The sequence below is a fragment of the Apis mellifera genome, linkage group LG3 (assembly GCF_003254395.2).
Source record: "Apis mellifera strain DH4 linkage group LG3, Amel_HAv3.1, whole genome shotgun sequence".
Lineage (NCBI taxonomy): Eukaryota > Metazoa > Arthropoda > Insecta > Hymenoptera > Apidae > Apis > Apis mellifera.
The window spans coordinates 12,476,713-12,737,788 of record NC_037640.1 but is presented as its reverse complement, the minus strand read 5'-3'; the positions used below and the strand labels follow the sequence as shown (position 1 = coordinate 12,737,788).

Genomic DNA, 261,076 nt, shown 5'->3' with positions numbered 1-261,076 from the left:
AAAATGGAAGTAAAAAGTCAAACTAGTTAAAGTTTAGTAGTTCTTTATTACTTTGTATGCAATGATTATGTTTGAAGAAAATAAATATATATATATATTTAAATAAGGAATAAAAAAATTTATTATATAATTTATTTGAATTAGAAAAAAAAAAATAAAAGTAAAAAGTTAAATGTTAATAGTTTCTTTATTACTTTGTGTGCAAAGATTATATTTGAAGAAAATATATATATACATAAATATATAAAAAACAAAATTTATTATTAAAAAAAAACGTTATTAAATAAAATTTCTTAAATAAGGAATAAAGAAATTTATTTATTCGAATTAGGGGAAAAATGGAAGCGAGAAAAAGAAGAAAAAATATACATATATATATATGGAGAAAATTTATATAAAAAAAAAAAATATTAAATAAAATTCCCTTAGAATAAAGGAATTCCGTTTTCGATGAAGGATACGCTTACGGTCATTTTATTTTGGGTGAGGGTCCCCGTTTTGTCACTGCAAATAACAGCGGTGCATCCCAGTGTCTCTATAGCCTCTAGATGTTTCACCATACAATCTTTGCTCGCCATTTTGTTGGCCGTCAGCGTGAGGCTAACGGTCATAGTGGCTATCAATCCCTCCGGCACGTTGGCAACAATGATGCCGAGCAGGAACGTGATCGATTGAATCCAAGTGTATCCCATAGTGGTGGACAAAGTGAAGAACAACATCCCGAGGAATATTGCCCAGCACGATATTAATTTCATAAATCGTTGGAGCTCGCGCGAGAGCGGCGTCTGCCTTGGCGCCAATTTAGAGGTTAGCTTGGCGATCCTACCCATCACGGTGTGATCACCGCGTGCAACGATCACTCCTTTTCCGCTCCCTGTCGCGCGACATTATAACGAAACTTTTAAGAGAAAAAAAAAAAAAAAGACGACGGGTTTAATTTGCTTTCCTCGCGTGTACACGTTTAGATACCTTCCACTATGTCTGTTGTGAAGAAAACCATATTCTTAGCTTGTAACACGTCGCCTGTTGGAATAATGTTGGCCGTTCTTAAAAGAGGAATCGATTCACCGGTAATCGAAGCATGATCCACTTTAAGACCTTAAGATCACAACATATTATATATTTTTATTTTTGTGTTGATTGGATTGTTAGTTAAAAAAAAAAAAATAAATAAATAAATAGAGAAGGAAATTATTAATATTAAAATTAATTAAAATTATTTTTATATATATATATATCGTTTCGTATGTACCAGTGAGTGAAGATATATACCAGTGAATAAGTGTGTGTAATATTACGACGATAAAGCTACGACGAGGATAATGTGTATGTGTGTGTGTGTCTGTGGAGCGTCGAGGAAAGAGAAAGGCGAGGACTTTTTTTCGCCGAGAAATAAGAAAGTTACGGTCGCAACTGCAGCGATACGGATTTACCTTGACATTCCAAGATCCTAATGTCAGCGGGTACTCGTTCACCGGTTTCCAAAAGGACAATGTCCCCCACGACTAATTCGGCTACGAACACTTCCTTTTTTTGCCCGTCCCTCAGAACCTTGGTCTTTTGCGGTAACATCTGTTGGAACGATTCTATGATTTTATTACTCTTCGACTCCTGGTAATGGCTGAACATCGCCGTGACTAAAATTAATATGACAAGCACGATACTGAGCCCCAAATGCTCGTTCGACGCTTCACCGTAAGTACTATGTTCCAAAAGATAATTGCACAAGCATAATATAACGCCTACCTAAAGGATAAATCGATAAACCTTTTATTAGAATTATTATAACAGTGTAATGTCCACCGTAGTGTCTGTGTTGCCATTATCTATGTTAACGAGAGAATGGCAAAGAAATATACTTCCCCCCTCCCCCCCCCACGGGATATTTTATTATATACCCATATCAACGAAGAAAATCCTCCGAAACACAGACGTAAGAATTTTAACAAGCTGGAAGGTTTTTTCGGTGGCGTCAGTGTATTTGGGCCAGTTTCGGCCAAACGAGCGCGTGCAACGTTCATGGAAAGTCCATGCGTCGCATCGGTTTCTAATCTTTGTAATAAATCTTCCAACGGTTGGAGGTGAATGTCTGTTTCTATATCACGGCGCAACGATTCGAGATTAGTATTAGCACGACGTCTTTGTTTGCTAAACCATCGATATATGTTAAAATAGTTCATTATAAATATTGTATTGGGGATGGAAATTATGCTTAAAAGAAAAATGTATTTTTTTTTTTATAAAAAAAAATATGACATAACCAATATACGCGTGTTTAATGTAATCAAAACTGTAATCGAGATATCGTAACAGATTTCTCAACAGTAACGTATAACGATTCGATTTTACCCTGAATAAAATATTTATTTTTTTGTGTGTAAATAATTTTATTTGTTGTATACGAGAATACATAATATTTCTGAGTATGTAGTACGTTATTATACAATCTCGTTACGTTTTAATATTAATCTCGTTTTAATATTTGAAATAAATTATGTAAAAAGATAAAATAAACTTTGGTAAATTAATTATTCGTATAACGATCAAATATGAAATTTACAAATATTTGATTCGATTCGATTCATCAATGAAAAATTTATTCGTTCGTTGTTATATAAATTTGTAAATTTATTATTATTGCAAATATTTAAACATATTTTTTTCCTATTGTAAAAACAAAATGTAATTACGTTTTCTATGTAATAATTAAAATACCGACAGTATAGTAATTGAACGAAGAGAAATGCTCTACTTTATCCACCGAATATTTCGAGCGTCGACGAAGGAAAGAAAAAGATGGTGGCGCTGATGTGCAAAGGCCGAAAGCTATTCGAGTCTGAAAACTAGGTAGACGCCACGCAGAGAAAGCAAGTTTTCGGATCGCCATAATAGCGCCATAGCGGTGTGTACATCGTCCCACTCGTTCGTCGTTCGTGACGGGACGCTTACCGACGCTCGGCGTCGTTTTTTGGAGTTTTGATTAATGAGTGAAATATTCCAATCAAATTAAGTGTTCTTGTCGCGATTATTCCTTACGGTGGATTAATATTCAAATATACAACGTTCAAGAAGAGTCGAAGAGAAGATCGACGTTGGGGACGCGTGAGTGTGTACTTTGTGGGTGTCTGGTAGTCAAGAAAACAGGCCGGAATGGAGAATAGGCCGGCACCACTTCGCTCTAGGCGAGTCTGCCGATTTTGTTTGACCGAATCAGAACCACTTTGCTTCATTTATGAACGGGATCATAGCAAACCGTTTCAAGTACCACTTACCCTCCAAATCATGTCTTGCGTCGCCATCGAGGTAATTATTCTCCTCTAAAACGGCATCGACTGCCACTGATGTATTTCCTGCCTATCTTTTGTACCATATTCTCTCGTACTTTTAAATATTTTTATTACTCGTTGTAATCCATCTTTTTTTTTTTTTTTTTTTTATTATTAAAAATATTGATCTTTGTCTAACTATCTCTTATTATCGATATCTTTCATCGAATAAAATTTGGTTTGGATAACGCAGATGTCATATTTGCCGATTGAGCAACATATTCAATCTCTTCTTATTGTAATTCAATCGTAAAAAAATCTTAATTCGTTGATACGATCAATATATATCCCGTATATAATGAATGATATATGATTGAAAAAAATTCAAATTTAAAACAATAACTTTTTTATTCGTATTATTGATAAAATCAAGTCATATGTCATCGATAATTTCGTTTTAAACACTGTGATGGTAAAACGAGAAATCTATCACATTTTTTTGTCTAATATGTTTTCTATTATCGATATTTATATATATATGCGTAAATAAATAAATAAATAAATATTTTATAAAAAATAATATTTCTTGTTTTATGTTATAGATCTTTTACTCGTTACAATTGTTACTTAGAATAATAAATTTTGGCGCGAAAATATTTATAAAAATTTATAACTCTATATCAGATTTTATCTTATTATTTTTAATTATTTATATTTTGTAAAATAAATTTCAATCATAACTCGTAATTATAATTTACATTATATTGATTAAAAATATATACATATATATATAATTTTATATGTTGCATGTTTTATATTTTATATATATATATATATATATATATGTATATATAATTTTAATGTAATAGTTTATAATATTTTAATATTTTATGTTTAAGGTATACGCAGCTGATGGAATGCCACAAATGATTTGTAATATGTGTCGCTGGAATCTCGATAGATCTTATAAATTTAAACTTCAATGTAAAAAGGCAGATGAAGCATTACGAGCTTATCCATTATCTGGTGTCTTGCCAAGACCATTTCCACCAATTCCAAATGATCCTCCTGATATGAATAATAAACGACCTTCGGAACAAAGACCTCAAAGTGAAGGAAATAAGAAACCTCGAGTTGATAATGGTGATAGAGAAAGAAGAGAACCACGGGAAAGAGATAGAGATAGAGAAAGGGATAGGGAAAGGGATAGGGAGAGGGAAAGGGATAGGGAAAGAGAAAGAGAACGTGAGAGAGATAGGGAACGTGACAGAGAACGAGAAAGGGAAAGAGAAAGAGAAAGAGATAGACAAGTAGAAAATCAAAGAGACAAAGAAGATCAACATGATTTTTATGAAGAAGAACAAGATGCAGGTAGCGAAGGAGATCAGGATACGAATAGTGCTAAAGAGGAACAAAAATTAGAGCCAGGTGAGATAAGAGTACATGCGTGTGATCAATGCGATCGTACGTTTCCTTTGCGACAAGCTCTTGCTTTGCACATTCAAAGAGCTCATCGTGATCGTAATTATAAATGCACAGTATGTGACCGCATGTTCTTTTCTAAATATGATCTTGGAAAGCATATGACTACTCATTCGGAAGAGAAACCGTTCTCTTGCCCAATTTGTAACAAACAATTCTCAAGAGCAAATTTATTGCAACGTCATGAAAAAGTTCATAGAGATGAATTGCGCTATGGTTGTCAACATTGCGATCGTGAATTCTTTACAACAGAGGAATTAGAAAAGCATGAGGATTCTGTACATAAAAAGGAAAAGCCGTTCCAATGCAATATTTGCAATAAACGTTTTACGTACAAACAAGGTTTGGAACGTCATGAAGTGCTACATAACGAAGATAAGACTTTTGTTTGCGAATATTGTAAGGAAGCATTCCGTACAAGTACCAAGTTAGCTCGTCATTTAACAACTCATGCTGGACATCGACCATACTTATGTAAATTATGCCCACGTTCATTCCTTTTATCCCATCATTTAACGAGACATATGCGAACTCATTCTGTAGAAAAACGTCATGTTTGTGAAGATTGCGGTAAAGCATTCAAACGTAAAGAGAGTTTGGAAGTACATCAATTAACGCACACGAAACGCACAGGTATGGGTTTAACATGCGATGTTTGTCAAGAATCATGTAGAAACAGAGCAGATTATGTTACACATATAAAGCAACATATTGAAGCAGGTGAAAAAATGGGACCAGATGGATTACAACCTGATAATAAAACCAAACTTGAATTGGATTCCGACGAGGATGAAGAGGAAGAACAATACTCGGATGGAGATGATGATTACGAACCGCCAGCGTATATTGTGAAAAAACTTCCAAAACCAAGTAAACCATCGGAAAGCGAGGAAGAACCAGAGGCAGCAGAAAAGGAAGAAAATCAAAAAGAACAAGTTGTATACGTAAGAAACAAAGATGGAAATATGATTAAAAAGACAATTAAAACTTTGATGCCTATTCAACGTAGAGAAGTACAAGATACCAAAATAAAACAAAGTCCCTCGGGTAATCAATCACAATCGAATACAAAACCTTTGCAATCTAAACAAACTGAGGAATCCTCAAAGTCTTCCCGTGTAGATGAAACAGAAGCACAAGTACAAAAAATTGTTGCATCTGTGTTTAAAGAACATAAAATACCGCTAAAACATCAAAATGTTCAAGAACAAAGTAAAGAATCATCTATATCTACAAATCAATCTAGACAACAAGGACAAAGTAGTTCACAAAATCAAGTTTCTTTGAAAGATGAAAAATCTGAAACTCCCGTATTAGTCAGTGGTACACCAAAAGCTGTAAATACTGTTAAAGTAATAAAGAGAATTGTTGTAAGAAAACCTAGCGGTAATACTGAAACTACTACATCCACGATAAAAGAGGAGGATGGTACTACTCAAACTCTTAGCACAGGACATAAAGTAACAAAAAGAGTAATCGTTCGTAGAATTATTCGTCAAGGAGATACTACCCGAGAGATAATCATGAATCCTGATGGTACAATAATCGATCCAGCAGAATTGGCCAAGCTTCCAACTGGTAATGTTGTGAAAAGAGTCGTTGTGAAAAAGCCACTTGATAAGCATCAAAGTTTGGTTCAAGCTGTATTACAATCGTCCACGGAATCACGACAATCCACTTCTATAAAGAATAACGATTCTGTATTGAACGAATCTCCGAAATTTGAATTAAAAACATCTCAGTCCATAAATACATCAGCTTCAGTAACAAAAACACCTACACCTACAGCACAAAAACCTACAATAACCGTAGGAGATCAAGAAACTAAGGAAAAATTAGAACAATTGGAGAAAAGAGTAGAGCAACAACGCTTAAAAATAGAAGAATTAGAAGCTCGTAAACAACAAGAGTATGAACCTATTGAGGAAATGTCACCGGAACGTCATGATGAATCTGATGATGAGCAACAATTACCATTGAAAAGAGTATTTGTAAAGAAGAAACAAAGTATGTATGACGAAGAACAAGAATATAATGACAATGATGTGACAATGGTTTCTGTAACAACTCCTATATCAACTTCTATAACGACTCCGACGACATCTGTAACAACTCCAACAACAATAAAAATAGAAGATATTAAATCTGATGTGGAAGTAGAAAAAGAGAAAGAAAAAAATAAAATTGAAGTACAAGTAGAAAATATATCAAAAGATGTTTCCATGATACAGAAAGCAGTTTCTATAACAACAGCAATAGCTACAACGCCAGTAACAACAACAACAACAGCAACAAATGTTACTATTAGAAAAGAAGGTAAACCATTAATAACCAGTTCTAAAGTCTATGGAAATAAAAAAATCATTGTTGTAAAAACGGGAGAATCATCGGAAGTGGAAGAAATGAGTCGAGAATTATGTAACATATTAGATTCATCTGATTCTGTTGTTAAAATGCAAGAATCAATTCTAAGTAATCTCACTCAAATTTCTTCTCTTGGGGAATCTTCTCAAAAAAATAATGATGATAAAGCAAAAGCTGGACCTTCGAATTCAGAGAATTATTTGATAAAAGAAGAATCTGCTAAAACCGACACCCAAGATCAAGAAATGGATATAAAATTAGAAAATTCAGTTTCTATGGATGTATCAGATTCCCAAGTATCTGATGTTAAAATAGAATCCGAAGAACAAATTATGGAACAACCGGAACAAAATTCAAATTTAACTATAGATGAACAAGATCTTTCAGAATCCACAGATATTTTTGAACCGTCAGACAATGTATTAGAGGTACAAAAAAGTGAATTAGGTGACTCTGTAATAGAACTTGATCATGAAAATCATACAATCAATTTAAACGATACTAATGATAGTCAAGATAGTCTTGAGGATAAACTTCAACAAATGGAAGGTTAAACTTTCTATTAGGAATAATAAAATAAGCTCCGACTTAAAATTTTATAAATCTTAATTTGATCAATATTATATTTTAAATCATAATTTTATAAATTCAAAACTTAATGTCTATACAATTTAGACAAACATATATAAACATTTTCATCGTTCTAGAATTTTGTTAAATTTGTCATTCATGATCAAATTTTAGAATAGTTTATATATTATTATCTTACATATAAACTTCCTTCTCTTTAATTTTTTCCTGTGTGATGATTGAAGCATTATGTTTACAATGTTAATTATTAATGATAGTAGTAAAGCACAATAAGTTAGTGCCTAGTAATTATATTCCTTTCATATATAAATTAATATAAAATTTATTAACGTTTTGTATCTATAACAAAAAATTTGTTATCTTCATTCGAGCGAGAATATATAATTATAGGCATATTAAAAATCAAGTGTGAAAGAAATTGTAAATTTAAGAACTCATTTTAGATATTTGACTTATTGTCTAGTATTTGTGCATCCAAATATCAAACGTAAGGAATTTGTATATATATATATGCCGGGCGCAATACTTTATTTCGAACATTCTTTGCTTCATTTATTGATAAAATTTTTTTGTTCAATGCTACGTTACATTTTCTTACTATTGGTACATAGAATTGATTCCTCTATTGGGAATACAAAAGATATTTTGATGAATTAAACTTAATTAAATATTACTATTTAATCATAATATGCTAAATCTATCAGATTAGAATGAATACGGTACATAGATTATCTGATATCCTATCCAAACATTTGAAACTATGTATCAAATACAAAGTATGATGTGTAAATGTAAAATTTAGTGTTGATTCTTTTTCGGAAATACCTTTACCGCATATTTAATACAAATAACACGTCACAATACTTTCGTACAAAACATTTATATTTTATTTGTTACAATTTTAGATTATAGCACATATATATATAAACTTAGGTGTACATTTTACTATTACATTTTATTACATGATTACATATATTATTTCAATTATATTTTAATATAATCTATAAAAAAAAATAATATAAATTTGAGTTTTTAGATATAAAACGTAGGAGCGAATGATATTGAATGGTTATCGATAATAAGAATGTATAAATAATTGATTAAATACTGAAAATACATTATCATTAGAATTTATAAATTAAATATTGCATGTTATATTCTGATTATACGTTACAATAATTGTATAATTATAACTTAAAATATAATATCGAATAAATATAAAACATCGTAAATTAATATAGATTAATTGATATTGGCATTTGTTACGATTTTATACGATTTTTTATATCAAAACGTGATAAATATTTTAATACAATATAAAAAATTACATTTAATTGTATCATTTGAAATGACAAGAGTTTTTCATTTTAATCATTTATCGATAGTTCACGAATATTTTGCGAGTAGTTTGTAACAATAAATAGGTTATATCTTGAAAATGACGGAAGATGTCGACACTATATAAAATTTTTGTTCGGCAGAATCGATCTTTGGCTTGTAATAATCATTACTCAAATCCGATATAAAGGAACGACTTGAAATTACAGGTAAAGTACATATATTTATATAGAAAATGAATATATATATATATATATATATATATATCTGTGTATTCAATGATGTAATATCATCAGATATATAATTATTTTTTGAATACAAATTCGAAACACTTTTTATATGTTAATATTACCTTCTTTGTTGGAAAATATTTAAATAGTTTTGCTTAATAACGACGCGATGATTAAATAACATAAAACTCACTTATTTTAGGCGTATAAATTATCATTACATAGATAATGATCGAAACAGTTGGAAATGCGATGGTTAGCAGTAGTTAGAACATCAAGCAGGATTGTCTTTCTTCTTACCGGTAAGGCTCTGTAGCTGTAAAAATAATACTTCGAATATTTTCGATTTCATATGAAATTTATCATATGATGTAAAAAAAAAAAAAAAAATCATATTCCCGTCTTCGAATTCTTTATTTGTGTCGATGTTTTTTAAAGTCCACCGCGTCCACTGTCTATGTACTCGAACTTCTGTAGGGCAGAGACGATTGAAAATTAAAAAAAAAAAAAAAAAAAAAAAAAAAAAAAAGTTATTATCTATGTGCTCGTATAATTATCTCTCAAAATTGTTTTAGAACGGATTAAGAATTTTTTTCTAAATTTTTATGAAATAAAATATATAATATTTTTTTTGATCAACGAATAATAATATATAAAAAAAGGAAAAGAACAATTTGATTATCGAATAATTTAAAAAAAAAAATGAGTCTTTACATTTACTATACCTCCTTCTCATCTGTTGCGGCAACGGTATACGCTGTATTGGAATTTTCAGGTTCTTTCGCAGGACCAATTACAAACGCATAGATCAATCCAGCTGCCATTCCACCAAGGATTGGTCCGATCCAATATAACCAGTGATCGGCGAACGAACCCATTACAACAGCGCTACCGAATGATCTGGCTGGATTCATACCTGCACCAGTTCTTGGCACCTATTAAAAATGATATCTTCGACATATCTTTCTTTTAACTAATAATATGAATAACACATAATATACAAATGTGAATTCTTTTTCAAAAAATTCTATAAAAATGAAACAGTATAATAATACACAATACCAACTTTAAGATTATATTACATCATAAAGAGTATATATAATAAAATTGTATATAAGATAAAAAATGTATATTAAATTTAAATATCTTACGCCGATAATATGGCCAACGGAAACTGAAAGTCCGATTATAAGAGGAGCTATTCCCTTGCTGTCCGGCTTCGCTGCGTCGCATGCACCGCACACGACCAGTACCAACACAAAGGCAAGGAAAAATTCTATACCGAAACCTTGGACAGGGGTAACGCCTGGTGAGAGGGATACTACGCCTAGAGCATGCTCCATCCTTTCAGGAGATAATGCTCTTAATATACCAGATCCCGCTATTGCACCTATGCATTGAAGTATTACATACAATAAGCCTCTAATAACTGGCACCTGCAAAACAATATGGGTAGATTTTTATAAATTTTATAAGTCGTCGCTTTGCTCAATATTATTCATAATTATTCGCAATATACGTAAGAATTTTTCATTATCTTCTCGAACTTTTTATATTATTAGTTAGTATAGTTCTATGAATATGTATTATCCGTGCTCGTGTGTCATGCTGATTTTCTCGCGAATAAATGACTAAATCTTATTCCAGAAGCAGAAGAATGTATAATATATCGATAGATCATATCATTGGCAATTTAACGTCCAATCAAATAATTGCACGTTTCACTATTTCCCGTATAACAAGGATATCGAATCATAATTATGATTATAAATCAAATACATATATATATATATATATATATATATGAAAGGAATAATAACCTATTTCCTACCTTGCCAATAACCATCAAACCGAATGTGACAGCAGGATTAACATGACCACCGGAAACGTGTCCTACTCCTTGAATCGCTGTTGCCACTGCCAGGCCGAAAGCCAAGCTTATAGCCACGACGTTCCCCGTGATGACAGATCCGCAACCGAAGAAATTCAGCAACAACGTGCCAAGAAATTCTGCAACTAGCGCGCGGTAAAGGCCCGCCTTTTTGTCGGTAAGTTCACTCGCGCCCAGTGCCTGTCTCAAATTTGCCATCTGTAAAACGTGCGCTTTCTATTAATCGTGACTTTCACGTGTATAAAAGTTGAAACGTTACTTCTATTCGTATATATATATATATATATAGTCAATCGTAGATCGTTTTAACCATAAAAAGCAACGTCCAGTTTTTTTTCCACGTTTAATTCCATGGTGTTTATGGTTCCCCTCTCTCTCCGTTTGTTCAATCAACGATCCTTGAACGATACTTGGCGAAGAAAAAGATTCCGAAGGACAAGTCGAACTTTTTTTTGCTCAACGTCATTAAAGGTAAACGGTTTAATAATCCCGTTAACAAAGAAAAAGCGAAGCAACAAAATTGTTTAAGGTTATGTTAACAAGTTTCGATTCGTGAACGTAACTAATTATCTCGCAACGGAAAATTTTATTATACTACGTTCTAATATCTCGATTTTAATCCAATTCAAGTTTATAAGTCGAAAGAGGAAGAAGAAGTTTGTTATTTTTTTCATCCATCACTTTCACTCGACGAGAGGAACGATTCGAATCCGATGAGAATAATTAATAACAAATACGACGATCTGTCGTTCATTAACCAGTTTGAAAATGAAGCCGGTCGATCGTTTAGCAGTTCCGTCGATTCGCGTCATAGATTTAGATCGAGGACGCGGCCACGTGCAACGTATGTAACGCATGTGTGTCGTTCGCGCCGCAACATATTACTTCGGTTCGAAACTGGTTAGGTTAGGTTAACGAGCGACGCGTCCAGGTTGCATTACGCATGTAGATCGTCATATCCTCGACGGAGTATCCCGACGGATCGAATTATTTAATCATTACTTGTAGAAATATCTTGCTCGACGCGGTTAATCGTCACCCACGCCGCGACTGTTGCGTATTCGACGCAAATATCTTAACGTCGAGCCTGGATCTAGGTCGGTTCCATCTTCCACAATCCCTTTTATTAAATTTTCGTCCTACCTTCGACGATGAACGCGTTCGTTACGATCCATTTTCTAATAAAATGCTTCACTCGTCCCTCTTATAATCGTAACGAGTCAAACGCGAGTAATAAAGTGTATATAGATAGGGGAGAGATAAGGATACGAATTTTCGTTCGAGGATAAAATTCTCGTAGGAATATATTTATTATTCGTTCTAAAAAAAATATTGTTTATTGCTTTCTCGAAAGGGAAACGAGGATGGAAAGATACGAGTATTGATAATCGTTTACGATAGCGTTGACGAAAGAACGCGACATCTCATTTGATTCAATGAATTTAATCCGGGTGAGATCATCCTTGTTTAAACCGAGAAAGACCGAGACCACGCCATTCTCGCAATTTCCAACGGTCCGCGACGCGTGTCACGTGCTGCCGTTGTTAATCGTTTCCAGCTACCTTTTTCCTTCTCTGATCTTTCTCTCGCGATAATGACGACCGCTCGAAACGTGCGAAACGTGTTACGGTATTTTAATTTCGCTCGGACGAAGATAAAGGAAAAATTTTTTTCCCACCGTGAAATATGTTAACGAATTTTTTACCACCGATGATTGATGTTTATTGTATACGAGGATTTCAGTGTAATATATATATATATGTATGTACGTTTTTGCGATAAAAGTTTGAAAAAGCGTGAATTTTATCTCGAGCGTTCGCGTTAGGAATCGCGTGTTCAGAAATGCATTGATGTTCGAACGTTTGATCATCAATGAAACATTTCGAGGCGAGAATTTCACGTAAATTGATCGAATTCGTTTTGATTATCGAGGGAATTAAATTAAATTCGAGCAAATAAATTATTGTCGATCGTAAAAGGCATCTGGTACTCGTTTTAAATCTCGATCGCCATCTCCAAAAATTGTCCCTTCGCGATTTTAATTTTATTCTCGAGATTCGAAATTTTCTCGTACGATTATTATTATTGACGACGACGAGAAGACGGGTCTCTCGTATTTTTTTTTTTTTTTTTAAATTCGAGAAAATTGGAATAATATAATATTCCCACCACACTTAACGCGAATCTTGTTGAAATAAATTGTTAACGATGCTGCTATCGCCAATTTTCCACGACCCACTTACCCTGTGCATAATTTCGATTCGTTAAACATTTTTCCATCCACTTTCACGAGGCAATTAAAAAGCCTGTGATCACTTTTCCTACTCGGTTCTCGGCCAATTCAGTGGCCACTGCAAAACAGAATCATTTATCCGTGCAACCTCGTTAAATTTACGCGTATCTTTCCCCGATTCTTTTATCACATCTTCGATATCGCTTTGCATCCTATCCTGGATATCCTGGATATACTTGTAGCTCGAAGAAGATTAAATTAATCCTTCTTTCGAATCGAAAAATGGGAATTTTTAAATTTTTTTTTGAAATTCCGTTACACGCGTCTACTTGTTACCTACCGAGTCGTTACCGATCGATCTCGAGACAAATCTCTCTCCTCGTACGTGAATCTTCGATTTATCGCGTCGCGTCTCGTCGACTGATCGTTACCCTTATAAGGCGTAGTGCGCAGGTGCGCGATATCTCTCCTTATCTCCTCGCTCATCTCTTTCTTCTTTACCCTGTTTTTCTTTAATCGGCGATAACGTGCTATTAAAAGTTATATTGCCGTTTCATGTTATTGCCTCGCGCGAGTTTATTTATTTTTGAAATTTAACAAACTTTTCTTTTTCCCCCCGATCATTGTTATTTATGGAAGATATAGTAATGGAAGTATAGTTTTATTATACGCCAGAAATTATTCCGAAAAATATAGTAATTTTTTTTTCTTCTTCCTCTCGAAGAGTTTATTTTATCTCGAAGTTCAGATAGTTTTGATTGACTCGGTATCGGGTATTATTTATAAATAATTTTATTTAAAATTTAAATCTTTTTTTTTTTTGTATATCTTAATTGCATGTATCTTGAATAGTTGTCTCGTAATTTTTATATTTAAACGCGAGTTGTATACGTATTTATACAGATAAACCGATGCATAATAGATGCTCACAATTATTCCACACATATTTTAAGAAAAGCTAGATTTCTTTCCTTTTTTATCATTATTCTTCAAATAAAACTTGTTACTTCGGCAGAGTTAATAATAACATTCATTAAGCGTACGAATACGTACAAACGTTGTATAAAAATAGAAATATCGCTTCGGCATTTATCAAAATGACTATACTATACCGTATATATATATATATATCTATATTATTTATTGTGCCTTTGACAGTTATTCCGCAATAAGTCTTTCCAAGTCTGCTACTTCACTAACTGCTTCACAATTTTCATCGCATTACCGACAAAGTAAACCGCCTCATTTCAAAATTACGCCTCGTAACTTAAAATTAATTATTTTCCATTTTAGAAAAATTTATTGTATCAAATTTATAATAAATAAACACCGAATTTTTTTTTTTTTTTTTTTTACAAAAATATATCTAAACTTCTTTTTCATCCATGTATAATCGTCGCATAATCGATAAATAAAAATAAATTCGCGATAAAAAATTCGATCATAAAAAAAAAAAAAATAAATATTTTCGAACGGAGGACAAGAAAATGGACGAACGGAAGAAAAGACTCACCCTGAAGATGGTCGATTCGAAGAGAGTTCTCTGTGAGATTTTTTCAACGGATTGGGCCGAGCCGAACGACGGATTTCGACGGACAGCAACTGTTCAAAGCGGACGGCGCTCCGGCAAGTAGTTACCGAGCGACAACTGTCGAGGCTCTCGTGTGTAGAAACCAACTGGTAGTATCTAGCTGCGTCTGTACTTCTGGTACTCTGCTAGATGTTACCAGAGTAGGGATATCACGGTTAAAACGAACGACGATCTCCAGGTACAAACATCGTTGTTTTCAATTCATCGGCCGTATGAGCCACGAGCCACGATACGAGGCAAAAATGCGTAATTATGCGTATTTCGTGTTTTATCATATAATTCGACATTGTTCCAATTTCACCAACCGCTCGAAATCGTCGTTCGAGCGACGATACTTTCGATCAGAGCGAATTTTTTATTTATACAATTATTATTATATAATTATTATTATACAATTTTTTTATTTATATTTCGCTAAAATTTAAACAATTTGTTTCGAAAATTGTCGAAAGAGGTTCGATGTAATTAATATATTTAAAAATTAATCAAATTTATCTGATTATTGTCTAGTAATTTTTGTTTAATTGTTAATACAATTGAAGATGAAGATCAGTCTATTGTAAATGACTCTTTCCTCGACAAACATTACAAAACAGATATATTTATAATAATAATCGATAATAATCTATCCATTATATTTATCCGCATATCGTTTCCTTTGCCACATCATTTGCGACAATTATTGTTAATTATTAAGATTACTGAAATAATTGATATTAAATAATTTTTTAAATATTGTAAATAAAAAGAACTCGATTTTTGTTTTTTTATTATTATCTTTTTCGTTCGATGAAATATTAATATATATTTATGATATTGGATAATTATTGGAAAAAGATGCTGGTTATCTGTTATTGCTAATATTGTGTTCTCACTATTCAACGATAATTAAAGGAGAGTGAAACCGTTGTCCTTCATGGAAGGAAATTCAAAGTTTTTCTAATAATGCACGCATATTATGAAAGAATGGAATATAAGTTTAATATCGATGCACAATTAGTTACAGCACAATATCTTCTTAAATGTCTCTAGTGTTAAAATTCGTCGAATAATAATCATGAAATTGTCGGTATAGAAGTAATTTTACTTTCTATATCTTGATCGTAGTAATCGATGTTCGTTCTTTTGTCAGTATCTATTGTCTTCGATACTCGGAACGAGTGAGTTCATATTTTCCAGTTAGAAAACGGAAACATAAGTCGCCGCTACGAGACTTCCGCGTACAGAGCAGCCGATGCAGAACGTTGCGTACTTGCGGTTACATCGAAGGGAAATCCTTCGAATCGAAATTATTTCTTTCTTTCGGACGATTGAATAAAAGTAAAGGTGTATTTAAAAATATCACTCTACGAATCATTGCATCTATCAATCAAGCACGGTTATTTCGATCTAACCTCAACTTCGACTCGATCCTTCGAATTTTTACGAAGGATCAGAAAAATTCGTAAAATAAAAAACTATATATACTCGATTCAATGATGTTTTAATGTAATTATATTAAAAATTTTGATAAACTATTTCTATAAAAATGTTCTTGATTCTTTTCGTAATATTTTGTTTCGATCTAACCTCAACTTCGACTCGATCTTTCGAATTTTTATAAAGGATCAGAAAAATTGGTAAAATAAAAAGTTATTATCATTAAGTCAATGATTTAATAATGTTTTGATATAATTATATTAAAAATTTTGATCAACTATTTCTATAAATATGTTCTTGATTTTTTTCGTAATATTGTATATCGATCTAACCTCAACTCGATTCTTCGAATTTTTACGAATAAACATAAAAATTCGTAAAATAAAAAACTATAAGTCGATTCAATGATGTTTTAATATAATTATATTAAAAATTTTGATCAACTATTTCTATAAAAATGTTCTTGATTCTTTTCGTTATATTTTATTTCGATCTAACCTCAACTTCGACTCGATCCTTCGAATTTTTACGAAAGAACATAAAAATTCGTAAAATAAAAAACTATAAGTCGATTCAATGATGTTTTAATGTAATTATATTAAAAATTTTGATAAACTGTTTCTATAAAAATGTTCTTGATTCTTTTCGTATTATGTAATATTTTGTTTCGATCTAACCTTAATTTCGACTCGATCCTTTGAATTTTTATGAAGGACAAAAAAAATTTGTAAAATAAAAAACTATAAGTCGATTCAATGATATTTTAATGTAATTATATTAAAAATTTTGATAAACTGTCTCTATAAAAATGTTTTTGATTTCTTTCGTAATATTTTATTTCGATCTAACCTCAACTTAGACTCGATCCTTTGAATTTTTACGAAGGATCAGAAAAATTCGTAAAATAAAAAACTATAAGTCGATTCAAAGATTGTCTTAATGTAATTATGTTAAAAATTTTGATCAACTATTTCTATAAAAATATTCTTGATTCTTTTCGTAATATTTTGTTTCGATTTAACCTCAACTTCGATTCGATCCTTCAAATTTTCACGAATGAACATAAAAATTCGTAAAATAAAAAACTACAAGTTAATGTCAAAGATAATTATATCTTAATATAATTATATTAAAACTCGTATAAGATTTTCTATAAGAACGTTTTGTCTCCTTTCGTAATATTTTGTTTCGACCTAACCTCAAGTTCAATTCGATCCTTTGAATTTTTATGAAGAATAAAAAAAATTTGTAAAATAAAAAACTATAAGTCGATTCAATAATGTTTTAATGTAATTACATTAAAAATTTTGATAAACTGTCTTTATAAAAATGTTTTTGACTTCCTTCGTAATATTTTGTTTCGACCTAACCTCAATTTCGATTCGATCGATTCTACTTTTTCCGAAGGAAATAAAAGAACCATGAATTTCGACTCAAAGGTATCTTAATACAATTATATTAAAAATTTGAACAACTGTTTCTGTAAAAAATATTCTAGTCCCTTTTCGCGATATTTCCTTCGTAAATAAATCGCGTTCGAGAAGTTTGTCGGCAAACTTCGCCGACTCGTTCAACGAAACATTTCCACGCTATTTTTGAATAAGTGCGATTTGTATGCAACGATCTTTCTCTATGCTACCGTATTACGATCCTGATTGACAAGTCGTTGCATTTACCCCCTTATTTGTTCACCATTCTTTCTTAACATTCAGTCGGACGTGCACAATGATTGGTCACACAAATTTAACGGTTTTCGCGTGCAAGCCATCCGTATGAACGTTGCCACGTAACAATGTCAAGCGTGAATATATCCATTGCGCAAGCGCAATGATAGAAAGCAAAGAAATCATCGAGAATCCTCGGAATACTTGATTGTCACGTGTTTCGCAGTATTTTTACCGAGTTCCCCCTTTCGCAACGCAGCCAACACAACCCGCTTAATCGCGATCGGATACAAAAATAATAATTGTACAGAGGATGAATCGTTTAATGTTACAAATTGATCGAATCGGTCAATTTGCATTTCTAAACGTAAACGCCTCCGCCGGATTCTCTTGAGAATGATTTAATTCGTCCATATATCAACTTTCTTAACGAGATTAACTCGCAGTGTTATATGTTAATAAACTTGAGTGGTTTTGCTATAAAAAGAAGATTATAGATAAATATATATGTATATATATTTTTTAATCCAATTTCAAAATTACTTTTCTCTTTTATAATTATCCCTTTCGTAACAATTTGTTAATTAACAAATTATTATTTTCTCTCTCTCTCTCTCTTTTCGAATAAATTCATTTGACTTCTCTTCCTTTCCGCACGCAATTTCTTATAGATTTTTGTTTTTAGATCGACGGTAAAAGATCAAGGTCGTCGACGATATTTCGCAGATCTGGTCTGGAACAAGAGAAAAATGATATGATACTCAAATATCTAATCTAAAGGAAAAAAATTTTTTAATATTTTCATAAAGAGCTCAAATAATAAATTCAATAAACTCTTCAACAATGTCAATTGGTTCATCTTGTTTTTCCAAGGAACAAAGTGGTAGACTGATAACAATTCCTCTCTCGATTATCTTCTCCTCGAAAGACTCGTTCTTTTTCCCTCCCTCTTTCACAGACAACAATACATATAACTCTGTCCTTCTCTCTTGTCGAGAAACCGAGAACGAGAATTTTCGATCGAATTGCCTGAAAAGAAAGAGGGAAAGGATAAAAGAAAATAATAATAATAATAAAATAAGATTTATCTTTAAATAAGAGAAGAGCGTGTACACGCGAAATTTGTTGCCTCGATTCTGTTGCACGTCAGGCAAAAGTGCGAGAAGCGTAATGAAAAGCAGCCGCCTCGCCTTAAACACGCCCTCTAATCTAATGGTTTTGGCTCTCGATTTAGAGAGCCGTTTACGCGCTTCATTCGCTGAATGGAATGGAACACCTTCCGTGCCGGCCTTGGCAAAGCCCCGCTTTAAAAGTAGGCGCAGGTTCATTAATCTTCGGCCAAGGCGATTCCACCTTGAAAAGAAACGGAACGTTGCTGAACGTCACAGAATTTAATTAGAGCGAACTACGCGTGTATATACATGTATACGTATGTACACATGATTTATCATATGTCGGTAATTCGTCTGGAAGCGAAGTTGTCGTTCGAGCAGTAGAGGTTATGTCATCTAGTTAATTTACACCGATCAAAAGTGTGCAGATAACGCGAGAAGATATTCCGACACAAAACATTCACAATTTTCTCCACATTCGCAATTTCGTTATCCTACCCGTGCATCTCTTATATAGTATATCGTAATTACAATACAGGAAATAATAATAGTAATAACAATACCGTGAATGTAAAGTGAATATACGTCGATATCAGACTGGATATTGCATAGTCGCGATCGTTCACATGTTTCGTAATGTAAATAATATACGTGATGCAAATTTCTCTGTATCGATCTTGAATCACGAGTAAGGAATTAATTAATTAATTATTCTCGTATTTCCTTTGAGCCACTCGATATAATTTTTTTACGACAATTCACGAAAGCAACGAGATTCATTCATTTTCGAGGATAAGCGAACAGATAAATAAATAGATTTACCAGAGATTTTTATTCGAATAGCAGGGCAGGCTCTATTTCGTGCATATCGCCAACGACGAGGCGAGACGTCCAAGACACACTGCAGGTGTGACGTTCCATCGCGCCTCTTTCTCGTCGAATAATCCATCGACTGACCTTACGTATGCTAATTGTCGCTGTTTTATCTGCACGCGAGCTCATCGTCGCGTTGCAATATCGGTTAGCGGCAGATACGATGGATGTATATATATATATATATATGGGGCAACGTTGGTCAGAATTGATTCGCGTCAAACACGAATAAAAAAACACATCGTTTTTTTGCTTTTTCCTTTTCCTTTTTTTTTTTTTTTTACGAGTTCTAGAACAGAGAAATACAAAGTGAAATCTACAGAGCATTTTAACATTTCTGAAGGAACCATCTTTTCGACGAAACATTTTCGACTATGCGCGCATGCAAATACCAGTGTATCGGTCGGCGAGATCTTTAACGCTGCAGGCGATGACCGGAAGTCGCGGTAATAGTCGACCTTCAAACTCTTATCACCGAGTCCTTACCAAATCAGTCTAACAAAAGCGTGTATATATATATATAATTAATGTATAATCTCGAGAGAATGGATCTGCAACAGTAGAGTAGGAACAAAGCGGACTCTACTCCAATAAAAAACTCCGTTTCATAAAGCGATAAAACAAATGGAGCGATAAACGAATAACGAATAACGATCCGTCTTGTTTTCCTCCTCGTTCCGCTTTCGCATTTTTCTTCTTCTTTTCTTTTTTTCCCCTCTTCACAAAACGGTCATTTATACATATAACACACACATTTACGAAGAAGAGGAATTTCGAATAAGGAAAAAGTAACGGTAACAAAAGTCCGACTGTATTTAGCAAGGATAGGAACAGGGGCTCGATCGGTAAATGTAGATCGAAATTATCGCGAAGCAATCGATCGCGTTTCCAGTTGACCATTCTTTGCGTCACGCAATTGTTTCGCGTTGTTCCACTGCTTTCAAGGGCGTGCAATCGACAAGATCTTCGGTTATCGGTCACGCCAACCACACGCCAAACATCTCGGCGGATAGTAGAGCCGTGTTGTACACACCAGCTCGTAGCCGAACGTAGAATCTCGCTCGAGCGTGAACCCGCGGATTTCGCTGAGGGCGCGATCTTTGCCACCGCGCGAAAGTTGCGACGTTGGCGGAGCGGAGTGCGCAGCGGCGGCGGAGGTTTATGGTTGGTTACGACGGTTACAAGGGAATCGGGGGACCTGTGTCGCGGGCCGGCAGGGGGGATGCAACGGTCAGTGAGCGATCGGCCCTCCTATCTGCATCTTTGGCACGAGTTTTTGAATATACAGCCCAAGCGTTTCCCGCGTGAATATCCTGTGAGTGAGACTTTTCGTGCGTGCACGTTTCTTGTTCGCGTGAATTTCACGATCCGTGAATTGAACGTTGTTTCAAAGAGGCTTTTTATTTTTTTATTTTTTATACATCGATTTCGAGGGAAGAAGACACTCGAAATTATCGATATTTCGACGAGCAATTCTCTCGAAGAATTTTATATGAAAGATGAGAGTAATAATCTCTAAAGAGAGGATTTCGAATAAATAAAAATTTAATACGAATTGAATAATAATAATAATAATAAAAATTGTTTATTCTTCAGTAAAAAAAAAAATCGTGGAGAATCGATCTCTCGATTAAAAATTTTAATAAGATAAGAAATCGATTTTATCCGCTTTGTTTTCCCGCCCCCCCTTGTATTTGCTTTACTACTATTTTTAAACTGCGCCAACACCGGCGAGTCCTTTGACAAATATCGTATATAGGAAATTGCCGCTAACGTGTTATCAACAAGCGTGCTAATAGATCGAATTTAAGCGTGGAATTATTTATAACCGCTAATAAGAATCGGAAACAAGATGAAACCGAGGATCGGACGACAGTGACACCGCGAACGTGTTCCTACGCGAATATACGTCACGTGAATTTATTATATTAATCGTATCACACGGATCGAGAAAAATAATCATGAACGTATGTAAATCGTATTCGTTCGTTTATTAAATTATTCATAACGAAAGAATGAATAAGAATCCATCCAACCGATTTATCATAAATCGAGGATTTCGATCGATAAATAAAAAAAAATATTATTACAATTATTCGAGGATTTTGTGCTGTTCTTCTTTTTTTCAGTTTTACAAATCGACCGGTGTTATGAATGTCTCGACCGTATTTCCGGAAGGAGTCGGTGAAACGGAGAGATCGCAGCGCCACGCGTCAGCGAGCGTAAAGGATGACGAGGACGTTCAGGATAGATTTAATCGTGAGCACTGATTCTAATCCCGTTCCCATGGTAACCTTATTGTAATTTTTGAGTCATTCGCTGAAGTTTTACACTCGCTGAAGTCATCCCTTCATATTGTTATTATGTCATTTGCGTTTTCAGGAATTTGAACGATTTTTTAATTCAAAGCGGATATAATGCTTGATACGATCGAAGGAAAATGTTAAAAAATTACGTGATAAAGGGAACGAGAATTTGGAATTTTTATTCTGAATTTTTTTTTTTTCGATTATCGAATGAATATTAAAAATTTTAACCATCATTAGACAAAGCTCGCGATGAAGATAAGATTAATGTAAAGCGATCAACGATAATCTAGGTTTAATCGTAAGCATTATATATAATCCGTTTCTATGATAACAATTTTTCAATCATTCGCGTTACACTCTTTTCAATGGTTTCATTTCATATTATTTGTTAGAAATTTGATTATATGCAATATCTTTTCGATGAATATTAAAAATTTTAAACATCGTTAAATGATGTTTGTTGACAAGGAAGCAACTCTATATATTCTTTTATATCCTGGGCAGAAAATATTCTTATCGGTATTGTAGACAAGTCTGATGATGAAGGTGGCGTTAATGTAAAGTACATTCGCACGATTTCGAGACGCATCAATTTCAAGATCAACAATAGTTTAGAAGACTGGTTTTGGAAGCATTGATAAATATATTTTGCACGTGTGAGATAATTTAACGCATAATATTTTGAAAAACGATTCACTAAATCACTTGTATGATAATTAAATTCATTCTGAAGGAATATAAATTATTACCATATCGGTGCGTGACATTTTCACATAAAGTAAAGAGGTTGGAAATTTACCAAACGTGAGTATCGGTAAAATCGGTGGAATATGCATTTCCAGTGGAAAAAAAAAAAGTGTGATTCATTATCCGTTTATTCGATACGTAATTAATTCATATATATATATACATACGTACATATGTTTAGACGAGTCCTTCGACAGAGGTGATTATGCAATTACCGTGAAATTTGCTGATACATCGTGTCCTCTTACGTACGAATAAATTGGCAAAAATTTTCCACATTGTTCAATATCTCTAATTCTCGGTATAATCCGAGAAATAATTAAAACACCATGCTCGCCACGTGTGAATACGTTTGTTTGTTTGGTTAGAATGATAATTACGAAGCTTGTTACTCGATAATAAATGATCCTGTCATTGTTTTATACGCTTGTAAATATATTCTTTACGCTTGAATTTTAATCCAAAAGAACAAAAACTTTTCCTCTCGTTAATCAAAATTATAAAGTACCTATGAATCCGTCACTTCGATAATTACACTGTGTAAAAGTGATTTTCAATTTATCGACGGAGAAGCAAGCGTTAATTCTAAATTAATTGTAAGGATTCTCGATAGATCGCGACTCGCTTTTGTTTGTACATAAGGTGCAAATTCACGATAGTGGACAAATATACAATGTACGATGTCGATATATATTATATGTATTAGAAAAGTTCAAATTCGCTTGAAATTTTCTTCCAGATATCGCGATATAATTTGAACGTTTTCCAAATAAGAAACAATTGGAAAATAGAAAAAAAAAGATGGAATGAAGAAAATAAACGGATAGAGGGAAAAAAAGTCGATCTTTTTCGATAAATTTATGTAACGATAATCATAGAAAGTCATGTTCTCGAGACAAGACGATCTCTCCGATCTCTGTGTAACGGAGATCTGGTACACTGGTATGATTCAGCGGCAGTGTGTTTGGAAATTTCCAGATTTCACCTTGACTTTGATTGCAAGTCGCACGCGAGCCTGATCGTGCGAATCCCTCAGGTACAGAAGGCTAGTACGTGTTACGTGTACTAAACAAATCCACCGAGACGAGTTCAGAATTCTATCTCGTTGAAAAAAATGTGGCGCGTTTTTTTTTTCATCGTGAATTTATTTCTATTCGTAAAACGCGTACATTTAATAATTCAATATTTCGAGACTAGTCGAAATACGATACGTGTAATCTAATTTTTTTCCCAATTCGATTAAAAATGAATATTTTCTCGTCGTGGTAATAAAGTAATTACGCTTAAAAGCATTTTGTAACGCGAATAACCCTAGGGAAAAGTCTCTCTCTCTTTCTCTCTCTCGTAGGTAATAACAAACTTGCTTGACATTATCGAAGAATTGAAAGGAAAAAAAAAAAAAAAAAACGAATGAATAATTGAAAAAAAAATGAGAATGAATAATTGAAAACACAATAATCATGATACACATGTGTCTTAACGGAGGGAGATATTGCTAATGTAAATTGTAAAATGAATGTGAATTATGTTAGTACGGCAATGAGTTTCTTTTGCGCGCATCCGACTTGGAATGCATACCGAATGAAAATTGAACCGCATACCGATGCACATTGACTATGCAGTCTATGCCAAGTGATGGACAACAAGGAAAAAAAAAAAGAAAATAACGTGTTTAATCAAATTTTCCAATGACTATTGAATCTCTCGTGATTTTATAATCTTGTATTGCTATAAAAGGAAACATTTTTTTTTACAGGTTAATAGATCTAGAATCGAGGAAAAATGGAAAGATCGAAAAAAGGAAAAGCGAATTTCTGTAATTTTCTTCGGAAATATCGGAGATCGAACGATCGTTATAACGACCAGTTTTCGGCCTAACTGGATTGATTAAACTTAGCACGTGCTGCAAACCGGCTCCACCGGATGAAACGCGTAATTACACGATGCGAATTCGCGTCGATGTCTCGTAGTTTTCGTGATGTTCGTTATCTGACACGCGTGAAACACCGATGCAAAAAAGGAAACCACACTCTGTGAATCATACGATTCGTCCGTTTCGCGAAGAGGAAAAAAACGAGGAGAGCGGTTATGTTGACTTTCGATATTTATAAAAAAAAGAAAAAAAATACGACAAGTCGAATTAATCATTCGTGTCATCGTATCTTTTTCAGAAACCAGATATTCACGATGAAACGTTTTAAAAATTCATTTCGAATTAAAACAATCGTTCGAGTTACAATCACGAGTGAAAAACGCACATAACCTATAAGAATGAGAATACGCGTAATAATTTCGTAATTAATTTGTTTATTTCATTCAAGAGAAATCTCGGTTTAATCGGTGTTTCCTATCGAAGGAATCCATTGTTCTCACGATTTTCTCACAACAACACAACAAATAAGTTTACATAATACGCAACCTTCCTGTCACTACTTCGATACGTAACCTTAACCTTCGCGAGTGTGCGCAATCGTTAAACCGCATTTACAATATTCAGAGGAAGAATAAGGTGGTTTTTCAATAAAATTTAAAAGTATAAAGATATCGCGCGATTACATATTACTCGATCCGACGCAACGTGAATTATAGAAAGAAATTCAGCCAATAAAATCATCCGTCGCATAATTAGTCGTTTAATTACAACGTGGATAAGAATATCTGTGACGAGGATCAATCAACGTTCAGCGCAACAAGCCAATGTACGTTCGGTTATAGTTTATTTTATCAATCAATTGAACGTTTTCAAAATTTATAGCATTTTAAGATAATAAAATAAATTTCATGCAAATTCTCTCTTTTTTCTCGATCGAACGAACTGCAGCGAACTGTTCGATCAAAGTTTACGATCTTCTTAGAAACGCGTATCCGTTTAATTTCCTTACACGTAACAAAGAACAGGTATGGATAATTACCGTCAATATATTTAATTTATTAATCAATTAAACAAGAAACGCGAAGAAGAGAATTTCTCGATAGATCGAGTCATTGATAATAAACAATGTGGCATACACCAGGATTATTATGATTATCTCTTACACGATAATAATCTCCTCGTTAGAAATATTTTTACTTATCGACATTTTTACGAAATAAAAAGAAATTCGTAATTCGATACACTCGTGATATAAAACTTTTCTAACTAAATTTTATTTACGGTACATCTGCAATATCGACCGCGCATATTTATCAATTGGAACAATGTAACGTTAAATGTAGAGACACTTAACGACAATTTGTGATCTTTCTGAAACAATGACACCGTCGTTTATCATCTTAATCATACATTTCGACGTACGTTGCTACGTACGTCTCTTTAACGCTTAAAATTACAAATTACAATATTTATCTTACCAGAAAATAAAATATATTTCCACTCCACCTCCGTGTTCGTTTTTTCGTTTCGATTATGACATCATCATCATAATCATCATCATCATCATCATTTCTCTCCTCGTACGCATATATGCATTCCATTATACAAACCTTTCTATGCACTGACATTCATAATTTCCGCTCGAGAAAATTGCCCCGGGCATAAAGAGCCTTGGCGTTTTGCAGCCTTTTGCGGCGTCGGGGATATTTAATTTCAGGTTTCGATTACGCGCAGCAGTTTAAAGAATATTTTAACGGTGACGTCCCGCAACGGTGGACCGCAACATAAGCGAATAAAGCGTAACAGAGATTTCATGGTCTCGTGCTTTGCTCACTCGTGCGGTTTCACCCTTCGGTGTAATACAGCCCTGCCGATCTTAACGATTCTCTCCGTCGATAAAATCATCGGACCGCGAAATATATACGCACAAGGATAATTGATACATTTCTCTCTCTCTCTCTCTCGGGCGGATTCGTAATTCTGAGAAAACTCGTCGATAATATTCGATTTTTTTTTTTTCTTTTTTTTAACTAACTCCTTTAATTAACCCCTCCTTTAATTTGAGTAATCCGTTTGCGCAAGTCGATGACATGACGTGCTCTATATACAAACGGACGTTCTTTTTTTTTTTTTTTTTTAATAAATCTTTTAAATCGAATTGAAAAAAAAAAATATCGAAGGATTTTTTAACGAATCTCTTCACAACCCTTCGTGTGAATCGAGGAAAGAAGTGGACGTGTGTAAATGGAGTCATCGCAGAAATATACCGAGAAGCTCGTTTAAAACTATCGTCACGTAACAGGCATGTTCGTTCAACTGGCTCATCGGTTGCGGGCTTGTAGTATCATCGAGTAATTTTCCTTCTTTTAACAAATTCTCACGGAGTGCGAAAATTCTTATTTTCCATTCATTTTCTTCCTAGAAACAATTGTTTTTTTTTTCCTTCCTTTTTTTTTTTTTTTTTTTTTTTACCTAGAAATCGCGCGCCAATTTCGGTTACAATTGTGATCAACGATTGCAATTGTATGGGTTCTCAAATGTAATTCATCGAAATAGATTTACGTAACGATTATTACGAGAAATGAGATATGAGGAATATTTTTGGCGAATAATTGTTAATTTTTTTATTTCTTTTTTTTAATTTGGATATTCGATGTAACATAGACTTCATCATTGTATCATCATTTATTTAAGGAATCAATTTAAAAATATTTGGCAAACGTTAATTAATTCGGGTAATAAAATTTTTAAAATTATAAACTTGTTAAATTTTATTATGCAATGTTGAGGAAAATAAACGAGTTTTTAACTATAAATGGATTTTACATTTCGATAATAACATATTATGAAAAATATAAACAATTTTTAAATTTAAATTTTATTTTAATCGAAGTTGGATTTTCTGGATATATATTCTTTTAACGTAAAATATAATTAAGTGCAAACGAATAATCGAGTTTATTAAGAAATAATTTCAGTTATATCATAATGAATTTATAAATAAATAAACAAGTATGAAAAGTAAATTATCTTCGTTAAGATAACTAATAATAAGAAAATTTATTCATATTTCAATCTTATTTCTCAATCTCATCGTTATTACGAGTGGATTTATTTCAACAAAGACATTCCTGCGATAATTTTACAGTTCAACTTTTTTTTATCAATTTATTAATTTTGCGATTACAATAAAATGAAAAGAGGATATCCGATTAAAAACTATCGTTAATTTCCAAAAATGGACTTGTAGACCACTTTCGAAAAAAAAAATAAAAACGGTTCAATTATTGCACGGATAAGAGAATAAGATACATTAATATACGCTGTACATTAATACAACGCTCTCACGATCGCTTTTCTAAAACACTTCTCTTCGCTGCGCAGTATCCTATTAATCAGCGCGTGTGGGAACAATGCGAAATAAAATAAGTTTAAGAACAAAAAGAAGAACTTTCACCGCCTGTTCTTAACGCCGAAAACTTTTACCATACAAATATAATTAATAAAATCTCGAGGAGGATCTTAATGTTTGAGAACCGGCGCGTTTAATTTTCCAGTAGCCAGTTTCCAGCCACGGGTTGTTGAAAAAGGAAAGTTTTCGCGGGAACATGCTTTTTACAAGCGGCGAGCAAAAGAATGATCGCGATATAATTGGTGGTAATTTCGTGGGCTCACGTTCACCACGTTGGTAAAATAGAAACTATCGGATATTACCGGGCGAGATACTGTTCATAAAGTAAGAAGGCTGCACGGCTGTAAAATAGTGCTTACGATTACGTTGCTTTTGTCATTGCGTTCCAAGTTCAACGAAACTAATTTCTCCCCGAATGCCTGTTATCGAATGCTCGCGCAATCGAACACGTTGCACTTTGTACAAGTACAAAAAAGAGGGAAAGTCGGAGAGGATAGAATGATGAAACACATTTGCGTGCGACTGTTGTGCCTACGAATATTTCTATCCATTTCTTTCGCGAAATATAAGTGTACTAGTAACTCAGTTTTATTCGTGTGAATTTGTTTCCGAATAACAAAAAGGTGATGGTGATCTCGGTAATCTTTCTGTTCGATGTGAAAAGGAAAATCTATTAATAGTATGTTTTTGTGCAGAAACTTTGAGATTTAGGTTAAGTGTAAATAAGTGACGAATAGAAAGGATTTATTAAAATATATATCAGATATATGGTTAATTATTGGAAAGATGCAAACATTGGTGGAAAATATATCAAATTTTTGTGTAGAAACTTTTAGGTTAGGAATAGAATAGAAAGAGTTATATCGAACGTGTATAAAAACATATATCAGGTTATGCTAATGGTTAATCATTGACGATAAGTTTGTTAATAAGTGTTTTAACGTGAAAAAAAATCAATAAGTAGAACAAAATAAATCCATTTGAGCAATTGTTACATCAAAGATCGATACTCTCCTGTACGTAAAGCTAAGTGAAATATAACAAGGAAAATTTGTTTACCAATTCTCACGAGTAAAACCACTAGCATATTTCCCTAGTAGACGTTCCAATGATATTTCGTTCATAGGGATCGTTCACCTCGCATGTAATGAAATCTAACCATAAAAGGTTCAGAAAATTGTAGAAAATACAGTATCAATTATCCAAACCTTATTTATTCACCATCGGTGAAGCGGTATCGATTGATGTGGCAATTACTTAATGTATAAATTACGCATTTTGCGTAATGCACATTACATTTCAAATTACACCGGTAATATTCTCTCGTGTTCAATAGATATATACTTCGAACAATCCGAACAAATTCAATTAGTATTCAAATAATAAATTAACTCCCTTTCTCTCGGTGATTTTATATTCGATTCACGGGAAAATGCAATAACGCGAATAATAAACAATCCGTATATGAGTTTTTTTATTTCTACCCTACGAGCTCTTCGAACTTACAAGTACAGCCCCGAGGCCCTTCTTTACTTTCTGGGGCATCGGAGTTTGCGAAACACGCCGCGGGTCACGTTCGCTCATTGTTCGCTCAAGGGTCGTGAAATTTGACATTTAACTTCCTCCGAGAAATAGATCCGGTCTATTTTACGAGATCTCCTCACTTTTGAAATCGTTTACCCGTTCGCTTACGGCCGTTCACGGCCAAATTCTCGATGATTAATTTGCATGATTCGTTATTTTATCGCTCGAGCTCGAGTGTGGCTCGATGCTCGATGCTCTTTCTTCTCTCGCCGCGCGTGATAACATCTGACGAACGAGAATCGTCTCTCTCTCGTATCTCTCGTACATCGTTTTGACATTTTATGCTTGTGCCACGAATATTAATAATGACGTAGGCGCGGTTCAGGAATGAAAGTGTAATGTGACATTTCGTACAATTAAAACGGCGAGCTTATCTTGAAAAGATTAATAATAATTTCAATTATTATATCGTAAATATTGTGCTTCGCAGCACAGTTTTTGTCGCTCTCGAACGAATTCGTGTATTTTACATTACGCTTTTGGATCACTGTGTACAGATATCGCGAGATCCTTTTCTCGTTCATTCGTTCGCTTGTCTACGAACGATCCGAGTGGACACAGGTGTTCTAGCTGTTGATAGTTAACAGTACACGGTACACGAGTCCAATTAAAGGTACCTAATTAAAATAACCGCCCGAAAAACCTAAATATTTTTCAACCGTGCGCTTTCATACACGCTAATTAGATCGGGAAATTTGCATTTTTCGTGTTGAAGAAAACGTTTTTTTTTTTTAAATAATTTTATACGAGCAACGAGATAAATTTTGCGAGGCGAGTGTCAGTGAGATAGAAAATTACCGTGGAAAAGGTTGGTAGCATCGAGTAACGTAGATAAAGCAGCAGGTGCGCGAAGGATCTATTTACAGGAGGCTACTGCGCAAGTGGCCCAATTAATACCGTTTAATTACTGTAGAGGGACGTGCAGCGACGCGATGCCATACACTTTTGCAATACGAAAGAATTCGACCAAGTTCTATCTATCCCGTGTAGAACAACGCTCGGTCGTAGATAACCATTGATAAAAATGGGAAACGAAAACGTATACCGTATTTCGTTAGATACGTATTTACATACACACTGTTGACCCTGCGGTGTCGTAATTATCTCGATATCACCTTGTTTTCCACCCGATGATGTCAGCGGAACAAACATACGTGATGGGATCTCGCATTATCGGCAACAATTTAGCGAATATTTTCAATCGTAATCTTTCGTACGCTACGGAATTTTTTTCGTATTTTAATTGGAAATTTCGAGAAGATGATATCGAATTGAAAATCGATGACGAATATTATAATTCTGATCTTTTTTTTTCTTTCGTCCAACTTGAACGCAATTTCAAAAAGGAGAAAAATTCATGTTTTTTCAATTAAAAATGATAGATCGTCATTTTATGTAAGAACGATTTCACGGTCGATGAGAAAATCGCGTTTTTTCCATGAATCTCGTATGAATTTCCTATGGAACGTTCTTATGGAACAATTTCAACGTCACGTCGAGGATATCTGATTTGCATATGTAATGCGGCACGCGGTTGTTCGACATTAACTTCCCGTCAATGTTTATAACGTGAGAAGTGTTTTTCCCGGTTTTTCGCGACCGCTTCTCCTACAAATGAATTAAATAGGATATTATAGGAGAAACAAACGTGTTTTATAACGCGCACTTGTCGAGCACACTTAAGCAATTAAAGTTCACGACAAATTATTAATACTCTTCGCGATGAAAAATTAAATACACACAAAAAAAAGAATTATGAATTTAAAATTTAATACATACAGAGTTAGGTCTAATGTGACTTAAATGATGTTATAAAGCGGTTATTCGTCATATTTCAGGGCGAAAAAAAAATTTCTCCTCGAGATCGTATCTTTCGAGAATTCAAGATTTCAGGAAACGATATTTCATTCTTACGCACTTAATTGTGTTTGAATAATTTTTATATATTAAATTTTAAATTTTACCTACGTATTTGCAATCCCTTCTTCTTTTTCTTCTCAAAAAAAAAAAAAGTATCCCCTCGATTTATTTCAATTAAAATTCTCGTCATAGGTGAAATAAGAATTAAATGAAAATTTCGAGATAAAAAAGATCGGATTAAAGGAGAGATCAACAATAATTTTCAACTAAAGAATTTTTTTATAATATCGTAGAAAATATATATAATGGATCGTATCACGTAACGCGGCAATAAATAATCTGCCTTACAATCCCGTTGCAACGAACAATTAAATCATTAAACGCTCGATTTCCTATCGATGATCTTATTTTAATGATGATTTTATTCTCCATTCCTCCAACCTATCACGTTATCAAGATCATGGATTCTTTTCATTTGTTATTAATCTCCATTCGTTTGAATAAAAAAAAAAAAAAAATTCGATCTCTCGAGCAAGGAGGAATAATGAATTCGAAGAATTAAGAATTGAGAAAAAGAGGATTCAAAGGTAAATTAATTATTTTGAAATAATTTTATAATTAAAAGTAAGTGAAAAAATGTTAAATATAAAGAAGTAAAATTTTGTACCTTTTGTATCAGGGTTGATTAAAATTTAAACGTCTCGAAAATAATAGAGCTAAATTTATAAAAATTCTTTTTAGAAATATCTAACATTTTCAGAAATAAATTTAATTCAATTCAACTTCAAATTAATAATCTAACTCAATTTGGAGATTATTTATTATGGAAGGAAGGAAGGACGGAAGGAAGGAAGGAAGGAAGGAAGGAACGCGAAGAAACGGACCAATCGGTTTTCAATGGGTTTTTGGTGGGGGCTGCACGGCTGTGAAGAGTTAGGAGGTGGGGATGGGTCCGCGTGTCGATCGGCGAGGGGTGGGGAGGGAGGACGGAGCAGGACGGAGAAGAGCGATATATGAAGGCGAAACTCGCGCTCCACAGACTCAATAGCCCAGAGAGAGACTCCACGTGGTGTGTCGTGGTGGAAGTCATCGCGAGTCGTGTGCGCACCACATTCTCTTCTTCTTTCTTCTTTCTTCTTCTTTCTTCTTTCTTCCTTCCTTCCTCCCCCTCCTTTCTCCCGTTACACGAGAAAAGGTGTATTCGATCGTTTTCAAATCGCGCGTTTCTCTCGTCGAAAACCGTTGCTCGATTTGCACCGGTTTCCCAATTTTGAACAAGCTCGATAAAACCGATATAAGCTGGGTCGATAAGGCCGTCCGCTCCATTGTCTTCTCTTCGTTTCGAAAGATCCTCCTTTGTCTTTTGGACAAAGAGGGGCGAGGGGGCGAGGGAGGGTGTAACACGCGCGAGTCGGGCGGGATGGTGGCCGGGCACCGATGAGAGAGACAGATTGCACGAAGATTGTCGAACTCGTCCTTGTTCGTGGGGAGAAGCGAGGGCGCTAGAATCGAAGGAGAAGGAGGTGTGTGCGTGTGGTGCGCGGGAACGTGTGAGTTTATATATATATATATATATATCGAGAGAAGGATGGGCAAGGGTTGGAAAGGTACGTGGTTACAAAAGCTACTTCTCTTAAAATCATCGAGAGACGAAAAAATAAAAATAAACGCTGTATTATTATATTCGAAAATCTTTCAATTTTCTTGACTCGAAATTTTTCTCTTTTTCACGAATACAATTTTAATAATAATCTTCGATAATAAAAATAATATAAATATACTTTAATTTCAATGTCACGATAACCAACAATTTATTGTTAAATATATACAAGTTTTTTTTTTTATATATTATTTCTATACGTTATATAACACGGTGTATACACAGAAATAGAATTTCGACATTCGTATCAAGAAGAAACTCTCTTCTCCTTTTTCCCTCCTTCGCTTTTATAGAACAAACTGCAAATTCGCGTCACCCATCCTCGTGGATTACATAATTTCTCTTCCTTCTCTTTTTTCCGAAAAAGAATCAAAGGAGAAAGGAAACGGAGAGAGAGAGACGAAAGGCAAATATCTTTCGTACAATGTATTAAAAATTCATACCTCGTATTTCGATGATCGATACACCGACAAACAAGTATATACGTATATATACGTGTGTGTGGGACGTTTCTTCGCGAGAGAAAATAAAGAAAGAAAGAAAAAGCAACAACACAATCGCCGGGACGGACAATGACGAATATTTATATATTCGTGTACGTTCGTCGAATACACACGAATTTTGACGTTTCAATAATGGATGGACGGGAGTGAAACGCGTCTCCTTTTTCGCGTGTATCGTTTAATTACCAACAAAATGTTGCAATTGAGAGACGCTCGACAACATAATACGCGTTATTTTTTCTCTCTCTCTCTCTCCTTTTTCTTCTTGTTCTTCGTTCTGTCCAGGCGCGAAAGATTTCGTCGGCCTCGAAGAGGTGACGAAGGTCGAGTTTTTGGTGATGCTGTTGGCCGAAACCCTGGGAACCTTTCTTCTCGTGCTGATCGGATGTGCATCCTGCATCACGTGGACGGCCGACAATCCTCCAACCGTGGTTCACATAGCGTTCACGTTTGGCCTAGCGGTCGCCAGCCTAGCTCACGTAAGTCGCGCGTTTCGCCTCACGCTTTTGCTTGCGCAGAGATAAGAGATCGCTTCCTAAATTAGGATTAATCAATATTTCGTCCAAAATGAGAGAATTAATCTCGAAGATATTTCGATTTTACGAAAAAAAAAAGAAAAATTGGGTTTTTAAGATAAATAAGAAATATCGACTGGAGGTAAAGTAGATCAAAGACGAAGATATAAAATAATTCGAAACATTTTACAATTTCTCGTAATTTAATTACGTCCAATTAATTATGTCTTCCAGAAAGGAAAAAAAAAGAGGAAAATTTTCCAAAATTTTTAAAAACAATTTCCTAAAATATCTTAATAAATATCGCGTTGATTCGATCATAGGATGAATAATGAATTTGCCGAAATTTCGCCTACGCGCTTTCTCTCTTTCTCACTCTTTCGAGTTTTCCTTCCACTTGAGAGTGTTACACGCGTGATAAATGGTTCGCCACCTCGCATTTATCTGATTTCATTGAATGGACAAAAGTAATCGTGTTCTCGACTCGTCCCATAAGAATATAAGAGGGGAAGAGGAGAGAAGAGGAGGGGACTCCATTCACCTCGTGCAAAGCAATCGTGATACGAGATTTCACGAAGTTCGAATCGTTTCCACCCAGTTATCGTTCGCCACTCGACTTCGACTTCTTTCTTTTTTCTTCTCGTTCGATTAGCAAATTGAGAATTAATTCGTTGGACCCGATAAGCCCGCACGCGTAAATTATTCATTTCGTTGAAATCGAAAGCGATCAGATCAGAGGGATTTTTTTTTTTATTCGATCGATTTCATTTTGCTATTCATTATACAAAATCATTTGTATATCTTTAATTTTAATTGGTATTTTAGGAACGATCTATCGAATGATATATTTTTTTAAAAATTTCCGAAATCGAACGAACTTAATTAAATCGAATAATTTGATTTCAATCCGATCGAGACGAGATTTTATTCGAGTTTTTACGATCGATTTCGTTCCTCAAAATTATTATTACATTATAGTATCGAACGGTATATTATTTAAAAATTTCTGAAATTAAATCGAAAAATTTGATCTCGATTCGTTACGAAGGATATAAGAACATGATCGAAAAATTGGATTCAATACTTTTTTATTCATCGTTCTATGAAATACCGCGCGAGCGACAATGCCCTCTGCAAAAAACTCTACGTTAGTTGGCCATTTATTATCTCGAGTCGGGGAGGGGAGAGGGAGGAGGGGGGGGGGAGGAAGGAACGCGCAACAGTTGCACAGCAGAGCACAGAGTAGAGATATTAAAGTGTGAAGTAGCGATGAAGCGAGCGCGCAACATTTTATCGCAACGTATGCCATTAAACGAAGTAAATCTTTTCTGAACGCGACCTATTTTCTCTTTTGGAACATTATTTTCCTCCTCACCGTTCAATGCCAAAGTTTCGCAACTTTCGTTTCAATATCCCGCTCCTCACCGACAACAATCATCAACAATTCCATCCGATTCAAATTTCACGCATCTATTATCCTTTCGTTAATTATACGAAAGGAGGAGGGAACGAAAAAGAACCCATCCGGTTGTCCAATGTTTGAAAGTAAAACGAGAAAAAAAATCGAAATCGAGTGTTAACACGTTAATGGTCGACTAGGCGTAGGCTTGGATCGAGTCACGTGGGAAGCGTGGACCCGCGAAATCTCTTGTCTTTCTTTCTGAAACGTAGACCGCCTCTCTCTCTCTTTCTCTCTCTCTCTCTCTCACTCTTCTACACTCTATGCCGGAAGGCACAACGAAGAATTACGAACGAGCGTCCAACGACACGGAGGTCGTACATTTACTCCGCATTCATTGACATTTGGAAAAAAAAGAATCGTTCGATTCAACGAGGATCGAGAATACTGACTCTCAATGACTGACATCCAGCTACAAATCGAGAAATTTAAAATAGAACGGTTAACCGTGAGCCCATAATATTGCATAATAATCGAGACTATAACGATCGAATGTTTCGAAGAGAATGATAAATTTAGGTAGCTGTCGATCGAACGAATATACACGTTTATACTGCCAATTCGTTTGCCGAGAGAAACACACGTATTCTAAATATTTCTTTCTTAACGATAAATTCGAATCGAACGAGATACAAATTCACTTTGATGTGAAGTTAAATACAATTGGAAAAGATTTTGTCTTAATTTTAAATACTTTTCTTCCCGACAACGTAACGAATTTATCTCGCGAAATCATTTGCCAAGAAAGATACATATATATATATATATATGTACGATCGGTAAAAGGAATCTTTCCCATTTTTAAGGAGTTTTTTCCCACTTTTGAAACCAGGGCAGAAGCTAACGAGTCACTTGGCGAACCAATTACTAATTCGCTCTCTTCTTTATCTTTCGCCTTTCGCGATGTGTAACGTCGGAACAACGATCGACATAACTTGGAAGCGTTCCGCGGCTCGGTCCATCTTTAGTTCGGGCGGTGGCCGCCAGTCGGTGGTTAGTATTTGCTCTGTCTGCGTTTACTTTTGCGTTGACGTTAGCGAGTAAATAGCGAAGAAGCGAACTGGCAGCCGGTAACAAATAGAAGATGCAGCAATTAATCGAACGCTTTTTCCCGTACTCGTTTCATGAAAAATAACTCTGATCGCATCCTATATTCTTCGTGTATAAAAGAAAAATGGTTTAAACTCTTAAAAAATGGACGAAAAGTTAAATCATGTTACGAATCAACCCGTGAATTTCTGCGATCGATTATCGCAATAATTACATAATTTATACAATGTTTTCACACTGTTCATTAATCATCGTGATCCAAGCATCGATCAAATTCAGCCGAATCCCTTTGGTTCGGATAAAAGTTTCAAGCAAAGAAAAAGCAAAGATATATTAAAAATATATTCGAGTTCTCTAATAATCGGGCTTTCTTTTAGAAAGGAAAGAAAAAAAATGTTTTTCTCGCATTCGAAGGATATATCGTAATACATCTTGCTCGAGGATTAATTAATATCGCGCGCGTGCAGCGCCTTTTACGCGCATTCGTTACGTGTTATATGCATACGCGTGTATTCCGTTTCAACACGTGACACACGCGTTGCTCGAACCGACAGAGCCGCCGGCAAAGAGGCGAGCTGGTAGAAGGGTAAATAAGGCCGGTGATTCGCCCAAGGGGGTCTAACTCACCGTATGGTGCAATTCTGCCCCGAAGGCTCCGACAACCTACTCGAGAGAGACTCGATCGACTAATGTGACTCTTGTTTCTCTTTCGATACTTTGCTCTCCTACAGCCTGTCTCCCGTTGCAGATACGACATACGGGCATTTATTATACCTCGCTCTTCTCGTTCCTTCCTTCAAATTAAATTTCGATTATGATAATTTATAATTTAATTGTGTACCTATATATTTATACATATAAGCTTATTTTATTTATTATTGCTCTATTTTTTTTTTCGACCAAATCTCGTTTCTTCTTTTAAATTAAATTCGGTTATGATAATTAATTACGTGTACATATATTTATTCTTTTTTCAAATATTTCTCCTTTGCTTCTCTCGTTTCTTCCTTCAAATTCGATTATGATAATTTATAATTTAATTGTATACGTATATATTTACATATAAACTTACATACATATAAGCTTAAAATAAGCTTATTTTATTTATTATTGCTCTAATTTTTTTTTTCGACCAAATCTCGTTTCTTCTTTTAAGTTAAATTCGGTTATGATAATTAATCTCTCGTTTCTTCTTTCAAATTAAATTTCGATTATGATAATTTATAATTTAATTGTATACGTATATATTTATACATATAAGCTTATTTTATTTATTATTGCTCTATTTTTTTTTTCGACCAAATCTCGTTTCTTCCTTCAAATTAAATTCGGTTATGATAATTAATTACGTGTACATATATTTATTCTTTTTTCAAATATTTCTTCTTTGCTTCTCTCGTTCCTTCTTTCAAATTAAATTCGATTATGATAATTTATAATTTAATTGTAAATATTTATATATTTGTCAAGAAGGATTTTTTTATTTATTTAATTATTTATTTATTCGTTCGCACTATTTTTTTTTTCGACCAAATTTTGTTCTTCTCTTTTATTTCTCTTTCGAAATTTTACTATGAAATATCTGTCGTTGTAGATACTTCAAATTAAATTCGATTTATGATAATTTAATTACATGTATATATATATATTTTTTTTTCGACCAAATATTTCTTCTCTTTCGATATACGAGATATAGACATTATTAATCTAATTCGTTCGATTATAATAATTTAAAATTTAATATTTTTTATATATATTTGCCAAAAAAGATACATACACATAGATTGTTATATTCATGAAATCTACGTATTTAAATATTTCTCCTTTGCTTCTCTCTATATATTATTAATCCTATGCTTCGTTCCTCTCGTTTCTTCCTTCAAATTAAATTCGATTATGATAATTTATAATTTAATTGTATATGTATATATTTGTCAAGAAGGATTTTTTTATTTATTTATTTAATTATTTATTTATTCGTTTCTATTTTTTTTTTCGACCAAATTTTGTTCTTCTCTTTTGTTTCTCTTTCGAAATTTTACTATGAAATATCTGTCGTTGCAGATACTTCAAATTAAATTCGATTTATGATAATTTAATTACTCTTTCGATATACGAGATGTTATTAATTTAATTCGTTCGATTATGATAATTTAAAATTTAATATTTTTTATATATATATATTTTTTATATATTATATATTATATTTTTTATATAACTTATTATATTTTTATATTATATTTTTTATATTATATTTTTTATATATTTTTTATGTGCCAAGAAAGATACATACACATAGATTGTTACATTCGTGAAATCTACGTATTTAAATATATCTATCTAATTCCGTTAAATTTCCTCCATCTTTTTTTTTCCATCCAAAAATTTCTCCTCTTTTGTCCACTCTTCGACAATTGGCCGTCGGCGACGAGAACCGGGAAGAAAAAATTGCTCGCAATTCTCACGTTGGGATGGGACAAAGATGGTGAAATTGTTACTGTGGGTGAGTCACGAGTGGAAAGAGATGAAAGTGGAAGAGAGGAAAATTGTTGCCCAATCGAGCGTATATTACGAATCGAGATCGTATAAATTTGAATAAATAATCTTAAACGTATGCGATTCGATGTTTCTTCGTCCGTTGTTACGTTCCTTTTGTTTTATATACTCGAGGCGAGTATATAACGCGTCCGCCGCAATAAAGAAAGACGCGGAAAGAAAGGAGGGGGAGGGGGCCGCAAAAGTCAAAGTTGATAATTTGAATGCAAATCATACGTTTGTGCCACCCCACCTTACGTGTCATTTGTCACGAACGAACGAACGAGACGAATCGTCGTGGAAAGGAGGAGACGTAACATTGCATAATCGGAAAAAAAACATCGAGTCTTTTTTTTTTTTTATGAATCACGTAATTAATCACAATAGCTTTCAATACTTTTAATTCGATCTATGATCGTATATCAAGATGAAGCGATCAATCTCTCGATTTATTAATTATCTTATTTATTTATTATCTTCGTACAATAATATGCACGCGAGAAGATATTTTACTCGCTTGTTTTCAAGCAGAATTCCCATGCGTCAAGTTTTGAAAGTTTAATACCTTTTTTTAAATAATTTTCCATAACAATATGCATGCAAGAAGATATTTTCATTATCGAATATTTGTACGCGTTGAAAATTGTTTTTTCAAATTTTACGAAAGTTTCGAACGTTTTCAATTCGATCTACGTTAAAAGTATTAAGACTATAATATTAAATGATCAACCTCTCGATTTATTAATTAATTTTCCATAACGATACGCGAGAAGAGCACTCACCTTTATAATCTTATCTCGCTCGTTTCGATCGAAATCATTAAATGGATTCTCGACTATGGTTCGACACATTTTTCTAAATCAATGTGAAATTTATTCTACAGATCTAATCGATTATATTTTTACTTTTGTTTTCGTTTCAATGCATAAGAAAAGACGAAAAGCGTTTAGTCGTCGCAAAGACAAAGCGCGTATGTTTACACGGAGTCACGAATGTTTACGCGGAGAGGCAACAAAAAACGGTTAGCCCGGTGAATGTCATCGCGCGTTGGACTGTACACAACGCAACGACAACAAAGACTCGGGACAGAGAGATATACTTCTCAGCTTGCGCAATCGTATAACGAGCCGGTCAAGTATTATCGTCATATTCGTCGTATATTTTAAAATTTTCTTATTGTTCATTATTGTAACTGATAATCCTTTCAAGATCATTTCTCAATGGAGGCGGACAAGTTAATTCTATACTAGACAGAATTAATAACCGTTCTTTTGTTCGTAACACGAGACGAGAGGAAGTCGAGAAAGTTCTCTAAAAATTCGATTCGAATAATTCTCGTCGGTGAAACTTAATAATAGAAACTCGATAATAAACGATCTCCGGTCGAGAAGGATAATTTCAACGATCGTTGCATCTTCCCGATTTTTGCAATTTCCTCTCCCTTGATTGGTCGATTGCTAGACTAGATTTCGAAAGGAGTACAGACTGTGCTCGCAACAGTAGCTTGGAAACGATTCTCGCTCGAAAAAATTTCTTGGGCAAATATTAGAGTTATCATTATCAAAAAAACCTCGTTAAACCTCTTTTCGAAGGCTTTTGACAGAGAGAGGGGGGGGGGGGGAGAGGGAAAGAGAGAGAGAGAGAAGAGGGAGGGAGAGAGGGAGGGAGAGAGGGAGGGAGAGAGAGGGGGGAGAGAGGAAGGGAGAGGGAAGAGAGAGAGGAGAGAGAGAGAAGAGAGGGAGGGAGAGAGAGGAGGGGAGAGGAGAGGAGAGAGAGGGAGAGAGGAGAGAGAGGAGAGAGAGAGGAGAGAGAGAGAGAGAGAGAGAGAGAGAGAGAGAGAGAGAGAGAGAGAGAGAGAGAGAGAGAGAGAGAAGAGAGAGAGAGGAGAGAGAGAGAGAGAGAGAGAGAGAGAGGAGAGAGAGAGAGAGGAGAGAGAGAGAGAGAGAGAGAGAGGAGAGAGAGAGAGAGAGAGGAGAGAGAGAGAGAGAGAGAGAGAGAGAGAGAGAGAGAGAGAGAGAGAGAGAGAGAGAGAGAGAGAGAGAGAGAGAGAGAGAGAGAGAGAAGAGAGAGAGAGAAGAGAGAGAGAGAGAGAGAGAGAGAGAGAGAGAGAGAGAGAGAGAGAGAGAGAGAGAGAGAGTCAACTACAATAATTATAAATGTTATCCGATCGTTTGTAACAAGTAATTATTTAAAGTGACTTTGTTCGAAATTTTTAATCGATTAAACTTTCCAATTCCAAACTCCAGGAGATTTATATTCGATTTATATTCTGTTTCTATTTTATTGAAATTCGAATTAATTTTACGCAAATATAATCCGAGACTCGATTTAATTATCATTGATTGCTATATTTATATTTCGATGCTTTTAATTGAAGAAAACAAATTACTGGAAAATACATCTGTGAAAAGAAATAAATTTTTCGAATTATTTATGGATCGAAGAGAATATTTGCATTGTCAGTCAATTCTTCTTTCGAAACATATTCTTTCTCATAATAAAGAGAAGAAGGAATAGATAAATTTGGAGAGGAAAAGGAATTGATAAAAATAAGGAGGAGGAGGAATTGATGAAAATAAGGAGGAGGAGGAATTGATAAAAATAAGGAGATGGAGGAATTGATAAAAATAAGGAGATGGAGGAATTGATGAAAATAAGGAGGAGGAGGAATTGATGAAAATAAGGAGGAGGAGGAATTGATAAAAATAAGGAGGAGGAGGAATTGATGAAAATAAGGAGATGGCAGAATTGATAAAAATAAGGAGATGGAGGAATTGATGAAAATAAGGAGGAGGAGGAATTGATGAAAATAAGGAGATGGAGGAATTGATAAAAATAAGGAGATGGAGGAATTGATGAAAATAAGGAGGAGGAGGAATTGATAAAAATAAGGAGATGGCAGAATTGATAAAAATAAGGAGATGGAGGAATTGATGAAAATAAGGAGGAGGAGGAATTGATGAAAATAAGGAGATGGAGGAATTGATAAAGATAAGGAGATGGAGGAATTGATAAAAATAAGGAAGAGGAGGAATTGATAAAAATAAGGAGATGGAGGAATTGATGAAAATAAGGAGGAGGAGGAATTGATGAAAATAAGGAGGAGGAGGAATTGATAAAAATAAGGAGATGGCAGAATTGATAAAAATAAGGAGATGGAGGAATTGATGAAAATAAGGAGGAGGAGGAATTAATAAATTTGGGGGAGGAATTTTTCAAAATTGGAGGAGGAATTTTTCAAAATTGGGGGGGAGAAGTTTTTCAAATTTGAGGTGGAGGAATTTATAAATTTTAGGCCGAAAATTAATAAAAATAAAGATGAGAAGAAATTGATAAACTTGAGTGGGAGGAATTTAGAAATATGGGAGGAGGAATTTTTCAAATTTGGGGGAGAGGAATTGTTAAAAAAGAAGAGGAGGAATTGATGAAAATAAGGAGGAGGAGGAATTGATAAATTTGGGGGGAGGAGGAATTGATAAAAATAAGGAGATGGAGGAATTGATAAAAATAAGGAAATGGAGGAATTGATGAAAATAAGGAGGAGGAGGAATTGATAAACTTGAGGGGGAGGAATTTACAAATATGGGGGGAGGAAGAGACTTTTTCAAATTTGGGGGAGAGGAATTTTTTAAAATAAAGAAGAGGAAGAACTGATAAAAATAAGGAGGAGGAGGATTTGATAAAAATAAGGAAATGGAGGAATTGATAAAAATAAGGAAGAGAAGGAATTGATGAAAATAAGGAGGAGGAGGAATTGATAAAAATAAGGAGATGGAGGAATTGATAAAAATAAGGAGGAGGAGGAATTGATAAATCTGAGAAGAAGGAGGAATTGATAAATTTGAGGAGGAATTGATAAAAATAAAGAAGAGGAAGAATTAATAAATTTGAAGAGGAAGAGGAATTGATACAAAAAAGGAGGAATTAATAAAAATAAAATGTAGAGAATTATGTTAACATTTAAATATATATTAAGTTTAAGAATATAATTTTTGGATTTAAGATGATCGTTAGATCGACAAAAACATTTGCACTGTCGATTGATTTTCGAAATATATTGATATTTGTTTCTCATAAGAAGGAGAAGAAGAAATAGATAAATTTGGGAAGGAAAAGGAATTGATAAAGATAAGGAGATGGAGGAATTGATAAAAATAAAGAGGAAGTGGAATTGATAAAAATAAGGAAGAGGAAGAATTAATAAATTTGAAGAGGAAGAATTGATAAAAATAAGGAAGAGGAACAATTAATAAATTTGAAGAGGAAAAGGAATTGATACAAAAAAGAAGGTAGAGGAATTCATAAAAATAAAATGTAGAGAATTATGTTAATATTTACATATATATTAAGTTTAAGAATATAATTTTTGGATTTAAAATGATCGTTAGATCGAACAAAACATTTGCACTGTCGATTGATTTTCGAAATATATTGATATTTGTTTCTCATAAGAAGGAGAAGAAGAAATAGATAAATTTGGGAAGGAAAAGAAATTGATAAAAATAAGGAGGAGGCGGAATTGATGAAAAGAAAGAGGAGGAGGAATTAATAAAAATAAGAAAGAGAAAGAATTGATAAAAATAAGGAAGAATAGAAATTGATAAATTTGGGAAGGAAGAGGAATTAATAAAAATAAGGAAGACGAAGAATTAATAAATTTGAAGAGGAAAAGGAATTGATACAAAAAAGGAGGTGGAGGAATTCATAAAAATAAAATGTAGAGAATTATGTTAATATTTAAATATATATTAAGTTTAAGAATTTAATTTTTGGATTTAAAATGATCGTTAGATCGAACAAAACATTTGCACTGTCGATTGATTTTCCGTTCGAAACATATTGATATTTGTTTCTCATAAGAAGGAGAAGAAGAAATAGATAAATTTGGGGAGGAAAAAAAATTGATAAAAATAAGGAAGTGGAGAAATTGATAAAAATAAGGAAATGGCAGAATTGATAAAAATAAGGAGATGGAGGAATTGATAAAAATAAGGAGGAAGAGGAATTGATAAAAATAAGGAGGAGGAGGAATTGATGAAAATAAGGAGGAGGAGGAATTGATAAATTTGGGGGGGAGGAGGAATTGATAAAAATAAGGAGGAGGAGGAATTGATAAAAATAAGGAGATGGAGGAATTGATGAAAATAAGGAGGAGGAGGAATTGATAAAAATAAGGAGATGGAGGAATTGATGAAAATATGGAGGAGGAGGAATTGATAAATTTGGGGGGGAGGAGGAATTGATAAAAATAAGGAGGAGGAGGAATTGATAAAAATAAGGAGATGGAGGAATTGATGAAAATATGGAGGAGGAGGAATTGATAAATTTGGGGGGGGAGGAATTGATAAAAATAAGGAGGAGGAGGAATTGATAAAAATAAGGAGATGGAGGAATTGATGAAAATAAGGAGGAGGAGGAATTGATAAAAATAAGGAGATGGAGGAATTAATAAAAATAAGGAGATGGAGGAATTAATAAAAATAAGGAGATGGAGGAATTGATGAAAATAAGGAGGAGGAGGAATTGATGAAAATAAGGAGGAGGAGGAATTGATGAAAATATGGAGGAGGAGGAATTGATAAACTTGAGGGGGAGGGATTTTTCAAAATTGGGGCAGGAGTTTTTCAAAATTGAGGGAGAAATTTTTAAAAATTGGGAAGGAGCTATTTTTCAAATTTGAGGTGGAGGAATTTATAAATTTGAGGGGCGAAAATTGATAAAAATAAGCATGAGAAGGAATTAATAAACTTGAGGGGGAGGAATTTACAAATATGGGGGGAGGAAGAGACTTTTTCAAATTTGGGGGAGAGGAATTTTTTAAAATAAAGAAGAGGAAGAACTGATAAAAATAAGGAGGAGGAGGAATTGATAAAAATAAGGAAATGGAGGAATTGATAAAAATAAGGAAGAGAAGGAATTGATGAAAATAAGGAGGAGGAGGAATTGATAAAAATAAGGAGATGGAGGAATTGATAAAAATAAGGAGGAGGAGGAATTAATAAATCTGAGGAGAAGGAGGAATTGATAAATTTGAGGAGGAATTGATAAAAATAAGGAAGAGGAAGAATTAATAAATTTGAAGAGGAAGAATTGATAAAAATAAGGAAGAGGCGGAATTGATGAAAATAAGGAGGAGGACGAATTGATAAATTTGAGGAGGAGGAGGAATTGATAAAGGAAGAGGAACAATTAATAAATTTGCAGAGGAAAAGGAATTGATACAAAAAAGGAGATGGAGGAATTCATAAAAATAAAATCTAGAGAATTATGTTAATATTTATATATATATTAAGTTTAAGAATATAATTTTTGGATTTAAAATGATCGTTAGATCGAACAAAACATTTGCATTGTCGATTGATTTTCGAAACATATTGATATTTGTTTCTCATAAGAAGGAGAAGAAGAAATAGATAATTTTGGGAAGGAAAAGAAATTGATAAAAATAAGGAGGTGGAGGAATTGATAAAAATAAGGAGGTGGAGGAATTGATAAAAATAAGGAGGAAGAGGAATTGATAAAAATAAGGAAGAGTAGGAATTGATAAATTTGGGGAGGAGGAGGAATCAATTAAGAAACACGTGCAAATTGATCGAATTTTTGGTAAAAGTTCCAGCACAATGAATCTTTACGTGATTTGTTCGAGAGAACGAAAGAACGCATAGAAATAGACGAAGCTATCCCGGGGCTGTGGGTCACGGGGGAGCCCGAGGGAGTCCCACCTCTGATCCTAGAGATTCTAATCCGAGAGAAACGTTTTAAATCTCTTGTCTCGAATCCTTGAATGAATTACATCGCGTAACAGCGCATTCTCTGTGAAAAAGAAAAAAGCAGAGAGAGAGAGAGAGAGAGAGAGAGAGAGAAGGAAAGAAAAAAACATGATTCACGGATGGAAGAAAGAGCTCGTCGACCTCGTTCCACGAATCCTCAAAGTTTACGATTTTCAGTCTCGCGTGTCCACAGCCGTTCGTTTCGCCACCGGGTCGCAAATCCTCCACCACATATCTAGACACGCTCTTGATTAATAATTCAAGATTACGCGGTGAGCGCGGTAAGCAAATACGTAACTAAGGAGGGGAGGGGAGGGGAAATACGAAAAATTTGATCGAGGCTGCCGAATAAGAGTGCACGACGAACCGCTCGTTTATCGCTCGTTCTTGGAAGAAGTGTTGCGCGGACGAAGGACGGAGCCCGGAGGCCGGGAGCCGGACGGCACTCGGATGAAAAGTTGAAGCAACTTGACTTTCCCCTTTGTGGGTTCACGCGTGCGTGTAATATCGGTTGCGTTCGCCAAAATAGCGGTGGTATTAATTAAAATGGAGGGAGAGAGAAGAAGGGGGAGGGGGAGGGAGATAGGATTTTCTTCATTCGGCACAAGGCCTCCTCTTTTTTTCCCCCCGGGAGAAGAAAGAAAAAGAAAGAAAGAAAGAAAGAAAGAGATAAATTCGAGAATTAATTTTTAATTCGCAAAAGCGCGCGTCGGAACGCAAAACCTTTTAAAGCGAGAAACCCTTCCTCGCAAAACCGATAATTGCCTCTCGTGTTTCGAGAGAGTCACCAGTTCTCCGCATCTTGTAATTAATAAAATCAATTATATATATATATAGTCGATATCGCGCCATTTCATCTTCGCTCCGTGGTCAAAATTTATCCCGGCGAACGTGGGCTGCGACACTCCCGAGAAACGAGAATGATCGAGAAGAAGACACGAAGGAAGAAGTGGTGGAGTAGGAGAAAGAGGCGGGAGGGGGGAGGAGTTGCGTAATCTCGCGGCAACTGGTCGGCGCATGTGTATCTCGATCGCCCGGGGCCAACCGAGACCTTGCCGACGTGCATGAGAACTGGGCCGCAACCTGGCTTCACCAAACCAACCGACTCGCCATCTACACTTTACCATTTACACTTCCCTCTCTTTCCACTAAATTTTCCACCATTCATTCCTCCACGATTTGTAGCATCCTGTCCTTTTTCCCTTTCCTACGATTTGCATTCAACCGCGCGAGTGGATTTTTTCTTAACACGTTCGCTTTTACCATATGAAAATTTCGTTCGCAGATTTGCAAGTTCGAGATCGTTGAACTCTTTATATATGAAGCTTATATATATATATGAATGTTTCTATTAAAAATATTCAGAAAATTTTTAATTTTAATATATGGGCGATCAAATCTAGATCGTTTCTTTTCTTTCTTAATCTGCTCTTCAACGAATGTTTTTTTTTTTCTTCGTTTCGCTTGGAATCCCAGCTTCTTCCAACTGGTTTCTGGCACGGTACTATTGCAAACATTTCCGGCGAGTCGAGCGACGCCAAAGAGTCTGCGATGTATTTGCTCTCCCATCTAATCCTCGTAACACGCATATTTTAATATTTACTCGTACAAGTAATATACATATTTACCCACTCGTTTGATATAAAAATATTTATCTGATACGCAAATACGCGTTCAAAAGTTTTTTTCCTCCATATTTACGAATATATAAACTAATACTCGTAATCGTTTGTACCGACCGAGTTTATGATAAAAAAAAAAATTCACGCGCGAGAGACGAGAGAAGATATGCTCTGAAAGAGAAAAAAAAAAAGGACGTACAAATCAATCGCGTTGCGTCAATCTTTCTCAAAAACTCGTTCGTCGTTTATACTTACCTACAAAAGAGTAACGCGCACGCGCGCGCATTTATTGCCCGGCCAAGTATCGCAACGCGAATTAAGGGCGACTGTTGCCATGCAAGATATCCAAGAGTCGCAACGTCGCGCGCGTTTCAAGGGCTCGAAGCGAAATGGGCCGTTGTTCGCCTTCTGTAAGAAACGGACACGGGCTTCGAATTTTGCCCGTCCAAAACAATTTCGTAGCCGTGGATCTAACGATAAGACCTCTCGAATTTCATCATTATTGCACACACACGTCAACAATTCGTTAGGAAATCGTTCCGTGACGCGAAATAAGTTTTCGAGATTTTTTTTTTTTTATCCGTTCTGATCGACCATGCTCTGCTAAAAATTGCGAAATTCGAAATTAGAGTTAGAGAAGTTTCTCGCAAAAGCGGTTACGAACACGGACGACAAAAAACAAAGTATCTTATGACGCCCGTTGTTTAGTTGTTATCTCTGTTGGTACGTGGCGCGCGTGCTACCGTTTCTATCTCTGTTCATAGAACACGATCGAGATAAATTTGAGAGATTTGTATTTCGCGAGAAAATATTTGTGAAATTTTAATCAAGTCGTATATCGTTGTTGTTGTTGTTATTATTATTATTATTTTCGTATTTTAAGGTGTTGGGCCCGGTCTCGGGATGTCACGTGAATCCAGCTGTATCGGTGGGCCTTTTGGTGAGCGGAAACTGCAGCTTTCTAAAGACGGTGTGCTACATTGTTTGCCAGTGTTGTGGTGCAATCGCGGGTTCGGGAGTTTTGAAGGTAAGATTATTGACATTAATATCTCTCGCACGGGACGCGGCTCGAGCGTGTTAATCGGCCAATAATCATACCGTTTTTTACTATACTCTCCGCTAAATTGGATTTTTATTGCCGCTATTTGCAATTTATCTACACAACGCATATACGTGTATACGTATATATATATACATTCTTATCTTCTTATCTTTTTCATTCAATTATAAATATCGTAAAAAAAAAAAAAAAAAAAGCTTCTTAATCGTTTGCTTAAAACGTTTCGGAAGGTCATGGTCTTATCTCATCCCGAGTATGCCGGGATTAGTTACGTGAGAAGGCAACGGCTCGACTAACAAATTGCAGATATACGTTACGCCTGATTCGTTCCAGACAGTCGATTCACAGCCGCGCATTAATTTCTACGATTAGTTTTTATTGATGAGCTCTCTATTTGTGTTCCGTGAATAAACCTAACGGCGCGTCGATTATAAATACGTGACGTGGCGAAAAAAAAAAAAAAACAGAAAAGGAAGGTAAATTGACCGTTAACGGATCGGATTTAATGGAATGAATATTTCGTTCGATTGATAAAAAAAAAAAACTTTCAGTTACCGTTTCGGATAACGAATAAATTTCTCTCTCTCTCTTTTTTTTTCTTTTCTTTTTTAAAGCGAGGCGGCAATAAGTAATAATTGTTGCAACGTGATTACATCTGAAACACTGTTGCATCGAATTACATAATGCAACGTGTTAGCCCATTAACCCCACCATTGACCACCCGATCGACCAAAACCTGGCCCATTGAACGAAATGCGACTATAATTACCTAATAAAAACGATACGACCGAAGAGAGAACATGTTTGATTTAATTTTTTTTTTTCTCTCTTCTCCCCTTTTTTTCTTCCTTCGTGACATAATGTTTCGTGCCAACATTGCTAATTGACGAGTAATTACGAAAAAAAAAAAAAAAAAAAAAAACTCTCAAAATCGATTTCAACGCAATAAATATAAGTTTCTTTTTTTCTTCTTTTCAAAAAAATTTTTCCAATTATTTTTCCAGTTATTGATCCCTAAAGAAGCGATCGGCCAGGGTCTAGGCGCCACGGGGCTGGGCGAAAAAGTGAGCGAAAGCCAAGGCATCTTCATGGAAGCGATAATCACGTTCCTCCTCCTTCTGGTTGTCCACGCGGTCACGGACCCGAAGAGGACCGACACGAAGGGTTGGGCACCGTTGGCCATCGGGTTGACCATCACCGTTTCCCACATGGCAGCTGTACCCGTGACGGGGAGCAGCATGAATCCCGCGAGAACGTTGGGTCCCGCTGTCATACTCGGCGAGTGGAAGGATCTTTGGGTGTATTGGATCGGGCCGATAATCGGCGCATGCGCCGCCGGTGTATTGTACAAGATGGCGTTCAGGCGTAAGAAGGAGGACGACGAAGCTTCCTACGATTTTTAAAATTTTTACCGACCAATAGAATTTTGTAAATATCGCGACGATATGCGTTGATTATTATTATTATTCTCTCTTTTCTTTTTTTTTTTTTCTTCGAAATTAACGATGAGATGATAGATAGTTTCGTAACGAGTGAAATTGTTTTGAATTGGATAGGTTATGTCGAGTGTTTCGGTTTAAAAAGAAGAAAAAAAAAAACTCTCGTATCCTTTATACGTGTAATGGTGCTCGTAACTGACAAGACAGGGTATATTTTATATACACGTTTCGCTTATTTGCATACGTCCGTGAAAAAATGAGAAGAGGAAACAAGTCAATTAAGATTTAACGACGATTTGAATTATGGAAACGCGGGTTAATTAATTCAAGGAAATAGTTATACCTGATCGCGTTTGATCTTTCACTTTCTCTCTCTCTCTCTCTCCTATTTGAAACGGGAGAAACGTTTAAATCTTGTTAAGTATAGAACTTTGTTATTGTTACTGATATGATTAATTAACGATGAAACTGTTTAATATCCATTATATGTTCTATTAGATTAATAAGAAATTAATTAACATAAATATTGATATATAAAAATTAATATATATTTATTATATATAATTTGTAAGATTTGTAATATTAATCGATACTCGTAATAATTATTGAATTGCGATTTCATTCGATCAAATAATCTCACGAGAAAAATATTATCACACTTATATTATATACATTTCGATATTTTGTACCTTGTTTAAGTTTTGTATATACTGTACTTAAATTATATATATAGCTTGTAAGATTCCACGTATAAATATATGTGTTTATATTGCACGCTATATATATATATATATATATGTGTGTGTGTACATAAATTATTCTTTTCTCAGACATATAAAATGATTCTGGTTAATAAATTATTTAACGATCTACTACTATTTTCCATAACGCAATAAACCCGATTCTACACGTGGAAAAAAAAAATTAAACGAATAATTTAACGACGATATCCATGCAAATTATGAAATATAAATATAAAAACTTGAATGTAAACTTAACCTTTATTCGATGATATATAGACACATTTTTTTTCTTCATCAAAAAATTTCTGAAAAAGCTTTTGTACGCAAAAAAAAGAAAAAAAGTAATAATAATAATAATATAATTTTCGAATAATACGAAAATTCACGCACGCAAAATTTGATAATCGATATCTCGGATAGTTTCCATTCTGCCCTTCCCCCTCCCTCGCGCTCGAGATACACTTACTTAATCTCTACGAGTGTTTACGAAAGATTCGGCTTGTAAAACAAATTGGAAAGATCGAATCAATTACACGTGCTTATGTTTGTAACTCGCTTGTTCTATTGCACGAATCTACGACTAACCGATGCAACCAGAAATAGCGCACACGGGAATAGATGAACGTAGTTTTTGGACGCTTGGGTGTAGCAAGTTGCCAGTGGCATCGAGTGTCGTCGACCGTCGACAACGCGTATGCATTCTCGGCTGGAAAAATAATCTTCTTCTTCGAGAAGAGAAAAAAAAAAATCAATATTCTCACGTTACGTTGTTTTCCCACTCCAAACCGTGGCCAGTGAACGTTGGAAACGAGTAATAAAATATATATATTTTAAAAAACTCGAGAGAATCGATTCAAAGATTGGAGGATGTTGGAAGAGAAGGATAACGAAATTAGCGATTACTTTCGATCAAATTTCCACCGGTTGCAAAATGCAATTACACCGCAAGACATGAAAAAATTCGTATCGTTGAATAGCAATTCGGAAAGGATCGATTTCATGTTGCGCTATCCGCAAGTTTACGATTTGGCTATAAAGATCGGAGAAGTGGAGGATCAAATGTTGAAGAACGGTGAGAAAGCTTTGAAACTCAAGGACGTCGGTAACAAGTATTTCGGCCGTGGGGAATTCATTAAGGCGTTGGAAATTTACTCGAACGCTGTTCTGCTCGCACCTCAAAAAGGTAATTGTTGATGTTATCTTCGGTTATATTTATTTCATCACTGTTAAAAATTTCGCCATCTCTTATTCTTCTTTATTTCGTTTTAATTTATTAACTCCACGAATCGTACGAAATAATTTTCCGATCTAAATTTTATTTTAATCGTACGAATCGAATTTATTAAATCGAATCACTCAATCCCCTCTCCCAGATGTAGGCATTGTATTGGCGAATCGTTCGGCAACGCTTTACCATCTGGAAAAGCACACTTACGCCCTCACCGACGCGGAAGAAGCTCTGCGCATGGGATATCCTCGAGAGTTGCGTTACAAGATCGAAGAAAGACGGGCAAGATGTTTGCTCGCGTTAAAAAGGCACGACGAGGCTGTCTTGGCATTTAGAAACGCTTTAAAAGCTTTGGACGATGGGAAATTATCCGGGGAGAAGAAAGAGAAGTTCGAAGCGGACATCAGAATCATGCTCGCCGTGATAGAGAAGGGTAATCAGTTGGCACGTAAGGGGTCGAAAATTCCTGAAAAGAGGAACATTGACGAGCCCGAGAAATCGACTCTAAAGATCGAGGACTGCAATCCATTGTACCCTTCTTGCAGCAAAGCGGTTGAAATAAAAGACGAAGGTGGTAATATAGGCAGACACGCGATTGCTACTAAAGATATCGAACCTGGGGAAATACTGGCAATAGAGAAACCATACAGCGCATTCCTATTGGCGGAATACAGGTTCGCTCGAATTTTCATCAAAATACATATATATATATATATATATGTATTTATATAATACGAAGTAATTACGTTTCAGACTCATCAATTGTTTCTATTGTTTCACAAAGATATTCGTACCGATACCAGCTGTTTGCCAGACGTGCAGTTGTGTCGCTTATTGCAGTATTTCATGTAGAGACAAGGATGCCAAGATCCATGAAAACGAGTGCTCGATATTACCGACTTTGTGGGCGTCGAAAACCTCTATAAATTGTTTTCTGGCTTTGAGGATAATCGTTCAACAATCGTTCGAGAAATTGTACAAATTGAAAGATGTGAAAGAGAATTCGAAGGATAAATTCGAAGTATCCGCGAGTGAACCTTATCGATCCAATGATTTCAAAATTATGTTTAGGTTAGGTAATTAAATTTCTTCGAGAACTTTTCTACAGTATAAAAATATTTTTCTACAGTATAAAGATTAAACGTATAACTACGTTTAAAGCTGTTTCTTCAATTTTTTAACAAATTGAATAGATATATATATATATTTACTAGTGATTGTCAAAAATACGATATATACACTTGATACTTTTCTTCATATAGTAACTCACGAGGACACAAGGACTGTAGAAGATCTCTTTCACAGAACATATATAGCTAGTTGGTTATTGAGATTGTTGAAAAAGGGTCCCTATTTTCCGAAACACGTTAAAACTCCAGATACGATAGAAGCAAAACTCTCCGATGGTGAATTGTATATAGGCGGTTTAATTCTACATAATTTAATGACGATACAATTTAACGCTCACGAAGTAAGTTATGTATTATTTTTTTTTTCACGGAATTAATAATCGTTTTCAATTCATTTTTAATTTGATTTTCAGATATCGGAATTGGTGATACCAAAAGCCGATAATAATTTAGCAAACGCTAAAAGCAAATTTATCGGTGGAGGACTTTATCCGACAATATCGTTATTTAATCATTCGTGCAATCCTGGTATTATCAGGTGAATAGAATAATAAAATTAATTATCTTTGCTGATAATTATCTATGAGGTTATGATTTAATGATAAATATGAATTATACTCTTGTTCATTTTAAAGAATATTTAATTAAGTATCATTGGTTATGTAGATATTTTATCGGAACAACTATGGTCGTACGAGCGATTCGTTCCATTTCATCGGGAGAGGAAATTTCTGAGAACTATGGTCAAATTTTTACTACTACTCCCGAAAGTGAACGGAAAAGGAAATTGAGATTGCAATATTTTTTCGATTGCAACTGTGAAGCATGTAGAGAGCATTGGCCTCTTTTAGAAGAAATCGATCCAACGATTTTAAGGTTTAATTCTTTATTCAAAACTTATGAAAAATAACTTTCTTAATCTTAATTTTTTTTTTTCTTTGATATTTAGATTTAAATGCGAAACTGGAAAAGAATGTGGAAACGTTTTACCCGTAAGAACAGATTCGAACGAATTTATGATCGAATGTTCCAAATGTGGGAAATGTATGAATATTTTCAAAGGATTAAAAGCGCTACAAGAGACAGATGCAATTTTTAAAATTGCGTCCAGATATCTCGAGCAAGGAAACCACCGAGAAGCGTTAAAAAATTATTTAAAAATTTTAAAACTTCTAGATGAAACTTTAGCTTTACCTATAAAAGATTATCATCTCTGTCAACAAGGCGTTCGTTTATGTATGCTTCCTTTAGGTAATACTTTTTATATTTAAAAATTCAGTGAAATAATTGTTATCGTACGATTATTAAAAGGCATTTTGTCTTTTATCGATTAAGAAGATATATATAATATAATAAATTGTTTATAAGAATAATATGACATAAGAATATAAATATACGTATAATATATGTATTATCTATATACTTATAGATAAGAAAATATGTACTTACAACATTTAAAAATTGGATTAAAAATAGAATCTGTTAAAATTTTTAATCGATCGATAAAGATATCGCAATCGTTTCTTGAGCATAAATTTTGTCATGCAAATATAGAGCTCGAAAAATAGATAAAAAAAAAAGAGTGGATGATAAAGGGAAAAGAACATTTAAAAAAATATAGAAATCAACGCCATCTTGAGAGTGTCACAAAAAGAGGAATAGAGATAGAATAAGAATTGAGCGTTAGCGCTATCTCTTGAATACAAAAGATAATTCTCCAAAGAATTATTTTAAAAGATGACGCTGATCTTCAATTCTTATTCTATTCTATCTTTGTAAAGATGTTTTTGATACTCGAAAGATGGCATTGGAGATCATTTCTTATACGTTTCTATCCTTTCTTTATGTTTCATTTGCGGCACTCTGAAGATGGCGCTAATTTCAATATTTTTAATCCTATCTCTATCCTTTTCCTGGCGCTTTACTTTCTTTATCTATATCATTGCTGGCGCGTGATCCTAAACCAAAAGGTATGGAAAGTTAATTGAATACATTTTCAATTTTTTTTTTAAAACTACAATATATTTTAATTTTTAACGTAAAAAATATATATCACATTCTCAGTTTTACAATATACACCTAAAACGATGATTTCGCAAAACATAGTATAATTAAATATATGAGAGGAATATTTTAACATTATTTGACGATATCGGTAAAATTTATACAAACGAAATAAATATAATTAATATGGTTTAAGATACAATATTGATTATTATATTAATGTACAAGTCTTTTATAATCAATTTTTTCAAGTTGAACTAAAGGTTTTAATTGTTCTGCAAAAATTCTCATATCTTCTGCTATTGCATCTTGACCACTAGGTGCTAATACACTTAATTCTACTAAATAACTTTGAGATATTGCTTCCATACTTTCAGGTATTTTTCCTTGTTGACCCATTTTAAATATTTTGGAAACTGTTACTTTCATTCTACCTTTACGAAACATATAACCACGTGCAATATACTCAAAATCTAATCTACATCCAAGTTCTGTTAAAAAGTCAACAACTGTATTACTAGTTGCTATATCTAAACTGCTTCTGACAATTGTGGGTCTTGATTTATCACCCAATTCGGGTTGACCGATATAGCGCAATTGCCAGGGCATATCTTGATAATCTAAAGCCCTTCTTACACGCAAAAGCAATGGCTGTTCAGATCCTCTATAACATGAAATATTTAATGATTATTTAAATTTATGAATAATATAATATTTCTAATGCTTATAAAATTATTAAACATACCTGATACTAAAACACATTTCATGATCGTTAAAAGTTTCTGGCCCAGTATCCACATTGTCACATAAACCACGTAATCTATGAAGCAATACTTCTACTGCACTATCTAATACTGATCCTTGTAATAAATATTCTTGATTTGGAATTATATTAGATCTAATTGCAGCTGACAAACTATCCATTGCAGTACTTATTGGTGCACTCATTTTTAAGGTTAAATTTCCTATATCAATATATTTTTTATATAAATAATAGGAAAGAGTTTAACAATTATTCACAACATTTTTAGATAGGTTAATATTTAGGTTAATACGTTAATTTTAATGTTTATTTCATTTCTCAATACATAGTTAATTTTATCCTATGCAATTATGCAATTTTCGAATTAATAATAGTTAATTTTATATATAGGAGTGAAAATAATTAACTTTATTTTCAAAAATATATTATAACAAATTGGAATTAAATTATTTCATTTCTTTATATTACTTTACATTTTTTTTCTATTTTATTTTATAAAATTCATTATCTTAAAATGACATGAATTCTTTCTGTCATTAATTATATGTAATTATACACAAAAAATATAAGATTTGAAAAAAGAATTCTATTCAAAATTTACATTAAAAAAGAATTTTTTAAATAAAAATTATATTTAGAAAAACTTATAATAAAATTATATTAAAAAAAACTCTTATCTTAAACTCTTATATTAAAAAAAACTCAATATATTAAAATAAAATTATAAAAATTACTACATCTTTCTAAAAAACATAAAATGTAAGTGAAATATCAATAACCGTAATTATTTCGATTGAAAGAAATAAATTTTAAAAATTAACGTATTTAAAAATTTAGTTATACCTTTTTCTTCAAACAACGCGTGTAATATTTAAGAAGCCGGCTATACACAGTGTGCAGTATATTACGCAGAAGCACATGCCACGTTTGTTGCTTCTGCTAATGAGTAAATAAGATTGAACACGCAAGCGCAAAACGGAATTTACAACATGGCGGAACGTAGGAAAAGCAGGAAGCGCAAAGATGTAAGTATCACATATGGCTATAATTATTACAATATTATTCGATACTACATATAAATTGTGATATTTATTCAATAATTAAAAGTATAATATTCCATTTTATGTTAAATTCATATTTTTTCGTTAATTCAAAGCACGTGTCAATATGAATAAGTGTTGTAATAGAATAACGGATGACGTAGCAAACAATTTATTTTCGATATATAAAATTCATTATATGATTCAATTACAAATTCAATTATATGATTAACTTGTTATATGATAAATTATTTTATTTTATTGTTTATAGAATCGTAACGTCCATGTCAAACATATTTTTTTTGTATAGAAATTCAACAATTGTTTTAATTATATTTCGTGTCATAATCTGTATCACTTAAACTTTATTATTCTATTTTTTTATATATAATATACATAATTACGATTACATTAAATATTTTTCATAATGAAACATAATTTTAATTTAAAATAATAACATCCTATATTAATTAACGTATAATAAATAATTGTAAAACGTCAAAAATTGAGATTTAACCTTTTATAGCAGGAAACATCGAATGTAGATAACGAAGTTATTCAAGAAAAACCATCTAAAGAAGAATATGCAGTAGCCAAATGGATTCGTAACAATGTACCTTCAAAAAAAACAAAATTTGATAGAAGTCACAATGTTGAATACTTTACTGGTTCACGTGCAGTGGATGCTTTATTGGAGAATTCACCATGGAGTAAAACCAAATTTGAAAAACGTAAACAAGTTACAGAATTTCTTGACTTGATGTTGAGACATAAATTTTTTCATCGAGCAAAAAAAGTAGTAATCTCCGAAGAAGAATTATATAAAATTCGTGGAATAAAAAAAAAGGTTAAAGAAATTAAAAAAGAAAAGAAATCTGAAAAAGAAAAAGAAGAACCTAAAGAAAACAAAGATATAATAAGTGAAAAAGATAGTGAAGATAAAACTGAAGAAAAAAAGAAAAAACCAAAAGTAAGTTTTAAAATAAAATAGTAATTTATTTATTTAATTGTGTGTATATATATGTGTTTACATGAATTTATGAATAAATTTTATTATTCATAATTCTTTCAATGCTATGAATTTACATGTGACTTTATTTTTTTTGTTGTTATATTTATGTTATTAAATATTTTATAATATAAATATTTTAATAAATATTAAAATAATTTCAAGAATTATATCAAAAAATAAAAAGTATATACTTTATTAATGAATACTTGTTGTTATTAAATAAGTTTTTAGTATATTGAAAAGAATATATAATAAAATGGATTATTTAAAAAGTTATTAATTGTTTTAGGTACGTTTGGAGATGCATATGGAACAATATTTTGTAGATTGCAATGATGCTTATGTTTGGATATATGAACCAATTCCCATATATTATTGGTTTTTTGGAACACTTGTAGTTTTGGGTGCAATTGGTGTTTGTCTCTTCCCATTGTGGCCATTAACAATCCGTCATGGTGTATATTATATAAGTGTTGCAGCTGCTGGATTCCTTGTATTTATTTTGGCATTAGCAATTATTAGATTAATTGTATTTTGCCTTCTTTGGGTTCCAACACTTGGCAGATGTCATCTTTGGCTTTTGCCTAATTTAACTGCAGATGTTGGATTCTTTGCTTCATTCTGGCCACCTTATCAAGTATGTATTAATTTGAAATTATTTATTATTTTAATGAATAAAATGTATATATTAATATATTTGAATATTTGTAGTATGAATATTATGGCTCTACATCTGAAAGTGATAGAAAAGTTAGTAAAAAAAAGAAAAAGAAAGAAAAAGATTCTGATACCGAAGAAACACCAACACAATTGTAAGTTAAAATTGATTATGTTACATTGATTTTTATTGATTAATTTAAATGTTTTACATGCCTGATATTTTAGAAGATTTCATCATGCACATATTTACATTTTATTTACAGAGAAGAGAAACCTAGTATCAAAGAATTATCTAAAGAACATACTCATATCGAAGAAATCTCGTCTAGCGAGGAAAATAAACTTCCTTCTGCATTAGAAGGTGAAGAAGGTAGCGAAGGTTCAGAAAGTGAAAAATCTAACACAGGTCGAGATTTTGTGATGGTTTAGAACAGGAATTGGCAATAAATAGTTTTTGTTTATCTTTAATAATTACCATACTAATAATGGTTGAATCTTATCAATTCTAATTAAAAATCGTATATAGATCCATAAGTAAAATATTTCTGTATAATTTTTAACTTTTGGAAGTAAGGTTTATTTTGTGACAAAAATTTTGATTTTTTAACATCATACAAAATAAAAAGGAAATATGGTATATATAAAAGAGAAAATACAGTATATAAATTCTATATAAACTCAATTGATTTGTTGCTTATATTAATATTTTTGCATTTTTTGCATTTAGAATGTTATAGCTAATTGAACAAGAAAATTGTACGTGTATTTTACACAGAAGACATATTTATAAATTATGGTACCAAGAAAAAAAGTGATAGAATATCAGTTTTAAGATTCCAGTTAAATGGAAATCGATGTGTTAAAAATGTATTTTATTTAAATTATTATTAATCAACATTCATTTAATTGTGTACACCTTACTTACAAAAAACTATTTTATAAGAACGTATAATTACGTTGATATATAGGTGCCTGAGGTTTGCCCAAATTAGTTGGAAATTGATATTATTTGATACTTTTACATCTTTTACATCATAACATATAACTATTAGATATATATCAACATAAATGATTAAATTTCAATAATTGATTTTCTCAGGTTCCAAAATTGTACAGTTGATAAATAGAATCTCCAGAAACAAGACTATAAAATTATTTCCATCAATTGTTACTCTGCCTGCAAATTCATTTTTAGCAGAGCCAAGACTTGAGATTTCACAGATTTCTCTTATAAATACAGTAAACTGTAATTTATATTTTTATGTAAAAATTCCAATGATAATAATTATTGCTATTATTATTGTAATTATTACTATTATTATTACAGAATAATCATCTTGATCATTGTAGGTGCGCGAATCGTGACTCTAACTATATTAAAATAAATGATAGAAAATATATATTTGATAACAATATATACATATATGTATATTTATATATTGTTATCAAAAAATATGAAAAATATATTTAAACATTTCATAAATAATATTTCTTTGTATGATTGTACGGTACATTTAATATTACTAATTATAAAAGTTTACTTTAATAATTTGTATTAAAATCTTAAGATATGCTTATAATGGGGATTTATTTTAATTGTATGAAATTAATGAAACTAAGTTTGGGTCACTCTTTGCAGCCAAGTTTTATTATTATTAAAATAAAATATATTTAAGTTACTTTTGTATTCGCACGCATTTACTTTTGTAACCACAAATTTGGTTTTATTAACTGTGTCTCAATTTGTAGATTTTTTTCATTAGAAGCATTTCATCGATTAATAACTATAAAAGTTTGGAATCTTTCTTTTATAATTCATAAAAATTGAAAATACTCTTTAGTTAATAAAAAAAATTACTTTTATTTTAATTTAGATAGAATATAATTTTCTTTCTAAATATAGAATAAATTAATTTTTTATAATCAATACGTAAATAATATTAGATATTTACGTGATATAATACTTTTATGATTTATTATCAAATATATAGAAATATTTACATTTCGATAATGAAATTAATCATATATGTATGAGTAATAAATTGTTAGAATCTTAAAATGATAAATTTAAAAGTATTAAAATATGAATACTTCCGAATCATGTTATTTTATTTTATTTATATACAAAAAATATCATTTTGTACTTTGCAGAATAATAATATTTTTCTATATAACTTTTTAATGACATCAAATAATAGTGTACAAAATTAAAAATCTATATATATATATATATATATACATAAATAATATATTAAAACAAATATAATAAAATTTCTTCATCTTTAATTTATAGTTCATAATTAAAAATTAATAATCAATAATAATTTTGAATTATCATAAAAAAACAGATATCTTTTTATTTATTGTACTATTCAAATTTTTCTTAATATTTTTATGTTCATTAAATTTCTTCTTTCATTATTGAAGAAACTGAAGAAGTTTCTTCTTCAATAACCATTTTTTACTGTCAATTAATTATATTGTAATAAATTCTTTTGGAATGTCACCGAACCGGTGCTAATTTTATTCCCATTACTGGGAAACATTCTATAAGAAACGTAACGATATCGAGATATTTTTTTTTTATAACGTTTCACGATGTTATTGTATCACAGTTAGATATTCCAATATATACGATGTTTTCCGAACAGATGATTTTTTTTCTTCCATTTTGATTTTCTATCGAATTCTTTTAACATTTTAACTTTTCGTTTCGATTAATTAATTCGCGAATTCGCGAGCAATTTATTAAAGGTAAATTTTTCGCTCGAGATCAACCCACCGAGCATGCGCATAATATGTATATTTTTCTATAGGCAGAGTGGCGATTCGTAGGCTGGTTGGTCGCGAAGCAAAGGGCCGCGTCACGAAGGCAAAGTTAACGGCCCATAATTCATAGCCGACATATAATAAATATCGTTACCCCATCGTAAGCGCACGTAGACACGTGCATTGCGGTCTTATATGCACGTACCCTTCGTATAATACGTATGTAAAGAAGTAAATGTTTCACGACTCCATATAGACTTTCCTCGAGATTACGTGGTGAGCTTTCGTCCTTGGCAGAGGTAATAAAAGTTTCTTTTAACAATGCAACTCGCGCGCAGAATAAAATAATAGTCGCCCTTTTGGATTCTTCTTTATCCCTTCGCAGGTATACACAGGTGTTTTTTTTTTTTTTTTTTTTTTTTTTTTTTTTTTTTTTTTTTTTTTTTTTTTTTTTCTCCCAACTCGAGAATATGAAAGATTATTCATCGAATCGTGATTTATGCGAATCTATTGCTTTTATCCGCCAGTTCGTTTAGCTCATTTACATTTCTCTCATTCTTCAATAGATTTATTCATGAAAATTTTACTTGTTATTTTGTACTTGCATCAATTTGAAATAATTTCCGTCATAAATTTATTTTGACAGAATCTTTTTATCCAATTTGACCAATGTACGAAGATTCTTCGAGTATTTTTCTCTTTATTTATTTATTTATTTTTTTTTTATTGGATATCGTATCCCTTTGTTACTTTTTTAATTTATTCATTCGAAGAATAATTATTTGCGAGCATTAAAATTAAAACCAGAATATAATGATTACATGTAAATGAGTAACGGTAAACAGAGGTGAGAAAAAAAAAAAATTTGAAATACCATCATTTTTAAAAAAATCTTTCATGGTTTCGGGTCATCGAACTCGTGAAACAATATTATATCCTTGGGTTCTCGATATTTATTATTCTCTCTCACATCAGGTTTAATTTAAATTATTCCTTAAACAAATTATTTAAATTTAATCTTGTTGATTATAATCCTTTTATTAAATAACGCTTTTATTTATATATTCTAAAATTTATTAATTCTTTTTGCAATTACAAGTATTCATATTTCCACGTTCACCACGATATTCTGAAATAATAAAGTAACGAAGAGACCGTATTATACACGTATATACAGGTATATATACGTAAACTCTATTCGTGCGCGAATATATTAAAACGATATAAAAGAAGAAAGTCAAACGCGCGGAGGAGCCCAAAATAAGGTGAACAAAAAATATCCTGCATGGTCGACCACCGCGGTTTGCGGTTACAATGTGCGCCAACGAAAAAAGAATTCTTCGTTTCGTCTCTTCCTTCTTCCACCTCCCCTCGTCCGACTCGTTTCTCGGTTCCTCCTTGGCTCCCCATCCTTCTTATCCCTCGTATTCGTTCCCGAGATTTCCAACGTGTGTAGACAGCCGGATTTATATTCAAATGAATCGCCGTGGAAGGGTCGACTTATCAACGTATCAAACCCTACGAGGCATAAAGAATAGACAAGGGGTGGTGAGTCGCGAAAGAATGTTTGCCTCTCCTTGATCGATTATAGGTATCGCTTGAGGGAATTGTTATTAATTATACCGAGAAACTCGTTCCTTGAAAATTAATTCCGGAATGCGAATTACGACAGTTCCGCTCTGTAATCAAATCTCGGATAAACGACAACCCACTCGATCATTGTCGATGTCGAAGCTAAATTTATTTATTCGTTAAAATTAATCTTTTCGAAAGAAAAAAAAATTGTTCGAATTAATCCATTAATTTAATTTAATTAACACGAATCGATCTTTATTTCTTATTTAAATATGGAACGATTATATCTCGTTATTAATTTGTATATAGGTTTATTACATACCTGTGTGGTGATCATCACAAACTCGATAATGATGGTCGCTTGTTTTTAAATATTACAAATAGGCGCACATAACCTATAGCTGCGCGGCCAAGCAACGAAAAGTTTTTCGTGGGCGCAATTATCGGCAGAGCGATTTCCTTCGTTCGCGCCGCTACATGACTTTATTTAGCTTTAGTTTGTTGAAACCGGTTGCAAGCGACTTCTCTCCTCTCTTACTGCAATACCGAGAGTTCGGTGCTCCGCATCATTTAGGGTTCCTCGGGTGGAGGAAGGTATTTCGCGTTCACCACGGCTTCTTTCTCATAGAGGTAAATCCTTTTTGGTACAGTGACTGGTACTCTCCGATCGTAATTCGTATTCCATTATACTTACAATTTATTTTAACAATTGTCCAATTGATCAATTTCTTTTCTTCTTTTATCTCGATATCATCACTCTTTCCTTAAAAATAGATCGCTGCTTACTATAAGTTATACGAAAGATACGATAACAAAGAATTGAAAAGAAGAGGTTAGGTTCGAACTTTCTCCCTTCCTCCATAGATATCGCTGCAAGTAATTATATTATCGAAAAATTATATCGAATTACGATAATGCGTTTAAAAATCGAAATCAAGAAAGTGGGAATTTCGAATAGCTGGAATTTTTGAAAAAAAGCTTCGCAATGTTCGGGGAACGACGTCCAAGTGCGAAGAAATTCGGTCAGGGCCGTCATCACTCGACTCGATCTTCCGCTTTTTGCCATTAAAGCAGTCGCGTCTTAATTATCCTTTTTTTCCCCCTCCCCTCCTATCGACGCTTGTAAATTAAATTCCACGGTTGGCTAACGCACGCGGTACAAGAGGAAAGCGGATCAACGTGTGGCTCGCGTTAGATCGAGCGTGGGCAGCTTGCGTCATTAAGCATAGTAAGTTACGGTACAAGAATGACTTTGGCTTTGGCGGAGAAAGTGACCGGGTGTGGCTATTGCGAAACATTGTACATCGCACGCATATATATATATATATATATATATGTATATATATGTATGTATGTATGTATATATATTATATATATATATATATATACACGGTACAGCATGGAGCAAGGATTTTCGTTGTTCGCGCTCTTTGACAACCTCCCATTGTTCTGCCCATTTTTTTTTCCTTTCCCCCTTCGCTTTCGACGCTTAAGACGTTTCTACGAATAAAAGCATTCCCTCTGGATCCTTTTCTATTCCTAACAATAACCCGTTGCACAACAGCGATTGCAATTAATATTAAGAAAGGAAATTTCGATCGAGGAAAAAACATTCTCTCTCTCTCTCTCTCTCTCTCTCTCTCCGATTATTCGTCGGATGAATGGACAGTCCACAAGACTCGGTTAAGGCTTTTTCCTAATCTCGCTCGTGCGCGCGCATGCTGGAAACGGTTTTCGGAAGAAGACGTAAGGCGCGTTCTCGGGCTCGCTTATCGGAGGATGCTGCCGAACCACCCGAACCAAACGTGCGAACGGTTCGTCCGGTTTTCGAGGTAGAGTTCATCGAACCTTGCGTTGCAAGGGATTGTGTACGGGCTACCGAACGTGTGTCGCGTTGTTCGTAAACGATCATTGATCTGTGACGCCTACTACACGTTATCTAGCTTATACATATATATATATATATATATATAATTAGAAACGTTCTCTCTCGCGTTATCACTTTCACACGAATTATTTTACCGAGTTCTAGGCCAAGGTAAATAATATCCACCGCTCGTGCCTTAAATTAAGCCTCCTCTCCTTCTCGATCGAATTAAATGTGTAACGATGATCTATTCGAATCTCTCTCTCTCTCTCTATCTCTCTCTCTCTCTCTCGTTCAAGCGAAAGGGAATAACTGTTGCGACTCCTCTTCTCTGCAACAGGTTTCTTAAATGAGAAAGACACTTGGATAGTGGAATTTTCCGCTATAGAAATATCTCTTATATTTTTCTCGTCTCCATTTTCTCGCGACCGGTGGTGGTTCTTCAACTACTCTTTCCTTTGGCCATTGTTGGAAACTTTTTCGAGGTTATTACACGTACGATATGTAAATGGCGTGGCCGGGTTCGGTCCTACGGACGGACGGACGGTGGACCGGCCGTACCCTTTCTTCTTTTTCTTTCTCTCATTCCGATCCTTCTCTCTATTTCTCTTTTATTCCACGCTGATCCTTCTCTCATCTTGACAGGGGCGGATCAGATCGAAGCCAACTTCGAAACGATAAAGCTGGGAGCCGGTAATAATAGCTGGCTAATTAAAATTCATAAAGGGGCGGCGGAGACACCCTCTTCTCTCTCTCTCTCTCTCTCTCTCTCTCTCTCTCTCTCTCGCTTGCTGTGCAACAACTTATGCTATTTAAACACCAAATTAATTAATTGTCGCTTCGAGTATGATTATTTTTTTGTTATAAAATTAATTCATCACTTGTTGAGTATTTTTGTAAAATAAATCGAGAAAATTACTCGAAAAATAATATAATAATCGTCGCATTTAAAATTCACATTCGAAGAAAACTTGGCTCGTTGGATGAATATCAATTTCTTTCCCTTCAAAATTAAAAAAAAATTTTTTTAAAAAATTAATTCACATTTTATTTTTGTAAAATAAATTGAGAAAATTATTCGAAAAATAATATTCGACGATATCAATTTTTTCTCTTTAAAATTCAAAAAAAATTTCTTTAAAAAGAAATTAATTCACACTTGTCAAGTATTTTTGTAAAATAAATTGAAAAAATTAGTCGAAAAATAATATTCGATGATATTAATTTCTTTCCCTTTAAAATTCAAAAAAAATTTCTTTAAAAAAAAATTAATTCACACTTTATTTTTGTAAAATAAATCGAGAAAATTATTCGAAAAATAAAATAATAAATCGGATTTAAAATACACTTAAGACGACTTAAGAAAACTTAGCTCGTTCGACGAATATCAATTTCTTTTTCTTCAAAATTAAAAAAAAATTTCTTTAAAAAAAAATTCACACTTTATTTTTGTAAAATAAATCGAGAAAATTATTCGAAAAATAATATTCGATAATATTAATTTTTTTTCCTTCAAAATTTAAAAAAAATTCTTTAAAAAGAAATTAATTCACACTTTATTTTTGTAAAATAAATTGAGAAAATTATTCGAAAAATAATATTCGACGATATCAATTTTTTCTTTTCAAAATTAAAAAAAAATTTTTTTAAAAAATTAATTCACACTTGTCGAGTATTTTTGTAAACTAAATCGAGAAAAATAATATTCGATGATATTAATTTTTTTCCCATCAAAATTCAAAAAAAATTTCTTTAAAAAAAAATTCACACTTTATTTTTGTAAAACAAATCGAGAAAATTACTCGAAAAATAATATTCGACGATATTAATTTTTTCAAAATTCAAAATTGAAAATTGGAAAAATTTCTGAAACATCTCGATCGATCGATCGATTAATCGTGCACGAAAGATGGAGGAAAAAAAGATGGAGAATTTGTTAAATTTGAAAATCTCGTCGATCGATCGATCGATCGATTAATCGATCGAGGGGGAAAATTTTGATCGGGAAGATTCGCGTGGATCCGCTCCTGTTGTATGCCACTACCACCTCGGCACCATCGTCATCACCATCTCCCTGGCTCCTCCGTAACGGATAGGCTTCACCTCCAGAACGGAACTCCAGTCTGCTTCCAGTTTCTCCCTCGAGAATGCTTGTTGGCTTAGTCGGAGTTTGGCTCTCGCAACGCGCGCTTCGTGCCGCGCCCCGCACACTTGCACACCCGTCCCGTCGATCCATGCTCTCTGACTGAAAATCTTTTTTCCTTCCCTCTTCCGTCCGAGGATCTCTGCGAGGAGATTGCGCAACGACATCGAAATCGACGAAGGATCGACAAAGGAAAAAGAAAAAGAGAGATCGTGCTTCTTCTAAATTTATTACAGTGTCGTTATTAATAGAATCGAATAGAGAAAGGGATATATATATATATTGGAGGAAGATTGGAGAAAGAGAGAAGAAAGAAATGTGCGGGAACCGATATCCGATCCGAGATATCGAAGGCGGACAATGATCGACACTTAAAAGGTTCACTTATCATCACCTTTTGTTTTAAATCGATACATATTTCCAATACAATGATTGTGACCCGTCCTATTACGTACGGCTACCATTGTGCCGTAACACGCACTTTGTTTCCATTCGATTTTTACCCCGCTTTTTTACTCTACTGGCTTCACTCTACTTACGGCTGACCCTGTTCGTAATAATTAATGGTGTTAAACTCCGTGAACGCCCGCGGACCGCTCATGCTTGCCCCTCTCTCACGTTTAATAGAATAGGCCGATTGTCTCGCCCGTCTACTTTTAAAATTCGATAAAAATCTCTCCTCGAATCCATTTACAACATCCATTCAATTTTAATTTAACACGAAATTTTAAAACTTACTATATTTAAAAAAGAAACTTATTTTTATCAATTAAAAATATATATATATATTATATATATTTTAATATTTATAATAAATATATATATATATTAATTCAATTTTTTTTTCCCTATTATTTTAGATATAAATTAATTATCATCGAGAATCATCGATATTTATTACAGGTGTCCCATTCCTCCTGTAGGAAAGGGAGGCGGGCGGATGTAAGGATGCGCTTACGCAGGAAACGGTGCATGTCCCGGTGACGTTACAGAAACTTACTAGAAAGAGAGAGAGCGAGAGCGCTAGCTAGCGAGCGAGCGAGCGAGCGAGCGAGAGAGAGAAGAAAAGAGAGAGAGAGAAGAGAAGAAACGTACGAGCGTACGCGACGCGCATAGGACAGAGAAGCACACGGAAGCGCACGGATGACGCGATGAGACTGAGCCCGATCATCCTGTCGTGGGCCACGGCGAGTTGGCTCGGTCCAACCGGAACTACGGCGGCGCGGGCGTCCAAGGATTACGAGCTGTCCACGGAATTCTTCCTCGTGCCCGGGCTGGACGTGGCCGTGGACAAGAACGGGCTTGCAAGCGTGGCTAGTGTCATCAGCGTCCCGGCGCCGAACAGGACCGTTTCGGTGTACAAAATCCCCCCCCCTGGGAGGAAGAGGAGCCAGGCGGAGATCGAGGCCGATACACGCGCTTACCCGAGGTCCTTGCTCAGGCAACGACCCTGGGCTCTTCCTCTTGCTGCCCTCAGCGCTGCCACGATGCTCCTCATGGCTGGCTTCGAGGTTTTCGTACTGCTCAAGGTCGGTTCGTTTACCTTTAACGACTTCTACATCTTCTACGTCCAAACCGATCTCGCTCGATTGCCATCTCCCCGCTTGTGGGCAGTGGGTGGGCGCGGGTGGGGGAAGTGAGGGAGCTGGCAGGAGGCAGGAGGAAGGGGGGCCCGGCGCGAGTTTGCATGCGCGGACACATTTCTTTTCCTTTTCTTTTTACGTATATTATACATACATATATATATATATATATATATATATCGTTTGTTTGATTTATTATCACGTTTCGTTGATACTCGCGTAACTGTGATAGCTCTAGGAATCTCATGAATATTTAATTATCGAGTTTGAAATTTATAACTCGATTGTTTCACGGCCGGAAGTGGAGCGCGGAGACAGGTCTCTTCTTCGACACGTATTGGGAAAAGTGGGGGGAGGGGAAGAAGGAGGTTGTGTTGTTGTTTCACGATCTCGCGTGCAATGATACGAAACGTGTTTTCGCAACGGTCGTGTGATCGCATCTGTATAATCGTAGGGGAGGGGGAAGTGGATTAATAGAGCTTGGAAGGAAGGAAAGAAAGGAAGGAAGGAAGGAAGGAAGGAAGAAAAATCTCTTTTCCTAGCGTAAAACGATGACACGTAAGACGAAATGATATGCAAGGATTTTATGGTAATTGTTTTCGTTCGCGCTTCGACAAGCTCCAATAACCGCAGCGCGCTCGCAATTTCGAGCGAGACCTAGGCCTAGTTTACATGCCGACTACCTATTTCTTCCGTCCGTGTCGTCTGCTCGTACCGACACACTCCATTGAGCACTCTGGTGAGCCGGTAGGAAAGCTTTCGATAACAAATTTCATACCTATATATATATATATATATATATATAAATAGATTAATTTAAAACTTATTTTGGCAATAATTATTATATAGTTCGTATATATATATATATAAAATTATACATATATATATATATATATATATATATATATACATTTATATTTAAAAAAATAGATTAACTAAAAATAGATTAAAACTTATTTTGGCAATAATAAGTTTATTACACATTTTATATATATATATATTAATATATATAAAAAATGTTATATGTTTAATTTTTAATATATATATATAATTTTTTGGGAATCGTATTTTTAATTTTTATAATAATTATTTCACAGTTATATATATATATAAAATTATCGTCATAATAAGTTTCAAATTAATCTATTTTTTAAAATATATATACATATATATAATTTTTTGGATATTTTTAATTTTTATAATAATATAAAACTGTGTAATAATTATTGCCATAATAAGTTTTAATCTATTTTTTTTTAAATATATACGTATAATCTTTTGGGAATCGTATTTTTAATTTTTTCTCTAATTATAAATGGGTTATTATTGAAAAAAAAAGTGAAATCGTACGTGTTATTAAAAAAGTGATTAATTATTAATAATTTGGAATATTAATTTGTAATTATTAAAAATCGTATCGAATTTCTAATCTTTATTAATCAGAAGATTAGTCGAAGAGAGAAATATAAGAAAATGGAACGTATGATAAATTAAAAATAAATATGGAACGAGCGAATCGATTAGCTTGTACGAGTTAATAGATATTAATCGTTTTCATTCTTATCCATCCCTATTAGTTATTCCAATTAGCGAAATTAAATCTCGTTTATTAGAATCAATCTGTATATGGAAATCAATTCTTGCGAACAATCTTTATCTCGTATCTACCTCGCCGTGTCTGTTACATTAACATTAACATTAATTAATAGAACAAACAATGCAACCGTTTGAAAAGAAACGTAAACAGAATTACTTTCTTATTGCCGTATCTTAGAGAGACTTACCTTGGTTGGAAGGAAAAAAAGAAAAATCGAGAGCACTCGCCTCGCGTGAAACGTGAACGCGTGCACGTTTTTATTTTCCCTCAATTTCTTTTTACGAGCGATCGTACAATATAACCGAATATCAGAGTAAACATTCGTTGCGGTTCGTTTATCATTCAAAAGAAAAGAAAAAAAAATGATTTATCGACGATAAGCGAACAAGTTCTTTAATAAAGAAAAGAAAAAAAAACAAATTTAATAATAATAATAATAATGATAATGATAATAATATTTTTCAGGCAAGAGTGACCGCACCGAATAGACGACATTTATTTTTGGGGCAAGCTCTACTTTTAGGCCTTTTCCTACTGGCAGGACTCTCGGCAGCGGCCTCCCTCAGCCAAAACCCTCTCTCCTGCGCCGCATTTCGATTAGTCGGCTTGCCTGCCGCTCTCGTATTTGCGGCCTTGTTGGTTAAATGCGTGTTCCTGCTCTCGTTAAATAGCGGAGTTTATCTACCGGCACCCTATCAAGTAAGATTAAACATAATCGTAATCACTAAAGAGAGATATAATCACTCGTACGTTGACACGTTACGACTATTATTAATTAACTAACTTAACCAGTGCGTGGAGGGGATAACTTGAAATTTACCTAGGGAAAAACATTTATCTAGTAACATTTAGTATTTAATATTTTTTGACAAAAGATGATAAAAATTTTCTTCTCTCGCTTTATAATTGATTTGGATTTGAAATTAAAATTCAATAAATAAAGCAACGTGCATTTAATTTCAGAAATGTAAATTATTTGAATAAGAAAATAACTACAATTCGCACGTGTTCAATTACGCTTCGTGAAACGTAATATATTTATTCTTTTTCTTTTTCGTACAAATATATTCCGGTGAGAAGGAGGGGAGGAAAAATAAAGAACAAAAAATAAAAGGAAAAAAGAAATCAGGACGAATATAAAAATGACTTTTTTCTTTCTTTCTTTTTCCATTCTAATTCGATATAATAGCGATTATCGAGCGAGCGGTAGGCACCGTTTTCATCGTTTTAAGAACACGGTATAAAATGAACGACGAAAAATTCTCTTACCTTTGCAAAAAATCACATTACTTTTTACGATTCGACAACCGGGCAATCTTCTTCATTCGCTTCGAACATTGAAACCCGTAGCACATAGGAGGTTAAGGTTTGAAAAGAGATTGAATATATAGAATCGAAAGTTGTAGGCGGTGTGAATAGAGCTTTAGAAAAGTCGTGGCGGGCAGAAAACTCGTGGAACAACTCTCGAACAACGAACGATGCGCGAAAGTATTTTTCTTATTTCGCCGTGTGTCCGGGGATCCGGATGTCGATCTCGATCGACTATTTGTACGCGAGACGAGACGAGACGGGATCTGAATGAGAAGCAACAGCCTGCAAACTACGCCCTCTTAACTAATAGCAGTAAGTGCAACTGTTGTGGTCGTTAACCATGCCCTCTACCTGCCCGTTCGTTCAATAACATATTAATATATACCCGACATTTTCTTTCCCGCGTAACGGGGATTCGACGAGTTTTCTTTTATTGCCCGTACATATGATTACATTCGCGTTAAAGGAAGCGATGATAAGAGTTGGAGTGGAAACCAGTTTATGAAATAACTTGTTGGAGGAAAAAAAAAAATAAAAATCAGCCTGCATCTCTTCTCTACTCGTCTAATAATTCCTCGTTTATTATTATCACGTTTTTCGTTTAATGGAAACCATCGCTAGAGGGAACCGCTTGTTCGCAGATGAATTATAGCGCGACAACCGCGAGCGTTAAGAATGTTAATTGAGAATGCCATCGTGATAATTACCGGCATTCTTATCGTTAATCGATCAAAAATAAAAAAATCACCGTTCGATCGCACTTTTTTTCAAGATTGAGAAGAAGCTTACATAAAATATATATATATATATAATCTTTCTCTCTGCTTGTTACAGGCATTGGTATTGGGATTTGCGGTACTCGTGCAAGTGGCTATAATCGGGCAATGGTTTTACGGCGAGCCACCCATGGTTGTCCAAGTACAAAATACGGGGCAAAACTTCACGATGTCCTGTTGCAAAACCCCCCTTGGACAGATAGTCGCCTCCCTCGGGTAAACTTTCGAAATGTAAACTTTCTTTCCGACGATCTATCTTCCTGTGCTTCTTTCTTTCTTTCTTTCTTCTGAAAAAGAAACAAAAATTACAGACGCAGACGAACTCGAAAAGTTTCCTTCCTTTTTTATCTCTTCGAAAAATTCTTTCTTCCTGAAAATCCGAGGTATTAAATTTTCAGGGGAAAAGAGATGGTTTTCGATTTTTTTTTCTTTTTTTTTTCTCTTCCCTCCCCCCCTCTCCAGGTATCCAGGCGCGCTGCTGGTCGCGGTTGCTTGTCTGGCGGTTCGAGCGAGGGGCGTCCGGGACAACAACCGGGAAGCGGCGTTTATCGGCCTGGCCGTTGGTTTATCGCTTCCGATTTGGATATCGAGCGCGATCGGCTCTGTGGCGGCCTCGACGGAGAGCGACAGGGAGGCTTGGCTCGCCTACGGCTTATTGGCCACTTCCCTTCTCGTGTTCCTGACCATGTTCCTGCCCAAGGGCCGACAGTTAGCTGCCCTCGGCCGGGAGGCCACCGCCACGGTGATTCGCGATCGGGACGACGCTATGAGCTCGCTTCCAGGCAGCGGTTACTCGCCCTCCTTCTTCCACTTCAAACCGGCAGAAGCTTCTTTGAAGAGAAAGATGCATTATCATAGCGGCGGTACGTTCGCTCGTGCGTTACATTTTCGCTAATCACTTGTGCAGCAAGTTTTCAACAATTAATGCATTATCTTGTTAAGCAGTTTGTTATAATCAATTTTTTTTTTCTTGCCTCTTTTTATAAAAATGATACTTTCCAGTAACGTCGTGGAAATTGAATCGTCGTCGCGCCTTTGCGTGATTTCACCGTGTTTTCTTTCTTTTTTTTTATTGAAGAGCAAATTTCACCGCACCGTAAATTTTCTTTCCGACGTTCTTCCTTCCATCTCGATCGTTTCGCACGATGTCAACGCGACGACTTTCGTGTCCTATCCGTGTAAACTAGAGAAAGAGAGGAGATGATTAATTAAAGTTACTAGATTATTATGAAAAATTTAATTGAAATGCTTATATATTGCTGATGAATGTTAAAATATATATTGTTCACGACGTATGTGATAACAATTGGTATCGATTATTTTTGAAATTTAAAATGATAAAAATTGAAAAATTAAAATTCGTATAAATTGTTTTGATTGATTTCCAGATCGCGTGGCATTAGTTTCATCCGCTATACCTGGATGTACTGCTTGCAGGCACGGTGGAAGTCCCATATACTCGGACGGTAAGTCTCCGAGGATTAATTAGTTGGAAAGATACCCACTAGGTGACTAATAAAATAGCAGAACAAAAGTGATCTGTGAAAATAGATTTTCAGATGAAATTTCGAACGGATGATCTTGCAAAAAGAGAAAAAAGAATATCTTTACGAATTTTAAAAATTGAAAATACTTGTATACTTATATTTTTCATTGAAACCATTTGATGTGTCGAATGATACGAAATGATTATTATCGAGCGAGTCAAAAATAAGTCAAAGTAGATACAATAGAATAATTCTGGAAAAGTTCTTTTTCTTCCGCTACGACGTCGCCACTGGCGACCTTCACCTCGAGGAACGAACGAAAGGGAGGAAAAATCTGTTGCTGGAAAGGTGGAGAGGGAGAAAGTTTCGAGGCGGAGGTCAAGCGCTTCTCCAAGAATTAAACTTGGAAGGGGAAACGAATCCCGTTAGATCAGACGACGCTAGTTAATCGGTGTGACCTGTTGTTGGTGACTGATCAAAACTTTTTTTGAACGAGCGAAAAAAAAATTCTCTTCCCTCGACGAGTAAAAGTTACCATCCAAATTTTTTCGTATATATTATCCAAAGATGATTATATTTTATATTTGGGGAGAGGAAAATTTTAATTCTTTCATTATTCTTGATACATTCGATCTTCTCTTTTTGAAAATTAAAGAAAATTAAAGTTTCGAGTATGTTAGGTTAGATTCATATATATATATTATCGTCTAAATTTTTTCGTAGATATTATCCAAAGATGATTATATTTTTTTGGGAAGAGGAAAATTTTAATTCTTTCATTATTCTTGATGTATTCGATCTTCTCTTTTTGAAAATTAAAGAAAATTAAAGTTTCGAGTATGTTAGGTTAGATTCGTGATTCGTGCATCACTTTACCGTAATGTCCATTATTACGTAGTAGGGCGTGGATTACTACATATTTCGAAGCCAGAGGTCACTAGCCTGTAAAGTCAACAAACTGTCCGCTTTATTTATAAACACCGTAGTTTATAATTATGGTTTGTATGTTATCGTGATATCCAATCATATCGTTTTATTATTTTTCGATTAAATTTATAAATCAAATTTTAATGATAAAAATTCGAAAATGAAGATTTTTATCTTTTTCCAATTGAGAAACATTTCTTCTTGTTTGTCGATAATTGCGCGTATATATATTTTCCAAGAATATTGATCAATTTCTCTTCGTTTTCTCGTGAACGATCAATTACAAATCGAATGACGAATTTCTGTTTTATTTTCAAGATTAACAATCTTATTTCCTGTTTATTCTCATTTATTCTCTAGATTAAGTTAATTTCCGATAAGAGATGTCGAACAGTTTTCATTTCGTTTCCCTCGTGACGATCCAATTTCAAAAATAATGAAATCAGTCGATCGTGACGGGAAACTTTCAAATAATGATAAGTTTGCAAGCAAACTGTGTGACAGGTATGACCCATTTTGAAATGTGGTTATGTTTGCAGAACAATTATACCTCTCAAATGGAGATTCAATGTGTCAACGATGTGTTAAATATTTGCAGTTTGCACGTGATTTCTTAAAATTATATATAAATATCTCTAAAACTTTAAACACGTTTAATAACACGAACAAACAAAAATAAAATTATATATTATCGACTCGTATATGAAATAGAAATATTTTTCAAGTATTTCAAATAAATTTGTTATAAAAATTACGCTTCGTTGCTTAACGCGACCGGAAGAATAAGCGGATACGCGATATTTTTATCCTTTACCGGAAACCAATAATAAGTTTCGGTAGACCATAAATATAGATAACGAATTGTCAAGTTTCTCAAGCATATTTTAAAAATTTTAAAATTATTACATATATATATATATTTAAAATTATTAGTAATTTTAAAGATTAATCGAGAAATAAATATTTTACAGATGTTCACAGTCCGATGGAAACGTTCGTCTTACCACCACCAGGCATGTACTTAAGACCAGAAGACGCGGGAAATTTGTACACTACTCTGTCGGCAAATCCCAATGTATTTTTTCAGCGAGCAGCTCATCCCGGGATGATGTATTGATAAATGCTTTCAAATAAAAATTCGTAAATTTGACGAAAGAATTGCTTCCTTTTATATTCTTAAATTTTTAAAAGAGATAACAATGAAACAATGGACTTTATTCTCTATTCGCTTGTCTTGTTATTATAAATAACGATATGTTCGAGTATCGTCCGAGATTTATTATTTTATTATAAAAATAATGCTCGATTAACAAATCAAATTATAATAATCGGGTAAATTAAAATAAAAATAAGATTAAGTTTTTTTTTTATATCTTTTTTTATTCTACATTACGCTTAAATTAAATATATTATATTTATACTGGAAATTATATGGAAACAATAATGATAACGAAGAAAGTGTACAATGGATTAAAAACAGATAGATTTTTCTTTTCTTTGTGTTATTCTTATCTATTAATGACTCATTTTCATTTAATTGCTACAATTCTTGCAACAATTCTTCTTATAAATTCTTATAAATCAATTAGTTCTATAATAGAATACACATCAGAATGATAGAGTATCGTTTTAATTTCGAAAAATTTGAAAATTAAAGATTTACTTTATTTATCGTTTTTTAATTTATAATTATTCGAAATTAAAGAAGTTAAAATCTTCAAAAGAATTTCAGATATTTTCGTTTAATTTATTCAAATTATTCAATATATTTCGTTTATCGAGTGAATTGACACGTTGGTCTATGCATTGAAAATAATGTTTTACATTTATCATATTTTTATTCTCATGTTATTTTTTTAATAAATTTAATAATAAATAAAATTTAAAAAAATATATTATTCAATTTTACTTTCAAACTACTATTTATAGATGATAATATTTTACACAGTAAGTAGAACTCTTTAAATTAATTAAAATAAAAAAACGGGATTAATTAAATTCTATTAATTAAATTTTATTAATTAAAATGAAAAAGCAGTTCAAAAAATTAGAGTTAATATAATGATTTATTTAATCTTCTCTCACAACCAAACATATACTTAAATATATAATTGATGTATTTTCTCTATTATAATTGCAATATATAAGTATTTATGTATATATACGTATGCATATAGTGAGTATGTAAATGACAGGTTGCTTTCTTGACGTCATGTTCCTAGTCTAAAGGAGATACTTTCTTTGCAGCTGTCAACGGTATGATTCGTTGTACAAATATTATTTCCTAATGTATCCTAATAGAAAAATAATGTGATTTTTGTAATTTCTTTGTTAAAATACTTGTTAATAATATTTTAATGAAAATTTAAAACGAAGAAACTATTTAATCGATTATTGACATTTATTATGCCATTTCTTAACCTAAAAAACATGTTGGAAAACATTGCATAGTCACTATAGTGTACCTGATTTTTAATGTTAATAAAATTAAAGTAAAATTTTGTTACAACTTGTATCACAATATTTAAAAATGGCTGAGAAATTGAAATATCTTAGGTAAGTAAAATTTTTCTATGCTTTTTTATCTATATATATTTTATTCAATATTTTTTTTTTCTCATTACACACACATATTACACTGTAACTTTTTATCTTACTTATATTTCACGTTTAAATGATGAATTAAAAATTTAATATCAAATTAAAGATATGCGCTTGTTATTATATATTTTGATCAATTTGATCAATTTATTTATTATTTATATTTTATTATAAATAATTTTAATAATAAAATATTATTTATTATGTATTTAGAATATATTTTGTTACATGGAATGTGGCAACAAAATATCCAGAACAAAGTTTGAATAAACTCCTTGATCTCAATAATATTAACAATTCAAAAACGTTAGCTGATTTATATTTTATTGGGTATATATAATTTTTTTATATAAATATATGTATTATGTACAAAATATATGCATATTAAAATTATAAATTATACATATTAGATTACAAGAAGTTAAAGCTCAACCGCAAAATATGGTAATGGATATATTCTTTGAAGATCCATGGACTAAATCTTTTAGGTAATAAACATAAAAATGAAAAATATTAATACAATAAGCTTAATTGTATATTATGTAAATTAATAATTAATTTCTAAAAACTATTAATTATTGTGTTAATTTGTTCTTTTCTCTTTAGAAAAGAATTTTATTATTTAAAATTTTTGTAGAGAAGTGTTAAAGAAGTATGATTATGTAAAAATACGTACACAGCGTTTACAGGGTCTTGTTCTAAATATTTTTTGCTTAAGAAAACATATCACACATTTGAGATCGATAGAAACTCAATATACACGAACAGGATGTGGAGGCATGTGGGTAAGACAAAATTTTGCATAAATATTGTACGATTGCATGAAATTGATTTTTATTTTTTTTAATAACATATCATTTATAGGGAAACAAAGGTGCAGTGAGTATAAGACTAAATATATATGGAATTAACATGTGTGTAGTAAATACACACTTGACACCACATGACCATTTATTGGCAGATAGAATTGTGGATTACAATACAATACTTACAAATCATAGCTTTAGTAATCCAGATACTTCAAGGATATTGTTCCATGAGTAAGTAATTATTTTTTGAATTGATAATTTAATTTGAGAATAGATTAGTAAGTAGTATAGTATTTTCTATAAATATTATATTTACAATAATGTTATTCGTCAATTATATTATTATTATTTCTATATGTAGTTATGTATTTTGGATTGGAGATTTAAATTTTCGATTACATGGAGAAGATTTAACTGCCACAGAGATTGACATATTGGTTAAAAAAAATCAATTAACAACTTTGTTAGCTAAAGATCAATTGAAAATGGTAATGGAAAAAGGAGACGCTTTTGCCGAATTAAATGAAAGTGCTATTACATTCCCTCCTACTTATAAATATGAATTTGCATCTCAAGAATTTGATCTTAAGTAATATGTATTTATTATTATATTTTTATATTTTTGTTTTTTTTTTTTTTTTTTTAACTAAAAATTTTTCTTTTTTCATATTAGACGTCGACCATCATGGACTGATAGAATTTTGTACAGAGTAAATGCAAATATTTATGATGATATTAAATTAAATGTCATTCAGCATAATTATAAAAGTCATTCCAATTATATACAATCAGATCACAAACCTGTTACTGGTGAATTTGACATTATTGTAAGATTTTATTGATCATAAAAATCATTAATAATAATAATTTTGAAAAAATTTTGATGAAATTTAATTAAAATTAATTATGATAAAAATTATTATTATTACGAAGATTTGTATTGTATTCACAGATCAGACCAAGTATAGAAGATTATGGTGTAGAATTTCAACCGGTAACATCTTGGTTTATAGATGAAGAAAATTCAGTGTCATATAAATTATTGGGAGATGCTAGACCTGCTAGTGGTGATTGGGTAGGTTTATTTCCCAATGAATTTTCCAGTTTAGATGAATATATTGTTTATGAATATGTGGGTCGAGGTAAGATATTATAACTTTGTTATAATTTTTTAAATGTATCAATTATTTTATTTTATTTATATTTTCACATTACATCACAATTATTTTATCGAATTTATGATAAAAATTTATATTAGGTAAATCATCGCCAATTCCTTTTGAACCTCATTCGATTATTGAACGAATTTACTTTAATGATACGGCTCTCCGAGCACCCGGAATGTATCGTTTGGTTTATGTTGCTCAGCGAGGAAATCTTTTGGGAATTTTAGGTGTTAGCCCACCTTTTCCAGGCCATCACAGACCTATCTGATAAATTTTAATTTAGTTTTTCAATTAGTTTATGCATAATCACCAATAATAATCACCAGTGATAATTACTAGAACATGTAATTGTGACACTTTATGTATGTTCAAAAATTATCAAATTCATATGAATAGTTTCACCGAGTGATTGAATATTATTTTATTCAAATGTAGTTTCTTGAGCTTTATAATTTTATTATTTTCTTATAATAGTTATTTTTAAAAGATTAGAATATTACTTTACATTTATGCTTATACAACATATACATATTAATCTTCGAAAGTATTATCTTTTAGCAGTATGTTATTTGATCTTATGAACATTAATATATATGAAATATATACATTGAAGATAAATCAAATATCTCTTTTCAAGATATCTGATATTTGAAATTATATATCGATTTTGTTATAATAAGCCTTTAATGTGTTTACTATTATTTTTCAAACAAATTTAATATTATATTCCATATATTAATTTTTTCTCTTAATTATCTTATAATTATAATAATGAATTAAATTATTGGATATTACATAAAATGCATAGTGATTAAAAAAGCAAGTTATAAAAAGTAAATTTTATTTAAATTTTTTATACAAATTTATTTTATTTATATTAAAATGATAATTTTTGTTAGACATCATTATTATAGAATTAGAAAGAGTTTTGAAAATTTTTGCATATTTGATATGTTATGATTATGTATATGTGTAGTTATGTATAAATGTAAATTTTCTTGAAATTATGATCAAATATTTAAAATGAAAAAAATTACAAATTACATAAATGTATTATTCGGTAAATAATTTTCAATAATAATTTCTTTTTAAACAATTAAATAATTTAATTAATAAAAAAAAGCTATATTTTTGTAATAAATTTTTAAAAATTAGTCCTTATTTTATCACATAATTTAATATTTTTATACATAAAATGATATGTAAAATTTTGTTGAAATAGTATTTACTGGATAATGCAATAGCAAAAATACGCATAAATGCGAAGAATACTCTTTAAATGACACAATGTAACTTGTACAACATTAATGTTCAAAAATTACTTTAGGTACCTGGTTTGGGTTATTAATTATTACCCAAAAGCTTAATTGTTTTACGTCACAGAGCTTATAACGAGTATGGCAATGTTATTTTGCGTACTTAATGTTCGAAAAAGCACTCGTAGGTAACAATCAATATTTATTATTTTGTTAAGAAATTTTTCGTTTCTATCCGTAAAAATATTGTAATTGTAATTGTGGCAATGGATTTGGTTATACAAATCCACACTATTTTATTTTTATATAATACTTTAGAAACAGAAATAAAATATACAAATGTACACTGTAGTATCAAAAGATACAAATAAATAAATATTTTTCATTGGTCAAAAAGTTTTTTAAATATCATTTATAATTTTATTTTGAAATAAACATATTGAAATGATCTATCCTAATACAAATCTATTCCTAATACAAAAATGAGGATACTTAAAATGATAATAATTAATACAAGAATATTTAATATTAATATAATACATAAAATAAATAATATACTTCTTTTTTAATTAGAAAGACAAATATTAATTAAACTATTTAAAAAAACAATATTTATTTAAAAAAATGATAGATATATAAATAAGTGAAATTGATATATGATACTGAATATCTTTAACTAATAATAGCATGTTATCTTATATCTAAAAATTATTAAAAATTTTTTAATGTATATATATATATCTGGTTTTTTATTGTTACATAATCAATATATATACAATTTGCATATACTATAAAACGAGTTGCATATGTTTTTATATAATCAAAACAAGTTTCTAAAAAACAGGCTATAATTCTCCAAAAATGTGAATACATTTATTAAATAATGTAAATACATTTCAAAAATAAATTATATATTTTATCAAATCTCTTTTTCATTAATTTATATCATTTGTTTTTGAATAATAAAATCTAATAATGAAATATAAATATATGTACATATATTTATACACAGTCTATAACATCCAGTTTTCATTAATATAAAATTATTTTTGTATTTTGTATTTTTGTATAATACATAATCAAATTCTTTTAAATAAATTATAAATCACATTGCTTATTCAAAATCAAGATGATATACAAAATAAATTGTTATGCATGATGAAATATATGTTAATGAAATATATATTGTTCATGTGATGTGAGTTAACTAATTTCTTCTAACTCGTTAATTAATTAATAAATAATAATTCGATAAGTCTTGTTTAAAATAAATATATAAAAATCGTCAATTTTTTGACGATTTTTAGTCAATATTTGACTAATTCAATACTTCATAAATATATTATACTAAAATTGTACATCTCTTCAAGGAACTTTCAAGCATTTTCGGCAGTTGATTTGTAATCCTTTTATGATGTTTCAACAAATTTGAAAAAGGATCGAAAAATAAATTATTTTTAAACAATAATCGTGTCTATCTAGGCATAGGATCACCATTCATCATTTGAAGCAGACCCAATTCCATGCTTCCAATTTGTCGTTCTGGTATTTCATTAATACCTCGAAATTTTTTTATTCTATTCCATATAAAGTCCCTCGGTGGCCTTCGTAGTACGAATAAACCAAAAATAAAAACACCTTGAAGAGCGTTTACGAGATCGAAGGAGGGCCAGTTGAAGGAATTTCCATTGATGTACCAGAATATTAATTCCATCATCCAATTGAAGAAGTTCAAGAAAAAAATTAGCAAGCAGACAATTTCGGTTTTCATTAAATATCGAAAAGTCCTTCGATCGTCTTGATCCGATGGTTCGTTTCTCCTAAGACGTCTCAAGTCAAGTTGCCTTTGATATTTAGTCAATTTGATGAAAGTTAAAATAAAAAGAATTATATTCCCGAGGAGAAGTAAACCAATTGGTACATAAAAGTATGGTATCGCTTTGTCTTCAGCTGCAAATTCAAAGATAATAATTTTAAAAATTTTGATTTAACAATGGTACGTTTGTTTTAATATTTTACTGAATATTATTTTATCATTTATATATATTATCAAGATTGATATGATTAATATTCTGTAAAATTTTTTTTACGGATATCGACATAGGTTAAATTCAAAATCAAAAGAATTTCTTGAAAATGTCATAGGAATAAAAATAAGAACGACAATTAGAATCTTTATTATATCATTCAATAGATTATATATTATTTGTATTCAAAATGTTTCGTGTTAATCTAAAATGAAATTCAAATATTTAACTTACCTTTGAACGAACAACTTTCCTTGCCGGAATTCTTCACGTAAGTCGAAGGTATCATAGGATTAAGATCCATGATCATTGAGACAAGGATAAGTATCACCGAGGGACCCCAGCACCATAAAGAGTACCAAAAGAATAACGTTCTTGCTTCTGTCCTCTCGCAGATTTCCCGACAGTATCCTCTGTTCCTACATTTACCGACGTAGAAACGCACTACCAACCACATTTCAATGCACATCGCATTTAGCCAGAAGAAGCAGCCGATGAAGGAGAATTGGATAATGAATGCTGGAAAATTCAATCGTATTGTCGATCTTAAATTCTAAAAAACAACATTGGTCTTTGCTATATCATTCTACTTCGTAATATTACATTGGACTAATTACATTGTGTACGGTAACAATAAAATATAATTTCATTCATTTGAACTCGTTAAAGAATATATAATATGACTTATATAACTAGAATTTATGTAACACGTGTTTATTGTTTCTTTTCACTATTTAGGATTTTTCATTTAAATAATAAGAAATTGAAGTTCAGATACAATTCTCTTGTAACTGATAATTTCAGATAAAATACTTAAGAATTTTTTTTTTCGTAAGTAACTTTATCTATATTTAATGATTATATCACTAATAAGTCATAGAATTAGATACGTATTATACGATATCAAATATATCATCTTACCTATATTTGTACAAGTTTGGTTCGACAATTCTATATTCCATAATTGTATGATTACTAGCATAACGAAAGCAAGAGCCAAACATCCACAATAATGACACACTGTTTTTCCATATATGTCTCTCAACTCTGGTGTGATGGAATACGCAGCGATTGTAAGAATTAAGAATGGTACGGATATCAAAAGGCCACAAGCGTAGATCGTAATTCGAGAGTCTGCGGTTATTATTACGCGATCTGAAACAATTTTGTTAATGTTAATATATATGTTGATATATATATAATGTGTGTGTGTATGTATATGATATGTATATGTATATATATGATATGTATATGTATATGTATATGTATATGTATATGTATATGTATATGTATTTCAGGGTTCACCTTCAGGAAAACACACAAAAGTGTTGATTCCCATCTCTGGAATAATTTCTATGCAGTAATCGATTCCAGGTTGCAATATTCGTGGATCGTGTTCCCGTGCAAATATCGAACCATTGGTTAATAATACATGGAAATCTTGCGCGTCTTCGGTTGAATTTAAAATATACCTGGAGGAATAAATGCAAAATTTTTATTTTTTTTTTTTTTTTCAAATTATACATCCTTCTAACGTATATTTAATAGTTTCAGCGCAAAACTATATTCTTAGAAATATAGTGGATAGATTAAGATAATATTTGAAATTAATTGCAATCATTATTTGCATTTGAATTAAGAAAGAATGTTACTTATCCTTGAATATAAAACTTGAATATAAAGAATGCAAGATGTTACGATACGATAATAGATTCGAGATGAAATTGCTTTTTCTTTTGAAAGCAAGAGAAAGAATATACAAGGTTTGATTTTACGAATAAAAATTGAGTAAAATTAATTATTAATTTAACTTTGAAGTGTGTATATATACAATTTGAATATTTTCTACTCACTTTTTGTATTTACAGGGATTTCCAATAATCGCGACAAACGTACTTCGAACCTTACCGAAACTATAACCAGAATCATTGAAATTATAGAAAATAGGAGAGAAATTTTCGATACTGAAGGGATCCATAACTGTGCAAACCGCTTTTCCAGTTACGTTTCTTACAAAAACTTCGCCTATCGGGCAACATTTTCCAACCACAGGTAAATTTTTGTATTCGTCGAGCGTCGTTGTCTTGTTTTCCTGTGGGATAAAATCGAAGGTTGTTTTTACGCATGTCTAAAGGTTTAAAAATCGATCTAAAAAAGTTTATCTTATCGATATCGATAAAGGAATTAGTTTATTCAATCATGAAAATTTCATTGATAAAATAATATATAAATGCAACGTAATGCGAGACAAAACTTTGCAAGAGTTAAACGTTTATAATTAATGATTTTACATTTGAATAGAATAAATTGTTAATCCTATTATGTAAATTATTACGTAATACTGTTTAGAAGTGTTTATCAATTTATCATTCACAATGTGAAAAAATTCAGAAAACTTTATTCAATTATTAATATTATTCCCATTATTTAAGTGGATATTACATGCATGAGTATTGACTCAAGAGTTTCAAAGTTGATCTTTCCTTTAACATTGTGCAGTAATTTCATGGAAACAAATTAATTTTAATGAATGAAGATTACAAAGATATTTCCTCATTTTTCCATTGTCAATCTTGAACTAAGCTTTGTAAGATATAAAGCAATTTTTTTATATTAATATTATTCCCATTATTTAAATGGTATTACATGCATGAATATACACTCAACAGTTTCAAAGTTGAAACTCTTTCCTTTAATATTGTGCACTAATTTCAAACAAATTGGAAACAAATTAATTTTAATGAATGAAGATTATAAAAACATTTCCTCATTTTTCCATGAACTTGTCAATCTTGAACTATAAGCTTTGTAAGATATAAAGCAATTTTTTTATATTAATATTATTACTATTATTCCCATTATTTAAATGGATATTATGCATGAATATTGACTCAAGAGTTTCAAAGTTAAAACTCTTTTCTTTAACATTGTGCAGTAACTTTATGGAAACAAATTAATTTTAATGAATGAAAATTACAAAGACATTTTCTCATTTTTCCATGAAGTTGTCAATCTTGAAGCTTTGTAAGATATAAAGCAATTTTTTTATATTAATATTCCTATTATTTAAGTGGATATTACATGCATGAATATTGATTCAAAAGTTTCAAAGTTGAAACTCTTTTCTTTAACATTTTGCAATAATTTCATGAAAACAAATTAATTTTAATGAATGAAAATTACAAAGACATTTTCTCATTTTTCCATGAAATTGTCAATCTTGAAGCTTTGTAAGGTATAAAGCAATTTTTTTATGTTAATATTATTCCCATTATTTAAATGGATATTATATGCATGAATATTGATTCAAGATTTTTTAAAGTTGAAACTCTTTTCTTTAACATTTTGCAGTAACTTCATGGAAACAAATTAATTTTAATGAATGAAGATTACAAAGATATTTTCTCATTTTCTATTGTCAATCTTAAACTATAACTTTTGTAAGATATAAAACAATTTTTTTATATCAATTCTTTTATAATTTCAAATTTGATTGCTTGTAACTTTCAAGTTCAATTTAAGAATTGATACGTTTGCATTATGTCTTATCATGTTATATCTTATACGTTCAAAGATTATCTTTGATGAATGAGTTTTAATATACTTACCAAAGGAATCGAATATATGACCGGTGGTTCTTCTAAACGAGCAGTGCAAATCGTAAATTCGCAAAAAAGAATCTGCAATAACACTAAAAATTTTTTCACAGTTCCAGACATTTTTCTCTCCTTCAATTCTATTTCTGCAAACACTGCCGTAAAAAAAAAAAGAAAAATAACGTTCCTCGAATATTTGTGTATAAAACAGATTCACCGCCTTCTCCAAAATTTTCCAAATTTTCTTCAACGCCACTTCGCTTCGGTTAGACAGATCTTATCAACTTCAGTCTAATTTCTCCTTCTCGTTAATGAAAATACCTTTGCCCGGTCAAAGAAACTTTACAATGTGCAGCCAGATAGAAATAGAAAATTTGAAATATTCTTCTGTTCAATAACATTCTTTGTATTATTTTTCTCTTATATTTCTCTTTATATATTACAGATATTCTCTTCATATATTATATATTATATATATTATAGATATTCTGACTGCCTTTTTTTTCTTTTTTCACAGGATGATCCTGCCCTCTCCAAATACTTGAAATTATTCAAATTGAAACAAGAGGTTGAAAAGAAGAGAGGTATAAGATTAAAGAGTTAAAGAGAGATTTCAGGTAACAGAGATTATATATTTCCAAGATATTACACCCGGATTTCCATTATATTTATACAACTCCTTCTCTGATTATTTTCCAGCTTTTCGACCAAATAATGAACCATAAGAATGAAAATAACGGAACAAGTCTCTCTTCTCCTTCTTCGAAGAGCAAAATCGGTATATTTAACCAAAGGAGAATTAATAATCCAACCGGTCTTAATAATTCGTCGATTGTATCAAAAATGGCAGTGTTTCGAACGAGATCTGGAATAACAAATAGCCTTATTTAATCGCGACTCAACTATGAAGAAGCGGTTGTGTTTAATTAATGACTTTGGAGTAAGCAATATTATAAGATACGGCTTATAAGGAATAACCGAAAAATTAGTCATCTATCGAATGTAGCTAAACCGGGTAAAAACCCAGTGAATTAAAATATCTTCAAAGCATGACACTCGAGATCGATTTTATTATTAATAAAAAATGAATGGTCCGTTATTTCGAGGAAAATAAAAAAACCGGATCTTTGATACAAATACAATAACAAGATGGTTGCATAAGAAAGGAAAATTATATTCTTGTATATATCTCTTTGTTATAATTATAAAATGGTGCTTAATTTTTTTTTTCTATATCATACCTGTTCCTTCGCTAGGATATATCCAGTTGAAAAAGAAAAGAAATTGATTACAATGGAAACAATACGTTTCGGCATTGAAATTACGTAAGTTTTATCTCACAGTTACCTATTATCAATCGCGCGTTTAATTAATCCGTGAAAAAAAGACGACGAAATTTTAACAACACGCGCATTCGCGCGCGAAAAATCGTTATTCACTTTCGATTTCGAATTTCGAATTGAATTTAAATCGTTCGAGCGATGATAATTTTTCTTTCTTCCGATTTTTTCTCGTATTACGATCTAATGCGATTGTTCCTCTAATCGATTGTTATTTAAATTTATCGAATCACGTAATTGCGTGTATGTATGTATGTATGTATATATATATTGTATAATATATCTGTCGAAATCCACGTGGTTCACCCATCGATGTCCGCCAGCACACTGGCCGCACTCCTCACACTCCTCCTTTATTTATCAGTGCACGATTACTCGTACGATGCATCATACTTACATTTCTTAGATCGAGTAGAGACAGGTGTTGTAATTACACATCGGATGGATCATTCAAAAAAGGGAATGAAACGAAAAGAGTTTCTTCTTCGTCGAGTGAGTATATTTTAGGTTATATTTTAGTTACGTTCAATCCTTCTCCCTGTATATCGATCGGTAATTCAATTTTCGTGATTTTGTACAGGTTATTAAGAAAAAGATAAATATTTTAATATTGTTGAATTAGTGTATAAATTAACGTTCTTACGTAAGTTGAATATTAAGTTGCTTAAACGATAATTTTCTACTTGGATTATTAACCCACTTTAATTTATCAATTTTTTTTTCGATAGTCATGCTGTAATAGTGTCGTTACGCATATGTTGTGATTCATGCTATTTTACTTGTTACTATCTCTTATCACGTCTAAAATTCACGAGAACTACTACATCGTGCTTGTGATGATCAAAAATATCGATTGATTAATAATTTTGCATCTCTGTTCACCGGGCGAAAAAAGCAAGCGTACCTCTTTGCCTAACCTTTAAAAGGAAGGTATATAACTTTTGATATATTATACAACTTGTGTCTTTCTATACGTATTCTGACTTTCATTTTTTACATTTTTGAAAATTGGAAATGGATCGAATTCGCAAATTCGTATTCTTTCCTCGGTAAAAATCGAAACGACTAGTGTGAATCAAAATGAAAACATTCGGGACAAGGATGAAATATTTTCCCCCGTTGTTCGTCGAAATGAAACGTGAAAGAAAGAAAGAAAGGAAATAATAATAATAATAATACGTCGAATAATACGGAAATTGAAGGAAAATTCAATGAATTTGCGATATCGGTCAACCTCCCTTTCTACTCGTTAAAAAATACTTTTACGAACGATATCGGCATAATGTGACGTAATATCGGAGAAAATTTTTCTATTATCTCCGATCGAGATGACGTAGGCGTGAGCGTAAAATATATATAGTTTTGAACTTTGTTACATATATAATTCCGCGAAATGCAAAGTTGAATGATTTTCCCCGAATTTCGAATTGTAGTATCCGGATGGATCGGCCAGTTGTGCGTAACAGAAACCGTTATGTTATTCCTCGATGAAGGTGATATTTGCAGATATTTGCGCATTTGTTCCATTCCAAATCTTTCTTCCTTCGATTCAATTCGAACGGAACGAACGTAGCACGGCAAGTTGTAATTTAAGAATTTTTATTTTTAGATGGACATGGATCTTAATTAAAATGTGAAACGAGAAAAAAGAAAAAGAAAAATATTTGTCTCCGCGTTGCTGCATGGATTGTACAGATCTTCGTGGTGATAAAGTACGGTGCATCGATGAAACGTATAAACGGAATTTTTAAGGTTATTGAGCGGGTAATATGATCGCCGGTTTTTGTAATTTTTTGAAATTTATATAGTTATATCTACAGTTACAGGGGATTAATCACCAGGGATAAATTTAGAGAGAAACCAGGTTTATCGGTTTAGAGCTGACTAGAAGTTTAAGAATTCACAAGTTTATTTTATCAATTTTCTTTTATCCTTATATTATAAAGAATTTCATTCATTAATATTAAATCATTATTTACACACGAAGAAATTATTGTAAATAAATGACAATGTTACTTTTTTATAAGAAAAATTTTTCTTATCAGTTCCGGTTGTTATATCGGTTATTATACATTGTGTGATTTATTGTTGAGGCATTTAAATACATATTTATCTTCATTTTATAATTCTCTCATCGAAAAAAAAGTAAAATTATCTTGCAAAAAAGAAAAAAAATTAATTTTTATGCTCTCCAAATTTTTATTAAATTAAAAATAGAAAGAAATTGATTTAAAAAAAAAAAAAAAGATAAAGATAAGATTTTCAGAAAAATTTTTTAATTTTTCTCTAAATAAAATGATAAGAAAAGTTCGTAATGACAAAGCGGATATATTATTATGTGCTAGATATAGTAATAAATACATAATAGATAAAATGATAAGTAAGTTTTTTATATTCTTTATGTTTCAAACAATTTTCAATTTAATATCTTTATAAATAGATTCTATACAAATATCATATATATATATATTTATCAAGGTGAATGTTTTTTGATACTTATTGTTCAATCGTTATGAATGAAGATGATGAATGCATAATATAATTAAATTCCTAACTAAAATCGTTGATTTTGTATATACATAATATTTCCAGTAAAAATAATGTCTGACGTCAATGTGAGTATTCAGAAAAAAATTGAATACATGTATGCGATTGTAACGATGAAACAGATCTTTGTTAAAGGAAAGTCGAAGAAAATACATTATTTTGGATGAAAATGTTTAGTAAAAAAAGAATAAAAAAAATTAAAGTTATATTTACGAAAGATATGAAATAAAAACAGTCGGTCAATATAAATTTTTAATATTAAAAAAAATTTATAAATCCATAGGAAGTATCATCATAATTCTATTCATAATTCAATGTGTATTGATATTTTTATGCAACTGAACAATTTTGTAAAACTTGTGTAAATATCGAATTTCGTAATAATCGTAGAACTCGAAATCAAATTTTCCCGCGGGCATATGTAAATTCCCGCCAATTGTATGGCGTTTCGATCGATTAGTTAGGTTCAGTGATTCGATTGACGTCCAGAGAGGTTAAACTTCTGCGAAGCCGAGTGAAATTCAAATTTAGCAATTGACGTAACGAGTTGTACCAGCGACCAGTTCACCACGGTTTATGTTGTTAGCATCAATGGATTCGGACGAAAGAATGGAATGAGTTGGACTAGAGAAAATCCAATGACGTCTTGAAACGTGTAGGCGTACCAAACCTAAAAGAAGGTTTTACCAGACCACCTGTAGCGATCAGGAAGTATCTCGGGCCAAATATATATACGTGAGAATTTTTTTTATGTTTTTATTCAACATCGTATGCTAAAAATATCGTTTCAAATTTAGAGATATTGTTTATTTTACGTTTGAAACGATTTTCCATAATGTAAACATTTTTTAATAATTTTTAACAACGAATTGGAAAGTGAGAATAACAAATAAAACGAGGAAAAATATTTGTTAGCATTCGAGATAAACGATTTATATTTATATGTTGATATTATTAAAATAATATAAGGATAAATGCAAAATTATTGTCTAGATGAATAACGTCGATAAATTTAATCCAAATAATAATCAACATTATTGTATCTATCTTTCGATAAATTCGTAAGTATCTAAATGTTACGAGTTAATTTTTTAACGTTCCAAATCCAAAACTTTTTAATTTTTAATTACAACGTTATTTTTAATTGATAGAAAAGTTACGTTTTGTGATTTCGTTTAAAATAGTAATGAACGATAAGGAACCATTGTGCTCTCTGGTAAGAAATGATGTGAATCTCAAACATCATTCAGCCGATAACACAGATTTCTATATGAAATATTAATTTTATTCCAAAAAAAATTTTAAGTGCAATTTTTTTATACACATTTCAATAAATTATTATAATATACGTATTATATTTTTATTTGAAAAGTAGATTATGAAACTTACGTTATTCGTTGTATATATAGATTTAATATTACGAATTAATAAGTACAACTATTTATAAATAACTAATTGCAATGCTAATTATTATGAATACGTATTAAAATAAATCAAATTTTATTTATTCATATTTATAATTAAATGATAAAAGTATAAGAAAAACAAAAAATAAAAAACAATTAATCATTTAATCATCTCGAATCAGTATATCAGATCAATTCGGATACGTTTCCTCGGATATTTCGTTAAATGAACATTGAACGCTTTCTCGAATTACTCGACGGAAGCCGTTCGTGTGATGCAGTTGTTAGCAAATAAATTATATTCAGCTGAAAATAGATTTCATTGATTTCGTTTTCTTTCAGGGACAAAAAATTTATTTATATGCACAATTTATTCAAAATATTTTTTCCCAGAGAAAAAGATTATTTCGTCGTAGAGTATATTCAATTTTCGTTAGAATACATTAGAATACATTTTTAACATGGCAGTTCGTTTTAACATTCGTCCATTAGAAAGAGGCGATTAGAAAATGGCAGAAGGCGCATTTTCCCCGAATCAAAGTTCACCGAGGCCGCATTCTTCCGCTTTATCTGCCGATGCACGGAGTTCCTGCTATGTCGTGGACAAAATTGTCGCGAGTCTCGCGTGCGTTCACGGTCAGTGACGTCTCCCTTCTATGTATGCTCCCTCGTCTCGTCCTGAACGAAGTCCATCACGTGACCTTGTTGGTATACCTCGTGTTTGCCTTAAGTCGCGAACAAACACGAGGAAGGCTAGTTGTTACTCGATAAAAACACAGTTAACAATGTGTATCGTTTTCTGCTTCGACGATATATATCGGCTCTCGGTCGATAAGATCGAGCGTGTCGCCTGCACGACGAAATTGTAAATTCGGCAGGTCGATATCATTTATTGGTATGCAACACTGCCACCGAGTCAATAGCGCTTCCATTCGGAAGGATTTCTTTTATGATTATGTCCTTAGACGTGCAGTTCCCCTCTTCGTAACATTGTTTGTCGATGGTTCTTCACCACACAATGAGACTCCTCGTTGTGTATCTCGTTTCGTTATATTCTTTGAAACGTACAAGTATACACGAAACGTATAAAAGATCGTATGAGGTAAGCTGTATTAAAAATTTTCATACGAATTATTATCGCGCATCTAATATCGTAGAATTTTATTTTTAGTTATATATACGATTATCGTGATATAATTATTTTTATCATTATTAATTCTAATTTTAACGTCGCGTACATTTTCATTTTAATATAAATTTATAATTAATCTTACAAAAGAAAACATTCTCGTTAATAAAGCGGCAACATTTCAGAATTGTATTTTGTTCCAATTTAACCGTACCAGACGGGCGAAATTTCATTCTTTTTTCTTTACGTGCGCCGTAATTGATGTTCATCGGATCCGGCTGATGCTATTATTCCCTTCAAAGCGTTCCAAATCCTCCGCCGCAGGTTTCATTCAAATTCGTTGGACCGAAAATGCTTGCGTAAAAAAAAAAAAAGAAAAAAAGGAGAGAGAGAGAAAAAAAGAAAAATAAATAAATCAACGCGACAACGAGTACACATCGCTGGGATTAATCTCGGTAGAATTGGCGGGAATGATTATACTATATGAAATTAAAATGATCGAAAACACAATTCCTGGGAACGGAACGGCGCGAAGGGAGCCATATGAAAAGGATCGAAGCTCGCGAATGGAAGGGCGGAAGTGCAAACGGGGCTTAATGCAGCATCAGCATCCGACACGGTGTACTGCGCCGCGAATCCGTCTCTCTCCCTCCATTAAGTCGCCTCCCTCCTTTTAATAAAAATATTTCGCTCTCTCTGTCCCACCGCTCCCTCTTCGTGCGCGCCCCCCTCTCTCTCCCACCTTCACCGCACCGGCCCTCTCTGTCCCGCCAACGCTCGGGGATATAGGGTGAGTACGATTTCGGCCCCCTTCGTGGAGCCACTTAACGAGGAGGTGCTCGTTTATCGAAAACTAGTTCCTCGTCGGGGACACGGGTAAATCTCTCGTTCTGAAAATACCAACGTCCTTTTTTTTTTTCCCCTTTCCTTTCTTTTTCTCTTTCTCTTTCTCTTTCTCTTCATGCAACAATTCCGTACGAACGGAAAAACGAGCCCGTGAAACGCGAGACGTGTACGAATTGGAAAGCGAACGACGAACGAGTAGAATCGTCGATATAAACGTAAATCCAATATTGAATCGAGAGAGAGAGAGAGAGAGAGAGAGAGAGAGAGAAAGATGCCCGTTTAACGCAGTTGATCACGACCTTGTGCTAATTTGTCGTGCTTCGAAATGTTTAGGAATATCTCGTTTATCGGAAACGAAACGATTTAAATAAAACGACGAAAGGAGGAGGATTGTTGATAACGCGCATAAGGTTAATCGACGAGGATTTTTTTTATTTCTTTTCCCTTTCCTACTCTCCCGGCTTTAATGCCGGTAAAATCGTTGATACTATTGTAATCGAAGTTACCTTCGGTACACTCTGTATACCCGTATATACACACAGGTTATCCCATTCTCTTCCTTCGCGCTCCGTCCTCGTTCGTTGTACCTTCGGTCTCTCTCCATGGTCGGTGCTCCGGTCGCGAGCTGGCTATCTCGGGGTAAGGGGTAAGAACGCGACAGTGCCGGCACGCTGCGTTCCGTCACCCCGCGTTATTGGGAATTATCAATCAAAAAAAAGTTTTAGGGTATAAAAATTTCTCTTCGCTACTTTTCCTGTAATGGAGTAGTAATTGTAATTTATATTTTTTTTATTTCGAAAACTTTTACTCGTGCTACGCTATATTTTGGATTTTAACTTTAAAAATCGTATGCTTGGTTATACAAATTTTTTAATCGTTTTTTTCTTTTTGTTCGTTGCAATTTTTTTTTTTTTTTTTTTTTGGTTATTCAAAACTATCGAAAATAAAAATCACAGTTTCTTCCGGATAAAATGTATTTTATATAACAATTCGAAATTCGCGCGTGATTTTTTTTCCATACATTTCAGGAAGGTTTCATTTAATCGCTCAGAGAAACAAATTGCGAAGTTTACGAGAATTGCAACGTAGTTTTTAATTAGCAAAGGGTGTAAAAAAATATTTTGTTGTCATATTAATTTTGGCACAAAGAATTCTCGAAGAGAGAGCCGTATCCCGCGTTGAAAATGTAGAAACACACTTTACTTTATAAATAACTTCCGACGCGGTTATCCACACTCACACACAAGTTGCAAAGCACGAAATTACAATATATCTATTCCGACGTCAAGATTATTTAAATTAATCGGAATGTTAAAACGAATTTTAACATTCGTCGTCGAGAATCGAAACTCGATTATCCCATAAACAACAATAAGAGCTTAATAATAATAATAATAATAATAATAATAATAACAACAACAACAACGATTACATTGAAAGGAATAACAAACGGGGGAAAAAAAAACACAACAAATTTCGTATATAATCGATCGTATATAATCTCGCAACGATAAAATCTTTATCGAGCCTCATATTTTCTCCTCGAACAATTTCATTTAAAAAAAAATTCGAATTATCACCGAATTCTCATCCGCATTGAAACTGAACGCGGTCAGAAATAACCGACGTTACAGTCATAACGCGTATTGCGACACGAGAAGCGCGTGAAAATTTTCCCGAAAATAAGAAAATTATCGCCCTCCGTTTCTCTTTTTCCTTTTTCAACAATATCGTTAAAAAATAATAAATTAATATTCCGCAGAAGAAGGCTCTATAACAAGGAGGAAAAAAAAGAGGAAGAAAGGAGGCCAATAAGCGATACGTCTTTTTCTCGAAGCAACGAAGGAAGGAAGGAAGGAAGGAAGGAAGGAAGAAAACCGAAGAGAAAAAAAACGAAGGAACAAGACGAGGGGCGTCGCGGATAGATCCGATCCTGAGTCGCGATTCCGAGGAGCGGGGGCGGCGGCGACGAAGTGGAAGGCAACGAGGAGGTACCGACAGTAGCTCCCAGACAGTGACTCCGCGCGTAACGACATGTAACCGGTTGATAAGTTTGTTCACGGTGTTATGTCATCGATGACAATTGTTGGACGAGCGCGTTTCCATCGTGGCCGATTCGTGGCACAGTGGTCGAGGGATAGGATAAAGTGTCGATCCCGGTGAAACGAAGGAGGAAGAAAAATAAACGAACAAAGTAAATAAACAAATAAATAAATAATAATCCCTTCCCGAAAGGAGAGACAGAAGGCGCGCTCGCTTGGAAACGGACCTTGAAGTGGTTCGGTCGAAAGGATTAAAGAATTTCGAGGAGAGAGAGAGAGATTTAGGGTGCGACAAGGCCGGCGCAACCACCGTGTAACCAGCGCGCGCGAGAGAGAGAGAGAAGAGAGAGAGCCTCGCGAAGGAAGAGAAAGAGAGAGAGAGAGGCGAATGTCGGAGAAGCTCGATGGGTCGAACGTACTCAGTGCTGCCGTAAGCTCGACGGAGTCGACGCCGCAAGCTCGATGCAAATCGACGTTGCATAGAAGACCGATCCTCGGATGAAAATCGTATTCGTACGAATTTGGATTCGGGCGGACTCGGCTCGGCTCGGGTCCCTTCGGTTCGAGCCCGATTCCCGCGGTCCGTGCCGTTCTTCGCTAAATCTAATCGCGAATACAAACAGGAATTAAACCGCTCTCGAGTGTACAAAATTTCTTTCTTCCCGAAGCTCGTGTGCTCGCAATAACGGAACAGCGGAGAGGGAGAGGGAGTGCGTGTCCTGTGCGTCTCGAAAGCGGTGGGTCAACAATGTCAATGCCCTTGAGATCGATCGTCCAAGCCGCTTGCCCGACCAAACCGACTTGTTGTTTGTTAATGGACGGTGAGAAATTGACTTCGGGGTGAGTTCGAAGGCCGGGGCCGGGCGGGTGGGGGGAGACCCGGCTGCGCCGTGATACGAACTAATTGCTCGGTCGATGGAGCCGCGCTAGAAGACTGCGTACGACTTTTCGACTCGTTCTTTTTTCTTTTCCCCCTTTATCCCAACGAACTCGGAGAAACTGTCGCAAATACGTACGTATGTTTACGTAGCGCGACTCGTTGGGAAGCCGAGAGGTGGGGTGGGGGAGAATAGTTGGCGGGCAAAGAAGAGAAGAAGGAAGAGGAAGTAACAACCGCTCGTTGGATGGAGTGATGAGCGGGGCCCCCGCACGGGGCACAGCGCCCCGTCGTCAAAGACGTCACCACCACCACCACCACCACCACCACCAGAAGCGCCACCAGAGGCAGGAGGCGGCGGAGGAGGAGGAGCCGGAGGAGAAGCGGCCGAAGGTGAACCCGATATTTCTCTGGGCCTCGCAGCGGGAGCAGAGGATAGTCGAGGTGAGATGCGAGGACTACGACAAGCGGAACCGCATCAAGCTGACCAAGACGGCGCAGGGATGGCGCTCGATACCGAGGACCGCGTCCAACATGTACTCGGGCGTGACCGCGGCCGCGGCCGTCGCGCCAGCCCCGTCGTTCCAGGCCCCGGCCCCGAACTCGTCCGCCGCCCGTCCGGCGGCCGACGGCCGAAAACTCGGCGGGCGGAAGAGGGGGGCGAGGGGCCGGGCGAAGGAGTCGGCCAACGGCGCGCTGCGGGCGGGGAGGAAGAGGGGGGGCCGCGATGAGGCGGGAAAGTCGGCTCGCCGCGCTTACGGTTTCCCTCTCGAGGAGATGAGGAGCAACTGGGACGAGGAAAGGGTGCGATCCTCGGAAGAGGAGGAAAAGGAAGAAGAGGAAGAAGGGAACGAGAGGAAGGAGGAAGGGAATAATAATGGAATAATAATATCGGAGGAGGAGGCGTGGAGGGGCAAGAAGGAGAGGAGGAACAACAACAAGCTGGAGAGGCTGCAGAGGGACAAGCTGTTCCAACCGCGAGTCGTGCTGGAGCAGCTACACTTTTCTCGCTTGCCCGAGGCCGTTCATCGGAATGTCCTTCAGAGGCGGAGGGGGAAGATGAGCGACGAGGACGAAGAAAACGACGAAGAAGACGAGGAGGAGGAGGAAGAGGATGTTATCGACGAGAGGAGGAGGAGGAGGAGGAGGAGGAGGGCAGCGGAGAGCCCGGAGAAAAGGAGAAGGAACAAGGCGGGCATTCAGGACATATTGAACATGATCGACGCAACAGCCTCCCCGGTTCTGGCCACCGACACGCCTAGCGCCGATCTCCCCGTCGACTCCACGAAAACTTACCAGATCGAGCCTGCCGAGCGATCCTCCAACGAGCTGGTCACCAGCTACCAACAGGTAGCCGACGACAAACCTGGTAACCCGAGTAACGAGGAGAAAATAGAGATACACGAGGAGAAAATTCTCACCGGTTATCGAGAGACCGAGAGCGAAGAGGAGGAAGATGAAGAGGAAGAGGAAGATATAATTTCCGCGAAGAAAAGCGACGGGCGGTCGGAGGAGGAGCGGCCGGACGAGCCGGGCGGCTGCGAGGAGCCGGCGAAGTTGGCCGACTACAACGACAGCTCGAAGATCCTGAACGCGTTGAGGAACACGCCCGGCCTCTCCGTCTCCGTGACGAGGAGCCACGCGGCCGAGAAGGCGGCGTTGCCGAGGCCCGCCTCCAAGGCGTCCTCGTCGAGCCGCTCGCCCGACTCGCAGGCCGAGTGCGCGGAGAGGCTGCTGAAAACCGGCAACAACGCGCTCGCCGATTCCGCGACCGAGTCGGGCGCCGCGAGAAACCTTCCCGGTTTATCGATCGTCATTCCGAGCTATCGATACCGAAATCCGAATCAGCCGACCGCGTCCCCCCCCAAGTCGCGCGTCGAGTCTCCGGAGAGCACGGTGAATTTCCCTAAGAGCGAGGAGGTCGAGTCGAAGTTGGACGGATTCCTGCACGAGGAAGAAGAAGACGAAGAGGACGAAGACGAGGAGGAAGACGAAGAAAGAGAAATGGAGGAGGAGGAGGATGATTGCGACTCGCAAGTGTTGGAGGACCTGAGACGCCAGAATCTGGATTGCTTGCACAGGCAGGGAACGGGGAACTCGGAACAGGAACGGTCGGCGCCGACCGAGAGGAAGAGCGGAAGGAACAGCGAGGCGCAGGCGAAGTGCAAGTACCAGGACGTGGAGCACTTCGACGAGCAGGTGCTCGAGGAGTTGAGAACGCGAGGGACGGTCGTGTCCCCGCAGCCGAGCGGGATACCGTGCTCCCCCGCCTCGAGGAGGCCGTCCTCGGCTTACCTCGAGAGGCTGCTGCCGAGCCCGCCTTGCTCGGTGTCCTGCTCCGAGGACGCGAAGAACGATTTGACGTTGAAGGGTATACTGTCCTCCCCGAGCCAGATGGAGATTAGGGATCACGAGAAGCAGAGGGAGATCTCGAACAGGTGCGATCAGGTGCCCAGCGACCACCTCCCGACCCGGCTCGAGCATCCTGGGAGGAAGGGGGGGGCGAAGGGTTGTTTGCAGGAGGCGAGGAACGGCGGGGGCGGGAGGCCGATGTCGAGCGGCGACATCCACAGCAGCACGTATCTCGAGGCGAGGGGGGCGAAGAGGCCCGTGTCCGCCGAGTGGTGCAGGCAAAAGAGTCAATCCGCGTGCCAGAGGGGCGGAGGGGCGAGGGTGCGCATGGAGGAGGGTTGCGCGACGTCGACGAGCACCGACAAGCTTCTCGATCCGGCTAGTCAACTTAGAGAATTGATCGAGACGTCGGGACACCTGATACCGGACCCCCTCCTCGTGCCCAGGGACTATTTGCCCGGGCTGGCGGCCTCCCCGGCCACCGAGATACCGAAACTGTTGGCGTCGAGGCCCGAGCTCAGGTTGCCGGAAGCGTTGACCAGGCCCGACCTCCTCCGAGATCCGGATCTGTTGGTCATATCGTTGGCGCATCTGCAACACGTGCTGGACCACGGCGAGGGGCCCGTCTCCAGGTCGAGGCAATCGTCCTCCCATCATCCGAGGATCGGGAACGGGGCTGGGAAAGGGGGAGGCCACGCGAGCAACGGGAGGAGGAACGCGGTCCAGACGAGGCCCAAGCTGAGCTGCAAACCGATCGGCACCCTCATGCCGGCCCCCATCGATCTTTCCAGCACCCGAAGGACCAATACCTATTTGCCGTTGCTCAGGGTGAGGAGCGGTTTGCTTAAACAGGAACCGGAAGTCAGCTCCACCGCTAGCTCCCCCGACGAGTCGCAACTTTGGCATCCCTTGTTCGGCAGGTAATTTTTATTTTTCTTATTCTCCTAGTTCTCCTAGCTATTAAGGGCTCGAGTTGCGTTAGGAAACGTGTGTTATTTTTATCCGAACGTGACAATTTAACGTTCAATTTTTGTAACGAACAATCAACCGTTACGTAAGACGATAAACAATTTCACGCGGTTGACGCAAGTGTTCATTTGCATGACGAATATAATAGTACGTAAGATATCGCACGAAGAATTTTATTTCAGACCGAATCGAGTTTACGGGATCGAGAATCCCGTAATTATCGTATATTTCGTTCAATTTTCAACGTTGCTTTTAATTTTGTCAAAGATTTTTAAAGTATAAATATTTAGGAACGATTCGAAATTCGAGAAATTTTTTTCGTGAAATAATCGTTTTTAAAAAGAGTTAAATTCCTTTCGAGACATTTATTTGTATAGAGACGTTATTTACTCGATGAAGATAATTATGCGCGGTGGTTATTTTATTTGACTTCTGGTACGCACGAACGAAGGTAGTAGGGAAATATCCCTACATGGAACATGTTGGAATGAAATACGTCTGGTCTGTATGACGTCGACTGTAATTAATGCGAAAGAGAGACGGACGAAAGGGTAAAGGAAAGAGAGAAGTAAAAAAAAAAAGAAAAAAAAGAAAAGAAAAGAAAAGAAAAAAGAAAAAAAGAAAGGAAAAAAAAGGCATCATGAAAAGCATATAAAATTGAGAGTCCACGGATTAACCTCTTACTGCATCTGCAATCTGCATCTAGATGTAGAGTCAACTTGCAGACGCGACGTTGCCAGTTAAAAGAAAAGAAGTTAGAGCCGCGTTGCTATCGATGTATGCTTTCGAACGTATTGTTTTCTTCGCGAGCAAACTTTTTTACTCGCCAAGATTGCACTTTTTCGAAATTCCGTTTCGTCCTTAAAAAAAAAAAAGGGAAAAAAACCTTGGAAATAAATTTATTAGAAATAAATTTATTCAAATTCTAACTTTACACGGTTGGACACGGTTAAAACGCAGATATAAACACAGTCAGATTCGATCACATAGAAGGTTGACACGAACGAATGGAGAATTTAATAAACATTATTAAATTATACCTATTTAAATTTACCGATCACGCACGAGACATTAGTATTCATAGTCGTTCGAGCCAGTGGCTAGCTTTAAACGCCTCTATTTAATAATCGATTCATCGAATAACTCGTATTATGGAACTTCTAATGTCTACATCGATCGATCGAGAGAGAAAGAGAGAGAGAGAGAGAGAGAGAGAGAGAGAGAGAGAGAATGTGTCAAATCAATAATTAACCATCAATATCTCGCGCATCGAGAGTATTATTCGATCAAAGAGCGATCTTAATGAACCAGGAGAATTCTTTGTACTGTCATTACTGTCGTCCATCGCGGGACAAGACGATTAATTGATCGAATGATTATCGAATACTTTCACTTACGATCGATCATCACAAAGAGAACACCAACAATCGAACTAACGTTCCTAACCTAGTCGAGCATCTTAACCCTTTCCACTTTCACCGTTCACAATTGGCCAGACGATTTGATGCCCGATTTCCTCCTTCCAAGGACGGTGAAATTTCAATTTATCTAACGCGGTCAGATGTCGAACATGGACGACATACACGAACAATTAAATTTTCTTGTATCGACGATAGACGGTAGACGGCGGTGGCGTGTAACGGCGTGTACTTTATGCATACAGTATGGACAGAAAGGAGACCAGGGGATACTATTTTGCGACTCCACGATGACGGTCACGACAAGCAAGGATACAGATACACACTGATAGAACAAGCACAAGCTCGGTGATAGCGTGATCATTTGCATTTTAATACCGAGCCGACGATAGAGACTCTGTATCTGTCGCAGGCTCCACCTCCGGTCTGTCAGCCCGGTTATAACGAGCCGATCGACGACGCATACACGACCACCGTTAAATATTTAAACGGGTAAATTCGAACGTTGGTAAAACTGTTGATCACTGTTACCTCCTGCATGGAGAGAGAGATGATGGACGTTGCACGACTCCTCCCGCCATCTTGATTTATTTCGATGGCTCGTCCTAAACCTGAATACGTCTAATATGCCTACCTACGCGATTATCGATAATCGATGTTTACGTAAGTAAATGAAACGCGCATGCGCGTCGAGTCGCGATCGAGACAACTTCATCCAAGTTTGGATAGAAAGAAAAGAATTTTCACGGACATGATTTTTACGAGTTTTTTTCTTTTCTTTTTTTTTTTCTCTTAAAAAGGGCAAGTTCAAAGTTTACCCGTTTATCGTCGACTAACCAAACTTTTCTTTGTAAACCGATTATTTTTTTTTTTTCTATATTTTTTTTCTTTTGCTTGTTGCGCGTATTTATCTCATTTCGACGGAAAGGGGGGAAAAATAAGCGACGATTTAAAACTAGATCAACCGGTATTTATTCTTACCTTTATTTATGACGCGTAAAACGAAATTTATAGGAATATAAAACTACAAATGGTGCCGATAACGAAAAATAACTAAAAGAGATCCTAGAATATCGGGAGAGGAAGAGGAGGGGATAGTTTTCTGCGCATTTTTTTTTTTTCCTTTTTTTTTACCACGGGATTCAGATCGACGGAATCGGCCGTAATGTAATTGGTGAAGGGGAGTGATTCAACGATCACCGTGGATTAAAACGGCTCGTTTCCAAGACGAGGAGCCGAATTCCTCCTACTTTCTACCGCTTAATCTTCGCGAGAATATCGAGAGCCGGAGCATGGTTCGAGCGCTCGGCCTACCATAATTTATTCGTTGTTGAACGTCTGCCATATGAAATTTCACGGATCACGGATTTAGAATACAATAACCTGGAATAGAATAATCGTGGGAGGTGGTCGAATCGAGAGGTAAACAAGAGGAGGCAGGAGGGGAGGGGGGAGAAAGAAAAGGAGAGAATCGAGAAATTCAATTTCTTTTTTCTTCTTCGTCGTTCCTCCTCGACCTCGGATAGCAAAATTTTCTCACGAGGTGGTCGAATTCCTGCCGATGGCACGATCTTGTAACGCGTCTCTTCTAATTGGTGATCGAGACTTCTCTAATTAGGACCGTGTGCGCTCCTACGGATCGGCAATTGGCAAGCCGCGAAAGTGGGTCGTGGTGGCTCCCCGCGTTTCGCCCTACGCTCCTCGCCTCGCTACATTTTCCGAGCAGAAAACTGTCCGTTGCGCAACCTCGCAAATTCATACGGTCCTTGCTCCAAGGATCGAGATAAAGATTATCCGTTTCTCGTAAACGGATTTTTATCGCGTTAAAATTCCTCGTCGTGTTTTTTTATTTTTTCGAGGTTTACTAATATTTACTTTAATTTCACTTCACTTCGATATTATTATCGTCAGGAAAGAGAAAAATTTCTAAAAATCTTACGATTGTTGATCGTAACCTTACCTCCGATGTGTAAAGAAATGGAACAGGGAAATGCATCGCACACTGATGAATATCGCGTTGATGAAAATAATTTTCATTAGTTTCCGACTTTTTACTTCGTTTCTATAGGAAAGTCATTATATCTCTCGATCCTTCCTATTGTCTCCATTGCCTCTCTTATTATAACGTAGTCAGTCGGAATTACCTTCGTTGCCGGGATATAATGATAGGAGTCACGGTTCAGGCAGGAAACTTTTACTACGTCGAGGTCCAGAAACACGAGAAAAAAAAAAAGAAAGAAAGAAGAAAAAAACCGAGAAACTCGCAGTCCTCCTTAAATTCAAGTAGCGATTAAATAGATCCTCGATAACGACGTGTCTAATCCAATCGACCGAACGACCGAATAATTTAAAATAATTCTGACGCGTCGTATTTCGTTTGCAAATTTTGATTACTTTTTTCAAATTATTGTCGAATTTCGAGACGCTTCCAAGCAGTTGGAATCTCGAACACGAACACGCGTCACGAGGCTCGCTCGTCGAATCGAATGTAAATTTTGCGTTGAACGGTTAGGTTAGGGAGAGGCCAAATGGATATTTTATTGTAACGCGAGGTGGCGGCACAAGTTGGGGAGAAGAGAACAGGAGGGACAGTTTTTTGAACGCCCTTTCGCTCTGGCGGAGCACTTGTGTAAATAGCATTAGGATGCTACTCTCCGCGTTCGGCGGACGGCTTTAATGAGGGGGGGGAGAGAGGTATTAAAGGAGGGTTCTCATGTGACGACACGAACGTTTCATCGATCGTACGAACGGCGAATTCGAAAGCCGCAGGCCAACTAGCTAGCAGGGAGGAGGAGGAGGGGAGAGGGAGAGGGGAAGAGAGGAGAGAATGGAAGGAAATTGAAACGAAAGCTCGTTTCAACGTTTTTTTTCTAGAAAACTGATGGCAAGGTTGGAATATGTAGAACGTTGTATTCGTCCTTTAACCTTCATCCTCCATCGCTTCAAACCACGATATACTTTTTTCTTCTCTCCCTTCCCTCCCTCCCCATCCCATTTCCCCGACCGAGAGAGATATCGAGTGGCAAATTACAAACGCCTTCCGATCTCATTTCCATCGCGATTCTCCCGTATTCTCCGTTGATTTCTCTCCTTTATTTATTTCCTTCGCATCTTCCTTTTTATAAATTAATTTCGTAACGTTTTTTTTCCTTTTCGTTGGAACGAAAGCAGAGTTGAAAATTTTTCGAATAAAAGTTTCACTTTTTAAGTTAGGTTAATCGCTTTATATCCTCTTTTCACATAACCTCTAGCTCTACGATTTCGACGATTATTACGTTTGAGGTTACGTTTCGAACGATAACGAAATCCAACTATTAAATTTTCGCTGAGTGAAAGTTCAAGTTCGCGTATCGATCGATAAAACGAAGAAAGATTTCGTGTACGAAACGCATGCAATCCGAACCGAGTATCGTAACTATCCCCCGCCTCGTTTCGGTGAAAAGTCGAAGATTGAAGATTGAACGAAAATTACACTGATCCAAGCACTGACTTATACTACTTCGTTTCGAAAATGCTGGCTTAATTGTACAATTGGCCACTTGGATAAATTCTTTGCAAGCGAGAGGAGAAAGATCGCGCTTCTCTCTCTCTCTCTCTCTCTCTTTTTCTTTCTCTCGATTCGAAATACGCGATACGCAAAATTCGAAGGTTGTCCAATAATGGATAATCGTATCGACGTGTCTATCAATGTTGCCCAAGAATCACGAGGCTGGTCACGATTTACGATGCGTCCAGTTGGATCGGTCGATGCTCGCCGGCCCTGAAGGCTTACCTCGCCTACGTCCACGCCCACGTTTCTGCCACGGGGGGCGGAGGGGATGGATAAAACGAGAAGGATAGCAGGAACTCGGCTCTATCCTTCTCCTTCGCCTCGATCTCTATATACACACATATATATACATATATATATATAGAGAGAGAGAGAGGAAGAATATATATATATATATATATATATACACATGTATTCTCTTGTTTTTCTCTCCGTCCGCCGATTCTCCTCTCTCTCTCCCCCCTCTCTCCTCTATCTCTTCATATTCGAGCCTCTTGAAATTCCTCTTTTTCTACCATTCATCTCCTCGCCTTTCTTCTCCTCTCCCTCCACCCATGTAAGTTTTTCACATTCCTTTTTCATTTCTCTTATTCTTATACTTCTAATTGCTTTCCTTTCCTTTTCCTCTTTCTTTCCGGTTGTCCACTTTCGTCCTTTCTCCCCTTTTACACATATTTACACGGTGGTGGGACACGGCTAATAACACTCGTAAAGCGCAGGGTTTATTAAATAGTCTCGGGAGGTATATAACTCATGGGAGGGGGAGAGAGAGAGAGAGAGAGAGAGAGAGAGAGAGAGAGACAGAGAGAGAAAGCGCGCACCGGTTCGAATCGCACATCGGCTGTGTGGACGCCCCTTTAGAGACGGATCGATGAATACGATGAGCGAACGAGCAGAGGTTGGCCGCGGAAGAATCGGTTCGAAAGCGTCGTCTCCGCGCTTCCTCGATCGATGAAATTCAACGTTTCTTCTGCCTTCTTTCGTCCTTGGTAAACTTTTTATTATGCCTCTCTCTTTCTCTCTCTTTCTCTTTCTATATATATATATATATATATATATATATATATATATATATATATATATATATACATACATATAAATCGAGTTACGATTAAGCCATTGGATCGAAATAATGGGAAGCGTATGTTATATGAATAAAACTGTGAGAAAATAAAATTGGAGCCGGTTTAATTAAATTGTGATGGGAAAAAATGTGGGCAAAACTGGAGTAAACTGGATGCTGGAGGAGTGTCGTCGGTCGCAATAACCCGGACCGGTAGCAACTGCTGTCTGGGCTACTTGAGCGGGCAGCGTGTTGTACTACTGGGCAGAGTAGTACTGCGCGCTTCCCTCACAAAGAGGAGAGCGAGAGAGAGAGAGAGATAGATGATACTCGAGTTACGCAAGATACGTGAGATACTTGTCGATACTCGAGATACCTGACCGTGGAGGGGGAGGGGGCGGGGAACACCTGAGGTCGGTTAGTGTTAAAAGCGGTGTATATACGAGGATTACGAGAAGACACTCGAATTACAGAAGGTGTGCGGGAACTGTGAACGGGCGAATCTCGGTCAGTGGTCGCAAGAAAGTGTACGATCTAGATTTAATGACGCCATTGGCATTCAGGACGCTCGATTCTATTTCTAGATACCCGCCACTTAGATCGCTTTAGAGAAATTATGAATTTATCGGCCGCCGTGCTCCATCGTTTTTTTTCTTTTTAACTCAATAATTGTTCACGAGAACAGATATCGTCATCTTTCATTTTAATATCAATCAAATTCGTCGTAAATTCGGCTCGGTTGGATAAATAAAATAAAATAAAATAATGAGGGAAATATTTTTATTATTAGAAGGAACGAAGAATGACTTATACGTATTTTTCCAATTCTTGTTTGCGCTATCTCTTAACGCGATTACCCCTAATTGATCCGATTGTTGTTCAATGCCTCGAACGGGATTAAATTTCTTCCGTCTCTTCTCGCGGCCGGAGGGGGGGGGGGGGGGGGGGAAAAACAAGACAAGTGTAACAAACACGTGGCGGCGGTCGTTTTAGGGCGTAGAGATTTGTACTTGGGTTGGGAGGCATGGGACCGCTCTCACGGATCGATGTTCGTATGATATACTAGCTGTACATAGACAATGCTTCGTTCTCTGTAGCTAGGTGGGTGGATTCTGCTCGGCAACGTTCAGTTCATAGACCCTGGTCAATGCTCCAATCTACTTCTCCTCCTTTTAAAATACATCGATACGATCGACGTACATCGATCTACAAATTAGACGTGTATATATATATATATATATATATATATATATATATATATATATATATATATATATATATATATTATTTTCAATTCCATATTGATGAATCTCGATTTAAAAATTTTTCCTTTTTTTACTATTTGCATTTATATCTCATTTTTTCTTTTTTTTTAATTTCCAAAAAATCTATGTATAACTAGAAATTAAACGTGTATATATATATATATATATTTCTTATTTTCAATTCCATATCGACGAATCTCGATTTAAAAATTTTTCCTTTTTTTACTATTTGCATTTATATCTCATTTTTTTTTTTTTTTTAATTTCCAAAGAATCTATGTATAACTAGAAATTAAACGTGTATATATATATATATATATATATATATATATATATATATATATATTTTATTTTCAATTCCATATCGACGAATCTCGATTTAAAAATTTTTCCTTTTTTTACTATTTCCATTTATATCTCATTTTTTTTTTTTTTAATTTCCAAAAAATCTATCTATAACTAGAAATTAAACGTGTATATATATATATATATTTTTTATTTTCAATTCCATATCGATGAATCTCGATTTAAAAATTTTTCCTTTTTTTACTATTTGCATTTATATCTCATTTTTTTTTTTTTTTTAATTTCCAAAGAATCTATGTATAACTAGAAATTAAACGTATATATATATATATGTATATTTCTTATTTTCAATTCCATATCGACGAATCTCGATTTAAAAATTTTTCCTTTTTTTACTATTTCCATTTATATCTCATTTTTTTTTTTTTTAATTTCCAAAAAATCTATCTATAACTAGAAATTAAACGTGTATATATATATATATATTTTTTATTTTCAATTCCATATCGATGAATCTCGATTTAAAAATTTTTCCTTTTTTTACTATTTGCATTTATATCTCATTTTTTTTTTTTTTTAATTTCCAAAGAATCTATGTATAACTAGAAATTAAACGTATATATATATATATGTATATTTCTTATTTTCAATTCCATATCGACGAATCTCGATTTAAAAATTTTTCCTTTTTTTACTATTTCCATTTATATCTCATTTTTTTTTTTTTTAATTTCCAAAAAATCTATGTATAACTAGAAATTAAACGTGTATATATATATATATATATATATTTTATTTTCAATTCCATATCGACGAATCTCGATTTAAAAATTTTTCCTTTTTTTACTATTTGCATTTATATCTCATTTTTTTTTTTTTTAATTTCCAAAGAATCTATGTATAACTAGAAATTAAACGTGTATATATATATATATATTTTTTATTTTCAATTCCATATCGATGAATCTCGATTTAAAAATTTTTCCTTTTTTTACTATTTGCATTTATATCTCATTTTTTCTTTTTTTTTAATTTCCAAAAAATCTATCTATAACTAGAAATTAAACGTGTATATATATATATATATATATATATATATATATATATATTTCTTATTTTCAAGTCCATATCGATGAATCTCGATTTAAAAATTTTTCCTTTTTTTAGTATTTATATTTATATCTCATTTTTTTTTTTTTTTTAATTTTCAAAAAATCTATGTATAACTAGAAATTAAACGTGTATATATATATATGCATATTTCTTATTTTCAATTCCATATCGACGAATCTCGATTTATAAATTTTTCCTTTTTTTACTATTTGCATTTATATCTCAATTTTTTTTTTTTTAATTTCCAAAAAATCTATGTATAACTAGAAATTAAAAAAACGTGTATATATATATATATATCTTATTTCCAATTCCATGGATATCGACGAATTTCTTTTTTTTCCTTTTTTTTTAGTATTTGCATTTATATCTCATTTTTTTTTTTTTTAATTTCCAAAAAATCTATGTATAACTAGAAATTAAACGTGTATATATATATATATATATATTTTTTTATTTTCAATTCCATATCGACGAATCTCGATTTTCTTTTTTTTTCAGTATTTGCATTTATATCTCAATTTTCCAATGAATCTATTCGAAAATAGATCGTTCATTTTTTTTTCAATCCCAATTTCCAAAGAATCTATGCACAGCTAAAAAAGATCACTCGGAAATAGATCAGCGAGCTTTTCCATTTTCCACCCTTCCATTTTCATTTTCGTTATTCCTATTCCTCCGTCGCTATTCATTTCCACTCCTTTTTGATGTAGAGAATTTTCAATTCCGTTACATCAAAAATAACGGTTAGTAGTTTTATAAATCGGCGAATCTCGATTTTTGATTTCGATTTTTGATTACACGTTTCCACGTACACGTAATAACATAACCGTTCCGTTCGAGAAATCTGGATCGTTTTAAATTCACAAATAACACGAATCGAGTTAATTTTGGACCTGTTCGCTTGACACATTCATTCGTACGAAGGTCGGACAACACAAAGCACGTGTCACCACGTATCGCCACGTGGCTCCCTTTTCACCAATAATTCCTCCCTATCCGTTTCGTGACAACACGTATAAAACGGGATATTCCTTTCCTTCGTATTTTTCGTCTCGCGTGTCACCGCGACGACACGAAGAAAAAAATCGTAAAATTCTTCTGTGCACAAATTATATCACTTTTGCCGGTAATACGGCAAACGTGTTGCATAACGACGTCCTTGAATTCTAGAGAGAGAGAGAGAGAGAGAGAAGAGGAGCAATCGAACGTATTTTTTAATACGGTGAAACGTAGAGTAAATAAATATTACGCTCTATGAAAATAACGATCGTTCGAATATATATTACAATCAATGAACTCTTATAAATTAGTTAGCTTCGTTTTACGAGAATTAATTATAGCCCAATACTCGTATTCTTGAATTTCTCTTAATATTGAAATTCATAATATTGAACTTGACCTTCGAGAGATACATATATATTAAATTCTTTTGAATTTTTTTATTCTTGTTTCTTCAAGATTTACAACATTGTTGTTTGATTAATAATAATCTAAATTTGAGAAAAAATTATTTAATTTCAATTTTTATTATTTTATAAACATTTATTTTACAATCAATTTCAATATTTAAATTTTTATTTCTGTTTTGAATTTAGAATTTATGGTTCAATTTTTTTTTATAACAATATTATATTTTTTATATATTTATATATATATATTATATATATTTATTTATATATTCATTTATTTATTTTATATTATTATATTTATTTATATATTTATATATTTATTATATTATATTTTTTATAATAATTATAATAGGATTTTATTCTTATTATCTCCTTTTTTTTTGTTTAATTAATTAACATCTTACGATGCGTTTATTTTTTAGGAGAGAAACGGAATTTATTTGTTCGCGTATAAAGAATTAACACGAATCTTTTTAATCAAGTTAACTCGTTAAATTCGTTATTCACAATCACGTTCCTTCCTCAAACAGTCCGTTCAATTTTGAATTCCATGCAATAATTTTCCGGATCAAATCTTTCCCGCGGCGATAAAATTTATGAAATTCCACGTTCCCATTCCTATCGCAACTGAAATCTGGACAACGAGGGTACCGAAAAAGGTTCAACGTCCAATGGGAGACACGTGCGCTTACGAAGGTCAATTGACTTACGAAATACGAAATACGCGTCTCCGTATGCCGCGTTTCCAAATGCGACCACCATCCCCAAGAGGGATTTTAATCTGTCTCTTCCTCTGAAAAAAGAAAAAATATATATATATATATATATGCGCGCATGTATATTCAAGGAAAAGGGTCGACGAACGGGGTCGCCACGTGTGCAAAAAAAGGTGTCGCGTGAGTTATTCGATTTCACGTTCGTGGCATATATTTGCGAACGTGGGCACATCGGAAGCATTTGCTGCTCACTTCACTACAGTACTTGCATATCCGACCGTATATACGGCTTGGGCCACGTACACGCGCGCGTATATATGGCAAGGCGCGAGCAAAAATGAGTGAATAACGACGACGATGAAATTCAAGTCATATTCGATCCCATTGCTAGAGAAGGATTGTGTACGAATACACGCAGGTATATATACACGCTTGATAAATCCATAAGTATGCTACTTTTTAACGAAAAACTAACCTATATTATATCGTACGCTTATATACGAAGTATGTCTATATGCTTCGATGTAATATTCTTTTTTTTAGTCTCGATACATTTAATAAATCTATAAAAAAATTTTCGAAATTTATATTGGAGAAGAATTATATACGAATACATGCTAGATAAGTATATTTCTTTTTAACGAAACTCTATATAACCTATATTATCGTACGCTTGTTCGAAGTATATCTATGAAATATTCTTTGATGGAATATTCTTTCTTGTAGTTTCGATATATCCATCCATTTAATAAATCCATAAAAAAATTTTCGAAATTTACACTGGAGAAGAATTATGTACGAATACACGCTAGATAAGTATATTAATTTTTTAACGAAACTCTATATAACCTATATTATCGTACGCTTGCACGAAGTATGTCTATGAAATATTCTTTGATGGAATATTCTTTCTTTTAGTCTCGATACATCCATCCATTTAATAAATTTACAAAAAAAATTTCGAAATTTATACTGGAGAAGAATTATGTACGAATACACGCTAGATAAGTATATTTCTTTTTAACGAAACTCTATATAACCTATATTATCGTACGCTTGCACGAAGTATGTCTATGCTTCGATGAAATATTCTTTCTTTTAGTCTCGATACATTTAATAAATCCATAAAAAAATTTTCGAAATTTACATTGGAGAAGAATTATGTACGAATACACACTAGATAAGTATGCTACTTTTTAACGAAAAATTAACCTATATTATCGTACGCTTGTACGAAGTATATCTATGCTTCGATGAAATATTCTTTCTTTTAGTTTCGATACATTTAATAAATCCATAAAAAAATTTTCGAAATTTACACTGGAGAAGAATTATGTACGAATACACGCTAGATAAGTATATTACTTTTTAACGAAACTCTATATAACCTATATTATCGTACGCTTGCACGAAGTATGTCTATGAAATATTCTTCGATGGAATATTCTTTCTTGTAGTTTCGATATATCCATCCATTTAATAAATCCATAAATAAATTTTCGAAATTTACACTAGAGAAGAATTGTGTGTATACGAATACAGGTATATACACGGTCGATAAGTATGTCACTTTTTAACGTAAAACTAACCTAAATTATCGTACGAAATATATCTATGCTTTGATGGAATATTCTTTCTTTTAGTCTCGATACACCATCCATTTGATAAATCTACAAAAAAATTTACACGTTTCTTCGAATCATACATGATATTTCCTCTAATATTAATCGTGTACCAATCAAAGAGATGTTCGCGAATATTTGCGAACAGAAAGTGTAGCGCGTAGCTAGACCGGCTCGCGCACAGAATTTCCTCTGTGAACACGCACTTATACCTAGATGTGTGTACATACGCAAACTTGCCCATGCATACGAGTGATTGGTACACGTAGATGCGTGGGTGGGTGGCGAATAAAGGGTGGGTTTCTGGTGTAGAACACGGTTGGAACGAGGGCGAGAGAGAGAAAGAGAGAGAAAGGTGAAAGGGAATAGGTAATGACACGGGAGAAGGAGGGCTAAGAGAAACTGAGAAGGAAGACGGTAAATGGGGCTGAGAAGGAAGAAGGAGAAGGGAGAAAGATAAAAAGTGTGCGTGATAGAGAGTAAGGAGGGAATGGGAACGGTGATAAAGATAAGGGAAAAAAAAGGAAAATAATAAAGAGAGTAAGGGAAAATGGGCGAGAGGGGACGAAAAAGGAAGAGAGAGAAAGAGAGAGAAGGAGAAAGACAGAGAGAGAGAGAGAAGAGGCGTGTTGTGCGCACGTGCGGACCACCGCCACCTCGATCGATCCTCCTCGTTTCGAAGAGTCGTTACGAGCGGAGTACCGGTACTCTTCCAGCTCCTACTAACAGCCGTGTACGTCTGACAGCCATAGTGGTATATGGTACTCAAAAAATTTTCAGCCAAGGAAACACTCTTTTTTTTTCTTTTTTCTTTTTTTTTTTCTACGATGGCACTTTTGTTCTTTCAAGTGATGCCGGTCTGTTTTTTTTCTCTTTTTCGTTTCGCACCACGACCTATTTCCTCGCGTAATAATATCGTTTAAAATCGTTTATTGATTAAAGATGGACGTTTCTTTGAGAAATGTTTTTTCCTTTTCGATTCTCTTTAATATTCGTAATCTTGACTTCTCTCTCTCTCACTCGATATATTAATCGTATTACGATAAATCAATTTTCGTAAATCAGTATCTACTTTTTCCCCCCGGCTTATATATAGTGTGAAATTGATTCGAGAATCGATCGTGCCTCGGATATTACTTACCAAGGAAGAGAAAAGTAATTCGCTGTGAAAAGGTTGTTATTAAACGTGTGATAGGGAAAGGAATAACAGATATTGAATTCTCGGATCGCGATACGAGAAATTACCTAAGGAAATCTTTTTTTTTTTCTTTTTTTTTTTTCTTTACAATTCAATTATAAATTTATAAATTTATAACTTTAATTGAATCGTTCACACGATTTGAATTAAAATTGATCTACATTCTATAATATCTCGTCGAGTTCTAACGAATCGGAAAACACACTCGATGAAAATTAATAAAGCGTACACGTATTATTTTTCTCAATAATGTATGCACCGGCTGCCGAAAAGGCATAAATGAACGTTGGGAAAGAAGACATTAACGCTTCGAATAACTTAATTACCCGTTTCGAGTTAACGGAATATATACAGGCTGCTTTGAATGCATCGATAAATAAGAGGAAGATTAATATAAATTTAATATCTTTAATAAGCAATGAATAAGCACCGGATCCGACAGTTTAAATATAATTGCATGTATAATTTTTTTTCTTTTCTTTTTTTTTTTTTTATTTTTATTATTTAGATATGCTCGTTGAATAATTGTTGAACACCACGACCAATCTTGCATTTTACATCCTCTATAAATATGAATGAGCCTCGGAAAAATATGAGCGCGCGTATGTAAAAAATCATCGATTATAAACGATAAAGAATTTAATTTCTTCGCGTTATTCACAGATATTTATATAGTTACGTAAATTATAGTTCAAAGTTTGAAATTATCAATATCTATTTTGAAGTGTCGAAAAAAAAATTCTCTTTTAATTCATTAACAAAATTTTTAAAAAGATTCCTCGATATTATTCGAACATCTTTCTTTCGAGTTATCCATCGATTTAAAAAAAAAAAAAAAAAAAACTGGTAAGTAAATAACCTCTGCCCGAATTCCTTGAACCTTAATTAGACACCGGTACCGAATGACGCAATGAACCCTAAACTTTTAAGCCGCCACGTATATACGTCTTCATTCTGATAAATTAATTCTACCTTCTCTCGTATATTTTTCATTTTCATTTTTCATTTCCTTTGTTTCAACGCACGTTTGAAAAAAAAAAAAAAAAAAAAAAAAGAAAGAACAAAACGCTTTCAAGTCGATCGAATATCGAATATCGATGTGGGTCTTGATTTATTCAGCCTCGTACGATCCTTTCAAACAGGCCAACGAGAGATACGGGTGGGAAGGAAGAAATATCGACCGAGCATCTAGCTATAATTGTGATTTCTCGCGAGTAGACTCTCGACAGGGTGTCTTCGATGGTAAAAACGAGCTGAATTCTTCGACAACTTATTATTTTATAACCTCGACGTAGGTATCCGCTCGAAAAATGGAAAAAAGAGTGGGAATACGAGTTGGAAAAGTCGATCGAATAACGTGTTTCGAATAATGAATTGAAGAAATGTCGATACGAAATGTCTTACGAACGAAGCGTAAAAATTTGTTAATCGAATGATATAACATGGTAGGTGGAAATTTTAGAATTATTGTTTTCTAAATATAATTAGAAGAAATGTATTTTATTATATACACGCATTTTTACGTAAATGGATATAGTACAATGGTAAGCAAAATGAAAAAACAAAAAGTGAGGTTATCGAAGTTATTGTAGTTTGGAAAGGATTTCTTCAATTTTGTTACCGACCGTTCTTAATATATAATTATTCTCTAACAACGCATCAATTTAATAAGTATTATGTTTCTCTTGATCGTAGCATGATAAATTACCAGAATTACGTCGACGAAAATAATAAAAACATCACGTAATAAAATACTATCAAGAAGGTATTACACAATTTAAAATTTCAATAAAATGTTTCAACATATTTGAAATAATTGAATCGGTCGATAAGTTAAATTACGATAATTTGTAATTATCTTACCTTAATTTTGGATTAATTAATCTATTTAATTCGTAAATAAAATAATAAGTATAGACGTAATATAAAAATTTTAATCCGATGAAGTAAAATTCTATAAAAAGAATGGACACCTCATTATTTGATCACCGAACGCGCCCATATTTCGCACGTGTGACATGTAACGAAAGCGACGCGACAGTACCACTCTTGTCTTCCATTTGCAGCACATTCGAAACGAGAAATCTGGTTACTTTATAAACTCGTTACGTATTGGCCGAGACAAGCGCGAGTCGACGATTGGTTGAGCAACATCGAGGGTAATTCGTCGATATGTTTTCCCAAACTGGACGATCTTCGTATTTTATCTTTCTCGTTTCGTACGGTTTTTAGCACGTAACGCTGTACTTTAAATCAATTAGGATGCTTAAAGTAACAGTCCCGATAGATAATCGAGAAGTTTCGTTCGATCCTTGAACGGTATGTGAAATATTCTTTCCAATCGTAAAAATTACCGACGCTTTTGGCAGTTGATCGCTTAACCTAACCTATATTTATCGCGGCTTAGAACTAACGTTAGACTGGTAAGTGTAAAACTAATAAGATTTCTGGAACTAAGAATAACATTAGGCTTAACCTTAAGTCCGTACTTCTGCGTATCTAAGGAAATTTAATTATCACGAATAACCTTATTCGATGATTTCGATGAGAATTATTATTATATCCGTATATACAAACGTTTAATTCATATTAATTTCTAATATAATATTCAAACATTACTTATTAAAATATTTCCTTGCTTACAACGAGGGAATATTATAATTAATACACCATATTAATATAATAACCTATAATTATTTCACGATGATATATTATAATTACATTGATACAATGTAGATATTATTACGAATTTAATAATACATTTCTCATATTGAATTTGTTTTCGATATATTAGATTAATCTTAATATTAATCATAATACTTCTAATAACGTTTCAATTTTCATTCATTAATTATTAAATAGCAATTAATGTTAAAAATAGCCGATCGTAATAATCGCCAATTACAAAACGATACGAAATTAGTTACATTAAACGAGATACAATAATCGACAGCAGTCGTTTCGTTTCCAACTACGGTTATTGAAAAACAAATAAAGTTCCTTTGATCCAACATCGAAATATCGATTCGTTCGAGTAAATACTTTCTCGAACGCTTTTATTTCGCGACTCGAGGAGAATAAATTCACTCGCAAGAGACTCGAGAGATTCGAGCGCGAGCTCGATAACAAATTTATCAACGGTGAAAGGACGAGTGGCTTTAATTCGCAGGAAAATTGAACGTTGACCGTGTCTCGATGTACGCGAGCAAAAAGAGGGCAGAGAGGGATAAAAATAGAGAAGGAAATGATAAAAGTAACACTCGGATCGATGTAATTTCGCCGGGCGTGGCGAGACGTCTGTTTGCATTTTCGATGCAATTACGATTCGTAATCGTACGTTTTCGTCGGTGTTACGGGCCTGGTGAAACTCGTCGGGGCGTTATTGTTATAAATGGCGCGCGTTTCCGACTCGTCGTGTCTCGCGTATCGAATGTTAATTCGACGACGCGCATTCCGGGGCCGTCCATGTCTTTTATCGTTGTTTTATGACGTTGGCGTGGACGTAAGCGCGACGCAACCGGCGTCGTTTTCCTTTTCGTTTTAATTGAATTATTCAGGATCGATCGAAGGATTACCCCCCCTAGAGATGATTACATTCTCCGTTATTACTCGGTAGAACGTTTATTATTAAGCCAGAAATAAAAACGTTGCTCGATATACTTTATACACATTTAATTTTTATTTATTTAAGAGGAAATTAAATTGTTTAAAAAAAATCCAGAACGAATTAATATTATTTTTTTTAATTTTATTTAAAAAAATTTATTTAATTTTATTACGATCTAAAAGTTTGTTTCTATTTAATTATTAATTCGTCACGTGACATTTTATATATCGAATTTTATAAAATAAAAAATTCTGGAATAAATTAAAGAAAGATCAAAATCGAGATTATTTTTTAATAAACACTTTCGTTCGATCGTTTTAGCTGTTTAAAAAAAATCCAGAACGAATTAATATTATTTTTTTTAATTTTATTTAAAAAAATTTCTTTAATTTTATTACGATCTAAAAGTTTGTTTCTATTTAATTATTAATTCGTCACGTGACATTTTACATCGAATTTTATAAAATAAAAAATTCTGGAATAAATTAAAGAAAGATCAAAATCGAGATTATTTTTTAATAAACACTTTCGTTCGATCGTTTTAGCTGTTTAAAAAAAATCCAGAACGAATTAATATTATTTTTTTTAATTTTATTTAAAAAAATTTCTTTAATTTTATTACGATCTAAAAGTTTGTTTCTATTTAATTATTAATTCGTCACGTGACATTTTATATATCGAATTTTATAAAATAAAAAATTCTGGAATAAATTAAAGAAAGATCAAAATCGAGATTATTTTTTAATAAACACTTTCGTTCGATCGTTTTAGCTGTTTAAAAAAAAATCCAGAACGAATTAATATTATTTTTTTTAATTTTATTTAAAAAAATTTATTTAATTTTATTACGATTTAAAAGTTTCTATTTAATTATTAATTATTAATAAACACATTTTATATCGAATTTTATAAAATAAAAAATTCTGGAATGAATTAAAGAAAGATCAAAATCGAGATTATTTTTTAATAAACACTTTCGTTCGATCGTTTTAGCTTCTACGTTTGCTACAATTGTTTGAAAAATGAAAATGTGTCATTTGAAATTTTAATGAATGTATGCAAAAGTGTCATTGCTGTATGTAAATTCCAGGTCAACGTTTTGAATTTCTTTCCTTTATATAATAAGAAACGGTCGAGTACAATTATATTATACACGGGTCAATTAAATTTTCAACCTAGCTTCTAGTTTATTACTTTTCTAAATATAAAACGTGAAAAAAAAAAAAAAGTGAAAAGAACGATCGAACAATTTCTTAACCTTAAAATTAAATCTCGCAAATTCCCTCCTCTTCTTTACCGACCGTAGCTTCACTCGACGTCGTATCGATTTTTGGCTCGCGCAATCCGTCGTGCACACGATGCTCGATGGAACGGCCGTGATAGTGGTAGAATCTGTTATAGTAGAATTCGTTCAGGGTCGATGGGAAAAAATGTGCTTACACACTTGCGGTCACGCTTCGCTGTACGCCCGACATTTTGTACACGCGACGCGGCTATTTGTTGCCAGGATTCGCCTCGAGATTACACTCTTCACCCGAGTTGTTTCGTCCGGCGGCGGAGTTTTGTCTCTCGTGTGCAACGCGTAGAAGTCGTGTGTTGGCTACGCTATTACATTGCGAAACAGTATATTACACTATATATTAAGAGCGACGAGGCGGATGTTTTGCCGCGTGCCTCTTAAACAGCTGCTAAACTTGTATCATTTTTTTTTTTCTTTTTTTTTTTGCTCGAACAAGAATAGATAAATTTTATGAAGAAAATTTTTTTGTTGAAATTATTAAGTAATATAATTTGAACGGTTGGTGTTTTTGTCTCATATAATATTTTATGTATAACGAGCATCAAAATATCAATTAGTATCAATATGTTATCTATATTTCATGAATGCTATGCTAATGGGATAGATAAATTTTTTCCGACGTGTAGAACCACATTATTAATGATCTATAACTCAAGTCCGCTTTTTTATGGTATTTAATATTCCTTTCACTTATCTTCAAATCAAACGTCTACATCGAAGTATGAAGTAGTATCTTGTTGCACATAAACTGGACAAGGTGATAAAATATTCTCGATTCATTGCGATATTTATTTCTTATTCCGTGTAAAAAAAAAAAAAAAGAAAAAAACATTTCGAATAAAGTTGCAGACTAAAAAAAAAAAAAAAGGAAAAAAAGTAAACTAGATGTAAACTGGATCAAACCGTGAGGAAAGAACTGTTACTTTTTCTTTTTTTTTTTTTTTTTTTAAATATATCGTCGACCTTCGGCCATTCAATGATTTACACGACATCGAGATATCGCTTATTCCTTTTTAACTTCATTTAAAATCAAGACAAGCCAATTACTCCATATTCATCGGCAAAAATATCTTTTTTTTTTTCTTTCTTTTTCTCTCTCTTCTAACATTTTTTATCGGTGCTTGCAGAAAATAAGATTAATCGCAACTGTAACTACGCCTACGACCACAATTTTCGCAATATTAGATCAATTAAAACGGTATTTTCACTTGGCCTGGTAACTTGGTAAACACAGTCGGTAAAGTGAAAAATCACGGTCATCGCCTACGCGCAAGAATTCGTTGGGGAAAAAAAAGAAAAAGAAAAAAAAAAAAAAGTAATCGTACCATCTTGTTTTTTGATTTGCAGCCAGAAGAGGCAGCAACAACACCACCAGCAACAACAGAATCAACACGGCCAGCAACAGCAGCAACAGCAACAGCAACAGCAACACAAGCAGCAACAAAATCATCATCATCATCATCATCAACAACAACAACAGCAACATCAGCATCAACAACAGCATCAACACCAGCACCAACACGCCTCCTGGCACAGGACCACGTTGGCGTCCTGACCACAGTGACCTTGACCCTGACCACAGGTCGACGAGTAGTCCTGATAAAGGAGTGGAGAGAGAGCATTCTTCCCGCCGCTGGCCGAAACGCGATCGATCGCCGCGACCACTTCTCACTCGCGGCTCGATATTCGTGAGAAGAAGAAGGAGGGAGAAAAGCAATCAAAACCGCCGTCAAATACCAAAAGAATGCTCCACCGGTGTTCCTACAAACTTTGAACATTCTCTTCGACCTATTCACCGCGATACTGTTCGTCGAAACACCTTCTCTTTGATCATCGTCGCTGCACAAATTTCCCGTGTTCCGCGATATACCCGTGAGCCGCCGCCATCATTGCTGTGCTCATCGTGAGTTTCTCTCTCTCTCTTTCTCTTTCTCTTTTCCTCTCTGTCTCCTATCCCATTTTCTCTATTCTCCGTTTCTCTCTATCGCGAGCCCGCTTTTTGCGCCTACGATCGTATCTTTATTCGTGTTTTTTCGTGATTCTTTCTCCCTTTTCTTTCGTTCGCCACATACGAGGAAAAAAAAGAAAGAAAGAAAGAAAAGCATTCGACGCTTCGCCTCGATTCGACTTCGACCGACATATCCCGGATATCGTAACATTATTCTACGCTGCGTAGAAACTAACAGAGAGAGGAGAGACTCGTTTCTCTACGTTTCAACAGGATTTTTCCATTCATCATTGAATTTTTATCGCTTCGTTGAAACGATTTGTTCGGTATAGAGATACATATTTTAGTTCCCCTTTTTTTTTTTGCATAATTTGCATTTTGGAGCTGCGTTGATATTTCTTTCTTGTTAACGTTTTATTTTTTTTTTTTTTTTTGAAAATTAAAACGATATCGAGTTAAAAAGCTCCCTTTTCGTCTGATCTATCTCTCAATCGTATCTTGGTTTCTTTAATTCGTAATTCGCGAGAGTTAAACAATGTGAGCGAACGCCGTGACGAATTTTTTATTTTCTCGAGGAATGATAAAAATATTATTTATCGAATTGGAAGAAAGAACTCGAAGAATCCACGTTCTTTGTCCTCGCTGAAAACGGCGAGTGTAATAATATGACTCATTCGTTCCTTATAGAAGAAATAGATCGATCCAAGTTGTAGCGAGTAGCAAAGAAGAAGGAGAGGGAAAAAAAAGGTATTTAACCGCTAAACGATAGGGCGTTAAGATTGTAATAGAGATAGAAGCGCGCGCGCGGAGCAGAATGTAAATAAAAGTTGGCGTGTTTACCGTATGATGTGTAAGAAGTAAGTGCAATGTATCATAAGTGAATGTAATTTCATAGAATTTCTGATGGAAACTGTACAATACGTATCTGTAGGCTAACAGGCTTGCGCATAAAGATACGCGTTGTCTTTCAGAGTACAGTGAGATCGTTGTTTCCGTTTCGAACAAATTTCGCATATCGTTCGCCATCATCCTTCCACTCGTGCGTTATAAATATTATACTTAAATATTATTATATATGTCAAAAAAAATTCCTTCGTTTCACTTTTACTTTATTATTATTATTATTATTATTATTATTATTATCGATTCTCCGGTTAATTCAATTTATCGAAATACCACACGTTTCACGATTTTCAAGCGTTAAATAATATTTGATCATCGTTCGACGTTTTGATTAATCGTTGAAAATTTGAAATCGGTTACGTTGTATTATTTATTTAGAAACGAGAATCGTTTAAATCCTTCGATATGAATAATTTTTTTTGGGGAAAAAGATAAATCTAATACACGTTAATGGATGAATATATATAAATGAGTGAAAATAATAATTTGTAAAGTGAATAATAATATTATTATTACAATCAAAAATTGGACGATTCTCGTCGATTGCGTTTAAAAAAAATTTTAATTCTCGATCGTTCCAACTTCCTCCGATATTTTATTTTCGTTGCGTATCCTCCGTCGGTAATTTCAATTTATTGTTGTTATTCGAGCATTGTTGTAATTATTTCTCTACTATAAATAACTATTAATAATATTTTTCTCGAGCAAGGTAGCCGAGTGATAATCCAATATAAACGGCGTATAAGCGGCGCAACGTGCAATAGTTTTTAATTCGATCATTTCACATGAATCGTCACGGCGATCGTGAACCCTTCTCACGATCCTCACAGCGGAGACAATTAACAGCGATACGAGCGATCGTTTAATATTCTGTATCCATGTCGAGTTTACATGCGACCGACTAAATCCATCTTGATTAATCTCTCTCTCTCTCTGTCGAGAGATTGACGAGCGAGAATTTGATTCAGATAAGGGAAAATAATAATAATAATAATAATAATAATCATCTCGGTCGATAAGTTAGTTTTTTTAGAATTTGTTACTAGAAAAAAAAAAAAAAAAAAAAAGAGAAATTGATCGAATTTATTTATCTACCGCGAGACGAAGATTTATCAATTTTTATTAAGATCGAATATTTGAATCGATGAAAGGCGGAAATCCTTTTTTTCACCCAAGTATCTTGAACGGTTGAAAAATCAATAAAGCAGCCAATGCTTTCGTATCGCCGCTCACGAACAACTTAATATAGCTATGACTAATTAGGTCAAATCAATTTTTTTATAATCTGCATCCGTTAAGGTTTAAATTGTCCCGTGAACTAGTTTGTCACAATATATATATATTTATATAAACTCGTTAAGAAGAATATGTAAAGGGAAAGAAAATTATTTTTACTTTTTTTTTTATATCATTAAGATAAAAATTAGAGAGAAAGAGAAATCTGTCGTCTCGTTGTGATAAATATCTAATGTGTTATTTTCTATGCCCTATTGATTGAATCATCTCAAGTGCAAAGTATTTTGTTCATAAAAGGACTTCGAATTATCGATTATCTGAAAATTGATTTGCTTCACTTTCACGTGTAAACTCGACTCTATGATAAATCGGATTACAGTTGTGAATTCATTACCTTATGCGATCACGATTGAAAAAAAAAGGAAAATGTGACTATGCGCGTCTGAAATGACGAAAACAGGTGCTATTCGATAGTTAAAAAATAAAGGGAAAAAAAAAAAAAAAAAAAAAAAAAAAAAAAAGAACGATAAAGTATTTCGGTGAACGAAAAAAGGAAGGCAAAGAAAGAAGCGTATATAGATAGATCTTTTAGGTAGAGAAAATATTTTGCATAATGTACACGTAAGGATACACGCGATTGTATCAAAATATCCACGATCCGAGTGTACCTATGCATATTTCGTGAAAAAGAAAAACTCCCCTTAAAATATATTTCTCTCGGTATTTGTCGAGGTTGGCAATGCGGGTTCGATCAAAAGTATTTGTATAATTTCGCTTATTGCGATTGCAATGAAAATATTCACGATTGACGAAATTAAAGGAAATTTTTTTTTCCAAGATGTAGATAATTAAGGGCAAAATTATCCTCGTACGAGAAGTATCAAAGTTAGAATTTTAATAATTCTACGACTTGACGTATTGTATAAACGTATGTTTTTAAACCACGACACCACGGGCCATGTTTATTTATCTAGTGATAATCGATCACTGCGCCATCTCCGCTTTGCTAGCTTCAGTCCGGCGAAGTGTACGTACGGTGTATCGTATTAATAAAATTATTATTCTCAGTTTTACTCGAGAACAAGAAGAAGAAGAAGAAGAAGAATTGTATCGTATCGTGTACATAATTCGTGTTTATCATTTTTGTCAAACTAGGAAGGAATTAATAAATCCGTTTTTTCAAATTATTCGACGCACGTTCGTGAGGATGATTACGTTTGAAAAAGTAACGTATATACGTACGACATATATATGTATACATCGATTGAAAGTGCTTGAATAGAATATCGGTTCAATTGTGGGAGAAATTGTTAAATGTTGTGTGGAAAATAAACCGGCAAATACCGAGAAAGACGAGATCGTTGTCAAAGAGAATTCGATTAACTCGGCTGCGACTGGAAAAGGAAAAAAAAGTAAAAAAGAGAACCCGACATCGATACGGGACGAGGTTTCAATAAACGGAATTGTATACTATTAAATGCGCGTATCTCCAAAATAGATGATGCAATTCGATGTCCGATTATATGTTCCCGATTTGCAGTTAACAGGTTGCCGTATATCATTCTGTTTTCCTAACGAATCATACTTTCCATGATTTATGGATGAAGGAAACGTTCTGTATCACGCAAAGTCAAACGAGCGCGTTAAATAATTCAACAACGTTCCATGTACATGCTACATTCTTAACGAGTGTATGAAGAAACGTAGTGGTGCTCGATAGAAATGTGCAAATACATATATATATATATCTCCTCTTCTGGTAAAAAGACGTTCGTCGAAACGGTTCGAAATAATGTAATATATTTTTTTATCGAATATCTTTCAAGAAATTTACAACAAAGGTAAATTCTGTTTATTTTGAATTGTAATAGATACGATTGATTTAATTATCGGTTAAAATATATCCGGATATATTTTTGTTTAACGAATTTATAAATAATGAACATTTTTTTTTTTCTAGAAAATAGAAAGTAGACAATTAGAAAACATATTTTTTAATTTCTAAAGAAGATTAAGAACGTATTAAAGATACTTTTCACAATAATAACGGAGAGAATGTATATTTTTAATTGAAACGGAAACTATTTTCTCTTTAATATTTACATTTGTGAAATATTGGTAAAATACTTGTTACTTTCTATAAAAACTTTTTCTAACAAAAGTTTAAAAAAAAAATAAGAAAATAATGTTATTTTCTATTGAATATTTTTCAGGTATATACGGAAAAAGATATCCTTATTCTATATCATGGAAACGATCTTGAATTATTTTTATTCAGACAATTAATGATTAAAGAAGCATTTAGATAGAGACTGAAAAGAGACTGCTCGACATCGTGTTCACTGCGATCGTGGTTCAAAATATTCAACTATCATCTCTACCCTCGATACCCACGTGGCACGTGGATAATGTATAGATTTATACTTGTTTGTTTATTTATTGTTAGGTAGCAAACATGAAAAAGAAAAAAAAAAATGGCGAATAAAATGTTCGCGGTGCAGAGAGGAGCCAACTTTTAGATCAACCTTGACTGTTTAGCCTTTAGATTTTATTAGCTTTATAAGAATGACTAAAACATTATTTTGTTGATATATATATAGTACGACACATTATTGATTATAAATCATAAATAATCTGTAAATATACGAGACCAATGCAATATGTTTTATGTTTTTAAAAAAATTATTCACATAATCCTTATACCATTAAATTTAAATTAATATTGTTCGATATATATATATATATAGCTTGATATAATTTATTATTAAAAAATAATTTTATTTATTTGTTTAAAAAGATAATATTTTTAACTTAATGCAAGATATACTATGTACTTTTTGTATAAATCTCGGAAACACTATAAAATATGTGTTATGTATACTTTATACGATATGTAAATTCTGTAAAAAAAAAAGTCACTTTGTAAGTTTTAGTAAAAACACGTAAAATCGTAATTTAGGAGACTTTTCTATTTTCTTTTTTTTAAACGATACATTACGAATTTTTCTTATTTATCTTTGTTGAACGAAATTAATAATGAAAATTTTCGCGTTATTAGAAATATTTTTTTAATAGAATCTTTTACGGGAAACGAATATACATACGTAAAACGTTTGTTCTGCGTCTTACTAAGTTTAAAATTGGCGCTATTCTATCGTACGTATATACGTGAGATTAATTATTCATTCCTTTAAATTATTTTTAATTTCAATATAAATAAAATCAATTTTTAAAAGTGTTATATAGGTGTCCGTTATATTAGATTTATAAATAACAATAATATTGCATTATATAAGAAAAATGTATAAAGCAAAAAAATATAAGTGAGAAATAACCACATATATCGTGCAGCGGCCATTTTGTTGGGAACACGCGCGCGCGGCTTGGCCACAAACGAAAAATAGTCTGAGTACAGTGTGCTACGAGTACGTACAATTTTTCTGTTGTGTGAATCGTTTACATTATTTTTTGTAAAAAATCGTCTCATAAACTTGAATAAAGTGACAATTGATATCGTGTTCGTCATTCTTTAAAGGCGTCGCTGTCAAAGAAACGTGTAAACGCGTTTGATTGGTCGGAACAAAAAAATCCGCGAAGATACAGATTACATGAAATGCTACATAATGCGACGCAAATATACCAATATGTACAATGATTGGCTTAAACTATTTCACGATGTTTTTTCGAATGAAAAATACGATTGTACGAGTATCTGAATCGTGAACGTTCAACATGCGTATAATAGTAAGTAAATCAAAAGTAAGCATGTCGGTTTACTATAATGTATGACGCACAGGAATACATGCATGCACACATAAACGTACACTTCAAAGAGGTAGAGGTCACTAGCCTTACGTACCACGGGGTCGTGTTCTCATTTTGCTTCGGTATCGTGAAAACTTCTTTTAAGTATATTGCACATTGTCTTGATCAGATTGTTTCCGTGACCGTCAGCCATAATGTAAAAATAAGCGTACTCTTTGAAAGAAACAGAAAGAGAAAAAAGAGAAAGACAGAAAACAGGGTTGATTGACACGTCCCTGTGATTTTACTCTTCTAGTGTACAGTATTTTATGTGCCTTCTCGATTTATCTTTTTCTCTTTAATATTGGTTACATTGCACATGATTACATTACATTGTTCTTTTATTCTTGTGCTCTTTTGATTCACTATCGTAATCGAATTGTCAAAGAGAGGTATAAGTGAGGTTATGAACGTGTCAGCCAATGTTATACTTCGTGGTGTCGTTAAATAACTTTCAAATCAAATAAATGTTATAATTTATTTCTAAAGTGCTTTTCATATTGTGAATATAAAGTGTATTTATTATTAAAAAGTGAAACGCGATATAACAAAAGGTAATTCATATATTTAAAGTAATTGTTATAACCTTTTGTTAAATATTATTATTGGTTGGCAAAATACGATAAAAGTAATATATAAATAAACTACTTCTCTCTTTTATATAAACTATGACATTTTAATGTGATGTATAATTTAATTATTCGTAAAATAGTCAATAAATTTTATTTCTGCAAATAGAAATGGTGATATAAAGTTTGAGACATCATTTACGCAGAAAATAATTTCTTCTAAACTTCAATTACTACAATTTTTAATGTTATTACTTAATAGATAAAGCTTTTGCATCATTTCAAATAACGAACAAAGATGATGAATAGAATATCGATATAATTGTGAATATATTGATATTGTGTTGTTATTATTATTATTATTTATTTTGTTTGTTTGTAATATTATATCGTATTATAATATTTGCTATAATATTGTACGATTCTAACCTCAAACTTTTAGATAAATTCGTATTGATGTAATCTCATTTACCGACCATCTGCCGATAAAAGAGATTATTAAGCAGTTATTCGTATAAATACGTTTACGATATAAATGCGTTTATTCATCGTATATTTATTAAATTATCGATTATAACATTAATGTATTATATTTTATTTTGCAGAATAAAAATGAAACGCACGAATGGATAATATATCGCTTGAAAGAAAAACTTTATAGTTTAACTTGTCGATAATATTATATGCTCATATGGTAACATGATAACAGTGAATTTAAAATACCTCAAAAATTCATTATTATTACTTACATATTTATATGTATGCAAATATTGCAAATGAATCTTTAGAATATATCGATGTAAAAATGGCAGATAATAAGATAGAAGTTATAGATTTAATAAAAGCAGCAGATAAGAAAGAAGTATTAAATAATCCTACCACATCTACAAAAAAAGTGGAAGATAACGAAAAGCAAGATATTTCTAATAAAAATAACTTGGAGACAAATAATTCTTCTGAAAAGAATTCAAATGTAGTTACTATTATTGATGTAAAAGAAGATGAATCGAATTTAAATTCAGAAGATTTTAAGAAAATTGAAAATATTTCATCTCAAAATGAAAAGCATAAAAGAGATGATGTAACGATGAATATAAGACTAAAAAAAATCGATAATGATGAAAATTCTAAAGAGATAGAAAATTCATCTTCAAAAGTTAAAGATATTAAAAATATTTCAGAAGAAGAGGAAACATTGAATGAAATATTAAAGGTAGTAGTACACGAAAATTTAAGTTCATCGGAGGTTCGGCAGCTTCCTGTGGAATCCAAAAATTTAAACCAAGAAAATAAAAGTGATAGTGAAGATAATAAAGAAAAAACGGACAAAGAGAAAGAAAAGGAAAAGGCGAAAGAAATTGTGAATGATAAAGCAAATATCGTCGTAATAAGTGAAATTGTATCGTCTAGAAGAGATTCGGAAACGAAACAATCTATAGAGATTGTTGAACACATGGAAGTTGGAATCGTAGGACCTCCTACCACTGTTAGCGAGCTTATTAACGAAGAGGAATTAAGAGCAGAATCTGCATTATCGACTGATCAAAAAGTTCAGGATCATGTAGCAGAATGGGTACAGAATTCTGCTAAAGTTGAAGAATTGGTTGTAGAAGAAGATGAAACTCCTATTAATAATGCTTCACAGGAGAAGAAGAATGTGAGGGAGAAGAGGACCAGAAAAAAGAAAAATAACGATGTTCTTGCTTTACCTACTAGAAAATCTCAAAGGATTGTTAGCAACATCATCAAAAAAAGTATCAAATGGTGAGTAAAGTTTTACTAATTTTTTTTACATTTGTTTAATTTATATTTTTAAGAATTGTTATTCAAAAATTTTTATTATTAATCGATATAAATTATTATTACGCTATTATTATATTTTTTAAATAGTAAGTATAATATAAAGATATATAAATTCGATATTTTCAATTAAATACGAAACGATTCGAATAAACATAATTTTTTTTCAATTAACTTATACAACTAATTGAAAATATATATATATATTTCTCGTATTATCGAAAACATAGATTAATAATGATAAAGATTTAAAAAAATTTTATAAAAATTTAAAAAATTGACGCGATTAATAAATACGTTCAACGCTTAGTAATTTTGTGTTTTAAACGAGATTAAAATACAATGTTTAATTAGTATTACTTAAAAATATTATTGTTTACATTAATAGCCTTGGCTCGACATTCCTATTCTTTACATTCTTGTTTTACCTCGAAACAACGAGAAAGCACCATTTTATAATTATAAAGCGATAACGAGTTCTCCAAACGATTATTATCAGGAGTTAAAGATTGTTTTCCATTTCGAAACGAATGTTCTCATTACACGGACATCATTACAGTACACGTTATCAAATTCCATTGGACGTCGTCATGTCGATGTTGTCGGGTTTTGGATCGACATTCCGATTACAGAATCATTCGGTTATTTTGCTCGAATTCACAAAGATATCGCGGTTGTATATGTTGTACTGCGTGCGCATTTCGAAAGGTATATACGCCGTAACGAAGAATTGAGACACCGCGTGTAAAATCGTCTTTTGTAACGAGGTTGCCGTGCACGTTCTCCGGCACGGAAGAACGGCCGCTCACTCTGCACCGACATCTTTCGATCGGCGAATTCGAGCTTCTACATCGTTCTACTTCCTTTTTTCGCCGTAATCGCCGATGCTGTCCAAGATTGGCGTTATCGGCCGATAAAGTCGGGCTAAGAGGAGCATTGACGAGCGCGCAAACGCGCGTTAACGATGTGGCATCGGAGGGAGTGGGAGTGAGAAGGAAAAATGAATACGGGGAGAGAAAAATATTGACCGTAGAACGATAAGCAACGCGGTAGCGTCGATAACACGATGACTATTTTCTATTATATCTTCTTCTCGTCTCGTGTAAAATAAAAATTCTATTTTTTCTTTCTTCTTTTTATTTTTAAATTTCATTTCCAATTTATTTTTTTTTCGTTCCCTTTTTGTTATTATTATTACAAACGTGTAACGCGAGATAATAACGATCGGACTTGGGATATTTCGTATCGTTGCAACAGGAAACGCACAAAAAGAGCGACGATCGAGTTTGGTCGTTAACCTCTTACGCTTGGAATTGTACTTCCTCGAATTGATTGGTTACTCGGAAATCTCGCGGTCGAGCATGAATTGCCTCTTCGTATTTCGCTTATCAACCGGGCATCTTTCTCGAATTGTGCATATAATATCTAGCATCAGATCGAATAAATGATTTGATTTCGTTTTTTTCGATTATTCGACTGTATGACATTGAAAAAAAAAAAAAAAAAGAATAGGGAAAAAAAATAATGGATAGAGGAGAATAATACACATCGATAACTGTAATTCGTATAGAAAAAAAAAAAAAAAAAAAAAAAGAAACGCGTAATAATTACGTTATCTCTTATCGTTAGGCATAAAAGAATTTATACGAGCAACTTTTAAGAAACATGAAAATTAAATTACGCGATCTGTTATGGATGTTTGAATTAGCTACGTTACATAAAGGTTAAACGAGACTAATACGGAGGTCGTAACACTAGCGATGACAATCTTCTGAATTAACGTTCATTTCTATTTACCACACTTATAATAACTGGCTATTGATAATATTCACAGCGGTAAGGGTGGTGGTAACAATTTAACGATCTTCTTTAAATATATATATATATATATATCGAACATAAAAACGTAATGTCGAGATATTTCAAGGAACGAATATCGGAGAAAGATTTTCTGAAATTACTTTTATGGCTTGTAAAGTAGACATATACTCTATTCAATGCAAAACTATCCAACCCGTTAAAAACGAACAACGACAAGCAAAACAAGTATTTCCTCGACCTTCGAATGCTTGCTCTCAAGGGCAAGATTAACTACCTGCGTTAATCCGTCGATATCCATCGAATTGTTACCCTACTTTACCAACCGATTCCACGTTCTATCCAAAATGTACATACGTATTTTATCTTAAACATACTACATATACATCTTACACATCTTACACATATCATATATATATAGATTTGTTAGAAACTCGTCGTCATTTCCCGTAATTAATCGTATTCATCGGAAAGAGGCGTTCGTGCATTGTCGATCTGGTCCCAGGCCAAGGCTGCCGGTCTCGCAACCCCGGATGAAAGTGGAGCGAGTGGTGTGTGCGAGTCTGAGAGGGGCGTTAATCCCTGCGAACGGTACCATAGAAACGGTACCGGTGGGGTCGTTACGTGCGCCTGCAGACCGTCGAGCCACCACTCTAACCGGGCTACTACGCTCCGCCGGTACCAGATACACGGGCGGCGTGCGTGCGAGCGAGAGGCCACGATACAATCCAACCCAAGGCCCCCCCAAGAAAAGGGGAAGGTCTTCTTTGTCCCTCGGTCCCTCGGGCGAAGGACCGCGCGGCCAGATGTCGGCTCACCACGGATCCTTGCGACTGTTCGCCCGCCCGCCCGCCCGCCCGCCCGTCTGCACTCTCCGCACCAATCCTCGCGCGCTTCCTTATCGACGCGCGCATGTGTGCGCGCGTACGTGTGCCCACGTACACCCTCCCAACGTGGGCGCACGCACGCGTACGTCACTCCTCGCGTCCCGTCCACGCTCACGGGTATTGCGTATCCTTCGTGGGTATTTTTGGTGGCGGCCGGTTGCCTTGGTCGTATATAGAGAGCGCGCGGCTCTGCAGAGTCCTCGGTAACGCTTTCCTTCCTTCCTTATATACGAGGGATGATTCTTCTTCGATTTTATCGTGCAAAATTGTACCGCGTAAATAAATTACGCGACGAAAATTTTATTGTAATTTTTTTTTTTTCTTTTTTCTATTTTTTTACTGGTATCGGCTCGATGGAGAGTATTTCTCGCTCGCAGCATCGAGGCCCCTTTCTCGTTAGCGTATAACGGGTCTTTCCTGGAATTTTCTAGGTATACACCACGTAGTCGGTGGCACGGTTCGCCGATCCAGGTTGTTTCCTTGCGCGGCCTTGAACAGGTTTGGTACCTGTTTGAGACCATAGAAATGCTTTGTCTCAGCAGCAGGGATAAGACCGTTTCGAGGGGATTTGAAAAAACCTTTCCACAATACTTTCTCTTTCTCTCTCTCTCTTCGTGCGTAATATTTTAAACGAAGCTGGCCACCAATTCGTGATACCTCTTTAAACGTCGTAAATAATTATTGCAATTGTGTCATAAAACCGTCCCTTTCGGGAGACTTCGCTTATTCAAGGAAAAGTGCAGACAAGCATTTTGATTTACGATTTGTCACTTCCTCCCGAGCAGAGACATTTCAAGAAGAAGAACGGTACCACAGGTAATTTTCCTATTTAAATTTCTTCCGCCCGGGTAGAAAAATTCGAATGGAACGACTTATCCACTCTCACTTGGAGGAAATGGAAACCAGATTGCCTCGTAGGTAGAAAAATTCGTGGCTTCTATACACAACAGAAAAATAGTCGTTAATGTTAAATTCGTTAAAACTGATTATTTGTTCGAACAGTTAGAACGAATGGAATATGCTCTATCCCTTGACCGAGCATATCCCCTTTAATTAGAACGTTTTTCGATGTACCTGGTTTCAAGAGATAAAGAAAAAAAGGATAGAGAAAAATCGTGTAAACTTTCCAATATTTTTAAAATTCTTTCTCGAGTAGAGAGAAAGGGGAGAGAGATTCGGGGTAAGCAAGTAAGTAGGTAGGTAGGTACTACCTCCCTTGTCTGGTTCCCAAGAAATAAATCATTCCTCTCGAACCGACCTCGGTGACATCAGGGGCCATCTGCAGCAGTGAAAAGTCTTTTTCAATGTGTACATGATGTATTTGTGTACGTGCGCGTCAAGGTTGAAGGTTAAACACGCGCGGCTGTAACAAGGCGGAATATGAATACAGGGTTGGAAGCGCAATTATAATATACGTAGATTATTCGAGAGCGCATCCTCTCGAATAATCGTATCCTTCGTATGTGCTGGCAACAGGTAATAAATAAAATATCGCCGACACCACGTAATCTCTTCTCGATATCCTTGCTCCCCTCCACTTGTTGTCGTAGCGCTCGTCGCGGAGATAGAAATCGAGCACGGAGACACACGCGTTTTATTATTGTAAACACAACAGCAGTCAGCGGTCGCGAAACGAGTCGCGTCGGAGTGGGGATACGCGAGTGAGAGCGCTCGGGGAAAGGAGAGAGAGAGAGAGAGAGAAAATAGAAGAAAGAAAGAGGAGAGGGAAAAGGAAAAAAGTCTATTGTTGGATCAACTTGAGGAGTAGTAGTGTAGTTGGCGCGAGGAGAAGGTGACGTTTTCATTGGTCTTTGATCTTTGGTATCCTGGTAACGCGGCAATGACGTCATCCGGTGATCCAAGCTCGGTCGGTTACCATCCGTTACCAGTGTGCAACACGCCGACCCTCGGGCGTGCCTTCCAGCCCCTGTACGTTTCACAACCCCCTCCTGGAAATCTCCCTCGCAATTCCGCCCTCCAAACGGGCTCTGACCCCTCTTTTAGCTTGCGCTATCGCGTTTGTAGCAATAACGAGAGGAAGGAAGGAGCGGAGAGGAGAGAGAGTTCTCTCAGGGCGCGAGACGCGATATGGGTTCCATGGGTACCCATCTTCCTTTCAACCCTTTCGCTTTCGTGCTCGAGGGGGGAGAGAAAGAGAGAGAGAGAGAGAGAAAAAAGATATCGAGTTTTTTTTTCGAGCGAAAAAAGAAAAGAAAGTTTGTCTTCTCTACTTTATCGACGAGGAGAGATATCGATCGGTCGCGTGTCTTATTAAGGGGATATGGAACAATATTCGATATCGATTGTTTTCGTTCCGTTTTCGTTGTTTTAGACTTTAACGTTGTTTTCCGTTAAGCGAGCGACTTCGATGCGACGTTGGAGCGATTTTCTCGGTGTCGGTGCTCTCTCTCTCTCTCTCGAATTTCGACGATCATATTATTCTCTCTCTTCAATCATTTATCGTCTCCAAGTAGATATTCGCCCGAATAATTTCAATTCTTCGTGCCCAGTCGGTACATCGATACTGCAGTCTGTCCACTTCTACCGAAATAATTTAACCTCGCGTAATAAACGTTGAGTTTACGTTCGATAAAAGAAACAAAGATAGATCTTTTTAGACGAATGTAACGATGGCGATTTAAATTCTAATTCTGCTCGCTTCTATTTGTAACAAAGTAGGATTAAAAGCAACTGGTGTTTTTTTTTTTTTCTAGTACATATATATATATATATAGAACTCGACAATTTTGGTCGACTGGTTTAATGCAGAAGCAACAGGCGCTGTTTCGTTCGTTCCCTGATACTACTCGTCAAACTCGAATACAAAACTAGATCTGATCCACTCGGGTTCTCTATTTAAATAGCGCGAAGACGGGGATTTGTAAAGGTTCGAAAATGCAATACGACAGGTTTTCTGGCATCTGTGTGCCAGAAAAGGAAAAGAAAAATTCGAAGCCTACGTAATACATTTCCATGAAACTATTTTTAAAAAAAAATAATTCGCATCAACGTATTATCAAAATATTTATAATCGATAGATACGTAAAAAAAAAAAAAAAATGATGCAATATTTTTCTTTTTTTTTTTTTTTCTTCTTTTTGCTTCTCCGACGTGTAAACGATCGTCGTCTCGTCTCGGAAAACGTCTCGTCGTTTTTGTACCCGGAGTAACGGGGACAAAGGAAAGATGAATTAAACATAACTCGGTACAACCGATCGGATGGTCATACTTTATACATTACTAACCACGCGACAATGCATCTGCTCACTTTTTTCTTTTATTTTAAAAGCGTCTATAACTTCTTCTTTATCACGATAATTCTTCGCCTTGCTACGCGACTCTATTAAGATTATCTGATAATGGATTCAAATGTACACGTTGTATCAACAGCTGGGAAAAGGGACTTATAGGATTGGATCGATTAATTAAAATCGAAGATATCTAAACGATATGCGTGTAAAATTTAAGAAGAAGAAGAGTTTATTCTATTATTTAATTAAAATATTTCTATCTTGAAATAATAATTTAATATTACAATTATAATTTAAATTACAATGAAAATTAAATTAAAATTATAATTATAATTTAATCGTTGTACGATTTTCCAATTCTCGCGTGAAAATTCCAAGCGGATCTCCAGAAGATTTCAACGCGACGTCGCACGGCGAACGCTCGAACTTGCTCCTCCACCGCCGAACAGAGCAGCCACCACGCTCCCTCAATCTCTTTTCTTCCTCGTCCCACCGCGCGAAAACGTCGGTCGCGATATGATCGATCGTGTATTCGACGATAGCGGCGTCCACGAAGCGTGACACGTGGAACAATCGGTGGTGTAATCGTGGCGGACGATTTGGAAAGCGTCTCGGGATGTTGACGGATTTGGGAGGAGGCCGTTCGAATTCTCCAGAGAGACTTGGACGGCAGGTTTTGGCAGGCAGGCAGGCAGGCAGCGCAGGCAAAGAGAGGGTGGCTTGGACTTCGGTTCGGATGGCGGGTATTGATCCTAGCGAACCTAGCAGCGGGGTGGCTGGGACCCCGCCTCAAGGATGAAGGGTGTCTCCCCTTCTCTCTCTCTCTCTCTGTCGTCCCCTTTCGCTCGAGCCTCGAACAGTGTCGGCCGGTGTTGAAGCGGGACGAGGATAGAGAGAAGAAGCTCACGCGAGTGGGGTAGTTGCCCCTTAAGAGAGAGGGGTGAACCACCTAGAACGCGCCCGTGTACCAAAGATACCATCCCTTTAGGCCGGCGGTAATAAGCGCGGCCCGAAGTGGTTGGAAAAACGAGGGACCGAGAGCCATGAACGGTGGAAAAATATCTTGAGAAGCCAGGTGAGCCCATCGAAGCCTCCTTTTTCCCCCGCCCGCTAAATAATAACACGCCGTGTCGCCCTCTTTTCTTCTCTCCTCTGTTGCTCCTCCTTCCCCCGCCCCCCCCTCCCTCCTCCGCTTCAGCGGAGAACCACCGGAGCGACCGTCGCTGCCTCTCTTCTTCGCCACGCCAATCCGAAAATGTAAAATTTTCTCTCGGTAACCGTACGTTTTTCGATATATATATATATACGTATATTGTACGCTTTTCGATATATATATATACGTATATTGTATGTATATACGTATATATATATACGAATATTGTACGTATATACATATATATATACGTATATTGTACGTATATACATATATATATATATACGTATATTGTACGTATGTACACGTATACGGGAATTGAAGATGGATGGACGATTCCTTTCTTCGTTCAGGAGCGAGTGGATATCGCATTTTTCCTCCCAGTGTGTCTTCATCGATAAGTTGCGCACTGGCTTACCAGCCGATCGCGCGTGACGTCACACTTTTTTCTATGGTAACGCAGATATATTTTCTTGCGCGCGAATGCTTCGACCAATGAGTCACTGACTACTTTCAATGGCGTACTTCCTCGGCCTCGTGTATTCGCCTCGTGTGCATTATGCCATCCTCCTCGTCGATCGTTCGATCATCGCTCGAAAACTCGGTTAAAAATAATCCTTCGCTCGCGGTAAGTTATATAATTATTTTTTGGGATCGATACTCTATATCCATTTGGAAATGTTTCGAACGAAATTTTCGATATGTAATATTCAACTGTAATATTCGTTCGAGATAATGAGACGGCTTTTCGATGTCGAAGTCCGTTCCGCTCTTTGTCACGAATATATATTATTTGCATCATTGTGCAAATAGAAGGATCCTCTCCTTGTAAACACCTTGTATTTACAAAAAGAGTTAGAGAGAGAGAGAGAGAGGTTATCGAAGGGAGGATAAAAAGATAGTAGCAAACTGCTGGTCACCGGTACCATCTCACGGCCGCCCTCGGGCAGAAACTTTTCGATCCTCTGCGTGCTCGGTGAATGCGCCGCAGTACGCATGCTCCGCTCTTCCGTACTGGCAGACTCATGTGCGAAGATGGGTTACCACCAGGCACATCAAGTTCCGATTACGGTTTCTGGCGACACAATATACATTCCCATGGTCGTGAAATTATTATGACGACAAGGCGGAACGTAATTTCGCTTTCGTTTCAATCGATCGAGAAAAATGCTTTCTTACCTTGATTACTTGAAATCGTATTGATTCGAATATATATATATTTTAAGAATTATAATATTTTTTTTTAAGGATTCGAGAACGTTTTAAGAATAAATATTTAGATATTTCGAATTTTTATTTAATTGATCCCCTTTTGAAGTAACGAATATAAAAGTAAATTAATAATTTATAAATAATATTATAGTGTAACTTGTATATACTTTGACAAGAAGGAAAGAAGGACAAAAAAAAAGGGAAAATTATAAAAAGAACGATTACACGTAACATGGTGATAGAATTGATTTTCATACGTAAACGCGTCGAATCGAGAACGCAGCCGCGGCTAGAGAAGCAGAACGGCGACGAAGGTTACAGTGACGATGACGTTTGAACGGCGCAGCCTATCACGGAATATTTCCGTTTCTAGCAGATAACGGTCGGGACAGATTAAAAAAGAAAAGGCGGTTGAGATCGAAAAATGGTCGGCAGTTCGGTTTGTGTGGGCAAATCTACGGCCGAGGCCAGAAACCTCCGTCCGTCCTACGAAAAGGTATTTTTCGACCTGTATATCTACGAGTCGTGTCGTGTCGTGTTGAAACGGCGAAAGAGAGCCCCGCAGCTGCGCATCCTTCTTGGTCGTTCTCCAGGCAGCCGTGTCTGGTGGCCCCAAGAGTCGGAGACGCCTCGGCTTATTTCCCTCCTGTGCCAGCTGTGCGAAGCGCCCGCACACAGCCTGCCCCGCTAAGACATCGACGTGACGAGGATGGACGTATCGGGTTCTAACGTCGGGCGGACAGAGAGAGCGAGAGCGAGAGAGAGGGAACGACCGTTCTAGCCTACCGACAGAGTACGAAAAGCGAAACGTGCTCTAGTAGCCGAAACGGAGAGAAAGACGAATAGCTGTGTGTCGCGACGGAGTGGAAAGGGACGCGCGGCTATTCCTCTCTTTCTCCCTCCCATTTCTTCCTTCGCTCGCTCTACCTACCGTTGGATCAAGAGAAAGAGGAGGCGACTTGGGCAACGAGGGGGAAGGAGAAAGGTTACCCTCGATCGTTTGATGGTGGGGTCAGGTTGCCACGGAGGTTCGGAGGGGAGAGTGAGACCACCGGAAATCGGTCTGTCCTTATTTGAGAGACCGCGTGAACCACACGGAGGTCTGGGCTTTCGTGCCTGCTTCCACTCTTTTCGATGGCTTCTCTCTTAGATGGCTCCACGCGGTAGAAACGAGCATCGACCGCGCATTCAGGCAAAAACTTTTTCGACAGAAATCCTCTCTCGATCGTGTTGTTGGAATCGTTGAAAGGATCTGGTATATAGATGAATCGTTATACGGACGTTTTCTCGCGGATGCGAGTTTTTCGAGAAAATCGTCGGACGGTTGGTGGGGAGAAGGAAGAGACGTGTGAAACGTGGGGGAGATACCTACTCCTAGCTGGCGCGTTCGTCGCGCTGGTTATACGATATCGCAAAAGGGGGAAAAGATCCTCGTCGTGAAGCGATGGGAAGTATGTAGTAGCATTGCAGAAGAACGTTTGTCTCTTGGAACTGGAGCATCTCTATACTACGCCGGCTTGTCGAAGACCTTCTCTGATATCGATGACGATACGGCAGATTATTTTTACTGCGTGCTAAAAATAACAAGGAATAACTTTTGATTTTTTTTCTCTTTTTTTTTTTTTTTTCTATCATCGAAGATTCGCAACGAAATTACGTTATCTTTATTGCCGTGAAACTTTCATAAAGATAAAATTATGAAATCGAGAAATTCTCTCTTAGGATTAAATTGGCGAATAGTTGAAGAGAAGGAGGCTTTGGATGAAACGTAAAGGAAGAAAAAAAAAAATTGGATCGATGCAAACACGTGATAACAACTATAAAATATTTACACTCGCGTTTTATCTAACAAAGGTAAATCTGTCTATCTGTCCAGGGAACGAGCCAATAATACGACAATTCGAAACCATTAATCCAACGTATGTAACGCAGAAGGGCGTTCATTATCTGTGTTACGCGTGTCTTCATTATCAAACCAAAATGGTTGATATGGCGAACCGAGTATCGTTGAATTATATTATTATAAATATAATTGTTAATTCGTCTCGCTCTCGAGGATCCTCCTTCTCGAACTGATTCTTTATCAGTTCGATAATTAACTCCGGGAGCGTCGGGAAAAATGTAGATTTCGCAACACGTGAAATGCAACTTTGAAGATTTTTTTTTTTCTTTCGATCGATTTATCTTCGATTTATTTTTTTTTTCAATTTAATTAATAATTACGACACTTTGGAAAATTTCAAAAAGAAAATTAATTTTTTTTCCATCTCTCGTCCAATGGTATTTATTATTCGAATTTATTTATCGTCTTCGTGAACGATATTGAAATATTTAATTTCCGGGGAAAAACGAAGCCTTTGGAAGCGTTTAAGGTGTTGCAGAGGCGAGGGATGTCGTGTGCCAACATCCCTCGTTCCATGCCAGATCTCCTTTTTTCTTTCACCCCCCCCCCCCCCCTTTTTGACCCTCTTCCTCCTCTTCGACAAATAATACATCTTCTCGAAACTTCCTTTCTTTCCGTCGATCCGAAGGATCACGATCGATCCGGATGATTTGGACACCGATCCATTGATTCGTGGAATTTTCTTGTATCCAGACAATTAACCGGACTTATTGATCGTGCAGTGCAATACAGTTTCGGTTCGGTTGCGATCGAACGGGGTCAAGTTCTCCTTCCTTTGTGCCACGTAAGATGCCATGAGAACCTGATTAGCGGCAATAAAAGAGAAATAGTAGTGTAAATTCGATCGAGATAGGAACAGGATACGATTCGAGGGAAAAAAAGAGAAATGTCGTCGAGAGAATATTTGAAAACGTATTTCGAGAGTGAATTATATATCGAATGGGTATATTTGATTTTTCGTTCCGATTATTATCTCAGTCGGTCACGGAAAATTAAATTCCGTAATGCATGGAGGATCGAGACTCTTTTATCTTCCGTTACTTTGGTTTGGGTATGAAAATGGCGTGGTCTTCCGCCAAGTTGTTCGCCAAGGCGTTAAATTTTAAAAATTTTTCTTATCGAAATTAATTTCGAACGAGTAAAAATTAGTAGATATAATTATATATGTATTTATATTATCCGAATGTGCAATGTCCGTTGAAATTATTTGTATTTTCGAAGAGAAAAAGTGTATTATCGCGAGTGTGACAAACGTACAATCATACGTACGATAACGTATGCAAAGAGGCGATTACGCGTTCGAAATGTCGGATGGATCGAAGATTCCATCGTTGCTGCGATACTCGAACTTCTTCTTCGTTTCGAGTATTTTTAGAGGCGCCCTCTTATACGTAACGACGCGAAACACGTTGTGCAATTTTCCTTGCTAATCTCTCTAGCGAGGTGTAACAATATTTCCAGTAGCCGAAAAGAATCGATATACATCTCGGTCGATACATGAAGTCGGGATCGAACGCGCGTCCACGCTAAAGAGACAAGATTTACGAAATATTCTTCTTAAACGCGTGTCCGCTCGATGCACAATAGTCGAGGGATTCAACGTGCATTCTTGCAGACAAAGCGAGAAGCTGTTCACAGAGGCGAAGAGAAAAAGAGCGCGTAACCTAACGCCCCTGCGAGGACCAGGTCGGCAAGGAAGTGCGAGTTGGTCGAGGGATAGCGAGGAGAAAGGGAGAGAGAGAGAAAGAGAAAGAGAGAGAGAGGAAATCGGTAGCAGTTGGCTATACCGGATAACAGAGGCAAGGAGGACCGCGTGGTTCGAGGGGTGGCGAACCCCTGAAGGACCCTAGTCGGTAGCGGTGACCTCCTCCCTCTTTTTCCCTGTCTCCCTGGTCTCTGTTCCTTTCCAACCCTGCCCCCTCCACGGTACTCGTCATCCCTGCCGCGACGGCACCGGAGCACGATCATTGGTTCACCGGTTTCACGCAGACACGAGGAGGCACACGCAGCTGCCACTGGCTGTCTCTTGTTCCACGGCCGGACCCGATCGGCCAGTCCGAAGGAGAAGCAGCGCGCGTGCAGTAGTTAGCACGTTGTCTGTCACGCGTGATATATACCCAACACGAGTTCTTTATTACACGATCGCGGTATATACACGGATCGACGGTTCTATTTTCCTTCTCGACGTGCCATTATCCTCGGGGGAGTTACACAGCCATCCGTTTCCGTTCTTTCCGCTCGGTTGCAAGAAGAGACGCGGTTGCCCCTTTGGTGTTTCCTCTCTCGTGGCCTACCACGAGTCGTACTTACACAAGTTCGGCGATTTTCGTACACGCTCGTCGACGATCGTCGTTGAGCCACCGTCATCCGTCGCCATCTTGACGGTCCGCCCACCAATCAACGTCACGATCACGTAGCGCTGATCGTCACGGAACGGAGAAAGGTACACGAGGCGACACCTTTCGCCGGCAGCGCGGAACCCCGTCTCTCCCACGTGTCGCGGAAAAAGACGTATGCGACACACGCGTTCCCGATCGTCGTCTCGTTGCCGTTGCCCTTTCTCTAATTTACAACCCCCACCCTCGCGCACTGGACGGTCGATTTATACGAGGCGCGCGACCGCGTGTGCGTGTGACGTTTTGAATTTGACTCGCGAGGAAGTGGTGGCGTCTATCGGCAGGCCTACGCACACATCGTTTTTCGGTACTCCGCCGTCTCTACTCCCTTTCCCCCTCCACGCTTCTCGCGTCTGCTTGTCTCTTTCGCTCTTTGCTCCCTGGCCCCCTTCTACGTCGCCGGCCACAGTTCGCAGGGCGTCGCACGCAGGGCGGTACCGATGCCCTTTCGACCTCCCGCGGTCATCCAGAGTACGCAAGAGTGCTTCCGTCGCGTGACTGTCTCGTTCTCGATTCTCACGTTCTAACGACATCGTTCCGAGACATTTGTATGTTTGAACCTCTTCTGTTTGCAACGGTCGTCCTTTGAGAACACGTTCGTTCTCCTTTTGTCGTATACACATACACACACGCGCGCGCGCGTATTCATACACGTGTCGTGCGTCGTGTTGCATAGAAAAAAAAATCCAGAGGACCAGGGGAAGGGGATTTCGAACAATTTGAACGTTCAACATTTCCATTTTTGCCGCGCTTCCCTGTGTTGTGTGGGTCCGCGTACACCCACGTGCGTCTGTTTTGAGTATCCAAGTGTCACCGGTTCCTGGCAAAACGCATCTATCTAGTCACGTTCTCTCACCAAAGCGAAACGAAAGGAACTACTCGTCGAAAATTTGCCCTTCATCGATCGAGGATCGAGAAAGAAAATTCACTGGAAATAAAGGAACGAAGGAAGGAAAAGAGAAAAAGTTGGGATCAAGAAACACTGTTTACCGACACGTATATATATCGATCGGTAGAAACAAAGAATCTCCACGGAACGTTACCCGCTTACTTTATCCAAAGATTACCAATTCTCGTGCTTCTCGTGTGTCAATTATGAACAACATTGGTGTACAAATTGTGAAATTGTGAGAATAAATTCCGATTTGGAACAATGATAGAATTTCCAGCACAGTGTCGTTGAAGATGTTGTAGAGACTTTTATCGCTTTTATTACACGTTGGGTTGTTAAGTGCGCGTGAGCTCGTGTGCGTGTGCCTCATTCGATACGAAGGAGACAACGGATTAAGAGGTTAGGATGCCGCAGTGCGCTGTGGCTACGTGCCGCAATAGTCATCGTCGGACCCGCGGCCGTCGTATCCGCTACCATCGATTCCCCCAGATACCGGAAGTACGCTCACGGTGGGTGCGCGCGTGCGGTCGCGTGCCCCTCTCGAATGGCGAGATACCGTTCAACATACAAACTGCGCGCATATGCTCCCTCCACTTTACCAACGACTCTTACGAGAAGGATATGGAGCACCTTGTGCTCGGTCTTCCTGTGCGCAGTAGGCTGCGTCGTGGTGCTGTACCGACGATCGGCGTGCCGGTGAACGTGCAGCCGGTCACCAAGATGCTGGTCGAGGACGCGAAGCGCTCTCTCCTCAAGGTCACCCATGCTAAAATGTTAACCGACCAGAAAGTGATCGGCAACATCGGTTTGGCCGACAGTAAGTACCAGCACCATCAGCCGGCCGCGGAAAGGCGGCAGCAGCAGCACCAGCACCAGCACCAGCACCACCAACACCAACAACAACGTGCCAAGAGCGGCAATCAAGTGTACCAGGAGCAAAAGATGGCGGGCATCGACGTACTGCTTGCCCTCGGACTCAAACCCGCGCCACGGTGAGTCGTTTTCGCTCGGTCTCGGACGATTACGTCCTCGCCAAGGAATTCGAGGACAAATCCGCTACCGGAAGTGATAACACATTCCCTTATCCGTTTAGATTATTTTTCGAAATTTTTTTGATCGAAATTTAAACGATCTTTTAACGGAATTTTTTTTATCCTCTCATTCTTTTTTTTTTTTTTTTTAATGAAAATAAAATGAGAAGTGTTCGAAAATTAATCTTATCGATTATAAACATCGACAACGTTCGTAATTATAATAACGTAAACACGCGCGGCAACCACGAAGACCTTCAGCCACGACCTCTTCTGGTAGAAACGACGCATTGATCCACAATCGCGGATCGCTCGAAACTCTCGCCGTTTTCTCTCTGTATATATACGAGAGCAACAAGAAACTTATACGTGTCACGGAGAAACTCGAGAATTTTAATTTTCACGATTTCTTCTCCGAAACTTTAGCCGCAAGGTGACGCTTCAACACCGTGCGTTATCTCGATCGGAAAAAGCATTCGATCACGTATAATAATTTTTTTACAATTTTTTTCAGTTCACGATACACACACACAGATTTACAATTTTATTTCAATTCTGAAAGATAACATTTTAAGTTTAATGCTGCATAATGAGTAATAAGATAGTTATATAATTTTTTTACGTGCACAAAATAGCTATTACATGATTACAGTTAGGAAGGTCTCGTTAATTTTTCTGCAGTAACGTGATTCAATCGTAAGCCTATTACTGCTAGGGAGTGCGATGCATGGAACGGCTGAAAATTACAGTTCACTTTCTATGAGATTATCATATTGGAAGAATTCTTCAAAAAAAATCTCAAGATGAAACAATTTATTTCTTTTTTAACAAACAAGATTAACTCGTTAAAAAATTATTGTACCTAATTTCGTAAATAATTAGATAGAGATTTTTTTTAGAAATTAAGAATCCAAAGAATATAAGAAATACGAATATTACATATTCGGGGATAAACAACAGAATCTGCGTAGGTAAGCAACAGAGGCGAGCTCTCTGGACAACTCGTCAAAGACACGTCAGAGGACATCTCTCTACGTAATATGATTGGGCTGCCATTGACCAATGAAATTTCACATCTTTATCTCTCTCTCCGACGCACGTGCAGATAGTGCAGATATAATTCTTCAACATCTGTCTTCGTTTTTAAGCTCTTCTTTAGATATTCTACCCCTTCCAGTTTAATCACATTTTTTACGATTATGATCCTTCTCTTTTTTTTTTTTCTTTTCTTTTTTTCACATTGCACTCGGTCCATTCGATAAAAATATTTTTATTATTTGCAACCCGATAACGTGTATCTGAATTTCATTTTATTATTATTATTTTTTTTCTTCCTCCCAATATTTTTGCTTCGTTAAAAAGATAAAAATCGTACAAAGTATTTCTTTTGATTTCAACATATTTTCACGCTTTCTTTTACGTGGAGAGGGGATCGAGAGAGAGAGAGAAAGACTTAGCAGCTAATCTAAGAGTCGAAAAGAGCTGAAAAAACAGAAGAAGAACGATCGGTCTCTTATCGATGCTCAGAATCGTTATCTCTTATGATCCAAAATAATGATATATTACAAACCTTGTCTACAATGTTTTGTATTATTCCTCATCTTTCTTCACATATATATATATATATCTAGAAACCTATTCTTATAAAAACTCTTCCGATATCAGCTTACTTCTTTCATCGATTAATTTCAAAATCCTTTAATTCCTCGATAATAAATTTATCGTTGAAAACAAACTGAGCTCGAGATATTCGCGTGAACTATCAACTATTAAGGGAACGATTCGAACCTCGTCTTTGCTTGTTAAAAGGTTTGGGCGAAAAGATACGATGATCGGCGACAAGCCGACCATCTTTGGTGCACAAACACCAGTCGATCAGGGTCGTCTCCGCGACGGCGATTTGACCTACGAGCGACCTCGGGCCGAGAATCGACCGTCCTCCTTTCGTCATTCCGCTTCGTGATATATTGTCGTTTCTCGCAGAATGCCGCGTGATCTCGCGTGGAAAAAGGCGCGCGCAAGAGTTTCACGGCTATTCCTCGCCGATTCTCCTTCTGCCCGTCCTTGGAAGATTCGAAGAGAACCATTTACATCATACAGTATCCTCGAAACGAGGAACACGTGACTGGTTTTCGGGAATCCCGAAACAATTTTTATCATCCGTTCGTCTCCTCTCGTCGAAATCGATTTGTATTGCAATTTCAAACGAATAATCCTAAAATTCCGCTCTCAGATAGCGATCCTTATCTATCCGCAAATATTTTTTCTAGATCTTTTTCGTTTTATCTCTCAGAGAAATGGCAAAATTCTTGATTCAAATATACATTTTTTTTTTTTTGCAATGTAATTTGAGAAGATGATAATAATTTTTCACGCGACGGCACGCGAGTAATCCGAACAATGCAGATATTACAATTTTTGCCAGGTTGCGTAATATTATAGGTCGCTTTAGATTCTTTTTTTTTTTTAATCATCGATGGAGGATTGAAATTAAAATACTACCAAAAAATTTTAACGATACGGTCCAACTATTGCACGACGACAGAACTTTGGACTAATCTAGACCTGACTTAATCTAATTCAACCTCTGACCGATGCAGCAACGTTCGAGAAAGGCGTTCGCGGTCAGGGACGGGACGAGACGACGACCGGCTCGTTTCTGGCAAATGCACCCAGCCTTGTCGATCGACTATCTCCTGAAATTCGATATCTCGCGGTAACCTGTTCGATGAATTATTAAAAAAAATCCATATATATATTTTCACCATTTTATAACATTTATAAAATAATTCGTAAAGATAATTAGTCGTAAAGAAGAAGGAGATGTTCTTTTAATAGTAGTAGTTTGTTCTGAAGGGAAGGAGAGATTGAAGCTCGACTTGGTCCCAAGAAATGTAACCTCGACGGAGGCGCGTGGTTCACCAACGCGCTCGAGAACGTCCTTCGCGCTCAGGGACACCTCGAGAACGCGCTCCTCCGATCGTCTGCGTCCGCGAATTAGGTCGAGAGGAACGCGAGCGGGGCGGGAGAGCACGTTCTCTCGTAACCGTTCGATGTCAATAATAATAGCGCAAGTCTCACTGGTATAAAGATTTCCTTCTTTGTTTTTTTTCTCTTTCCTCTCTTTTTTTTTTTTTTTACCCTTGCGCCATCTCTTTTCTCAAGTATAAAAAGTTTCGTTTTTGGATTATTAATATTCGTTTTAAAGAATCGATAAATGATTTAAAAATTTTAGATTTTATATTTTTCTTGTTATATTTACTTAACAAAGAAAGAAAATAAAAAGATTAGATTAAACTTATCTTTTTTCTTGTTATTTTAGTTTAATTTGTTTCAGTCGACCGCAAAGATTTTAAAGATCGTGGCAAGCAACGATGAGGAGCGAGAGAGATGAAAATTATTGCTCTCCTTCTCCTTCACTTTTTTGCTCTCGTGAAAGTCGTTCCGATGTGCTCTAACGGGAGAAAAAAGAGTCTCCCTCATAACCATTCCATGTCAATAATAATAGCAAGTTGGACGGTGCAGAGTTTCCTTCTTCGTATTCTTCCCCCACTTACATCGACAAAGTTGACCTTTCCGGCGTGACTTTCCGTAGATTGTGTTGTTGCTTATGTTGACCTATACTCTATCCTTATTGTTCCAATTTAACAAATTTTAAATATATTTATATACCAATTTTAGATTTATATATCTTTTAAATTAACATTGATGAAGTTTTTTATTACGTTTTATAATAAATTATCAAATTGAAATTGATACGATACTCGATGATATTTTTAGTTGAAATGCTTTAACGAATGTATATATTATGATATTAGAATGTTGCTTCCGATATGATCAAATTTTCATTTCATACATGTTTCATTCCATGTATACTTCCTTTAAGAGCAGATTACCGACTAACGATGTACGTCATCTTCGATGATTTATTTCTTCGTGTATTATATATATATATATATACGTATAAAATTTGTTTACCGTATACATCGAATGGAAAATGGAATTAATAATATAATTACAGCTAATAAAAAACGTAATTACGGAGGAAGTTCTTCCATTATTTATTTATAATATAATCTAGAAATTTCTTACCTTCATTGTATCAACGTGTTACAGATTATTTCATTATACTTGTGAATAAGCGTTTAAACGATCGTATTTACGAGGAATATATTATTTTTCAATTTTCATAATTATCCCTTAAATGTGCAAAAGTGTAGAGAATATTCCATTTCGAGTAGAATATATCGCGTTTTAATCGTACACGCGAACAATGTTTGAATAGGACTATAACAGCAACAACAACCTCGAATAAAACAGAGGAGGTAGTAGAGGACAGTAGGAGGAGACGGAGGACGAAAGCGCGCGCTCGCTCGCGAAGAAGAAGTAGGACGCCGCTGCAAGGTTCCCTGGCAAGCGCTTAACCTAACCTAACCTAGCCCAATCTAGGCGCGGACGCACACGCGCGCGCTTCTATCTACTTGCCCCCCTCAAGTCACCGCATTAACCGCGGCAACCCCACCTAAGCCGGTCGACCTGCTGCACTCTCCGCTCTCTCTGTCTCTCTCTCTCTCTCTCCCTCGTACCACCTCTTTTTCTCCTTCGTTATATCCGTACGTTTCTACAACGAACTGTCTTTGTCGTTTGGACTTCTATTCGTACCCGACGGTATTCGCGTTACTCGCGCGACTTATAGTCGGTTAGACGTCCTTCGTCTAACCGTAAATGCGCGAAAACAGACTCCACGTTCGACGAGTATGTATATACGCTAGCGGTTCTCTTCGCACGGTCATAGAACTTTTGTCCGTGAAACGTGGTAGTGGTGGCTTTTAGAAGCTGCTTCGACTCGAAGAAAGCGTTGAAAAGGGTTACGCGTCGTAGTCCAGTCGCTGTTTTACCAATCGCGGTAATCGTGCTCGATTTTTTGCCAAGTTCCGCGAACGCGAATCTCTTCTCTTCGCCGAGGGAATTTTTTTTCTTCCTTTTTCACGATAGACGAATGACCTTTCATGACCTTTACCGTTTTACCACCCGTTATAAAGAAATCATCGATGTGTTGCGACAGTGAGTGGCGAGTGGCGAGTGTTCGAGCAAAGACGCGAAACACGGACAATTGGTTGCGATCGGCTCCGATCGACTACGTCCGGCTGTTTCCGGGGAAGAGGGGCCAGAGAAAGAAAGGATCGTCGTCGTGACCGGCGAGCGGGAACGTTCGGTGAAAAGTGCAAGTGGAGTGTGAACGGTGCATGCGACGTGTGTTTATAACCACTTAGTTCCTGTGTCAACGGATTTTAATAGCAAGAGCTCATTTTTTTTTCTTTTTCTTTTTTTTTTTTCGAAATCTCGCGTAAAGATATACTCTCGATTTCGGAGGATTACTTTCAGGGATCATGTAACATTGTCTGCTGCTCAAGTTTTTGCGATACCCGCGTTTAACGTACGTAGATTAACGTTTCGTATATAAAAATTTAATTTATATAAGCAAGTTAGAGAATCTCGAATCTCTAATTTTTATGATCTCGTAAAGTTTGACGGAATTCTGAAATTTTTAGAATCTTTACGTGCTTTCGTGTTTTGTCTTTCCGTGCTAGAAAAACAAATTATGAAACAATTGCAACACTATCGATTGTTTTCTTTTCTTCGAGATCCTAATTGTGAAAGTTGTTATCTCGTGACCGATATAGGAACCAGTTATATACAGCTCGTGTTTCATCTTGATTCATGACAGTGATTATCATACCGGTTTGAAGAAAATAGTTAGGACGGAATTATTTATTATGAAAATTTTGATCATGTTTTAACGGTGTCATTCCTGTGGAAAAGAGTGAAGTGATTTTACGTATAGTTTTTTTTTTTTTTATACTTATACTTATATCCATGTGTATTTTGTTAAACTTGGAGTGCAAACAGCTTATGATTATATAGTTTCAACATCGCGTTTACGTAAAAAAGTTTCCTTAACCTCAATACTTTTGGTAAATCTGTAACATCGATAGTATTCTCTCTCTATAACCTCGATTACGTGATCGATATTAATCTCGTCGTTATTCTTCTTTATACTTTATACTATGTATATAAAAAAAATATACGAGATAAGTACCGATATTTTACGAGTTACATTACATTAAATTAACATTTAAATTAATGCCAGCTTGTATCAATATGGTTTTTATTTCTCGTTTTCATAGCGTACGATACAGCTTTTTCCAGTTTTAATGCTTGCTCGTTCGTTTAGAATATTTCAATTACTGTTTACCGGCCGGTTTCACTTTCTCCTTTGCTTTCGCTATCGCTAGAGCTAAACAATTCTATACTCCATTACTGTTCCATGAAGCCAAGGAAAGCGTGAAAAATAATATCTTCATACGAAATACTTCGATTTTAATATATATAATTTTTCTATTATCATTTTAAACAAATTCTCGATAATTGTTTTTGAAAATTTTAAAATGTTATTCAAGATAGCGTGTTTAATGGAAATTATACACTTTAAAATCTCTTCAAGTATATTTATTCGCGTTAATATTGATTTTTAAAAAAAATCACACGAAATAAATTTATGATCAATAATATTATTTATAGATGACGTTATACGATTATATTAAATATAAATTCTATGAAATTTACGATATTGTTTCGAACAAGTAATTGTTAAAATGGATGCTGTCTGATTATTGGCGGATCCACAAATGTTGAAAATGAAAGTCGACCAGTAACCACCTGTTACATTCTGCCTGAAGAAAAGAATGCATAGAGAAAACTTAACAGTTTAGATTATACATTAAACTTTTTAACGCATTCAACTATAATTGCGTGACATTTTATTAGCCATATATAAAAATATGGAAAACGTATATTGAAAAATCATCATCATTAGAATAATTATTTTTTTTTTTTTTTAAAGGAAGATTGACTTCTCTCTAATTCAATGATAATTAAATGTGATAAAATTAAATATATAAAAATAATAACTATGCAAAATTAAAATTATTAAAATTATTGAAATTGAGCGTGTAATTATTCTTGTTTAACAACTTAATTCAATTGATATAATCTTATTTAAATAATGCTTCGTGATATTGTTATGCAAACCTTTGATTGTTTAAAAATTAATTTCGCTCTCTTTTGAAAGATACTTTTAAAAGAAAAAGCGATAGAACTTATGATAGATTTTTATGATTTTAAAAGTTTTTACAATTACTCACGTTTTTATTTATAATATAAATAACGAAAGGATATTCGTTCCGTCGATAACGAAATATCGACCGAGCAAGTCGGCATCGGACGAATTAAAGATTAACGGTAATTTATTTATTTCGATTGAAAACTTCAAAGATTCGAAGAAGAGTTCGAGAGCTTTTCTTCAGAATTGGTACCGCGAAACCTATATCCGCGTCTATAAAGTGCAGTGAACGCAAGCGGGTGCAACGAACTTCGTTCTCCCCCTCTTTTATCTTCTCTTTCTACCGTCCTATCTTCCTCTCTCACGTGCAATTTCCCCCTCTGAACCTCTTCCCCTCTTACGAACGAGCACACAAGCACCGTGTTTCTTGTACTAAACCAGACACAGGCGTAGCCTCGAATTTTGGACGATCGTATCTTTCATTGTATCTTACTTAATGTTTATCTTTCGCTTCGACGATCTATTTTTTTTATTATTAATTAGAATTAATGGCACAATTAACAGTGTTTTATAAATTTTACGAAACGAATGGAATTATTTTCTTATCGTTTCAATTCATTTTTTTCTTTCGCGATTATTATTATTATTGTTATTATTATAAGATCTTTGGATTTTTTTTTTTTTAATAAAATTTCATTGTTATTAACCTCACTGCATAATGGTATTCAAATTTAAATTGAATTATACGAAATTGAAATATTTGTAAAGCTAAGTGGCACGAATGGATACTACTACGTGATTTTTAATCTCCAATCTTCTATTGTTATGTATGAGAAAGTGTTAAGAAAAAAGACAGGATCGTGTAACAAGCGTACATCGCTGAAAATAAGCGTGCAGTTTATTAACCATAGTGAAGTTTATTGACCATTATATTAAATAATGAAAACAAGAATGAGAATGTACAATTAATTATTCAGGAATACTTAAGTAAACGTAAGATATTTTACAATATATATCTTTATATTTTTCGTGTTCTATTTGTTCATTGCATTTGTTGTAATAATCTAAATTCTTATAATGAACAACGCGTATATAATTTTCAAAAAATTTTTAAAAATTTAAATAGAAAAAAAAAGATACAATTTAGTAAAAGATTTTTTTTTTTAATCAATTTTAAATTTTCAAAAATTTAATTAATTTTGAAATTCTTAGATTTAAATAGAAAAAAAAGATACAATTTTTTTTTTTAAATCAATTTTAAATTTTCAAAAATTTAATTAATTTTGAAATTCTTAAAAATTTAAATAGAAAAAAAAAATCACAAAAAGTGATGATAATGATACAATTTCTTTTTTTTTAATTTTCAAAAATTTAATTAATTTTGAAATTCTTAAAGATTTAAATAGAAAAAAAAATCGACAAAGAATAATGATACAATTTTTTTTTTTAAATCAATTTTAAATTTTTAAAGATTTAAAAAAAAATCGACAAAGAATAATGAAGGATGAATTAGTAAATTTTCCTTTTTTTAAATCAATTTTAAATTTTCAAAAATTTAATTAATTTTGAAATTTTTAAAAATTTAAATAGAAAAAAAATCATAAAGAGTGATGATAATGATACAATTTCTTTTTTTTTAATCAATTTTAAATTTTCAAAAATTTAATTTTGAAATTCTTAAAAATTTAAATAAAAAAAAAGATACAATTTAGTAAAGAATTTTCTTTTTTTTAAATCAATTTTAAATTTTCAAAAATTTAATTAATTTTGAAATTCTTAAAGATTTAAATAGAAAAAAAAAAAGATACAATTTAGTAAAGGATTTTCTTTTTTTTAAATCAATTTTAAATTTTCAAAAATTTTTCAAGAATTTTGAAATTTTTAAAGATTTAAAAAAAATCGACAAAGAGTAATGAATTTAATAAAGGATTTTCTTTTTTTAAAATCAATTTTAAATTTTCAAAAATTTTTCAAGAATTTTGAAATTTTTAAAGATTTAAAAAAATCGACAAAGAGTAATGAATTTAATAAAGGATTTTCTTTTTTTAAAATCAATTTTAAATTTTCAAAAATTTTTCAAGAATTTTGAAATTTTTAAAGATTTAAAAAAAATCGACAAAGAGTAATGAATTTAATAAAGGATTTTCTTTTTTTAAAATCAATTTTAAATTTTCAAAAATTTTTCAAGAATTTTGAAATTCTTAAAGATTTAAAAAAAAATCGACAAATGAATAATGAATTTAGTAAAAGATTTTCTTTTTTTAAATCAATTTTAAATTTTCAAAAATTTAATTAATCTTAAAATTCTTAAAAAAAAATTTTTTAAATAGAAAAAAAAAAGATACAATTTTGTAAAAGATTTTTCTTTTTTTTAAATCAATTTTAAATTTTCAAAAATTTAATTAATTTTGAAATTCTTAAAAATTTAAATAAAAAAAAAGATACAATTTAGTAAAGAATTTTCTTTTTTTTAAATCAATTTTAAATTTTCAAAAATTTAATTAATTTTGAAATTCTTAAAAATTTAAATAAAAAAAAAGATACAATTTTGTAAAGAATTTTTTTTTTTTAAACCAATTTTAAATTTTCAAAAATTTAATTAATTTTGAAATTCTTAAAGATTTAAATAGAAAAAAAAAAAGATACAATTTAGTAAAGGATTTTTTTTTTTTTAAATCAATTTTAAATTTTCAAAAATTTAATTAATTTTGAAATTCTTAAAGATTTAAATAGAAAAAAAAAAATCACCTTTATGCTATATACCATGGCGCATTTTATTTTGCATTAAATCGACTCGATTACCGTAAATCATAGAGCGTAGATACGCTCCTGTGGAGGAGCGATCTCTCTTGGAAGTAGGCAGTGGAGCGCATGGGAGGCGCGAAAGCGTTAACCCCACTGTGTGGTCACCTTCTATTCTAGTGCGCGTGTAACCGTGCCTCTTGCCGAGGGTAAACGCAGAACGGCCATGCACGCGTTGCGAAGACCACCGTGGGTCATCTTCGTCGTGGGAGCAACCCCACTTTCGACGCGCTCATCCGCGTCCAAATATCGATCGAAGGCGCAGAATTTTACGTTTCATAGATTTTTCTTATAGATTTCTTTCTAAATTTCCATATAATCGAAAAATAATAAATTTTGTTATTTTGATACACGTTATTCTTAATTTTGAATATTTCTTTCTTAATTTCACTTCTTTCTGATTTGAAAAAATTTTGAAAAAAATTGTCTTTCGAATATATTAAAGATAATACGTTTGTTTCGCTAATTTAAGGTTATTTGGATTTTACGACAATTTTTTTAATCGCAGTTTTCAACGTACGTTTGATAATGCAAATGTTTTCCACTAAATGTTTCGAATATTCTTGGTGACTATTTTCTATGCAAAGCCAAAGTAAACTTTATAAAACGGATTTAGTATCGGTTTATCAATGTCATCATTATAAAATGGATGTTTTCAATCCAATCTTTGAATAAACAATGATTGATATCTTGATTTTTCAATAAATTTCAAACTTGATCACTCTTAAGAAGAGGATAAAAACTTCGTTTTAAATACGCTATGATTATAATAATTACCATATTATAATATTTATTTTATTAGTTTGAACAAAAAAAAAAAACGAGTTTAAAAAAGACATAAAAGCGTATTTTATATATATATATATATATATATAATAAATTAAGTTTACATGCAAGGCCAGCGACATAAAAAATTCGAAGGACACATAGAAAATGCTTATTCATTGAAAAAAACATTTGTTTACAGCTTGAACAAGATGCACGCAATGGAAGGTGCGGCTGGAAACGGGAAGAAGGTGGACTCGGCCGAGAAGACGAGGGATGATGAATCGTCGAGAGCTTCGCCGAAAGTTCCTCAGAATCAGCAAAATGGCGCTGCTCTTCCAGAAGAAACTGCCGCCGCTCCGGCAACCATCGAGTGTCTTCGATCCGCGTCGATCAAGAAGGAACCTCTCTGTGATTCGGAGCCGGAGGCGGCGAGCAAAAGCTTGTCCTCGGCGAAAACTGTGCAACAAAAACCTGCGGAATCACGTTGCACAAAGACGAAAACGGAAGGTAGCAGGAAACGGAAATCAACGGACGGACAATTGTCATCGAATGGAAATTCTACCTCGAAGAAATTGTGTATGGAACAGAGGGAACAATACATTTCTTCTCTTGTCGGCTGTGAGAAAGTTACCGCGGAGGAACTTGCTGCCAGGGCTGATCAACTTCGAGCTGAAGTCCAAGTAAATATTATTTTTCTTTGGATTAATATATTAGATAAGATAAAAATACAACAAGATATATATATACGTAAAATATATTGGATATTTTAAATTTATAAACATTGAAGAATTGTCATTTGGTATTTTTTTTTTTTATCAGGCCCTGGACGAATTAGCACGTGCCAAAGAAATGGAATGGAACGAGATTTTGAGTATGAGAAAGTTGAAGGAAGAAGCGTACCTGAGAGTCGAGAGACGGAGACAAGTTATGGGATTTATGGAGGGTAACGGGCAATTAGCAGATACATTGCCACCGGCGAGTTTAGCGCTAGGCCCTGAATGGGAAAGTAGTGGTAATACCACTCCTGTATCCAAAGAAAAATTGAGCTTTGGTTCTAAGGAAGATCTGCCAGAAGAGAGCTCTCAAGATTCACCCGCTTTTAAAAAGGAAAAAATTGTAAAACAAAATACGCAACAATCAACACCACCCAAACAAGGAGGAGAAAATGGCCGAAAACAGACGGAAGCACTTAGTCCAGAAAATAGACAAATTGGCGAAGGTCGTCAAGGTGCCATTGTCGATGTTAGGTCTATCATTGCTGATTATAGATTGAGGCATCCTGAAACAGTACCACGCAGGTAAGCATAAGTTGGTGAAATATATTATTTATAATTTTGAAATTTGATTTTGAATATAACTGTTTTGTTAATTAAATTTATTATTATAGGGGTCGAAGGATGAGAAATTCGGTAAACGTTGGTCTTGGAGCTGGTGGAGCCATGGTTGAAACGGGACATAATGTGGATTCAAGACCATCTAGTACAGACTCTTGTAAAAGTACTTCAAATACAGTTGATCCTAATAATTCTATGAGCTTTAAAGATGTACTTGTGCAGTTTGCCAAATTGAGTCAACAACAAGGTACTTATTTTTAAAATTTGTAATTTATGTTTTTTATATTTTAAATATTTAAACGTGATAATTTAATTTAGTATACATTAAACGGAATATCTTAAATATATTATAATAATATATTAATAATATATATAATAATATATATAATATATATAATAATATATATATAAATTATTATATTTTATTATATAAATTTGTTATAGGTGAACCAGTAAAAACACCTCAAAATTATCCGGATGTGACGCTTCACCCTGTTGCACCATCTCCAGCACCACAAAATACTCCACCACAACAGAGTGGTTCGTTGCTTCATGGAATTCTCACGAAATCACAATCTCCAAGACCTACTACTTTTTCACCTACTTTAGCTAGATTACTCACCGCACCTGAAAGAGAAAGGAATGCACCAACAGCCGCGTCTATACCACAGCAAAGTGCAGCAACCCAGCACCTTTTGCAGACATATCAAGGCTCTAATCCGGTTTCTATCAGTGACCTCCTATCTTCTTCCAAGGTATCTTATTTTTTTCGTAAATCAAACATTTATTTATATTTATAAAATGTTAAATATAATAATATATTATTTATTTTTAGGCTCGAACTGAAATAACAATAACACCAGTCATCAATACTCCAGTTCAATCTCATGTGGTAAGTAATATATATATATTATAATATGATTGTAATTTATGTATTATATCATAACTGTAATTTTGTATTATATAATGATTGTAATTTATTGAGAAATTTTTTTTTTATCAAATAATTTACTTAAATAAAAAAAATATATGTATTTTTAACTATTATTTTTATAGGATGATGTTGAAGAAGAATCAGCAGTAATTGAAGATAGAGAGACTCGCATTTCTTCAGGAGGTAGGGATGCTAGAGAAGATAGAGACAGTCCGCCACGATGCCAAGGATGTCATGAACGTGTAGCACAATTTGTATGTGCTGGTTGTGGCCATCAGTGGTATTGTAGTCGCGAATGTCAAGTAAGATTAAAAATTTAATTTTTATTTTAAAAGATATATCTTTAAAAATATGATGTAAAATGTAATGATTATATAAAATAATAATTTTTAGGTTGCTGCGTGGGATGAACACTCAGAAGTGTGTTCTGGTTAAAAAGAACGAGTACAACATGTTTATTTAAACCTTGTACTCGTGGTATCAGGTTAAATCTTTCAACCTTTCAACTGAGAATAAATCTAGTCAAAAAAGAACAGCCAAGAATAATGCGTTTTGGATACGAAACGAAAAAAAGGGAGAAATATTAAGAGAGCAGTGTATATTTTTAAGAATCTTCAAATATGTTTAATCTGTAAAAAATAAGTTTTATTTCATAAAAAAGAGAGAAAACCGTTAAGTTAATAGCGCTTCTTATGAGAGATGAGTATTTACGACGAAAATAAAAATATGAGACTTCAGGCACTTTGACGAAAAAAGATTAGAATTCGAGTTGAAACGATCGTTGCTTCACTGTATCACCGCGTTGCTTTTATCCGTATAAGAACTGAACGATCGTAAGTCTTCATTGAGACAAATAGAGAGTATTAACCCTGCTGAAATTAAGCATTTAATATCTTCCAAAGGACAAACTCTTTGAGGAATTTCTAATATAATAGGAATTCACGATATAAACATTCGTAACAATTTCGTGTATCATTTTTTTTTTTTTTAGACTTTGATCAATGCATGACGTACGATGTACGTGCTAGTTGAAAATTTCAAATTTTTCCAAACAAGTAAAAGAAAACAAGCCATAAATAGCTAGTATGTGCGCTTGTAATGAAGAACAAAGCACAAAACTGTGTCTCGCGATGCTGTACATAATTTTATACGTATTAGCAGGGTTGTTCAGCGTCAAATTTTAAAAGATTGATTATCCGTGTGCCATGCGTAAGATTCGTTTCATGGTCAGCTTTATGTGTGAAACAAATTTAAATTGTAGATTATTCTAGTGTTTTTATAATATTATCATTTTGTTTCATTTCTCTATTTTTTTTTTTTTTTTTTTTTTTTTCTCTTCGTTTTTGTAACTAAGTCTTATTAAGTTACATTAAAATATCGCATTTGATGACCAAAATGCGAAATACACACGGACGTTGCAGCCTTCGTATATGTTTTGTCGTTCATTTAAGCACGTACAATGCGTATCAAATACCATATTTTATACCACGTTTGTTACCAACGTATAAATTTAGATTTAACAAAATATTAGTCTTAGTAGTAGGTTTAAGATTACTTCTTTTTTCCCTCTCCCCCTTCTTTCGTAACTTGTTCGTTGGTAACGTATTTGACACGATTTGAGTTCATTTCTTTTTTTTTTTCTTTTTTTTTTTTTAAATTAGCATGTTACCTAAACGACAATTGTCCCAGACATAATCTGTAGTCCAAAGTTCCTACAGGTACACGCAACATTATATATATTTTTCCCAATTATGAAGCAAACCAAAATAAAGTTTTTAATCGTATTTTCATGAATTTTTACTGTTTCTATAACCAATTGCATGTTAAATATTTACTATATAATACTATATAATATTGTTATTTCTCTTAAATAAAATAGTAATATTGATTTCAATATTTTTTTATCATACTTGTAACTTTTACGATTTTAATTTTGTATAACTTAATATTTTCTTCTATTTTTTACATTTTTATTTTTCAATATTAAAAATTTTATAGTGTCATTTTAATTTTTATAACATATTTTATGTAATTCATTCATTTATATATAGATGTTTCATACAAACTGAATAATATTCATATAATATAAGTTATAATAAATTATATAAACAAGTACAATTTAAGTGTATAAATTATTAATATAAAATATTAACTTACATTCGATATGCAAATTGTATTGCATTCGATAATTGTTGCTACAAGTTACTAAAGAACTAATGAATAATAATGGCGGCACTGCTATAACTTATGGCTATCAGAAAAATATTCTTGCGCGGTAAATCAAATTTTTGTATAGGAAATTTTTGATTGATAAAATGACATTTCCACAAGCTCATCAAGTTGAATTGATAGCATTAGCTGAATTAGCAGGAATTTCAGCAGTTCCGGGAGTTTATCGGTAATAATTTCCAAAATATATAAGTATAACCTATACCACTATACATAAAAGTTTCGTTGAGATAACCTTATATATTATATACATATTCTAATATTTCATAATAAATATTTCATAATTATTTATTTAAATACGATAAAAGTATATTTTTACATTACAAGTTTATATAAAAAAATTAATATCAAAATTTATATAATTTTAAAAAATTATTCTTTTAGTATCATATTGGAACTCTTAGCACTTCAAATATCACCAGAGGATATATATATTCTTTTGAAACAAATATGTTCACAATCAACAGAAAATCAAGCTAGTGATAATCCTGAAGAAGTATAACATGTTAACTATGAATTAATATATATATGTATATTGTATGTTGTTTTTTTTTATTATTTAAATCAATAAATTAAAATTTAAATTATAAATGAATTGATTTATAAAAGAATTATAAAATGAATTAAAAATTATATATTTAAATTCTTTAAATTATATTTAATATAAGTATTTTTATTATGACGATTCTAAAATACATCATTGATATATTAACTATACATTAGTATTATTATAAACACAATTATAAAATATAAAAATATAATATTAAATTAAATATTATATTATATTAAATATTATATTAATAAAATAAATGTATATTATTTATCTAGATTATATTTAAAAATTTTAAAATATTTTTTATTTAAAATAATCTATCCATTATGTTCCTATTATCCATTGCATTTTTATGTTAAATATATTTAATATATATTTAATATAATTTTAATTTTAATTTTATTATTAAGATATAATGATATAAATTAATTTTTAATTTTTAATAATCATTCTTAATAATTTTTCATATGACATAAAGATCATATGATATCATATCATATCATTGTTTTTTTAAATCAAATTATACATTTTTTAATATATAAATAATTATAGCATATTTTTTATAAAAAAAATAGTTTTATAGATATATAATTATTATTAAAAATTAATTTTTCGACATATTTAAATACTTTTTTATAAAAAATATTAAAAAGATATATCATATTCATGAATTAAAAAACATGTTTTTATTTAAAAAACAATGTTTATTTTGATAAGTTTTTTATACATACATTTACGAAGAAACTATATCAGAATATATCTTTTTTGAAATTATTCAACTTTTATTCAAAACATTTTTTAATATTACAAAAAATTATATTATAAAATATTATAATTATAATATTTATATATTATATAATATTATAATTATATTATAAAATTATATATAATTATAATATTTCAAATCAATCTTTATATATTTTTAAATTTCTAATATTAAAAAAAATATTTATAAAAAAAAATAACATTTCTTATTAAATAAAAAATAAATATTACGAAAGTTAAGCTATTTATAGAATTAAAAAAATTATAAAAATTCAAAATGTTAAAAAATAGCAGAGCAATAAAATATATCAGCGTCGCGAATGAAATACAAAAAAATAGGAAAAAGAATAAAAATTGACTATCAATATTATTTTTTTTGATGCCGAAAACATTTGTTTTTAAGAATTATTTTTTAAAAAACACGTTGGTCTTTAATTTTTATTCTATTTTATTTTTAAGATTCTTTTCTTTAAGATATTTTTGATATGCAAAAGAGAGCACTGATTCAATTCACATCAATTCAGTCTTTATTTATATTATGTTTCATCTGCAGCACTTTAGAGATGGCGCTAATTTCCGAATTTTTACCTTAAATTATTTCTGCTTTATTTGATTTTCTTACTTCTCTTTTCTTAGATCAGAGTATCTAAACAAACTCGTTAAAATTTGTACACTTGAAAAACGTTTTCGATATCTAATTAATTTTATTCTCTTTTTTGTTTAACTTATTTACAAATTTTTGAATCGTTAAAAATCATTAAATATTCGCTATTAAATATTTTTAATGAATATGCATTATTAAAACATTAATTCTTGTGATAACGTATTTTATTATTTATTTGTAAAAAATTTATATATTTAATAAAATATGACAAGTTTAAAGGTATGTCTTCATAAAATTTATAATTTATCTTTAATATATAATTTAAATAGATAAAAATGAATTAATTTTGTTAAATTTATGAGCATGTTATATGTCATCAATATATAATAATTCATATATTTTTATTTATTTTGCAGAAAAATAATAGTTGGTTATTGCCATCATTTGATTGTGAATCTATTAAAAAAACACCAACTAAATGTATCATTTCAGAAGAATTAGAAGCTAATGTTTCTCAAGTACCAAATGATTGTAATATAGTTCTGAAAAAAAAAAATACTAAAAATTTGTCTGCATTATTGGAAGCTTGTGAACCACGATGTTCTACTGAATTAGTAGTTAGCAGACAAAAGAGACAAGAAATTTTAGATTGGTTGCAATATAAAGTAAAAAAGGGTAAACCAGCTATTTTAGTTTTATCTGGTCCATCTGGTTGTGGGAAAACAGCAGCAATAAGAGTTCTTGCAAAAGAAAATGATTTTAATTTAACAGAATGGATTACTCCTATTGATCAAGTTGTGGATGAAAATAGTAATTTCTTTTTTTTAAATTGAATTTAGCAAATTGAACATGTTTGTAGATTAATAATATTCAATTGTAAAATAATGAAGTAATTATTAACTAATATTCAGACAGAATAATGAAACAAGGAGACAAATTTGAAGAATTTTTAATTAGAGCTACTCGATATAATTCAATTCTGAATAATTGTTCTAATCGTTTACTTCTTGTAAAAGATTTTCCAAATGTTTTTTATGATGATAAAGAAAGCTTTTTTTCTCTTTTGGGGTAAGAAAAATTTTTTCTTTACTTATCTGATAATCTTTATTAAAATGTAATAAATATATATACTAATTTTTAGAAAATATTTTGAGATTGGAAAAGAACCTATTGTTTTTGTATGCACAGAAGCAGGAAATTCAAAATTGTTGCAAATATTATTTTCTACTAATATAAGGGAAAAGTTTGGAATTGATATGATTAAGTAAGTTATAAAATCTATATATGCATAACTTTTATTTTTTATCAAATATTTAACATAGAATATATATCATTTATTCTAGTATAAATTCTGTTACACAAGTTGCAATGAAAAATGCATTAAAAAGAACAGCTAATATTTTAAATTCAATTGCTGGACATATGTTACATGTCTCACAACATAAAGTTGATGAAATATTATCAAATAATGTAGGAGATATTAGAAATGCGTTATTAAATCTTATTTTTATTTCATTAAAAGGTACACATAATAAATTAGAATAATATATTTAATTGTGAAATGATGTTTTATTATTTTTCATTAGTACCCGAAGAACAAGAAAATAAATGTAATATACGAGAAGAAACTTTAGGACTTCTCCATGGTGTTGGACGAGTAATTAATCCAAAAAGTATGTAAAAATATATATTTTTTATTTATTCAAAAATTTTTACCTAATTTTACATGAATTTTATAGGAATTCAAACTGGAAATACTTGGAAATTTGTACATGATCCGGATGAAATAATAACTTTTTTTCAATCACAAGCAACAGTATTTTTAAATTTTTTACAAGAAAATTATTTAAATACTATGGGAGACATAGAGAAAGTGAATATTTGCACAAATATTTTAAGTTTAGCAAATATTTTAAATTCTGAATGGCGAGTACGTTTATTTTGATTATATATATATATATATATATATATATATATATATTAAATTACTTATAGATTATGTACATAATATGTATATAATATTTATATATCAAATTTTATATATTTTGTTTTATACATAATTAATTATATAATTAATACTTTATTATTGTAAAAATATTTTTATTAAAAATATCAAATTATAAATATTTAAATTTTAATATTTAAATTTATAATATTTAAATTTTAAAAATTTTCAGGATTCTAATTTAACTAAAATTGCTTTATCTTTTTGCGTCCGAGGTATAATGGTAACCAATGAAAAGCCAATTTCTGGTTGGAATCCTGTACGAAAACCACCAAATGATCAAATTAATGTGTTAGTATATAAATAAAATATTGCAATAATAATTGTAATCGTAATATAATAATATAATATTATTTATACAGACAAAGATGTGTAGCAGCTGCCGAAATTCGATGGTATGAATCTATAATCAATAAGAAATCGAAAAATACAACTTCTCAAATGGAACTTGTTATTCCTCCCGACATCGAGGAAATTATTATTGAATAATATTCATGGAATTTAGAGAAGAAGATAATAAAAAATTTTTTTCATATATATTTACTTATTCTTTATTTTTTACTTAGAATTATTAAATGTAAAATATAATATCAATAAAAAATAGAATAACATAAATTCGATTTTTTACAATTTTTGAAATGTTTGTATATATTGTTCAATAACATTATTATTATCTTGCTTAATATCATCATAACAATCGATAATAATGCAAAAAGAACAAATATTATTATGAATTACATTAATATACTAAAGAACATTTTATATAATTTATATATCTTAAACCAAATGTTTTATTACAAATAATATTTCTTTTATAATAATATTCTTGGCAGTTAGACAAGAAAATAATTTAATATTATATTTTTATGCAAAAGATTGTTCGTTACAGCGAGTATTTCATTTAAAAAAATTTTACAATCTAACTTTTCATAAATAATTATTAAATGATTATATTTATCTAGCATTATATTTGTACATCAATATAAAGTTTGTACATTCTATATGCCTTAAAGAATTATTTATAAAATTTCTTTTCGGCCAGAACAGTTCATAGAAAAAATGCAATAATAAGCAGTCTTGTGCTTCAAATACCTTACAATAACATTTGTTTTAAATTTAATTATTTAACTAATGTATTTTACATGCAGTCTCATTTTTTGATATAAAATAATATAGAAAAATGCATATTAGTTTGAGAAATTCTATAATAAATATTTAACTCTTGCATATATATATATATATATATATATATATATATATATATATATATATATATCTAGCCAATTATTTTAACATTTGATATGTTAAATATTAAATATCATATCAAAGTTTGTTAAGAGTTAATTATTTATGAAAGTATTAATATACTATTTTAAAAATTATAATATCAATTATATTAGAAAATATGCAAAATATACGATAGACTTTTTTAAAAAAAAAATTTAATATTTCTAATTTAGTTTATCAATATAAATAAAAATAATTAATAAATGTTATTTTAAAACGAGACCATATAATATTTATATAACTTAATTTCCTAATGAATAATGCAATTTTTACATGGAAACTACGCATTTGAAAGATTTACTTCTTCGATTATAGAGATAAGATTGTCAAGACCAAACAAAAAACCTTCTTCGTGATTCCCTTGTTCCCATGGTTTTCTATGCGTTAGCCGATGTCCGTTCGGTAATTCTCGTGTTTTAGCGAAATCGATCAACCAAACGCCAACTTTATCATTATCGTAAATCATGAAAATACTACTACCAATTATCTGAAAAATAAATAACATTATATATTACATTTTTTCAATTATATTTGCTTTCTTTCATAAATGAAATTTGTGTTCTTTTTAAACGATGCTTATATTGCTCAAATGAAAAGTAGTACATACCTCGTGAGTTTTGAAATATTCAGATATTTCAATCTTTGAACGCAGATTCTTCAAGCGTGCAAGTAATTTTTCACGCGTGATTTTACACGTTCCAAGAAACAGTTTCATAGTGTCGAGCACTTCTTGATGTGATTTTACTTTTTTTAGATCAGTGATGGGTGGGCCACCAGGTAATTTCATAGCTTCGATTCTGAATCCGTGACTACAGGTTGAGCTCTGTTGCTCACGGAATTGCATGTATCGCAATTTAGTCACAGCACGTTGCTCATGTTCCTGCATAGTCGGCGCATTCGGATCAACAGCGATCATCTTCTGATATAGATCCGGTCTAGCTGTTGTCTTCGACACTTCGGATTCCAAGAATGTTCTCGTGCCCATTTTAATGTCCATTACGTGCGGATCATTGAAACCGAACAATAAATCCTGTAGCTCGATGAAAGTATCACCTTTATATTCCACTTCTCTGTAATATCTAAATAATAATAAAAATAAAATAATTTCAAATTGAAAAAATATTCTTCGAAATTTTTTAAAATAATATTTAAAATTAAAAATGCTTAAATAATTACGAAATAAAATATTTATTTAAAAATTAATTTTTTATTTACCTTGGTATACAATCTCGCAATTCTTTATCTTTGCTAAGAGCTTCGTAAACCATTCTTTCCGTATTTTCTGCTCCTCCCGTTTTTCTTTTCCAAACTGTTCCAGGTCCAGCGGGAGCAAAACCATCCGGGTGCCCAGATAATTGAAACCAGGATTTTAATCTATTTTTTAATAATACGTCACTGGCCGGCGCAGTCAAGTCCAAAGCATTCTGCAAGAAAAAGAAATAGGAAATAAACTTTAATTTCTTCATTTCATGTATAATTGTGAATTTCAAAATAATAAAAATTGAGATTAATTAAAATTGAAGATATTTAAAATCATATATTTAAAATATACAAAAAGAAACGTCCGAATTAAAATTATAAAAATTAATAAAATATATATTTCTTCTTTTTTTCTTTTCAAATATACAATTCGTGTTTAATTCTTAAATTATTTAATAAAATATTAAATATTATGTATTTTTATAAATTAAAAAATTTTATAATTTCATATTCATATAATTCATTGATATTCATTATTATTTATATATTTATTTTCTGTTTTTAAAAGGATTTTATTATTTTTTATATTAAGATTTCGCCAAGGATTTTTGATATATGTTAAATATATCATTCTGTAAATTGTATCATCTTCATTGAAATATCAATCAATCGAGTTATGAAAAGGAATAAAATATTTTTTCATTTAAAATCGATTTCATTCATTTTTAATATTTATTATTATAAAAATTATAATTTAAATTTTGTAAAAAGTTTATAAAAATAAAACTTTTTATATTAATAATAAATAATAATATTGCAGAAATCAAGAGAAGGAAAGATCTATACCAATGCTAAAAATTTCAACGATAGATCCTCTTCTGGCATAGTGGTGTCAGAAAGGACCAATGGGAATTGTTCCATTTTTTGTATCGTCGCTGGGTCATTAGATAATTTGGTAAGGGCCCCGGTAGAGCTAGAGCCGACACTGTTAGACCGATTCGAACCCATAGACGTGCCCCTTCGCCATTGACGGAAGGCGCTATAGGTACTGCTTGACGAAGCATCTTTTTGCTTTCGATGCTCCTTATGGTTCGAATTATGATTCAGTCTTGTTTGCTCCTTACTCGAAGCCTGTAACCAAAAAAATCTGCTAGGAATTTAATCCAATCGATGCGATCCTTAATTAATATCGTTATGCGATGAAGAAATAAGAAAGATCGATTCGTAGTTTATTTTTTTAATAATTTGTATCGATGAAGAGAAAAATAAATATTTCATTACTAAAACATATGTAACAATTGTATATAATGTTTTTTTTTACCATTTCCAAATAGAATGAAAATTTTAAAATGTAAAAAAAATAGAAATAAATATTCATTTGTGAATTACATTAAGCGTCGAATAATAAATATAATTTTATATATATATAGTAAAAAAAAAGTTAGCTATTTGTATTAAATATTAATAAGAATAAATAGAAATATATGCATTCTTAATGATAATTTTTCCTTTATACATTTCCTTTATATAAAATAAGATTAAGAAAGTAAGTTATTTATGCAACGAAAAAAATATATCAAATCATTATTTTGCAATTTGCAAATAAGGAAGATGTTTATAAGCTGCATGCTTGCGCACGCACGTGGTCTACAGTATGCAGCAAATTGAAATCCGTCGGTAAGAGTGATTTAATTAAGTTTAGTGAATCGCGAGCGGGTCGCGCTAATTGGTGCACTGTGGTCGTGATCCTTAATCCGATTATAATGAGTCACGTGTGTTTCTTGAACAAAGTATCAAGTCAATTACGATTGGCAACAGTTGAATGGTTGTCGCTCAATGGAACGTTCGTATAATTGTGCATAAATTGAGACGAGGCACACGAAACGCATACAATGTGCGCAGATCGTAAATTTGAGGCAAATGTATAGTTAGATAGAATGAATTTTTTATTTTGGGAACGCGACACACAATTTCTTAAAATTTTTCGATGACAATTTGTATTCGATGACGCGTTATTAAAAGATTAGAAGTTTATCGGAATCATTTATTATTTTTCGCCAACAAGATATCTCGACAAAGTTATTTTAGGTTATGCTGCGACAGCTGAACTTTTTGATCTTTATTCATTACCACAGAGATCAATTACCGAACTAAACAATATCGTATAAACGATTAAGTAATAAGAATCACAAGTATCCATTCAAGATGTTGATAATTTTTCTTTAATTAAAAAAACATTAATGATTTCATATCAGATTTTTAATTACGATTTAGAAAAGCACATTGTCAATACCAAGAAGTGTATAGTTCGAGACGATAGTTTATCGTGATACTCGATTTCGTTATACGCCATTCATTTTAATTTAATCGACAAGGTTCGAACGTGAGGACTCGCGAAATCATGCTTGGCAATTTCTCGGCACGTGATTTCACATCGCATTAGCAATATATGTTGATGATACATCAAATTAATCATTTATATTATATCGATACAATATAAATTTATATTTTAGCTGTCGTTGCATATAAAATTCTTAGTTTCATAAATGTACAGGTTAATTAAGCAAAGAAAAAAAAAAAAAAACTTGATCATTTTACTACGATACAGGCTATTGTATTGCGTAGAAAATCATTATATACGTGTAATTCGTATTTCATTACATACAATAAATAATTACACAAGCAATTTTAAAAAGTATATGATAGATTATTTATATAAATGTAAATATTTTAAAATATTTTTTTTTTATAAATTTGTAATAATATTCTACATTTCGTAGAAAATATCTCGCAACAATACAAAAAACTTGTGCAACGATCAATATCTGCTATTGAAAAATAGCATAAAAACATTTCTCAATTATTTTATTAACGTAAATAGATATAAATATAAATAGATATACGAATCCCATATATACGATGATTTTTTTTTTCTTCTGTGCATTATACATCTTATAATTTTATTTTCTCGGATAAAAGTGTTTTTAAGAAAAATTTTTTTTTACAAAAATGTTTTCTCGTGGAACACTACTTAAAGGTATTTTATATTCTTTTTAACGTTCGATCGATAATACATATGTATATTTATAAATAACTATGATATACCATTCTTAATTATTTTTTTTTTCTTTTTTTTTTTTTTTGCGTTCTTTCAAGAATCCTTTTCCCGATACGTTTCTCAAATCGAAAAAAAATTGTTTCTCCTTTTAACAACTTTTCCTTTTCCCTGTCGATAATTTGATACCGAATGTCGACATTTCAGTTTTTTCGTTACACTCCCCGTTTCTCCGCATTTCAATTTTCATTCTTACACAAAATCCACGAGTTTCAATAAACTTATATATAAATAAATATCACGGGGCAAAAAGATCGTACGATCGTGGTGTCCCTCGAGCCTCATAGAAGAGTTCACGATACGTTTACGGGCACAGGTGACTATTTATATTCGATGTACGATCGCGATCGATCCAATGCTGATAATCACGGCACGCTTCGGGTAAAATATGCGAGGAATGTATAACGAGCCGTCTTCGATGCAAATGTCGAGCGCATAACAGGTAAAACACCTCTGGAGGAACTGTTTTTTTTTTTTTTTTTTTTTTTTTTTTTTTTTTTTTTTTTTTTATCAAAAGGAAAGATCGAACGTTACAGGGAAGTCCGATCGATTATCCTCGAAATTATATCCATCGTTTTACCATTCGTTTTTCTTTTTTTTTTTTTTTTTTTTTGATTTTCGTTTCAAATCATCGCGATTCATTTATGCATTCGCGTTGAAACGAAGAAGTAACGAAATGGCCGTCGTAAAAGGAACAAATTGTATTCGAAATTGAAATATACGGATATGCTAATTTCACATGATAATTTACCAATGGCAATTTTAATTTAACGAGTTTTCGGGTGATCGGTGATCAATAATTTATTCTAGATTTTAGAAAAAAAAAAAAGAAAAAAAAAGGCCAATTTCTATGCGAGGTATCGATTATTGGTGTTGTTAATAAGCGATAATTAGATGGAATATTTTTTCGAAACATCGATATCGATAATTGCTTAAAAAACTTTCAAATGTTATCAGATTAAAAAAAAAAATCGGTTATTTTAATCCTAAAATTTATTATCTTATTATCTTTGATTCGATTCGATTCGATTTCAGTTGTGATGTGAATCTCGTTCCTTATAAATTTTTTTTTTTTGCTCGAGATGAAAAAAAATGGAAATGAATTTCTCTCTCTCTCTCTCTCTCTATTTTGACAAGTGTGTCGAAATAAATAAATTAAACGCGCCTACGTCTCTCAGCCTTCGGAAGCATAGTCGCAAAAAAAACGAGGAAAAAGAAGTAACTTGTAACTTGTTTTGTAAGTAGAGTCGTCGTGTTTTACGGAGCATTGACGTCACTGGTGTATTCAGATTGCATTGTTGCAGATAAGTTTCAATCTAGCACCGTTCCAATTTTAACGTTCAGCAACCGAGAGAGAAGACCATGGGATGAAAGCAGATTCTCCCTATACTTGATGGTATAAAAAAAGTTTTCGTAAATATCTTTGATTTCTGATCTAAAATATCTCTAAAGTTTGTTTATAAAGCGTTCGAGTATTATTAAATTTTTTTTTCAAACGCAAATTATTCCTCCTTTTTTATCCTCGGAGATACCGATCGATTTTTTTTTTTTTTTATAATCACTTTCGTTTCTGTAAAATAATTAAAAAAAAAAAAAAAATCAATTTTAAGAAACAACAACTTTCGTCAAATATTAAATTTAACGCGATAAAATAAATTCAACGATGCAAAGTAGTTTTGATTAAAGCTTATAAGCAATTCATATTAAACGCCGTCAAATATAGACTTTTGTAACAAGAATTAAGTGTGTGAACGAGATTTCCTCGCTTCTTTAATTATCGACAATATAAATAGATGTCCTTTTTTTCAACAAGTGATTAAATTAATTATTAACGAATTGTTCGATACAAAAAAAAAAAAAAAAAGAATTCGTCCTCGATAAAACGACGAAATTTTCACCCAAACTAAATTCCAGTCAGCAACGACAATGACCTCGAGGAGTACGACGAGTGCGTCAATGCGCGAATAACGAAAACGATTTGATAAAATGTGCGACCGTGGCTCTATTTTGCAAAAAAAAAAAAAAAAATAAGGCTAAGAATTATTGTTTGTATAATGGAAGTTAGCTCTTTATAATCCTTCCTTCTTCCTTTTTTTTTCCCTTTCCTTTTGTATACCAGTTCAACTTAACGTTCGTCCTTTTTCACGTGTGTTGAGATCGATCGATAATTTAGTGATCCGTTAACTTTTCTTCTCAAGCCTCAGTTCTACGACAAGATTTTCCAATGATGTAATTGATTTGTTACATTTGAAATTGAAATTCTTCCGTGACGCATTAACAATGTTTTTCTTAACGTTCTTTCTTTAAATATTTATAATCTTCCCCTTCTCTCCCTGTTTTATCGACTTAATCGAGAGAGAGAGCGGTCGAGATAACGGTTATGGATTTTTTTTTGGCGCAACGAAAATTTAAAATAATACTCATAGTGCGTTTCGAAGTATCACATATTATTCTATCTTTATTAAAAAAAAGCGTCGAACGAATAAAAGAAAAAAAAAGGATTAAAAATGAGATATAAACGAAGAGAGAGAGAGAGAGAGAAAAAAAAAAGAACGAAAAATTGCGTCGCGAGAATAAGAAATATAAATAAAGAAAAGCCAGAAAGTCAGTTTCTTCGCTAAAATGACACGGAAATTAAATACCAGAACGACGTCAATGACACGATGTACATATGTATATACGTATATACATACATATGTATATATATATATACATATGTATACACATATGCATATATATAGTTTAAACAAATGAGGGCTCTAAAATGTCGATCAATGATCCCCTACTATAAACCTGACCCTACAGGAAAAAAACAATTTATAAATTAAGCATGATTTTGTATATATGTTGTACCGTGTCGATAGAAAGCGATTCGATCACGTGTTTATACCTTTCAACTATGTACCGACTGTGCACAGGAATAACCGTTAACTTGTTTATTTCTTTTCCTTCTTTTTTTTAACTTTCCATTTACAACATTATACTTCAAAATCCATTTCTATCTTAATTTTTGCGTTATTTAAAAAAAAAAAAAAAAGAAAAATTGTACAATCTTCCTCATCGTGTTTATATTTTTTAATTTTAAATATACATTACATAATCGATTCGAACAGCAATAATTGTTTAATGATGAAATCATTATCTTACTCGTCGAATAAATTGATTCTCTTATTTTTTTCATTATTTTTTCCTCTTTTTCTCCAAGATCCAAGACTTGCAGATCAATTAATACGATGTTTTGTTGGATATAATTGATAAAGGAAAAAGATCACACATACATATATATATATATACACACAAATGATTATAAGGGGAAGAAAAAAATTAAATATTAACCAATTAATAATTTAATTTGTTGAAACTTTGACCCCTCATTAAAAGTCACGTATAATAAATCGCCCATAAAAATTACATCTTGATAGCCACGCATTAATTAATAGTTTAATTTCCAACTTATTTTCTTATCTTCCTCTATCATATTCGCCATTCACCGTAGTTTTGTAATTCATTGAAAGGCTGTTCATCAAGGATCCTACGAACGAATTTCAAAATGAATCATCGTCGCTGTACGGGATCGTTTATTATTTGTTTATAAATAATGTTAATTTCACGAAAAGAAAGGTCGTTCTAAAAATATATACAAGACACGATCCATACGCGTGATGATACTATATATACATGTATCTAATTAATGACTCTCGTCAACGTAAATAATTTCAGGAAAAAAAAGATCATCTTCGTAATACACTTTTAATTTTTTTCACCATCTCGATCATTGCTCTCCTTCTCTCTGTCTCTGTTATTTTAAAAATCGAGTTTTATTTTAAAAAAAATAATTTCTTGATTTCGATCCCTTTGCGTTGCACGCCTTCCTCTGGTCGCTAATCCTTTTTCTTTCTTTCGCTAGATGGAGTATCTTTAAATGATAAATTCCTTTTTCTTTCTTTCGCTAGATGGAGCATTTTTAAATAGTATATTCGGTCTGTAATCGCTTGTAAAGCATCGCTTGAAACGCTTGAAATGAAAAGGACGATACTCGATTGTTAAATATTTTAATCGATTTTAACAATACGAATAAAAATCGACAAACGTCTCGATGTTTTTTTTTTAATCTTGTTCTCAATTATCTAAATTCTATTCCATCGACTATAGTATATATATATATATATGTTTCAGTTAAAACTGTGTCACAGTGTGCCTCCAGCTACTTCTTTGTGTCGAAATGCAGCGCTGATCTCGTCTCTCTTTTATCGATCAGTCCGGATAAAATTATTTAAAACGATTTAAATTATAATCGCGAAAGATTATTTGATAAAGGGAGAAAAGAAACATCTTTCGATACTATGAAAAGTAAATATTATTTCCAAAGTAAAATATAACTTCATGACGCGTTTACATTTGGGTAATTCATATCTATGGAATAAGGATAACCAAACAAACAAAATTTAACGACCCATTAAACAGATAGACAAGCATCGAATGGATTCGGTTATTCTTGGCAAACGATCTGATTCGATTATTATACATAATATTATCGAGAGAATTTTATCATTAACATTTTTATGTTATACGGCGATTAGGTTAGGAATAAACTGTTAATCAGTTTGCGAGGAATAACACGCAAAATAGTTGAAGCAATGCCTCGCGTGTCTCGTATTTCATATAGTTATTAGAATTACTACATTCTCTTTGATTGACGTCGTCTATTACGTAGCAAAAGTATGCACCTTGATTTTCTTCGTGGCGTTGTATTCGCGTTGTATCACACGAAACCTATTGATTTTAACGATGTAAAGAATAAGAAAGCATTTTATTAATGCCGGAATTCGACTTAATTTATTTATCAACATGTGACGGTCTTGACATTTATTTAGCTTTCATTGAATTTCAAATTAAGAAGAGAAATTGTCGACGCTACTATAATTTGATCTTGATATATATATATATATATATATATTCAAGTATCCCTTATCTTTCTATCTTTTGTTGTCTAACGTGAAATGTGTATACAACGAATTAAATAAAAAAAGTTTATCGATCTGGAAATTAAAATTCGTGGAATTACAAATTGCATCCGTAAAGAAAAAATCGAATGAAAATATTTCAAACATTGGAGCTTTGTACACAATTTATTATTTTTCAAAAAAAAAAAAAAAAAAAAAAATTATTTTTACTTTTTTATCAAATTATTCTAAATTGGTTATACATTAAGGATAGAATAACAGTTCTATGATTTGTTACACACAATTCTCTAAAATTTGATTAAAATTATATTACACATGAAATTTATTAAATTCTTGAAAGTTTTAGAGGTTATGTAGTATCGAATATCGTGGTAAATTCGATCATCGAATGTTAGCGCTATTAAAACTTGTTCTTATTTTTCTTTTTTTTTTTATTACATTTAAATCATTCTGCAGATATGCACTTTGTTCTATTTCCTGTGACACCAGGTTACACGAAGCGTATCTTTCACGTCATAGGAATTATTTTATACCATATTCATGTGTACGAGGCACGGAGCGTTTAGTTTTAATGTCAACTAAGCTAAACTAAGCAACTAGAAAATCGAGTTTAACAATATTTTAAATTAGTAAACTAGTAATATTAATTTAATTGTATCTGATTATTTTCTTATTTTTAAGTTTATTTTTAATCAAACTTTAATTTTTTATTTTAAAATTTATTTTTAATTCAAGTTTAAAAATTTTATAATATTCAAATTATACATCAACAAAAGTTGATCAATGTCAAATAAAGTTGAAGTGAAATTGAAGCATTTTGTTGAACTATTGAAATTTAAATTTTGTTAAAAAGTAATTGTAATTAAAGAAATATCAATTAAGCAACTATAAAATCAAATTTAATAATATTTTAAATTATAAGTAAATTATAAGTTTAATAATATTTTAATAATATTTTAAATATTAATGTAATTATATCTGATTATTTTTTTATTTTTAAGTTTATTTTTAATCAAACTTTAATTTTTTATTCTTAAATTTATTTTTAATTCAAGTTTAAAACATTTATAATATTCAAATTACATCAACAAAAGTTGATCAATATCAAATAAAGTTGAAATGAAATTGAAGCATTTTGTTGAACTATTGAATTTTATCTTGTTAAAAAGTAATTGTAATTAAAGAAATGTCAACTAAGCTAAACTAAGCAATTAGAAAATAGAGTTTAATAATATTTTAAATTAGTAAACTAGTAATATTAATTTAATTGTATCTGATTATTTTTTTATTTTTAAGTTTATTTTTAATTTAAGTTTAAAAAATTTATAATAAATTAAAAGATAAATAAATTTGTACAAAAATAGTCAAATTACATGAATTAAATATCAGTGTCAAATAAAGTTGAAATGGATTTGAAATATTTTGTTGAACTATTGAAATTTAAATCTTGTTAAAAAGTAATTATAATTAAAAAAATGTTAACTAAGCAACTATAAAATCAAGTTTAATAATATTTTAATAATAGTTTAAATATTAATTTAATTATATCTAATTATTTTCTTATTTTTAAGTTTATTTTTAATCAAACTTTAATTTTTTATTCTTAAATTTATTTTTAATTCAAGTTTAAAAAATCTATAATATTCAAATTAAAAGATAAATAAATGTATATAAAAATAATCAAATTACATGAACAAAATGTCAGTGTCAAATAAAGTTGAAATGGATTTTATTTTCAATCATTTTCAATTCAACTTTAATTTTTTATTCTTAAATTTATTTTTAATTCAAGTTTAAAAAATCTATAATATTCAAATTAAAAGATAAATAAATGTGTATAAAAATAGTCAAATTACATCAACAAAATGTCAAATAAAGTTGAAATGGATTTGAAATATTTTGTTGAACGATTGAAATTTATCTTGTTAATTGTAATTCTTTGAATCGTATTGTGGAATATTTAAAAAAAAAAAAATTTGGAAATTTTTAATTTAATTCCTCTCCTCTTTGTTCAAATTTTATTATTATTATTATTATTATTATTATCGTTACAATTGAGATACACAATTGAATATAATGCGTTGTATTTTTTCCTTTCTTTTTTCTTTTTTCGCTATTCGTAAATCATTCGAGTACGTGACTTTTCGAGTTGTAAGGTAAAATAAATAAACTTTTAGGTGGAAATCATAGTATTTATCGAATAATTTACATTTATTTATTTAACCGTTTCACACACACACACACACATACACACACAGTTTGATAATTGTTCGAGCGCTAAACTTTTAACATTCAGTTTCGAGTAATTGCTCTCCACGCTGCATACTTTCATATTTTATAAACACCGTGTTTCGTTACACGCGTTATCGTTAAACGTAGCGCGCCAGCGTTTGGCCCACGAAACGGATCACGTATCCCCCCGTCGCACGTAGCATACCTTCTCGAAATTACAATGGCACAGTCGTGCACAGTTCAAATATTCCATTATTCTCTTTCAATTTATAACAACGATTACGACTCTCGGTTTAACGAGCGAAATTTCAGATTAGAATATTAATTGCAGTAGCAATCGAATTGTGAATAATTTATCGAAACATATATATCTATCTATATATTTCATTCTCGAACTGAAAAGAAAAAAAATAATTGCATTAATTTTTCAATTATGTCGTGCAAAATTTAAAATGTAAAAAATGTAAAAATTAAGCTGTGCAATAAAGTAAACAAGAGCTTGATGTAATATTGAATTACATTATATTATTCTATTACACATGAACATCCTTTCTTTCTTCCATTTTTAATAAGTTGCGCGAACTCGATGATTTAACACGTTCCCTGTTCCAGATATAAAACGATCCTTGAATTTGTCATCGAGCACCGCCTTGAATTTATTCATCATCGTGCTTTCGTCGAAGGTCGAAGGTCGAGTTTTGTGTGTTGAAAAGTTTCGAAAGTCAAATTCGATCTTTCTTTTTTTAATAAATATTTCTCCGCCTCCAGTCACAGATATATATCGAATTATTTACATTAAATATATTTAAAGGTATATATACTTCGAAGGAATAAATAATCGAACGAGAATATTTCAAAATTTCGAGTAACTGTAACTAAGAGTGAAGTATTTTATTTTGATAAAAATAAATTTTCTAAACGCTTGATCAACTGAATATTTTAAAACAGGCATGGGATTTTAATTTGGACTTGGGCGAAAAAGTGGCACACTAAAAATAGTAAAGACCGGTTCACAAGCCTAATTTTAATTCTTTTGAAAGTATAATTTATTCGCCCAGATTAACAGGTGTATTTAAGAATGTTAAAATTATTAATTATTAAATTGAATTATTTCATGTTTTTATGTTTTAAATATGAAATGTGAGGCGAATTAAATTGTTGTAAATTGGCTGCAGTCCAACAAGAGCAGGGAGAATTGATGTACGAAAGAAATACCGTGAAAGGAAAAATAACGGCAAGTCGAAAAATAGAACGATGTTACCGTTAACGGGCGCCCTGTGCGCGTACAGCATTAATATTTATCAAAAAAAAAAACACGATTTCCACAATGTTGGTCGAAGAAAATTTTTATTTTTTAACTATCGATACTTTTTAACTCACGATTGCTTTGTTTCTTCTTTTTTCTTTTCTTTCTGACCATTTTTAAAAATGGCTCTAATAGATAAATATACAAATGATTAAAAAAACATAAATGAATACCGGACTATTATCATTTGTAAATTATGCATGCACAAGTGTCTCTTGTGTCATACAACACGTGTAGAGTAGTAAATGATATGTTAAAGAAATGAATAACATTTTGCAAATTTAAAACTGGGATAAAACACGTTAAATAATATTTCTCAATTCTCAATATTTTATTACTCTATAATAAAATGGAAGGAAATTAATAGGATCTATCTTTAATTAAATTCCATCTAATTTTATGTCTATTCATATTTATTTGTACATTTGTACATTTCCTTTGTTGTTGCATCATTTAAATAATTTTAGAACCACTTAAAAGATTATTACAAAGCTTTCCAATATAATCAACAATACAATAAATACAAAGTATACAACAAAATTATTTTATTATTATCTGTTAAAGATAATGTTATAAATAGTTGAAGGATATCTACGTAAATATTCTACTGTGGTTTATGCACATTCGTCGAAGTTTCTCGTGCTTACGGTAAATTTCTATTTCCAACGTTGTGTCCGTATTTTGAATTGAACAACAAATTGAAATAATCAAGAAGAATGTAATTTTTGACGCACGTACCTTGTTGAAGTGAGCTTGCAGAAGCCGCTCATACTGATCAGCAGCACGGAGACAGAGTCTCGTGGTGAATGCTTCCATTCGTGCTGGTAAAGGCGCGTGGCAAACACTGCTTGACATTATTCCTCTCTTCGAGCTGGCACTCCTCCGGAACACGTACGCACAATGTATACAAATAAAATCGTCACTCGCTATGAACGGAGGGACGCACTTAAATCTCGATGTTCATTTAAAAGTAAGCTAACCTCAATCGACGCTCACGAGTTCATCTTAGGCGTGGTTTCCGATACTCATTTTATCATAATCATTACAACGATGATTTCCAAACTAATTCTTCTCCACTCGAATAAATTTCTTATTATTATTGTCCTTTTCTTTTATTATATTCGAATATTCAGAGACGCCGTTTTCGAATATTCTTTCGCATCAACAATTAAACTGATGCTACTTCACGTGGTATTTTCGATTGGAAGCTATCTTCGAAAGTATAAATTCGATTCTTCGAATTTTACGTTTACTTGCATCCAGATCGCATGTTTCGTAGGTAGAAATAACGAAGCACTGAATATTCGGACAATATTATTTAATTTGATCAATCTGTATCTGTAGAGAAACTTCACAGTGAAAACTTGATAGCTTCGAAACGAGATTGAAGAAGCGTGTGAAACCGTCGATATTGCGCATGCGCTGTAGAGACTAACTACCCCACAAAGGAAATTATAAGACGTTGATTCTGATTGGTAGGATTGAGTTTTTGTCAACGAATTAATAATCGTTTTTTTTCCGTTTCCGCGTGAATACGAAAATGCAAGATACATGAAACAACGATTACCTGCCACTTCTCGCTTTCTCAATGCATACTGAGCAGCGGAGAGAGTTACATGTAGTTTTATCGTCTGAACGCTCCCCCTCCATGTCGTGTCGACGTCCGATTCTCGTTCGTGCAGTTGTTATACGTATAGTATATACTCTGAAACCAGAATGGATAGGGCCATTATTCGGGTCATAACCCCTTTTTACAGGATTATTCGAAAATTATCATATAATGTACTTTAGAATGTTCCATTAAAATCTGAATAATTAAAATTTTTAGAAGTAGAAATTCACATTAATTCTTTTCATTATCTATGATTTTTAAATGGAAAAATGAATTCTTGATAGAAATTTACTTATTCGATTTGGCATTAAGAGATAAAATTTATAATAAATAATAAAAGTATTTATTATATAAATCAAATGAAATTATTGAATTTATTCAATACCAATTATTCGATCAATCATGATATTTATTCATTAAAGAATTATTTTTTCATCAATGGGAAAATTAATTTTTGATCTGTTTCGGTATATAAATATTAATTCAAATATGTGTTTAGTGATAACAATAATATTCTTATCTTCCTTATTCTTATGTTAAATTGCACCGTAATTATCATTCCTATTAATTTTTTCCTCCCGTTAATCCTTTTTTTCACGAATAAAATTTTTATCAACTGTCAGAATGATCGAATAAATATTTAAAAATTCAAAATTAACAAATAAAATAATAATAAAATATATGAAAAATTTGCATTAAAAAAGAAAAAAATTACTTTTATTAACCATCACAACACATTCCTGAATTTTAAATTTCATTTTATTAAAGATTTAACAAATTAATTACTAACTAATATTACCAAAGTAACAATTTAATAAAAATGTGTATAAGTAATGATTTATATCTACGAATTTCGAATAATTCATTTTAAAATAAAATAAAAATTTCTTTTTTAGATAAGAAGTTAGATAACAAGTGAAGTTTAAACTTCGTATTATTTATAAAAGTTCAATGGTGCCATTTACAGTGACAAGGTTGTAAATAAATCAAGAGATAACGGCACTTATTGCGTTGTGCAAGTAATCACCATCTTTTTTTGCCCATATCAATTTCCTGAAACGGTAATTTCATTAGAAATATTAATTTAACTAGAAATATATATCATTGTCCATTCCACAATGGAACAAACAATGATTTATCTTTCACAGCATATATTATAATAAGATTACTATACATACAGAAAAAGATAATTAAAGATAATACAATATATATATATACAAGGAACAAGAAACGGTACTTTACACAGAATTTCTTGTAATCTTTAGATTCAATATCTCGGTTGTGCATTTTTCTTCCGTTTATTCAAGGTCTAGGATCGAACGAAAGGATTTAAATGAATCATTCAACAGTCTGCAACGACGAATGCCTTGCGATGAATCGAGTTTAACCATTATTAAAAATTTTACATACATTCTTCGTTCTACTTTCATGTTTATGATTTTTCCATCATCCTTAAACCGATTCATTCGACTTTCCTTCAAAACGATATGCAAGCAAATCGTTCTTATTGTAGCATGATATAGCACAACTTCATTTTATCTATATATTACACAATTATGAATTTCTCGGACGAAATGCATATTGATTAATTTTTAACTTTCAATCGTAAAATTTCCTTTAAAGTTCATTTCGTGCCAAAAGCAGAGATTAATTTAAAAGCGTCTGTTGTAGATAAAGTTTCAGCATTGGCAAGTTTTTGGCAAAAATTTTGTAATCGTAATCTGTCATTCGCCTCTCGATAACTTAATTTTCCACTCGAGAGGCGGTAAAAATCTCGCCGAGGTGAAAGTCGAGGTGCGACGGTTATTCAGACTCGTCGTTCGGATTTCGAAAACGGGAAGAACGTAAGTGAAATTCCTGAAAATCCTCTTCCTCGTCAATGGGATACAATCTTAACCCACATAATTCGACCTGAAACCTGAATTGAATTTTTTAATTTATTCATCGATTAAAATTACAAAAATGTAATATAATGCAACGTATAATAAAAAATATTATAATAAAAAATATAATAATAAATTTACCTCCAATCGAGAAATGTTTAAATTAAAACACGAAGAAATGTTCCATCGGCGATAAGATATTTCTCATTTAAGATAAAATGTTTATTTCTTCTTCGTCGAGTTTCCTCGAGGTAAAACCCGAGGAGGATTGCATCGATTCACCATCATTTATACAGCTGTTGCTCTCGTTAATCCATTCAGTTTGTTCAAACAAAAGCCTGCGTGGAGATTTTTTTTTTATTTAAAATTACGCCAATTATTTAATAATAATAATAATAATAATATAATTCGAATTTAATTTTCTTACTTCGTATGTAGATTATTCCAAAGGAAAATTCCATTGCTGTGAAATAACGTGTACGGAGAGATGGAAAACATTTCTGGAACATTCTGTAATCTCACGAAAGGGAACAACGTGAAAATCACGTGAAGAAAGTACAACGTGTTATACAACCTGTCGATTTGGTAATAATAACGCGATAAAAAAAGGGATTGACGTCATAATTTAATAGTTGCGTCACTTTCGACGATACCCTTTCAAAATTTGAATCGGTTATCTGCCTCGAACGATACGAGTGTATACGAGAAAGAAAAAAGTGGAAAACTTACCGAAAAGAAGTCCGTTCCGGGACAAACGACGTGATCGATAAATGGCGCGAGATAATACATTTCTTCACTTCGCTTCTGAATTCTCCAATAATTCCAGCTTGTATTTATTTAATTTCCTAGAAGAGTAAAAAAAAAAAAAATCAAAAAGAAGAAGAAGAAAAAAAAAGATATTTACAAATCGGTATAATTCACCAAGAAATTTATTCATTGTTTTATTATTTATCCTATGCTAAAATTATACCAATGCCATATGTTAATCCACCAGTCATAAAATGATATTTCAGGATGTAATAGACAAATAAATATTTGCCTATTGTCACGCACCTCTCCTCCATTGTTTGTTAATATATTTCAATTAATAAAAATAGTCGGCAAGTTTCACAAGAAGAAAAAAAAAAATAGTTAGAAGTCCTATGCATTATGAATAACTAAAAATTGCATAAGAGTGTTTTTTTAACTTATCATCTATTTTAATTTTCATACCGTTATTATTCATAACGAACATGTCGAGTGCATGAACTTGTTTTCAAGAACGCATAATTGAGACCGTATGCCCGGATGTTGCCGTATGACGTAGATATCCCGTTTAAAAAACTCAATGAAAAGAAATATAAGCTTTCCAACGTATACAGATACGTTGCGTTCCATATCGAAATTTCACAAACTACTTTCTCCTAAATTTATTACACACTGTGACACATTTTCTATATATATATATGTATCATATTTTATTTTTTGATTCGTCGATTTCAATTTTCAATGCTATGAATCGCTTTATTCGCAAACATTCGCTGTTGAGAATTGTTTTCTGCCTATTTGCAATATAATCTCACGAATGTTGAAGCACGACCGATAGTCAAACAGGAAAAGGATTTTCGCAATGTGCACCGATGAGCAGACGCGATGAATGCGATTAGTCACGCCATGCTTGCCGTTGCCCGGTAATTTACGTACAATCCACGGAAGAGGACGATGCCGTTTCGCTCCTCGATCGTCCTTTGATCAAACTCGTTTCAGGAATTGGCTCGATTAACATCGTTAATTTCAACGGGGTTCGATAATCGAGGATCGATTATTTTATCGAAATCCGTGGGATACGTATTTTCTTGATATTTTACGTAATAACGAATAAGTGACGAACGCTTTGTAACGATTCGCTTTCTTAAGAGACGTTTCCTTATCTACGTTTTCTCCTTTCATCTTCTACATCTTTTCGTCCATGTTTACGGTTAATAAATGGAAAAATTTTTACCTGCGGATAATCAATAATAAACTGCTTCGACCACTGTTGTTTAATTCATTGTTACGAATTATTGTTCGAATAAAAAAATATTAGAAAACGGTTTTGAACTCGAATCACCATTGTATAATAATATTATTGTATATAATATATAATATTGCATAGGAATTAATAATTTGGAATTTTTCGTTAACGATTTTGTTCTTTCGGTAATAAACGAGAAGATATTGCGGAGAGGAAATCTTTGAGAAAGTTGTTTATTTAGATTACTTTTTATTCGATTAGAGAGGTTCACCGAGCGAATTCTTTCGTTCGTAGATTTGACGACGACAGTGCCATCTATTATTTCCATGTCAATCCCACATTTGGTGCGATTCTCAATCGCGGTTTCCAAAAGGTAGATGATTTGATTCTCTTTACGCTTTGCATATTCGTGGCGTGAGCATGATTCATTGAATTGCGTAAAAAAACGAGACGTTACCTCCGTTTCCTGATGACGCTGTCTCTTGATTCCTTTTTTTCTTTCTTTTTTTTTCTTTTTCTTTTTTTTTTTTTTTTTTTTGACAAAGCATCTCGCAAGAATATTATTCATTCAAATTCCCGTGGCAGCGCTCTTCCGTGGGAACGGGCCACAGACGGACACTCGAGGGAGGGAGAGAACAACTGTCATAAATTATAAATCTATTGTCTATTTTTTGTTCATCGAATAATTCGATCTTCCTTTTGTTTTAATTTCACGCGATTTCAAATGACATTATCATCATCGCATTTTTTTTCTTCTCCAATATGAAAAACTTGCTACATATTTCTACATATTTCTACGGAAAAATAAAACGATTTAAAATTATTCTTTATAACTAAATGTTAATAATAATAATAATAATAATAAATAAAGAAATTTAATTAATAATTTTTACCTTTGTTTTTCTCCGTTTTGCTCTCGGATTTCGTAATCGATTATGAAATTCTTCGATCATTATTACGTACGTAAAAAGTTAATTGCGTTAAATGCGAAGAAAATAAACTTTCTTTAGATGTATTATCTCTGATAAAAAGGAAACAAAAAAAAAAAATGTTATACATTTTTATGTATACATGTATAAAAAAAAAAAATAAGTAATAAATTACGAAAGCGGAATTACTATGTAAACTCGTGGAAAAAAAACTTACTTACTCCTCTTTTTTTGCATATATTTCGAGAAAAGAGAAAAAAGTAATTTGCAATTTCATGTATTTCTAATTGATGAAAGTAACGTATGAGTATCCGTTTTTGTCATCCGTGATTGCATTTGCAGTTAGAAAACGGATGCTATTATGCACAATCCTCCAATTGCCGATAATACGATCGATGGATAATAAATGATTCTTCTCAAAATAAAGAATAAATGTTTATTTAACGAATTTCATAATCTGTTTGTAAATCAATATACGTTAAACGCGTATATTCATTCTCTTTTTCTTTCTTCAACTTTTTAAAAACGCGAATTTTATCATTTTAAAGCCTCTTTTTCCCCCTCCCTCCTCCCTCTCCTTTCTCCCCCGACCCCGCCGCCCCTTCTTTCTTTTTTTTTCCACGTCATTAACAAAAAAAATTCATTTGATACGTGCAAAAATTTTGCCCGCCCCTTGTCATATAAATTTTTTCTTTCAAAAATTTACAAGTCACATCGCGTTTAAAAATAATAGTTTACGTCACACTGTTATGTAATTGTTAAACTTAAAAGCGCGGATCCAATATAAATTACAAAATACACGGGACGAAGCGTGAGACGAAGTAAGTAATACGAAGAAGAGGAAGAAAAAAATTTCTTTTTAACACGATCGTGGTGAAAATATCGAATAGGAACGGAATCGAAAGGAAGGAATGTAAAAGATCGTAGAAAAATTATCATCGTAAGAGAAAATAAATTATCGAGGTAAAAGATTACTGAAAGATTGATTTACTTATCGATACAAAAAAAAAAAAAAAAAAAGAAAGAAAAAAAAAATAAGCGAACTTGCATAAAGAGTGGATACATTAAAAAAAATTATTATCACCCATTAGTTTCAACATTAGATGCAACACGTGCAATAATTAACTGTGTGTTATCCTATTTTTTTTTTTTTTTTAACTTAAATTGTGTCGCAAAAGCAGAAGAGATAATACTCGCGAATAATAATAATACGAAAAAATTCGCGACGAGCGTAATATTCGTCGTACGCAGGTGGAAACGGATCGAAAAACGAGTTATAGGTTAGGTGAAGGGAAAACAAAACGTTCGACGCATCGATGGATCGATATCTTTGCTTTAAATAAAAAAAAAAAAAACGATCGCGTATAATTTCGAAATGAGATTATAATAAGAATTTTCGACGAGAAAATAGATCTAATAGAAAAAAAAAAAAAGAAAATCACTAAATAATAAGTAATAACTGATAATTGATGACATATTGGTAATTAAAAAAATATAAACATATCTTATTTACGTGTCACGCCACGTTTATGATGGACGTCATGTACATTTTCAGATAAGAAAGAAGGAAGGAAAATCAGGAAAGATAATAAATTTATGAACATTGTGATTCTTCTGAAACAGGCCTTCTGCAATCTCCTCTATAATAAATTATTTTATTAAGAAGAAATTGATATGTTAAATTTAAAAAAAAAAAAAGAAAAAAGAAAAAAAGAATGATAAATATATTTTAATATATTTCATCTTTGGATTATCGCGCAATTAATTTTTTTTCATTAATCATCCTTATCATATTCGTATAAAAAATTGTATCAATAAATTATATCGTGTCTCATGACGTAATTGCAATTTTATTTCTTTTCTTTCTTTTTTTTTTTTTTTTTCGCCGTTAAAATTAGAATATGGAAGGCAAACGTTCGGCCACTATCGTATCCATTCCTATTATCACATTACGACTACGACTTTTTTCTTTTTTTTTTCTTTTTTTTTTTTTTCCTGCCATTCGTAAATTAAATTCAATATCGTAAGCTCATTCATGCTGCCATTTGCAATCGCGACCCGATTATACTCTGCGCGATCGTATCGTAACACAATTATAATGTTATTCTTCTTTTTATAACTATTTTAATTCACGATTCAATAATTCACGCTATTGATTACGTCTAATGAGACGAAGGATGGATGCGTGTCGATATTATACTTATACACATATATATATATATATATATATATATATATAGAAAAACTCATTAGCATCTCGTTAACCTTAAACGAAAGATGCTTTCTTACTCGTGCATTATTCTATTAATAGCGCGAAAGGAAGAACTATTTGAAATTCAATTCGACCTATCAATCGAGTTTAATAAGAACAAGTGTGACATATCTGGTCAGAATCATGACCAGTTTGCATTTCACGTGAAACCTCGCGCGAGAGAGAGGTTGCGACAAACAAGTCCAATTGTGGATTCAACATCTATTATATAAAGTCGTGCTCGTTTTATTTGTGCTAAGATTTTGTAGATTGAGCAACCTTGAGATACTTCCACTCTTATTAACCCTTTGATACGCAGCCTGTTATACGATACGCTACAGCAAATCCACTTGTCGAATAATTTCATGACTCATGTTCTACCACGTGGACGTTACATGGATTTTTCACAGAGCATGTGCAACTTTTGGTTATTTTGGTGATTTATCGAAAGAAAGAAAGAAAGAGAGAAAGAGAAAGAAAGAGAGAGAGAAAGAAAGAGAGAGAAAACAACAACATAACCTTGTTTCGAGTCGAGGAATTTTAAATCTACAACTCTTTGCAGGTTTCTTCTTTTAACCTAATATTATTTAGATTTAATCGTCTTAGAAACGTGGTTTGACGTAACGACGAAATAATGTTATTCATTGTGTGTGTATAAAATAAGAAATCAACATCTGCAATATAGTAATATCAACTGACGTCTTGTTGATACATTTTATGTGAACTAGAGTTGATGAAATATATGTGATACGTGTTATTAAATTATTACACTGGATACTTATATAATTTGAATTACAAATATTATTAGAAATTATAATGTGTACATTCCAGCAAATATTTTCCTCGATTCAAAATAATAATGTTCAATATAATCTGATAATGAAATCTGAAGGATTATTAAAGTCGTAACGGTAAATGTAACAATGTGTGTGTGTGTGTGTATGTGTATACAACAGTTGCGACTATTTTAAAGTATTAAATATTCATATTAATGGAAGAGACAACTTTGATCAATCATTTTGCGGTTGAAAATATTTGTGATTCTATTTGTGATATTCGTTTCATAAATATGAAATGTCATTGAGGCATATTTTCAAACGTTAAATACGCATAGAGTTATTCAGAGGTTATTTGTTAAATTATTAGAAGTCTTAATAGTGAAATATCATCAATCAACATGCTTCTCTTAACAATTCTTAACAATTTCAGTTCCTACTGACTTTAAGTAAATAATAAATTTATAAATTGGTTATATGGTTAAGTTGATTAAAATTATTTAAATATTTCGTAGATGTATGTAATTTTTTAAGTTTAAAAGAATTGAAATAAGAATGAAAATTAAATTTTCAAAAAATGAAATAAAAAGTGAAAGAAAGAAATGCAATTTTTAAATATGTGACAAATAAATAAACATATTAATGTGCATGATACATATATATAAATTTCACAAAGATATATTACGCAATTTAAAAGAATTTTTTTTTAATTTTGTATAAAAATAATATAATAATTTTTTAAATAATAATTTATTAAATTTTTTGTTTTAACGAAAAAAAAAAATGTGCGTTCTCCCTTGAACGTCCATATTCAAAACGAAATATTTGCTATCTGTTGACGCAAGCAATATAAGTTTGCAAAGAAAGTATATAATACATGTTCGTGTTCAGCACATTACTGCAAATATACCAATATTTAATCACTTGCAAGTATTTATTAATTTCTCTTTGTATTGTAAAAATTATTAGCAAAAGATATTAATATTTAATAAAAGAATATATTTCATTGAAGATTTATAGAACTATTAATTTTATATAAATAACTTATTCATACAAGAAAAATATATAATTCGATGTTAATATATTAAATAATAATATATTTCAATGTTAATTTCAATGTCAGAACTTTTTAGTTTATGTTTTAAATATGAATGATATATTATCCTCATTCAACCATTCCGAATATATAATTAATTATATATTAATGAATAATTTTCAACAATTATTATGTCAATCCATATATATACATATAATTTTTTTTAGAATAAAATGATACAATACATTGATATATATCATCTAATTTTTCATTTTTCTTTATAAAAAAATTTTCTCAGAAAATATCAATAAGTGAAAAATGGGATGAAATGCACAAAAAGTTGAAAAATACAAAAACAATAAATATTTTATGTAAAGAAACTATTATTCATACATTAAATTAATAATAAAGTAATAATAAATTAATTCTGATCGAGATTCTTTTTTTTTTTTTAAAGAGTGACCAATAATAAAATATTGAATTAGATCACGTTTATTTTTAAAATATTGCATCTATTCGATGTAATCTTGATTTTTTCGAGGTTAAGACACATAACCGGGGATTTCATTAGACACGAATTTTTACATTGAAATAAGAGACGTTTAAAAAGAAAAAAGTCACTTTTTGTTCGAAACTGTTTGCTTTTTTATAATGTGTAAATGTTATTTGACTCGATAATTTACGCTTTCAACATTTTTAGCATCGAGAGAATCGATCGCTCGAAAATATTAATCAAATAAAGGAAAAATACTATAAATCGTCGACGTATCGAAAAGAGAAAAGATTCGATATTAATCGAAACAAACCGTCTTAAGTAGATCAATGACATAGCATCGATTTTCTCGATTGTCAATGAAGTTCGCGGTCGATGACACGGAACAGAATAAGATGATCGCATCGAGAATCGATATTAACGATACTGCATAGAGAAAAGCAGTTTCTGTGACCTTTGTTTTCGCATAGGAGAAAAATACGAGAAACAGAAAGAACTCGATAAATTCAAATCGTTGGAGATACAAGTATCCCCGATTTTATCGCTGGTTGGTGAACGAATTTCGTGCGTCATTACTGTGTGTACATGTTACATGATATTTCCTTTTCGCGCGTGGCCGAAATAATAAGAAAGCAATAACGTTAAAAAGATTACAAGGCAAATATGATTATAGTTCTGCGTAATTTCTTCTGTGTAATAATTTTTGTTTTTTTTTTTTTCGATTTTGTTTATTATTTATGCTAAGAAGTTTTTATAACCTCTTCACATCGCGATTCCTTTTAATTCTTTTTACAATAATTTTTCTATCACACTGGATTAAATTTCTTTTCTTCTTATAGATCCCCAGCTCTTCTTTCCAGTTTTAGCGTGTCATAAGAAGCTTTCTTACCTCATCTCCGGTGTTGGCGAGTGCTGGTCCCACGGGTCTCTTGCTGGGGCCCATGGGATATGCGGAACAGCGGGGTGCGGAGATACGCGAACGCGGAGGTCACCATTGACGCAAATCCATTTGACGATCACGTGACCGGCCGCACCAACCTGAACACAATGCGCGCGGACGCCACGACAGCACCACCTTTCATCAAATCCTCTCCTCCGCTCCTGTTTGCAACCGTAAATACACGGTGAGAACAATTATGTAGAACTCGACCCACCCACGAAAATAATATGTAATTAAAGAGTTAAGAATCGATCGTTTATCGAATGCCAATCAAAATATATATACCTGCGTGATATTTCCTTTTTTTTTTTTGTTGAATTTCTCTGAACTCATATCATCCATTTCAAAGATATATTTTCGAACATCTGTTAATATAAATATAAAGTTCGATAAAAATTTTTTAATCATCCATATGAATTTTTTATTACAATATATTTATCTCTATTTTAAGTATTATAATATAGATTTATTTATTTAATGTCTTCGATAGAAAAAACAGGAGAAAATTAGTAACGAAAATGAACTTTTTCTATAATTATTCATAAGTATTTTAAAGATATTTATATGTTTTAGATATAACTATATATATAATTATATAATAACTATATATATAAATTTGTGGAATTAATTACATTAATTTCTAGAAGAAAATTATTGGATAATTAATATACATTTTCAATAAATTTCTTCATGATACTAATATTATCAATATTTTATTAATTTTTAGAGATTAATTTTTCAATTTTATTATACTTAAATTTAAAATTTTATCATGGAATTGATGCAATAGTTATTTCACAACTTATCAGCATTCTATTCAGTCAGATTATACTTCGATATAACAGATGAAGATCGTTATTCTATTATGATGTGCTTAAGCTGTTACAACATCCGCAAAGAATTTTTTAAGAAGGTATATTATTAATTTCTTAAATTTATCTTTTTTAAAATATTCTTGTTCTGAAATTTTGTGAAATGTTGCGTTGATTTTTCGTATCTATATTTTTAACACGAAAGAATTGAAAAATGTTTTTATGTATATAAAAATTTTACATTGAAATCTAAATTATAAGAGATATTTATAAAAAAAAAAAAATGACGAGATTTTTATTCAATTCTTTAAGGAAAGGACAAAAATCGGGTTACCATCTTTGGGTAACTTGTGCCATCTTTTTTTTTTTTGCTTTTTTCTTTTCTTACGATAGATGACGCACGTATATAAAAAATTAGAATTTATGTGTGGGTACTAGATCATCATTTACGCCTATTTGTTCAAAATATTACTCAACTGTTGAAGTTTTGTAATTAATTGAATGTATAAGATTAAAATTCTTTCGACAGAATCTTAAGAAATAGCAAAAAAAAAATTATTACATTCTTTTTTTTTTGAAAAAAACTTTTTTCGTGTTATTAATTTTTTTCAAAATGATTATTACTAAATGAAATATTTATACATTTTTATATATATATATTATTTTAAAAAAAATTATCTTTAATTTTTTCTTTTTGACTCTATTAATTGCTTATGATAGAAATTAACGAATGTTTTTCATATGGAAATTATTAAAAAAAAAAAAAAATATTGATCCGCAAAAATCATGGCAAGAGAATCTGCTAAACGGATTTGATATTTTTGTACGTTAATGTGTACATCCGTAAATTTTGCACATTTTTTATTTTTCTAATAAAATATTTTTATTATATAATATTTATTTCTTAATTACTTATATTTATTTTCATTAATATTTTTATTAAATTTACCAACTCAATAATCATATCTCATTTTATTCGTTGAATTTATTATTTATAAATTTACTATCTTAATTATTATCTCAATTTAAAATTTCCGATATTAATTTAATTGATATATATTGTTCAATTATATATTACTTAGATCCATTATTTATTCAATTAACACATATAAGATACAAGATGCAATTATCATATGAATCAAATCATATTATCTTCAATTATTGAACGCAAATAAACTCGAGAAATAGATATTGTTAGTGCAATGAAATAATTTAATTTACATAAAATCATACTAATAGTTTAATACACATTCAATTTATAAGCGAATATAAATACATATCGATAAATTAAATAACATTTATTATCAAATATGTTATAAAATATTTATAATGATACATCAATAATACATCAAAAAATATATCTATAAAAATGACATTATATATTTATAAAAATAAAAATTATATAAATCGATATTATATATATTTTTTTATATAAAAAATATTACAAATTTCATTAATAATATTATTCACATAATTTAACATTTTTATTTCTATATACAATTATTCGCATTTAAATATTTTATTCGATTGCTGATTTTAATCATTTTTAATGTCTATTGGACTAAGAATTTTTAATACATATTGTAATATTTTAATTAAATCTTCCTCATTTTTTTTATGATCTACATTTAACAACGTAAATTTACCTAAAGCTTCTTGTATACTTTGAGAAAAACCAGCACTTCGTATAATTAATTTTCCTTTCTGATTGTTAGATATTAAAGACCATAACATAGAACCTGCTATTTTAATCTCATCTAAAGAACCATTTTTAAATATATCATGTAGAACATTAATAAAATCCACTGAAACATTTTTATTGTGTTAAGAGTAATTTAAATAATAATATAATGCGATACTGAAGATGAATTATATATTAATTTACCTGAACTAAGTAATCGCGGTCGATTAGTCATGTTAAACGCAAGATTACGTAATATGGAAATTGCAAGAATTCTATTAGATGATGAAGAGTATTTTGACAATTGCAATAAAACATCCAACCCATCAACAGCCTGAAAAAAACAATGAATTATTCATAATTATATGATATAACGAATAATAATTAATTTACATATCACGGAAATTAAAATTTTTTTTATTTGATATTGAGATATGAAAATTTAAATTATAAATTAGAAATATAATTTTACCTTTGGGACGCATAATTGCCCCTCTTCGTAATAAGTAAAATCAATTAAAAATTCTAAACAATATAACTCAACAAGTGGCCATGGTTTTGCCCGTTTCGTCGTAATTGGATGTATTTTCGTAAAAAATTGTAGGAGATTACTCTAAGAGATTTAAATCAATAAATAAATGTTATTTTTTTTTTTTTTTTTTGAAAGTAATATATTTATAAAATATCAAATTACCTTTGAAATCGATACTCTACATTCATGAACATGTATTGCATTTCGCAAAACATGAAAGCCAAAGTGTAACTTATGATTATCAAAAGATTGACCTGCTTTATCTATTTCTTTACAAACTAATTGTATAATAACATGTATAAGAGCGAGAGTATTTGGAGTTTTTCTAAGACCTGTTCCTGGTAAAATAGTTGTTAATGTCAAAGATTGCGCTGCTAAAAAATTAAAATCATTTATATAATGATTATTCATTTAATATTTTTTTTAATAATAATTTAGTAATAAATGTATAATATTTAAATTTTAATACCTGCAGAACATTTTGTAGTGTAGGTTGCTAGCAATTTTAAAGCAGTAGTTGTAACTGTTTTATTTAATGCAATCCAAGCCCACAATTTATGTAACACATCTGCTAGTCCAGATTTCATCAAAACTTCTTTAACTTCTATACTACTATACATAAAATTCATTAATAATATTAAAATAGCATTCACGTCATATAGTAATGGATGAATCTAAAAAAATAAGGAAAATTTTTTACTGCAATTGTCAAAATGATACTGGAAATTCTATGTCAATATATGAATAATATTTGCATGTTTTTCTTAAAATTATAATATTAGGGAATTCTTAATTGATTATTGGATGATAATGATATCATATATATATATATATATATATATTATAAATTACCTTTTTTTCACGATCTGTTTGATTTTTAAAAAGTTCAAAAGGTTGTATATTCAATCTGACATACAATTCCTTTAATATCATTAAAACTGTTTCAGATAAATTTTCTCTCAATGCAACTTTTTTGGCTATATTTGATACACACAATAAATTAGTGAGCGCGCTTGTGATCAAATCCTTATCATCATTTAATTTTTTATTTTTTTTAGATTTATTATAATTATGAGCTATAAATAATTGTAATAAAATATTACAAAGCTCTTCACTTATAATAATTTCCTTTTTTTCAATTTCACAATCTGTTATTTTTTCGGAAACTAAAGGGATATTTTTATTTTCATTTGATTTTGATGAATATATATTGACGTTTTGTAAAGAAAGTTTATTAACGTCGGATATAATTTCTCTCAAATCATTTTTGTTGCCAGTTAATAATTTAATTGAAGGAGTATCTATTACCAATTGTAATGAAATATTACTTTTTCCTAAAGAATCTTTTTGAATTTCCTGAGAAAGTAGAAATGCGAGACAACTTATAGCACTGATACGAAGTTCTGGACTAGAATCTTTCATTGCAATACAAATGGATGAAAGTACAATTTCTGGACCACACAATTCTAAAGCAGTTTGAATTGATTCAAAATGTTGATTTTCCGTTAACGAAAGTACGGCTATAAAATTGAAAATCTCAGTCCAGAGCTTATTTCGTAATGATATCAACTCGGATGTATTATTACCTGCATATTATTACGTCATAATAATTTAATTTATATTGAATTTTTTTTAAGAAAAAAAATTTTTTGTCAATTTAGATTTTTTACTTACAATATAAATCATAGTTTAAAAAACAAAATAACTTGTAAAGTGAATCAAGAGAAAAGTTAGCTACAAGAGTATATTCATTACTATGTGTAATACAGTTTGTTAAAACTGTACAAATATTAATATACATTTCTAATACATCACAGGAATGTGTTAAATTCTTTTTATTTTCCACATCTTTAGGAATTTCATTGATGCATCTGAAAGATTATAAATATAAATCCTAAAAAAGTATTAATTTTAATATAACAAATATTATACATGCTCTAGATTATACATATTTAATTACCCAATTAAATATTTGTCAATAGAATGCTCATAAATTTGATGAACAACTTCTTGTTTTCCTATAAATATTAAATTATTTAATAATCTACATATAGCTGTTATCAATGATGGTGTTGCTACTAATTGTAAATAATTATCTATGTCAGTAGTTGATCCTCTGGCGGAAACTATAAAATATAAATATAAATTGATATTTATATTTGTAATTTTTCATTTGTTTATAAAATAGTTAGAAAATATATACATACAAGGTTGTAATTCATCTTGACAATTATACAGATGTGAAATTGTACGCGATACCATTGACGTACAACTTGATTGCATACTATGAATAGATGGGACTTTCCCAGTTTCTTGTTCTTGATTATTCATATGGTCACAGTCCAAAGAAGTAAACATATAAATACTAGAACATAGCACACTTATTTCGTAATAAGTGTTATTTTGTTCTATATATATTAAAATAGAACTTGCTTTCAGAGAATCCATCTAAATAAAGCATTATATAATAATAATAATAATAAAATAAAAATTTATATTTAACTTAGAAATAATCTTATATTATTTATAATGGATTCATAATAAATTTATAATGGAATTTAATATTTACTTACATATTGAAAAATTATAGAATTGCAATTTTTCACTAAACTACTGAATGCACAACAAGCTTGTTCTCTAACAATGCATGATTCTTCTCTACTAGCAATACATTGAAGTAATGTCTGACATAATTCGCTTGGTGCTAATGCTACAGAATTTAATAATTGAGAAGCAGTGTGTAAATTATTCATAAGTCCAGCTAATAATTGTAAAGCAGATGCTCGAATTAAAGGATCGCGATTTTGCCATAACATAGGCAACCAATTTAACGTACGATCTTCTTCATACCAAAATTGCGCAAAAATCTGAAAATATTTATATATATTAAATTTTTTATGATATGTACATCTGATATATAATGATTATACTTACATTTTTATTAAAGTTTATTTGCATTTGATATAACAAATGATTAAGACATATAATAGAATTTCTAGTTATGGATAAACCCATAAAGCTAACTGTTCCAGCTCCATGAAACGATATAATTAGTTCGATCAATGAGTTTCCTAATGATATTAATAAATTTTTATAATCTATCCAATTGCACTTTCCAATTAAATATGTTAAACACGTTAATAACCAATCAAGGTAAGCTGTAATGAAATCATAATTTACTTTATACAGGTTTGCAAATATTATGTAATATCATATAGAAAAGAAATTCACCTAAATTATAATAATGCTGTTGCTCTCCTAAACATAAAGTAGAAATAATTAATTCAATAAAATGTAACCAAACGTTCTGATCTTCCATACTAGACTTCTCAGTTTCTTCTACAGCTGAACATATACGAGCTAATTTCAATATAGATTGATGTATATTTTGATTATCTAATTCCGAGTTTTTTAATAATTCAGCCAATGATTTAGTTATATTTTTCATTATTTTATAAGTCCATGTATACTTTCCTAATTTATGTAAAAACATAAAATTATTTTTATTATATTTTAAATAATAATAATAATATAATGCAAATTTTATTAATTATTTAAATTTTACCATTTTTTGTAATATTGATATAAAGTTGTAGAAAATTTAAAACTTCAACAAATAAATCACAGTCTTCTTTACTTGCAGGTTGTGAATATAAAAATCGTTCAAATGTTCGTTCCCAAGGTAATAAGCTTATGTCTTTTATTTCTTCATATTGTTGCATCTTATAAAATTTTATGTACCTAAAAAAATGATTAGCAACTTGAAAACAATTGTTTTCATTGAAACAGAATTATAAACAATTATTATAAAAATATTGTAAACAATAATCACATTGTAAGATAATCAAGTGCACATGAAACTGAGTCATGAGTAGTTGAATTTTGTATATTATACAATTGTTGTTGACAGCAGTAATAAGAAGAACTAAGACGTAAAACTAAAAATTCGTTTTCTTGAATTTTCAGTTTTTCTGATACATCAGAATCATAAAGATTGTTTAAATTTTTCCAAAGTACATTTATACCATTATGCCATTCCCATATCCAATATTGTTTTATAAATGTTAATGATAATGAATTATTGTCATGAAGAACTGGATAACAAAAAAAAGTAAATTTAATAAATTTTCTAATAACAAATTATACAGTAACATTTTTAATATTGACATAGATATATATAATTATTAAATTTAAAATTTGAAATTTATAATTTACCAGATATATCTGATCGTCTATGTCTACTTATTTTCGAATGTGATTTACAAATGAGTGGTAATTTCATCTTAGATATAACAATATAAGGTAAAGCAATATTTAAATGATTATAATTTTCTGTATATTTTTCACTCAATCTTATAATGTAATCATTATAAAGTAATATACATAATAATTGTGAACCATCAATTTTAACACATTCGTTATTTGGAAATAGGAAAAGACCTAAAAAATATTTTTTGATCATAAGCAATTTTAATATATTCATTTATTTAAGTAGAAATTATTTTATATACTTCAATATTTTTGTTATACTTACTTCTAATTATATTCGAAAAAACATTAATACGAGTAGATAAATCTTGACGTATAGAAGATTCAGAAGATGCTAATAATTTTAGTATAGTAATTATAGGAATGACAGAATCTGGATAATTATTATATTCTTTTTCAACCTAAAAATTAATATCTTTTATAAAGAATTAAAAATATTATTTGTATAAAATGCAAAAATAAAAATTATAAAATAAATTTTACCAAAGCACTATTAAATATGTTTAAAATTAGCGGTAATCCATTTTCACTAATAAACAACTTATGTAAAGAAGAATCTGTAAGCATGACACTAATTTGCACTAATGCTGATTTTCTTATTTTTGGATCAACGTCTGAATCATTTAACATTTCAAGTACTGATAATAAATTACTTCTCTGTAAAATTAAATATATTACATTATATTATATATAAAATTTTTAAGTTTAAATGTGTATATATAAAAATATATAACCTGATAATTGCCTTCAGATTTTTTAAAAGACGTTTGACGATCAAATATGCAAAGCGAATTAAATGGTAAATCGTGTAAAGATGATAATCGTGGTAATTTTTGAACTGAATTTTTTTCTTTTTCAAGAAGCCAAATCAATCTACAAATAGCTTCTTCTCTAATAGCTTCTTCTGATGAAAATAGGAACCTTAAATTACCTTTTAAAACCTTTTAAATAAACATATATTTGATTATAATATTTTAAAACTTAATTATATATATATAAAATATATTCTTTCAATAATACCTCAATAAATGGTAATTGTATGTTAGTAGAAATATCAGGATCAAAGATTTTTGTTACACATTGACCTAAAGTTGTAGAAGAATGAGCATAACACTGTAAAATAGGCAATACTGGTACTATTACTTCTAATGATTTTAACCATCCATTTTCTCCCATTTGTAATCTTCCTTTTAGAATATAAATTAATATTTCTTCAGACATTTCTCTGATCTAATAAAAATATAAATGATTTTTTATAATTGTATTATTAAAGATAAAACTTATTTATAAAATTTTATTTTACCCTTTTATCATCATGTGTTATACCATAAGATACAATTTCAGTTAACACAGATGATTCAAATAAAAACATTAAATTTTCCCAGGATAACATTTCATTTCTATATTCTATTCCTAGAATTTTTTTAGTTAAAGTATGACATTCGAGATATGTAATATATTGTATATCTGCATCTGCATTTGCTAATAAATTTAATATTAATTTTGTAGCTAATTTATGATCTTCATCATTTAAAGAATACCTTGAATATTAAATAAATTATATTTATTAATATATAATAATTAAATTTTATTAATAAGTAATAGTTTTAAATTAATATAATTTATAAAAGATATATACTTATTTATATTTTGTAAAAATTCAATAGTTTTTTTAACAATGCTGAAATTTTTGTGATAAGATAAACTTAATTTTGAAGAGTATAACATTTTTAAGACTTCTGAATGAGATGAATTAGATTTGTTTTTTAATAAATCTATAATTGCTTGCATTGATTTCATTATTATTCTTAATTCATCAAATATTTTAATATACGTTATTTCATCTGAATCTTGAAATTGCTATATAAAGAATAATGAATGATATTTTTTAATTTTCATGTATTATTACAATTATTGGAACTATATTATATATAAATCTGAAAATTACTTACACGGCCATATTCTTGTAATATAGAATGTAATTTTGGATATAAAAAATAAATAGCAGCATCTATTATAGCTATACATATTGATGTTTTAAGAGATTTAGGAAAAATAATATCTGCTATTTCCAAAGGAACAATATGACTTAAAAGTTTCATTGTAATAGTTATAAGATGCAAATATGTTATCCTGAAGTCATCCATTGTGCTATAGTTTCCAAAATATTCTATAACATCTCCTAAGATGCCAAATAATACTTTCATATCTTCAATTACTTTTAAGGCAATATCATCATTACAAAGCCAAACATTTGGCATGATGCTAATAATAAGTAATTCTACTAATTCATACATCAAATCTATCATGTACTTGATGTCTCTTAATAAAAATTTGGAATCAATAGAAATACTTAATTGAGATATAACATGTTTTAAAGTTTCAATGCAAAAAATTGGAATAAGCATTTGTTGCAATTGTAAAATAGAATCATCAATATTATCAGATACACTTTGACTTCTTTCACTTGTATCCTAGATAAAATATAGAAGATTAAAAATTATAAATATTATGAATATTTATGAAATTTTAAATAAATACTTACAGTAGATTGATATGCTTGATAATTAACTTCTGGGAATCCCCCATCAGGACTATCTCTTATTTCAGAAGAAGAATAAGCATTACTGCTTAATTTTTCTGTTAATAACTAAAAAATATATATATTGTCAATATATCATGTTATCTTTAAATAATATAATTATTTAATTTAATTATATTTATTTACTTTTTGTTTTTTATTTGCAATGCATGGTTCACAATAATAATAAATTCTTAATCTTAAAGAACGTGTTAATTTATGAAGCGTTTTTAACACCATTGGTACAATACTTTTAAAATTAGTATTTTTTGCATTTATACTAGATTTTAACAAATTATGCAATATCTGAAATTTTATTCCATGTTTTTGAATAAAATTAATAAATATATTAATCAAATAAAAAATTGAAATATTTATATACATGAACAATAGTTGGTCTTTGAAGAAAAACTTCTGCTGGAAAATCCTGCATCATTACATTTGTTATAAATTGACAAGTATGTAATATAAGATTTGTATCTAAATTATTATTTAGAGCATCTTCAACTGCTGCTAAAACACCTCTATCTGAAGCAACTAAAGGTTGCCATGGCATGATTAACCATTTAATGCCACCTTCTGTAGCTTTGGATACTGGAGTTCCATCTCCACCTTCCAATGTTAAATCAAATGGTACTGTGCTATAAAATAAATGTAATACATTTTTATTTATATATATTTGTTCAATTACAATTGAATTATTATACCATGGAAAAAGCATTTAAAATATTTACTTATTTAGAACAGGAGTAATATTTTGAGACAAATGGTCTTCTTTCGTTTGTATTTTGTTAATTTCATTATATTCATAATCTTTTATACGTGTTCTATGTCGATCATAATCGATAAATCCCATTTTCGGAGAACTAGGATCCTTGAAAAAATTTGATATATATTTCTTTAAAATGTTTTTTTTGAAATATTATTAATAAAGTTTTATACAAACCTTTATAGTTTCTGATTTTAATAATATTGTTTGCAATTTCTCTGAATTAAGAACAGCTTCTTCAATTTCATTTAATTTTTCATACCATTCTGAATCTAATTTTCTTCTTAATTCATGTAGCTCATTTTGAAATCTTACTTTACCAAATGCATTTAAATAATTTTTATCACTTATCTTAAAAACATATAACAATATATATTTGAAAAATAAAATTTTAATTTTGATATAATAATTCATACTTTATTTTTATTGATTTTTATGATTTAAAAAGAATTAAAAAAAACTATATTTTTAGAAAAAATTAAACATATATTTATTATAAATAAGTACCTTTAGTAAACGAAGTAATAAATCTAAAACTTTTTGAGTTTGCGAAAAAGTTTCAAATGAAAACCAATTAAATAATTTTATTATTAATTCTTTCCTTACAGCATCACAATCACAACCAAAACCAAGATCGTATTTTGAAATAATATTATCTAATGCTCTCAATCGTATTTCTTCAATATTGTGACCTGAAAAATTAAAAGAATTTTTTTTTAGATTATATCTAGACAGATAAAATATATGAAAAATTTATATTTACTTAATTTTTTAACATGTATTGCTGTTATTCCACTCATGTTTGACGTTAGATTAACATATATTAAAATTCATGTTTTAGGTTAATTTTTCTCACTGTTTTGAATATTCCACCGCCAAATATTATGAGCATTATGGGTAAATTTAGTCTTTGGGTATATTTTTATATTACAAGTGAAATTAACTATAATTTTATAATATAAATTATTGAATAATTTATAAATAATTTGTTTTTCATAACTTATATTATTTTTTTTTGCTTAGAATAAAATTATATTTATATGAAACATATATTAATGAAAATATAACTTTAATTTATTTGCGCCATCTATCGATGAAACTGTGAAAATAAACTGAAATGTATTATAAACTCATGTGCTCATCTATGTATTACATTATTTAAATTTCCCGCGCACGCGCAAATCAACGACATATTCGTTCAATCGAATTTGATGCAGTATCAACACGATATAACATTACTTCACTGAGAGAAGAAGCAAGTCTACGTTTCGCGATTTTCTTCGAGGGCGTTTTCATCTAGAATTTCTCATCGAGATATTTATTTTGAAACTACTTTTAGGAATTTACTGAATTTTCAGTACAGGGAAGAAAATAAATTTATTTAATTATTATATTATTATTTTATATTATTTAATTAAAGATATCCATTTTTTCTTCAATTTCTTATGTTTTTTTTTCGAGTATTTAAAAAAAATTTATAATTTACATATTTTCATTGTTTTAGATAAAACGAAGAACAATATAAATATATTTAACGTGAATAATTACAATAAATGCTTATATAATGCATATTTCAAATTTGCATTTTCCGTTTTTGTTTCCGATTAAATTTTCTTTAATTTATCATCTCTTGATTTTAAGAGACAAATAATTTGAGGTAAGGTATTTATATAAGGTAATGATAATAAAAATATATTCTTAATATCGTCAATTTGAGATCAAGCACAATTTGTTTATTCTTTTTTTTATTTTTCAGTTACTAAACATTTTTCGTTTGACGAAAAAAAAATAAAAGAAATAATTAATTATGTGAAATTTTTAAAAATTAAAATTTGAAATAAAAATTATACGAAATATTTTTTCATAACGACATTCATAACATATTTTTGTCTCTAGTTTATAACAAACAATTATTGATTATTGATACATTTGTTCTCACAAACAATAACGAAGAAGTATCTTAAATACATAACCAAACACTAGTAGAATCGTATTGGTTAGTTCAACAAGAATAATGGAAACTGGATCGTCCCAGATCAACGACATTAAGAAGGACGAACGATGTTTCGAAAGGACTGTTTAATCACCTCACGAAATTTCAAGGATAATAATTCGAAGCACATGCCTTCCGCTAATAATGGGGTTCGGTGTGTAGGTATTACAATCGCATTAATCTCACAACACTGATTTAGATTACTTATGTACACGTTATTTAACTGCATATAAACGTACAAAAGGGATTAAAACTAATCATCGAATTGTTGGTAAATCGGGAGCGTTTCATCCTCTTTTTTTTCTCGCTTTAAACTTTCCTTTTTTTACGCTCATGTTCATGCAGTTTTTCTCTTATCAAGTTGTTCGATTCAGCGCGGAACTTACGTAAAGTTAGTTTTTTCACGCCAAAGAAACGAAATACGTATACGTTCCTGATAAAAAGTGTCTATGGAAGTGTCCGATACATAAAAACGCGATAAAAAGCAAGATCATTCCTTTTAAGTTAATTAATTATTTATTATTATTCTTTAATTAATTACTCGAGATAAATATTAAAATACGAGCGATATTTGATATTTAAAATAAAATCTTGGTCGTTATAAAGATGTATTTTTTTTTTTTTCTTTTACATCATATATATATATATATATAGATACATACATTTTTATCTCATTCCGTTTTTCCGTTTCAGTTAATTGCATCGTGAATTTCACATATATTTTTAACTTATATTCTATATACTACAAATTTACAAAAAAAAAAAAAAAAAAGAAAATTTTTATTTTGCCGAAAAATTTCCGTAAAATTTTTATAAATAACGTTTCAAGTTATATAGAATATAAGTCACGTTTGTTATATTTAGAATACTCGAATTTTATAAACATTTATTTTTTAATCATAAATCTTTTACAGGACAAATCTTCAACGGTATAAACATAAGAATTATGAACATAAAAATTACATGAAATTGTTCATTTGGTTATTAATCGTTATTTACATCGTTTGTTAAACAACGACCTTTGGTACTTGCGATACAATGATTAGAAAAATTTTACGCATACGTTACTACGATTAAGGACACCTGTGGCCGTGATGTCGGCCATCTATCGGTTCCTTTGCTATTCGATAAATGAATAAACGAATAAAATATCAAGACGTTTAAGCGGTCGATAAAAACGAATACAAACATTATTGCTTTCAAGATTCCGTTGTTCTTCATTTACACATCAAGCAAAGAAACGTGCAATTACGCAACATTAATACAACATTATTGACATTTCCACGTTAAACACAATTACATGAAAATTATATTTAATCGTCTATCTTTCGTCTAGTTTCACTTTGTGTTTTCCTTCGTAAAATGTTTCGACATCGAATAACGTACGAATTAATATACAAAAATATTCCAAATTATAATTCTAAAGAATAGAAATTGCTCTTTAAAATATTATAAATTTAAAACTGTCGAAGAAAATGATCGAGAATATTTCAAACGAAGGAAAAAAAAAAAAGAAAGATAGTTCCATGGTATTACTCGATGGTAGAACACGTATAAACGTCAGAACACGTGGTCGAAACGAGTCGAGGTGTGAAATTGTATTTTTTTAGTGATGCACGTCTGCATCAAATCGTCGTGAATCGATCCCATCATTTCATGATGATACGCCAGCGACATATACTCGTATATATCGATGTCTAACCAACTGATTAAGGATTTCTCGAAATTTCTTCAAGCGATACATGTATACGCTTTGAATTAAACATGGATCTTCTCTGCACCGCGTCTCCATTGCTCGTTTCTCGAAATTAACAATGAAATTGGTCATTTTTGCGATTCGATAAGTTGCGATTCGATAAGTTGCGATCTTCGCGATGGCAAAACGTCGTGAAGTTGGTCAAATTCGTTGATGCTATATCTATACAAGTTCGATGTATCGTACTCGAAGAAACAGTTACTTTTGCTCTTACTATACGAAGAAAGAAAAGATATAATATATATCGAGAATACACTCGCGATATATATCCTCTTTGGACTTGGCATTGATGTTTCGACACGAGTGAATTCGTGTTCAACTTCGAGTGGTTTCGATCGACGGCAAAGCAAGCGCGATTGACGATAAACTGAACGTATTACTCGGATAATTAATTAAGCTCTTTAAGCTAATGGAATGAACCGGTTGCTAAATAATTGACGCAAAGAAATCGTGGTATTAAAAGTTGCAAAACGCGAACGTATTTTAATTTCGATTTCACTGTTGTGGTTGAACGATCAAATAGGAAGAAACGACATCAATCGTCCAAGGAGGAAGAGGTTAATTTCAAACAGTTTAGAATTTTTTTTTTTTTTTAGATCATTTAAGAGGACAAGAATCGCGATTTTGGCCACAAGGTATTTTTATTACAAGGATTTCAGTACCGTGCTCCTATCGTAAACGACATAACGATAATCAATACTGAAATGATGTAACGTGTGCCGTATTTTCTATCTCTTATTTTTATTTTAATTCTAAATTCTTCGTTTCATTTTTTTTTTTTATCCGTCTCGAGGTACGTTTGATCGATACGTTTTTTTTTTTTTTTATAAATGACGCAATGGAGATGCGGTAGGTAATTGCGTTGTTACACGATTCGTTAATCATTTAAACTACTACGTGTGTGTACGTAACTATCAGTCAACTATAGTCTTCAGGCAGAGATATTCTACTTGCAAGGTAACTTGTTATCATTACTTTTGCTCGATATCTTTTGTTCTACGTAATTAATGTACGCACCACTTGTGACAAATGCATCGAATAATTACAATTATCGTGAAAAATAAAAAGATGAAAAATTTTAGAAATTTTTGTATTCATTTGATAACATGTTATTAACCTCTTTGCTTTCAGATATTTTTCCACGATAACTCGATTATTATTATATTGTATAGAAATTTAATGCATTGATAATATATAGGATACAATATAGATGATTTTGATAATTCATATCATTTTCTATCGAACATTAACACGTTAATTAATTCAAAACCGGTTTTGTTTGTACGAGAAGATCATAAATAGAGATTTCTAACCTCGATGGAGATTTTTTTTTTCTTTTAGAAGAATCTTTTAGAAAGATTCTATTTATTACTCGAGTGGAAAATGGGTAAAAAAAGAAGGAATATAACGGAATAAAAATAAAATTATATTTCAACTTTTGCACAAGATAAAAAATTAATTATAAAAGTAAATTAACTTAAGATTTGATTTAAAGGTACAAAGTTAAAAGATTAAGCTAATTTTTTTTTTATAAATTCGCATCAATGAAAATTAAACTTGATTTGCGATTAACGATAATCCGTCACAGGGATGCGATAATTCGTGATAAAGCACGAGATGCAAGATGAGCGTAGATTGGTTTGTCCAATTTGAATCGTGTATTTTATAGAAACGAGGAATTGTAGGATACCTCGTTTAACGATTTTCAACTGCTTTTTACCAATTCGATTCCCTCGATCTTTTGTCTCGAAAATTTCGTCTTGAAAAATTTTACACGTCGTGTAAAAACGGGTATTTATCGTCTATTTTCTTTTTTTTTTTTTTTATTCATTGACGCTACAAAGTATAGTGCACAGTGTTCGATAATCCTCTTAACCCTTCGCGGGCTGACTAGTTTAAAGTTGAAACCACTGAATCGATCATACACTTAAAATACGATCGCTTATTTAATCCTACGTTTAGTAAACATCGAAAATTTTCTACTTCTTGTTAAAACGACGATAGATTTTACGCGTTTCAAAGGACGAATCTCTAAAAAATGCGTAATTTATTTATTTATTTTTTTTTTTTTGCTTCTTTTTATTTTTTAGCATTCTAAAGATCGTAAAGTTGAATGTTTCTTTTTTTCAATTTTTTTTTTTTTCGAAGCTTTTTCGTTTTTTTTTCTTTTTCTTTTTCTCTCAAACGCAAGCTTTGACTCTCTTTGGGCGAAAATACGAAGGGTTAAGAAGCACGTTCGAACTCGGTGAAAGAGTTGTTGTTATTATCATGGACACGAACCAGGATTGACGATCATATATGCAGTTAAACAATCGAGCGGCTTTACCGGCTCGTCACCGCGACCTAATAATGATTTTATTTTTTTTTTTCTTTTTCCTCTCTCAAGTAACAACACAATAATTAGGGAATTGATAAGAGGATTGTTGAAGAGGAAGGAGGGGTGGGAGGAGGGGTGAATCTCGGTGGACGTTCAAAGAACATGGAAAGTGGAAGAAAAAAATCTTCTCTTTTTTTTCTTGCGACTTGCAACAACTTTCCTCTTCTTCCCTCCCACAACCGTTTATTTAAACATCTATCGAGGTAAGGAGAAACGTGGATAGTACGACGACAGAAAACACATACACGGTATATACGCTATTATAAAAAATAATAAATATCATTGAAACGTGAGTTACACGAAGCGGAAACGCTCTCGACGAAACGCTCGAGACGATCGTTTCCGCTTTAACAATCTTAGGACATCGATATAATAATTTCTTCACGTGTGTACGCGTGTCGTGTGCACACGATCCATTCCCAGAGCTCAATGTCTAACAAGAGGATACGTGTAATCCTCTTTTTCTTTTTCCTTTTCTTTCTCGAATGGAAACCGACCAACTACGAGTAATAATGTCAGACACCACTTTGCTTTTCGCACTTTTCATCTCTTTATCGAGACAACACACTATCGCGTATAGGTTATGAAATTTTATATACAATTTTTTCCCCCCCTTTTCCTTTTCTTTTTCGTGTGCACGCGGCAATGTAAGTGTGACTGGTGAATGTGAGTGTAAGGAATAGATATCGTTAATATACGCAAGGAGAACTAAGCTAACTACGACACTTTAAAATACTGTCCTGTGGATCTTTGTCGATAGAACACGCCCACCATTTTCCACGGTGTCGCTGCTGTACACTGACGACGATCACGTGGGTCGCACAATCTACGCACGCGCATCTCCCGATTATCGTTCTACTCGTCGATCCACGTGACCGTATCGTTTAATTTTATCGTCTTAGCAAAACCTTATTTATCTTCGATTTGTATGCACGTGTATATATCGTATAATATATATATATATATCTCGTATATACAATATATATATATATCAATTTTGTATATGTATATTATGTATATAAGATGCGGTAAATGTGTAATAAATTAGTTGTTAATGTTGTCGTTTCTCTCTTTTGTTTTTTATTTCGCCTCTTTCTCGTTTTATATATATATATATAGAGCTATATGTATACTTACATCGCGTCTCGTTAAGAACTAGTGATATGTATTCGTTTTGAACTATAGCGTTTAGTTTGATACGGCCCTAAAATAGTCGATTCGATCCGCGCTTCATCATCCATTAATTGTAATTTCAAGGATCGATTTTCAATTACAATTTCGAGATCCGATACCTGTGTACGGGCAGTCTTGCTTCGTGGAGTACGATCGCGAAACAAACTCCACTCGAATCCCACCGAATTTCGAAAGGAATAATTTTCATCGAAAAAAAAAAAAGAATGAATAATTGGCGGGAAAATATGATAGGGAAAAATATTTTTAATCTACTTTCAACTGTATAAAAAGCGGGTCCTTCACTTCTCACGAGGCTAACTTTGATTACACGCTCTCTTTCTCTTTTTCTTTCTCTCTTGCCGAACGAATCACGAGAGTGGCAAACATCAAGTTACTTTCCTCGCCACTATTGCTTATTTAACACAGGATCTGCTCTTTTCGCCGAGTTACCAATATCAACAGGCTTCAATCCAAGTCGCCGAGTAATCGAAACAACATTTTAACTTTTCGATCGCCCGAATGTTGATTCTCGAGTGAAAGAAAAAATGAACAAACAACTCGGACATCTATCTAATCGAACGGAAAGCAATGAGTCATGACACGTTCGCGACGATTATTGTTCGACGATAACAGGGGAAAAGAATCAAGTGGCGGTGGAAAAAAAAAATAAAAAAGGAGTTTGGAAAAGCGGAGCAGAGACTTTGGGCGAGTTTTATTGACTGGGCCGGATTTAGGGGGCGTGGACGGAGATGCAAATTTGGCCGGGTTGCCCTTTAGCGTTTTATCGAATCAACGTTCGGCCGATTAGGCGGACAACGATTTTTAACGGGTCATCGCACAATGGCCTTTTGTGCGCTGTCAAAGCCCGGTCTCTCGGGGGGAGGGGGCCCACAGCCTCGCGAAAATGCGACCCGGACAAAAGTGGCATTGCCTCACGGCGCTCTTTCTCCACACGGCTTTTTCGATAAAATGGCCCATTGTTGCCTTTCCATCTTTCTTTTTTCCTATGCTTTCTCCTTACCTCTCTCTCTTTCTCTCTCTCTCTCTCTCGCTATTTTATTTTTTTTCCCCCTCTCTTTCGGCTATTCTTCTCCCTCTCGTTTTAACTCGCTCCTCGCTCGCAACATCGATTCCCAGCCACTGCTCGCGAAATTTGGTTTTATCGCCTTTTATTTAGCGAGTATTTGTACGAGCTTTGGAAATGAAATTTCTTTTCATCTTTTTTTTCCTTCCTTCCTTTCGTTCCTGGCGTGCCTCCCAGTGGATAATAATATATATATATTTTTATCTTAGAAATTATTATTTTTTTTTTGATTTTATGCGGCGTGAAGAAGCTTTGCCTTCCTTTCTCTTACGCGTAAAAAAATATTCTGCTAGTCGCTTTAATTAATAAAACGTTCGTTGAACATGGTACAAAGCTTTTGTAAAAATGTAAGCAGCATACATCAGCGTTTCTCCCTTTTAATGTATAAAAACTTCAAAGAATTTGATTTCGATAAATTTTTCTCCTTTTATACAGATCATCCATAATCTATCCTCTCGTTATATTAACAGCTATCGATCCCCGAATTTAAAATATCGATGGGACAAACAAATTTTTTTATAAATTTCACCGAATTCGAATTGGACTTCACAAGAAAAATTTTATTCTCTCTCTTAATTCTTCCTTTCGTACACTGGGTAAAATTCGAGTGGCGGATAAAAATCGAGTAGAAGTCATTGTTTCGCTTGCATGTTTCTTCTTATCCTCCCTTTAAATATATATACGTATATACGCATATACACATATATAATGAAACGAAAAGTATCGAGCCTCGAAATTATACGATGGCGATGATCTTACACGTTCGGTGCGCGTTTAAACGCACGTACACACTGCACCACACCACACACACACACACACACCACATTCAGACAATTCAGGCAATTTCTTGATATGTATCGTTATTTTTTCTCTCTCTCTCTTCAGCATGTTCGCTTATTGCTCAACGTACCGCTACGTTTTATTTTTTATTAAATCTATAGATCCCCCCTCCCCTCCCCTTTTACACGCTATTTTACACGTTTACTCACCGCGAATCAATATCAAATACTTTACTCTGCTCGGCAATGTAGCGGCGACAATGGTCCGTGGGATAATAATAATTCAGCAGCGAAGGAAGGGAAAAAATTTCGGGAATCGTCGATTGATTCGTTGGACGCGATAATTGTACTTGCTCGAGGAATCGACGATCCCTTCCTTCATTCCTTTCTTTCTTTCTTTCTCCTCTTCCTCCTCTGAATAATTTTATTTATTTTTTTTTAATCGTGACGCAAATCGTGTCGAATAAAATTCTATCAAAAAAGTCGCTAAAAGACGAGTAACAACAAGCGAGTTTCAGAATTTAGCGCAAGTAATAATACAATTTGGAGAATTTTTCTCGATTTCCCTCGAATCGAGAAATAATCGATTGTTCTTTTTTTTCTTACGATTGGAGGAGAATAAACGATAGATATTCTTTTTCACACGCGTGCGTCGAATTCGTGGGAGGGTGAGTATTTGGTATTGTTTTATTACAATTGATTATTCAAAAGAAATATTTGCGCATTTTTATATCCAATTAGATTTTGATACAAATTATGAATTTTGTTTTCCATCGAATATTATGTATATTCGATTCTCACCCCGATTCGCGCGCAATAATATTTTCCCTACTGATGCCTCCTTTTCGATGCCTCGCGGTTAAATATCGCGAGGTAATAATAAAACACGGACGACGATTATTACGATCTCGATATTACATACCTCCCTTTCATCTCGTCGGATTGTCAATAAAAATTGTCCACGATATTATAAAATAAATCTATTGCTCGACGATCGGTCTCGAAGCATCTTCCTACACATTTGATCGTCGTATTTAAACGCGTACCGTGCGATCGTAAATATCAGATTTCCTTTGGCGCAGTGGAGTAGAAGAAAGAAATCTTCTATATCACACGAATTTTCTTCGCGTAATAATACGTACGTATACGTGTATATATTCGTACAAAAACGTTTCGAAAGATGTTTTTTCCCCTCCCCTTCCCTTTTTCTCTGCGAGTATTATCTTTCTTTGGAAAAATTCATTTGGATGTGCGCTGTGTGTACACGTATGTGTACGCGCGCACGTGTGAGCGCGTGGTTTGTGTGTGAGCGTGATTGTGTGCGTGCGTGTGTGTGTGTGTGTGTGTGTGTGTGTGTGTGTGTGTGTGTGTGTGTGTGTGTGTGTGTGTGTGTGTGTGTGTGTGTGTGTGTGTGTGTGTGTGTGTGAGCGTGTAATTGTGTGTGTGTGTGAGCGTGTAATTGTGTGTGTGTGTGAGCGTGTAATTGTGTGTGTGTGTGTGTGTGTGTGTGTGTGTGTGTGTGTGTGTGTGTGTGTGTGTGTGTGTGTGTGTGTGTGTGTGTGTGTGTGTGTGTGTGTGTGTGAGCGTGTAATTGTGTGTGTGTGAGCGTGTAATTGTGTGTGTGTGTGTGTGTGTGTGTGTGTGTGTGTGTGTGTGTGTGTGTGTGTGTGTGTGTGTGTGTGTGTGTGTGTGTGTGTGTGTGTGTGTGTGTGTGTGTGTGTGTGTGTGTGAGCGTGTAATTGTGTGTGCGTGCGTGTGTGTGTGTGTGTGTGTGTGTGAGCGTGTAATTGTGTGTGTGTGTGTGTGTGTGAGCGTGTATCAGTCGGCGTACGTGCGTAATCGGTTTTTAAGGAAAAGAAAAGAAAAGAAAAGAAAAAAAATGAACGTTTTGTTTGCCAGTCGGTAGGAATATTCCTTGCGTTTCTAGTAAAATATTTGATATCTCGTCATTACTCTGGTCGACGACACTCGGGGCCCCCGTCACGCCGTTCACGTTGGTAGACAAAACGTTGGAGGAGTTTGTGTGTACACGATAAACAAGGTGTATGTACATACGTCGTTCATACCTTTTGATCACAGAAACATTGTTCGAGGAGTCGATTACACTCCTGTCATCCGTAGATACACTTCTCCGCAAATAGATTCCTCGAGTATAATGGAGTATAATTTTTCTAATCTGTTTGTTCTACCAATTTTACGTCTATATATGTATATATGTATATACGTATATGCATTTCTTCGAGTCGTTTCTCGAAGACGTTATATATGTATATATGTATATATATACATACGTGTGTTTCGATCGATTTTTCGTTAGGGACAGTGTTCGTTCGATTTATTTATTCTTTGTTCAATGGAATTTCATCTAATTTCCTCGAGTTGTTTCCTCGAAGTGAAATAAATTGGAAAGAATTTAACGTTGTTTCGTTCGAATCGTTTTATACGTTCTTTTTTCTTTTTTTTTTTTTTTTTTTCGTTTAACTTGGGCTTAAAATTTGAAATTAAAATTTTACGCCGTCTTCACTTCTCCGTCGATTAATAATTTCGTTCGGTTAATTCCAACGAAAGCGTGCAGGGAAGGAGGGATTAATTCATTATACCGGGGGAATCTTTATTCAATTTTCTGGTAATCTATTTTAGGGGAGGGAACAGTAAATTAAAACGATCTTGACGAAAGACTTAAGTTGTAATCGGTTAAACGGCATTTTCTTCCTCCTCCTCCTCTTCTTTTCTCTCTCGCGAGAAAATCTTTCCACCAAGATTCGAAAATTTCCAATAATCGAAATTATAATTTGGAAAATGATCGACCAATTAAATCAGACGATTGTTCTTGCAAATATTTAATTCTGCATCTTTTTTTCTCTAGTCTCAAAATTGGAAAAGACAAAAAAGGAAGATTTTATTAAAAGACAATTTCAAAATATATTCTACAATTAAATTCAATTAAAATCCTTACAAATATTTAACCATAAATTGACAAGTTTCTAGCCTCTATCAAAATTAAAAGAAACAAAAAATAAGAAGAAAAGAAGAGGAAAAAAAATTCGAAGAAATTCACGTTGCAAAAGATTCATCCTTTCAGAAATTGTCTTGTCATTAAAAGCTACGAGAAACCGTTTTCAAAATAATCTAATCAAATCCAACGAATAGAATAAATTCGCCTTGATCGAGATTAAAAGGGAAAAGAAAAGGAAAGAAGAGGAAAGGAAAAAGATACATCGTTCCAGAAATCTTCGAGAGATGTCTCATCTCGTTTAAAGATAACGTTGAATAAAGTGGACGGTTCGAGAATATTAACACTTCAACATTAAATCCAACGATTAAAACTATAAATTCGCACGTTTCTAATTTCTTTATCGAGATTAAAATAGAAGAAGAAAAGATACATCCTTAAATGTATATTAAAAGGTATGTTTCAAAATAATTAAATATTAAGATTAAAAGAAAGAGAGAAGAAAAAAAAATTCGAAAAAAAATTCACATTATAATATAATATAACAATCCTTTCAGAAATGTTTTATTATTAAAAGCCGCGCAAAGATACATTGGACGGCTCGACAACGAGAGCCACTAACCGTTATGCAACTTCCAATAACATCAGCCCGAATTCATCACCATATTTCCGACCGAGGGATCTACCTTTCTCTCTCTTTCTCTTTTCCTCCCTCCTCTTCTCTCTTTCTCCGTTTCCGCGCGAATCTCGCCGGTAGCATCGTCTTTTAAATAAATCAGCACCACTTTCACCGAACACGGCCAACGAGGGATGGAAGAGGAGGAAGAACGCGACTACCGAGCGAAGGAAGCAGAAAAAAGAAAAAAAAAAAAAAAGAGAAAAAAAAAGGAGAGAGAGATATAGCTGGCGGCTCGAGAGAAGGCTGGAGACACACTTTCCTCGCCGTAGGACGAACAGGAGGAATAGGTTTTAGCGGCGCTATCGCGATAAAAAAAAAAGGATCCGCGCGTTGAAATCCTATCCGATAAAAGTAGAGAAGGATTTGCAGCGAGAGGGCCTCGATCGAGAGGGGAGATTGATTTAATTTTGTAAGTGCCTTGGAAACCTCCCTTTGAATTTGCAACGAAAGAGAACGGAAGATCCGTCTCCGATTTCAAGTTTACAACCGCAACAACGAAGCACTCGAAGCGCGAGATTTCGATGCGAATAATAGAGAGAGAAAGAGAGAGAGAGAGAGCATCCGAGCCTTTCTCCCGTAATTTCGAGTTATACGCAGGATCTTCTCGAGAATTTCCTCGAAAAAATATGTCGCAGCGAGTTTCGAGAGGAGAAGAATTTATTCGAACTCGGTTACTCTCTCTCCGCTGCTTCTAAGAGATAAGGAAAGGAATACTCTTCTGTACGCGCGTCTAACTTTCCCGGGGGAGGGGAGAAAAAGATGCTTTTGCGCGAGGACGAGTAGCGGAATAGGTGTCGACATCAACGCCATCTTCACTGCTGAAATAAAATTGGAAATCGTTCCTTTCTCTCTCTCTTTCTCTCTCTCTCTCTCTCCACGAAGGAGGAGGGAGAGTGAATTAATAATAGAAAGATAGAATGGAGGGGATGATCCCTCTCGATCCGATCTTTCTCCCCGTTCCGCTTTATGCAAATGTCACGATACGCTCGATACGCGTGTAATACGTTCCCATTTCCGCCACTGTTTTCAGCCACGCGCCCACGCAAACCCGACAACCAAATCTCGTGGAAACGGTTTCTTGCCAGGATCGTTTCACGCCGGGGGAATTGATGCCAGCGCACGAGAGAGAAGGAGACGGAGAGATAGAGAGAGAGGGAGAATGTTTAAACGAACGGCCGGTCGGTGCGAACCGCCACGGTTCGTAGCGTTTCAAACCGCCACGGCCCTCGATTGTTTCCCCGGATTAAACGTGCGTGAAAAAGGGAAAATTCCAACCGAAGAAACTCCACTCCCGCGGCTTTGTACCGCCGATTAATTTTAAACGGGCTTCAAAAGCATCGCTTCTCTAGTTTCTACGAAAATGGAGAGGAGAGGAGAAGAGGGAGGGGGGGAAGGAGGGTAAGGTCTCATTTTGTTTCGACCTTCCTCAACCCGAGCCGCCGCAACTTCGAATAAAAAAGAGAGTTGTTCTCCCTTTTTAACACAGTAAGCAAGTCCCTTCAAAATTTCCTATCTACCTATCTTTTTTCTCTTTCTTTTCGCTCTTTCATCTTTCTCTCCGGCCAAGTTATATATATATATATATATAGCCAGCACTTCGAGTTGAAATTATCGAGAAGAAAAAAGGAATAGTTAAAAGAATTATTCGTCACGGAATCCTTTTTCTTCACGTTTTTTTGGATCGCATCACGCATCTTTCCGTAATATCCGTTGTTATGTAAAATGATTTTTATCATACGCTAAGAAAAGAGATATAAAGATTCCAAGGAACATTATTCGATCGTTGGGATTGATCGAGTCGTATTTCGATTAGAGGTTAGCAAAAGTTGGCGTAAAAGTTACCAATAATAATAAATAATCACTGTCCCCGAACGTTGTAATCGCGTATTATCAAATACTTTCGCTTATCGCTACCGTGGATAAAATTAATCGTTCAGCGTTTCAGAAGTGTATCTATGACGGGGCCACCTATGACGGTTGAGCGGTGTCATCGATGAGCGGCGGGTCGATGAGAGCGCCGCGATCGAGTAAACCGAGTATCGTCGAGTATCCCCTCCACTTTCTCACCTTCCTTCCTTCCTTCCTTTCTTCCTCGCTTCGCTCACGCGCGAACACGATACGTTAATTCCGCTCTTGAACGACTCTTCAACGGGAGCCGACCACGACAGAGGGAGAGTGGAAAAAAAAAAAAAAAAAAAGAAAAAAGTTCACTCGCCTATCGCTTCCGGTTTCGTCCCCAGTTTCCGGCCTCGAAGGCGGATGCAGCGTCGATTCCCTCGCTCCTTCTTTTCTCTCCTTTTCTCTTATTTTTTTCCATTCGACTCGACTCGACTCGATTCCGCGAGTTTGTCGAGGAGAAATTGCACGAGGAGAGGGGATATATTTGATTATCCCGGTCGGTATATATATATACCGGCTTACCTCGTGCCGTTAACAAAACTTTGCGCGACCACCTTTTACGAGCTCCCCCTTTAAAAACCTGGTTCGAGAGTTACTAACGTATTTCCCTTCTCACGTTTTTTTTTTTTTTTTTTTTTCCTTTCTCGAAAACGTTTTCTTTCCGATGAATATTACACTCTTCTTTCTTTCACTCTCCGGTATTGGTTATCTTTTCTTAAGCGCGTCGGAGAGGGGGAAGAGATAAGACGGCCATTCGAGAATTAACGATCTCTCTCTCTCGAGCTCGATTCGAGAAAGAAAAAAACATCAGAGATATATATATTATTTTCCTTTTTATTTATTATATATTTAATTCATTTTAATTTCCTTTTTATTTATTATATTTAATTCGTTCGAAAAAAAATTCAAGCAAATGAACGATCCACGCGAGGTAAAGTTTTCGAGGCGAGATAATTAAAAAAAAACCGATATTTTTCCTCTTCTCTGAGATACATGTACATATATATATTATCCAAAAATATCGAAAAATCTCTCAACCAAAGATCCAGAGTTATTTTTCCAAGTAATTACAATCGAGCGCCTCTCTCTCTCTCTCCGTCGAGAAAGAGAATGACTTTACCAGTCGAGAACGAGCGTTGCACTCGTTAGAGCGGCTCGAAATCTCCCTATCCAATTCGCATCTGGCTCGTCGCCGGCCAGATTCGATTAGAATGTAACAAGGATCTCGAAGGCAAAGTGAAACGTGCCGTTTCGAACTTCGTACACGGAAGGAAAAGTTTGAACAGGCTTCCCCCACTCCCCTCCCTTCCTCCGATTAATAGCAAAAGAGAATCGATCGCGAATCGACGAGCAGAGATTTCCACGGGGGTCTCGACGTCACGATGCTTATTAAAACTTTTCACAAGGGTGAAAGTTTTCCTCCCCCCCTCCTTTTCTTATCGCACAATGGCAAACGATCGCCTCCTCCTCCTCCTCCTTCGAAACTAAGAGATAATAAATTTCTTGAAAAGTATATACGTTATTATTTTCTTCTTTTTTCCTCAAAAAACGTATAATTGGTGTAATTGATCCAATGAATCGCACGTCACGCAATTTATTTATTTAACAATTCGATCGAATTTTTGAGAAGATAGTTTGGAGTGGAAAATTAAAAATCGAGAGAAATGTACGCATTTTTGGGATTCGATTTTCGAATAATTTCGAATAATTTCCAAAGTGTGGAAATAGATCGAATAATTTCCAAAGTGTGGAAATTTAATTGAAAAATCGAGAAATTTCTAATAAGATTCGTAATAATTATCAAGAAACGAAAAATCGATGCTATCAATTTTTATTTTTATTAATTATTTTATTAATTTTGGGGATAACACGTAAATAATAATGTATACGAAAAAAAAAATAAATAAAGCTAGCCTCAAACGAGTTAATTTAATAAAAGAAAAAAATTGTATAAGAAAAAAATAAAATTTTATCCATTTGTCAAAAAGTGACTCATTATTTGTGGAAAAATTAATATAAATAATTTTTCTTAACGAAACAAAAATATTCCTTCCATTCATCTTGTATAATCGGGATAAGGGAGAGAGAGAGAGAGAGAGAGAGAGAGAGAGAGAGAGAGAGAGAGAGAGAGAGAGAGAGAGAGAGAGAGAGAGAGAGAGAGAGAGAGAGAGAGAGAGAGAGAGAGAGAGAGAGAGAGAGAGAAAGAGAGAATGATCGAGAAACGTCAGAGATTCTGTCGCCATTTAACGCCCGCTTGTCACGAAACCGTCAACCATTCAGTTTCGCGCGATTTCCTTCTTGTATCGCGGAAATCGATTTATTTTTTTATTTTTTTCCGAGGTCATGGAACGTGCGTCCAATTCGCGTTATTCGTGATAATCCCATTAAACCAGAACGGAATTATTTGACAGTTATGCGTGGAAAATAAAAATAAGGAAAAAAGAAAGGAAAAAAAGAAAAATTGAATGGAAATTGAAACACCACTTCACTCACTCCACTCGCTAATTGCGCGACAAGTAGCGAAATATTTTATCGATCTTCTTAACGTAATCTATATTCCATTCATTTTTGCAATCGTCGAATGCAAAATGTGTCTTTAAAAAAATTGGAATCAAATGGCGTATATTTTTGTACGAAGATTAAATTAGATTCAGGTTTGGTTGAGTTAAGTGATCGAGCTGTTTATTGTATGGAAATAATATAAAACGTATGTTTTTATACAAAAATTTTAGGTTAGGTTAGGTCGAGTGATGAATACTCGAAATTCGATTAATCGTTAATTCGAAAAAAATGAATATTAAATTTAGAAACACGAGTGAAGAATAAAATAATTGATTGAAATGATACGATATTATTAAAGAGAGATACTCTTCCTAAATAACGAAAAAAATTTGTTTCCTAATTTTCTATACTTCCCGCAAGAACCCCTACACGGCGAAAATAAAACGAAAATAATATTTCCATCTCGTTCGAACGTCCTTCCGGATGAAATGATTTTATCGACGGGACGAAAATTCGGCGAGGAATGGCCCGTATAATTTCCGCCGATTAAATAAATATCTTACGTTCGAGCGAAAAATTACAGCCCTTCCCCTCCCCTCCCACGAAAATCGAATTCGAACCGCAATGGGATAGAACCGTGATAGAATCGTCGTTTTGTCGTGAAATTTATCGACGTGATTACACGAGTTTGCACGCCCTCCTTTGACAATTTTGAGGATCAATTGACCATTAAAATTCCCGTAAATGTACCACCGTTCCGTACCGCGATGAAATTATTTCACCGACGGATGGAATTTTGTTATCCCGTTCAAAAATTATTGGTCAACGTCATGACGCGCAAACCGATCGATTTAACTCGACACTCGATAACTCTATCTCTCTCTCTTTGCGTTAGGATAATTTTCTTCGAGACTCTATTATTCGCATTCAATTCACCGTCGAGGCTTAAAACGATCGATTTTGGATAAAGAATGATTTATTAGATGCTAACTTTCTCAGAACGAATTAATAATAAAATGATCCATTTATCGAATAAAATAATCGATCATAACGGCGAAATATCGGGATTAATATATATATATATATATGTGGAATGGAAGCTTGTTCGTCAAGAGAACTCGTAAAAAGAAACGTATTTCCATCCTCCATTTTTCAACTTTCGTATCTTATGTTAAATGCAAAGATACGACATTTCCATAAACATCCTCGTGCTTCGATGCCAAGAACAAGCTTGAAGCGGCAACATTCGGAATCAAGATACGTCTATTCGAAGTTTTTAACTTCCGTTGAAGGTACGAAACGTCTCTCGATGGGGAAGCAAACGACGTTTTCACGAAACAATTCTTTCTTCCTCGACTATCATTTAAATCTCGAGGAAAAAGGCAAGAGACTTGAAGATTCGGTTGAAGATTGTGCTCGCGTAAAGTGGTGTCCTTGATTCGTTTCAAAAAGGATCCTCTTCCTACTCCTCTGTTTCCCAGCTTCGCGAATCGGGTGCGCCACCGCGCTTTTCCAATACGAGAAGAAGTGAAACGGATTCTCTTTCTCTCTCTCTCTCGTTGAGCGAGATGACAACTCGACTTGCGTAAACTCTTTTCAAAGTAAAAAAAATAAAAGGAAAGCGAAAAAGAGAGAAGATCGAGAGTCGATTTCACGAGTGAAATCGTCCGAAGTTTACGAGGGGGGGGGAAAAAAAAATATTTTCCGCGTTATTGCTCGCGATTGTTTTCTCTCCTCGTCGAAACCTCACCCTTGTGAAACGATACTTTCGAATCGAATCGAATCGAAGTTGAGGAACAAATGTTGCGAAACTAGTTGGCTGTTTGAAACGCTCTCGACCAGTGGAAATTGAAGTTGGAGAGCTCGTGACTTTTTTGCCGACGAATGCAAAATTTGACCGATCGAACAAATGTCGAGTCGCATGACTAAGATTTTATCAATTCTCTCGCCTCACGATTTTTCTTGCCAAGTATTATTACTACGGTCGAAATATTATTACGCAATCGTTAAACTATCACGAGGAATAAATTCTCACTCGAATAAACTCGCCAAGATTCTTTCTATTCGCACATTCACGTATTCACGTTTTTCGTTTTTCGTTTTACCCGGTCGGATAAATAGATTTTCTTCGGTCGGTAACTTGAAATTAATCGCGGTTTCTAATTAAGTGTAGACGCGGCGAAGATCAGATCTCGTTCAAAGTAAAAATTTATATACCGTTGAAATATATTTCGGATCAAAAGGAATTTTGTAATTCATAAGATGTAATTCCAATCTTTCGTCTTAATTTTTTTTAAATTTTCCTCCATCCTTCTCAACTAAATCAGACTTTCCATTTTTCTTCCTTCTTCTTTTTATTCCTTGCCTTTTTTAATCCATCTTTTTGCCCCGTCGCTTCATACGCGTTGCATGTTAAACGTTCAACGTGGAGTTGCGCGTGCGCGTAAGGGTTGGATGTTTTTGAAATTGAAATCAGTTGATTCATGACACGTTTCAATTATTCATGTACAAAGTTGGGCGCAGCTTCACGCGTAGAAAATGTAAATTCCCTTCTCTCCCTCCCTCCACGTGACGCGTTATACCGAGGCTTCCGCTGTTTTTCATAATATTACACACACACACAGACACAAACACACGAGGAATTCGACGACGAATTAAAAAACTTGCGTCATCGTTCTCGTAAATATTTTATATATAAAACTCGCTTCTTCCCGTTATTTTGTTATGTTTTTCTTTTTTCGCAAGAGTCGAAACATTTCTTTGAGAAAGAAACAATATTTTATATTCCGAATCGTAAAAGAAAGCAACAGGAAAAGAGAGAGAGAGAGAGAAAGGAATAATCGGATCGATTCAATCCGGTTATCATTTCTCCATGGACAACGAGGAGCTGTATTGTGCCGAGCAATTTGTCTGTGCATAACTATTTAACACGTTGGCCACGGGATGATTTGCGAAGAGCGAGTTGGAACGAGCTCGAACGAGCTCTGGAAAATTGCCAAAAACGTGAGAACAGTTATCCCTGACAATGAGGAGCGGGTAGTAGTAAATGTCAACACGGGTATAGGTCGGGCATTTAGGCGAGTTTTGGATGTTTCAATTTTCTCGAGTTTCCTGGCACGCTATCCTCGACGTATTAAATATTTTCTTCCTCGTGTGTGAAATTGATTAATTTCAATCTTTCCATGCGAATTATTCACTTTATCTCACGTACGATGCACCTCGTGCAACGATTAACTTGTTTGAAATATAATTTTTTTTTTCACGACAATGAAACACCAAGTCTCGTTTCACGCGATTATGAACAGTCAAATTAGCAATTTTTCGAGACGTTGTTCGTGGCGCATTTTTAACGATGGAACGAAATTTTGAACACGAGTTTTTGACACTGGCGTACCGTTAATATATCTTCTCCATAGAATTCACGTAACTTTTTTCCTATCTGAACAATATTCTTATTTTTTTGGTAATAAAAAAGTAAAATATGCCGAAAATACTCCTCTTGCATATTTATCACGCGCGAAAAACGCAACCGCACAGAATCGAACGAATTTTTCTTATAAATAAACCATGAAACGCTCAAAATATACGATAACAACACAACGGTTTAGAACGAAGTTGGCTGGATGAATGTTCGACTAGCGACACTCGTGTGAAGAAACAAAATCACTTTTCGAATACCACAATTTAGAACGAAGTTGGTTGAATAAAGTAGCAACATTCGTGAAGAAACGAAATTATTTTCCATGGTTTAGAACGAAGTTGGCTGGATGAACGTTCGACTAGCGACACTCGTGTGAAGAAACAAAATTACTTACCGAATATCATGATTTAGAACGAAGTTGGCCGGATAAACGTTCGACTAGCGACACTCGTGTGAAGAATCGAAATTATTTTTCGTTTAGAACGAAGTTGGTTAGATAAACTAGCAATACTCGTGAAGAAACAAAATTACTTTCCATGGTTTAGAACGAAGTTGGCTAGATGAACGTTCGACTAGCGACACTTGTGTGAAGAAATGAAATTATTTCCCAAACGATTATTCAATACTTTGCAAGAATTAAAAAAGCAAAACAATCACAAAACATCGAAAAAATCTAAAATCTATTTATTAACAAATCACATGAATAAAATTTATTACAGCGTCCCTCGAATACGAATTATTTTCAAGAATTTAATTCTAGTTCGTTTGTTTGTTTTTTTTTTAGAATGGTGGGAAGGTAGGCAGCGAGGCGAAAGAAGGAAGGGGGTAATTGAGGAACGAGCGTGCAAAGGCGTTTTCGCAATTTCGAGGTAATAAGGCAAATACGTCGGATTATACGGCCCATTATTCGACGGATAAAGAACACTCTCTCTCAAAGGTCAGTGGATACACAGACACGGTTTATAGAGTGAAACGTCCTCGCGGGACTATTGCCGCCTTATTATTATCTCACGAGACCAAAGTCATTTCTCGTACAACTACGGGAAAACTAGCTATTGCATACTAATGGCCGATTAATGGAAAATCGATCGGGCCAATTTTATTGTACCCGCAGCGACCCGATTAAATATAGACGGCGACGATAATGGCCGCGAAACTTTATTTTCCTCTTACGCCCTTTATCCAACGAGCTTTTTTATCTCCGTCTCGGACCCCTCCTCTTGTTGATAAATAAATAAATAAATAAATTAAACTCTCCGCGAAATTTCCAATACGAATATTATCTCGATCATCGATTCGGTTGCTCACGATTAATTTTATTACAATTGTACATATAAATTTTGACGATGATATACCTTTTTTTTTTTTTTTTTTTTTTTTTACGAGAAAAAGGGAATAGAGGATCTCTCTCAACTTTTTAATTATCGTAATTAGGGATTTTTTATTGATTTTTCATAATTAAAAAAAAAAAAAGAAAAGTTCTGCATCGGTCCGCATAATCCTCGTAGCTCGGTGAAAAACGATAATTGATCGAGGAGCGGATTGACCGAGTTTCGCGTCTCCGTTCTACAATTCCATCTATTAATGTTCCAATTTAAGTTCAATTTCAGCTTCAGATGTTGTAACAGGGTTTCGATTAAAAGAAAAAAAAAAGAAATAGAAAGGGATAAACTGAGAGAGAGAGACACGTCCATCCAGTTTATATTCCAAGGTCGAAACCGAATTACACTCCTAATTTTAAACATCCCTCCTTTCTTTTCTCTTTGTTTCTTCTCGTAAAATAACTTTCGAACGATCCTCTTCCAAATCTAATATATCTATCTTCGTCACGTTCGTAATCGATTCGATTTTTTGTTTGAGAAAGTCTTCTTAACTGGCCAATTTTTCGATATGGAAGGAGGGGGAGAGGAGAATATTCGTCGAAGAAAGGTGTAAAAGGCGGAATCGGGACATCGCGATGTCGGAAAGGGGGAAAGGGGGCACCGTGGCGGAAGGGAAAAAGAAAAAAGAAAAAGAAAAAAAAAAAAGAAAAGACACGTAGAGTTGAAAGAGGCGAAAGTGGAACGGTCGAGAAACGGTGGAGAAAGGGGGTGGTGGAGGAAGGAGGAGGGAGTATGGAGAAAGGGGTAACTAGCATGGAGAAAAGGGGGGCAAGCAACCCTCGAGAGATCAAAAGTGGGGCTTTTATCGTGGGCTAGATTGAAGGAGAAAGAGAGAGAGAGAGAGAGAGAAAGGTGGCCGATTGCGCTTTGGATTGAAAGACAAAAAAGGAAAGGAAAAGGAGAAAGCGCGAAGCAAGTGAAAGATGGAACGACCGAGACGAAAATCCAAGGAACGAAATTTATCCTCATCCTTCGACGATTGGAACGAAAAATAAGTAATTATAATTTTCGAATAATTGGAGAAATTTTCACTTTACGATAATTCACTAGCGATAAAATTGTAACAACGCGCGAGCGGGTTCCAGATTCGACTGACTTTTCGCAACGCTTCTCGAAACATCCTCGGTGAATTATTTTACGAAAGCGTATCGCGTTACGCGATGACGAAAAGACTTCAAGATTTTCTCACGGCAACTGTGAGGATACGATTGGACGAGGTTTTCGGATGGGTTTTGGAACAAACGCCGGTCTAACGATCCCCCCTCCACCGCCTTGGAGAGGACCAACCAGCCACGTGTATTCACGATATTATACACGTAGTAGTGGGGGGTATCTCGCAGAGCATCGAGAACTTTTAGTCGCGAGCTGGTTTTAAGAGTTGATTGGCTCGAGGACGAAGGAAGAACAATTAAAGCGTGATTGGACGTCTCTGATTGGCGCGTCTCGTAACGTTTTCTCCACGCGCAACGAGAGAGAGAGAGAGAGAGAGATATTCGAGCGCAACAATATTGCTAGAATTTATTAGAGATCGTGAAAGGGCTTTAAATAATACGATTTCGCTCGTATTTTCAACCGGAAAAGGAAAAAAGGAATTAATTCTCCTTCAAAGTATCTTCATTCTTCGTTCAAAATTGTGACAACGGAAAATTTAATAGGTTAAAGTTACAAGAACAAAGTTACTTCGATGATTTATCGTTCGAAACGTAATAACAATAATAATAATAGCAAAACAACTTTTCGCTTTACGAAATAAACGCTTTATTCGAGCGTTTTAACAAGTTAATTACTCGAAGTGATCTTATTCGAGATTTTTAAACCGATTACTTTTTCAACTTGGTCAATTTATAACTCTCCACTTTCCCCTGTTAATATCATCGATGAACACGAGCATTAAAATATCATGAAAATTAATTTACACGAATAATGTTCCTCGACGCTTCTCGACTTGGAAAACGAAACGATTTCATTTCGTTTCGAACGAAACAATAATATTTCAATTTCGAGAATCGAAAAACAGTTTTCAGAATAAAATTCAAACGATAAATATTTATAAACATCCTTTCCTTCCTTTAATCAATATTCAATTTCTTAAAATTAATATTGATAAAATTTAATATTAATTAATTCAATATTTACAATTTGATAATGAAGATTGTAAATTTTTGAATTTTTTTCTCCTTTAAAAAACTTTTAACAAAAATTCGATCGAAATCGAGGGGAGAATTAATTTCATCGAAACACTGATAAAATATGATAAAATATCCTAATCAGAGGATTAGGCGATAAGGTGATTCAATCACATTAAAACCCGACACCGTTCAAAATGGAAAAACTTGGAAGGTTCTTTTAATCCGCACGTATCGGTGGTTACGTCATCCACCGTTATATCGTGATTAAACATGGCGGCCGCGTGAGGGCAGAAAAGGGACTCCCGTTCAAACCCTGTGAAAATTCTGAATCCGACACGTTTGATGTTCGCTTTCCCTATTTCCACGTAATTGCAACTACCTTCTCCCATGTTTTCCCTCGAACTATTATTAACGTGGGAAACTGATAAAATTGATCCAAGAAGATCTAGAGTTTGAAGCTTCTTTTTCTTTAATTCTTAAATTAAAATATGAAATAAAATAAAAGGAGAATCCAGTTGCAAAAAACAATTTAGTTAGACTAATTTTCAATTTTTTGAATTTTTAATACAAAAATCGAGGATCTAGAAGATCTAGATTTTTGAAATTTTTTTTATTTAAAATGTAAGAAAATTTAATGTAAAAGAATTTTTGCCCTTGAATTATTATTAATAATACAGAGAGGATCTAGCAAGAAGATCTAGAGTTTGAAATTGTTTCTTTAAATTAAAATGTGAGAAAACGAGATTCGAGGGAATACAATGTAGGAGTGTAAAGAATTAATTATGGAGCAACTGGAGGATCTAAACAAGAAGAATAATTATCGAGGAAAAAGTTATTCAACGTAATTAGAAGATCTTACATTTCTTCCTTTAAACGTGACAAATCAAATTGGAAAAGCTAGTAAATGGAATACAAAGAACGACAAAAGTAGCCTCGACCGGAGGATTTTGAGTTTAAAATTTTTTTTCTTCGTTTAAATTGAGAAACAAATCAAGTAAAAAAGAAAAAAAAATACATCGACGAAGTTTATTCAACTGTAATTAAAAGATTTTTTGCCCCTTTAAATTTTTTCCTCGAATCGAGATAAGATTAAAAAAAAAAAAAAAAAAAACCTACAAAGATGTAGCAAAGAAGAACGAAAATCTACAAAGAAGCATCGGGCGAGCGGCGTCCATATCCAACGCAGCTAAAACATACTGGTATTTTTCTTTCAAATTAAAATTATAGTAAATGGAAAACTGAATGCAAAGATGTAGCAAGGAGGAAGAGAACTGGAACAACGAATCGACGAACAAAGGTGCGGTTTATTCAACGTAATTAAAAAAGACCTAGCGTTTTCCTTTTAAATTAAAAAAAAAAAAAAAAAAAGAAAAAACCAAGTAGAGAAACCGAGTCGTCGAAAGATCCAAGAACGAAAAAACACGGTTAGCTTATACGAAGAATTCTCCTTCCTTCGTTAACGCGGTCAAAGAAACGAAGATCGCCAGCGATCGCAATATGGCGTAATAATCGGCCTTCCATCTGTGTATCAAGTCGCGATAACGATGATTCCTATGAGAAGCGTGGACGTGGAGTAGTTCTCGTGCGCGCCATCAGAGCGCGCAAGTTATTACCACTGTCACGCGAAATTACTTTATTTCCGTATTTAAATGAACCTCGCGAACGAGCGAGCGAGCGAACGAACGAACGGTGGTCGCGTGTCAACCCGATACCGAATGTTCGCCTTTTCGCTTGGCCGGCTACGACACCCAACCGAAATCCTGAAAAAACTTTTTCTCCCTCTCTCGCCCAAGGAAAATGTATAATCGTGTCATCGTCAGCGAGTTCGAGTTTCTTTTTCTTATTTTTATAATAATTAATTCTCTAATGTAAATTTAATAATTGCATCGAAGAATGTATATTATTTCCTGATTAATAATAATCTCGTTTCGAACGAGAAATCGTGGATTCGTAGAGCTTGGGAAACAAAATTATTAGAAAAAAATTTAATCGGGGAAGGATAGTGAAAACGTTTTCTAATCACGATCGGTTGATATAAATCGAGAAAATGATGAATCATGAACAGCGGGAATTAACGATTCTATTTACCTTGGAGCGTTGAATTAAACTTTATCGTACGCAAAAACGATCGCCGAATGAAAAACGAACTATTCCGTGGTAGATGAAAAAATTCAGAAAAAAAAAAAAGCTTAAACAACTTTAATCGCAGGGATAAAACACACCGTTTGGATGATTAAGAGATAAATTTGATCCGCAAACGAGCATCCCGCGCTCGGCCCATCCTTTCCCCCGTAAAGGAACGCTTCACATAACCAAATCTAACGCGATAGCGTCGCGGCGGTTTGCCTTAGAACGAAAGACGAGCGACGAACGAGCGAGAAACACACGGCGATGGAAAAGAGGGGGGGAACGACGTTGAACGACGTTGAAACGAGCACGCCGCTCGAGGGAGGGACGAGGTGCTTTAATGCACCGAATTAATTCGCCGTCCTGTACCGGTCCTACGTTACAAAGTAAAGTTCTCCTTATTTTCTTTCTTCTTCTTTTTTTCCAGAGCGTCCCTTTCTAATCTTTCCGCTCGCCTGGGTTTCCTTGCGTCCGTCGTCGCCAGAGATACAATTTATTCGCGCGAGCGACATCTACAGAAGTCGGGCCGTTCCGCCGTGTAATAAGGTATAATTCACTGCTCGCCTCGACGCAAGGATACAGGCCGAAGCAACCACTGCGTTTCCCCGCGGGAATTTTAGCTTTGAAACGAGAGGAGCGAGCGAGGAAACAACTGTGGTAATTTTTTCTCCTTCTTCTTTATATATCTCTCTCTTTCTCTTCTTGTCGCGGCGACGGTGGCTCCATCTCTATCGTACGCGCACGTTTCGAGGTTATAAAAATACAGAAGGAGTTTGGAAATCGTAAATGCAATTATTCCTCTCTCGATAAATATATATATATTTTCTTTTCGTACTTCGATTCGATCGATCGTTATCTCGACTCGCGTAAGGCACGGATCTTGTTAATTTTTCAAAGGGGAAGGAGTGGGAGAGTGTTTACTCGGTCGGTCGAAGATTAAGCGAATGTTCGATCGGTTGAGCGACGCGTAAGAGTCGAGTCGTCAAACGTCGCGTATACCTGTTGTAAATTCATTTGCTTTGACAACGGCGATTAACAAGTGGGAATTTATCAATGGTTGTATTACAAGCGATAACAAGCTTCGTGAAAACCTTTGTTTCGTCATGCGATTCATTGCATAAATTATTTCACCACATTTGCTATGTTTATTTATATATGTATATATATATATATGTACTTTCATAATAACTTTCATTCAAAAATTTCTTAAATATTAATTAATTTGTACGATGTATTTCCGTGTAATACGAATTTTTAACGCGCTATATATATATGTGTGTTTGTGTGTATGTGCGCGTGCGTGCATTTTTCTAAAATCAATACGCTATATTTATTTTGGAAAAACCGTCTTATTAAAGATAAAAACATATGTAGAAAATACAAATTGACGCGACAATCATGTTCCAAACGTATTACTTTACGGATCCTTTATAACGCGCAACGTATTACACGGTAGTCTATTTTAAATATTTTTCACGTTCCTTTTTTTTTTTTTTTTTAAAAAAGTTGCATTACCTCGTGCAAAATAACCTCGTTAAAAACTGCGTAGAAGTGTTTCGAATTTCGCAACAACGATAATTAACACCATAATCACCTTAATGGTAAAAAACACGCGTGTATACATATATACTGTACAAAAAACTTGTGCTCGTATCACACTTTTTGATATGTATGGGTTACGCGATCTCTCGGCATCGCGCGATCGATAAACGTCGTCCCTTCGTTGCCGACGCGGATACGCGGCCGCGAGATTCGAACGATGGATGACGGATCGAACGACAATGGGGGGGATGATTATATTCTCTCCTCCCTTGACGCAGGGGCGAGGGAAATCGACGCGATTTTCGCTTCGAGGCGGCGAAATCACCGGCGTAAAAAATTCACCGGAGTTGAAATTTTTATCCCTCCCCTCTCCTCCCTTTCCCTCCTAGATCACGATCGAGCGCTCTGTGATCGAAATTTAATTTCTCCCCGCAGGGCGCGGGGAGAGATAGAGTGTATTTATTGCAACGGAATAACAGGGCGCATCGATGCAAGCTGCACTTTTCAACGGCAAACCTCCGCGGATGCACGACTCACCGCCGCTGTAAAGCGGATTATTTATGGCCTGTCTCTTTGCCTTACGAGAGGGAAACGCGCTTGTTTTGTACCTTTTTGTCCCCCCCCCCCCCTCCTTTTCTTTCCTCCATCCTCGAAATTAACACGCGCCGAGAATAACGCCTATATCCGTCTAATCCACGCGGATGGACAGATTCGATGTATTAGAAAGGGGAGAGGGGGGGATTTGCTTGCGTTGAATTTCGCTCGCGTGGCTGGTTTTTTCGCGTCGTCTAACCAACCAGTTGGCGTAAACTACCGGAACTATGAATTTTAAAATAACGACAAAACATCGTGGGTAGGTCTTCCTTTCCCTTCCCTTCCCTCACGATCGTAAGATTTTACGATCTCTACTAGTAGCTCTACTCTTGTAGATTAATTTAAAAAAAAAAAAAAAAAGGAAAAATTTTAATAAATTTCTAATCCAGAAGCAATTTTTAGGATACATTTTCTCGATCGAAATCGAGAAAATCGTACCATCGTCGAATTATGTTCTTGGCTTGCTTTGTTTTCCTGCGCAATTTTCGAAGATAAAGAAGAAATCTTCTAGAAGGTATTCTCTACGGTTAATAAAACCGTCCGTTTCTTCTCTCTTCGATATTTGAAATATCGTGGTAAAGGTAGCATCGTAAAGATTAAATATCCAGATAAGATGCCCAAAGTCACTTTCCCCTTCCACCTTTCGGATATACTTGGCATATACAACACACACACATATAGTTACACAACACGATACTACGATCCATGTTCGTATTTATATACGCGCGACCCACCGAAATCGGCGAATACGTTTCGACATAGATAAATCGTTTTAACGCGCGCATGCGCATTTAACGAAAACAATTTAATGAAAACCTTGTTATTCAATCTCGATCGAAATGCACGGATAGATTTATCAAGATAAATTACGCATCCCGTTTCACGTCATATTTCAATTGATTATTCCTCTCGAAGAGAAGATAAACAATTGTCATTTCTAAATCTCGTTCTTCTTCGAAACAAACGAGCATATTTATATATCTCGATACGACGTTTTATTACCGATTTTAAATTCAAGAGAAACGTTCTCGTGCGCGAACGTGGTAGTTCATCGTTTGTTCGCGCCCATTCGAGAATAATGTCGAGAATTTCGCAGAAAATTTTAAATTACCGTTCGGACAGAATATTTTGTTTTTCCCTCCCCCCTCCCGACCGAGTTACAAATTGATGCTAATTTTTCAAGTGAAAATTCACACGCACCGCCACGTACGCGCGCTTGTATATATATAAAACTGAAAACCGAGAGGTGAGCTGTAATATTTCACTTATTTTATTTTCTCCGCTGACAGCTCCCACTTTTGACGTTATAGATTTATAAATAAACGCCCTTTTTATTCGCGCATTTTGTTTATTCATTAATTTATTTTTGTCAAACAAACACCTACTTTTAATTTAACATCAAATATAATCCGTAATACCAAGGATTAACGAAAATCACTTTTCGCTGTCGCTGTCGCGTTTTAACAACAAAATGAAACAAATGAAAAGCTGATTTTTTTTTTCTTTTTTTTTTTTTTCGAAACTCGGTTGAAAACTTGGCTGTACTTTTCGCGGTTATCAGCGAAACATGGATGGAAGATACAAGTTTTCGGTCATATTGCCTTCACGTTTTCGGGAATATTTCGATCAAAGGATACCCGGTTTACCCGCGAATTCTCTCATATTCCACGCCGCCCGAGCAAACGGTTCGTTCGATTAAAACCCTCGAGGATCCTTCGTGCTCCCTTTCAAAGAGAACCCGATCAAAAGGAGAGGATTAATTGATTCGACGGGATTAATTATCAATATTAATATTTACGCAAGCGTGATATTTTATACATGTATCGGAATATATAGGTTGGGTCGATTCCCCAACACGATATATTTTCGTTAGTGGAGGGGGAATTTTTAGCATCGCGGCTTTCTTCCTTCGTCTAATAGGAATTTTACGGCGGCAACCGAGACGAATGGGAGGGGATTTTCCCTTCTCGGTTTAACTTTTTCTTCGCCTCGACCATGGAGACGAGTTCTCGGATGTAATTTTCGCCGTTGTACACCGCGAGAAAGAATTTAACGAGCGGTAAAAATTTTCTTTTTCCATTTAAATTGGAAATTTATCGCAATTGCGCAATAGCAATCGAACGAAACGAGAGATTATTTTAATTGTCGAAATGAATTTTTAAATTTATTTAACCCGTTCGAAATACATATTTTTCGTCCCAAACGAAGAGTAAAGTTGAATAATTTATTGTTCGATGATTCATTATTATCTCGAGTTCTTCATTGAAGGATATCGAAAGATAGAAGAGGAGTTGAAATCTCGATTCAACAAGTAATTAACTGCAACGGCCAAGGTTACACAAAGAGTATTATATTAGATTGTGTAATCAAATTGCCAATTTTAGAAATGACGATCAACCGCGACTCGTAAACTCTACTTAACCTAACCTACTTTACTTTTGCGTAATAACCTCTTTTCATTAGTTATTTTTCCACGAACGAATTTGGAATATCGAATATTTCCTGTACGAATGCATCCGAAATATATCGAAATATTAGGTTAACTTTTGAGAAGAAGACTCCATCGATAAATAGAATAATTCATTATTATCGAGTTTTTTGTTTTTAATAATTATTAACAATAATTCTTTTTCGCATATAACTATTTTTTTAAAGTGAACGAACTTGGAATATTAAATTAGCTTTCGAAGATTTCATGTATAAATTAAAAAATTTTAAATTTTTTTTCGATAATTCATTATTATGTGTGTTTCGAGTTTTTCGTTTTAATCATTGAAAAATATCGAAAGATAGAAATCAAATTCTAATTCAACAAATAATTAACAATAATTTTCGAAACGCATCGAAATATTAGGTTAGGTTTTGAGAAGAAGACTTCATCGATAAATCGAATAATTATTATCGATAGTTTAAAACTCAATTCAAATAATTAACAATATAATAATTTCTTTTTCATATTAGTTAACTTATTTTTTCAATAGTGAACGAATTTGGAATATCGTTTCTGTACGGACGTAACGTCGAAATATTAGGTTAGGTTTCGAAGAGAAGACTCCATCGATAAAGAGTAATTCATTATTATCGGTTCTTCGAGTTTTTCGTTTTCATCATTAAAAGATATCGAAAGATAGAAGAGAAGTTCAAATCCTAATTTAACAAATAATTAACAATAATTTCTTTTTCGTTATTAGTTTAACTATTTTTTCAAAAATGAACGAATTTGGAATATTGTTTCTATACGAATGTTGCGCATCGAAATATTATAGGTTAGGTTTCGAAGAAGGCTCCATCGATAAATAGAATAATTATTAGTAGTTCAAATCTCAATTCAAATAATTAACAATAACTTCTTTTTCCTATTAATTACTTTTTCAAAAGTGAACGAATTTGGAATATTATTTCTTCAAAGTGCATCGAAGTATTAAGTTTCGATATGATTCTATCGATAAATCGAATAATTTATTATTATCGATGCTTTTCATTTTTATTTTTATTTAAAAAAAAAAATTCAAATCTCAATTCAAATAATTAACAATAATTTCTTTTTCGTTATTTAACTATTTATTCAAAAGTGAACGAATTTTATTACGAAATATTATTTCTTCGAAGTATTAGGTTAGGTTTCGAGAAGAGTCTATCGATAAATCAAATAATTATTATCAAAATCAAGGTAGTTCAAATCTCAATTCAAATAATTAATAATAATTTCTTTTTCATATTAGTTAACTATTTTTTCAATAGTGAACGAATTTATCGTTTTTGTACGGACGTAGCGTATCGAAATATTAGGTTAGATTTCGAGAAGACTCCGTCGATAAATAGAATAATTATTATCGGTAATTCAAATCTCAATTCAAATAATTAACAATAACTTCTTCTTTCTATTAACTATTTTTTCAAAAGTGAACGAATTTGGAATATCGTTCCTGTACGAGTTTAAGCTGGGCCACGAAGCGCATCGAAATATCGGGTCAGTTTTCGAACAAGATTCCATCGATCGAAAATAGTATACGTTTTTCATTCGATAAAAATATCGAGTAGCTACGAGAAAAAGTAGCCAGGAAAAAGTAAGTAGTTTATAGTAAAACCGAGAAAGCATCTTGGCGAAAAATCGAATCCCAAGTATAACAGAGTTCTATTTTCGTCGCTATATTTCGTAGGAAATGGACGGCGAGGAGTAGGGAACGTATTGGAGGATTCCTCGAGAGCAATTTTCTCCTGCCTATTACACGCATCTGAGATCGTCGCCCATCTCTGACGAAACATCCAACAATACGCGTCACCTCTTTTTTCCTTTTCCTCTCTCGAAACAAACGATCAATTTTATTCCCACTTTTATCTTCCCTTCACACACACACACGTATATACCTGATATATATCGTTTTTACACTCAATCTTGGATATAAGGATACATAGAAGATGACTCGAATGGAAAACACGAGCATCCAGTTAATCTTTCAAAGATTCTCTCGATTAAAAAGCTAGGGAAATTAAAAGAAAAATTGAAAAATTCTTCTTCTTTTTTATTTCCATGAATCGCGATCAATAAATATATCTAAGCGCCCATCTCCGTTTACTCGAATAAAATTCTGGATTTACCGGATTTACTATACTCGACCTTATAATATTATCCCTAATAAATTTACACGAGGTATAAAAAATCGCATTACACCGCTTTTATCACATTCTACTGATATGTATCCGTTTCGTGCTTGCTTACGTTCCTAATTCGAAGCGAGCGATAAATCAATTCCCCTCACGAGTCGTGCATCCTTTGAGAGAACAACGAAAACTACGCGACGCGCTATATACACTTTTTCTCGCGTCTCCCTCCTGTCGAAGCGCAAAAAAGAAAGAAAGAAAGAAACGAGTAGCGAAGGATCACAGAGCGGCCCTCACTCACTCACTTTCCCCATTTTTATATATATATATATATATTATATACTATATACACAGACGGGTGTAGCTTCTCTTCCCCCTGTACACTTAATAAGCTTATACTCGTATATATAACAACTTCCAATGTGGATTATAAAAATATTAAATCTTCTGTAATATATTATACCAACTAGTTAAACCTACGCGATATGTATAACTCACGGACCAATGTGATCCATGTGGCGGGGATCGCGTGGAACGCGACCTCGGTCCCCCCTCCCCACCCCACCCCACCCATCCCATCCCTTCCCTTCTTCTCGGTGAAAAACCGAGAGATCGTTCCCTCGCCGACTCACTCTACACGCCTGTATACTCTATCCTCTTTTCTTCTTCTTTTTCTTTCTTTCGGCCGGCGCATTAATTCGCTCCGTCTCTTTCCGTCACACCGCGAGTCGGTCGGTCGGTCAGTCAGTCGGTCGGTCGGTCGGTCGGTCGGTCAGTCAGGATGGAACGGAAAATAGAAAAAAAGTCGGAACGAAGAATTTTTCGATCGATCTAATATAGTTGGAAGGGGATAAGAGAGACGTGGATATATACTTTAGGACAAATTATTTTCGGGCTAATTTTATCCGTTCCATCCGCCTATTGCTATCGTAGTAACCTGTCTTCCCGTCCGGTGTAACGTGTGTAGAGAGCGTATGTAGATATGTATGCACGTGTATCGTGTAGATACGGTAGGATGGAACAAGACGTGCCTTGGTTCGCAGCCACGCGGAGGCAACGGGTAACACACAAGCATATCGATGGCGATCATTGCGGCGCACTCTTACCGGAGATCGATCGACCTAAATAAATGGCCTGGCGGCCGTACAACGTGCTCGAATTCGTTCCACGAGAATCGACGGACAGACGTCGCCTCTGACCGACCACCCACTCGCTCTCTCTCTCTCTCTCTCTCGTGGCACGTGGCCGATATTAGGAAGGATCGATTATCATCCTAACCGAGAGATTTTTACAGACGCTTCGATCGATTCTTTTTTTTCTTTTCTTCCCTCCCCGATCGTCTCGTTCAAACGATCCCGTGTCGTGTCTAAGTGGTTAATGGGCTGTCCATCGAGCGAGGTGTTTCATCGGTTCGTGTCACGAGAGAACGACGAGAATAGCAAGGAAATGGAAAGAGAGTCTCGCGTTCGTTTCGCGCGCGATATATCACGTTATCTTTGGATTGTTTTAATAATTGTTTTAATAACGAAGAATTCATCAAAATATGCTTGTCAAAGATCCAATTTCTTTTGATTATTCTTTTTTTGGATATATATAGTAAAAATTTAATTTTCAGTTTACGGTAAATGTTTTCGTCGTCCGAATCTCGTTTATATATTTTTCTCTCAATCGATGGATCATGGTATTTATTTCTTCCCTGAGATCGACTCGAATCGAGAATTACGGTTGAATAAGAATACATAGTTTCATAACTAATGGCGAATGTGGAAGATAGAAAAAGTCCGTTTCGAGTAAATAATAATAAATAATAAAGATTAACTACGTCGAGGCTGATCCGCCATTGGTCGACGAGCCATCAAGTGGGCATTATGAGATAAGATAAGATAAGATAAGCGTGTTTCGCCCGAATTTTTTCGCTCGTTTCACCGAAGAATAACACCGATGCTCGGTTTCTATTTTAACGTTTCTTTTGCTCTGTCGACTTTTCTAGCAACGAAACCGAATAAAGCGGTTTAACTCGATAGCGAGCATCTGCCTTACATCGTTTTCGTAGCGCGAGACGAGGTTCAAGATTAAACGAACGAAACTTTTCTCGATCGAAAATATCGACGTATCGAAGTAATTGGCACGCAAGGAGCGAACACGAGACTCGATTCCCTGTTAATAACGAGGAGTCCTGTAATTCATTAAATTGCATCCACTCGATTTAACAGCTGAAGATCGAGAGGAGGAGGAGGGGTGGTTTCTCGATTCGAGAAAAACGCGCATCGTATCTCCGTTCACTTCGTTCTTCCTCCCAACATTGTCGTCGAACGAATTAACGAACAAATTCATCAATTTCCCCGCTTTGAACGAACGTGAAAGCAGCCTCTCATTCTCCTCGAATAAGATAACGTATACGAGACGGTCAGAGAACGGTTTGATTCGACGATTTAAAAATTGAAAAGAAGAATGCATTTTCTTTTTTTTTTCTCCGTTTTTAAAAATTCGAGCACATTGTCGCTTCCCAGTAAACCTTAACTCCGTGTTACCCGTGCGTTTTCGATGTTGACCTGCCAATCTGAATAAAATATAAAAGGTACTTATCTTGATCAGCCTTAATTCCTTCCCACGACGAGAAGCGTCATCAGAAGTTTCCCGAAGGATCTCGTAACGTTCACCCTTCCCGAAAAAAAAAAAAAAAAGACTTTCAGATAAATCGTAATTTTAATTTCTCGAGTCGAAAAGTGGCCGACTCTCGAGATACGAAGATATCCTCTTCCTCGTTCTCCTTCTTCTTCTCCCTCGTCCATTTTCGAATCTTCGTCGAAGCAGAGGACAGCGTCGTCGTTCGTTGCAAAAAAAAAAGAAAGAAAGAAATAAAGAAAAAGAAAGACTTGGGGGCCCGACGTGGCATACGAGATACGGCGAGATCGATCCACCACCGCCTCTCTACGATGGTTATTCCTCGGGCCAGCCGAGATCCTCCCCAACGAGCTCGTAGAACCGTTGATTGTGCTCGTTGAAGAACCTTCTCAGCTTGGTGACAACCACGGGGCTCACGCGCGGGTGCCGTCTACCCTTGCTCTCCTTCAAGCACTTCTCCGACGTCTCGTTTCGAAGGCAGTAGAAACCTTTCGTGTGGTTGAAGTAGAAGTTGTGCCTTCCTATCCGCGGCTCCAGCCCGAGGAAATTCTCGATCCTGCGCAACTGGGGCACCGGATCCTCGATCAGCTGGTCGCCGTTCACTATCAGGATCTGATCCCTCGAGAACACCTCGAGCCACCTGTGCATGTACGTGTGGTAAAGGGAGATGGCGACCGGCCTGTACGACTCGTTGACGCTACCGTCCGCTCTTATCACCAACTCCTCGAAGCTGCGCGCCGCTTGCTGCTGCTGCTGCTGCTGCTGCTGCTGCTGTTGCACGGTTCGTGGCGTGCCGTTCGTCATAGTAGAGGCGGTGGCCGCGTGCGTACGTAGTTGGGTGTAGTCGGATATCGCTCTGGTCACCGGCTCCCGCACTATCAGCAACAGTTTCACGCTCGCGTTCATCGCTCGAATTCTTTCAGGTACCTGCAAGGGAGAATTAATTGGAGTGGTTTTTTTTGAGAGGGTGAGAAAGGGTTTGTTAGATATAAACGGCGCGATGGAAATTTTGTAAGAAATATTTTTAAACGAGAATTAGAAATTCGTTCAACTGGAAAAAATTTATTTTCGAACTAAAGTGGGTGGAAAATTATTACAAATCAGATTTTTAAACAAAATCGTGATAATCGATAACTTTTTTGGTTTCTTTTTTTTTTTTGTAAATTGAAGTTGAGGTTTAATTACTTCGTATTAGTTCCATAATATTAACAAAATTTATTTTAAAAAATAATTGTTTCGATCGTAACGCGTGGAAAGTTATTACAAATTTTTAAACAAAAGAACCAATCGATAATTGATCGATATAAAGTGTGATTTCGTATTAGAAATTTACATAATGCAACAATGGTTCTATAATATTAACTGAACAAAATTTATTTTCAAAAAATAATTGTTTCGATGTAATGCATGAAAAGTTATAAATTTTAAATCCTATTTTTAAACAAGATACGTAGAGAATCGATAATTGATCGGTCACGCTTCGATAGTTCGAAGAAGGATTTAAATTTCAAATTTCATAACATCTCGAAACATCTATTTAAATATCGTTACATTAAACTGTTGATAAGTTATTTTTGTAGATTAAAGTTAATTTCGTATTAGAAATTCACACGAAAATAATCGTTGTTTCGATGTAATGCATAAAGAGTTACATAAATTTTAAATCCTATTTTTAAACAAGATACGTAGAGAATTAATCGATAATTGATCGGTCACGTTTCGATAGTTCAGAAGCATTTAAATTCCAAATTTCGTAACGGATATAGCATCACGAGACGTTCATTTTAATTTAAATCGTTACTAATTATCGATAAGTTTTTTTTTGTAAATTAAAGTTAAAATGAAGTAATTATTTCATGTTAGAAACGATAAGAATCGAATATACGATCGCCATATTTTGATTCGCAAAATTTTGCAAAATTATATTAAAATTAATTTTAATAAGTTATATCATACCACAATATATATACATTTTCAATGAAATGATAAATTATAATAAAGATCGATTACAGCGCGATGGAGAAAGATAAGAGTTTTCTCCAACACGTTTATCCTTCGAACCACCGTTTGAAGAACGAACACTGTCCAAAAGAATGAAATTGGTCGTCGAATAACACGCGTCATCCCTACTCCTCGACCGTACAGCGCGACAATATCCCCTCCCTTTCCCTAAAAATAAATTCATAATTTCGTGGGACACGGTGTTTAGAAATTGCAGGTATAAATGCGAGTCGCGTGTCGTAGAACGGTAACGTTAAAAGCAAAAATGTGTTCGTGGAACGCGGCGATTACATTAGGTTTCTTTTTTCTTTTTCTATTAGGTATCTCGGGAAACGAAGCGGAAATTACTTAATAAAGTTGCCATAAAGCTTCTTCTAATTTAACTCGAACGCGTAGACGCGGCAAAAAGAAAATAAACAAAACGTTTTTGTTTCTTTTTAAAACAACGTGGCAACGTAGCACGCGTCGTTCGTAAATCGATACGAATAAACAATTCCTTCTTCCTTTAATTCGTTCGAGGCAAAATTTTAAAATGAACAAATTCAACCGTATCTTCGATCAAACGTGAGAAATAAAAATTTTCCACGGGAAAAGCCGCTTTGTAGAGGGATCGTGTTCATTACTTGAAAGTAACGTTTTCTTCCGACGATACAAATTCTCGAGAATTAAACACACGAGTCCGTTCGCTAAAACGATTACGTTCGCTGACTCGAGACTACTCCCCTCTCTAACATTCTCGGTTTTCGCTTGAAGAAACATCGCGCTTTTTTCCGCCGAATTTTTTCGTTGCGTAATGAAAAGGATAAGGAAGGGACGATTCTTCCAAGGCGTTTCGCTCCACGTTCAACTCTGTATAATTGTTCAATCGCGGATTGAAACAAATTCTCTAATTTATTCCGATCGATCGACCGTCTAATTGAACTCTCCAACGCTTCGATTAACTTCTTTACTCCCATCAAATTAGTTTCCGCGAAAATGTACGATTAATTACGATTGTGAGAGAAAGAGAGAGAGAGAAGTCTCGAAATTATTTTTCTTCCGATTTTGAGACGAAATTTGTCACCAAGCGCAGAATGAGACAGAGAGAAAAGTCTGAATCGAAATTCAAAGTTGGAAACTTCGAAAAGGAGGAGAATTAAGAAATTATCTCGACCGACCTCGGGCGTGACGAAATAACTCGGACTCTTCTCGATGGTGATCTGGCCCCTGAACGAATAAGGCATCTTCCTTCTATACCACTCGAGCCCCTTCCCGTAATTGTCATCGCGGTCGAAGAAGTGCACCTCGCCCGCCGCCTTCTGTATCTGGGGATGGAGGAACAGCATCTCGAGGAGGGCCCTCGTCCCGCATTTCCTCACCCCGATTATTATCGCCTGCGGCAGATGACGGCTCGTGCGGGGGAAGTGCACCTTGCTCGAGAAGAGGAGGGGGGGCGTGGCGCGGGCCTGGGACACGAGCTCGACCGCGCGCCCCTCCACGGCCGAGGCAGCGTGAAGGCTGTACACGGCGCTGTCGTATAGGATGTGGAACGTGAGGAAAAGGGAGAGAAGGACGACGGTGAGGAAGGCGGCGGCCATTTTCGGTCTCGATATTCCAACAACCAGGATGCAGTCCGATGTGTCGCCCTCGGCCGGCCTCATGGCAGAGCGGGGCATCCACCTGAAACAATTATTATTATTATTATTATTACTATTATTATTATTATTATTATTTTCTGTCATTGTACTATTTTATATAAAATATATAGAAAATGTATGTATTTATTATTTGCGTTTTTAGGGGAAGGAGATTGCGATAAATTTTTTTTTCTTTCTTTGCGAATGTTTTATCAAAAATTTCATTTAGATATATATATATATATATAAATAATAAATATAATTAATAAAAATTAAAAAATAAGTTTCGTTTAGATATATATATAAATAATAAATATAATTAATAAAAATTAAAAAATAAGTTGTATTATTTTATATAGAATATATAGGAAATGTATCGTTTGTTATTTGCGTTTTTAAGAGAAAGAGATTGTGATAAATTTTTTTTTCTTTCTTTGCGAATGTTTTATCAAAAATTTCATTTAGATATATATATATATATAAATAATAAATATAATTAATAAAAATTAAAAAATAAGTTTCATTTAGATATATATATATAAATAATAAATATAATTAATAAAAATTAAAAAATAAGTTTCATTTAGATATATATATATAAATAATAAATATAATTAATAAAAATTAAAAAATAAATTTCATTTAGATATATATATAAATAATAAATATAATTAATAAAAATTAAAAAATAAGTTTCATTTAGATATATATATATATAAATAATAAATATAATTAATAAAAATTAAAAAATAAGTTTCATTTAGATATATATATATATATATATATAAATAATAAATATAATTAATAAAAATTAAAAAATAAGTTTCATTTAGATATATATATAAATAATAAATATAATTAATAAAAATTAAAAAATAAGTTTCATTTAGATATATATATATATATAAATAATAAATATAATTAATAAAAATGAAAAAATAAATTTCATTTAGATATATATATATAAATAATAAATATAATTAATAAAAATTAAAAAATAAGTTTCGTTTAGATATATATATATATAAATAATAAATATAATTAATAAAAATTAAAAAATAATATAAATAATAGTATAAATAATAAAAAATTATTGTAAATAAATAAAAAAGGAAAATCAAATTTGTGTAATAAATTTTTAAAATTATAACGCGTCTTGAAGTGATATTAAATATTATTTGGAAATTATTGTTATATTTGGATGGAAAGATAATTTATTGGCCCATCCAATAATGGATCAAAAATTAAAGTTACGGAGAATTGGTTTGGCTACGTGGAATTTTTCCGGTTAACCGATCTCGCACGTGTTGGCACGAGATATTCGAAATCGATCGGGCAAAGAGTCCGTAAAATTCGGACAGGATATTTTCATTGGTCGAGTGCCAGGATCCAGTTTCACTCCCTAAATGATAACAATTCTCACGAACCGCAATATCTTATCAACTTATCATCTTACGATCATTACGAGTATTAACGAGCGTTAAGCAATCGTTGGATATAATAAGCGATCCAAGAATAATCTATTCAATGATTCTCACGATCCGCAACGTGTTAAGGAATCTATGGGATGATTAACAAGTATTAAGTAATCGTTGGATATAGGAATAATTTATCACGTTATTCGACGAGAAAATTAAAACTTTGAGAAATTCGTATATTCGATTCTTCGTATCCTTGAAAACATCAAACATTCGAAATATTCGATCGAGATATTTTCATTATATATTCTCTCCCTAAATGACACCACATATACATCTCACAGCATTGGAAGAGTTATTTACAAAATGATCGACGAGTATTAAATAACCATAATAAGATACACGAATAGTTAACTTTGAAAACTCCTCGTATACGTGCAATTCTTTAATCAAATACGAAACAATCGATCGTTACCACTTTCACTCGATTCTTTCCCCCATCGCCAGATCATTATTACTGTACACCGTTCGCTTTAATCCATCGAGACGCCGGCCCATAATTTATTCTTTCCACGGTTGGTCGTGGAATTATTAACGCCGGATCTCTCGCATACCGATTAACCACGCGTTACGACACGAGCTCGGCGGTTAACTGCGCATCCGCGACGCGCAGGTATTCCTCCCCACCCGAATTTAAACGGAAAACTCGGGATCTCGAGGCCCGTAATTGAAACACGAACGAAACGTAAGCGGAGCGACCAACTCGCAACAACTTCGTTACACAGGCGATTCAATAATAACATTCAACGTTCGCAATACGCGCCACGCGACTCTCCTCGAGACTCGATCGGGAGAGGAGTTTCGTTTCGAGATTGAGCGCTCGATCTAGGGAATATTTAGGGTATTTCGACGAATCAAGTGAAATTTGCTACCTTCCTTTCGCTCGTTTCGATTCTTTATGGAACGAAAGGGGATGAAAGATTGTAGAGCGAAGTTATTAATGATATTTATAATTAATCGAATTGGGTGAATTTAATTTTTTTTTCCATTTTAATTTTAGATTCGGTAATTTTTTAATTATGTTCGTTTGTTTGTTTGTAAGTTTATCATTTATCAGTTTTATTTACTTTATGGATTAGGATTATTATTGATTTTTTTTATAGCTGTTAATATTTTATTCACGAATTTTTATTGAACGTGGATTAATATTTATTACCAATAGAAATTAATAATTAATAATTTAAATATTAATTTATTTTTTCAATATCATTTTCAGTTAAAATTCCTATTTATGTATATTTCATTTTTCGATTATTAAAAACGAGTTTTATTGAAGCACCTTATTCAATAATTTTACCTTCTATTGTATTAAAATTAGGCGGATACGGAACGATTGATAAATAATTTTTAAAACGAGATTTAATTGTTTAAATAACATTTTAATTATTATATTAATTCATTTGGAATTTTAAGATCGATATATACAAAATTCAATTATCGCAATTTCGTCAATCACGACACAATTAGAATTCAATAATTATAAGAACGGAAAAATCTCTCCAATAAAAATCGAGATCGATTTTCCACTTGAAAAAATTGTTAAAAAAGAAACGAAGAAAAAATACTTTTCATACAATTTCTCTCTCTCCCCGAACGATCGAAATCGAAATCGAAATCGAAATCGAATATCTCCCCTTACGTTGATAATCCACGAAAATCCACTCCCAATTTTCCAAACCGTTCCGCGAGTTTTCGAAGAGTTTTCAACGAGCCGATCCCAAAAATCGGCTCGAAAATCGGTCGACGAGTCCACGAATTCCACGTAACCGCACGTACGTAATTAAAGGACGCGCCGCGCTCGATCCTCGAAAGAAACGAATGGCAGCAACGGATCTCGAGAGCGAGCAACGAGAGGAAGCGAGCCGTCATATTTCGGGAGGAGCGAAATGTACATCGAGATAAGAGGAATCTCGTCGAGGAAACGCTGATATCAGCGCATCGGTGTTTGTTAAAAGGGAGATTAATTAAAATCGTCGGAGGAATTCGTAATGAAAATAATAAGGTCGATGCGTGATTACTTTTTCCCTTTAAAAATTTAATTTTTTTTCATAATAATAACAATCCTCTCTTTTTTTTAGTGAAAAAAATCGTATATTCATATTCGTATTATTATTATTATTATGGTTCTACTTGAAAGGTTGGAACGCATCTCAACGAGCTCTTTTTGGCGAAGGAACAACGCGAACGAAGAAGGAAGAGGATCGAGGAAGGAGAAAATCGAATTTCGATCAGTCGCATTTCGCCAACTTTTCTTCAAATGGTAAAAGTATTATAATACGATTTTCGATTTCACTGAGTGAAAAGAGAGGATTATTTTTATGGAAAAAAATTAAACCAATTTTTTAAGAAAAAGTCGCAATAATTGTGCAATAGACGAACAACAACGAAAAGTATTCCTCTGGCGTGTTTCCATTCGTCCTTGAACGATCTTTCGAATCGCGAATAAACAAACTTATTAGACACGCGTCTCTCCGATGTTCAATTTCAACTCGATTCGGAAAGGAATTTTGGAAGATTATTACGAGATTATTACTAGCAAATTCAAATCTCGCTTTTAAAAAAGTTCCAAAAGTTTTGAAATAATAGCTGGTTTGTGTGGCTTCTCAAAGGAAGTTATTTCCAAGTTATATATATATAGATATCTTCGTAAAGAGAAAGATTTACATTTTGATGACGCCGATCTCGTTATTTACTTTTCAGACTTCGTAGATTAACCCTTTGCGAGTCTCAGTCGCCAAGGATCCAGATTCGAATGAAATTAGCACATTTTTGGCATGGTCGATATTTAAAAAAAAACTGTAATTTTGTTATTTTTCTTCTATGCTTTATTATCATCAAGTTGTATATTATACGTTGTTATATATTTTTACATATTTTCTATTCTATATTAATTATCTACAAATTCAATAAAAAAAAAAATGGCCACTCGACGATCTTTCTCTCGAGTACCGCGCACCGTGGAGAAAGAGTTAAGAAATGTATAAAATCACTTTGCTTCGAGCGGCAAAGCGCATTCTCTAATGTCAAAGAAAACTATCGAGCAACTATCGAGAATTCACGTTTGTTAAACCGTAAATAAGGAAGCGAAATTTCACATGGACGGGCATGAATGTGATGGAGAAAACTTAACGAAAAACGGATTTACCAGGGATTTTACAACGTTCCAACACGGGGGAACGTTGGCTTTATCGGAACTGGAAATCGATAAATCAACCACTGTTCCAGGAATCCCCCTTCCCCCTCCATCCGGATAAAGATGATCGCGCGGATAAAACAATTCGCTTCTTTCCGTTTCCTTCCTGCCTTCGAGCCAACCGTTTCACGGCAGGTCGTCAAACCTTCCAATTAAATCCACAAAATTAGTTCCATACACAGTTTCCTCCTTCGTCGCAACGAAGAAGTTAAGATAACAAGTTTCCAAGATCGAGAAAGTTGATGATCGAATAATAAATAGGATTTATATTATTTTTCGAAAAAAGTTTCCGTTTTCAAAAGGCCCGCCTCAGCAATTTCGATGGCAGCAATCTCGTATAAAGCCACGCCACGGGAAAAGGATAAAGTAAACGAGGAAATGGAAAAAGGAAACGTGATATTACATATCGAGATATATTCTTTTTCCAGATTATTTATTTTCGTTTTGTCTAATCGCGCTTCCGTTTTTCTTATCCTTGCCACCGACGCGATCATTGTACTCGAGAGCAACAAGTTTACGATTATTAAACAAACACACACGAAAGGACAAATATACTCTTCTCTTTCGTTCTCTCGCTCTTTTTCGCACGCACATAGATGCACAGACACACACGAAGGGAGATTCATCGTCAAGAAACGATGATTCCAACGTTGTTGCGAAACGACGATGGCTATTTACAAAACTTCATAGCTCCCAAGGTGAAAACGAACGAACGAAAACGGTCGAAAAAGTTGTTTCCAACTGCGAGGACGAGCGAGATCCCGATGGACGAAGCGAGACGAAAGAATAAACGCGTTGCCCGGCTTATCTTAATCGCTCACCGGGAGGGCGGGGAAAGGGAGGCACGTTCTCAAGTTTCTAAATAAAGACGGTTAATGAGGTCCCCGAAGAGGGGAGAAGGGAGAGGAGGGGGGAAGTTTCGATCTTGCAACCGACGAAATAAATTTAAAAAGGTACCGAAAAAAACTTTGCAACTCGGTGAGCCTCGAATAGAGGAGGCTTAAGAATAAATAGAAGACGAACGCTTTTTTCGCGATCGTATCGTTTCGCTGCGTATCGCGCATCATCATCGATTTCCCGTGAAACGGCGGCCGGGAAAAAGCTGTCGCGATACACGGTGAAAAATGTTATACCCGACGCCCGACATCCGTTTCCCGGAGAGAGAACCTTATTCTTCGATCGCGAACTAGATTTCTTTCTCTCTTCGCTCGTGGCAATTTATACGCGATCCTCTGAAACAGACGTCTGTTCGATATCGGGAGTTCGTTAGATCGATGCTTTCCAAGATGTACGTTGATTGTCACGTAGAAATATAACGCTCTTTGTTTTTTTGATTTTCAACGAATTTTTTTTTTTTTTTTTTAGGGAATCCTCTAAAATAGAAAAATGGTTTGTTCAATATTGAAGCGAAATATTACGATTATAATTATAAAAACGTCGAATTAAACACTCTTCGATTTTCTATCAGGGATTAGATTTCTATAAGAAATTCCTTTCGTTTTCTTCGTTTTCGAAAACCTGAGCCGATGAATGGATTCTCCGCCATATTGGAATGTGACAAACCAATGGCTCGCCAATTCGTTAGAAAAGGAGAAAAACACTTTCGAATCCTCTTTTCTTTTTCCTTTTTTTTTTTTTGTAGGAACACGAGAGAAATCGTAAGTTTTATCCTCGAATATTTATCGAGGGCCGAGATAGTTTCGTTACGTTGCGATGTTTATGCCCGACTATAATCCTTTAATCTCGCGTGACGCGTTTATGTGCAATTTACGCGGCGACATCTCTCGACGATTCGCCGATTCGTAACGAAATTAAAGATTTTTCTATCGTATAAATTTCATTGGCGAAACAAAGAGAGAATTATCATTATCCCGTGATTGATTCGAATTTTCGCCAAAGCATTTTTCCCTCGACTATCCTCTTACGAAATATCCGTATAAAATTTCGAATTTATTCGAAGGGACAATTCGTTCCTTCGAAATTGGATTGATATTTACAAAAAAAAAAATTTTATTTTATTTTTCGACCATCGTTTTTATTAATCTAATCCAATATCTCAATTGTCGATATAAATCAAAAACTAATTCTAATTTCAACTTTCTCAACCTAACCTAACACCTAAACCCATTTCGAAGAAATACTTTAATTAACGTTACTCGACAAACCGATAATCCCAATATTAAAAAATATTGTTTCCTTTTTTTTTTCCATTAAAATTTATCAAATTGTTCAAACTTATCGGATTGAAGAATCGAAAGAGAAAGAAAAGAGAAAAAAGAAACGAAGATTTTCGAAGAGAAGGATGGTAAGTTATCGACCGAACCGAAAAGGAAGAATAAACAGCGTGGAAACCGCAGAACTCTCTCTCTCTCTCTCTCTCTCGATCGGTTGATTCCGGCCGAGCGAGCGAAGTCACGGGCAGAGAAGGAGGGGAGGATTCGGTTTTCGGCGCAACGCCAAATATTTATCTCGCATCGACGGCAGCTCTCTTTGGAAACGCGTCGACCGTGTTTATCGGGCCCGAATCGCAATTTCACACGCGCGGTTAACTTCCGCGCGAATGATCCGAACGAACGACGAACAAACCCCGCATATTCGCATAATCGAATTCGAATAATAAACGCGTTAAGGATCGTCCAGAGAAAATAATTTCTAACCTCTTTCTCCGATTAAATCAACTTAATACGAGACTTTCTCCTCGATTATTGTTTCAACGATTATACACTCGTCTCGAAAGAAGAAAGAAGAAGAATTGAAAGAAGAAGAGATATAATTATACATCTTCCCGATCTCGTTAATACTTTTATAACGAAGGAGAAGGAAAACAGGAATGTTGGAACATCTCGTCGACGGTTGAAAGGTTTATCGTTTATCCACCAGCAATTTTCGCTTCTCGTTACTCGTGGCTCGAGAAGATGGACGCGGCGGCGGTTATGATGTAAGTGTAATTTTCGGGACAAGTGCGTGCTCGACAAGTGGCGCAACGTCCCCCGCCTTTTAATTACGTCCGGCCGTGTCGTACAACGGTTCGTGACCGTACGCCATGTCCGCCCCTTCAAATTCAACATCTTATCTCGGGAATTGGCCCAATTAGGAACCGCGACGATCTTCTTGCAATGCGGATACGAGGAGCCCGCTCTTTAACCACACGCGATATTTCCACCGTTTCTACCGCTCTCTCTCTCTCTCTCTCTCTCTCTCTGTCTCTCTCTCTGTCTCTCTGTCTGTCTCTCTCTCTCTCTCTCTCTCTCTCTGGATTAATTCCTCGCATTTTTCAACTCTTCCTTTTCGCGATTTTCTTCGCGTGTAACGATTCGATTCGAAAATACCTGGTCAAATAGATTCGTCGAGGGAAAGTTTTTCGATTTTGGGACGAGAAATTTTTATCGAAACGCGTTGAATTAAATTTCTGTAGATTTAATTAATCGATCTTGTCGAAGTTTCTCGAGAAAATTAAACGGATAAGATTTAAGTAAGTAAGTATGTGATCGAAAAGAGTATGGATGAGGATCGTTGCGTGACAAGATTAATCGTATCGATCCACCAACTGTACACAGTCAATTGGGGTATTTACAGAGGAGGATCAACCGCGGTCTCGTAAACTCGACTTAACCTATACTTACCTACATTTTCACCCTATTTGTCCTTTTATATTTTCCTTCTGCAATAACTTTTTTTATTTCTTGTTTTTTTTTTTTTTTTTTTCATTAGTTTAACTGTTTCCTCGGAAGTGAACGAATTTGGAATATTGTTTCTACGAACGAGTGCAGTAAGAGGAGTTGAAAATTTCGAGAAACAATTAACAATAATTTCTTTTTCGTATTGGTTTAACTATTTTTTTTTTAAACGAATTTAGAATATTATTCCTACGAATGTATTCGAAATGTATCGAAATATTAGGTTAGTTTTTGAGGAGAAAATTTTATCCAGATAAATTGAGTAATTTATTATTCGATAATTCATTATTATTATCTGGTGCTTCGAGTTTTTTTACCGTTGAAAGATATAGAAAGATAGAAGAGGAGTTGAAATTTCGATTCAACAAATAATTAACTGCAACGGCCAAGGTTATACAAAGAGTTATATTAGATTGTGTAACACATCAATTTTAGAATAAATGACGATCAACCGCGACTCGTAAACTCCACTTAACCTAACCTACTTTACTTTTGCGTAATAACCTCTTTTTCGTCATTAGTTTAATTATTTCTCCACGAGTGAACGAATTTGGAATATCGTTCCTGTATCGAAATATTAAATTAGCTTTCGAACTTTTCATCGATAAATCATCGAAAAATTTTAATTTTTATTCGATGATTTATTATTATCGGTGTTTCGAGTTTTTCATTTTCATCGTTGAAAGGAATAGAAAAAAAGTTCAAATCCTAATTTAACAAATAATTAACAATAACTTCTTTTTCGTATTAGTTTAATTATTTTTTTAAAAGTAAACGAATTAGGAATATTGTTCCTTCGCATCGAAATATTAAGTTAGGTTTCGAGGAGAAGACTCCATCGATAAAGAGTAATTCATTATTATCGGTATTTCGAATTTTTCGTTTTCATCATTTTTCATTGAAAGATATCGAAAGATAGAAAAGAAGTTCAAATCCTAATTTAACAAATAATTAACAATAATTTCTTTTTCGTTATTTAACTATTTCTTCAAAAGTGAACGAATTTTATTACGAAATATTATTTCTTCGAAACGCATCGAAGTATTAGGTTAGGTTTCGAGAAGATTCCATCGATAAATCGTATAATTATTATCGGTAATTCAAATTTCAATTCAAATAATTAACTTCTTTTTCATATTAACTATTTCTTCAAAAGTGAACGAATTTGAAATATTATTTCTTCAAAGTGCATCGAAGTATTAGGTTAAGTTTCGATATGATTCTATCAATAAATCGAATAATTTATTATTATCGATGCTTTTCATTTTTATTTTTATTTAAAAAAAAAATCAAATCTCAATTCAAATAATTAACAATAATTTCTTTTTCGTTATTTAACTATTTATTCAAAAGTGAACGAATTTTATTACGAAATATTATTTCTTCGAAGCGCATCGAAGTATTAGGTTAGGTTTCGAGAAGAGTCTATCGATAAATCAAATAATTATTATCAAAATCAAGGTAGTTCAAATCTCAATTCAAATAATTAACAATAACTTCTTTTTCTATTATTAGTTAACTATTTTTTCAAAAGTAAACGAATTAGATTATTGTTCCTTCGAAACGCATCGAAATATTAGGTTAGGTTTCGAAGAAGACTCCATCGATAAATAGAATAATTATTATCGACAGTTCAAATCTCAATTCAAATAATTATCAATAACTTCTTTTTCGTATTAGTTAACTATTTTTTCAAAAGTGAACGAATTTGGAATATCGTTCCTGTACGAGTTTAAGCTGGGCCACGAGTCGAAGCGCATCGAAATATCGGGTCAGTTTTCGAACAAGATTCCATCGACGAGAGGATCGTTCAAAACTTCGTGTCTGAGAACGAGAATCTCGAGAAAACGAAGCTCGAGGTAGGCCAAAATCCGTGTTAAACGAGGATAAACGGAAAGCGAAAGGGGAGACGGAGTTGGACGCCATCTGGGATGACGGTTTTCGCGCGCTCGAGCGAAAGCGAGGAAATTGGAGAAATGGGGATAGACGCCAACCGAAGGAGGATGAAAAGTTGCGGCGTCTCGAAGCGCTCGAAACGGCGCGAGTCCGTTTTCGAATAGAATTACAAGCCGCGAACGAATAACGAAAGCGTCGTTACGGGATGTCCGTAAAGAGAACGATTCTCGTAGTTCTTCTCGTGAAACGACGAGATATCGTAACAGGCGAGAAATGGATCGAGAAACGAGCCTCGTTAGTCTACTTTATCGATCGATCATCGTACTCGTTTCTCTGTACTCCATTCGGTCTTATTTTTAAAAGACAAAACATTCGACAATTTGTAAAAAAGATAAATGTAATCGAAGTCTCGTATTTCTATCGAACAAATATTACAGTTTCGAAGATATATCCTTTTTCCCTTTTAAGAAAAATTCCATTTTACATAATCTTAACAATTTCAATATAAAATTTCTCGTACTAAAAAAGATGAATTTAAGAATGTACTTACAATACATGTATAGGGGACTGGGGAGACCACTCTCGACGAGGCCGTGCCTGGTTGGGCATTTGCGCTCCTTTGTTCCTTCACATTCTTAAAGATTCTGCAAAAATAGAAAATTAAAATTTTCGAGCTTACACAATTTCCAAATCCTTATCCACCTCCTCTTCATTCATTCATAAAAATCATACGAAAATGCAGTTCAAAATCACAGACAGAATAAGAGAATAATAAAAATCGATCATCTTCTCAGAACTCTTGAAACGAAATTCTTGGCAATCGTTCGAGCCGAATTACCGAAAAGATTAGTCGGATTCCACCGCTTTCGCCTTCGTCGATAAAACAGAGCGGAACGAAACAGTTGAATTGGTCGAAATTAATCCGCGAAATATTTGACGTGGCGGACGAGGAAACAAGGATTTCGAGGACGATTCGTGGGGCAAGTTGGCCGCGTTATTGCGAGCAGAGATGAAAATTTCGCGACGACAATTCCCAACTTTTCTCATTCTAGTCCCCGCTTTACAACTCTTTCCCAAGAGTTGAAGAGGGGACCGACTCGACGTTGGAAACTTGAAAATTTGTCATCAAGTGTAGTTTTATAAATTTACCCCCCCTCCTCTTTCGCGATCGAACTCCTCTCTCTCTCTCTCTCTCTATTCCTCCTCTCGAGAAGAATATCTCTCGAAAGAAAAAAAGGAGAGGAGGAAAAAAAAAAAATTGTTCGTCGAACGAGTAATTCCATGCGGGAGGGAACTTTCGTTTCCAGCTTTCGTTCGGAAAATATTCCGAACCACCACGAGGCATGCAAATTGCTATTCTCTATCGTTGGAAAATAAAACGAGCGAAGGAATTGTAGAGAAAAAAAATAAAGAATAAAGAATAAAACAGCAATGAAATTTGCTAGTTTGATACGCGCATCTTTGCACGCCGTGAAAAAAAGAACGGCGCTCGTTCCGTTCCTCGAAACTCGATTAATCGTTCCGTTGACGCGAGAGTTCGCTGTGTGCATCCATCGTTCGTTCGTTCGTTATCTATTCATCGCATTGCGTACCGTGAAACTGGAGAGAGAGAGAGAGAGAAAAAAAGAGGAATGGAAAATAAAAAATAGGAAAATAAAAAAGGAAGAATCGATGAAGTTTAGGTTAAAATGGCGGACAAAGGTAAATGAATGAAGTTGATTGATCGATCGATTTAAGGATGCGCGTCGACTCGAAATGGATATCGCGTGCTAATTTGCCTTTTGTATCGACTCGTTCTCTTCTTTTTTTGTATTTTACGAATGCAATAATAAATAATAAGGATAGAGAGGACTTTGAAAATCACGAGAGAAAATTTTCTCTCCAATTAATTTACACGAGCCTTTTCTCATTTATCCTCTCGAAATACTTATCGATTTTTGATAAATTCGTAGTCGAGTCTCGAAAAAGAAAAGGACGTTAGAAGAGAACGAGTTAATGTGAAAGGCAAATTAGTACGCGATATCGATTTCGAATCGATGATAATTTCGAGGTATTCGAGGAAGGAGAAGTTTGCGTTATCGACGGGGTTTAAGACCGTTTCAAGAGCGTTTGAGAGGAAGATGCGAGCAGTTTGGAAGGAATGGGCGAGAAGAATTGTTTCAACCGCAGTGATATTACGTGCATCCGCGGGGCACAAGTTGGACGGAGCATCGTTCGCCCCGGTTATCGATCATTGTTCTTTCGGTTGTTTGCAAACTGTTTGCGCCGATTCGATGCTGTCCATCGTGTTTCATCGATGTTGTTTCCTTTCTTCGAATCTTTTTTTCGATCGCCAAAGTATCTCCGTTTCGAAAAAAAAAAGAGGAAAACGTGTCTTTTAATCTTTCGCGTGATTATTGATCTAGGGAATTTTTAGTCGATAGAAGGAGGCTAGGGATCACCAGAAATTAATTTCTTTAGATTCGAACGACTATTTATAGATATTTTTATAATGTCGTTTCTTCGAATTTTTATTCTTCACTTTTTTTCGATTATCAAAGTCTCTCTTTTCGAAAAAAAAAAAAGAAAAAAAACACCATTCGCTTTTTTTAATCTTTCGTGTAATTCCTAATCTAGAGAATTTCTAGTCGACACAAGGAGGTTAAGGATTACTAGAATTATTTTCCTTAGATTCGAACGACTATTTATAAATATTCCTATAATGTCTTTCTTGCGAAAATTTGGAAAAGCTAATTTGATTCGATTTATTAATTTATATCGAATCAAATCACAGTATAGGGATCACCAGAATTAATTTCTTTAGAATATCTATAGATATTCTTATAACATCGTTTCTTCGAATTTTTATTCTTTACTTTTTTTTCGATCTCTAAGCCTCTCTCTATTCCGAAAAAAAAAGGAAAACGTGTTTTTTAATCTTTCGCGTGATTCCTAGATTCGAATGACTATTTATAAATATTCCTATAATGTCTTTCTTATGAAAAATTGGAAAAGCTAATTTGATTCGATTTATCTATTTATATTGAATCAAATCACAGTATAGGAATCACCAGAATTAATTTTTTTAGATTATTTATAGATATTCTTATAACGTCGTTTCTTCGAATTTTTATTTGCCATTTTTTTCAATTGCCAAGCCTTTCTTCGTTTCGAACAAAAAAGGAATGTATCTTTTAATCTTTCGCGTGATTACTGATCTAAGGAATTTCTAGTCGACAGAAGGAGGCTAGGGATCACTAGAATTACTTTCCTTTGATTTGAACGACTATTTATAAATATTCTTAAAACTTCTTCATTTCTTCGAATTTTTATTCTCCATTTTTTTCGATTATTAAAATCTCTTTCTTCGAAAAAAAAAAAAAAGAAAAAAAAAGGAAAATGCCATTCGCTTTTTTTAATCGTTCACGTGATTCTTAATCTAGTCGATAGAAGGAGGCTAGGGATCACTAGAAATTAATTTCTTTAGATTCGAACGACAATTTATAGATTATTTTTATAACGTTGTTTCTTCGAATTTTTATTCTTCACTTTTTTTCGATTATCAAAGTCTCTCTGTTTCAAAAAAAAACATGTCTTTTAATCTTTCGCGTGATTCCTAATCTAATCGATAGAAGGAGGCTAGGGATCACCAGAAATTAATTTCTTTCGAACGACTATTTATAGATATTTTTATAATGTCGAATTTTTATTCTCCACTTTTTTCGGTTGCCAAAGTTCCTCTGTTTCGAAAAAAAAAAAAGGAAAACGTATCTTTTAATCTTTTGCATGATTCTTAATCTAGGAAATTTCTAGTCGACAAAAGGAGGCTAGGGATCACCAGAAATTAATTTCTTTAGATTCGAACGACTATCTATAGATATTCTTATAACGTCGTTTCTTTGAATTTTTATTCTCCAATTTTTTTTCGATTTTCAAAATGTCCTCCTGTTTTGAAAAAAAAAAAGAAAAAAAAAAGAAAGAAAACACCATTCGCTTTTTTTAATATTTCGCGTGATTCCTAATTTAAGAAATTTCTAATCGACAAGGAGGCTAGGGATCACCAGAAATTACTTTCTTTAAATCCAACTATTTATTAATATTCCCATAATATGCAGTCCCTTCGAAAAATTATTACTTATTCGCAAAGAAGAATCCTTTCCATTATTAATCAAAAGTTATTCACCCACATCGTCTCCCTTCGAAAAATCGGAGAAGCTAATTTGATTCGATTTATATCGAGTCGAAAAAATCGGAGAGAATTTCGATCGTAAAAATTGTACGAAAGAATGAATTTATAAATTCCACCAACGATTTGAATAAGATCTTCTCGAAGGGATACAAGAATAAAGAAAGAAAAAGAGTTAAACGTTCTTATTAAATTCGATGGGAACGGCATAAAAGAAGAAGATAAAGTATTCTACCGTGTAATAATTTTCTTCTTCGTTCGAATCAAGTGCACACTTTCTACGCGATTCCTCTTCGACGAATCAAAAATCGAAGGTAAATTACGCGTCGAAAATTCGAGCTTCTTTTTTTCTCTCTCTCTCTCTCTCTCGAATAATCAGATATATACGTGTAAGTGTACTCAAGCATATATATATACATATATACATATACAGAGATAAAAGAGCGAAAGCCGGATTTTCTCCTCTTGCGAATGGTTTTATTCCATTAGAGAAGCCATTGATAAAATATACGAAAATTTATAGGCACGTGGTTTTTCCACAGAGAGAGAGAGAGAGAGAGAGAGAGAGAGAGAGAGAGAGAGAGAGAGAGAGAGAGAGAGAGAGAGAGAGAGAGAGAGAGAGAGAGAGTGAAAAAAAAAATCAGATATGAGCATCGCTTCCATTTCTATAAAAAGGAACACTTTTTCCTTTTTCTCCTTCCCTTTTCATAGCAGCGCAAATGTGAAAGCAGAGGATCGCTATTGAAAATATCTAATACGAGTTGCCCAACTATTTTTATACTACGCTTTTCCACGCTTTTACTACTACATATATATATACATATATTCGAAAATATAGATTTTGATAAGATAATCTTCAAAATTTTTAATTTTATTATTATTATTATTATTATTATTATTTTACTTATTATTTTCTCGCTCATCGAGAATCGTCACAATTAAATCGCCGATTATTGAATTACACGACACCGTTTACCAAGTCTTTCAAGTCGTAAAGTGGCCTGGTTAACAAAAAAAAAAAAAAAAAATTTTCAAAAGAATCGCATTTCATCTTTCGAGGGAGAGCGCAAAAAAGAAAGAAAGAATGCGGAACGAAGAGAAGGCAACAACAACAGAGCCATCTTGGCGTTTTCGAGAATTAATTTCACGCGTGTAAATAATAAGATCGTATTAAACCGCCGTCCCAATTAAAACGTTTCCATTTTCGAAACGTTGCGTTTAAACGCTAACGAGCCCGCCCCTTCAATTATGCAAAATTCCAACGCGACCAACGCTGCGCGTTCATCTCGACCGCCAGATACCTCCCCCCCCCTCCCCCCTCCACGAAAAATTGGAAGGCTAGGAAAGCTACTCGCTTTCCGAGCGAACGAGAATCCTTTCTGTCTCTGCGCGATCGATAATCCTTGATTCAATCGAAGGTATCGTAATGTCGCCATCTCTTGGAAAAATTGGGAAACTTTGGCAAATTTAGAAATTTTCAATTTCCGATTGAATCTTGGAAAGGATTCATGAATATTGGTTCGGGTTTTTTTTTATACAAAAATACCAATATTATAATTATAATAAAATTCATTCGAAATTTCGAAATTTCGAAATTCTTTTCTCATCGAAAAAGAAAGGAAAGGAAATTTAAATAACGTCGTCTTAATTACATTCCGAATCATATTCCGAATCAAATCCAGCTTTCTCTGTTGGTCGTCTCTTCGAGAGAAAAAGAGGAAGCTATTTTGAAAAATTCGAAATTTCGAAACGCTTTCCATTTCGAGAAAAAGAGGAACGAGAATTTTCTTCCACCGTCTTCTCTTCGAAAAATTGAATTTCGCGAAGGATAAATCCTCTCCTCGAGATTTTTCAATCGTAGCATTCTATCATCCTTTCCAGAAATTAGAAAGTAGAAAAAAAAAAATCTACTTTGAAAAATTCGAAATTTCGAAACTCCTTCCATCGGGAGAGAAAAAGGAACGCGTGTCATGGATTTCGCGAAAGAAGAATCCTCTCTTCGATCTCGAGAAACTGCTTCGAGAAAGTAGAAAAAAAAAAAAAAATCTACTTTCAAAAATTCGAAATTTCGAAACTCTTCTTATCGAGAAAAAAAAAAGGAACGCGCGGTCACAAATTTTCTCTCGCCGTCGTCTCCGGCGAGTCCCTTTGAAAGCGATGCGTGTCACGGATTTTTGTCAGTCGACGGCAGAACGAAAGGAAGAACGAGATTAATCGATCGCGGAACCCGGTTGCTTTTCGGCCGAGCACAATGGTCGGCCTACAGTTGGACGAGGCAAGATGGATGAGCCCGCGGAAAACAATTTCTGGCCCGGACGGTTAAACCGATACGTTCCCTCTTTCTCACTTTAAAAATTTTCCCCTAATCTAATTTGTTATCCTTGCACGCCTCTTCGAGGAAAAAAGGAAACGAGAAAATTTCCTATACCCTTCGAAATATAGCGATAGAAAATTCGTTGATACTTTCTCATAGTCCTAAAAAAATGCTTCGAACGTTCAATAATAAAACGAAAAGGACAATTAATGATGGGCAAAATTTAATAATCAAAGTTTTACTTTAATTTTAATTCGAAACGTAACGATAATTGTCAAATATATAAATATTATTCGAATATTTTTACACATTTTAATAATTCGAAACTTTTTATCGGTTACTTTTCAATGTATACGTCTCGAGAAAGAAAAAGAAGAAGGAAACATAATCGAGAGAGAAAGAGAGAGTCGATACATCGAACGGACAAAGAGGTTAACGATGCACGGTGAAATGAAAACAAGCGTGTTACACGGTCGCTTCGACGCGGCGAATGTAACACAAACACATCGACGTTCCTTCCGTTCGCATGAACGATTCCACGAGAGAGCGCGCGGTTCCTCCTGCTCTCCTTCTACTGCCCATCCCCTCTTCCCTTCCCTTCCCTCTCCATCTTCCATCATTCCTGACATGCAACGGAGAACGACACGCAACGAGTTTTTTCGTCCACGATCAATCGACTCGATCAACAAGGGAGAAGACGATTTTCGCGTGGCGGATCGCGTGATGGATTCTTTCGTAAAAGCGAGTAGGAAAAAAAAGTACGTTTCTTCTTTCGTACGTTCTTAATTTGAATTTAACCGTATTCGTTTAGATTTATGCACATCATAGAGATTGTATAGAGGCGCGTATAATATAATCTACATAGATTTACATTATTTAGATACGTATATTATTTAGATTTTTAATAGAAATTTTTCTACAGCGCGAATAGAATAAATAGTTCCACTGCTCGTTTTTTCTCGAGTCTTGGAACTCTTGGACTTCTGCCAAACGCTTATCTTCTAATAAAACTTATCTATAAAAAAACGCGTTAAGATAGTTGAAGTTCCATTTTCAAATATATTTATCGAAGGAAGAGCGTATATCTAATAATACTGCGTGAAAAAAGGGAAAGAATCTCGAGCGGACGTAAACGTTTCTCGCGAGAAAATTAAAATTAAAGAAGGGACGTAGTAACGCGTCTCGATTTCAGGATTTTCCCAAATAAATCTCGAAAGTAATTTTAATCTCTTTCTCGATATTAATCCGAGTTTCGTTAAGAATATAATATAATATAAAACGCGCCTATTCCTTCTTTCGACGCGAGAAGAATTTTCGTTAATGAAAGAAAATAAGGGAAATCGAGTCGGAAAAGGGAAAGTTCTTCTGAGGAAGGGGAGGGGAGGGGAGGGGGCGTATGTCGTGCCTCGCCCCGGGGCAAAAGAGATCTCGAGATATTCTTATTTTCGGTTGATTTAAGAACCGTTTCCAGGAACATTATTCAAATCCTAAACTGGAAACGTTATCTCGCGATCGTTAATGCATGCGGCTCGTTTCATCGTGGTGCACCGCGTGTTAAACCGGCCCCGGCCACGGAATCTTTGCTCGCGCGATGCGCCGCCGACACGCGAAACTCGCCCCCGAAACTTTTTCTCTCCTTCCTCCCTTCCTCCAACCGGGTAAAATCGATTGAATATTTCGATCTATCACATATCTTTCATCTCGTCTCGATCCTTCTCGAAATCTCGATCTCGATTTTTCTTTTTCGTGAAATTTTTTCCGATCTATGATGACTTGGATACGATTTGGAAATTTTGATAATTTTTCCCTCGAATCGATTTGTGATTTTTATGACGATATTGATAATTTTTTCGATTTAAGATTTAATGATTTATTATAATTATTGGTGACGATTTTTTGAATCGATGTGATTTTTTCCCGGTCTATTCATACGATTTTGATCATTTTTTTGATATTTTATAATCTAGTAACCGATTATAAGTATAGGTGGAAATTTTTTGGATGATTTTTCTCCCGATCCATTTCACGTAATTCGATACGATTTCGCCAATTTTGATAATTTTTTTCTCGATTCAATTTGTGATTTTTGTCATTGATGTTGATATTGATAATTTTTCCAATCTAGGATCTAGTGATCTATCATAATTATTGGAGACGATTTTTTGAATCGACGTGATTCTTTTGAATAATTTTTTCTCGATGGATCTACGGATCTATGGATCTATTCACACGATTTTGATCATTTTTCCGATCTGTGATCCAGCGATTTGAATACGATTTAAAAATTTTGATAATTTTTTCCTCGAATCGATTTGTGATTTTTATGTCGATATCGATAATTTTTCCGATCTAGGATCTAGTGATCTATCATAATTATTAGAGACGATTTTTTAAATCGACGTGATTCTTTTGAATAATTTTTTCTCGATGGATCTATGGATTTATTCATACGATTTTGATCATTTTTCCGATCTATGATCCAGCGACTTGTCTTTTAGATAATTTTTCCCTCGATCCATTTGGTACGATTTCGATGACGATAATTTTGATAATTTTTCCGATCTAGGATCTAATGATCTATCATAATTATTGGAGACAATTTTTTGAATCGACGTGATATTTTTGAATAATTTTTTTCCAATCTATTATGGATCTATTCGAATATTTACACAGATATTTATTTTGATCATTTTTCTATGATCTAGTGATCTATCATAATTATCGGTGACGATTTTTCGAATCGACGTAATATTTTTGAATAATTTTTTTCCAATCTACTATGGATCTATTCACACGATCTTGATCATTTTTCCGATCTATGATCCAGCGACTTGTCTTTTGGATGATTTTTCTCTCGATCCATTTTGCGATTTCGATGACGATAATTTTGATAATTTTTCTAATCTAGAATTGTGATCTATCATAATTATTGGTGACAATTTTTTGATTTTTTTCTCGATCTATTATGGATCCATTCACACAATTTTGATAATTTTTCCGATATTCCATGATCTAGTGGCCGATCACAATTATCGGTGACAATTTTTTGGATAATTTTTCCTCCGATCTATGGATCTACCTTCGCGATAATTCCGCGAAAATCAATATTCGATGGCAATCTTCATCACTTTCCCTCGATCCGTAATCTATCAAAATTTTTCATCATTTTTCTTAAATTATGATAACCTCTCCTTCCGCGATCTACCATCCATTATCAATCTTTCTCGAATCGAGATAATTTTGATCCTCGTCATTTTTCTTCCATCCACCATCCTTGAACGCCATTATTATTATTACTCTTTTCTTGGAAATTTTGATAACTCTTCCGATCCATTACAATTACTCTTGTAGCAAATTTTTCACTCGTGAAGAATCTTCATCTACCACAATTTTCGATAATTCTCCTTCCTTCGTCCTCCGTATTTTTATAAAAATACGTATCATCATAAAAACCAGCTCGATTCGAGAAAAATTGAAAAAAATTATCGAAATTGCCGTCGTCCAAATCCTATCCAAGGATCATAGATCATAGATCGCGCCACATTCATCCAATTCCATCAAATCTCAATATATAATCATTCATGATAAATGTTAACATCAATTGGAAACAATCGATATATCCAGATATTCGAAATCGATATTCATAAATCGGGAAAGACATCCATTCAATTCCATCAAATATATAGTCATTCACCATTACATTCTTGATAAATGTTAACATCAATTAGGAACGATATATTCAAGGCTAATCATCGTATAACGATATTAAAATTAATCTTACTCTCGATTTACTCGAAAGAACGTTTCTGCGTTTCGTTAATTGGACGATTATCGCTCGAATCGTCATCGCAAGAAGCCAGGACAAGCGTGCATCTCGTACCCTTAACGGATGAATTTATACCGAATGGTTTAAAACCTGAAATTCCGATCGAGATCGATTATAATCGAAGGTGGATGAAATTGGATTTAAAGCCAGTCGAGGATTAAACGAAATCATGTTGCAGTTAGGTTAGATTGGACAGCTGAACTCGGTTTCGGAATAATCTGGAACAAAAATCAAGGATCGCCAATCGTTTCTCCACTATTTTTCATAACAACGAGAATAATACGTAGGTTTCACTTACGTTTAAAAAAAAGAAAAGAAATCGAATCTTTCATTCGTTATTTTTCCCCAGTCGAACGAAACCGAAGTATTTCGCGAGAGATGACGTTGAAACGTTTCGTTCCGCTCGAGTATTATCTAAAAACCGCACTGCTTCCACGATGAAACTCACCTTCCCCCTCTCTTTCTCAGTCTAGAAGACGAGAGAGAGAGAGAGAGAGAGAAGATTCGAAAGATTCGAGTCGATCGTTTCTTCGCTTTCGAAGAGGCGCGCGTAATATTTCGACGCGAAATTTCTGGAAACTTTTTCGATAATTTCGAGGAAAACCGCTTACGCACGCGCTTTTATGCGGAGACGTTTTAATAACATGTCGGGCGCGTTGCTCGTCCTTTGCGATTAATCAACGCGGTGGAAAAATATTTTCGAGGGGAAGGTGAAGATTTATCCCATTTATTCCGTCTCGAGTTTCGTGCAACGTCATCGAGAGAGACTCGAGTAACGTGGATAAATGTTATCGCAAGGGAAAAACTCGGGGAGAGAAAAATTTTCGAAATTTTCAATGAATCTCTTTCTCAGGTTCGAGCGCGAAAAAAATTGTGCGCCATCGATTTCAATTTTCGAATCGAGTCTCTTCTTATTTCACGAGATCGTCGTCTCAATTTAATTCCTTCCTTCCTTCCTTCAATGTCGCGATCGAGCGACATTCTTGACACGATTTTCAGGTCAGCCTGTTGTCATTATCGAGTACACCCTCGTTGTGCGCGAGAGGCTAGGTCAAGCGAGGGTTTATACACGAGGGGGACGAGGAAAGGGAGAAAAGAAAGGAAAAGAAAGGGGAGAGGAGAAAAAACGATAACCGGTAGACAATACGTTCTCCAAGACGACATTGAACTTCTCGAGATACACCTCTCTCTCTTTCTCTCTCTCTCTCTCCTTCCTTCTCCTTCTCGTTTGAACGCTCCATTTACAATTTCTTTTCGATGGAAAACGCGTCCAGATCTAAAAAGAAATAACACACACGCGTATATTAATCTTTCTTTTCAGAATATAACCAACTCGAGATACCAACCGAGCGTAGCATAAAGAACGAGGCGAAATTTCGATGGAGAGATTCATTCGATTCGAGGGAAGAAAATATTTTCGAGTCCTAATCTGACGTGGACTCGAACAGGGATAGGTAATATGCGAAAAATTTAGAGAGAAAAGGAACGAAGGCAATTTTAAACGGAGATAAGATAAGATAAGATAAGATAAGATAAGAGTTTTCGCTCGGACATTATAGGGGAACAGTGAAACGACTCGGTCGGTAATATAATGGTAAAAAAGAATACATGTTTCGAGGAAAGGAAAAATAAACCGTGTTACGAATGCCTTTTAGTTTCTAAAGAGGGAATCGATATACACGAGATGTAGATTGATCGTCATGTAAAAACGCACATACGTTCTATTACTAAACTCTTCGTTTCTTGATTTTTTTTTATCTGGGATTTTTAGAAAATCCGTTTCTCGTAGAGAAGCTTGTTCTTCGATCGCGAATTTCTTTCGCTCGCTCGGAGAACCGTGCAATTTATACGCGATCCTCTGAAATAGAAAAACAGTTGAAGCGATAGGTTTCCAAGATATGTACGTAGAAATACAACGTCGAATTAAATATTCTTCGGTGAAATATTTTTTTTGCAGAAAATCTTTTTTCTTATTCCTCGACCACGAACTGCATTTCTTTCGTCCATTTAGAGAATTTATACGTGATCCTCTGAAATAGAAAAATAGTTGAAGCGATAGGTTAATGCTTTCCAAGATATATACATTGACCGTCGCATAGAAATATAATGTCG

General features: G+C 33.5%; 17 protein-coding genes, 8 long non-coding RNA genes and 1 other non-coding gene across 62 annotated transcripts in view; 15 read left to right on the top strand and 11 right to left on the bottom strand.

Moving 5' to 3' along the window:
- LOC410913 (sodium/potassium-transporting ATPase subunit alpha) overlaps positions 1-2,412 on the bottom strand; it is a 6,700-nt gene extending 4,288 nt beyond the window's left edge. The window contains exons 1-4 of the mRNA XM_394389.7: positions 1,899-2,412; positions 1,434-1,746; positions 970-1,098; positions 468-874 (exon numbers count right to left, since the gene is read on the bottom strand). Coding sequence (XP_394389.3) covers positions 468-874; positions 970-1,098; positions 1,434-1,746; positions 1,899-2,180 — 1,131 coding nt within the window. The 5' untranslated portion in view covers positions 2,181-2,412. The remainder of the gene's footprint in view (positions 1-467; positions 875-969; positions 1,099-1,433; positions 1,747-1,898) is intronic.
- Positions 2,413-2,857: 445 nt separating this feature from the next.
- Positions 2,858-8,500, top strand: LOC725061. Its single transcript, XM_001120957.5, has 2 exons — positions 2,858-3,303; positions 4,166-8,500. Exons 1-2 carry the CDS (start codon positions 3,151-3,153, stop codon positions 7,664-7,666), a joined length of 3,654 nt encoding a protein of 1,217 aa, XP_001120957.3. The 5' UTR covers positions 2,858-3,150; the 3' UTR covers positions 7,667-8,500.
- Positions 8,501-8,758: 258 nt separating this feature from the next.
- On the bottom strand, positions 8,759-15,205 carry LOC410915 (aquaporin AQPAn.G). Of its 5 annotated transcripts, none has more exons than XM_394391.7 (5): positions 14,909-15,205; positions 11,103-11,360; positions 10,423-10,707; positions 9,997-10,206; positions 8,759-9,587 (listed from the first exon to the last, which is right to left on the bottom strand). In XM_394391.7, exons 2-5 carry the CDS (start codon positions 11,358-11,360, stop codon positions 9,546-9,548), a joined length of 795 nt encoding a protein of 264 aa, XP_394391.1. In that variant the 5' UTR covers positions 14,909-15,205; the 3' UTR covers positions 8,759-9,545. The 5 variants fall into 5 exon arrangements, with proteins under 5 accessions (XP_394391.1, XP_006569284.1, XP_006569282.1 ...); XM_006569221.3 differs by lacking the exon at positions 14,909-15,205 and adding an exon at positions 11,473-12,032 and having other exon boundaries at positions 9,986-10,206; XM_006569219.3 differs by lacking the exon at positions 14,909-15,205 and adding an exon at positions 11,473-12,032.
- A 2,537-nt stretch (positions 15,206-17,742) lies between these two features.
- LOC102656557 lies at positions 17,743-20,330 on the bottom strand. The gene is made up of 4 exons (XR_411441.3): positions 20,004-20,330; positions 19,183-19,422; positions 18,613-19,098; positions 17,743-18,546 (listed from the first exon to the last, which is right to left on the bottom strand). It is a non-coding gene; the product is annotated as an uncharacterized LOC102656557 (long non-coding RNA).
- An 889-nt stretch (positions 20,331-21,219) lies between these two features.
- Positions 21,220-51,324, top strand: LOC552149 (aquaporin AQPAn.G). Of its 2 annotated transcripts, XM_624528.6 has the most exons (5): positions 21,220-21,369; positions 22,184-22,313; positions 34,288-34,481; positions 48,837-48,980; positions 50,018-51,324. In XM_624528.6, exons 1-5 carry the CDS (start codon positions 21,277-21,279, stop codon positions 50,414-50,416), a joined length of 960 nt encoding a protein of 319 aa, XP_624531.3. In that variant the 5' UTR covers positions 21,220-21,276; the 3' UTR covers positions 50,417-51,324. The 2 variants fall into 2 exon arrangements, with proteins under 2 accessions (XP_624531.3, XP_006569281.1); XM_006569218.3 differs by lacking the exons at positions 21,220-21,369; positions 22,184-22,313 and adding an exon at positions 32,860-33,446.
- Positions 51,325-51,743: 419 nt separating this feature from the next.
- LOC408727 (SET and MYND domain-containing protein 4-like) lies at positions 51,744-55,140 on the top strand. The gene is made up of 7 exons (XM_392262.6): positions 51,744-52,378; positions 52,569-53,097; positions 53,177-53,499; positions 53,686-53,894; positions 53,967-54,091; positions 54,220-54,429; positions 54,503-55,140. Exons 1-7 carry the CDS (start codon positions 52,063-52,065, stop codon positions 54,822-54,824), a joined length of 2,034 nt encoding a protein of 677 aa, XP_392262.4. The 5' UTR covers positions 51,744-52,062; the 3' UTR covers positions 54,825-55,140.
- A 413-nt stretch (positions 55,141-55,553) lies between these two features.
- LOC408728 (mediator of RNA polymerase II transcription subunit 18) lies at positions 55,554-57,265 on the bottom strand. The gene is made up of 3 exons (XM_392263.7): positions 57,164-57,265; positions 56,303-56,522; positions 55,554-56,221 (listed from the first exon to the last, which is right to left on the bottom strand). The coding sequence occupies exons 2-3, from the start codon at positions 56,503-56,505 to the stop codon at positions 55,774-55,776; spliced, it is 651 nt and encodes a 216-aa protein (XP_392263.1). The 5' UTR covers positions 56,506-56,522; positions 57,164-57,265; the 3' UTR covers positions 55,554-55,773.
- On the top strand, positions 57,187-60,711 carry LOC410916 (translocation protein SEC62). 2 transcript variants are annotated; one of them, XM_006569224.3, is made up of 5 exons: positions 57,187-57,345; positions 57,890-58,330; positions 58,662-59,009; positions 59,084-59,184; positions 59,296-60,711. In XM_006569224.3, the coding sequence occupies exons 1-5, from the start codon at positions 57,310-57,312 to the stop codon at positions 59,459-59,461; spliced, it is 1,092 nt and encodes a 363-aa protein (XP_006569287.1). In that variant the 5' UTR covers positions 57,187-57,309; the 3' UTR covers positions 59,462-60,711. The 2 variants fall into 2 exon arrangements, with proteins under 2 accessions (XP_006569287.1, XP_006569286.1); XM_006569223.3 differs by having other exon boundaries at positions 57,188-57,345; positions 57,887-58,330.
- Positions 60,712-61,607: 896 nt separating this feature from the next.
- On the bottom strand, positions 61,608-72,188 carry LOC100578584. 2 transcript variants are annotated; one of them, XR_411444.3, is made up of 4 exons: positions 71,836-72,188; positions 70,754-71,258; positions 63,699-64,139; positions 61,608-63,319 (listed from the first exon to the last, which is right to left on the bottom strand). It is a non-coding gene; the product is annotated as an uncharacterized LOC100578584 (long non-coding RNA). The 2 variants fall into 2 exon arrangements; XR_001702380.2 differs by lacking the exon at positions 70,754-71,258 and having other exon boundaries at positions 63,699-64,246.
- LOC408729 lies at positions 63,879-76,225 on the top strand. Of its 3 annotated transcripts, none has more exons than XM_006569226.3 (7): positions 63,879-64,006; positions 68,290-68,915; positions 71,032-71,265; positions 72,712-72,869; positions 73,116-73,516; positions 74,042-74,119; positions 76,039-76,225. In XM_006569226.3, the coding sequence occupies exons 2-7, from the start codon at positions 68,538-68,540 to the stop codon at positions 76,182-76,184; spliced, it is 1,395 nt and encodes a 464-aa protein (XP_006569289.1). In that variant the 5' UTR covers positions 63,879-64,006; positions 68,290-68,537; the 3' UTR covers positions 76,185-76,225. The 3 variants fall into 3 exon arrangements, 2 of the variants coding, with proteins under 2 accessions (XP_006569289.1, XP_392264.2); XR_411442.3 differs by lacking the exon at positions 63,879-64,006 and adding an exon at positions 67,154-67,764 and having other exon boundaries at positions 73,052-73,516; positions 76,039-76,217; XM_392264.6 differs by lacking the exon at positions 63,879-64,006 and adding an exon at positions 67,161-67,764.
- Positions 76,226-77,276: 1,051 nt separating this feature from the next.
- LOC408730 (inositol polyphosphate 5-phosphatase K) lies at positions 77,277-79,956 on the top strand. The gene is made up of 9 exons (XM_392265.7): positions 77,277-77,623; positions 77,882-77,998; positions 78,079-78,156; positions 78,306-78,453; positions 78,533-78,708; positions 78,839-79,066; positions 79,151-79,304; positions 79,430-79,619; positions 79,736-79,956. The coding sequence occupies exons 1-9, from the start codon at positions 77,598-77,600 to the stop codon at positions 79,909-79,911; spliced, it is 1,293 nt and encodes a 430-aa protein (XP_392265.4). The 5' UTR covers positions 77,277-77,597; the 3' UTR covers positions 79,912-79,956.
- A 1,975-nt stretch (positions 79,957-81,931) lies between these two features.
- On the bottom strand, positions 81,932-87,043 carry LOC724780 (G-protein coupled receptor Mth2). Its single transcript, XM_001120679.5, has 6 exons — positions 86,535-87,043; positions 84,780-85,018; positions 84,232-84,398; positions 83,848-84,081; positions 83,161-83,445; positions 81,932-82,849 (listed from the first exon to the last, which is right to left on the bottom strand). Exons 1-6 carry the CDS (start codon positions 86,643-86,645, stop codon positions 82,374-82,376), a joined length of 1,512 nt encoding a protein of 503 aa, XP_001120679.2. The 5' UTR covers positions 86,646-87,043; the 3' UTR covers positions 81,932-82,373.
- Positions 83,411-87,139, top strand: LOC102653826. Of its 2 annotated transcripts, none has more exons than XR_001702600.2 (6): positions 83,411-83,548; positions 83,665-83,757; positions 83,906-84,015; positions 84,225-84,689; positions 84,795-84,978; positions 87,040-87,139. It is a non-coding gene; the product is annotated as an uncharacterized LOC102653826 (long non-coding RNA). The 2 variants fall into 2 exon arrangements; XR_001702601.2 differs by having other exon boundaries at positions 83,452-83,553.
- Positions 87,140-88,159: 1,020 nt separating this feature from the next.
- LOC102653751 lies at positions 88,160-90,027 on the top strand. 3 transcript variants are annotated; one of them, XR_411446.3, is made up of 5 exons: positions 88,220-88,354; positions 88,443-88,505; positions 88,591-88,792; positions 89,472-89,626; positions 89,683-90,027. It is a non-coding gene; the product is annotated as an uncharacterized LOC102653751 (long non-coding RNA). The 3 variants fall into 3 exon arrangements; XR_411445.3 differs by having other exon boundaries at positions 89,472-89,614; positions 89,683-89,728; XR_001702602.2 differs by lacking the exons at positions 88,443-88,505; positions 88,591-88,792 and having other exon boundaries at positions 88,160-88,354; positions 89,472-89,614; positions 89,683-89,728.
- A 679-nt stretch (positions 90,028-90,706) lies between these two features.
- On the top strand, positions 90,707-125,346 carry LOC724737 (trichohyalin). 2 transcript variants are annotated; one of them, XM_026439737.1, is made up of 5 exons: positions 90,707-91,144; positions 95,553-99,981; positions 119,948-124,528; positions 124,648-124,805; positions 124,901-125,346. In XM_026439737.1, the coding sequence occupies exons 2-3, from the start codon at positions 96,965-96,967 to the stop codon at positions 120,153-120,155; spliced, it is 3,225 nt and encodes a 1,074-aa protein (XP_026295522.1). In that variant the 5' UTR covers positions 90,707-91,144; positions 95,553-96,964; the 3' UTR covers positions 120,156-124,528; positions 124,648-124,805; positions 124,901-125,346. The 2 variants fall into 2 exon arrangements, with proteins under 2 accessions (XP_026295522.1, XP_026295521.1); XM_026439736.1 differs by having other exon boundaries at positions 124,648-125,346.
- Positions 125,347-126,015: 669 nt separating this feature from the next.
- On the top strand, positions 126,016-158,148 carry LOC100578706. 3 transcript variants are annotated; one of them, XM_026439738.1, is made up of 9 exons: positions 126,016-126,431; positions 127,666-128,824; positions 154,296-154,776; positions 154,916-155,394; positions 155,484-155,677; positions 155,875-156,185; positions 156,266-156,322; positions 156,487-156,666; positions 156,758-158,148. In XM_026439738.1, the coding sequence occupies exons 2-9, from the start codon at positions 127,818-127,820 to the stop codon at positions 156,797-156,799; spliced, it is 2,751 nt and encodes a 916-aa protein (XP_026295523.1). In that variant the 5' UTR covers positions 126,016-126,431; positions 127,666-127,817; the 3' UTR covers positions 156,800-158,148. The 3 variants fall into 3 exon arrangements, with proteins under 3 accessions (XP_026295523.1, XP_026295524.1, XP_026295525.1); XM_026439739.1 differs by lacking the exon at positions 126,016-126,431 and adding an exon at positions 126,514-127,045; XM_026439740.1 differs by lacking the exons at positions 126,016-126,431; positions 127,666-128,824 and adding an exon at positions 142,638-143,364.
- Mir6055 (microRNA 6055) lies at positions 138,007-138,084 on the top strand. The gene has a single exon (NR_127330.1). It is a non-coding gene; the product is annotated as a microRNA 6055 (primary transcript).
- Positions 158,149-158,560: 412 nt separating the features above from the next.
- Positions 158,561-159,245, top strand: LOC107964134 (mitotic-spindle organizing protein 2). The gene is made up of 2 exons (XM_016911073.2): positions 158,561-158,762; positions 158,978-159,245. Exons 1-2 carry the CDS (start codon positions 158,680-158,682, stop codon positions 159,093-159,095), a joined length of 201 nt encoding a protein of 66 aa, XP_016766562.1. The 5' UTR covers positions 158,561-158,679; the 3' UTR covers positions 159,096-159,245.
- Positions 159,246-160,460: 1,215 nt separating this feature from the next.
- LOC724559 (cell cycle checkpoint protein RAD17) lies at positions 160,461-163,059 on the top strand. Of its 2 annotated transcripts, none has more exons than XR_003304374.1 (9): positions 160,461-160,794; positions 160,932-161,325; positions 161,427-161,583; positions 161,657-161,779; positions 161,859-162,037; positions 162,102-162,188; positions 162,255-162,441; positions 162,693-162,811; positions 162,883-162,942. XR_003304374.1 is itself a non-coding variant. In XM_001120448.5 (9 exons), the coding sequence occupies exons 1-9, from the start codon at positions 160,780-160,782 to the stop codon at positions 163,007-163,009; spliced, it is 1,392 nt and encodes a 463-aa protein (XP_001120448.3). In that variant the 5' UTR covers positions 160,470-160,779; the 3' UTR covers positions 163,010-163,059. The 2 variants fall into 2 exon arrangements, 1 of the variants encoding a protein (XP_001120448.3); XM_001120448.5 differs by having other exon boundaries at positions 160,470-160,794; positions 162,255-162,445; positions 162,883-163,059.
- A 939-nt stretch (positions 163,060-163,998) lies between these two features.
- LOC413817 (inositol-trisphosphate 3-kinase homolog) lies at positions 163,999-178,323 on the bottom strand. 2 transcript variants are annotated; one of them, XM_016911451.2, is made up of 5 exons: positions 177,363-178,323; positions 165,854-166,154; positions 165,023-165,231; positions 164,415-164,886; positions 163,999-164,294 (listed from the first exon to the last, which is right to left on the bottom strand). In XM_016911451.2, exons 1-5 carry the CDS (start codon positions 177,392-177,394, stop codon positions 164,088-164,090), a joined length of 1,221 nt encoding a protein of 406 aa, XP_016766940.1. In that variant the 5' UTR covers positions 177,395-178,323; the 3' UTR covers positions 163,999-164,087. The 2 variants fall into 2 exon arrangements, with proteins under 2 accessions (XP_016766940.1, XP_016766939.1); XM_016911450.2 differs by having other exon boundaries at positions 165,854-166,138; positions 177,363-178,306.
- On the bottom strand, positions 175,356-176,127 carry LOC107964219. Its single transcript, XR_001702578.2, has 2 exons — positions 175,838-176,127; positions 175,356-175,713 (listed from the first exon to the last, which is right to left on the bottom strand). It is a non-coding gene; the product is annotated as an uncharacterized LOC107964219 (long non-coding RNA).
- Positions 178,324-179,061: 738 nt separating the features above from the next.
- Positions 179,062-188,886, bottom strand: LOC107964218. 10 transcript variants are annotated; one of them, XR_001702569.2, is made up of 8 exons: positions 188,487-188,886; positions 183,006-183,133; positions 182,570-182,906; positions 180,849-180,964; positions 180,547-180,629; positions 180,261-180,457; positions 179,415-180,154; positions 179,062-179,289 (listed from the first exon to the last, which is right to left on the bottom strand). It is a non-coding gene; the product is annotated as an uncharacterized LOC107964218 (long non-coding RNA). The 10 variants fall into 10 exon arrangements; XR_001702571.2 differs by lacking the exon at positions 188,487-188,886 and adding an exon at positions 183,263-183,562; XR_003304244.1 differs by lacking the exons at positions 182,570-182,906; positions 183,006-183,133 and having other exon boundaries at positions 180,547-180,636; positions 188,487-188,884.
- LOC102654214 lies at positions 187,508-188,832 on the top strand. Its single transcript, XR_003304245.1, has 2 exons — positions 187,508-188,290; positions 188,437-188,832. It is a non-coding gene; the product is annotated as an uncharacterized LOC102654214 (long non-coding RNA).
- A 1,972-nt stretch (positions 188,887-190,858) lies between the features above and the next one.
- LOC100578040 (rotatin) lies at positions 190,859-200,126 on the bottom strand. 2 transcript variants are annotated; one of them, XM_006569233.3, is made up of 29 exons: positions 199,945-200,126; positions 199,689-199,873; positions 199,359-199,532; positions 199,147-199,286; positions 198,795-199,053; positions 198,560-198,718; positions 198,377-198,481; positions 197,784-198,305; positions 197,471-197,691; positions 197,135-197,372; positions 196,852-197,061; positions 196,566-196,772; positions 196,315-196,488; positions 196,097-196,232; positions 195,778-196,002; positions 195,395-195,656; positions 195,128-195,303; positions 194,794-195,036; positions 194,497-194,720; positions 194,136-194,429; positions 193,770-194,010; positions 193,523-193,688; positions 193,237-193,433; positions 192,415-193,148; positions 192,032-192,236; positions 191,725-191,933; positions 191,503-191,643; positions 191,235-191,364; positions 190,859-191,154 (listed from the first exon to the last, which is right to left on the bottom strand). In XM_006569233.3, the coding sequence occupies exons 1-29, from the start codon at positions 199,979-199,981 to the stop codon at positions 190,886-190,888; spliced, it is 6,483 nt and encodes a 2,160-aa protein (XP_006569296.2). In that variant the 5' UTR covers positions 199,982-200,126; the 3' UTR covers positions 190,859-190,885. The 2 variants fall into 2 exon arrangements, with proteins under 2 accessions (XP_006569296.2, XP_003251347.2); XM_003251299.4 differs by having other exon boundaries at positions 191,725-191,936; positions 199,945-200,124.
- A 97-nt stretch (positions 200,127-200,223) lies between these two features.
- On the top strand, positions 200,224-202,419 carry LOC107964214. The gene is made up of 2 exons (XR_001702559.2): positions 200,224-201,332; positions 202,089-202,419. It is a non-coding gene; the product is annotated as an uncharacterized LOC107964214 (long non-coding RNA).
- Positions 202,420-232,073: 29,654 nt separating this feature from the next.
- The window catches only part of LOC412956 (heparan sulfate glucosamine 3-O-sulfotransferase 1), a 162,612-nt gene continuing 133,609 nt past the window's right edge, over positions 232,074-261,076 (bottom strand). For 8 of the 10 annotated variants that reach the window (XM_016911312.2, XM_016911310.2, XM_396407.6 and 5 more), the window contains 3 exons: positions 249,210-249,303; positions 237,957-238,458; positions 232,074-235,725 (listed from right to left, as the gene is read on the bottom strand). In XM_016911312.2, coding sequence (XP_016766801.1) covers positions 235,114-235,725; positions 237,957-238,458; positions 249,210-249,268 — 1,173 coding nt within the window. In that variant the 5' untranslated portion in view covers positions 249,269-249,303 and the 3' untranslated portion in view covers positions 232,074-235,113. Of the gene's footprint in view, positions 235,726-237,956; positions 238,459-240,308; positions 240,731-241,532; positions 241,778-249,209; positions 249,304-261,076 lie in introns of those variants that run through there. The other 2 variants (XM_006569235.3, XM_006569241.3) reach the window with 2 other exon arrangements.

Bases quoted from the DNA above. Each gene is read 5' to 3' on its own strand.
- LOC100578040 (XM_003251299.4), bottom strand. From the start codon at position 199,981: ATGAGTGGAATAACAGCAATACATGTTAAAAAATTAA. The intron at 198,719-198,794 runs GTATATAAATAT...ATAAAATTTCAG, and splicing joins AAAGACCAACTATTGTTCAT to ATATTGCATAATTTGTTAAA. The intron at 193,689-193,769 runs GTATGTATATAT...TATATTTTATAG, and splicing joins TCAAGATGAATTACAACCTT to TTTCCGCCAGAGGATCAACT.
- LOC552149 (XM_624528.6), top strand. From the start codon at position 21,277: ATGCAACGGTCAGTGAGCGATCGGCCCTCCTATCTGCATCTTTGGCAC. The intron at 22,314-34,287 runs GTGAGCACTGAT...CGTTCTGTCCAG, and splicing joins CGTTCAGGATAGATTTAATC to GCGCGAAAGATTTCGTCGGC. The intron at 34,482-48,836 runs GTAAGTCGCGCG...TCGTATTTTAAG, and splicing joins CGGTCGCCAGCCTAGCTCAC to GTGTTGGGCCCGGTCTCGGG.
- LOC107964134 (XM_016911073.2), top strand. From the start codon at position 158,680: ATGACATTTCCACAAGCTCATCAAGTTGAATTGATAGCATTAGCTGAA. The intron at 158,763-158,977 runs GTAATAATTTCC...TTATTCTTTTAG, and splicing joins GCAGTTCCGGGAGTTTATCG to TATCATATTGGAACTCTTAG.
- LOC413817 (XM_016911450.2), bottom strand. From the start codon at position 177,479: ATGTCAAGCAGTGTTTGCCACGCGCCTTTACCAGCACGAATGGAAGCA. The intron at 164,887-165,022 runs GTAAATAAAAAA...ATTATTATTTAG, and splicing joins TTGCGAGATTGTATACCAAG to ATATTACAGAGAAGTGGAAT. The intron at 164,295-164,414 runs GTATGTACTACT...TTTATTTTTCAG, and splicing joins AATATTTCAAAACTCACGAG to ATAATTGGTAGTAGTATTTT.
- LOC724559 (XM_001120448.5), top strand. The intron at 161,584-161,656 runs GTAAGAAAAATT...ACTAATTTTTAG, and splicing joins AGCTTTTTTTCTCTTTTGGG to AAAATATTTTGAGATTGGAA. The intron at 162,189-162,254 runs GTATGTAAAAAT...TGAATTTTATAG, and splicing joins ACGAGTAATTAATCCAAAAA to GAATTCAAACTGGAAATACT.
- LOC725061 (XM_001120957.5), top strand. From the start codon at position 3,151: ATGGAGAATAGGCCGGCACCACTTCGCTCTAGGCGAGTCTGCCGATTT. The intron at 3,304-4,165 runs GTAATTATTCTC...TTTATGTTTAAG, and splicing joins TGTCTTGCGTCGCCATCGAG to GTATACGCAGCTGATGGAAT.
- LOC100578706 (XM_026439738.1), top strand. From the start codon at position 127,818: ATGTATGCAAATATTGCAAATGAATCTTTAGAATATATCGATGTAAAA. The intron at 154,777-154,915 runs GTAAATATTATT...TTTTTTTATCAG, and splicing joins AACTTCGAGCTGAAGTCCAA to GCCCTGGACGAATTAGCACG. The intron at 155,395-155,483 runs GTAAGCATAAGT...TTATTATTATAG, and splicing joins CCTGAAACAGTACCACGCAG to GGGTCGAAGGATGAGAAATT.
- LOC408728 (XM_392263.7), bottom strand. From the start codon at position 56,505: ATGAGTGCACCAATAAGTACTGCAATGGATAGTTTGTCAGCTGCAATT. The intron at 56,222-56,302 runs GTATGTTTAATA...TTCATGTTATAG, and splicing joins GAAATGTGTTTTAGTATCAG to AGGATCTGAACAGCCATTGC.
- LOC410915 (XM_006569219.3), bottom strand. The intron at 10,708-11,102 runs GTAGGAAATAGG...ATTGTTTTGCAG, and splicing joins GTTTGATGGTTATTGGCAAG to GTGCCAGTTATTAGAGGCTT. The intron at 10,207-10,422 runs GTAAGATATTTA...CATTTTTAATAG, and splicing joins CCGTTGGCCATATTATCGGC to GTGCCAAGAACTGGTGCAGG.
- LOC408727 (XM_392262.6), top strand. From the start codon at position 52,063: ATGTTGGAAGAGAAGGATAACGAAATTAGCGATTACTTTCGATCAAAT. The intron at 53,098-53,176 runs GTTCGCTCGAAT...ATTACGTTTCAG, and splicing joins TTCCTATTGGCGGAATACAG to ACTCATCAATTGTTTCTATT. The intron at 53,895-53,966 runs GTAAGTTATGTA...TTTGATTTTCAG, and splicing joins TACAATTTAACGCTCACGAA to ATATCGGAATTGGTGATACC.
- LOC724737 (XM_026439737.1), top strand. From the start codon at position 96,965: ATGAGCGGGGCCCCCGCACGGGGCACAGCGCCCCGTCGTCAAAGACGT. The intron at 99,982-119,947 runs GTAATTTTTATT...TTTGATTTGCAG, and splicing joins TGGCATCCCTTGTTCGGCAG to CCAGAAGAGGCAGCAACAAC.
- LOC724780 (XM_001120679.5), bottom strand. From the start codon at position 86,645: ATGTCTGGAACTGTGAAAAAATTTTTAGTGTTATTGCAGATTCTTTTT. The intron at 84,082-84,231 runs GTGAACCCTGAA...AAATTGTTTCAG, and splicing joins TTTTGTGTGTTTTCCTGAAG to ATCGCGTAATAATAACCGCA. The intron at 82,850-83,160 runs GTAAGTTAAATA...TTGAATTTGCAG, and splicing joins GGAAAGTTGTTCGTTCAAAG to CTGAAGACAAAGCGATACCA.
- LOC408729 (XM_006569226.3), top strand. From the start codon at position 68,538: ATGAGACTGAGCCCGATCATCCTGTCGTGGGCCACGGCGAGTTGGCTC. The intron at 71,266-72,711 runs GTAAGATTAAAC...TGCTTGTTACAG, and splicing joins ATCTACCGGCACCCTATCAA to GCATTGGTATTGGGATTTGC. The intron at 74,120-76,038 runs GTAAGTCTCCGA...AATATTTTACAG, and splicing joins AAGTCCCATATACTCGGACG to ATGTTCACAGTCCGATGGAA.
- LOC408730 (XM_392265.7), top strand. From the start codon at position 77,598: ATGGCTGAGAAATTGAAATATCTTAG. The intron at 77,624-77,881 runs GTAAGTAAAATT...TTATGTATTTAG, and splicing joins GAGAAATTGAAATATCTTAG to AATATATTTTGTTACATGGA. The intron at 77,999-78,078 runs GTATATATAATT...TATACATATTAG, and splicing joins GCTGATTTATATTTTATTGG to ATTACAAGAAGTTAAAGCTC.
- LOC410916 (XM_006569223.3), top strand. From the start codon at position 57,310: ATGGCGGAACGTAGGAAAAGCAGGAAGCGCAAAGAT. The intron at 58,331-58,661 runs GTAAGTTTTAAA...TAATTGTTTTAG, and splicing joins AAAAAAAGAAAAAACCAAAA to GTACGTTTGGAGATGCATAT. The intron at 59,185-59,295 runs GTAAGTTAAAAT...TTTTATTTACAG, and splicing joins GAAGAAACACCAACACAATT to AGAAGAGAAACCTAGTATCA.